Source organism: Lynx canadensis, chromosome B2, assembly GCF_007474595.2.
Source record: "Lynx canadensis isolate LIC74 chromosome B2, mLynCan4.pri.v2, whole genome shotgun sequence".
Lineage (NCBI taxonomy): Eukaryota > Metazoa > Chordata > Mammalia > Carnivora > Felidae > Lynx > Lynx canadensis.
This window is the reverse complement of record NC_044307.1, coordinates 39,589,275-39,873,170: the sequence shown is the minus strand read 5'-3', so window position 1 is coordinate 39,873,170 and position 283,896 is coordinate 39,589,275. Positions and strand designations below refer to the sequence as shown.

Below are 283,896 nucleotides of genomic sequence, written 5' to 3'. Positions count from 1 at the left end.
CCACTCCCAGTAAAAGTCTCATTGAGCCTTCTTAGAGACACCAGCAGCAGATCTGAGAGATCTGTGTCCTAGACCCCGTGGAGCCCTCTTTTGAGCCAGAAAAGAAGATAAGCATCATCTCATTGTTTAAAAATGTCACACATATATTCCAGCTAGGTTAGAACAGATATGCACTTAACCAATCCATATGAAGAAAGAAACTGCTACCTTACCCCATCATGACGATTGGGACATATTGACTTTGGTCACTTGGTGAAGAAAAAAAAAAAACAGAATAACATTTGTACAGGCTTTCGTGATAGTGTTGAAAATAATGTTTGACAAGGAAATAGAAAAAAACTCACGGTACCTTAAAAATAAACCTTCCTGGTGCTCTGGCTGCCAAAGGATGAAGTGTGAAAGCAAACTTTTGACTCAGCTTCAGTGAAATGAAAAGAAACCCCAGGTCCCAAGTCCCAAGATGATTAAATGAGAAGCCTTAAGAGATAGCAGCCTGATGGGAAAGCTAGTTTGAGAATTAAAAATTCTCCATGTTGGGGCACCTGGGTGGCTCAGTTGATTGAACATCCAACTTCGGCTCAGGTCATGATCTCACAGTCCATGAGTTCGAGCCCAGTGTCAGGTTCTGCGCTGACAGCTCGGAGTCTGGAACCTGCTTCAGACTCTGTGTCTCCCTCTCTCTCTATCCTTCCCCTGCTCATGCTCTGTCTCTTTCTGTCTCTCAAAAATGAATAAATGTTAAAAAATTTTTTTTAATTGTTTAAAAAATACTTTGGGTCATCCAACCATTCAGAAAACTTAGGGATAGAGGAGTAGAGAATATTTACATTATGTTTACCTCAAATGCACAAAACGAACAGACAGGACAGGCAGAGAAAGATTTTATTCTCATTAAGTGCTCTCGGGTGCTACCTTCAGTTAGGATGGTGTAAAGGAGCAAACTGCTTCTTGTGATAGGGCTAGTTAGAAATCCTCCTCGGGCTGTTTACAGAGAGGTTCCCCCACGGAAAACAGAAGAATGAGAACCAACAGGAAAGAAATAGAAAGCAAGTCCTAAAGAGCTAACATATCAATAATTACCTTAAATTTATTTTTTATTTTTTTTGAGTTTTATTTATTTATTTTGAGAGAGACAGAGACAGCACCAGTGAGGGAGGGGCAGAGAGAGGGAGAGAGAATTCCAAGCAGGCTCCACATTTTCAGAGCAGAGCCTGATGTGGGGCTCCAACTCATGAGCCGAGAGATCATGACCTGAGCTGAAACCAAGAGTCAGACGCTCAACAGACTGAGCCACCCAGGTACCCCAATTACCTTAAATTTAAACTGTCGAAATATGCCCCTCAAAAGACAGAGATCGACAGAGTGGAGAGATCACAATTACCGGATACTGCTTATAAAAAACTCCCTTCAAAGTCAATAATCAAGTAAGTTGAAAGAAAAAGAATGGAAAAACTATACCATGCCAATGTGAAGTGAAAAAAAAATTTTTTTAACGTTTATTCATTTTTGAGAGACCCAGTGCGAGCAGGGGAGGTGCAGACAGAGAGGGTGACACAGAATCCGAAGCAGGCTCCAGGCTCTGAGCACAGAGCCCAACGTGGGGCTCGAACCCACGAACTGTGAGATCATGACCTCAGCCAAAGTCGGATGCCCAACCTACTGAGCCACCCAGGTGCCTCAACATGAAGTTTTAAGAAAGCAGGGGGGGCTATATTTATATCTGATTAAAGTAGACTTCAGAGAAAAGAGAATATCTACAGATAGATGCTGTATAATGATAAAAGCATCAATCCACCCAGAAGATTTAATGATCTGAAATGTACGCACAGCAAATAACAAAGCCTCAAAGTACATGAAGCAAAAACTAATACCACTGAAAAAAAATTCTCTCTTAATCTCGTAGGAAATTGACTCACAAAACAAAGTATGTAAAGACACAAAAAATTAGAAAGTGTTGTGTTGTTTATTTAAGTGTGGAATTTGTTGTAAGAAAAGGGATTCGTTAAATGAACTGTACTAATCTGACTCATCCCTGTAAAAAATCACATAGGCTCCTCTCTGAGTCAGAAAATTTCAAAACCTCCATCTACTTTTCCTCCTTGTGGTCAGAAGGAGTAAAACAAACAGTGGGTCTGGCAGATTTCAATCCAAGCACAGTCTGAAGACTGGATCCTGATATTATTTATAGAACAAGAAATAGAAGGAGCTTTAGTAAAACCTTAAGTACAATAATCTTTGCAGGGTGTCATAATATGATTTCAGTGTCTCTACTACTATGCATATTTTAGAAATTACTACATTAAGCAGTTTGTTGGGGCACCTGGGTGGCTCAGTCGGTTAAGCCTCTGACTTTGGCTCAGATCATGGTCTCACAGTTTGTGAGTTTGAGCCCCATGTCGGATTCCATGCTGACAGCTCAGAGCCTGGAGCCTGCTTCGGATTCTGTGTCTCCCTCTCTCTCTGCCCTGCCCCTGCTTGCACTCTCTCTTTCTTTCTCTGTCTCTCTCAAAAATAAACATTAAAAAAAAAGTCAAAGTTAACCTTGGATTTTTTTCTTAATTTGCAGACATAACCGTACCTCTTAGTTGTTTTTATACTCGAATAGCAATCAGTGTGGGCATAAAATTCTAGTCCTAATGTTCTTTACACATCATCCCACTGCCTCTTAGCATTTGTTGCTTAGAAAAGAAGCCTGAGTCCTGCTCATTTCAGTTCTTTTGAAGGAATCAAGGTGTTTTTTCCCCTCTTTGTTTAGCCGCGGGAATCTTTTTATTTATTTATTTTTCAAGTTTTTATTTAAATTCCAGTTAGTTCACATACAGTGTATTAGTAGTTTCAGGTGTACAAGATAGGGATTCCACCCTTCGACACCATACCTGATGCTCATCACAAGTGTATGCCTTACTCCCTATCACCTATGTAACCCACCCCCCTGCCCACCTCCCATCCAGCAGCACTCTGTTTTCTATAGTTGACAGTCTGTTTTCTGCCTCTCTCTTTCTTACCCCCCTACGTTCATCCGTTTTGTTTCTTACATTCCATATATGAGTGAAATCATATGGCATTTGTCTTTCTCTGACTGACTTATTTTGCTTAGCATTATACTCTCTAGGTCCATCCACGGAGTTGCAAATGACAAGATTTCGTTCTTTTTGATTGTCGAGTAGTATTCCATCGCGTATGTATACACAATGCACATCTTTATCCATTCATTAGTTGATGGACATCTGGGCTCTTTCTATAGTTTGGCTATTGTTGATAGTGCTGCTAAATATTGGTGTGCATGTGCCCCCTCGAATTTGTATTTTTGTATCCTTTGGGTACAATACCCAAAGGTATTATTTCGGTAAGTACCTAGTAGATATGCAATTGCGGAGTCTTAGGGTAGTTCTATTTTTAACTTTCTGAGGAAGTTCCCTACTGTATTTCAGAGTTCCCAAAGTTCCATGTTGCAAAAAACTTTTTTATTGAAATTAAAAGTTTTCACCTGAAAGCTTTCTTGGTCTCCCTTCATGAATTTTTTCCTTGCCTTTGTTGGACTTTCAATCTCCAATTCCAGATTTCTTTTCAGATCTAGCAAGTGTTTTATTTTAATTGAGGTATCATTGACATATAACATTATATTAGTTTCAAGCATACAATATAATAATTCAATATTTGTATTATTGCAAAATGATCAGCATGGTAAGTCTAGTTAACATATGTCACCATACACAGTTACAGAATCTTTTGTGTGTGATGAGAATTTTCAGATCTCTTTTCTTAGCAACTTCTGAATATGCAATATGGCATTCTTGAGTGTAGTTGCTATACTGTGCTGAAAGTATTTATATACATCCTCATTTATGACTCACTGTTCCATATTATAATTCAGGAGCATCTCTTATTTGTAGACAATTTATTGGATTTCTAGGACTCTCCCTGTAACGTATTTCTGAGCTCTTCAAAATGTCTATGTTCATTTCACATTTGGGTATATTTCTGAAGTGACTCTTTTCTGTTATTGATTGGATTTTCCACAACATGAAATTTGCCTTTTATTGTTTCTAGTATGACAACTGTTGAATTTTTCCTTCTTCCATCACTGTCCTGTCCTATATCCTGTTTCCGTTAAAAAAAAAAAAAAAAAAAAAAAAAAACAACTAAGTCTATTCTTGTTTAATAGCGGCCATGTCCTCTCCAATCATTTCTGGGGTTTCCTACACTTACATGAGCTCCAAGGCCACGTCTGTGACAGGGGGCTGAGGGCAAGTGCAGGGTGTGGGACAACCAGGAGGAGAGGGGGTGAGCCTCCAGTCAGAAAAAGCCAAGGGAATCGGGGGAGGGGTGAGTAAGGACAGGATGTAGAAAAACATGTGCATTAGGTACAGTATTGGGCACTTTTCATAGGGACCCCATTTCATCCTCATAATAGCCCTAAAAGTGAGGCATTATTATCCCAAACCCATCCCTCCATGTACGTGGTGCACTTATCTACATTGAACTGGATGGGATGGAGACCCGGCCTCGAGAGAGCAAGGTGGCCCTCTAGTTCCCTGATAATAGTGACACCTTACTTTTGCTTACATCAAGTATTATTCTCACTAAAATTTTGTAAGATTGGCTGAAAAGGCAATTGTCAATATCCCCTGAGAACAGGAAGCTGGGATTCAGAGAAGCCTGAGACTTGAGCCCTGTCTCTGGATTCCTGTGTTGTCCTTGACGTTTGGAACCAAGGCAACCAGTGACGGAAACAGAGCATCAACCTCAGTACCTCCCAGTAATGGCTTCATATCCTGTTGTGCAACTTTCTGGAGCCTCTAGGTCAGAATGTCCCAGGCACCACCGTGGCTGTTGGGGTTGGTACACATGAAGGATGAAGAAGGCTGGGCTCTGGGGGCTGCTGTGGATGGTCTTCATCTCAGGTAAGGTGAAGAACCCGGTAAGGCTTCTGCCCAGAACCTTGGGGATCCCACCACAGAAAAAGCTTCCCTTTTCTTTGGAAGCTCCAGGGGAAGTGGCCACCCAGGATAGAGTCAACCGGTAGACATGCCAGACTGGGTTTCTCTGCCCAAACTTAACAGAATCGGGAGAATATAGAGGGCCTGAGAACAGAAATAAAAGGGGTGAATTAGGGAAATGGACTATCTGTGTGTTTTGATGTTGTCAGAGATATGCAAAACCCTGGATGGGAAAATGATAGAGCAAGCCTAAATTTGACATGATCCGAAATAATGTTTGAGTTTGAAGCTTTTGTTTTTTATAGTCCCTCATGATGCTTTTGATGTTGACCATCTATTTTTTTTAAGTTTTATTTATTTTGAAAGAGAGAGAGAGAGAGAGACCATGAGCAGGGGAGGGGCAGAGACAGAGGGAGAGAGAGAGTCCCAAGCAGGCTCTGCACTGGCAGAGCTCATGGGGCTCAAGCCCATGAATCGTGAGATCATGACCCAAACTGAAACCAAGAGTCGGTCGCTTAACTGACTGAGCCACCCAGACGCCCCTGATGTTGACCATCTATTAACCCTAAAAGACATAATTAATTAAACAAATATTTCCCAGGGCCCACCTATGGGCTGGGAAATCTGCTATTGCTGAGGCATAGCAGAACAGAAGTGAAGAGAACGGGCCTGGTGCCCATTTTCATGGGAGCTGTAACCACAGGTGGCTGCTGTCTACTGGTGTTGGAGGGTATTGTTGCCATAGCTTGGTGGGTTTGCCCCATTACCACACCCTCACTTCTCTTGTGGTACAGCTCATGCTTTCACTAAAGATGAAAGCATTTGGGGCTTTAGTTGCCCTCCACCCCAATCCTTATGAATAAATTGGGATAAAACCAGAGAGAGGGAAAATGTCAACAGCAAGGAAAAGAAGGCTTTGCCTTGGAAAGATTATAAGGAAAGGGTGTTTTTCAGGAACCAACTACTTTGAGCAAGATCACAGACACTCACCATGCAGAGCCTGCACACACACGGCATGCTGCATCTGCTTGGAGCTGGGGTGATAACCTAGATGGGCAGACAAGAGCTTGGTTCTCATTCCCTTGTGTCATATTCATGTTTCTCCAAAGGAGAACTGGGAGGAGATGGAGGGTTGACGCTTGTGTATTTGTGTGGGAGAAAACCAGCCCTGTATATGTCATTGTGTCCTATGGGGGTGGGTTGGGGGTAACCTAAAAACTCCATCTAGCTCCAATATTGCTAGGTACCTATTCAGGCGTTGGATGAGACTGCTCTCCTCCAAACCAGACAGCTCCCTTGGCCAACCTAGCTCCGAGGTTTGGACCTAAGTCTAGGGTCAGACTATTCAGGCTTGAATCCTGACTCTACCACTTTCTACTGTGGAACTTTGGGTGAATCACTTAATAACCTCTGGGTTATGAAATCACCTTTCTGTGCCTCAATTTTCTTATCTATGAAATAGGAATAATGACAGGTATCAACCTTATCCGTTTTGAAGCTTCAGTGATGAAGCCAGGGAGATGAAACAAGATAGTACTTTTAAACACTTAGCAATAAAAGGTATTTGTTCTTTGTTATTTGTTCTTTGTTATTAACATCAGGTATTCCTTTCTCACAGTGGTATACATGGTGCACACATAGCACTCCAGCACTGATTCCTTACTGTCTCCTCTCACAAAGGACAGGCAAATTTGTGCATAATCTCAGACTCCTGTAACTCCCACTCTCTTCGTCTGTTTGAGCTACTCTAACAAAATACCACAGACTGGGTGGCTTATAAGCAACAGGTACTTATTTCTCACAGTCTGAAGGCTGGAAGTTCAAGATCATGCTGCCTGTCTGGTTGGGTTTTGGTGACGGCCTTCTTCCGGGTGGTAGACTTTGGACTTCTCACTATGTCCTCACAGGGTGGAGGGGACGAGGGAGCTCTCTGGAGCCTCTTTGATAAGGGCACTAATCCTGTTCATGGCATTAATCATGACCTAATCATCTCCTAACACCGTCACCTTGGGGGCTTGGATTTCAACCTATGAATTTGGGGAGGTGGGGGACACACACATTCAGAGCATAGCATCCACCTTGTCCAGGCAGTTGGCAAATAATTTATCTATAACCTCTTACATTAATGTTACAGAGGGTGGACAGAGGAGGTGTGTATCTTCCTCAGAGCTCAGCACAGTGCCTGGCACACAGCAGGCTCTCAGCCACGCATTGATGAGTGAGTTAACCAGCCCCCTTGCCTGTCTCTTGGAGGGACATTTCTGACCAGAGTTCATGGGACTTTCCAGGGAGCTTGCTTTTGAGGTTTCCTTAGGAACTGCAGTCTGGTCCCAGAAGAATTGGCCTGGTTTCATTTTCAAAATCCCCAGGAGTCTCTGAGTTGAGTCTTCTTAAGGTAAGGCGGAGGGCCCGCTGGAACTCTTGGCCCACGCTGGGATGAACATACAGGTGGGCTGTGATGATAGCCCAGGCGCTCCATCAAAGGGGCAGCTGTTGGCATTTTTCAATGGGCATTCTCAGAGCTATTGCCTGAGGATTTGAGTGTGTGTGCATGCGGTAGTATTAATAAAAGCAGTAGTAGTTGTAGGTAGTGGTAGCCTGACCCACAGCGTGACCCAACATTACTGTCCAGCCCATTACTTGGTGTTCTAAAGAAGAAAGGAACCCAGGCTTGAGTGGATAAACCGTAGACCCCCAGTAAAGTTACAGAACCCTGTTGTGTCCAGCCAAAAACATAGATCTGGATCTTCCTATTTCCACTCAACTTGGCCCTCCTGTTGGCAAAGCTTCCTTAGACCAGACCAGAATTGATCTCTGTCCCCTACTTAGATGCAGTTCCCCTAGCTGTTTGGAGGAATCACTCTCGGCTAGTATCATGCCTTCACGTCCACTCATCACCTTGTATGTCCTTCTCTATGATCTTCCCTTCTGTCATACCCCTGTCGTGCATGGTCTCGGCACATGTCTCATGTTCCGTCTCCAATCAGGCATTTTTTTCCTCTCAAAACCAATCATTTATGAAAGTTTGCACAACACCATGCAGTCTAGCTCTTGGAGTAAAAGAAAAATTACTCACAGTAAAAAGATCTGGAGTCTAATGTGGCTCGCAGGGAAGGTTGCATGTTCTCTGTAGGCCTTGAGGATCTTATCTGAAAAATGAGTAGTTGAACCCGAAAAAGAGGATTCCTCACAGGGTCTAACTCTGCTTCCCTGCTTACAGAACTCCAAGCTGAAAATGAATCAAAAGAAGAAAAATTTATAAAAGAGGGGGAGACCCTGAATGTAAATTGTCCCTTCTCCACCGAGAAGTACTCCTACAGCCAGAAAGCTTGGCAGAAGCTGATAGATGGAAGGAAGCCTGTGACGCTGGCCTTAACAACGAGTACTTCAGGCAATCCTAGTCAAGTCCGGGAGGGCAGGTACTTCCTAGAAGACATCCCCAGTGAGGCCATCCTGCACGTCCAAATGACCAATCTTCAAGTGGAGGATTCAGGATTGTATCGGTGTGTGATCTACTACTTTTCCAAAGAGCCGGATGTCCTGTCCCCCCTTTTCCACGTGGTGGTGATCAAGGGTAAGTGACCTGGAGGGGGGTAAGAGGATGGGGAAAGCCAGGGCAGATGGGGGTATGGGTGGTCGTGGTAGCACCAACAGGGGCGTGGCTTAGGATTTCTAGCATCTTGGCTTCTCCCAGAAGTTCCTTGTCTCTCATCTGAGGTCTCTGAAAGGCATTTGGTCCAATAGTAAGAAGGGCCTTCTATGTATGAGATTCCTCTTGGGGTAGCAGAGCTTAATTTGGGGTGCTATTGTAGGAAGTGGGGTACAGTGAAAGATGAGTGGTAGACTTGGATAACTTAGTCTCATTCCGTAGGTCCCCACGTGGAAGTCATTTCTTTGGAAAGCCTCTGTGATCTGCTATTTCCTTCCCAAGGGTGCATCTGATGGCCTTCCTGTGTGCTTCCAAAGCAGTGCTTCTCAAACTTTACTGTGTGCACAAACCACCTGGGGATCTTATTTCAAAAGAGCAGTCTCTGACACCATAGGTCTAGGGCAGGACCTAGATTGAGCATTTCTGATCTGCTCACTGGTGATGCTGCCACTAAGGCTGGCCTATGGCTCCCATTTTGGGTAGCAAAGCTCCAGAGCTCACCTTGGGTCCCCTCTCATAGGTGATGCGGTCTCACTGGATAGTAGTGGCCAGTTTACTTATCTGCCTCCCATGCTCATCTCTGAGCACCCTGAGAAAATGGCCTGTGCCTTTCTCAGCTCTGTATCCCTAGCAACTAATGTAGCGTCTGGCACACAGTAGGGCCTCGGTAGATGTTAACTGGAGAAATTAAGGAAGGAGAGGAAAGGGAGGAAGGTTCTAGTTCCTAACACCTGGGGAATCCTAAGCCTAAGGAATGCAAAGTTCATATGCAATCTATTAATAAAAGATAATTTGAAAAGCAATACGCTACAGGTTCTGGTGATTGCAAGGCAGAGAATGGTATAAGGTCAAGTAATTGGGGAATTATTCTTGAAGAAGGTGGAGGCAGATGGACTGGTGAAGGCAGGCAAGTGCAATTGCAACGACAGGAGTAGCTTGACAGTTCCCTTCGTTCCCTCTCTCTCCCTCCATACCCTCCTCCCTCCCTCCTCTCCTCTCCCTCTTTCTATTTTTCTCTTTCTTCCTTCCTTCTTTCCTTTTTCCTGTCTCTGACCCACGCTGACCTCACACTAATTCTTTAATCTTAGCAAAAGCAAAACTTGCTTCATGAATGGCCATGTTCATTTCCCTCCTCAGTTTCATTTACCCTGCCATCTCTCCCTCCTTCCTTACGTCCTTCCTTCCTTCCTCCCATCCTTCCTTCGTTCCTTCTTTCCTTCCTTCCACCCACCCACTTCCTGACAATTCATTCATCAATTTATCCATCTGTTTATCCAATGTGCTTTCTTGCAGATCCTTTAAACACCACTGCCTCGGATGAGAATCATACCCGGAAACTGCAGATTTCCACCTTTCCTCCTACCACCACCAGACCCCAGGGCACACTCGTTGACAGACCCAGGACTGTGACCAAACTCCCGCCCAAATCAACTGCTGACCTCTCCTCTCCTGGCTTTGGAGTCAACATCACAAATGTGACAGATGTCACCAGCTATGTTTTCAGGTCTCTGGGCCCCTGGTTTGATTCCGAGTCCATGTGCTTGAGAAGATGTGGAGAGTGATGGATGGGGGACAGGGGAGGGCAGGCACAGACCTGAGTCCCCTAAGTCTGGTGAAACTTCCTCGGGGAGGAAGCAAGTGGTGCTAGAGTGGGCAGGAGGCTGTTGGAGCGGCTGCCACTCTCCCCAGTTCACCTGTTTCCTTGCACACTAGAGGAGTAAGAAGAGGAAAAGGGTATCTTTGCTCAATTCCCATGGGTCTCAGCCAACTCCATGGGCCTAATGGTGTAGTGGAGAAAGCACTCAGAGCGAGGGCCCCTGGATTCCAGTGCCAGCCAGATTGATTGGCTGTGTGACTTTGGGTGAGTCACAAACCCTCTCTGGCTTGTTTCCTTGTCTAATCAGAAGTAGGGAGGCTAGAAAATGTGGAGCTGGAAGCCAGAACCTAGCCCAACTGCTCTCAGTGGCTGCTGTGTGTTAGGATTACCTGGAGTGTTTACTTTTGTTTTGATTTGTGTTTAATACCGATGCATGTGCCCTCCTGTAGGCCAATAGATCAGTATTTCTGGAGATGGGGCTGGTCTCAGTATTTTTATGAGAACTTCAGGAGATTTCTTAATATGCAGGCAAAGCTAAGAACCATTAGCTTTGTATGCATGCCCCTCTTTACAGTTCATTATTCAATGTAGATTTATCTTTGAATGTGTTTATCATTAAGTATTGAATTAACAGAGAAATATTCCCGCTGATCTAACACGTCCTAACTCCACATTCTCTTTCTAGTCTCTCTTCATGTTCATACATATTTAACATGGCAGTAATTCTAATTACAAACTTGCCATTATTTTTCCATGCTAAAACTGTTCTTTGATGTTGCTAGACTTTGTGATTGTCATCTCAACAAATGCATCTTTTTCTATCAGTGGAAAAGCCAGAGCTTATGTCTTCACTTGTCTGTCTATAGACACTGAGATTGTTTTTATTTTTTTTAACATTTATTTATTTATTTATTTATTTTTGAGAGATAGAAAGAGACAGAGCGTGAGCGAGGGAGGAGCAGAGAGGGAGAGAGACACAGAATCTGAAGCAGGCTCCAGGCTCTGAGCTGTCAGCACAGAACCAGGCGTGGGACTTGAACTCACAAACTGCGAGATCATGACCTGAGCTGAAGTCGCATGCTCAACCGACTAAACCACCCAGGCACCCCATCTTTTTTTTTTTTAATGTTTATTTTTAAGAGAGAGAGACACAGTGTGAACAGGTGAGGGGCAGAGAGAAAGAGACAGAGACAGAGTCCGAAGCAGGCTCCAGGCTCTGAGCTGTCAGCACAGAGCCCAACGCGAGGCTCAAACTCACAGACTGTGAGATCATGACCTGAGCCAAAGCCAGACGCTTAACCGACTGAGCCACCCAGGTACCTCATCATTTTTGATAGTATTGATAACTCTGAGATGAACATTTTTGCAGACATCCTTTTTCTTCTTTTAAATGATTTATTCAAAAGAAATTCCCTTCAGAGAATGTGAACGTTTATATCACTCTGTATCCATATTGCCAAATGGTCCTCCAAAGATTGGAAGCACTTTGTGTTGCGATCCACACTGTATAAGTGAAGCAGTTATCACTGTGGGGATCCTTTGCCTATAAGGATTTAGTATGTGGAAAATATGCCTGCTAAATCGGATGTGAACTGACACCTGCTTTCAGCTCTCTCCTACCATGCACGAGGAGCTCCAGGAGGGTACAGGCACTGCCTTCCTCCCCACACCCCTAATGGTTGTTTTGCTGGTACCAGCCTAAGTGCTTGGTACACAGTAGGTGCTTATTAAACCTTTGGGGACTAAATACACGATCTAGTGAGAATGAATATTTTTCTTTTCTTTTCTTTTTAAGTTTATTTATTTTTGAGAGAGAGAGACAGAGAGAGAAAGCACTAGCAGGGGCAGGGTAGAGAGAGAGGGAGAAAGAGAATCCCAAGCAGGCTCCATGCTGTCAGCACAGAGCCCGCTGAGGGGCTGGAACTCACAAACCTTGAGATCGTGACCTGAGCCCAGATCAAGAGTTGGATGCTTGACTGAGCCACCCAACAGTTTTCTTTTTAAATTAGTTTGATTTTCCAGCATGGAAATTGAGAGTGCATACTTTTTGCCCACTTTGTTACCAGAAGCTGCGTCTCTTCTATTAACTTTCTTAACTAATGTGAACCATTCTATCAGTCAGAATCCAGCCAGGGAAGCAGGAGCCCTTGAACTGTTTGAAAGAAGAGATGATTTAGTACAGGAGGCTGTTTGCCCAGGTGATGGGAGAAGTGAGCTTCCAATCTGGGGCCGGATGGGGGAGCATCTCAGGGGAAGACACTGTCCCCCTGCCTTAGGGTGCGTTCCCCAGAAGCAGACAAAGAGAAAGGTCTTGTACAAATATAGGAAGCACAAAAAAGGCAAAAAGAAGGAAGCCTAGCAAGGGTGTCATTACCACGCCCTGTCCCACAGTGGGGAACTCTGGGACTCAGTCCCGCACGGGGTTTCTGGTGGAACCCATGGGCCTTGCGTACATCAGGGGCTGCGGGAGCTGAAGTATTTATACTCCTGAATTCCCAGTCTTCCCTCAGGCACGGCCCAGGGGCACACGAATTCCCAGGCACTGGGGTGGGGACAGTGGTCGGGCAGTCTGTGTGCAGCCTCAGAAAGGGGTGCGGTGGGCGCTGGCCTTCAAGAGTGGATGCCCTCCAGGCGCTCCGGGCATGAGAGTGTGATAGGGCTAGGAGGGTAGAGGAGACTTGAACACCCAGTTAGCCCAGCTGAGCAGCGGGCTGCATCCCACCAAGGAGGGCGCTATTGTAACCGCCAGCCACAGAGCCCCAGAGGAGCCACCAGGGACTGAACCTGACCATCCGCTGGGAGGTGTAGCTCCAGGTGAAGGAGGAAGGCTCCCAGTCCCCTGGCAGCGTAAAGGGGCCTCTGCCTCTTTCCACGGCCATTCTCTCATTTCTCCCTTTGCCAGCGAGTTCGCGCATTCGATTTTAAGTTTTGCGTGGGCAGATGTGTTGATGTTTAAACGATTGCTTTGTTTTATTCCTTGATGTGCTCAATGCTATTTCCTCGATGCTTTTTTTTCCCCATTTTATTTAAATCTTTAGTCCCTCTTGCGGGGGTGGGGGAGGGATGTATTTTGCTGTATGTTATAAATTGTATAAAAGATGACTTTTTCTTCATATTGCGATCCAGATGTCCCAAGATTAGTTCCTAAACAATCCTTGACTTCCTCCTGGGCTGCTAATTTCCTTAGATGTTAAATTTGTTCGTCACATTAGGTCCACAGCTGGGCTTCTGTTTGTTTCACTGCCGCCTACTTCTTTTGACCCTGTGCGTTATCATGCAGATTAGCTGTGCTGTAATCCGTTTCCATATCACTGTCTGTCTAGACAGGTCAAGTTTCCTCACTCATGGGCATCTCCTTCTTATGGTATCCACTAATGCTTTTCCAGGACTTTTATTTATGTATTTATTTTAATGTTTATTTTTATTTTTTGAGAGAGAGAGAGAGCAAGCGCGAGTGGGAGAGGGGCAGAGAGAGAGAGACAGAGAGGGAGACACAGGATTCGAATCAGGCTCCAGGCTCTGAGATGTCAGCACAGAGCCTGATGCGGGGCTCGAACTCACAAACCATGAGATCATGACCTGAGCTGAAGTCGCTTAATAGACTGAGGCACTCAGGCGCCCCTCCCAGGCCTTTTAGAATCATTATGCTAAAATCTGTAAAAAATCATGGTGGGATTTTGGTGAGGACTGGCTTCTGTTTACAGATGGGGAAACAGAGGCCAGAGCAGTGAGGCCCTCCAAGGAACTAGGCTCTGCTGCTGAGACTAGAAACCAGGTTTCCTTTCTGGAACTTGGCTCTCTGGTGCATCTCAGTGAGGAAGAGGAGCCCAAGCTGGCAGCCCTCCCCTCCCCTCCCCCCATCCCACCCCAAGCCTCTTCTGCACGTGGGCCTATGCTCTTTACTAGATATATTTTTAGTCAGCAGTTTTAGGCAATGGGACACACTAAAGGCACAGGGCTGGTCAGTATGGGGACAGGTGCTGGGAGGACCTAAGCAGCTAAGAGAAGGGGCGTGAAGGACTTTTGTAAACACTCAAGTGTGAGGCGTGCATCAGTGGTAGCAGCTTCATTGTCTCTTCTTTCCCCCAGGGTCTCTGTGACCAGCATCATCATTATCGTGTTGTGTGGAGTTCTGAGCAAGAGCCTGGTCTTCACGGTCCTGTTGGCTGTGACACAGAGGTCATTTGGACCCTAGGGCTGCGAACCCATGAGAGTAACCTCTGACCTCAATTTTGCCTGAGGAAGGGTGTGAGGAGGAAGGGAAGGAGGGACAGTGACAGGAGTTGAATCTGTGACACAGGTTTTCTCTAAGGCTCAGGTCCCACCTTCCCAGCTCGGTTAATTCACTAATAACCTTGGGTGTGTGAGTTCGTCTCCTCAGAAGAGAAGATTCGATTGCAAACATGCCCATTCTACCAGCGGCTCCAGATTTGCCTTAAATAAAGACAGAGTCCAATGCTCTTCAGTGTCGCTGTCTTGTGGGGGTTGTGCGGTGTATACAGAGGGCACTGCTGCTAATTCTGCCCTTGTTCTTGCCCTGGGCCATAACATTTAGGCCTGACCTGGAAGGAGCTCCCACTACAGAAGCATCGTGTTCTTCCTGCCCCTGGGCCTTCCTCTCCTCTAGAATCAGGTGCATGAATTTCTCTTTTCATCTGTGGCCCTTTCCCATACTTCCAGAGAGGGGGGTTGAAAACCATGGAATGAGGAGAAGACAAGACACCATGGTAAGAATTCCTTATTTGGGATAGAGAAACCAAGTCAACCAAAAGGTTGTATCCTGGGAAGGTATGGGATGAGATAAGATCCAAAGCATAGGACTTATAGAGAATCTCATTTGTCGATTGGGTGCATTGTCAGGGGAACATTTGATCTCTGGATCCTTAGAACATACCCATGAAGGCCAAAACGTAGGTGAGTAGAAACATACCTCAACGTAATAAGGCCTTACATAAACACCCCAGAGCTAACAATATACTCAACGGGGGAAAACTGAGAGCTTTCTCCTTAAGGTCAGGAACAAGAGAAGGATGTCTACTCTCACTGTTTTTATTTGACATAGTACTGGAAGTCCTAGCCATCAGACAACAAAAAGAAATAAAAGGAATCCAAGATGGTAAGAAAGAAGTAAAACTTTCACTATATGTAGATGACGTGATACGCTCTATAAAAAGACCCTAAAGAGTCCAACAACAAAAAACTGTTAGAACTGATAAATGAATCTAGTAAGGTCCCAGGATACAAAATCAATGCACAGAAATCCATTGTCTTCCTATACACTAATAATGAAGCAGTAGAAGGAGAAATTAAGAAAATAATCCCGTTTACAATTGCACAAAAATAATGATACCTAGGAATAAATGTAACCAGGGGTGAAAAACCTATACTCTAAAAACTATAAAACATTGATGAAAGAATTTGAAGATGGCATAAAGAAATGGAAAGATATTCCATACTTGTGGTTTGGGAGAACAAATATTGTTAAAGTGTCCATATTACTCAAAGCAAGCTACAGATTTAATGTAACCCCTATCTAAATACCAACAGCCTTTTTCATAGAACTAGAACAAACAATCCTAAAATTTGTACAGAGACACAAAAGACCCTGAACAGCCAAAGCAATCTTGAAAAAACAAAACAAAACAAAACTGGACACATCACAATTCCTGACTTCTATATTACAAAGCTGTAGTAATCAAAACAGTATGGTACTGGCACAAAAGTAGATACATAGGTCAATGGAACAAAATAGAAAGCCCAGAAATAAACCCATAATTATATGGTAAATTAATCTTTGACAAGATTATGCAAGAGGCAAGTGGCAAGAATATGCAATGGGAAAAAGACAGTCTCTTCGACAAATGGTACTGGGAAAACTGGACAGCTCCATGCAAAAGAATGAAACTGGACCACTCTCTTATACCATACACAAAAATAAATTCAAAATTGATTAAAGACATAAATGTGAGACCTGAAACCATAAAAACCCTAGAAGAAAACACGGGCAATAATTTCTCTGACATCAGCTGAGGGAGGGGAAATAAAAGCAAAAAATAAACTATTGAGACTATATCACAATAAAAAGCTTCTTCACAACAAAGGAAACAACCAACAAAACTAAAAGGCCATCTACTGAATGTCATTATTTGCAAATGACATATCTGATAAAAGGTTAGTATCCAAAATATACAAAGAACTTACATGACTCAACACCAAAAAACCCATAAATAATCCAGTGAAAAAATGGGCAGGGGTGCCTGGGTGGCTCAGTTGGTTAAGCGTCTGACTTTGGCTCAGGTCATGATCTCACAGTTCATGGTTTCAAGACCCGCGTCGGGCTCTGTGCTGATAGCTCAGAGCCTGGAGCCTGGTTTGGATTCTGTGTTTCCCTCTCTCTCTTTCTGTCCTTCCCCTGCTCACTCTCTGTCTCTCAAAAATAGATAAAAACATTAAAAATTTAAGAAAAAAAAACGGGCAGAAGATGCGAACAAACATTTCTCCAAAGAAGACATACAGATGGTCAACAGACACATGAAAAGATTCTCAACATCACTCATCATCAGGGAAATGCAAATCAAAACCAGAATGAGATATTACCTCACACCTGTCAGAATGGCTAAAATCAACAACACAAGAAACAACAGGTGTTGGTGAGGACGAGAAAAAAGGGGGACTCTCTTGCACTGTCAGTGGGAATGCAAACTGGTGCAGCCACTGTGGAAAACAATATGGAGGTTCCTCAAAAAATTAAAAATAGAATTACCCTATGATCCAGGAATCACACTATTAGATATTTGTTCAAAGAATACAGAACACTAATTTGAATGGATACATGCACCCCTAAGTTCATTGCAGCATTATTTACAATAGCTAATCTATGGAAGCAGCCCAAGTGTCCATCCATAGATGAATGGATAAAGAAGATGTGGTGTAGATACACAATAGATATTACTCAGCCATAAAAAAGAATGAAATCTTGCCATTTGCATCAACAAGGATGGACCTAGAGAGTATAATGCTAAGCGAAATAAGCCAGTCAGAGAATTCAAATACCATATGATTTCACTCATATGTGGAGTTTAAGAAACAAATGAGCCAAAAAAAAAAGAAAAGAAAGAAAGAAAGAAAAGAAAAAAAAAAGAGAAAAAGAAAAAGAGAGCGCCAAACCAAGGAATAGACTCTTAACTATAGAGACCAAACTGATGGTTACCAGAAGGGAGGTGGGTGAGGGGATGGAGGAAATAGGTGATGGGGATTAAGAGTCCACTTATCTTGATGAACACTGAGTAATGTATGGAACTGTTGAATCATTATACACCTGGAACTAATATAACACTGTATGTTATCTACATTGGAATTAAAATAGAATAAGCTAAGATAAAATAAAATAAAATCTTAAGTGAAAAAAATAGAAGTATGTGACTAGAATGAGGCCACATGAGCAGTAAGTCACTACTTACTAGCAAGAACAAAGGCTAGAGTTCCTTTGCTGAAGACCAAGGGCCTGGAAGCCATAAAGAATGGTCCATGGTGGAATTCTGCCTATGTCTAAATGCCTCTTGTTCTTGTGTCACACGAGGGGCAGGGATGGTGGCCCACAAATAGGCCCCTCTCCCTTTCAGAACAGAAGAAGTAGAAAATCAGAAAATACTGATTTAAATCTGTTAGAGTTTGCAAGACATGGCTGGGCCTGAACATCTATTTCATGGGTGAGCATGGGAGCTACAGGGGAGTTATAGAGCAGACAGAGGAGGAAGGCAGAGTGAGAATAAAAGTGCACACAGGGACAGACTGCAGAAGTCTACCTGGGGAAACCAAGAGGCAACGGACTGCAGAGGCCACAGTTAAGGTCATAGCATGAGACAGTCAAAGGGTTGGATCACCGATTAGAATTCTGCACCCAATTCCAATGTGTGTGTGTGAATGTTCCGGGAGGGGGTGGTTTCCCCACATCAACAGGCAATTCTGGGACACCAGCTGGGTGTCCTGAAATTCAACTCAATTCTGATACTATCGACCCAGAGATAGCATCAGATTCCACAGATTGAGGGCTCAGTCCCACAAGACTCTCCCTCCCCATCTTTAGATGCCATTGACAAGCGCGGGCTATCACTTGTGCTTCTGATCTACCTGCTCTGGGAGGTTCCAGTGATCCCCTCCTTGGATTCCATCTATTTGTTAGAGCAACTCACAGAACTGAGAAACATTTTACCTACTAGATTACTGGTGTTTTATAAAAGACTATTAAAGGGTATGAATCAACAGCCAGAAAAATAAATAAGGCAAGGTCCTGAACAAAGGGGTTTCTGTCCCCATGGAATTTGGAGCCCAGCACAGTGGCACATGGAAACATTCTGGTTTCCCAGCCTGGAAGCACTCCAAACCCCCTCCTTTTTTTTTTTTTTTTTTCATGGAGGCTCCATTACACAGGAATGATTGATGAACTCATTGGTCATTTGTGGCTGATTCAAGCCCTTCTGCCTTCCCCAGAAATCAGGGGGTGGAACTGAAAGTTTCAACCCTTGTCACAAGGTTAGTTCCCCAGGAAACAGCCCCATTCCTTCCAGGATTTCCAAAAGTCACCACATTGACAAACTCAGAGGTAGCAGCAAGGGGCTTGTTACGAACAACAGGACATCCATGACACCTTTATGGCTCTGAAGTGTTTCCAGGAAGTGAGGACAAGAGACCAAATATGACAAAAGATGCTCCCACTGCTCTAATGGCTCATGAAATTTCAAGGACTTTGGGAGCTATGATCCAGACGATGTGGATGAAGTCCAAATATATATGAGAAATATATTTCGATTATCTGAATGACCAAACACGTATTTCTTATAATTCACAATGTCACACAATCTAGTGATGTTGCCATTGGTGCCCCTGCCCTTGCACTCTTGAAGTCACCCCGTCTTTGGCACCATGTTTTTCCTGGACCCTCAGTGCTTAAACTTCTTCTGTGACAGCCATCTCCAACTGGCTCTGCATCTTGTATCACACCTTCAGGATCCAGAATCCTGGACAGGATATTGCGTCTGGCCAAACTCAGGTCAAGTCACATGCGTGGCACATAGATGTTGGGGAGAGGGGCAGGAGAAATCTCTGCCTCCACCCTCAATAGTAGAGGAAGTAGATCTCTGTGCTCTAGTGAGAATTGTGCACTGAAGCATGTCCCCCAGGTGGAGAAGGTATTGGGTGCTGGAGAACCAAAAGATGACAAATATCTGATTTGTCGTGGTTACTGCTAGCACTGTCATGTTTGCGGGCTTCATGCCTCTGCCTGGGCTGGGAGCTTAGGGATGCGCACAACTTGCACACAGGACGGGTACCTGACGAACGCCTCAGAGCCCATCTGACCTCAAACGGAGCTTTTGCAGGCATTGTCTATTTGGAACACTTGCCTCAGAAATCCTTGGGCTGCTAGTTAAAATGCAGATTCCAGAGCTTTCCCAGACCGAGCAAATTGGAATCTCTGGGGGTTGGTGCTCAGGCATGTGTATGTTTGCCAGCCTCCTGAGTGATTTAGCCACGTGCCCATACTTGAGAACCGTGGTGTGGAGTAAGATTAAAGAAGGCAGATCATCAGAAAGGTTTGAGCTCTGTCTTGGAGGACAAGCCAAATTTGGATGCATGCTGTCATTCCAGACAGGGGGGACTGGTAGGGAGGTGCAGGAGGTAGTGGTCAGTGGCCAGGGATGGAATGTCCTGGCGACCTGAGGAAGTGAGTGGAATGGAGGGGTGGGTCCAGACTTGGCATGGTGGAGAACAGGGAGCTATTGAGTGTTGACTAATGGGCAGTGACGTAATAGCAGCAGGAAGGAAGATGTCACAAGGGCAGTGTTTGCTCTTTTCTCTTCTTCTGCATTTTCCCGAGCTGCTCTCTCTTCACACTTCCCTTCTCACCTGCAAAGTAATAGTCAAGCCTCTCCGGGAACATGGAAGACATCCCTGAGGGGCAACATCCTCCAACAATGGGAAGAGCCCTGGGACAGCCAGTACCCAGTGGATCCTGGGATAGGATGGAGGGGACAGGGCTCTGGGGTGGCCATGGCTACTGCTGCTGCTGCTGCTCTGAGCCTCGGGTAAGGAGATGCAGGGGGAGGGATGGAGACGGCCAAAGGGGTACTGCTAAGAGGGGTTTCTCTCACTTCTTTAGGAGAGACTGAATGGGATCGGGGTGTGGGCTAGACACAGGAAAGGGAAGAGAAGGTAATGGACGCAGACTGTTGGTTAACCCTGTCCCAGCAGGAACTGGGTGATGAAACAGAATCTGGAGCTTTCTACAGTACACCGTGAAGTTAAGAAAACTACACGAAGTGAACTGAACAATCTCTTATCGCTGTGTTGATTTCCTGGGAGGTGGAAAGTGTAAGATACAGTCTCTCCTTAAAGGAATCAGGCACTGAGGTAGAGGAGGCATTAGTAGAAGGCAAAGGTAAATAACAAAAGGGCAAAGCCACAGCATGAACACAAAAATATGGTGGAAGTCCCTCTAGCAAGGCACAGGGAGGCAGTGTGGAAAAGAGGGTTCTGGAATCAGACAGAGCTGGGTTCAAATCCTATCTCTGCCACTTTCTACATTTGTCCTCTCAGGAAGTCCTCCAACCCCTCCGAACCTCAGGGTCCTCAATATTTATTTGTAAATGGTACCTAAGTGTTGTCCTAAGGGGCTTGTTCCTAAGAGTTAAACAGCAGACTGATGTACAATTCTAATGATCAGTATTTAGAGCATAGTCAGTGCTTAACAAAAGTTATGGTGGGTGATGATGGTGGTGGGGGTGGTAGTGGAAGCAGGGGCAGGGTGATCAAAGGTATTGAGGGTTGAAAAGGGAAGGAGATGAGCGCAGGTGGAACTGCCCAGGTAGACTCCCTCTAGGACCAGAAGGGGTGGATGTGGGTGGAGAGGAGTGGGGGAGAGCACTCAGCCTGGGGACTGCAGGGGCTGGGATGAAGTACTGGGTGCTGGAAAGCCAGGGCCGTGTCTGGGGAAGCACAGGTAGAATAGAACATGGGTTGTAAAACGGGTCAAGTTCTCTTTCACTTTTTTTTTTTTTTACCATTTTATTATTAAAATTTTTCAGTCTACAAAATACGGAAAGAATAGCCACCGTAAACTTGTTACCTAGATCAAAACATTCAACCATAATTGATACTTTGCATTATTTGCTCCATATGTGTGTACGTTGCTGAGATACATATTTATAAATATGTTAATTATAAATATAAATGTATTTATTAATTCATTACATATATTAACACATATTATGTATATTTATAAATGTGTATGTTTATATTATATCATGATATATAACTATACAATTGCATATCATATATATGTATATATAAAATTGCTGAACCATTTCAAAGTAATTTACAGAAATCCTAAATTATTTATTTAAATAATTTTATTTATTTAATATTCAATATATTATTAAATATTAATATTTAATAATATTTATAATTATAATAATAAATATTTATACTATTAAATATTAATATTTAAATATTTAAGTGCTTGATGGAGCTGCTAATACTTTTGATCTGCGACCTTGTATCTGGGGTGGGGTCTGTGGATGTAGGGATGGTGGACGGAACATTTGCTCAGTGCAACACTTTGACTTCTCATTCTAGGATTCCAAGCTGTAGGCGAAGAGGAGAAACAAAAGTGACTGCTAGATGGAGAGACCTTGACCACAGCCTGCTCTTAAAGTGTCATGCTCTACTCCAGCCTGAAGGCCTGGCAGCGGGTGAGGAGCCAGCGCCCCCCAGAGACAGTGGTGTGCTCTTACACTTAGAAACAAAGACCCAGGGGCGCCCGGGTGGCTCAGTCGGTTAAGCTTTGGTCTTGGCCCAGGTCATGATCTCGCGGTTTGTGAGTTGGAGCCTTACATTGGGCTCTGTGCTAACAGCTCAGAGCCTGGAGCCTGCTTTGTCTATCTGTCTGTCTGTCTGTCTCTCTCTCTCCAAAAAAAAAAAAAAAATACTAAAAAAAAAAAGGAAAGAGAAGAAAAGAAAGAAACAAAGACCTAAACTGGCCCAGACCAGGGATACCTGTTGAAGGTTGTCCCACGGAACCCATATTCAAGGTCACAATGGCAGGGCTCCAGTGGCAAGACTTAGGGCTGCACTGGTGTGTGGTTGACCTCAGAACCCCCATGTCCTGTCCAAATGGATTTGGCTGATACAGTGCAAAGGTGAGAAGCAGCGAGACCCTGGACAGGAAAGGAATGACTTTATCGGAGGCTGAGAGGGCTGCTTTGGATGCCAGGTGGCACAGAGAGAGCAACTGGAAAAGCTCCAGACCTGAAAGCAGTGCACCGGGTTCTTCCACGCCCACTCTATCAGTTTGCGAAAGTCCTACCTAGCTCCTCTCTCGGCCTCAGCTTTCCCACCTATCAAGAAAAGAAAGTTGGGCTAGGTGATCTCAAAAATTCTCTTACTGTACGTCAGAGAACCTGCTAGAGGAACTAGACACCTGAGCATCGACTTTGTGCCAAGTACTGGGTTCATCCATCTCCCTTCTATGAAATAGGTGCTGCTGCCCCCATGGTACAAGGGTGGGAGGCTCCAAGAAGTCAGGTTACTTGCTGTATCTTTCAGCGGGTACTTGGTGCAGCTGGGATCCTACAGAAACCCGCCTTGACTAGATGGTTCTTGGTGAATCCTGGAAATGGGCCCAGTTTGCCAATAGAAAGCTGCCCCCTTTCTCAAGGGATTTAAAAAGTAGTGGATGAGGGATAGATTCTAGAGAGCAAAATGAAGGGCCTTTCACTGACCTTGAGTTGCTTCTTATTGGTGGGGGCACTGCCAGTTTATTGGAAAGCCCATCTCCCCACGTGGGGAGACAGAGCTGGGAAGGTGAGGCCGACAATTTTGCCTCAAGCTTCTTGAGAAACATTCCCCTTTGGAGCCGGTGGACTGGAGGGGCCTCCACCCCACAGGACACTGCTGGCCCACGCCCTGCTAACCCCAATATGTGACTATCACGAGAGGGCTGGGCTTAAATCGGACTGCAAAGTATCTGGAAATAAAGAGTTGACTATGCAAACTGATGGGGCTGTAGGCAGGACGGAGGGAAGATATTGAGCCCACGTCATAGAATATAGTCATTCCCCAGGACTTTAGAAACATCCAGTGACACCCAGTAATTAACCGGCTGGTTGCAAAGGATTTATGCGGTCAGTTAAGGGGTTTCATTGCCCTCTACTCAGGGACATTTTATTTTATTATTTTTTTTTAAGTTTATTTTTCTTTATTTGTTTAGAGAGCTAGAGAGAGAGCAAGCAGGGGAGGGGCAGAGCGAGAGGGAGACAGAATCCCCAGCAGACTTTGCACCGTCAGTGCAGAGCCTGACACAGGGCTTGCACTCATGAACCATGAGATCATGACCTGAGCCGAAATCAAGCGTCGGACGCTTAACCGACTGAGCCACCCAGGCGCCCCAGGGACATTTTATTAATTTGGTCTTGGTGTCTGGACGCTGTGGGAGCACTAACACCTTGCTCTTCACCCAGGGAGGTGGGGGCTGTAACAGGACTAGGAGAGGTGTGCTGGCCCAATTCCCATTCTCCCTGTGCCCTGAACATCCTCAGTGACCTTGAGTAAGTCTCTCACCCCTTTCTGGCTTCCTCCACGGTGATACTCAATGGCTCCATTTCTCTGGGTTCTTCTGTATTTATTGAGTTCAGAGAAACAAAGGCCTTATATTTTACACTTGGCAGAATTCGCCCACCCCAGACACCAGCAGACGGCATGGGCCCACCAGGTCCGAATCCATCCTTCCGCCTGGTTCCTTTACTCAAATCTTAATAAAGACAACAAGAAAAATAATCAGGAGTGACTGAGCCCAGACTCTTGCATGAGAAGTGTATCAAGTTTAGTACAAGATAAATGTAAACATAATTACTTTCATCAAGCCACAAAAGATGCTGTGGAGGACTAATAAATAGTAGCTTCATCCAGTAATTGCAGAGAACTTCAGGCTAATGTGGCTAAGGAAACCGAGTCTAATACAGATTGCTCCTGCCTGAAGGAATTATTAGTCTCACAAGGGAAACAAAATATAATCTTCTATAAAGGTTTCTTTCTGGGGAGGGGTTGGTGTGCCCGGAGATAGACTTTCCCTCAGTGGATTGTGGGGAGTCCTTCTTTATTCTTCTTGACTTTTTCTTCAGTTTGCCAGGTGAGGGAGGGCATGGCAGTTGCCAACCACAGAAAGAAACTTAATATATTGGGGGGGGGGAATATTTGGAGGTGATAACATTGTCCACCCAACCCCACTGTAGGAAGGGAGGCCTGAAATGGGAATTTGAGAGGACAGAAGGTGGGCCCTGGAGGGCAGGAGGGAGGTTCTTGGTCTCATGGGCAAGTTCCATGTTGGGGCAGAAGCAAGGGCGGAAGGACTATTGTGGCAGATGAGCAATCACGTGACTGTGATGGTCTGGGAGGGCGTGGGTGCTGAGAGCTGAAAGACCCTGAAGGCTGAGACCAGCTGTATGTCACAGGATATATAGGAATGGAGTCAGGAAATGAGGGTCCCAGTGCTGGTTTTGTCTGTTGAGTGACCTTGGGCACTCCCTGTTACCTTGTTCCTTGGGGGGTTGGAATGGATGCAATTGAACGCCCCTAACTTTGACCTGCTAGGACCGTGTGAATGTTTCCCTCCCAAACAGAGTCTAGTCCCATGGCAACGAACTTGGGAGAGGGCCACTCAGCATGTAGGAGAAGAAGGGCCCTCTCTGGCTCGGACTGAGTCGGCTGGATTGTGCAGATAGGCTGGCAAACTCAGGATATGTTGACCCATCCTCCTCAAGCATTATCTGGGCACCCAGTAGGAACCCAGTGTCAGTCAAGGCTCAGAAAGGCTTTTTATCTCTTCTTGAAAATGGCACTAGCCAAGAGAACCAACAAAAGCAATCTGGATCCAGGGTAAGTTGTGTCTGAATGAGGGTTGTTACATGGAGGCCAGAGTAAAGCAGTGTAAGGGCTTAGTTGGGGCCCTCAGCTCAGGCCCCACGTGTGGACACTGGAGAGCCAGGCTGGACCACACGGAGGACTTTCTCCTGCTCCAGGTGGGCCAAGGGAGTCCTGAACCCTAGCAGGAAGAATGACCTTTGCTTCTATTTCTATCCTGAAGCCCCAGTGCAAGCCTTGAATGTCATCACCTCAAGGCAGCAAAAATCCCATCCACCAGCCCCAGAGGAGAGGAGCTGGGGGTTGGGGAGCTAAGGACATACAGGTGTATTATATCCCTGCTTACAAGGCACCACCTGGAAAAAGTGGCCCAGGTGCAGTGGAATCTGAGTAATCAAGAGCCTCTTCCTTCCTTGGAGTCAAAGGAATGGGATCAACAGAAGTCCGTCCCTACCCAGACTTGCTGGGGAGTGGGGGCCAGAGGTGGGGGTCAGAAAACACTACCTGGAGGAGGAGAAACACTGAAGCACAAAAGGAGTGGTGTTCCATGCCAGGGGCAAGTTGTGGGAATGCATGCACAGAGTGTGCTGCCTACAGAGGTAGACAGTTGGGCTGAGTGGCGAGAAGAGGGTAAGGTTAACGCAGGACCATAAATTCAAATGGTGGAGAGCTTTGAAGGCCATGTAGTCACATGCAGTTTGTCCTATAAGCAATGGGGCACACAAAGGGCTTTTCCTAGGTCCTCTGAGGGGAGGAGTGAGGGTCTGGGTGCAGAGTGACCCAGCAGCTATGCAGGAAGTCTGGAGGTGTTAGGCGCAGGAGACCAGGTAGATTCCTTTGGGGTGAGAGTCAGGGTTAAGATCCTGGGAAAAGTAGAGGCCTCATCTTCAAAGGGTGCGAACCCCTGTGTGGCTGCTCTCATGGCCAGAAGCAGGCAGATCCCCACCCTTTTGGACTCTGGGGGGTCAAACCTAGGATTCCAGTGCTCACCCTTTCCCAGGACTTGCCGGTGTTGGCGACTGTTCTGACATGTGGATTCATCTTGTTCTCAGTCCTGTTTGCCTCTGTCCAGAAAGCCCAGGGTTCGCTCAGGCGAGTGAGGGCCAGGGACAGGCTTGGGTGGAAATGAATGAGATGAATGAATGGACACAGGCAACAGCTGCAGATGTGGGTTTAGAGGTTCCCAGAGGTTCCCTAGAACCCATCCCCTGACTTTCCTCACTTCTGTGCTCAGAAGTCTTTGGAGAGGAGGCAGGGCCCCCCCCTTGGGGGTGAGATGAATGGGGTTGGGCTGGCTCCCCAGAAGGGTGGAAGGGGCGGGGTGAGGATTTTTGCTACTGGCAATCCAGCCTTTCCTTCAGAGGAGGGAGGAAGATGCAGGCCGGGGCTGACATGGACGCATCATTTTCAAATACTGTTCATTTCTGTCCCTCCTCAGGCAAGGCAGCCTCCTGGAGTGTCCCCAGGACACAGCACACCCAGGGAAGCAGACTTAACCTTCCAGGAGCTGACGGGCATGCCTTCCTCCCCTAACAAATACCACACTCCACTCTGTTCAGTGGTAAATAAGAGGCTTCCTGAACTTCTCTTGTGAGATCTCTGCCCAGCCCCTCTCTTACCCAGAGGGAGAAAAGCAGTACCAGGTGGGGGAGCGTGGAGGGCTGGGTGCAAAGAAACCCAGGGGGAGTCATCAAGACCAAGGGCATGGCAATTGATTTCTGTGTTAAGTACAACAACTGGGACTCACAAAGTGTAATTCAGATGACACTTATATTTGTCCTCTTACTGCCGTCCAGCCTTGCTTGGCTAGAGACCTCATTGGCCCCCTGCTAAAGCCTATGGCAAGACCATCACTCTTCTGGGCATTAAAAAAAATAGGCTTTATTTTTGAGAGCAGTTTTAGGTTCCCAGAAAAACCGAGTAGACGGTACAGTGTTCCGCTCTAACCCCTGCCCACCCCTCCATACACAGCTTCCCCCGCCATGGACATCCTGTCCCTGAGTGGTAGAATCAATGAATCTACATGGACACATCAGTGCCACCCAAAGCCCATAGATTACCTTAGGGCTCACGCTTGGCGTTGTCCATGCTATGGGTTTGGACAAATGTGCACTGACATGTACCCACAGCTGGAGTACCACACAGAGTAGTTTCACTCCCTTCAGACCCCTCTGTGCTCTGTCTATTCATCCACGCCCTTCTGGGCATTTCTAAACAATATAAAGTTTATTCCCAAGCTAGCTTCAATTCAGTCAACCGACTGAGTTACGCAGGCACCTGATACACATTTCATTCTATTATAGAATAGAATATAATGTGCACTTTAGTGGAAAACTGCATTGTCTCTAGCACACTCTCCCTTCGGTTCTCTGTTTCTGATTCTGTGGGAACTATTTTATAGTTATGTAAGTTGTAGGTAAGTGACAGACATGCAGATTCTGTCCTTTTCTTCCTTCCCCTGCTGTGGATGGAGGTGGGGGAGGGGTGGGAATAAACACCAGACTGGTTTGTTTCCCCTTGCAATTCAACATTGCTTTCCTCCATATAAATATATGCTTCTTGACTTCCTTTTCTAACCAGATCTAACATCTGCCTGGTTCACTCACTGAATATGAGTTTAAAAGAATCTTTAATGCATGTTTATTTTTATTTATATTTTTAAATATTTATTTATTTATTTATTTATTTTGAGAGAGAAAGTGCATGTGTGCATATGTGCATGAGCGGAGGAGGGGCAGAGAGAGAGGGAGAGAGGGCATCTGTCTGTGATGTCAGCACAGAGTCCCACGGGCTGAATCTCATGAAGTGTGAGGTCATGACCTGAGCTGATCCAGGTTGGACCCTTAACTGACTGAGCCACCCAGGTGCCCCAACGCATGTTTGTTTTTAACTGTAGTTTTGAAAACTGTAACTCTGGGGCGCCTGGGTGGCGCAGTCGGTTAAGCGTCCGACTTCAGCCAGGTCACGATCTCGCGGTCCGGGAGTTCGAGCCCCGCGTCAGGCTCTGGGCTGATGGCTCAGAGCCTGGAGCCTGTTTCCGATTCTGTGTCTCCTTCTCTCTCTGCCCCTCCCCCATTCATGCTCTGTCTCTCTCTGTCCCAAAAATAAATAAACATTGAAAAAAAAAATTAAAAAAAAAAAAAGAAAACTGTAACTCTGTTTATAAATTTCACTCAATCTTGCTTCTGACCCTGTCCTTGTATGATTCCATTGTGTTGAAACACACCCACATATGTTGTCGCCTGATTACCACACAGGTGCCTCTGTGATTCAGTGGGAAAGGTTGGTCTTCCCAATAGATGGTGATGGTTTATGGGACAGTCACCTGGGGCGGGTGGTGGTGGTGGGGGGAAGGCTTTTACCTTTCTCTCACACCATACGCAAAATTAACTAAAATGGATCATAGACATAAAAATGAAAGGTATAAACAATAAAGCATCTAAAAGAAAACAGAAAATAGGACCTTAGAGTGGGCAAATGTTTCCTAAACAGGACACAAACAAGAGTAACCACGATAGAGTACGCATTCAGGAGTTGGACACTGAATGTAGGATAGTCACACATTTATTCCACATGGAAGTTCCAGAACTTTCTCACATTTTCATCAATACTGAATCCTACTCAACTTCCTAGTTCCTGCCAGTCTGCTGAGTACAAAGTGAAAGCTCAGTGTTTTCACTTGAGTGTTTCTCTGATAACTGATAACTAATGAGGTCAAACATCTATCCGCGGGCTTCTTAGGCATTTGGATTTTTACTGTTTTACAACACTTTCTTCTGATCATTTTGCTGTTGAACTTCCTTTCTCCTGCTTGCTGACTCTTTAAAAAAATTTTTTTTAATGTTTATTTATTTTTGAGACAGCACGAGCAGGGAAGGGGCAGAGAGGGAGACACAGAATCCAAAGCAGGCTCCAGGCTCCGGGCTGTCAGCACAGAACCCGATGCCGAGCTCGAACTCAACAGACCGTGAGATCATGACCTGAGTTGAAGCTCAACCGACCCAGCCACCCAGATGCCCCATGTTCTGCTTGCTGAGTCTTAATAACCTCTTGGCTCATTTAGATATTCATTCATGGTCAGTTGTAGACACTGCAAATAGCTTCCTTCGGGCTCCCATCTGTTACCTGGCAACACACAAGCCAAGCCCAGGCCCAAGCCTCAGTGATTTGGTGCAGAAGATACAATGAGCCGTGGGGCGCCTGGGTAGCTCAGTTGGTCAGGCATCTGACTTCGGCTCAGATCATGATCTTGCAGTCTGTGAGTTTGAGTCCTGCGTCGGGTTCTGTGCTGACAGCCCCGGAGTCTGGAGCCTGCTTCAGATTCTGGGTCTCCTCCTTTCTCTGCCCCTCCCATGCTCATGCTCTGTCTCTCCATAATAAAGAAATGTTAAAAAAAAAAAAAAAGATAGATACAATGAGCCATGGGGTCCTTGTCCCATACACCAAAACAAAAGGGGTCAGAGAACTGCCTCGAGCCGGGTGATACCCCGCTGCTGAGGAACCCATTGGCGACTGCCACTCAGGGGTGTTATGGCCTGCAGCTCTGTTCTGAGGGGTCAGCAGAATGCCTCTTCCCTTATCACATTACGGGAGGTGATGAGAAACTGTCTCCCAGGGCCATCAGGCGGTGGTGAGTGGCCTGTGTTCACCGACATTCTCTCTCATTCTAGGAAGAGACAAGTGCGTCCGTCCCGACTCTGAGTAGCTGTAGACCTTTACCCACATGGCTTCTGTGGCTGCAGGCAGGAGGCCAGGGTCCACATGGAGCTGTTTGCCGACACTGCTTTTGTCCACGATAGCCTTCGCTTGGAAAATGAATGTTTAGGCTGTGAGCGTAAACTACTTGTAACTACATGCCTCCTTCGCCACATCTCACCGTCTATATTAACACGCCTTTGCTATTCCACTGTTCTGGTTAGTATTACTTTACTTTTCCAGGCATTTTCTTGCCCAGGCAAATGGTTTCATTGTTCATTATAGAAACTTCCTGGAAGATCCAGTGACTCTTCAATGTGGCGAGCATCAAGAGGTCGTTTGCACCCTAAGAATCTTTGAATCGCTGCCTCCACTGCCTCACCTTGCTGTTCCTAGCCAATCCTGGAGTGTTGTATTGCCATCTGTCCCCAGTCCTGGTGCAGCCCCTGCTATGCAAAGCCTGCCTTGAACTGAACTTCTCAATAAATTCTGACCTTGCCTTCCTCTAAGATGCTGCCCGCAGCTCTGCCGAGGCCATGTTCTCCCTGACCGCCACCAGCAATAAACTCAGCTTTCTCTTCTCTGAAGGTCATGTTGCTGATATTTGGGAAGCCAGCGGGCGACCATGTAATTAAATCCACCTGTTTTCCCTTTATGACTTGGGTTTGATGATCTTATTTAAGACGTACTTCCCAATCTGCAGCACGATGATATTTTGAATATAGTCTCTTAGAAAATGTGCAAAGAGGGGCGCCAGGGTGGCTCAGTTGGTTGAGTGTCAGATCTTGGTGTCAGCTCAGGTCATGATCTCCAGTTTGTGAGTTTAAGCCCCACAATGGGCTTTGCGCTGACAGCTCGAATCCTGCTTGGGATTCTTTCTCTGTCTCTCTGTCTTTCTCCCTCTCTCTGTCTCTCTCTCTCTCGGAAATAAACAACAACAAAATTTAAAAAAAAGAAAATGTGCAAAGATATTCTCATACGTGATCTTCTATTAGCTTTATAGTTTCGACTTGCACAAACAGCACACGACAAAGAAGTCTGCCCCTTATTAGCAGGGCAGAGTGTTGTTAAAATTGACCTCAGTTATCAAAAGCTGTGCTAACACTCTAGCCACCAACCACACTTTTAAGTTAATTTAATTAAGTTAAGTTAATTAAATTAAATGAAAAATAAAAATTCAGTTCCTCAGTGGCACCTGCTACATGTCAGACGCTCAATGACCATATGTGGCTATTGGCTATGGGGCTGTGCCGGAAGATTCGGGACATTTCCACCGCAGCAGGAAATTCTGTCAGACAACCCTACTTTTAAGCTTTTTCCTTCAACAGAACCAGTGGGTTAACAAAGCTTTCAGTTCCTTGTTATAAACTTAGCTTCTTATTAACATGGATTAAAACTTTTTATAGCACGTGGTACTTTTACACCTGGGTAGTTTGGTTTATAGTTTCCATTCAATTAAAAAGTAAGCAGTAAAAAGAGACTCACACTTTTAATTTTTCATTCTCAAAGAAAGGGCGCATAGGCTCATATTATTTTGGCGCCTCGATCCTTTCCCCTCTTTCCCCACCGAGTGTTCCCCAATGCTGCCTTGTCCTTGGGTCTGCAAGGGCAAATAGAGCCCATTTGGAGGAGGGATGACAGGGACACGCTGCCAGCAGCCAGGGTGGATGAGGGCTGCTTATCAGTCAGCAAAGCACTGGGTGTGTGTTGGGGGCTAGGGTTCAAATGCACCCTAGCTCAGCTGGGACATCTCCGTGAGACCTTGGACAAGTCACTGACCTGCTTTGCAGCTCAGTCTCCACAAGAGGCTGGAGATGTGCTCCATGATCCCTTCCCCATCAGATCAAGGGGCATGTCCGGACAATGCCACAGCATCGAGCAAATCAAGGCTCATGCAGTAAATGAAAAAAGCTGCCTGGCCTTCAGGGGACTCACAGTCTGTCTGGAGAGGAACGAAGAGTGTCCACAGTAGGGCAGTGACAGAACACAGCACAGGGTCAGGTACCGTTGTAAGCAGCCAGACACTGCATACAGGGAGTGGGGTGGTGGCTGCAGGCCAGAGTCCTCTGCACCAGCTTCTTGCAAGAGGACCCCCTTGGGGCCCGATGCCTGTGAGGGTAGCTGGGGAGCAGCTTTGGGAGGCATTCAGCACGGTTTGAGGCAGGACCAGCATGGCGGTCAGGACTAGGGCTATGGGGGGACCAGACACACTGGGGGCTAGAGACACGGGTGGGCACAGACTGTGGGGTCTTAATGCAAGCTGAGGCCTCTAACAGAGTCTAGAAGTCCAATTAATGAAGGGTAGCTGAGTGCTCATATTAGCTCCGTGGTGAGAGCATGTGGTCACAGACAGGAAGTGGCTGTAGACATCTCCTCCATCTTGTCCCCTCTGATCTGGGCCAGTGAGAGCTTGGGCTCCAGGCCTCCTGCTCATTTTCTTCAGAGATTCCAACTTCCCACCTCCTGCCTCTGCTGTTACTCTTCTCATGGGGGCTCTCTGGGGCCTAGTTCCACAGCAGGACCAGAGCAGAGAGATCCAGGAACATGTGTGGCCTTGAGCAGACCAGGGTGTCCACTCGTTTCAGGGAGGTGAGACAATCCTGTTTTACCAGAACAGGACTCTTTGAAGACTGAACATACCTAGGAAGAGCTAGGTTATAACCAACTGGGAAAGCCAGCCATATGAGTTCAGCACACACTCGGCCCCACACATGGTCGGTGTGCTGACCTTAGATAAACTCATCCCTTAAATGGCCGCGTTTGCTGTCCTTTGTGCCTCAATCAAACCAAGTTCTTAAAAAATACCTGTTGTTCATTTGAGACTTGTTTGATATTTTCTCTCATGGGGCTAGGGGTTTGGGAGGATACCACAGAGGGAAATGCCATTCTCATCAGATCATGGTGGCAGTACCTACGACCCACATGATTATCACGGTTGGTCTTAATCTCGATCACGGGGCTGAGATGGTGCTTGCCAGGTTTGTCCACTGCGAAGTTATTCTTTCCCTCTTTCCACGCTGTTCTTTTTGGAAGGAAGGCACCACAGACAGCCCACACTCAAGGGGTGGGGGTTACGCCCTCGCCCCCCCTGCCCCCCCCCCCCGCCAGCCTTGAGGACAGAGTATCTATATAAATTATTTGGAAGTCTTCTTTGGAATTCACTTATCTGTAAATTTATTCAGTCATTCATTTATACCAATATGGACTCACGGATAGTTATTTTACACTTTACCACTTTATTTATCTCGTTGCTCAGTTCATTCCAACGTTGGCTGTCTTTTCTTCTGCATGTTTTACACACACATTTTTCATCTTTCACCCACTCAAGTTTTGTTCCAAACAATGTTGGTGGAGTGCCTATAGGGAATGAGAAGGGATGGAGCTGGTGCTGAGCTCCCCTCCTTGGACCCGTCCCTTCTGCCTTCCCCTCTGATACCCATGCTCAGTGCTTCTCCTCCCCTGGCCCCCACCTTTCCCAGGGACCATCCTAATGATGAAACCCCAGGATGAAAACACATCATTGACTCCATGCCTGGGTATGGAGTCCCTGTCTTGCTCTGGGTACCAGGGGAATGCCATGACCCCCTGACCACCTACAAGCAGTGCATGGAGAGAAAGAATAGAAGAATGGCCTCTTCATTCACTATGGTTCTCTTCTTGGGCATTCTCAGAGTGTTTTGCAGCAACAGTGGAGGAATGTGATGGGGTGGAAGGTGTGGCATGACAGACATGGGGAGAAGCTGGGCAAAAGACAGCCACTGAGGCAGGACTGAGGTCTCTAGGCCCAGAGACAGACCCTGCAGGTGGTGGCCCCCTACTCAGGCCTGGCTGCTCCTCCCTCCCCTTTCCCCGCAAAGCCTACCTGTCAGGGTACTCACTTCTCCAATCAAGGTGTTGGTCTTTCTCGGTTCTTCCTGCTCAGAGATGCTGGGAAGCTGGCGCAGAATCAGGCTTATGTTATGCTTCCTTCTCCCCAGAGGCGCCCTTCTCTCATCTTCAGAAACAGACTGGGGTAGCATGGCTTGGGGAGCCCTACACCTGTTCCTGCCCACCTGTCCTGCTGTACTCCTGGCCTCAGGTGAGATGCAGGGCATGAAGGTCAGGGTTGGGGCCAGGAGCAGGGTGGCTCTGTGACCAGAGGGCTGGCTGGGTGTCCTAGGAGGCAAGTCTATCCAGGAAGACCCTGTACTGTCGTGTCCTAGCCCTATCCCCTTGTTTCCCACCAGCTCAGGGGAGAAACTGCTCCCTTTTGAGCCCAGTGCCAGTCTGGACTTCAGCTGATTACAAAGATCTCAGGCATCAATTACCCTTGGCCTGAGGGACCCTAAAGAGCTAGCTGTGTCCCCTTTCCATTTCCTCTCAAGGTTTTTGAAGGCCAATAGTATTCTCTATTCTGGTTCCCTGAGCATTAATTACCTTCTTTGTGTCCTCCTTAGTTCTGATCACTTCTCCAGAGGGAACCTCTTACTCACCCTCTCTCAATGGCTCTGAGCTCAGATAGGCAAGGGTCTCACCAACACCAGAAGGGAGGGTCCTGGGAAGGGATGGCCCGATAGCTCATGCACATGTGTCAGAGTCAGGAAAAGGGGACCCAAGTATTCTTTCCAAGGTGGTTGAAGCACAGGGTGCTACAGAGGAGTCCCCAAGGCTCAGACTCAAAATTGGGGAGAGAGGAATAAGGAGGAGGATACAGGTCATTAACTCTGAAAGAACTGTAGAAAATTCAGTTAGACATGGGATTTTTGGAATGAGATCAGTGGAACCCACATAATGTGGAAGCCAGAGGCTGTACTGGCATGCAAATGGCAGGTGTAGAAAGTGACCACAGATGGGCAGATGGTAGCCAGAAACATAGCAAAAAAACAGGTGAGAAGAAATTTTTGATTTCTGCTCTTGACTCTTGCAGTCATGAGCTTTGAGACCATCATAACCTCCCCTTCATTGTAGAAGTAGGCTGAAAAAGCCTAGGTCACAGGTGCTCTAGGGGATCAAGTGGCCAGCAAAAGCAGTGGAGTATTGATGAAGATAGATGATCAACTGCCTATGGGCATTTGATCCCTAACCCCTTCATTCTCCAAACTCCAAGACAGGTGGGTTAGAAACTAAAGAGGATCTCCCAAAGTATTTAAAGGTGAAATCCTGGACAGAGGATGGGAATGGCAGCAATGTGGGTATACAAGGGGGTACCCTTGTGCTCTAGGGCTTACCTATCTCACCTTTTTAAAATGTTTATTTTTGAGAGAATGAGAGAGAGAGAGAAAAAGAGAGAGAGAGAGAGAGAGAGCGCGCACAAGCAGCAGAGGGGCAAAGAGAAAGAGGGACAGAGGATCCAAAGCAGGCTCTGTGCTGACAGCACAAAGCCCGACTTGGGGCTCCAACTCACGAACCGTGAGATCATGACCTGAGCTGAAGTCAGAGGCTCAACTGACTGAGCCACCCAGGCCCCCCCTCCCACTTTTAAAGTTTACTAGGTAGAAGGATTTAGCCTTCCATTCTTCTACTATCACCAGACTGGGCATATGATCACCCCTGAGGAATCTGAATTCAAAAGTCAAAACAACTTGGTGTTTTAGGAGAACTACTACCTTGAAGAGTGACACCATACTAAACAAGAGAGACCATCCGAAGGAGAACTATGACAATTGACAGCACAATAATTCTAGGTAAATATTAGTGGTATGCCTAAAAGGGTAAGGGAAGACATAAATTACATGAATCAAGAGCAAGAACCATTAACACTGCTAAATTAAAATAATAGTTGTGAAAAATATTATGATTGAAATAAAGACCACAATATATGTGATATATAAAGAACAGGAGCACCTGGGTGGCTGAGTCAGTTGAGCATCTGACTCTTGATTTGGGCTCAGGACATGATCCCAGGGTTGTGGGAGCGATCCTGTGTCAGGCTCTGTGCTGAGCATGGAGTCTGCTTAAGAGTCTATCTTTCTTGGGGCGCCTGGGTGGCTCAGTCGGTTAAGCATCCGACTTTAGCTCAGGTCATGATCTGACAGTCTGTGACTTCAAGCCCCGCGTCAGGCTCTGTGCTGACAGCTCAGTACCTGGAGCCTGCTTCCAATTCTGTGTGTCTCTCTCTCTGTCACTCCCCTGCTCATGCTCTGTCTCTCTCTGTCTCAAAAATAAATAAAAAATATTAAAACAAAAAGAATCTATCTTTTTCTTCCTTTGCCCCTTTCCCCTGCTTGTGCTCTCTCTCTCTCTCTAAAATAAAAAAATTTTTAAAAAATTAAAAATTTAAAAAAAAAAGCAGATGTGGCTGGAGCATGAGCTGGAAGAAAAGTCAAGGAATTCTCCCAGAAAGTTCCTGTAAAGCATTAAGAGATTAAAGAATCAAAGAGAATCAAAGAGGAGTGAAGAGACATGAAACATCCAACATATGGTTACTAATAATCCCTGCGAAAGAAAAAAGATGGGAAGGAAGAAATATTTGAAGAAAAAGTCAACATAAATCTCTCAGAATTATAGAAAAAAGAAAGATCTCAGACCAAAAGGACTCAAAATTTGCCAAGAGGGGCAAATAGGAAACACATGCACACACACACAGCCCTAAACCCATCAAAGAACATCCCATCTTGTGTAAGAACATCAAAGACAAAGAGTAAATTATAAAGAATTTCAGATCACTGACAAAAGAGTGAGAATTAGATCTACATTAGACTTCTTAAGAGGAGCACTGGATGCCAGAAGACAGTTGAGTAAAATTATTAAAAGACTGAAGAAAAGAAGTTTATACCTAGAATTTTATATCAAGCCAAACTGTCACTCAAATATGAGATCATAATACTTTGGGACTTTGACAGTATAATACTTTGGGCCTCAGAAAGTTTGCCACATGTGGGGAGCCTGGCTGGCTCAGTTGGTTGAGTGTCTGATTCTTTTTTTTTTATGTTTATTTATTTGGGGGGTGGGAAGGGCAGAGAGAGGATCCGAAGCAGGCTCCAAGCTGTCAGCACAAAGACTGACATGGGGCTCAAACCCACGAACCGTGAGATTGTGACTTGAGCTGAAGTCAGATGCTCAACCGACTGAGCCATGCAGGTGCCCCGAGTGTCTGATTCTTGATTTCAGCTCAGGTCATGATCCCAGGGTTGTGGGATTGAGCCCTGTGTTGGGCTCTGCACTGAGCGTGGAGCCTGCTTCAGATCCTCTCTCCCTCTTTCTGCCCTTCCCTCTCTTTCTCTCTTTATCAAAAACTAATTAATAAACATTTACAAAAAAAGAAAGAACTTTCAAAAAAAGAAACATTTGATTCATATTTTATACAAGATGCTTGCAAAAAATAAAAAAGCAGCATTTCAAGAAGCTAATGTCATCTTATCTTGAAACCAGTAAAAGGTAAAAGAAGAAAATTAAATTATAGGTTTATATCTCTGATGAACATAGACTAAAAACCAAAATAAATATTAGCTAACTGAAGTCAACAGTGTGGTTAAAAAAAAAAAAATGAATGCTATGATCACGTGGGGTTTATCTCAGGACCAAAAGGACTGTTTAACTTCAGGAAATCTAAATGAACTAAATCAATAAACTACAAGAAGAAAGTAAACTGATGCAGAAAGCATCGGAATAGTTCAACACGTTTGTTATTATTAAAAAAAACCTTAATAAACTAGAAATAGGAAGAAATAATTTGGTCAAGACTGTATAACAATGACTACAGTAAATATAACTAGGTAAAGAAAGTATACATTCAAATCAGGGATTTCCACAGCTACCGCCAATGCCTCATGTAGTATTAGAGGTCTTGGCCAAAGCCATAAGGAGGGCCGAAGCGAGGAAGAGGGACACCTGTCACGATTTGAGATGCTGGCATCATCTACTTAGAAAAAATAAGTAGAATCCAAAAGCTATTCAATCTCATGAGCGAGCTTAGCAAGGTTTCCGGATATAGGATCAACTGACAAAAATCAAAAGTGTTTATCTACACTAGAAATAATCAGCTAGAACATCTAATCAAAATAAGATACAATTCATAGTAGCAACAGAATCTGTGACGTATTAAGGAAGAATTAATTTAACTTTGATCTGAATAAATACAAATGATCTATGATCTTGAAAGAGACAATAATGTTATAAGATGTCAATTTCCCCCAAATTATAAGTCTCTAACTGTAATCTGAAACACACTTTCAGTTTAATATTTTATTTTATTTTATTTTATTTTTTATTTTTTCAAAGAAAGGCAGACTGACTGACACATGCACCTCATTTGGATGTGTCTGGAGTCTTGGAAGCTTGACCACCCTACATTCTCCTTCAAATAGACCTTGAGAGTTTGTTTGGAGCCTCTAGCAGGGGAGCACAGCTACTCTATGCCCTTGAGGGAAGAACGGGCCTCCGTCCTCCTCTTTTGGGGAAAGTCATCCTCTTTGACCAAGCAAGCAGCTTCAGGAGGGACGCTCAGGGAGCAGTCAGGGAGAAAGGGAACACCCGCCTAGCCAGCCAGATCAACCAAATCAAACCTGGTGATCGGTGGGGTGACATATCGCAGCCAGATCGCCCCACATCCCAGTTTAATTTTTAGAGAACTTGATAAACTTACTGTAAAATTATATGGAAAAATAAAGATGCATAAATAGCTATGTCCATCGTGAAAAAAAAAAGATAGGACTCATCCTACCAAATATTAAGACCTACTACTAAGTAATACAACTGACATTAGGTGCTGGAACAGCAAGAAATGACAAATGGACAATGGCACAGGCTAGACTTCCAGACAGCTCCATATATACACAGGAACATACCTTATAAGGAAGCGCCACGAATCGATGGGGCGAAGGGCCCATTATCTGGTAGACATCCTTGAGAAAACTGGCCGAGTCCATGCCGCCCAAAGTACTGGATCCCTGCCTAACACTAAATACAAAGATGGACTCCAGGCAGATTCAAGACATCTATGTGAAAAATAAAATCACTAAGTTAATGAATTCTGTGATTAACCACTGTGATTAAGTTAATAGAAAAAAAAACCCTGCAGATGAATATCACTGTGATTCCAGGCAACACGTCCCCGCGAGAGATAACTGGGACCCCCCACTCCTGAAACCACTTCGTGCTGAGCTGGAGGGAAGGAAGGAAGGAAGACACCATGTGCTGGAAGGGCAGATAGCCTTTGAACGCCGGGATCTGAGGACTGAGAAGAAGTATTAAAAAAGAAGGGCGAATAAGGAAAGTGTAACACGTCTATTGCGAGCTGAGAGGTCTGGAGTGACAAGTGTACTCATTCCTATACCCCAAATGCCAGGCGCCTTGCGTGGCGTGTAAGATTGTAGAGACGAACGAACGAATGAATGAACGGAGAGTAAGTGAAGAGACTTAAAGTTTGGAGTCAGCAAAAATCAAACGTCCTTGGTCTGGGATTTGGGAGTTCAAGCTCAGTTTAAGACGTGTTACTGAGTCCTGTCCAAGGAGAAGAAAGATGGCATGGGTGAGTAGGGGGAGCACACACAATCGTGTAGGTCCCCTCACCCCCAAAACAGCGGATGACACAGCTCCTGGATGTCAGAAGGCTGTCCTCCTGATTCTTAGCGCTCAGGACTGAGTGAAGGGTGGGGTCCTGGGCCAAATGCTGGGTCATTTCGGAGGCAGCCTGGCGGCTGTCTGGGCCAGATAGGGTTGAGCTAGAGGAAGTCGAGTGGGCATGCGCGTGCCTGAGGGGGGCAGGGGCCGAACCCAGGGGCTGGGGGCGTAGTTTCTGGAGAGGCGGGGGAGGGGAGCCTGCGGGAGGAAGGGGGCGTCGGGAAAGCTGGTGGGCGGTTAGACCGGATGGTAGGAGAGCTGGAGAGAGGGATTAAGGTTAGGAGACAAGCGTGTAGTCAAAAGGAGAGACAGCTTGTGTGTGTGTGTGTGTGTGTGTGTGTGTGTGTGCGCGCGCGCGCGCCCCCACGTGTGACAGCACAGAAGCCCCTCCCTGAGTCCAAACTGCACTGTACAATTTGCATCTTTTCCCCCTGTCACTCTAACCGTGACAGAAGTAAGATCGCCTGTGAGCACGTAAGGGGTTCTTCGCAAGTGTGAGCGAGAAGGACTGTTCTGACCAGCCAGGAACCTGGCAGAGAGGGGGAGGGGCAGGGCACCGCCAGAAACGCTTTATGAGAGGGCTTGCGTGAATGAGTGTGACCTTACACGAGCCTCCTTGTGAATGTGTTTTGGAGAAAACTGTGTGTGTGTGTGTGTGTGTGTGTGTGTGTGTGTGTGTGTTTAGGAACCAAGGTGCCCTGCCCTAGCCCCAAGCCCCTGCCCCTGGGTCTCTAAGCCCAGGGAATCCCAGGGAGTCTGTAGCTCAGGGTCCAGAAAACTCACCCCAGCCCCCTCGATGGATCCCCTGCTTCAGACTAGGGGGCACCCCCGTCAGCCAGTTTCCGGGAGGGGGTTGAAGACGGTGGGGAGTCTTCTGACCCCGAGAGCCTTCCCCGGGCTGGGGGGGTGGGGTGGGCCCAGACTGGGTGGAGCAGCCACACCTGCCCGAAGTTTCGGAGAATAGGGCGTAAACAGCAACCAGCGCCGCCCTCGCCCTCAGTAGACTCTGCGGGGCCCCACGGTCTGCGGATCACAGTGGGTCCTACAACTTCCTCACTTCCCTAAATGGGCAACTGCGCTTTCAGAACGCCAGGTCCTTCCCTGGCAGACCTAAGTGGCACGTCCTGCAGCGGCCTGGGGCCCTAACCCTGGAGCGGGGGGTGTCCCTGGCCCCCTATTGGCCTGTGACTGTCCCCAACTGGATGGAGCCATGGCTCCCGCATTCCTGCTGCTGCTGCTGCTGCTGCTACTGTGGCTCCAGGGCCCTGTCTCAGGTGAGAGGACCAGAGGGCAGGAGAGCTGGCTTGGGGGTGGGGGGGGGGGGGGGGGGGGCGAGGAGAGAGTGGCCTTTTCCTAGACCCTACCCGCTTTCATGCTTTGTGGGGTTGGAGGAGGAGAAGGATGGGGCTGGCCTAGAGGCTCCTGACCAGAGAACAGTGAGAAGGTTGCATCCCTGTATTTGGCCCCAGGCAAAGCTACCACAGGCCTCACAAACTAAGATAAAGCTCCAGACCCTCTCTGGTTGGGCCCCTTCATCTGCCAGGCCTGCTCAGGACCTCTGACCGTGGACACTCAGTTTCCTCACACAGAAAGCCTCCCTCCCCTGTTGGGAAAGGGCTGTTTGGTTCTTACAAGAATCATTGCACCACGTGTGTGTGCTTTAACTCCCTCAGTTGTTTGTGCCACTACCCCCTGTCCCCATCCCCCTGTCCTGAGCGGAAGCGATTTCTGAAGGCCTCGCCCACCCCACAAAATGCTCCTTGAGGGGGCCTCACCCATTCCTGCCTCCCTTATTGCCATGGCAACCAAGTTACCATTTCCTGTTCAGTTCTGGTGACTGCCTGTGGGAGGGGTGGAAGGTGGGCTCAAATGGGCTCCAGCACCCTGGAGACCCTTTCCAAGGGCACCCCACCCATGCACCTCCCCTAGGGAGCCTCCTCCTTCTGCTCCTTTTGGAGCAATCTTGGGGTCCCCCAAACCTCCCTCTCCCCAAATAATTTAGTTTGGTCATTCCTTTTACTTTGTGCAGGGCAAAGTGATGCTTAGAGAGGGTGTTACCTTACCCTGAGCCTCAGCTCTCCTGTAGCTGGGTTGGAAACAGGCAGATGTCTCAAATCCTGTGCTGGGTCCTTGGCTATCACAGCTCTGGGCTCTACTGGAGAAGTCTGGAGCGACCTGCATTTTAGAAACAGAAGCACGTGGTGCACTGGCTACGTTCCAGGCACTATCAATGGTAGAACCAGGGTTTTAACCCATATTTTTTTTATTCTTATATTTTATTATTATTATTTTATTTTAAGAGAGAGAGAGGGAGGGAAAGGGCAGAGAGAGAGGGAGAGAGAGGATCCCAAGCAGGCTCCGCGCTGTCAGCACAGAGCCCCACAAGGGGTTCGATTCCACGAACCCTGAGATCATGACCTGAGCCGAAATCTAGAGTCGGACGCTTAACCTACTGAGCCGCCCAAGCGCCCACCCATATATTTTTAGACTCTAAAATGTGTGCTCTCTACTCTGTCCTGCTGGGGAGAAACGTGTGTATGTGTGCAAAAGGCTCTGGGGGTGTGAAAGAAGTACTGAGCTTACCTTGGGCAGAGGGGTGGAGGGAGCGCAACACAGCTTTCTCTCTCTCCCTGTCCCCTGATTGCCCACCCCCCACTTCTAGTTCCACTCTCTTCCTGCCAGGCTGTGGATTGTGAAATGCACGGACCACATCTTGTTTCTAGGCCGAGACTGTAACATGCTGTAGACGAACAGTGAATTCTTTGGTTTGCACCCCACTGAGAATTGAGATGCACATTTGGGCATTTGTAATCTATGGATTTTATGCAACTAGAACGTTTTAAAATGAAATACCATGTGAAAGGAACTAAGACAACTTGCTATTTAGAAGATAACTAAAACGAACTTCTTGGTGAATCATTTTTACTCTGAATTTTTTCAAATGCAGGACTTTCTTATCTACCTGAGTTGCTTGTGTTCTGGAATTTTATAACTTAGTGACTTCTGTTTGCGTCTGTGCACCTGTCTCGCTGTGCACCTGTGTCAGTGCCTCTGTCTCAAAGACGTGGGTCTTTCCCACAAGACCCTGCACATGGGGTTGTTACCTTCCCATTGGGCTAGAAAATACCATGAAGAAAGGGGCTGTGTCAGTTGGAGCTCCCTGAGTGTAAGGGCTGAGTTTATTCCATTAGTCTGGGGCTCCCTGAGGGCTTTGCCTGTGTCTCCACCATCAGACTGGGACTTCCCTGAGGGCTAGTCCTATATCTTTTGCACCGTTCTAGGACTCCCCAGGGGCCCACGACTATTGTCTTCCTCCTCAGTTTGGGAACTCCCAGAGGGCAGGGATAATGTCTACTCCAATTGACTGGAAGCTCCGTGAGGGAGTGGCTTGTGTCTCCCCTCTCAGACTGGGAGCTAGCTGTTGGCCATACCCGTGCATCTCCCCTATCTGACTGGGGGAGCTCTTTCAGCGTAGGACTCTGTCTCTCCCCACAACTGTGAGTTCCAGGCAATATCCACCTCCTCTCCCTTCACCTCGACCTTCAAGAGGCCTCCTTCCCCGCCTCTGGCCAGACCTCGCTCACCAGTAGTGTCTCCCCAGGTGTCCCTGCCGAGAACGTGTACACTAAAGTGCAGCACCTTGAAGGGGAGACTCTGTCTGTGCAGTGCTCCTACAAGAGCCGCAAAAGCCACGTGGAGGGCAAGGTATGGTGCAAAATCAGGAGGAAGAAGTGCGAGCCTGGATTCACCAGGGTCTGGACGCAGGGGCCACGCTACCTGCTGCAGGATGACGCGAAGGCCAAGGTAGTCAAGATCACCATGGCGGCCCTCAGGCGCCAGGACTCGGGCCGGTACTGGTGCATGCGCAACAGCTCGGGGACCCTGTACCCTCTGACGGGCTTCCTTCTGGAGGTGTCTCCAGGTGAGCCGGCCCGCCAGGGCACGGGAGGGTAGAGGGTGTCCTCCCTGCCCCAGTCTCCATTCGCAGCAGATATAGTAAGAATAATAATCCATCCGTGGGCCTGGGGTGCCGCAGGGTTTTCGCAATTTTTACTGACATCTTCATGGGCGTTATTGTCCCCATTTTACCGATGAAGAAAATGAGATCTAAAAAGCCCTCTGTGGATCTCACCTTGTCCAAGGTCACAGAGCTAGCAGGTGGCAGAGACAGGATTCATACTTAGGGCGCTGTGTGCTTTGTTTTTATTCCATCTTCTGTTAAATATATATTCACTGCGTCCCTAGCTATGTGCCAGGGACTGTTCTAGGCTCTGAGGATAGAGGGGTGAGCAAAAGCAGACACAGCCCTGCCCTAGGAGAGATGACAGGCAGTCGCACATCATCAGACAAATAATTGTAGGTAACCATAAACATTCTTAAGAAAATGAAGCAGGTCCATGTTTTATTCAGTAATTCAGTGGTGGAGGGAGCCATTGAGGTGCTGGAGACCAGAGAGGACTCTCCTGAGCAGATGACATCAAGCAGAGCCCAGCGTGATGAGAGCTTTTTAGCCCTGTTGAAATATGGGTCCTTCAGAGGGTATTCTAGGTGCATGTGCAAAGGCCCTGAGGTGACAAGGAGCTGGGCCTGTATAAGGCAGGCCTGTGTGGCTGGTCCATATTGAGTGTGGGGCATAGTGGCAGGAGATGAGGCTGGAGAGTCAAACAGCAGCTCTAAAGTCTCTGATGTGGAGTTTGAGTTTTATTCCAAGTAGAATAGGAAGCTATTGGAGAATTTAGAGGGGTGTGTTGTGGCTTGTCTTTAAGAGCCTAATGGCTGTTTTGTGGAGGATGGATTGTGGAAGAGGGTAAGAGATGGGCACAGAGACCCCTGTTGGGTGTTCTGGCTGAGAATGACAGTGTCTTAGAGTAGGACGTGGGCCCTGGAGGCGGGGAGAAGTGGAGGGGCTCAAATCTATGATGTTCAGACCTCCTGCCCCCCGCCCTGTACACTCCGGAGGCAAGACAGGATCTGCTCATGTGGGAGGTGAGCGAAAGGGACGAATCAGGAGTGACCCTAAGGCTTTCTGTTCCATCAGCGAGGTGCATGACGGTACCATTTTTTGAGTAGGGCGAATCTGGAGAGGAGCTGGTTTGGAGGAGAAATACCAAGAGCTGTATTTTGTCCTGTTAAGTTTGAGGTGCCTCCTGGAGCCCCAAGTGGGCAGCAGATGTGCAGCCTGGAGCTCAGGTGAGAGGTCAGAGCTGGGGATATACTCGGAAGTATCTCCGTGAAGACAGTTTAAAGTCTAGGGGATTCGAGAAATCTATACAGACAGAAAGCAGATTGATGGTTGTTTAGGGCGGGGGGGGGGGGGACAAAAGGAGGCGGTAGAGGAGTCACAGCTAAAGGGTGAGGAGATGATGCAAATATTCTAACACTGGCTGTGGTGGTGGTTGCGGGACTCTGAATATACTAAAGACCATTGAATTTGGTGCTGTAAATGGGCGCAGTATGTGGGATGTGACTGGTGTCACAATGAAGCTGTAAAAAAAATCAAGGGAATGTAGGGCCCCCCCGGGTGGCTCAGTCGGTTGAGCGTCCAACTTCGGCTCAGGTCATGATTTTGCAGTTCGTGAGTTCGAGCCCCACGTCGGGCTCTGTGCTGACAGCGGGCTCTGTGCTGACAGCTTGGAGCCTGGAGCCTGCTTCGGATTCTGTGTCTCCCTCTCTCTCTGCCCCTTCCCCACTCATGCCCTGTCTCTCTCTGTCTCTCAAAAATGAATAAACGTTAAAAAAAAATTAAAAAAAAAATCAAGGGAATGTAAAAGCTCTCCCTTGAGTGTCGAAAAGGAGAGTTAGGGCCAAGCCCCGAGGTCCCCCCCACCAAATTTATACGATAGGAAACGGCGAGGAACCAGCAAGAAAATCTGAAAAAAAAAGCAGCCAGTGATGATGAAATTTGTTATCCGCCCTTCCGCATTCTCCTGATCCCTCTGTATCTCCCTTTTCTGTGGGACTGAGCCGGGGCAACTACTGTCTCTGAGATGTGGAGCCAAATCTCGATCCCCCCTCTCCAGTTCTGCCTTTGCAGGGATATAAACACGGAATGGTTTCGCTTTTCTCTTTGCGCACCCCCCCCCCCCTTGTCAGATCTCACATTCCACCTCTTAAAGGCCGTTTGGGGAGATTCCGACTTTGCAGACCTTTTCGGTTATCAGGAAAACAGAAAAATCCACAGCCCGTTTCAAAACTCTAATCTTCTAGCAATATATGCCCCTCCACTCCTTCCTGAAGACCAAGCCACCTGGAGTGGGGAAGGGGGTAGCCTGCTGCCTAACTCCCTCTCCTTCGTCTCGGCAGGTAGGGAAGGTGGGGTTCTTGGCAGTCTGCTCTCCCTGCCATCCCCTGCCAACCCCCTGGTGCACCGAGGCAGGGGCGGAGGCAGGGGAGTGGTAGTGTGTCTTCACTGCCCACTGTAGGAGTTCTCTGTCCGTGTCGGATGTCACTCTTTTGTACCCAGCCCTTTGGGATCCTCTGTGAGGTGGGTGTCCAGATGCTGGCCCTCCCAAGGCACCTACGCGTGAGTTCTCTGGAGGGTCTTTGGGGGTGTCTCCACTGCTGTGTAGGGTGATGGTGGAGATCTGGCTCCAGGTCAGCCTCTTCCCCTATCCCCACTCTCACCAATGTTGCTTGTTCGGGGGTCCCTTGCCCAGAAAGATGGGCACCTTCCATGGTGGCCATTTGGCCCTTTGAAATGTGTCCGTGTGATGCACAGTCATGTCATGTGGCAGCCCATGGCAGCCCTCTCTCTCCCCAATGTTTCTCTCCAGTTCCCTTGTTCTCTGCAGATATAGTTTCCACATTGCCCCAGATGGGACCTGGAGCCTCCTGCAACCCCCTTCCTCTTCCACCACCCAAACGCCAACCTTCTCGAAAATGGGATGTAAAAGGCTGAGGTGATGGGTGAGGGTAGCAGGTGTCTCTTCGTAAGCCCCTGAGAAGGGCATCTGACTCTGCTGCTTGAGGTGTTCTGTGGAATTTGGGCCTTTAGTGCTTCCCTGTGTTTTGTTTTTTAAGTTTGTTTGCTTATTTTGAGAGAGACAGAGACTGTGCCAGTGGGGGAGGGGCAGAGAGAGAGAGAGAGGGAGAGAGAATTCCAAGTAGGTTCCACTTTGCCAGCGCAGAGCCCAACAGGGGGCTTGAACTCACGAATCTTTGAGATCATGACCTGAGCCGAAATCAAGAATCTGACGCCCAACTGATGCCCAGTTGCTTCCCTGTCTTCAGTCCCTGGGCCCTACTTGCCAACTATGGAGCACCTGGAAAAGTCCCTGTTCAACATCATAGTGAAGAAGTCTCTTTGGCCCACAGGAATGAGGAGGGTTGGAAGTGACTGGAGAGATGGGGGCGGGGAGGAGAGTGTCCTCTGGGCCCAGGTGGCCCGACAGGGCAGGCTAAAGAAACAGAAAGTCTCTTCCTTCTCCCTGACCAACAGCTGGTCACTCAGAAGAGCAGAGCCCTGGGTACAAGACCCAGGAGGGGAGACGGGGATCCGCTCCCATCAGCGAGACCCCCTCCTGATCTAACGTTCCTCCCTCTCTGGCCCCTTAGCCTCCGCCATCAAGAGAAGCACTCCTCTTCCACAGCTGGCCAGTATCCTCCAGAGTGGAATTGTCGTCACCGAGGGCCCAGCCCCCACCTCAGGCCCCGATGCCCCTTTCACCACCAGTGTGACAGTGCTCACACCTGGTCTCTTCACCATGACCAGACTCGTGCCCTCCGCTGCCTCAGGGTCCATCAGACTGACCTCCATGACAGGCTACAGCTTCACCAGCGCTGGCTCCTCTACCATGGGGCCCGGGAGGACCATGGGGTCCCAGACCGTGACTGTGCCCCCCAGCGATGCCGGAGCCTCCTCTGCCGGCCCAGTGTCTGTGTCTACCAGGGCTGGGCCCCCGCGTGCCAGATCACCCACCACGGGAACGTGCCGTACCAGTGGGTCTCTCATCAACAAATTATCCCCTGACAGGTACCCTGGGGTCGTGGGGCTGAATGACGTTTGACCGGATATGGCGGCCGTTCTTGGGGCCTCCACTTAGAGCCGACCTTCCCTTTCAGGAGGCCCGTCTGGCCTGCTGCTGAATGGCGGGTGGGTAGGACGCCAGAAGCTGGGAAGGAGTGGTGCCATCCATACGGGCTGGCAGTGGGAAGTGAGGGCTGAGGAGGGGTCAGCCTAAGAGTCTGTGGATGAAGAGGAGAAGGTAGGGGCAGGACAAGGATGGGCCTCGGGAGTAGGAAGTGGGAAATGGGGGATGCTTTAAATTGGGTTCCCCCGGAAGCCACCTCTGGGACCAGGAATGCTGGAAAGAGCGCAGGGAAATGAGACAGGGAGCCCGTAGAGAACCTAATCAAGCCACCACCACTGTGGGCAGCGGAGCTCAGCCCATGGGGTGGGCTCTGGGGCCCTGCGTCAGACGCCCTCCTGAAGGGCAAGAGAGCTGTGGTATTAATACACCTACTCCCACTGGCCATTGGTAGAGGGCTGCCTGTCCTGGGTGGGAGAGAGGGCTCCAGTAACAAGAGAAAGTCCTCAGGCCAAAAAATATTTGAATGGAGGTGCCGAGGGCTGGTGCACACGGAGTGCTACAGGCAAGGGGTTACAGGCTGTGCCCCTCCCGCATCAGCTGCAGAGGACAGCAGAAGGAAGGGCCACCACGAGAGGCTCCCACTGTGAGGACAGCAAGACTCTCAGTCTCCTCTGTCACAAATGGGGGTCCCTTAAGAGTCCTCGTCCTCAGCAGTGAGTGGGTTTGAGGAAACAGCGGAGGAGATGCTCCCCTCCACCTGGGACTCTTCCCCTGACCCTCAAGCTCCTCACTTCCTCCTGCCACAGCTGGGTTCCCAAGGAAGAGAGGCCATCACCCCGGCCAACGCCTGTGAGGATTTCTCCAGGTCTGTCTCCTCTCCTGCCGCACGCAGGAAGACATGGGTCTGGGAGGAGGGAGCCGGGTGCTCACCTCCTCCCCGCTCTGTCCTGTCCCCTCAGGCACCAGGATTCATATCCCATTGTGCTCCTGGGGGTGCTGACCTTCCTCCCAGTGCCTGTGATGTTGATCGTGGTCTATGGGTTCTGGAAGAAGAGACACATGGGGAGTGAGTACAGCCCACCCTCCCAGCCTCCTGAGGGCAGAGCACTGGGGCTTGACACGCTTTCCAAAGCGCCCACCTGCACTCCATTCCCAGGCGGTGTGTCCTCACCTTTGTCGGCCAGAAGGACTGCTTGGCACCCAGGGGAGGGAGGAGGGTGGGTGAACAGGAAGGGTGCCGCATGACCCTCCTGGGGCCCACCCAGCAGAAAGTGGAGGGCAGAGCCAGAAGGAGGGATGGACTGGCCCAGGAGGGTGGGGGGAGGGGAGCACCGGAGCCCTGCCCTTCATCTCTGTCCTTGTCCTCCCAGGCTACAGGGTGTGCGACAATCCTGCTAGAGCCTGGAGGGACCCACTTGGAAGCCCGGAGCCTCCGTGGAAGCCTGCTTGGTCCGAGGCCACTTAACTATGGAGTAGGAAAGCTGTTCCTGGAGGGGCCCTAGGAGGCCAGGGGAGGATTAAGATGGGGACCTGTGTGAACTGGAGCCAGACCGATGCTGGACTCAGGCCCCCCCACACCCCCCCGCAGAACCAGAGGCTGCTCTTGGCCCGCTCAGACCCCTTGGGCTGCCAAGAACCTGAGAACGCTCAGAATGGAGGGCACCAGGCCGAAAACCGCAGGGCAAGCCACCGAGGGGATCCTGAGTCCCAGGCTCCCGCTGGGTGGCAGAGAAGCCTTGTAGAGAGCTCAGGAGCCCCTTGTATGCAGCAGAGGGGAGCAGACGGGTGGGCCGCTGCTCTCTCCCCATCCCGAACCCTGTGCCCTCAGCCGCCTTCTGCTCCCCTCAAGCTTCCCCACGTGCTTGGGGAGGAGAGAGTCTCAGAGGCAGCTGGTGTCTCAGGGGCCCCGCCCTGGAGGAGAAGAAGGAACAGTGACCAAGAGTTGGAGATCCACAGGGGTTTGGCAGCAGGGGACCCCAGAGCGGCCTAAGCCCCCCACCCTTGGGGCCCCGCGCCCTCTGATGGGCCTCTGGATGTGCCCTGCCTTGACTGCAGTGCCTGTCCCTGAAGTCCTGGGAGCCAGCCAGCAGAGGCCACCAACCCACTGCGGCCTGTCACCCATTGGCAGGCCCTCTAGGGACAGTTGTGACCAGGCCGCCCAGAGCCCCTTGGCTGCAGGACCAGCCTGTCCCCAGACGGGGGCTGTACTCAGGGCTCTTCCCCTCGGTTCCCAGCTGCAGGCCTGAGCTCTCACAGAAGGCGGAGGGCCCTCCAAAGTCCACTGCAGGGGAGGCCACGGCTCAGAAAAGGGTGGATCGCCCACCCGCCCCCAAGGACTCATTGTCCCCTGGGAAGAGAGGAGCCACGTGGGACCCAGCAAGGACAGCCTGGAGCTGAGCACAGCCTGGAGGAACGCCTGGGGCTGGAGGAGGGCAGGGAGTCTGGCCTCTGCTTCACTGGCCTCCGCTCAGACTTGGCCTCGCCTGCCGTGAAGGCTGGAGAGTATGGGCTGGATTCCTCCCCTGGACCAGGGGCCCTACTAGTCTGGAGCAACTGGAATAAGCACCTAGGGATCAATGTGGCATTTCCACTCTCCCCCTGGAGCAGGGCCGTCCCAGGAGGGACAGCAGATGTCATTGTCAGGAGAGTGACACGGCCAGGGCCTTGATGGGTGGCTGGGGGGCCACTCCAGAATGGAGGTGGGGAGACAGGAAGGGACAGAAGGTAATCCTGGAGGACTGCAGGGAAGAGGCATCTCTTTCCTGCGTCCAGAAGGGGGCACTAGAGGAGGGACTCAGATTGAGGAACCCACAAGCCCCGTGTCAGGACATACACACACGCGCGCACCCAGAGTGATCTCGGTCCTCTCTATCAGGGTGTGCCCACGACCTTGGTGTGCAACTAGGAGGGGGTTCATTTCCCTGGGGAACACAGCTCCCCCAGACGCCCACTCCATTCAAGATCCTGCAACAGCACAGTTACAGCCCCGCCTGTGGGAGAGCAGCAGAGGGCTCAGGACGGGGACTGAGGGATGCCCCCTGTCACTGTGTGACCCTGTGCAAGTAACTAACCCTATCGGACCTCATTGTCCTCTGTTGTGAAAGAGGACACTAACTCTACCTCCCAAGACTGCTTTCAAGGATCAAGTAGAGTGACAGGAACCTCTTACCACCGAGTAAATGCCTCCTGATTGCTTGTCCCCAAGCTCTTCTCCAGCTCTAGCGTATGCTTTGTCTACACTAAAGCCCTCTGGGCCCTATTTCTCTGTTGTGCCCTAAATTGAAAGGGGCTAGGGAGGGCAGAGGGACACACGGGCAGGCCTCAGGCGGTGGGTGCTGGACCTAGGCAGAGGCCTTCGGCTGTGCCCTGATGTCAGGGTAGCTGTTGGGGACCCCCCCCCCATCCCTGTTTGCCGAGGATGAGGGGCTCCCGGAATTGGGTGAGGCTGTACCAGGTGCCCACCCTTGGAGCCTGCTCCCACGTGAACTCCCCAGGAAGGATACAGGGTACTGGGAAAGGAATACAGAGCCCCCGCCCCGGGGTCTCCAGCCCCGCTGGGGCCTGGGTGGCCTCTTTGGACCTCCAGTGCTCTGAGACATTTTCCTGAAAACCCCAGCCTTTCATTTTTCTCCTTGTCCTTACCCTTTTTCCCCTGGAGCTGCAGGAGGATCCAGATCCTCAGGAGATCCTGGGCAGGGGGTGCATGGGGGGGGGGTGGGTATCACACAGGCTGCTGCTGCTGCTGTTAGTGGCTAAGGCAACAAAGCTTCCTGAGCAATCGACTGTGATGACAGGACACGCCCGTGGAGGGCTTCCTGTCGTGACCCAGGGCCGGGACACGTAAAGAAAACCCAGCTTGGGGGGATGTCTGCTCTGCGGAACATAGAAGACACATCTGTCACCGTGGGACACACGCGCTCCCACTGGAAGTCCAGCAAGCAAGCCTCAAGTTCACGGTCCTCCCAGGTGGCTGCAAAAGGTTTCTCAGTCTGCATCAAACTGAGTCGGTGTATCGTCCTCCTTCAGGCTGATGGACTTGTTACCCCAGGGCTGGGAATAGGGAGAGCGGAAGGCCTCCTCTGCCCGCCCCTCCCCCCAGGGGGCTGCCTCAGCTGCAGAGAGAGGCCTCACCAAGGGCAGTCCCCCTCCCAGGGTGGCCCGTCACCCCTGACCGGCTGTCGCAGGCTCCAAAGCCCCGGCATCTCCTTGCCACCCTGGAGAGCATCCTGTCTTCAGATCTCTGCAGGCCTGAGCTTCCTGTTGACCTGTCCTTCTCTTCCCGGCTTGGTCCCCGGGCATGTTAGGCCTCCCGTGCTAACCTCCACCTCAGAATCTGTGCCCCCACAAACCCGACCTGCCACACTGCATTTTTACAAGGTGTCCTCCTTTCTTCATTGTTTATTAACTATACACAGCCTGTGGTGATTGTTTTTCCGTGGCTCTTCTAATGACAATTATTCTTAAAAACGTGCTTGATTACTGTGGTCTTTGGACAAATGCTTGGGGAGTGATTATGGCAGGCTGGGAGCTGGGGACATGGGGTGACTGGGGTGGGGAGACTCCCCTCCAGCCTCCCCGATCCTCTTCCCCCCCCCCCGCCAGTTATGCTCCCCCGCTTCATTCTTTCCCACCCTTGCCAGAATATTCCCTGATTCCCTGCACCTCTTCCTGGAAAATGACTCTCCCTCTCTCTTCTCCTCTGCCCCTCCAGTCCCCACACAACCCTCCAGCTCCCAGGCAGGCCTGGACAATAAGGCTCAGACCACTGGGCACCTCCAAAGGTCCCCTAACTGGGTCACTCCCCGTCAGCCACTGCTTTACCGGGTGGGGAGGAGGTAGCTGAGGGCTGGGAGGAAGTGGTCAGCTAGAGGGGAGAAAGAAAGGAGAAATAGGTTCTGCTTTCACCAAAGTTTCTTCCTGGGCTTCCACAGCTTTCTACATCCCAACCCCAGTGTGACAAGGAGGAAGAGGCTGAGCACGAGAGAGCCACAGCAGTAGCCGCAGAGTCCCCTGGAGCCTCAGTCCAGTCTCGGGGTTGTCGCCTTTCGGGGCTCACGTATAGCACCTGCAGCGGGAAGGTCCCCTCCTCCCAGGCCTCCTACTGCCCCGTCGGAGCACGCTTCTTCCCCCGGACCAGCGAGGGTGGCTGTGCTGAATCCCCACCCCTGTCCCCCAGCCAGAAGCTCCCTGTCCTCGGGACTTCCCTCTCCCACCCCGGCTCAAGAAGAGGGCTCATGGCCGGGGGGGGCACACACCTGCTGCTCTCTGTCCTTCTGATGCTCCTGGCATCATCAGGTGATGAGGACCAAGGGAGGGAACAGGGCAAGAGGAGGGGGAGGTGGCCGGGTGAGGCAGGCCAGAAGGGGACAGGGGCGGGGTGGGGCTGTGGCCTGAGGCTGCCTCTGGGGCCCTTTCTGCGGAGGAAGGCACCTATCTCCTGGCCCCGCAGTGGCAGATGAACTGCTCCCTGACCCGAGTTTCTTTTCAGGCTCCTGGGGACAGAAGTCACTGTTGCTGCACAAACTGGAAGGGGAGACGGTCTCCGTGAAGTGCCTGTACCCGCCCTGGACAGGTTCAAACATGATGAGAGTCTGGTGCAGGGACATTTCAGCAGATACTTGTATTGTGTTAGCCTCCAACACCAGGCTCCCGAGAGTGTCCGGGGAACCTCGAAACTCTATTCAGGATTATTCCAGTTTAGGCTACTTCATCGTCACCATGACTGAGCTCAGGGTGAAGGACTCCGGATTTTATTCATGTGGATTCTACAAATCCTCAGAGATCTCTGTTCTCGGAAAATTCCGTCTGGTGGTATCTCGGGGTGAGTTCTTGCCCTTCTTCGTGTGGTCCTCAGCCTTCCTAAACCACAGGTGTTAGAGCTAGAGAAGACTCTAAAAGCATTTTCTTCTTGGCTCTCACAGCCGAAAACCAGTGCCCTTTGCCCAAGGTCACCGTGAATTAAAGGCAGAACCAGCAGAACTCAGACCTGCTGGCTCACTTGGTTCTTCCTTTCCCATCACATGTGTCTCTGAACAGTTTTGTTGCTACTGACAAGACTCGTCTGTTGATTTCTAATGACTGTAAGGCTCCCTCAGGCTTGACGAGACTGGCTGGTGACTGGGCCGCTCCTGGGCATCCCCACCCCTGACCCTAACCCCTAACCTTCTCTCAAAGGATTGTGCTTGAGTCCCAGGAAGCCAGTTGGGTTAACAAATGGCGGACAGGCAGGAGGCAGCCAGTCAGTGAGGCAGACGTGGGGCTTCGAGGGTGAGGTTGGGAGGTGCAGTGGCCGGGGGCTCAGAAGACATGGGTCCTCACCCTGGCCCTGCCCCTTATAGTCGAGAGACCATAAGCCTCAGGTGGGGAGCTTGGCGGTGCTCCCCATCTGAGGCCCCAGGTGTATTTCTTGAAAACCTCCGAGTGGTTGGGGCACCTGGGTGGCTCAGTCGGCTGAGTGTCCGACTTCGGCTCAGGTCATGATCTCATGGCTTGTGGGTTCGAGCCCCACGTCGGGCTCTGTGCTGTCGGCTCGGAGCCTGGAGCCTGCTTCAATTCTGTGTCTCCCTCTCTCTCTGCCCCTTCCCCGCTCATGATCTGTCTCTCTCTGTCTCTCAAAAATGAATAAACGTTAAAAAAAATTAAAAAAAAAAAACAACCTCCGAGTGGCAAAGCCTGCCCGCCCTCCCCTCCCCCCCCCCCCCCCCCACTGAGTTTCTCTGTGATGGCCGGAGCCTGAATGGCATCTTCCCAGACCCCTGCCCTCCTTCCAAGCCTGCTCAGCCATTCCGTGAGCTGGGCACCCGGAGGTCAGCCGCTTGGCCAGTCACCGCCTAAGCCGTGGCTCACCGCCCTCCCCCATGTAGGGCAGGGGCTGTGCTCTAGAAGGGGAATCAGAAACCTTGAGACCCACTCCTGTGCTGGAGGAGCCCACAGCGCCCTCCCACGCCAGGAAGGCAGATACATAGGTAAAGGGTTAGGAGGGTGGGTGGTGGGCGGCATAATGGAAGCATGTTGGGTGGCGGCCCAGTGGAAGGGAGAGACCAGGTTGGTGGAGAAAGCAGTGGTATGGATTCTCCTGGAGGACTCCCCAGAGGAGGTGATACCGCCTGGGCCTTACTGAAGGAGCAGGACCCCCAGACAAAAGTGGGGGCAGGTGGGAGGGAAGCATTATGGGTGGAGAGTACATGATATGTTCAAAGAACACAGAAAAGACTGTGGAATATAGCCAAGTGATAGTGTGGTCCTAATCTAAAGCCACTTGCACGGTGGCACTTCACTGTGAGGAAAACCCAAGAGAAATGGGTTCTGCTTTCACCAGAGTTTCTTCCTGGGCTTCCACAGCTTTCTACATCCACATCACTCAGAGTAACACCCCCACTTGGCCCAGAGCCCTGTGTGGGCCCATCCTCCCCAGGGCCACGGGCTAGAAGTGGGGAGCCCGCAATGCGGAGCAAACACATGGGAGTGCTCCTCTCGTGGTCGTGTCTTTCAGCTACAACCACGCCCACCACCACGAGCACCAGGAGCACCACAGCCTGGACCTCCGCCGCCAGCCCTGTCACCGACAGGTACTGTCACCTGCCTCCCGGTCCTCTCTGTCCTCCACTTCCTCCCCCCCCCGCATGGCCGACTGTGTGAAATGCCTCCAGCTACCACATGCCCATAGACGCCTGGCTCTCAGGGGGGCAGAATGCTTCAGGTCACTTGCTTCAGGCCTCTTGGAGCCTCAGTTTTATCATCTGCAAAATGGGGCCAGTGGACATTCTCACCTTACAGCAGGGTTGCTTACCTTGGGCAAGGCTGACATTTGTTGCGAGGGGTGTCCCGGGCGGCAGTGTCCCTGGCCTCTGCCCATGGGACAGCAACAGCACAAACCTCCCTGAGACCACCCAGGTGTGGCAACCAAACCAAAATGTCTCCGGACACTGCCAAGTTTGCCTCGGGGCAGAACCACCGTCTTACGGAGTTGCTGTGAGGATTAAGTGGGATTGTGTCTGGCCCAGCGCCAGGCATGTGCCCAGAGCTTCTTCCTTGGCCTCTCTCCTCTTCCAGCCACAGGCGTCCGGGGGAAGGGGGCACTCTGTCGTTACTACAACCCGTGGCCTGATTTCTTCTCTACCCCTGCCTGATGGGTTCTAGGCCCCGACCCCCCGGGACTGACCTGATAGCCGCTCTTATTCCAGACTCCATCCTCCCTGCCGTCTCTCCACCCACCATCACTGCGATGGGAACCCAGGGCTCTCACAACCATGGTTCCTTGCTTCAAGGCAGTATGTCCAGAAACCAGGTGGAGCTGGTCATGGAGCTGAGAGGTGTCCCTAAAGTGGCTGCCTCCGGGGCTTAGGGCTTCAACGCTTGCCACCCTGGGGAGCCTGCTGTGGTGTGACAAAGCCTGTCTTTGTGTTCTGCCTTCGACTTAAGACAGGCCCTATCCAGATGTGTTTATCATGTGGCAGAACTGTGGGTCACAGGAAACCAGTGTTCTCTGAGAGTTGAGCGCCTCTCACAGGCAGACTGAGGTGACAGAGCCGGGACCAAGAATAGTTTAGGGGAGCAGGTTGGAAGGGTGAGTGCAGACCCTGCAACAGGGGCCCGGGGGCAAGTCAGGGGACAGCAGCCAGAAAAGGGAAAAGGAGCAAAGACAGCAGGCATTGGTACCATTCCCCTTTCACAGAGGAGGAAACATAGCCCAGACGTGGCTAGACGTGCATGGCTTATGGGGCAGAGTCCTTGACCATGGGGCTGCCTCCTGGCCAGCTCAGCGGGAGGGGCTGTCATGACCACCAAATGTGTGGGGAGAGGGATGGCTTCCCCGCAGAAGGTTGGCTCCCACTTTCCTCACCCTGCTGGCTGTTCCTTATTCCCAAGCTCCGAAAGCAATTGGCGTCTCATCATTCCCACCTCGACGGTGGCCGTCCTGCTGCTGCTGGTGCTCATGGTCCTCATGATCCTGTACTTCAAGAAAGCCCGAGGAAGTGCCGGGAAAGGTAAAGCCCAGAGCTGGCTCAGAGCAGACCACTGAGGGCGTGGCTATGATGTCCTCATGCCCGCGAGCCGTGAGGACCGGGCTTATTGTGCCCATTCTATCTACCACCAAGGAAATTGAGGCCCGCAAGACAAGGTGGCCAGGATCCCTCTGTTCAGAGGCTCAAGGTCAGCTTCCTCTAAGCCTAATTTGCCTAAAGTTGGGCATTCTGCTATCATTTTGGGATCGTATAATTTGCCATATTTTTATAGGTAAGGATTTACTTTTTTTATTTTTTAAAAAAGCTCTATTTCTGTTGAGAGAGGGAAAGTGCAACCAGGGGAAGGGGCAGAGAGACAGAGGGAGACAGAATCTGCACTGACAGTGTGAAGCCTGACACAGGGCTCAGTCCCACAAACCGTGAGATTAAGACTTGAGCGGACTCACGGACTGTGAGATCATGACCTGAGCTGAAGTTGGACGCTTAACCGACTGAGCTACCCAGGTGCCCCGGATTGTAAAATTTTCTATCCGTACTTTTCAAACTGTGCAAAGCCAATTTAGTGGGTCACAATACTATTTCCATAAAACAAAATAAAAAGGTAAAATGTCACAGTGGTTTGTACACTCTGGAAGGACAAATATTTTTTCATTGGACTTTTAGGGGTGTGTGGGGGGGTGCACGTATGCGTAGGAGTGTGAGTGTGTGAGTGTGTGAGTGTGTGTATTCGTATGTGCCGGAATAAGATAAAATGTTTCTCATTGTGGCTCCTGGCCCAAAAATTTGAAAGACGTTATAGATAACTTCCCCAGCAAATAGATTATACTTAAATTGATGTTTCAGTTTGGAACTTTCAGTGACTTGAGTTGATTAAGCTTACCAGTTTTATGCAAATGAGCCACAGGCCACCAGCTTGATTTGCTCCTTATCACTAACCTCTGCTCTCTGGACACTCCTCTGCACTGGCCCCGGGCCTGCGACCCTACTGTGACCTCCCTGCAACATCCTGGGCAGGGTGGGATTTCCGGGCCGGGGCCCCAGCCCCTCCCCTGCCAGGGTCCCCTCTGCCCAGAGGGGGCCTCCATCACCTCTGTCTTCTCAGGAGACTGGAGCCTAGGGAGCGGTCCCTGCCCCAAACTGGACTCTTTTCTTCACAGGTGAGGACAAACTCCACGTCTATGACAACATTTCAGTCCAGAGGGAAAAGACCACTGAACACCGGAAAGACTCCTCGTCAGGGCAGAGGCGATCTCAGGTTTCCTGGGTATCTTTGTTGTCAGTGTTACTGTCTTTTTTAGCTCCCCAGCTTGTGTTTACGTGTAGTTTCTGTTCAGTCTGGGCCTGGAATCACGTGTGACTCCTCATGTTGCCTCATCTGCACGTACCCATTGCCCCATATTTCCCAATTCAAACCTCTTCAAGAGAGAGAAGTTGACTGCTTCAGCTTTTGACCTTCACCCCCACAGGAGACAGCTATTAATGGGGGTCCATCCCATGGGTCCAGAGCCAGCCTATGGCGTGGTTTCCATCAGTCCAGTCGGCTAGGGGGAAGAGGGCCTCACGGCACAAGCATGGCTCCCTAAGTGCTCTCTCTTCGGGAGCTGAGGGCCGAGCTGTTGCCCTTGGGTAGGCATGTCTTGTCTAAAGATCTGAGACTCTTAAAACCACAGAATCGCAGGATTGGGAGGATCTAAAGCCATCTGGTTCAACCCTCTGTAATGCTGGAATCAACTCTACAAATGGCACCCCTACCAAGTGCTGTTCTAGCTCAGCACTACTCAAACTTGAGTATGCATAAAAGTCACCTGGAAAACGTGTTCAAACAGAATTTCTTGGGCCCCTCCCCCAGAGACCGATTTAATAGATCTTGGGTGGAACCTGAGATTTTAACAAGCTGCCAGGCAATGCCGGTCCATGGATCATACCCAACATAGCCTTCCTTAGCCTATTCTTAAACATCGTCAGTGATGGCAACTCTGCTGGCTTCAGCTATTCCCAGAGGCTCTGCAAGGTCCATACTCTGTCCCATACCTTATCCCTGTCTCTGTTCTCCACCCAGCTCTGGGCAGCCTGGGGGCCACTGACCATTCCCAGCTATGATCTGTACAATGAACATCTATCTTCTTTGATTCCCAGGGCTCCCATCAACAGATGGGCTCTGACGAGGACTCTGGGGCCATTTGCTATGCTTCACTTACCCACCTGAACAACTTTGACCTTGAGGACTCCATCTATGTCAACACCCACCCCAACCTGAGGCCCACGCCTGACCCCCTTCTGACTGTGGAATATGCCAGCATCTCTGGAAGCAGACCCCAGCCCTCCAACTTGACTGCCCTGGAGGGGGAAACTCAGGAGCTGAAGGCAGACTTCACTGGGCAGTGAGCACTTAACAAGTACCTGTGAGGCGTGGGGTTGCCCTACCAGTGATACGGGGACTTTGGTGGGACAAAGATGGTCCCAAACCAGCAAAAGGTCATCCCTTCCTACAAAGGAGGTGAGGAAGGGGGAGGAGAAGAAAGTCCTTATCACTCCAGAGGAGAGAAGTTTTGGGTCTAAAGGCTGTGCTGGGCAGGCTCTGGGGCCCATAGAAGGGGTTTCTAGACACCTGCCTGCTCCCCTCCCCAGGGTCTAGGAGGAGGGCTATTAGAGCAAAGTCCAATTACATAGGGTCTGGATCCCAGTGCCTCTGAGTGACCCAATGTTCGCCCCACTCTGTGACCCTCACTTCCTTCCTGACCAGGGGCTGTGAAACCCTGACACACTGTGCAAGTTCCTCTTTGGTGACTCTCCTCATGAAACCCCCCCCCTCCACCCCCAACTACCTCTCAGGGCTGCTAAGCCAGGCTGGAAAGTTATTTTCCTCCACCAGAGCTCCTTCCTGATCTCCTGATTTTGATTCTCACAAATGACCCTGCCAGTATGTGGGCAGTGTCCTCCACTCAAGAGTCCCTCCTAACACTTGGCCTTGCTGGGCAGGGGTGGGAGGCATGAGAGCTTCCTTCCTTATAGTGGCCCCTGCAGCCACTGTAGGGAACTGACCTGGGCTCCCTCCCCTTCCATGGAAACCATCAACTACCTTGCTAGCTTCATCTCCAACAGAGCAGGCTGAGGGCCACCTCCTGCTTTGCCCACGTACACTTCCACAGGGCTCTTATGGAGACATGGGCCCTCTTTTATTCTGCACCTCCAAGGAGTGACTCTGGATTGTGGGAATTCTAGGCCATGGGGGCAGAGGGTGCTGTCCTACCATGTCATGGGAAAGATTTCTTGAATTGCAGATTCATTACTTCTCAAGGGTGACATTTAAAGATCATCAAATCCAACTGCCAGTGGGAGGCCAGATCCCTTCTGCAAAATTCCAGTGAGTCATACAGTGTCTGTCCCAATCTCTTGGAGGACAGGGGATGCACCGCTTATTGGTCAGTGTGAATGGTTTTGTCAGACAAGAACTTGTTTGCCATCAGTCACAGTGAGACATCAGCTTTGCCTCCAGGATGGGACCTGAGAGTGTGGTTGCTTCAGGGCCAGGAAGGGAGAGGGGTTGGAGAGGAAAAGGGTGGGTGGTCTGAGGTCTGGCAGGCTCGGGTGTGATGATGAGGTCTTCTTCAGGGAGGAATTCAAAGTAATTCCTTGTCACCTGTGACATCCCAGGTTCTCAGTGTTGAGGATGTGGTTCTGTCCCGAGTCTGTGGCTGTTGGGGACATCTGGGAACAACCCCAAGTTGAAAGAGGTGGAGAACAGGATGTTCTGAGCATCACCTTGGCTCCTCAGGTCTCTTCCCTGCCCATCCAGTGCTCCAGATTTGACTACCAGAGGCTGGGCACCTGCTGTATCCTGACCTCTCACCCTACCCGGCCTTGCTCTGAGAGGGCCATCAGCACTGACCTACGGCCTCATTAGACCTCTGGTCCTCTGTTGTGCTAGGCTCCTGACAGTTCCTCTTGGTCTATATTTTAGTCTACATAACCACTGGGGGAGCCCATCTTCACCATGGTCTTCTCGACTCGGGTTTCCTGGCTATAACACCACGAGCCATCCCAGGGGTCAGGTTCCTCCCGCCACTGTCCAAAGCCAAAGGATTTACTCAGACTAGAACCCCTGGAGTTATAGGCATTACATGGTATTTATAGGGGCCTGCTGACCTCCAGCCACTGCTCAGGGGCAGTGATTAAGTCTAGTAAGCCAACAATTATGGAGTGTTTCTTATAGCCACATTCCTCTACATACCTTAATGGCTTAAACAACCTCATAAGGTAAGTGCTTTCCCTTCATTTTAAAGATGGGGAAATTGAGACGCAGACAGTTCAGTAATTTCCCAAAGTCTTATAGCTAATAAATGGTGGATCCTAGACCTGAAATTTTAGCCACAGTGCTTTTGGGTCCCTGTTCCCATTGCATGTACGCATGCACGCATGCATGCACATGCACAGTGGGTAGACGTATGACAAAATAGTAACACCAAGCAATCATGGCAAGAGCTGAAGAATGCTAACGGTGCTAGGAGAGGATGGGAAGCATGACCTTTTCTGATAGAACTCCAGGAGCCAAGAGGGGATGGTAGGGCTGTGGCTGATGTAGCTGGGGAGTTTGAGGAGAGGGATTCTTGATTAACCAGTGTCCCCAGATAAAAAGGCCTGGGTCCCTCCTGCCCACAGTGCCTCAGGGAGGGGACCACCCCTTCTGCCACCCAAGGCTCAGGCCCCACAGGAGAGAGATGCTCTTTGACCTTTGGGACACTAGCAGGCTTTAGGCACCATCCTCGGAGGGCCTGCCACCCACTGCCAGTTGGACCCTCCCTTCTCTTCCCCCCACTATGCTCTTTATGCATGCCCACAGTATGTCAATGTTTTGTTCATCGACTTGTCTGTTTTCTGTTTTGGTCAGTGTTTCAAGCCACTAAGGTTTGGGATAGTTTGTTACCAATAAACAATAAATAATCAAACTGAAGAACCAAGACAAAGTTGAAGAACAAATGGAAAAGGAGATGGTCTTACCTGACCGGAAACCAAGACTTAGTGTGATGTTCTCACAACCACAGTGTGATCCTAGACTAGAAAATCGACCAGGGCAACAGAATTGGGGGGTGAGAAGTGGGAACCTGATTTTCTGCCAAAGCAGGCATATGAAACAGGGGCAGAGGAGAGGAATATGCCATGGTCTGGGAGCAACCATCTATCCATATGGAGAAAATAGAAAATTAGATTCCCGCCTATGTTTTACACAAGAATGAATTCCAGGTGGGTTACAAATCTCCATGTCAATAGCTGAGCAATAAAATGTTTAGACAAAAATGTAAGCGCTTTCATGACTTCAGGGTACAGGAATATTTCTTGAGCAAGACATCAAAAGCTCAAACCATAAAGGGGAAATGTGGTGTTTGACTATATTAAAATGAAAAACTCGAGTACAAAAAGAAGACACCAAAAAGAAAGTGGGAGGAGAAGCCGCCGACAGGGAAATGGAATTTGCAATGCATATAACTGATAAAAGATTAGCAGCCAGGATTTATAAATTAGTAAAAGGACACACCATTTTTAGTGGACAAATTATAGGTGAGAAGAAAATCACACCCAAGAAAATGAAAAACATAAATAATGGTTAACTTCATGAGCAATCAAATAAATTCAAATCTCAACTAAAAACATTTCTACCCAGTATATTGGTTGGGGACTTCAAATATGTCTGTAATGCTTCATATGTAGATACAGAAATATAGGAACAGATATAGGTATAGATTTAGATATAGATATAGATACAGATATAGACATAGATATATAGATACATACCTCATATTTTTTAATTCTGAGAGTTCATGATAATAGTCACAGTCAAAAATCTAGTTCTGTGAATGAATTTAGGCACCCCAAATGGCATTTTCTCTGTAACAATAAAACCACCAGGCAGGTGCTGTTATCAGGTTCCTATAACATCAGGAGGTTATGCAACATAGAACAATAGAAAAAAATGTAAGCATGGCAGGATATGTAAATTTTGGTGCTAAGTAAGTCTACTGTAAATTTTTTTTGATGTTTATTTTTGAGAGAGAGAGACAGAGTGTGAGCGGGGGGAGGGGCAGACAGAATCAGAAGCAGGCTCCAGGCTCTGAGCTGTCAGCACAGAGCCCCACATGGGGCTCGAACTCATGAACCGCGAGATCATGACCTGAGCTGAAGTGGGATGCTTACCTGAGCCACCCAGGTGCCTCAGTGAAATAAGTTCTTAATGTAAATTCTAAATCCCAGCACAGCTTCCCAAAGGTCAGAAACTTGGCTGGCCTTCTTTTTCTTAACCACTACTATCTCTTCTGCCTGACCTTCTTTCTCCCTGGAATCTTTACAGATTTCTCAAAACAAGCCCCTTCTCCCACCCACTGCGGCGGTCATGCATGTAACAAATCCACAAGCTAGATTTGGTGAGGGTCCTTTCAAGGAGCTTCATTCAAGGAACCCCAGGCTAACACCAACAAAAAGTCATCACAACAATCTGAAGCTTTACTCTGTCCTTCAAGGAAATTCACGAGTCCTTACTTACCTTGCTGTCAATGGCTGGCATCTACAGGCTGGCTCACCTCCAAACCCTCAGCCAATCTCTCCTCAACCTAGTTTTCCTGGCCCTCCCCCTGCTGGTCATTAGTGTCTTCACTGAAGGAGTATGTCTCCTCAGCCAAAGACTCAGAAGTCAAGAAGCCGAGCCTGAGCCGGAGGAAAGAATGGATCCTCCAAATCTCTCTGGTCCCTGCTGTTTTAGGTCTTGTCTTCCAGGCTGAGATATTTGAGTTCGTGGGGAGGGTCTGGCCATGTGGGGTGGAAGGGTGACTAATGGCGGGTTCTGCTACATGACCTGGAACGCAGAAGGAGTGGATCGCAACCCGAAGCTTCCTGCAGCTGTAGAAGTGTTGAGATTCACCTCCCAATGCACCACAAAACATTAGTGTTTTAAGAGACATTAATAAGTGTCATGTGAAAATAACCCATGCTAGGAACATATTTTCTTCAAACATTTTAACGTAAGGAAAACGAAGTTGCGCTTATCACAATTTGTAAGAGTTGGCTCTTAGAAACTCTTTTAATATCCATTAACGGGAGGTTGATTAAGAAGTTATGCTACATTCATACCAAGGAATATTATGTAGACATCTGTTGATATGGAGAGATATTCCAGATAGGTTAAGTGAAAATGCCACAAAATAATATGTCTAGCATGAACTCCTTTGTGTTTGTGTCTTTGTGTGACCATAGCAAAAAGGCTAGATGAACAAACACTAAAATATCAGTAGAAATTATCTCCAGGGAGTGGTATTAGAGTGGAGGAAAATTCCACTCAGTAAGATTAGGCGGACTGGCTCTGGAGCCAGACTGCTCGGATCTAAACCTAACTTCCACCTGTATGAGCTGTGTGGCCTCAGGAAAGTTATTTAACTTCTCTGGATCTTGGTTACCTGGAACAATAATATTACCTACCTCACAGGTAATGGCGAAACACATTTAAGGTGTTTAGAACAATGCCCCGCACATAGTAAGCACTCAATACATTCTTGTCGGTTTTTTCTTCTTTTTTTCTATTCTTTAGTTTTTGTTTTGAGAGAGAGAGAGAGAGAGAGAGAGAGAGAGACTGAAAGTGGGGGAGAGGAGCAGAGGAAGAGGGAGAGAATCCCACGCAGGCTCCATGCTGTCAGCACAGAGCCCCATGCCAGGCTTGAACTCACGAACCGTGAGATCATGACCTGAGCTGAAATCAAGATCAGACTCTTAACCAACTGAGCCACCCAGGTGCCCCAACTCATGTATTTTAAGTGTGGAATTATGGACAACTTTTACCTTTTTAAAGTTAATTTTTATATTTTTTCATATAAAAATTAATTGACTACAGTTTTCAAAAGATTTTTAAAACGCTAAGCACATTTTATATAGTTTTATGATAGAAATAAGCTCCCTCTGAATCTGCGTGCTACATGTCTGTGGCAGGTGATCCTGGGGCAAATTGCCTGTGGCTTGTGGGTACGATGTTTCAACTGCACAAGGAGTATTTACCAAGGAATCATGGACATCACCGATGTATTTAACAACCCTATTAAGCGTTTTATCTTGCTGTGATTTCAGTACTAGGTCTTTAAAAATTACCTGATTTTTCTAAATTGTGATTTTAGGGGCGCCTGGGTGGTGCAGTCGGTTAGGCGTCCGACTTCAGCCAGGTCACGATCTCGCGGTCCGTGAGTTCGAGCCCCGCGTCGGGCTCTGGGCTGATGGCTCAGAGCCTGGAGCCTGTTTCCGATTCTGTGTCTCCCTCTCTCTCTGCCCCTCCCCCGTTCATGCTCTGTCTCTCTCTGTCCCAAAAATAAATAAACGTTGAAAAAAAAATTTTTTAATTGTGATTTTAAAAATTCTGCTTAGAAGTTGTTTTGAAAATTATCAAATTTTGCAGCAACGAATTTATCTTTAGGACTGTCATTGCTTTCTACTCTAATCCAGGCATAAATGTAACTCTGGCGCTCCTGCGGATTGTCTGAAAATTTAGAATACTTTTAGAAGGGTTTTGTGGTCAGATACTGTTAGGAAGGGCTGGTCTAGATGCACATTGGTCTCAGGATTTACTTCCTTGTTGATCCCAGACTGCCCAACGTGCTCCGGGTGTAGAGGGAAGGACTTGTGGACTGACTCAGTCCGGGGCATTACAAGGACACAGCACCACTAGGTGGGGTCCACTCAGTGCTGGGGGTGGGAATCCGCCCCACTCGGGAGGAACTGTTTTCTTTCTTTTAAGAAAGGCTGCAATTCTTGGGGCGCCTGGGTGGCTCAGTCGGTTAAGCGTCTGACTTGGGTTCGGGTCATGGTCTCACGGTTCGTGAGTTCGAGCCCCACGTCAGGCTGTGTGCTGACAGCTCAGAGCCTGGAGCCTGTTTCGGATCCTGTGTCTCCCCCTCTGTCTCTGCCCCTCCCTGGCTCTCACTGTGTGTCTCTCTCTCTCAAAAATTAATAAACATTAAAAAAAATCTAAAGAAAGGCTGCAATTCTCTAATAATTCTCTTTTATTTCTAAGGCATTTTGTTTCTGGCCATGGCAAGACCCATCTTCAGTTGGCAGATCCCTGTGGTCCAAGCCTGGACCCTCACTTCCACCTTAACAGGTGTCCTGACTTCTCAACTCACACTCAGAACAGAGGCCCAGATGTGCCTTTCTGCCTGAGATGACCAGAAATGTCCCCAAGCTCTCTCTGATGACTCATTTAAAGGTCTCCCTTCACTCCCTGAACCCAGGGTATTGTCTTAAAATCCTACCAATACAGATTTGCAATATCAACATCACTTCCGCATCTAGCAACAAAGGGGCAGTGACTCCTGTGCTCAATGCACCTTCCTAGCACCTAGCATGGAGCCTGGCATATGGTAGGAGCTTGGAAAATAGGTGGAATAAATGAATGTGCCCCTGGGAAGAGGGCTCCAGGCTCTCCCACTTCCTGGGTAAGAGGGAAAGGAATGCCCGGGAGGGGGTAGCTGTAGGGCAAGTTCCCTTCCAGGAGCAGGCAGCAAGCACAAGAGAGTTCAATTGCCGATCATTTTAACAGGGTTCGTACAGAGGAGTGGACAAGGATGAGCGGGCCACCAAGGGATGGCGATGCATCCAAAGACAGGGAGCGTTAACACCCCAACTTGAAAGAGCAAGGAGAGAGAACTGTGTTCTTGGAGCCAAGTGAGAGCGGAAGCCGTGGAGGAGGGACCACCAATCAGAGTTATGGCTCCAGAGGAAGGCAGCCACTGTGTGAGCCATGGCAGACATGGAGGGAGTAGGGGAAAGTAAGTACTCCAACTTATTTCTCCTCCTAACTGCCAACCCCTGCCTGTAGCTCCCTTCCACTAGACCCAGCAGTAGTAACCAAGGGGACCAGGCGCTGGGGTGATGGAGTCCAGAGGGGCAGCCTCCCAGGGGCAGAGCAGGACTGAGCAGGGATAGCATGGGGCAGGGGTGGGGACAGGAGTGGAGCACGGTCAGCGGGGGTCAAAGGCAGCAGAAAAGTCAGTCCAGGAGGGCTGGGAGGAGGCTATTCATGTCTTCTGGTGATCAGACTCAAATGGGCAGTTGAAGAGCATGAATAACAAAGCTGTCCCTAAGAAATAAAAAGGCTTCTGCACAGTGAAGGAAACGATCAGCAAAACTAAAAGGCAACTGACAGAATGGGACATATTTGCAAAAGACATATCAGATAATGTATAAATCCAAAATCTATAAAGAACTTATCAAACTCAACACCCAAAACACAAATAATCCAGTGAAGAAATGGGCAAAAGACATAAATACACACTTCTCCAAAGAAAACATCCAGATAGCCAACTGACACATGAAAAAATGCTCAACATCACTTATCATCAGGGAAATATAAATCAAATCCACAATGAGATACCACCTCACACCTATCAGAATGGCTGACATTAACAACTCAGCAACAACAGATGTTGGTGAGGATGCGGAGAAAGAGGATCTCTTTTGCACTGCTGTTGGGAATGCAAACCGGTGCAGCCACCCTGGAAAACAGCATGGAGTTTCCTCAAAAAATTAAAAATAGAACTACTCTACGGCCCCACAATTGCACTGCTAGGGATACAGGTATGCTGTTGCAAAGCAGCACATGCACACCAATGTTTATAGCAGCACTATCAACAATAGCCAAAGGATGGAAAGAGCCCAAGTGTCCATCGACGGATGAATGGATAAAGAAGATGTGAAGACAGGTGAGTCTGTGGCAAGGTAAGCACGGAGGAAAAGGTGTGTGTGTGGTGGTGGTGGTGGGGGCGGTGGGGAGTAGGACCTGAAGACGCGGGAGGAGAGGGGACGGGTGAGCAAGTAGCTCCTGGGGATCATCCAGGGGAGATACATAGACAGACAGCCAGACAGCTAGACGAGATATAGGGAAAGCTGCCATTTTGAAAATGGAAGATGAAATTCTGGGATGGAGATAGACAGGAAGAAGGAAGATTTTGGAGAGAAATATAGGGAAGAGGAAGGAAAATAATTCTAGCCCTTTTCTTTCTCTTTCTTTCTTTCTTTCCTTCCTTCCTTCCTTCCTTCCTCTTTCTTTCTTTCTTTCTTTTTTCTTTCTTTCTTGAGCACTTAACATGCCCTACCTTTACATACCCAGATAGTGAAGCTGGCCCAGAGAGTTAGGAACTTGCCCAAGTCCACACAGCCAGTAAATAACAGAGCTGGGATTAAGCATGGGTCTGTAAGAAGCCCAAACCTGTGTGCTCAATCCCCACTTTGCATCTGTCCCATCCAGCCTTCTAATCCCCACACTTGGCCCCCAAAGGCAGGCTAGGTACCCTCCCCAATCCTGGCAGGATCTGGACCAGTCCTGATCCAGCCGCATGGTAGATGAGGTTCCCTGCACTTCTGTCTCAGTCCTGTGATGTCCGTGATGACCTGAGGCAGGTCCAGTGCCTGGATCCCTGCCTCCTAGCTCCTGTGCTGTCGTCCAGATCTTCCCTTTGGGCTTGCCATCCCCTAGCCTACTGGCTGCTGCTTGCCCATGACCTAAAGCAATCCTGGCACATGCACTTGAGCGACTACACACACCCTCACTCCCCGGGAGGTGTCTGCCCTGAAGAGAGGAGGTACTGGTTCGAGACAGGGGCCAAGATCCCCATCTGAGAAAATATGAGATGCTAAGGATGGGAGAACTGCCTCAGCTAGAAGTGTCAGAGAACAATGGTCCAAATACAAAAAAAGAAGGTCAAGTCTGAGAGGAGTCAGAGGTGAGACAGAGGTGGGGGCTCGAGAGCAAAGGTTTGAATCCCAGAAGCCTCAGTCAGTTGAGCGTCTGATTCTTGATTTTGGCTCAGGTCATGATCTCACAGTTGGGACACCGAGCCCCACATTGGGCTTCATGCTGAGCATAGAGCCTGCTTAAGATTCTCTTTCTCCCTCTCCCTCTGCCCCTCTCCCCACACACGTGCACTGCCTCTCCCTCCCTCTCTCTCTCTCTCAAAAAAAGCAGGCAATGATAAGATGTTCAACATCATTAGTTATTATGAAAATAGAATTAAAACCATAATGAGATATAGCCACAAAATTATTAGAATGGCTTTTCCAAACCCTGACAATATCAAGTCTTGACAAGGATACAAAAATAGTATAGCCATTTTGCAACACAGTGTGGCAGCATTTATAAAGTTAGACACACACTTACCACATGACCCCTCTTAGGGTTTTAGCCAAGGGAAATGACACATATAACCACACAAAATATAGGTGCATGAATGTCTATGGTGGCTTTTTTCATAATCGCCCCCAACTTGAAACCACTCAAATGTTCATCAGCTGGTGAATGGACAGACAAGGTATGCATCAGCCATACAATGAAATACTGTTCAGCAATAAAAAGCAAGTGAATTACTGAGAAGCACAACTTCATGTGTGTTGAATACATTATCATAAGTGAAAGAAGCCAAACTCAGAGCTATACACCAAACAATTCCAGCTATAGGACATTCTAGAAAGGGCAGGAAGCCGTAGGAACAGAAGTCAGATCAGTGGTTGCCAGGACCTGAGCTGGAAAGGAAGAGATTGGCTAACAGGAGCATGAGGGAGCTTTTTGGGGGGGCTGATAGAGGTGTTCTATATTTTGATTGTGGCGGTTGTTACACAGATGTATGAATTTGTCAAAATTCATAGAGGTAGACACTTAACGGTGTGAATTCTTGTGTATGTAAATGATATGCCAATAATCCTGACTTTATAAAAAGACCGTAGAAGGGGACCTATCCAGTGATTTTCAGGTGGCCTCAGACCCTTCATTCCCTAAGCCATTAAGTCAAGACTGGGGAGCTGGTTTTCCAAGTGAAGGACTAAATTATGTTCATCATTAACCCCCATCTCTAGGCACATTCCCTGTAAATACCGTAGATGCACAGTAAAGAAATAAATAAAAACAAATCAGTGAGTGCTTGCAGGAAACCAGAGTAGACTCTGGCGATCTGTGGGTGCCTGTGGACCCTTCCTGGCCTCTCTGCTACTTCCCCCTGCAGGACTCACCTTCCCGCCCCTGGGAATTACCACTCCTCCCTCACCCCATCCCAGGACTGACCGCCGAGAGCCATTTCACACTTTGGTGGCTTTGTACCTGCAAATCCCTGTGCCTGGATCACCCTTCAAGTACCCCCACCCCACCCCTGCACCTATGGAGAAAGCACACCTCCAGCCCTGGAAACTCCAGCAAATGTCACATCCTGTGTTGTCCCATAGGTGTGTGCGTGCACAAAATAATGCCCTCGTGCGCTGGTGCACACAGGAGGCGCCCAACTGTGCAAAGGATACGCTTGGGCAGGAGACGGCAGGTGGAAGAGAAATTCTCCCCCTCGTGCAAAGCCCATCTCCCCCCTTCCCCCCCCACCCTACCTGGGATAATAGTACTAATTAGTATTTGCTGAGTGCTTATTGTGTGTCAGGCCCTATTCTAAAGCACTCTGCCGGTAGAAATCCATGTTATCCTCCCAATAACCCTACACACTATTCTTATTCCCACTATACAGATGTAAGGACTGAGATACAGAGAGGTTGTGGTGGGGGGTGTGGTTGCACACACAGGCAGTGAGGAAGGAGGACTTGAAGTCTACCTACACTACAGGGATGCTGGCCTGGAGGGAAGGACTAGGAGGCCCCAGATGGGGGTCCAGCTGGCCCCTGGTCCTTGCAAGGCTGCAGCCAGAGTGTGATAGGCAGTGACGCTGGAGCAGGGTCTGGACACAGCAGTGAGGACTGTGATCCCTGGGCTGGGCTCCACAGCCTTGGACACTGTCCAGTCCCTGCCATGTGGGGTCCCCCTGGCTGGGACGGGCAGTGGGGCAGGCTGGCCTCTCAGAGGTCTGGGATCCTCAGCCTCCCACTGCCTCCTGGGCAGCAGTGACTGGCCCCTCCTCTCCCTTCCTCCCCCACCCCACATCCCCTCCCTGAATCATAAAACCAGACCCCAGTCCTGACTATTTCTCAATCCCTAAAAGCCCAGTTCCTGTGGGCAGCACTCGACGCGCCTGCCCCTCTCCTTTCCGCACTTCAAGGGAAAGACGAGATCTTGCACAAGGTCCCCTGTGTCTGCCTTCCACCAGGGAAGCCTGACATGGAGCCTCTCCGCCTGCTCATCCTGGTGGCCGTCACAGGTAGGGGCCTGTCTTGCCGCTGGCCAGGCCTTCTCTCCTTCCCCTTCTTGAGTATCAAGTGGGTGGGTGGGCGGGCAGCCCTGGGCCCAACTATAAAGGCGGCTGACGTCCTCGGCATGGTCTGCACCCCGCTTTTCCCCACCCACCCCGCATTCTTCATACTCTCCCTCCCTCCCCGGGAGGAGAACCCACTGTCTGACTCTTCATGCACTTGGGAGTATGAGGGGCTGCTGGATTCTGGCCACAAAGAAAAGGAAGGAATTCTGATGGTGGTACCTCAGGCACTAGGTAGCAGTTGGGGGAAGTTTGGGGGGGCACTGGTAAGAGCCCCGAAGATGAGGCACCACTGGCCCCGGAGGAATGGCAGGGTGGGAGGGAAGAAAGAGAGGAGGAAAGCAACCCGTAGCTGAGGATGTACATCTTGTGCTGACGTGAAGGTCCTCTTGTCCTCAGGCCTGGAAGGGAGATGGGGGGTTGACACCCCAGGTTCTTGCACACAACTACCTCTTTTCATTGGGGTAAGGTGCCTCTTGCTCCCCTAGGGCAACAGGCAAACATGGTGAGCAGAGGGGCTGTCCCAGCTGAGCCCTGCTCCTGAGGCTTCTTAGCGGGGAGTGGTGTGGGGGACGACGGGGGGCTGCCTGGAGGCAGAGGGATGCCCCCTCCCTCTTCCCTCAGGTCTCTCTGCTTCAAAAGGCAGGCCACCTGCCCCCTAATCTTGTCTTCCAAGTCTCTTTTGCCATATGGTTGCGGATGGGGTAAGGGAGGACCAAGAGAGGGGAAGTCGAGGCAGAGGGCTCCGGACGATACCCCCTGCAGCCCCTGCCCTGGCAATAGACCACGCTTTAAGCCTATCTCCCCCACCCCAAGACGGGTCTCCAAAATAGCAGCCTCATGTCTCCCCCCAAAATAGCTCTGAGATGAGTCTCTCCTGAAAGGGGAACAAAGCCACAGAAATAGGGAAGCTGGGAACTGAAGGTCAGAAGGAGGAGATGGCAGAGCCAGGGCCCGCGTGGGCCGCTGCAGAGTGAGCACGAATGGCCAGGGCAGGGAGGCGGGTATCCAGCCCAGACCCGAGGGGGCCACTGGCCCCGCTCCCTTGAGACGGAGAGCCTGGAGGAGAAGTCTTGGTCCCATGTGATAGGGATAAAATGGGCGGAAGAGAACCGGAGGTAACTTCAAGGCCAACGTCTCTGGAAATAGGTCCAGAGAGGGACAGTTCTTTAAAAATGCCCAGCAAGTCCAACGGTGTTAAAGCCGGACTGGGGACCTGGGTTTCATGGTGGACTGTGCGCCTTCTCCCAACTTATACAGGAAGCTGAGCTCCTTAAGGGCAAGACTTCTGTCTCCTTGTTCACTGCGCACAGTAGGTGTTCAATAAACGTTTGGTGAATGAGCGAAGAGTGAGTGAATGTCTCCTCCCCAGAGCTGTCCCGAGCCCACAACACCACCGTATTCCAGGGCATGGCGGGCCGGTCCCTGCAGGTCTCCTGCCCCTACAACTCCTTGAAGCACTGGGGCAGACGCAAAGCCTGGTGCCGCCAGCTGGATGAAGAGGGCACGTGCCAGAGGGTCGTCAGCACCCACCGCTCGTGGCTGCTGTCTTTCCTGAAGAGGTGGAATGGGAGCACGGCCATCGTGGATGATGCCCTGGGGGGCACACTCACCATTACGCTGCGGAATCTTCAAGCCCACGATGCCGGCCTCTACCAGTGCCAGAGTCTCTATGGTGATGAGGCCGACACCCTCAGGAAGGTCCTGGTGGAGGTGCTGGCCGGTGAGTGGGTGGCTGACTGCACCTCTAGGCCACCCCTGGGCTGGGACTGTGTCTCCAAGGTGTGGGCACAGGACCGCCCTCTCGACCACCCTGGGGAAACCCACGGTGCAGATCTTGCCCTCCCACTTGAGGGCCCCTGTGGATGGTCGTGCAGGTTACTCACTGCGCAAGGGGACCGCACTCCAGCCCTGGCGCCCCGCTCCAGGCTGCACTCCCTGCATCGCTTACAGGAAGGATTCTGGGCTCTAATTTGCACAAGGCACCCAGTGAGCTACTTGCACTCCTGCCTCTCCCCATAGCTTTATCCATTCGGCATCCAGTTGGGATGTGAGCACTGTACAGTGGTCCTTAAGGAGTGAGTGGTGGGAGGTTCGTTTACTCCCTCACCTAATTATCCAAAGGACCTGCAAACATAAATCAAGCACTGACCTGGTACAGAAAACAAGCGCTACGAAGGGACACTGCCTGTGACCCTGGGCAATGTGCTTCATCTCTCCGGGCCTCCATTTCCTTATCTTTAAACGGAGATGATGATGTTTGTCCCGCTGCCCCCACAGGGCTCCCAGGGCGTATCAGTGAGGCGACAGAGTTAAAAATGCTTGGGGGTAAATGACAGCCCACACCCCAGCCTCCTGCTGCTGAGCTGACCTGGGATCCTCATGCCAGGTGACACAGGGTGGCAGTGGGGGTCCCCCCCGCCCCAGGCTTTGCACAGGGATGCCCTCCAGGAAAGCTTTCTGCCTGTGTCTCCAGAACACTATGTATCCCGAAGGAGAACAAATCTGGGGGTTCGGGTCCCCTTTCTGACTCTCCCTCTTCTCAAATCCTCCCCCACCACATGGCCCCTTATGATGGAAATGAGCCATTCATCCAAGGTCTAAGGTGGGGAGGGGAGGGGAGACGGTTTGCCCTAGACCCAAACCCCATGGCCACCACTTTTTTACATGCAGAGGTGGCAGTAGGGGCCAAGGAGACACAGATTTTCAGCCCTATTAGGGCCTAAGCCTAAGCCAACTCCCAAGAGGGTGGCAGGAAAATAACATTATAATAATAATACTCCATGGCTGGTGTAGACAGCTTGACAGTTCACACAGAACTTTCAAATACATCCATTCATCCATTTGACCTTCCCAAAGACCCTGTGTGTTGGGGGTTGGGAGTTGTAGTTTCAGCACTTAGCCATACAGGATGATCTCACTGAATTCTGCGACACTATCACCCCACTTAACAGGTGAGGAGACCGAGGCTCAGAGAGGTTAATGACCTGATCTGCTCCAGGCCAGAGCCTAGGGGGCCTCGTGGCATCCAGATGGGTGCTCCCCACTGTGACTGGCTGCCTCAAGGAGGAGGGGCTAGAAGCTCATAGGCTCTGTCTCCCACAGACCCCCTTGATCACCTGGACCCTGGAGGTCTCTGGATCCCTGAAGAGTCCAAGAGCTTCGAGGATGCCCAGGTGGAACGCAGTATGTCCAGGTACAGAGGTGGGGCAGACTTCCACCCTGCAGAGCCCAGGCATGGGATGGGGGCTGGGGTCCTAGAGCTACAAATCCCAAGACAATTAGAGCATGAAAATGGGCCTGGAGATGATCTGTCTGAACACCCCTCCAACCAGCCATTGCGTGTTGGTGTGGCCCTGCCGGTTGTTAACATGCTGAAATTCTTTTTTTTATACATAGCTCCTGCTCCAAAACTCCTGAATGGTCAGCCTCCCATCCCTTCCCTGGCCACCCTTGGACATCCCCACAATTCAGCAATAATAAGGGTTTTAGGACAAAACTGGGACCCCATCCCCATACCTGCTCCTTTGGTAGGATCAGCTCTGATTGGTTCATTCCTGTGTACTGGTGTTAAAATACTGTTAGTATAACCATGGAGTGCACATGTGCGCGCACACACACACACACACACACACACCCCAGACTATACTATCATGCGCAGCAGGAAACTGCCCAGCAAGGGAAGGTGATGTGTTTAAATGCACTCAGCAGGTAGATCCGTATCTAGAACTCAGGTCTCCTGACTACAGGCTCCCTCAAGCCTCATCCCAGGGATGGTGCTGGGTGGTGAGCTATTCTAGGTCCCTGAAAGCACCTGGTATCTCCCCAGTCCTTCTCGGTGGGCAGACTCCAGTGTGTAGGCCACCCCAAGGTCTCCCTCATGTCCTCCTTGTGTCTTCAAGGGGTCTCTCAGAAGAGGATATCCCCTTTCCACCCACTCCCGTCCTTTTCCTCCTGGCCTGCATGTTTCTGGGCAAGCTTTTAGCAGCCAGTGCTCTCTGGGCTGCGGCCTGGCATGGGCAGAAACTGGGGACGCCCCGGGCCGGTGGGCTGGACTGCAGCCGTGACCCAGGTTACCAGCTCCAGACCCTAACAGGTGAGCTTCCAGAGTGCAGTGGTGGATGGGGGTGGACTGGGCAGGGGTGGCGAGGTGGGGCTCAGAGGGGCTGTGTGAGCACGCGGTCGGTTGCAGGGCAGAGAGACACGTGAGAGAAGACCCGGCATGGGAAGAGAGGCCCCGGGAGAGGTCTGCTGGGACCACCCCGGCCTGCACACCTGCCCCTCAGCCACCAAGACTCATGGTTCTGCTTTGGCGAAAGGTCACCCTGCCCACACCCTGCTTCCCCTGGCCCCTGGAAACAGAGGTGTGTGTGTGTGTGTGTATGTGTGTGTGTGTGTGTGCGGGCACACCTGGGAAGTGGGAAGGACATTCACCAACTTGTAGGCATTGGTTATTAAACACTCTCACAAATAAATCCAAGACTTCTCTTTGGCTACCAGGCTAGGAGAATGAATCTGGACGAGGAAAAGACAAGAGGTCTGCCTCCTTGGGGCCTCGGGTCTTAGGCTACCGCGTCTCTCTGTTCTCCCCGCCTCCAAACTGCCCATCTTTTGCTTTTCCTCGCTCCCTTCCCTAGATCTAATTGCTGGATCCTGCCTCCTCATCTGGGATTTCTCTAGCATCCAGGCTGCTGCCCCTCTCCTCCATTTGCCTCCCACCTGTCAGTTCCCGAGGATTATTGTGGCCCACCTCCCCCACCCGTCAGTCCATCTAACGCCCAGCTGACTCATCGACTCGCTTCCCCAGACCTCTGCTTTCTGCGTGTTACTTCCCCTCCAGGGGAACACCCACGGCTGGCCTCATGGAGTGCAGCATACCAGAGCTGGGAACTACTGGTCTGAGCCCCTCACTGCACAGAAGGGAAACTGAGGTTCGCGAGAGAAAGATGTCACCCCAAGTCCCCAGTAGAGCCTGGAAGTGCAAATTTCACTTCGTGTTCACGTTGCCCTTCCCTCTAGCTCCATCCTACTCATTTATTTCATGAGAAAATGGATATGTTCTGCGCCAGGTACCATTCTGAGCGCTGGAGACAAGCGAGGACCAAACAGGCAAAGATTCCTGCTCACACAAGGTCCCCGGACCCGGAGGAGGGGAGGGAGACAGACACAAGTCAGTCAGCCAGATGGTATGCTGAAGGGCAAAAGTGCCCAGGAGGAAACGGCCAGTGAAGCCAGGCTAGGCGCACTGGGGGTGCACAAGGGACAGGGATGATGTAATTTATTTATTTTTTTTTTTTAAATTTTTTTTTTCAACGTTTATTTATTTTTGGGACACAGAGAGACAGAGCATGAACGGGGGAGGGGCAGAGAGAGAGGGAGACACAGAATCGGAAACAGGCTCCAGGCTCTGAGCCATCAGCCCAGAGCCCGACGCGGGGCTCGAACTCCCGGACCGCGAGATCGTGACCTGGCTGAAGTCGGACGCTTAACCGACTGCGCCACCCAGGCGCCCCAGGGATGATGTAATTTAGACGGCGACAGAAGGAACCTGCGCAGGAGAACCACATCAGGGGGAGAGGACCAGGCCAGAGGGACTCATCTCTCCCGGGGCACACACACACCACTGTGGTCCGAGTGAGGGGAGTGGGGACGCAGACTTGCCCAGGGAGGGCTGCGGGGGGAGGAGCCCATCCTCAGGCTTTCTGTCCTGGGCCTCTGTGAGGTGGAAGCCTGGGACCCTCTGTGGCCGTGGCCACAAGTGGCAGCTTTGCTCCCCACCGTGGGCTTTCGGATCGTTGGGAAGGACCCCTGATGCAGCCCTCGTGCCCAGCCTCATGTGCACACATCACTCCCCAGTCTTGCCCAGCCCTGCTTGGCTCACTCCCCGCAGATGCTGGGCCAGGCTGTGTGTCCCAGGCCCTTAGACTCAGCCGCATGTGAAGCTTTCTCATCGTGTCCCAGGCACCGGTCTCCTCCCTGCAGACCTGAGGCACTGTCTAGCGGCCAAGATGCACGGCTCCCCAAGCCTGGCACGAGAACGTGTCTGCAGTTCCCCTGTTCTTGGGAGCTTGGCCTTTTCTCTTTCTTCCTCCCTCACATTGGAGACATCCCCCTGGGGACTTGGATCACCACTGGGATCCCCTGCCTTGGACTCTCTGGGGTGCACACTGGACTGAAGGGGGGATCAGGTAATTTAGTTTCAAATTTAAGCTTTGCCTCCTACTAAGAAACCCCTCTGAGCCTCAGGGTCCTCACCTAATAAAAACACAGAACAGGGGCACCCAGGTGGCTCGGTCAGTGAAGTGCCTGGCTCTTGATTTCGGCTCAGGTCATGATCTCACGGTCATGACATTGAGGCCCACATTGGGCTCTGCGCTGGGCATGGAGCCTGCTTAAGATTCTCCATCTCCCTCTCTCTTTACCCCTTCCCCCTCCTCGGAAATCAATCAATCAAACAAACAAAAAACAAACAAACGAGCAACCCTGCTTTGCTGAAGTTTTGTGAGGTTGAAAGAAATACCATTAGTGAAAGTCCCAGGGCCGATGTCTGGTGCAGAATAGGTCCCGAATAAACACTGGCTTCCTTCCTCTTCCCTAATGCCCACCTCCCTGAGGCCAGGATCCTGCCTGGTCACCTCTGTCCTTTGTACCCAGCGGTGGACCCTTTTAGGCACTCAGTCAAATACTGAGGACAGGTCTCGCTTCACAATACTTCTGTGGACTGTTAGTGTAATGACTTACCCGCAAGGAAATCAAAGAAGCCTGATACGTACTGGCAGGACAGATATAAGCATTTCCACATCACCCACGAGGCTGACCCACCTGTCTGGTTTGCCCAAGACTTTGCCAGTGTATCACCAAAGACCCATATCTCCCAGGAAAACTCCTAAGTCTGGGCAGACGGGACAACTGGTCACCCTCTCACCACTTCCAGCTTAACGCACTGTCTGGCTTTCTCAGGCTCCTGTTCCCAGTTCCCATTGGCAACTTCCTTGTTCCTGAAGGAAGGAGAGAGCAGAGAGAGGGAAGGAGCAGAGAAGGGAGGGGAGAGGAAAGGGGGAGGGTAGTTTCTTTAGCCCCTTTCTAGGTGTGATGTCTAGGTCAGGCGCTGGCTGCCCCTTCCAGACATCCTCACCTTACCTGCCTTTGTCTCTCTGAGCACCAGTGCTCCCCCTGGAGTCCCAGATCAGGAGGTGTATCGTCCACGTTCTGTGCAGGGTCCCCACACCCCAGTTCTGCACAGGGGGACATGAACGGGGGCCAGATGTTTCCTGTGCGGGCAGTGGGTTCCTGTCATGGCAAAGGAACCCCAAATTATGAGGCTTGGAGTTTACACACGGCATCTGGCACATTGGCCCATCTTCCTCTCTGGAGAGACAGATAGTAGATAGATAGATAGAGAGACAGATAGATAGACTGGTAGATACATAGATAGATAGATAGATAGATAGATAGATAGATAGAAAGACTGATAGATACATAGATAGATAGATAGATAGATAGATAGATAGATAGATACCTTTACTCTGGAAGGTAAACAGATCTTCTCTAGGGACGGGGGTGGGGGTATAAGCAAATCCCTCAGGAGCTGGTACCCTCTCTCTAGCTTCCAAAGCACGCTTGCTATTTGATAACCGTCGAACAAAGCTTGATCAGTGCCCAGACCACACAGAAACGTGAAAATATCCATGGAGAATGATCTCCCCACAGAGAGGATAGTGCATTCGTGAAACAAAAATAATATGCTGTAAAAAAAGTTTGGAGAATAAGAAATCTTGTAAAGTGAAAATGCCAAGGCATAAAAATGTAAAAGGGATGAGAGAAAAAGATGAGGGTACCTTCTGGAAATCAGAACGCAATGGACAAAATGATGGGAAAAGAGAGAAAAGTTGTGCAAAGGGGATGAGTACATGAGGTTCAATATCCAACTCATTAAGGGGTTCCAGAAAACAGGGGGAAAGAAGAAAATGGAGCATAATTATCAAAGGGTTGATGCAGTTGCCAGAGCCAGAGAGCGTGGGTCCACACCAGCAGGGGCTGGAGGGCACCCAGCACAGTAAATGAAGACCGGCCCCATCCAGGGTGCCACCAGGGTGGGGTCTCTGGGTGTGAGGTCTTGTGGCAGGACTGGACAGTCCCCTGAGGGCTTGGCCGGTGCACTCCTTACAGAATTTAGAACCCAAATGGCCCTTCACCTTCCTCCTTCACAGCTCTGCATCCTCAGATTCTATTTCTGGAAGACCCCGAGGATCATCTGCCTCCCCTGCTTCCCAGTTTCCACCATCCTCCTGTCACCTCATCCCTTAGCTGGGCCCCAGGATCCCAGGTCCCACCTGTCCTTGGGGCTTCTTCTCACCCTGCCTCACCCACCCCTGCCTCCTCTCAGGCTCGGTTCCCAAGCCCAGAAGCAGCCAGGCTTTGGAAAGGCGCCTTATCCCCACCCGTGGAGGGGCCCCCAGTGTCCGCCTCCCACCCCACGGCGGCTGAGAGCCCCACGTGACTGTCCAAGGCAGATGTTTCCTGCTCCCTGGGGAATGCTGTGTCAGTGGCCGGGCCAGCCGCAGAGCTGACATCTCCCTGACCCGCCATGGGCCCCAACCTGCTCATGCTGTTGCTGGTGGGACTGGCAGGTAAGGTGAAGTGGGTGGGCTCTGGGCCCCATGGGCCCCGCTTGGTGCCCAGGAATAATTGACATCATGGTGGCACCAGCAGCATATATGTAGGGCCCTGAAGGGGGACCTCTAGGCCCCTGTGCCCCTGTGGCAAGTGGGTGGGCTGGAAAGTTCCCGGGGCTCCTGCCCCTCATAACCACATCCCTTCCTTCCCCAGGCCAGGCCTCCACCAGCTTCCCGGAGGTGCTGCAGGCCCCCGTAGGGGGCTCCATTCTGGTGCAGTGCCACTACCGGCTCCAGGACGTCAAGGCTCGGAAGGTGTGGTGCCGGTTCCTGCCCGATGGGTGCCAGCCCCTAGTGTCCTCGGCTGTGGATCGCGGAGCCCCGGCGGGCAGGCGCATGTTTCTCACGGACCTGGGGGGCGGCCTGCTCCAGGTGGAGATGATTACCCTGCGGGAGGAGGACACCGGCGAGTACGGCTGCGTGGTGGAGGGGGCGGCGGGGACCCAGACGTTGCACAGGGTGGCCCTGGTTGTGCTCCCTCCAGGTGAGTCATTCTAGGCTGGCCATTGCCCCTCCCCGCCCCCACCTGCTGCTCTCCGTCCTTGGGGAATGGGGACCCTTGGGGGCGGGGGAGGGGGGGAGGGGGCGGGGCGGGGAATTGGAAGGAGAGAGTTTTGACAGCACCCCGGGAGCGGAAGCAGAACTGGGTGAGCAGTCAGAGATAAAAGAGCCAGACGGTGGGTCCCTTCCCCCTCCTGCTCTAGCGGGGGGGTTTCCCGGCTGAAAGGCATGTCCTCACCCATGGCCTTGGCCCGCCTCATCCCGCGTTTTCAACATACTTGATGCTTTTTTTTTTTTTCCTTAGAAAGGTTTTAAACAAAGTTTTTTTAAAAAATTTTTAAAATGTTTATTTATTTTTGAGAGAGAGAGAGAGAGAGTGACAGAGCGTGAGCAGGGTCGAGAGGCAGAGAGAGAGGGAGACACGGAATCGGAAGCAGGCTCCGGGATCCGAGCTATCAGCGTAGAGCCGGACGCGAGGCTCAAACCCACAAACTGTGAGATCATGCTATGAGCTTAAGGCGGGCGCTTAACTGACTGAGCCACCCAGGCACCCCTTAAGCAAAGTTTTAATTTGGGCATTTATCAACTGGAATTTGTTTTTTAAATCTCCCAGTTTATTACTCCCGCTCTAATGGGCTTGATGGCTTAAAATGACTGAATTCGGATTTTATTGAATTTTATGTCTTCACTGAGCATCTAGGATGCGCCTCACCTACACGCAGGCGCATTCGGTACCTGGATTACTTCAACTCCTTTAGTTTACCATGAGAAAAGTGTCACTCCTGGTCCCTCCAGGGTTGTCAACCCCTATCCTCGAGAGAGAAAGTACTTTTATATAGGCTGTGGTTTTCTCTCCCAGCCGACAACTTTCTAATGTCTAAGCATTTATTAAAAGAAAATTTTAAAGTAGGAGAAAGAATTTTCCAGAGAAATTGGATGTCGTAAAACAAAAACAATCTTTTGGAGGGAAAACGGCCAGCTTCCTGCCGAAATGGAGCCTGGTCTACCTTTCTCTTAGGAATGATGATGTCTTTTTAGCCTTCACGGCTTCCTTTCTCAAGTAATTTGCGCCCAAGCCCCAAATAAGGAAATGAAGAAAGGCACTTTCCCTGCTCACGGTTTTTTTCCCCACTTGTTACTTATGAGGACGGACTAAGGTGTCCTTAGAATCCCTCTCATCTCCGGTCCATGATTATTACTTTACATTGTAAAGTGTACATTGTAAAAGACTGTTGGTCCTCGTCTTCTCCTGTCCTCCTCCTTCCTTGGCACCGTAAGGTCTGGTAACTCGAGCCTGTAGGACAAGATGCACTGGGGAGAGGAGCAGGTGCTGGGGACCCGACAGCTGTAGCGTGTGGATGCTCAGGGCTGGCTGGTGGAGCATGGCTTTCAGGGAGGGTGTGGGTGGCTTAAACGGCACTAGGTGGGCAGGACGCATGCAGGAAGATGGGAGACACAGCATCTCCAGATCCTGGTTTGGCTTGGTGGGGGGGTGGGGATGGTGAGCCTCTGAGAAGAAGGAAGACCACACCTGCTGAGAGTCTAGAAGGACTGGCCAGGTTCCCAAGACAGATCATCCGGCCCAGAGAAACCAGGCCTGAGTCTGACAGCCAGAGAGGTTGAGCACAGTGGTGTAGGGACAGTAGAAGCCTTGTCACAAAACTGAGTCTGGGGGTCCAAGCGAGGCTCTCAGCAAGGGTCCCTTGGCATTGTGTCACATTAGGGGTGACCCTAGAGTTCCTTAGATCCTGAGGGCAGAGCTTGGGTTGCCCCCCTCCCCTGCCCCCGGCTTGCAGGGGGTCACACGATTGCAGGTAGGTAGAGAAGTCTAGCGGGCTATGCCCCTTTAGAGACCTGTGGATGAGCGACAGGAGCAGGGTTGTCACTGTGGGACAAGAGTGGAGAGCCTATGCTGCGGTGGGGTGGGGAGGGGAGGTGGGCGCAGATTACCCAGTGTGTGGTTCCGCATAGGCTGAGCAGCCTGAGAGGCCAGGGAGAGGCCAGCAGGTGAAGAAGGAAAGCAGGGGCAACAGTTGGTGGTGGAGGGGAAAGAGGGCCCCATCACAACCGGGTAAAGACAGAAAGAATCCACCTCTGATCTCCAGAACGAGGGCCCCTAAGGAATATGCCAAGCCGCCATTTGTGTTTCTTGCTTGGAACCTCTCCTTCCTTAACCCCACTCCCCCAGTCCCTCGGACCTCAACAGGCCCGCGACCCTATCCACACTGGGTATGTGCTCATGACTGTTTCCTTCTGACTCAGCTCCTACCCCGAAAGAGGAGGAAGAGAACTATAAGGTTGGAAGTCTGGCTGACGGCCCCTTCTCAGACATCATGGGCAGTGCCAGCCCTTTGGAACCCAGCCAGGATGAGAAGAGGTACTGAGAAGAGCTGTATTCGGGGTCCGGGAAAAGGCTGGTGGTGGGAAAGGGTGGGAAAGGCTTATTCAGAGCCCCAGGCTAACTCAAAGGGAAACCTCACGGTTCCTTCCACCTCTGGAGAACTTCCGATCAGGCAGGAGGTCAGGCAGATCCTCCTGTCCCACCTCCCCCCCACCCCCAGTTCAGTAATGGCCCCTTTATGCCCGCGGGTCTCCAGCCAGGATAACCTGAAAATGTGTTTCTCTTCTGCCCTGCCTATGTCTGCCCTCCTAATTCCACCCCCCAAATCCTCTTCTCCCAACCATGGCTCACCGAGAATTGCACCTTTCTGCTACTGCTCCGGGGCTCCTGGTGAGCAGCTTCCTGCCAAGTTCAGGCTTAAGCTCCCCTATCCCTTTGTATCCTTCAGCATCCCCTTGATCTGGGGCGCTGCGCTCCTGCTGGGCTTGCTGGTGGCAGCAGCCGTGCTATTCGCTGTGATGGCCAAAAGGAAAGGTAGGTAGCAGTCTACCTGCACACCCCAGCACAGCCCCTGCTGGTCCTGAACCAGCCAGTGTTGTAGACAGTGTTGGGAGTCTAGTTCTGCTTCCCCTATAGACGGGCTTGTCTGGGCTTTAGGGAGGCCCCCAGGCCCTAGAAGTCCCCAGTTGAGGGGTGGATGGGAGGAAGGAGACTCAGTGAGAGCCAGCCTGGGGACAGACAGGAATTGGACAGGGTGGACCAGTGGAATAGAGACAGGTGACTGGAGATGGTGGGGGAAGGGTCTCAGGAGACAGGCTGAATGTTGAGGTGGGTTGGAGGAAGCTGGAAGCAGTAAGTGGGTGGGTGGGGTCTCCTGGCAGGCCGGGGTGTAGCTGGTGTCTGGTGGGAGTAGACTGGAGAGTCTGGACTAGGAAAGAGGCTTCTGAAGGGAGTGAGGAATGGGCACTGAGCCAATACAGGAAGCAGACTGTGCTGCCGTCCTCTGTCCTCCCAGGGACCAGGCTTGGTGTCTGTGGCCAATCTCAGAGCAGCAGAGTTTCAGGCAAGGTAAGAGGCATCTGTGGGCCCCCAGCCAAATTCCGCAGACCTTCCGTCTGCACGGCTCGCTGAGAGGTCCCAGGATGAGGGGGTGGTGAAAGATTGGGACCCAGTCAGAGTCCAAACCCTCTTCCTTAATGCTGTGAACTTGGCGCCAGTGGTCTTCTGCCTTCCTATCTTGGTATTTCACCCTCTCAGATTTGGGGAGAAACTTGGGGCTTGAAAACCTTCAAAGTGAAGCCTTCTTGCCCACTGACATCCTCAGGATTTGAGAGACAGATCCAGTGTGGTCCTGGACTTCCCCGCAGAGGGAACTGGGGCAGAAGAAGGCATACTCTCTGCCTCATTTGTCTGCTTTTGTTACAGGCCTCCTCCTCAGTGGTCCACCACATCAGTGACTCTGGCCTCGGAGTTGATTTTCCATCGGACATACCGTATGCTAGGCTCGACTCGCCACCTTCCTTTGACAATACCACCTATAGCAGCCTACCTTTTGATCCCCCATCAGAGGACTCTCCATCCCCAGCCCAATCCTCATCGCCCCCTCTGCCTCCTAAAGTCCTGATGTACTCTAAGCCTGTGACATATGCCACAGTTATCTTTCCTGGAAGGGACAAGGGTGGAGGGGCCACCTGTGAGCCAACCCAAGATCCACTGACTAGCCAAACGCCACCCAGCTAAGCTGTTCATCATACTATTTACCACAGAGACCATCCCCAGAGTTCTATGCATCCATCCAGCCAGCCCATACCCTAGATCCTTAGTATATCAGAACAGCTAGGGACTTTAGGATCTAATCTAACATCTTGACTTTTCTGATGTGGAAAGTAATACTTACATGTGATTGACGTATCCTAGGAACGAACCCCCCATGCTGGTTCCTCTGCCCTTAAACCACTGAGCTAAATAAACACTGAATGATAATATATGAGCTCTTGATAGTTGACGGGGAAAGAAAGGGCCTGAGTTTGACTATTCACATGGCCTGGGAACTCTAAAGATTCTAGTCCAGAGTTTGTGCTATGATTTCCTGCCTGTCCTGCCAGTGAGGGCATGGTTTCATTCTTGGTCAGAATTCCGGGATGCAGTCTGATTCAAGGGGCACCAAGAAGGCGTCTTCGAATGTATTTCCTGCCTTTCTCAAGATACCTGAAAGTACAGATCCATTAGCTTGAGTCTAGAAATCTCTTCTGCCTTCTGCTCTGCACCTTGTAAACAAGTGGTACCTTATGACGTGATGACATAAGATGGGAGGAAGGGGATAATGATAAATTAAGACTCAGGACAGATGGGGTGGGAAAGATGGAGCTGAGGAGTAAGATCAGAAACTGAAATAAATTCCAAGTCTGTTCCTTGGCAGCACAAAGGATTTCCAAGCACCAGGAGATAAGAGACCTTTGCAGACATGTTTTATCAGAGCTGGCTCTCTCTCAGCTGGGTGGACATCTGGTAGCACTGTTCCCTTTGGCCTGAAATTTGGGGCCTGGGAAGATCCTGGTGGAGAAAAAGCATGGCATGGGAAGAAGGGGAATGAGTGGTAAAGGTGTGGCTGTTGTTAAGTGTATATGAAAACTAGTCCAGGGGCGCCTGGGTGGCGCAGTCGGTTAAGCGTCCGACTTCGGCCAGGTCACGATCTCGCGGTCCGGGAGTTCGAGCCCCGCGTCAGGCTCTGGGCTGATGGCTCAGAGCCTGGAGCCTGTTTCCGATTCTGTGTCTCCCTCTCTCTCTGCCCCTCCCCTGTTCATGCTCTGTCTCTCTCTGTCCCAAAAATAAATAAACGTTGAAAAAAAAATTAAAAAAAAAAAGAAAACTAGTCCAGGCTGGGGGTGGAAGGGCCTTTAAGGTCTGTGCCAGGATTTCTTCTGAAACTGTTCAATTTGGAAATATTTGCCCATATTGAGATGAGAGACAGGTGGGGAGGATGAGGTGCTTGGAAACCAAATCTTCTTATAATCATGGAGAGCTAGGCATAAAGAGGTTGTCACCATCGGAGGGGCCCGGAATTCGGTATAGGTACCTGAGGAGAGGGGACAGGCAGGGCCTGGCTCCAGCTGAGGAAGTCTAGTGATGCTATTTTCAGGGAGCTCTGGCAGGATATTTGGAGCTTCCCCTGATAGTCTCAGCCTGTGACAGAACCTAAATTTACTTCCATCCCTTGTGGAGGCAGCAGCTGCCCACCAATCAACTAAGCCCTCACTTTCCCTGGATAAGATGCTGGTGGGGGGTGGGGGTTGCCTGCTGTGGAGGAGGGGTGGTCAGGGTGGGGAGAGAATATAGGGAAAGGTCAGGATAAAGTCTAAAAAGAAGGCCTGTGGGAAAAATCCTGATCTGAACATAGTGTGAACTTTTTGGAGCCTGACAGAAGTAAATGTATATTTAACAACACAAGGGAAAATACTAAGATCCATTGGCTGGTAGAGAAAACAGAGGAGAAGGGAAATATATGAATTCCATCATTGCTTATGGTAGAAGTCTATGAATACCAACCCAAATCTCCTTTATAAAAGTAACTTCTGAGATGAAAATACGGATCTTCTATATTTTATCATAAGAAACACATGAAAACAAAGAAAATGCAGGTGACATGACCAGCCCATTGCTTCATATCAGAAACCTTTGGAATGCAGCTAAAGGAGTTCTCAGAGGAAAAGTCATAGCCTCAACAATAAGAACTAAGCATCTTACTCAAATTGCTAGTTCATTTTAAAGGAGAAAAGTTATATAACTAATACACAAATAAAAGAGCTTATTCTTTGCAATGAAATATAAGAGACACTGTTAGCTAACTTAAAAAAGAAGGATGAAATATGAAATGACAAGGGGGAAATAATCACAGATATAAAGACAAAGAAAAAAAACAATGAGAATATTTTGTGCTGCTGGTGGTGGTTAGGGTTGGAGGAATGAATATAGAGAAAGCCTGAAATAATTTTTTGGGGTGACTGAAATGTTCTCTGTTACGACTGTGGTAGTGGTCACATGGGTGTATATATTTGTCAAAAGCTACCATTAAAATAGGTGCACTTTCTTTTATATAAATTATGTTTTGATGAAGTTAATTAAAAAAAATACTTGAAAGACCACTGGGGAATATTTAAAATAATCTTAGAGAAGAAAACGCTCTTTATTACACAAAACTCAGAAGCCATAAAAAAATTCATAGATACTTTAAAACTGACACATTAAAATAAATTAAAACTGATATCTTTTTCTTCATGACAAAAGCACAATACACAAAGACAAAACACAAAATGAAGAAAAATTCTGCAACTCATACAAAGGCAGAAATCTCATTTCTTGAACACTTATAAATCAATTAAAATAATAGGTTATGGTCACAGGATATATACATATAGCTCACTAAAAAAAGGAAATATAAACAATAAAGATGTTTAACTTCATTGAAGGGAAATGCAATTTAAAAGTACATTGAGAATGATTTAAAAGAAAATGGTTTAAGAACTCAGAAAATTCTCTCTTCCATAAAAGCAACAAGAAAACCGGCAAAAATAGTCAGAATCAACCTTGTTAGAGCTCTGGAAACCAATGCCTGCACCAACCCAAGGAGTCTATCCTTATGAAAATTGGCTTTTTCCACATCATATCTGATTCAAAACACAACTTCATAATGCAATACTTACACATCTGTGTTGATAGGTACACCATTTATTAAGATGTAACTTTTATAACACTTATAATTTGTAAGAGTGGGGAGGGAATGGGGCTATATAGGAGCAAAGTCTTGTATATTATTGAAATTAAGTTGGTATACATGTAAACTAGATTGTTTTAAATTAAAATGCTAATTGTAATCCCTAGAGCAAGGAAAAAACCTCAAAAACATAGTAAAAGAATGACAAGGGAATTAAAATGAAATTAAAATTATGTATTTAATATAACAGAAGACAGCAGAGGAAGAGAGGGGCAACAAGATATAAGACAGGTAGAAAACAAATAATAAGATGGAAGACATAAATCCTATCTTATCAGTAGTTACATGGAATGTAAATAGATTAAACACTCCAATTAAAAGCCAGAGATTGACAGAATGTATTAAAAAACACATGATCCAACTATATGCTTCCTAAGAGACAAACTTTGGATTCAAAAACATGAGTAGGTTCAAAGTAAAAGGATGGAAAAACATGTACCATGCAAACTAGCTAAAGAGAGGTGGAGTGACTATATTAATGAAGATAAAAGAACATTTTATAATGATAAAAAAGTCAACCCATCAAGAAGATATAACAATTATAAATACATATGTACCTAATAATAGCATTTCAAAAGACATAAAGCAAAACTGACAGAACTAAAAGTAATAATAGATTACTATTTAATAGATTAAATAGTAATAGTTGTAGATTTCAGTATCACACTTTCAACCACTGATAGAACAAGGTAGGTAGGTGGAAGATTGGCAAGGAAATAGACATGAACAATACTATAAAAAACTAGACTTAACAGACATCTGTAGAACACTCCACCCAACTACTGGAAAATACAATATACATTCTTCCAAGTATACATACAACATTCTCCAGTATAGACCATGTATCTGACCATAAACAAGTTCTTGATACATTTAAAAGGATTGAAATCATACAAAGTATGCTTTCAGACTACAATGGAATGAAATTAGAAATTACAGAAGTAAATTTTGGAAACTCACAAATATGTGGAAATTAACACACTTCTAAATGACAAATGGGTCAAAGAAGAAATCACAAGAAAAATGATAAATAAATCTTTAAGATGAATGAACACAAAACATGATATAACAAAACTTAGAAGAGTCAGCAAAACCAGTTCTTGGAGGGAAATTTATGGCTGGAGGTTAACCCCTATTTTAAAAAAGAAGAAAGATCTCAAATCAGCAACCTAACTTTCTACCTGAAGAAACTAGAAACAGAAGAGAAAATTAAGCCCAAGGTGAGCAGAAGGAAGGAAATGATAAAGATCAGAGTAGAAATGAATGAAATGGAGAACAGAAAAAGAAAAAAAATCAACAAAATCAGGTGTTGTTTCTCTAAAAAGATCAAAATTGACAAATCTTAGCTAAAGTTACTTTCTTAGCCAAAAAAACAAAAAACAAAACCAAAAACAAAGAGAAGCCTCAAATTACTAAATAAGGAATGAAATTGGAGGGAGAACTACTGACTTTATGAGCTTAGAAGGATTATAAAAGGAAAATTGTGGACAATTGTATATCATCAAAACAGATAACCTAGACGAAATGGACAAATTCCTAGAAAGACACAAACCACTGAAAATGACTCAAGATCAAATCTCAATATATCTATAACAAATAAAGAGGTTTATATCATAGTAAAAAAGCTTCCCACGAAGAGAAGCCCAGGCCCAGATGGTTTTACTGGTGAACTCTACCAAACATTGAATGAGTTTTAAAACCAATCCTTCACAAACCTTTCCAAAAAATAGAAGGAACACTTCTTAACTCATTTTATGAGTAAAATCACCAATTTTACCTTGATGCAAAAGCCAAACAAAGAGATCATAAGAGAACTACTGGCCAACATCTCCTATGAATGTAGATGCAAAAATCCTCAACAAAATACTAGTAAATAGGCCCCAGCAACAAAGAAAGGATTGTACACTGTGACAAGATGGGATTTATATCAGGAATGCAAGATTGGTTCCATACATGAAAATCAATGATATACCATATTAATAGAAAAAAAGGACCAAAATCACAGGATTCTTTCAACAGATGACAGAAAAAGCATTTGACAAAATCCAACACCCTATCATGATACAAATGTTCAACAAACTAGGAAGAGCAGAGAATTTCTTCAATCTGGTAAAGGGCATCTACAAACAAACAAACAAACAAACAAACAAAACCCAAAAAACTCACAGCTAACATCATACTTAAAGGTGAAAAACTGAAAGCTTTGCCCCTAAGATTGAGAAGACAAAGATGTCCACTCTTGCCCCTTTCACTCAATACTATACTTTGGTTCTAAGGAGTATAATTAGGCAAGAGAAAGAAATAAAAAGGAAAGGGAGAAATATTGGAAAGGAAGAAGTAAAATGATTTCTATTTGCAGATGATATGATCTTATATATACAAAATCCTAAGGAATCCACACAAAAAAACAATAGATCTAATAGATGAGTTCAGCAGTTTCAGGATACAAAATCAATAAACCAAACTCAGTTTTATTTCTATGCACTAGTGATGAAAAATTCAAAAATGAAATTAAGAAATCAATTCCATTAGAATAGAACCAAGAGTAAAATATTTAGGCATAAATTTAACAAAAGAGTTTAAGACCTATACATTGTAAACTATAAGACATTATTGAAAGAAATTTAAGAAGACCTAAATATGTGGAAAAGATATGACATCTTCATGGATCAGAAAATTTAATATTGTTAAAATAGCAATTCTCCTCCAATTTATTTACAGATTCAACTTGACCCCTATCAAAATTACAGCTGTCCTTTTTGTAGAAATTGACAAGCTGATCCTAAGTCATATGGAAATGGAAGGGACCCTGAACAGCTAAAACAGTCTTAAAAAATAATAAAGTTGGAGGACTCACATTTCCTGATTTTAAAACTTACTGCAAAGCTACAACAATCAAGGTTGTGTGTACTGGCATTAAGGATAGACACAGAGAGCAATGGGACAGAACCGAGAGTTCAGAAGTAGACCCATACATTTAACAAAATCATACATCACCAAGAGTATCATTTAAATGGGGAAAAGAGTAGTCTTGTTAACAAAAAGTGTTGAGATGAGTAGATATCCACATGCAAAGGATGATTTGAAAAATTTCTTCACACTATATGCAAAAAAAAAAAAAAAAAAGAAATCAAAATGAATCAAAAACCTAAAAGAGATAAAACTATATAAAACTCTTAGGAAAAAACAGAGGAGTAAACCTTTGTGATTTCTAAGAGAGAACACTTAAAGCATGAGCAACCAAAACCAAAAAAATAACCCACATAAATTGGACTTCATCAAAACTTAACACTTTTGCACTGCAGAATGATAGTGTCATGAAAGTGAAGAGACAATTCACAGAATGAGAGAAAATAAAATATGTGTAAATCAAATCTGATAAGGGTCTAGTATGAGAATATATATTTAAAACTCTGAGCTCAACAATAAAAAGGCATTATAACCCAATAAAAAATGGGCAGAAGATTCTAAAAGACATTTCTCCAAGAAGATCAACAAGTGGCCAGTAAGCTTGTAAAAATGATCCACAACAAGGAAGGCCTGGATGGCTCAGTCGGCTGAACGTCTGACACTCGATTTTGGTTCAGGTCATGATCTCACGGGTTTGTGAGTTCAAGCCCCGTGGAGGGGTCCACACTGACAGTGCGGGGTCTGCGTGGAATTCTGTTTCTCCCTTTCTCTCTTCTGCTCCCCCTCTCATTCTCTCTCTCTCAAAATAAATAAACTTTTAAAAAGGACATGAGTGGTCCTAAAGGAAATGCAAATCAACACCACAAGATACCGCTTCATACCCACTAGAATATGCCTTTATTAAGAGAAGCAAGAACAAGTGTTGGTGAAGCAAGAATGTGGAAAACTGGAACCTTCACACATTGCTGGTGGGAATGTAAAATGGTACAGCGTTTTGGAAAACAGTTTGACAGTTCCTTAAAAAGTTAAACACAGAGTTTCTGCATAGCCCAACAATTCCATTCCTAGGCATATACCCAAAGAGAAATGAAAATGTATGTTCATACAAAAACTTGCACATAAATGCTTATAGTGGTGTGATTCACAATGGCCAAAAAGTGGAAACAACCCAGGTATCCATTAACTGGTGAATGGGTAAACAAAGTGTGGCATATCCAAACAATGGAATGCTATCCAACCATGAAAACGAATGCTAAACATGGATGAGCCTTGGAAAGACAATGCTAAGTGGAAGAAGTCTGACACAAAAGGCCATATACTATGATTCCATTTATACAAAATGTCCAGAAAAGGCAAATCCACTGAGACAGAAAGATGGTTACTAGGGGTTGGGGGAAGAGGGACTGGGTAGTGAATGCTAATGGCACAGAGTTCCTTTTTGGGGTGATGAAAATGTTCTGGAATTACATAGTGGTGATGGTAGCAGAGCTTTGTGATATTCTAAGAGCCACTGGATGGTATATCTTTCAAAATGGTGAATTCTATCTCCATTTTAAGAATTGCCAAAAGGGAAACAAATGGCAAGAGAAAAAAAGAGAAGGCAAAAAGGAAGGAGCATCACAGTATGCCTAGTTAGTACCATTTGTGGGAAAGAAGGGTGCAGTAAAAAATATATGCTATTGCTTGCATGTGCACAGAATAATTTTTTAAGGATACACAAGGAAGTGGTAACACAGATCCTGGAGGACAAGAATGGGAAAGACTTTCACTGTTAGACACTTTTGTTCCTTTTGAATTCTGGGCCACATAAATGTATAATCTATATTTACATATAAAAATTAAATTGATAATAATTGCTGACACTGAGTGCTTACTTTGTGCCAGGTACCATTCTAAGCACTTTGTATTTATTTTGTCTTCATAATGATGTTCTTTTGTTCTATTTTTATCCTCATTTACAGAAAGGGAAAAGGAAGCGTAAAGAAGATACATTTTATGCCCAAAGTAACACAGCTAATAAGTATCTGAGCTAGAATCTGAACATAGGCTGTGTGGCTCTAGGGCCCTCTTTACTGCCGCTCTATGCTGCCTCTCAGAAATTTAAAGGAGTGGAAGAGAGGAGGACAGAGGGAAAGTGGGTGACAAGGAGAAAGGAAGGAGGGGTCAGAGAGAGGAAAGGAAGGAGGAGTAGGGTGGGAGTAGAGGGAGAGGAGGAAGAGCAACAAGATAAGGAGAAAAGGGGGGAGTAGTGGAGAGGGGCCAGGTAATGTACAGACAAGACAGCAGGATTTAAGTGGCAAGTTCAGGGCTCCTTTCCCCAGACACTGACCTGTCCTTACAGTTCTGATCATGGTCATTTGAACAGAATATTGAAGATTGGGTACAGGATAGCCTACCATAGGCTAGGTCCCATGGAAGCCTCTATAGCCTAGTGTGAAACTCTGGAATTACATTGGAGTTAGAATCCCAGCTCCACCATTTTGTGGCCGTTTCCTGTAGTATGGCCTTCCTAAGCTTCGGTTTCATCGGTAATATGGGGATAATAAAAATACTCGCTTCACAGAGGTGCTAAAAAGATTTAAAGAATGTATTTCAAGCATTTAGTATAATGCTTGTCACAGAGTAAGTGAACTATAAATGGTAGCTATCATAACGTTAATTAACAGGCTGTCTGAACACTAGATGATTGAGTTATAAAGTGTAAAAATCAGTGAGAAGGCAATGCTGTGTGTAAGAAAGGCCATCAAACAGATAAAGGTCAAAAGTCAAAGGCAGCAGCTCTAGAAAGGGAGAATAAAACAGAGGAGGGCTAGAGTCATATACATTTTGGCAATTTCAGTTTCACACGAGAATCCCCAAGTCACACAGTGCAAAAGAGAAATGGGTTTCTCTGTTGGTACACAGCCATATGGACCTCTGCAAAGATTCCTTGACTTTTTAGGAACTCATTACCACGTCTGTGCCAAGGGGCTAACATCAAAGCACTAGTATTGCCGGACTTAAGTATCCACAACCTCTGTATCAGGGCTGAGTTTTCCATCTGCTAATGGATCTCGCCTTACATGAGAAGCAATCAGTTCATCCCAGAGCCTCCCAGATGTCCAGTCGACTGCTGGTTCTAATTTCTGCCTCAGTTGTGCCAGTAACTGTTAAGAGTTAAGAAAGATCTACATTTCATGCTTCAGAAACATAGGCTTTTATTTTGACAAAGATATAGACAGTGGTGAGTGTAAACGGCTAGTGTATTTAATACATATACTGTCCAGTATCTTAAAAAGGAGAACTTGGATCATTTCTTTGTGTTATATACAAGAGAACAATGGTCCCTTCAAATGATTTTTTTTAACATATACATTCTTGAATTTCTTCTTCATCTTTATTCTCCTTGACATCAGCCACTCTGTCAAATCCTGAAAGCAGGAACATAAAGAATATCACAAACCCAAAGAAAGTCCTCAGTGCTTACAAATCTAACTCATTGCCCTAGAAAAGGAGGAGATTTGCTGGGCCCTGAGGCAAGGAACTATATTCCTTCCTCTCTTTTCCTTGCCCACATCTTACCATTTACCTTCATAGATATTACACTGTGAATTCTAAGACTTCCTTCTCCCTTAGTGACCATCCAGCTCCTCCACAGAAACAACCCAGTGGTTTAAGCTGGGATCAAGGAGGAACTTCCAATGCTTGAGGGTACAGATGTGGAAACAAAGGGCTGAGAGAGGCTCTCATATTATTTAACAATATACGGGACCCCCTCTGTCTGGGCTGGGTCCAGCACTAATGAGAGGATAATTACCTGTGGAGCAAGGACTAACTCCTTACAGTTACGTTTCCCTTCTTACTTTGGAGCAGACTTTGACTGCCTGTAAGAATCTGAGACTGTAACGTCTCTCAGACAAGGGTTCCAGGAAGGAATGCTTACTCTGTATTCCTAAATTTCCCCCAAAGGAGTTGTTTTCCTCCAGGAATTCTCCCTCTATCCAAATCCTGGTCAAGCAGGTGTCAAAAGGTCTGATGATGTCAGTCAAGGACATGGATTCTCCTTTTCCAGATCTCATTACAGAGGCTTTAAGCTCAGAGACCCACTGGTGATAGACGGGGCAGGTCACACATCTAGAGAAGAACTCCTTGAAGTACTGAAAGGAGAGGGAAGTCCGTGAGTTCAAGGATGAGCACTGTCTTCCTCCAGTCTGCTCCACCAGGAATTCTGACAGTGCTCACTTGGCACACTAGCTGAGGGCTCGGGGGACAGGGAGGAGTTACTTAGGGCACAGCATGCCCAGAAAGTTGGTTCTGAGATACAGGGGAACTGGAATGGCTTAGACACAGAAGGCAGGGCGGAAGAGAGACGTGTCAAACTGAGCCAGAGTGGGTCCACGGAGAAGGGCTAAATGTTAACATCTTAACGGTACTGGGTAGTCGCTGTGCAAAGGCAGAAAGTCAGGGAGTCCAGTCCTGACCTATATGCAAGAATATCTGGGAGGGTACATGAGGCATGTGGAAAGACTTCCTAGGTGGAGGAAGAAAAGGGTTTGAGGAGGAAAAAGAGACAGAAGCAGTAAGGAGAAGAGGAAGTGGGAGATGTAGGCATCAGAAAGAGCATCACAGGATCAAACTAGAACTTAGGTGTCAGGGGAAGGACAGTAGAGAAACAGGTACCTTGAGGGCCTGGCTGCGAGTCTCTGGGAGAGTATGCATGAAGACATCTTCTGGCATTTTTTGTAACATCAGCACATGGCACTCTAGGAATCGGACAAAGCCATGCGAACCAAACAGTGAGGCATTGGTTCTTTTCACCAACTGGTGAGCTTTGGAGAAGTGCTGCTCAAACAGATCCCACTGAGAGTCCTGGGCAAACCTGGAGGGAAAGAGGCACAGCTCGCAGCTCAATCCCCTGCTTACCGACCTTGGATCTTTCATAGAACCATCACTTCTTTCAGGCCGTAAGACCCCCTGCGTGCTCAGCGCTGTGACGCTGGCAAGTGGCCAAGGCTGCTGACTCACATGAAGGAGACTTGAAAGGAGACTGTGGGTTACCCAGCACTTAAATGTAACCTTCAACTTAGCTCTCAACCTATAGGCCTGAACCTGCTAAGGGACGAGAAGAACCCCTCTACTAAGATGGGAGGGATGAGAGGGAAAGGTCTTTAGGAGTAGTTTAGAGATGCAGAATAGCCCTGCCTGGAGGGGTAAAAGGCAGTAGCTTAAATGACCCCCATGGTGTCCTTAATTTTCTAGCCTGTCCCACCGAGTAAGACTCTGGTACCCACATTACCACATGGCCAGAGACGAGTGGACCCCCAGCATGACATTACTCTGAGAGTTCAGAATGCAGCTGTGCTCATAGCGTTGAATGAAATGCAGACACTCGCTGAAGGGCCGACATAGCAATCCTGTGGACAGAGAAGGTAACCAGGCGAGGATCAGTTATCCACCGTAGGAACTGGTATAGAAGGTGTGTGTACAGGGGAGCAGATAACACCTGAAATGCAGACATCCTGAATCACAATGTGATTCCTAGACTTTAAGGAACCAGGGGTTGGAGCAGGGGCCATGCCCAAGGGACAGGCTCATGACTACCTGTGTTCCAAACACAGAGCCCTATCCAAGGTCTGAATCCTTCAGGAATATAGCAGAGCCCTACACAAGATTTACCTTTTCCATAGAGCAGCAGATCTAAGCAAGCAGAATAGAAGCAGGCCAGGCCAAGGACATCATGACCCTGGGAAATGAGCACCCACTGGCTCTCCAGCACATGGACACACAGGTCAAATCTGCCAAGAGACAGAGCTACTGGGGCCAGCTAGAGAGTAGGGAGGATGGTACAGGAGAGAAGGGGATCTTACATCTTCAAAGAAGCCTAACATCCCTATATTTCCCCACCTGGGCTCTATTTATATAGAAAGTATCTGTGCCTGAGATTAGACCTGCCTCTAAGCAAAGGAAGTGGGGGGAAATGCCTGAGACAGTTTCCAGGTTCTTTCCTGAACTACTGCAATTACCTATCTCTCTGTAGAGAAATGAAGGAGGAGGAGGAGGAGGAGGAGGAGGAGGAGGAGGGAGGAGGAGGAGGGGGAGGAGGAGGAGGAGGAGGGAGGAGGAGGAGGGGGGAGGGGGAGAAAGGGGAGGATGAGGGGGAGGAGGAGGAGAAGAGAAAGTGGGAAAAAGGAGGGGAAGGGGGAAAAGGAAGGAGAAGAAGGGTGAGGAAGGAGGGGGGGAGGGGAGAGGGGAGGAGAGGGGAGGAGAGGGGAGGAGAGGGGAGGGGAGAGGAGAGGAGGGGACGGGAGGAGAGGAGAGGACGGGAGGAGAGGAGAGGAGAGGAGAGGAGAGGGGAGGGGAGGGGAGGGAGGGGAGAGGAGGGAAGGGGAGGGGAGAGGAGGGGAGGGGAGAGGAAGGGAGGGGAGGGGAGGGGAGGGGAGAGGAGGAGAGGAGAGGAGAGAGGAGAGGAGAGGAGAGGAGAGGAGAGGAGAGGACAGGAGAGGACAGGAGAGGAGAAGAGAAGAATATGTTGCAGCTCAGACTCTGCCTTTCCATTCCCGAACCCCACACTTAAGACAATGCTTCCTGGAATGACTAGAGAAGAGACAGCCTGGCTGTAAGAATGGAACAGCATCTCCCTCTCCATTTCAGATACCCTCCCCTCTTAGGCAACAAATACAAATGGCAGAAAATGATCTTAATACTTTTTCTTCAGAAATGCAGATCTGAAGAGAACTGACAGAACCAGAGTCTCCAGAGCTGGTTTCTTGAGGTGTCTGCATATCTCACGAGCCTGAAAACCTAAGGAGGTTAAAGAGCATCGTGTGAGGTCTAGCTGTGAACCTGGCCTCTCTAAAAGCCCTAGGACCGCCAGCCCCAAGCCCCATTACCCAGCTTGATGGAGAAGTCGAGATGGCCGAGGCAGAGCTTGGTATAGGCCAAGGCCTGCATGAGCTGGGCCGTGGCCAACAGTCCCTCCCTGGAGAACCAACATAGGCTGCTCTTCTGAATGGCCACCTGCTCACAGTGCAGCCACCTGTCCCTGTCACCCATATTCTGGGAGAATTGGGACAGGGCCACATAGGTAGAGACAACCTGCAGGTAAACAAACATGGGCCAAAATATTCTGACTGTGCATTCATGCCACACCTCCACCTTGTCCCTTTCCTGCGGAAGAGCCCTCTGTGGTGCCTTGCTGCTCACTTGCTTGGGACCTGCCGATCATTCCCACCACCTGATCCTCAAACAAACCACTTTCTCTACTGCCCCTCTTTTTGTTTTCTGAGCCCAGACTTCCCCTTCAAAACACTGGCCAAACTGTACTTCTGTGTTTTCTCTAATGAAGGCTTCTGATGCTTGCTCCTTAGCACTCTTCAGAACTGCTGCCTAGATGTCTAGTATAAGTATGTGCACATTTGACGTCATTAATGACTCTCTTCTTAAAACACTGTTTTCGCTAGGTTTTTGAGGACATGAGATTCTCTTTGAAACTGCTCAGTTTCTTTTGCCAATTTCTGCTTATGAACCTGAACTCCTAACATTGGAACACCCGTTATGTGCCAGGCACTAATCTTGATTCCAGGAAAACAGACAATAGATCAGTGAAATATACAGAATGTTAGGTGATAATAAATGCAATGGAGAAAAATTACCTAGTTTCATGGCTTTTAGTACCATTTACACACTGATGAGCCATGAATTTCTATTTCCCAGCCCAGACCTCTCAAATATACCCCACATTCATATATTTAATTGCCTACTTAACATCCCCATCTATATGTCTAATAGGTATCTCAAATTAAACATGTCTAAAACCTGGTTCCAGTCTCCACCCCCCCCATCTGCTCCTTCTGCACAGTGCCCCATCCCAATTAAGAGCACTTCTATCCCGCTAGAAGTCCAACCAATCTTGGGATTATCCTGGACTCTTTTCTCTCTCCCATCCCAGAACTGATCCAAGAGTGAATCCTGTTGGTTCTCTCTGGACAGAAGACCACCCCTCCCCACTTCCTCTGCCACCACAATCCAAGCCAACTATCTCTTGCCTGTATCATTTACCATAGCCTCCTATCTTGCCTCCCTGATTTCCCTCTTGCCTCCTTCAGTTGATTCTCAACACAGCAGACAGAATGATCTTATTAAAATATAAGTGGACTCTGTCACTCCTCTTCTCAGAACCTGCCCCCGGCTTCCTGTCTTCTTTAAAGTCCAAACCCCAACTGTTGCCCCAGAGGCCAGCACCATCTGCCATCAACCCCCTCCCTGGCTCTCTGACTCATCTCCTGGTTCAGTCTCCTCCCCTCTAGTCGCACCGGCCTCCTCACTGTTCCTCAAATGCAGAGAGCATGCCTTGTGCATTCACTGTGCCTTCTTCCTGTCCACTCTTCTCCCTCATAGCCAAGTGGCTTACTTTCTCATCTCTTCAGAGATTTGCCCAAATGTCACCTGCCCAGTGAGGCTTTCCCTAGCACCTTGTTTAAAACTGCACCCCACCCCCAGCTCCCAGAACCCCATGGCCCCCTGTCTCCCCTTAATTTTTCTCCATCAAGTTTATTACCACCTAGCATTCTATGTATTTCACTGATCTGTTGTCTGTTTTCCTAGAATCAAGATTAGTGCCTGGCACATAATGGGTGTTCATCAAATATTTATGGAACATATGGATAAAAAAGAGAGACAGACAGATGGACACTAAAATTAGGAAGATGTTTCCCTTCCTTCTTTTTTCCTAAGTCAGCAATTCTAATCCTTTTTTAGCTCATGGACTTCTTTGAGAATCTGATGAAAGCTGTGACTCCTTCCCTACCTCCCACCACTTCTGAACATATGCACAAAAGCTGACATTCAGTTCAGGGAACTCACAGATAGCCAAACCTGGAAACCCACCTAAAAACTGCAATATGAGAGATGCTGCTCAAGCATGTGATCGGTATGTCCCATTAATTCTGGGTTATTGTGGAACCATGTTAAACCCAGGAATCTCTCTCCCTAGCATTTTAGGTTTCTGAGTGAGGTCCAGTGGTAAAGCAAGGACTTGCTCACCGGGGCTCCGCTTGCCAACTCCTCAGCAGAGTTCTTCTGCATAAGAGTGGCAAGGCCGGCGAACCTGCGGCTGCTGGTCGTGGTCTCCAGGTTGTAGAGCTGCCAGAGCAGGGAGAGACAGCGCACCCGCTGCTGCAGGACTGCCAGCTTCTTCTTACTGTGAGGAAGCGCAGAGTGATTAGTGTGCCTTCAGTCTGCACCGGTGCCCAACTGTCCCTCCCCACAAAAATCCAAATCTACTCATCAGGGGACTTTCTACAGACTTTCAAACTCAGAAATGCTCCCAGGATCCCATTACTTCTAACCCCATAAGCCTTTTGAAATCATCTTTTTTTTTTAAGTAGGCTCCACACCCAGCATAGGGTGTGATTAACAGTCATGTGCTCTACTGACTGAGCCAGCTTAGGTGGTCCAAGCTGACTGGAAACATTCAGAGAAGTATTTTTAAAAAGTTCATTCTTTGAATTGCTATTTTGAATAGATTTCCTATTATTACAGCTCACTAACTGGGTAGCAATCTAATATTTTTATATAGAACAGAAATAATACTAAATTGCTACATATATGTAGATATGCCTATGTGTATGTTTGTATACACACATACATATGTGTATCTTGATTTGAAAGAGACAGGGTAACATGTATCTTTGTTTGAAAAATACAGCGTAGGGGCGCCTGGGTGGTTCAGTCGGTTGGGCGGCCGACTTCGGCTCAGGTCATGATCTCGCGGTCCGTGGGTTCGAGCCCCGCGTCGGGCTCTGTGCTGATGGCTCAGAGCCTGGAGCCTGTTTCAGATTCTGTGTCTCCCTCTTTCTCTGACCCTCCCCTGTTCATGCTCTCTCTCTGTCTCAAAAATAAATAAATGTTAAAAAAAAAAAATTAAAAAAAAAAAAAAAAGAAAAATACAGCGTAACACCATGCTTCAAAAAGAAAAGAAGTCCTGGGACACCTGGATGGCTCAGCTGGTTAAGCGTCTGACTCTTGATTTTGGCTCAGGTCACGATCTCAGTTCTGTGAGTTTGAACCTTACACTGGGCTCTGCGCTGACAGTGCAGAGCCTGCTTGGGATTCTCTCTCCCTCTTTCTCTGTCCCTCCCCAACCATACTCTCTCTTTCTCAAAAAAAAAAAAAAAAAAAAAAAAAAGTCCTCATTCTGCTACATTTCATTGGCTCAGAGAGTAAGGTAGAGAAACTAGGACTGTTATATGCTTGAAAAGCAGAGTCTTAGGTCAATATGGGCAACACTTCAAGTTGGGTCGTAGTTTAGTTCTCTGTGATCATAAAGGGACCGCGATGACTTGGCCAGGCTCCTCACTTCTCACTAGGGTTGCCTGGAGATCGGCTGAGTGAACAGGAACGCCAGTATTTTTCCAGGAATGTTTGTAAAAGAACACCAAACCAGGTCCAAGGGAAACTCCTTTTCAGCAGTTGAAGGCCTTGCCTGGCCAATTTTTTGGCTAGGGTGATCTGTCCCATGTTAAAACATACCTGGAGACAGGGAAAATGAGAAATGGTAATGTAAACATGGGAAGAGTACTACGGATGAGGCTCTGGACTTAACACACTGGCTCCTTCATTTGGGGCCATTTGGGTACTTGGGCTGCTGAGGTGCTGGAGTGAGTGAACCACAGCAGGGTCTGGCTGCACTAAGGAGCACCAGGACTGTGCACGCGGAAAGGAGAAAACAGGATTGTGGAGAAAACACACTCCTTTCTCATGTCCCACATGTTTGTCAGTGAATAGAGGAAGGCTGTGATTTAGAAAGTGATACTGCCAGACTGAGATGGGACTGTCATTTGAGTAGAGACTCAGATGCTTCAGATGCTATTGAATGGATCTGAAATATCACCAAATTCTTTCTCTGTCTTACTAAATAGTGCACCCACCACTGTGTATTGGGGGCGGGTGCAGGAACTGAAGAACCTTGAGGTTATCATAGCCTTCACATTTTAAGACTAAACGCTCCAAGAAGGTAAGAGAGCCTATGGTGATTCCAGAACAATCTTGGGAAGACTGCACAATAACTTCTTCTTGTAAAGGGAAAGAAATAATTATTTAACATTGCTTCAAAGACATCTGGATTGAAACACAAATAATGTGGAAATCTCTAATAATTCTTTTTGGCATTCACAGGCATTACACATGTCAGGTAAGGTTTATACTGAAATTAGTTTTTATTTAGTTTTCTTTTTTAATTTTAAAGCTCAGCTCTCTAAGAAAACACCCCCCATGGTTTTATGAAGCTATTATGTATAAACTGATAATTATGCCAACACCTTTTGCTCTGTTATTTAATAGTAGTGAGGCTGAGAAAAGTTGCTGAGCTGTCCTGAGTTATTCTTACACAACAAATAAATTTACTCCTATATGTCCTTTGTAAATAAAGTGTCTTATGGCATGCTTTCCCCAGAGTTTCTATTTGTTATACAAATCTCATTCCCTGGGGAAATCCGATATGATACAGAATGATCTATGAAGTATATATATTTCTTCAAGTAAGATGTAGAATGGGACATAGAGAGCTCCCATTTGTATGTAACAAAGGAAAGAGACCATTTACATTTATGTGTGCCAAGGTAGAGTACATGAAGATACATAATCTGGGGAGGGGACACAGTAGCTGAGTAATGGGGTTGAGGGGGTACTTTCAAATATATGTTCTTTTTTCCCCCCTAGATTTATTGAGATGTAGTTGACCATAATATTGTGTAAGTTTAAGGTGTACAACATGATGATTTTTTATTGAGATAGAACATATAATGTATTAGTTTTAGGTATTCAACATAAATTTTTTTTCTCGATGAGGACTTTTAATATCTATTAGCAATTTTCAAAAACATAATAAAGTATTGTTAACTATAGTCACTATGCTGTATGTTACATCCCTAGGACTTATTTGTCTTATAACTTGAAGTTTGTACCTTTTGACCACTTTCACCCAAATTTTGTCCACCCCCCCAAACTGTCCTAAAATTAGTTTACATATACTCCATTGAGCAAGGGCATGAATAAGCAATTCACAGAAAAATAAGTGACCGATAAACCGATAAAAATAATGTACCTTATTAAGAAACACATATTAAAGTACAATCTAACTTTCATCTACGGATTAGCAAGTTAAAAAATTTTTTTTAACGTTTATTCATTATTGAGAGATAGAAACTGAGCATGAGCAGGGGAGGGGCAGAGAGAGGGGGAGACACAGAATCTGAAGCGGGCTCCAGGCTCTGAGTCGTCAGCACAGAGCCCAACGCGGGGCTCGAACTCACAAACCATGAGATCATGACCTGAGTCAAAGTCGGACGCTCAACCGACTGAGCCACCCAGGTGCCCCTGATTAGCAAGTTTAAAACAGACTGATAACATCTGGTGTTAGTAAGGATGTGAAGAAATGGGGAAAATTGGATTTGATAATCAGACAGTTCCCATCTTACAATGGTTTGACTTGATTTTTTGACTTTACAATGGTGTGAAAGTGACATGAATTCAAAGAAACTATACTTTGAATTTTGATCTTTTTATGGGTAGCAACATATGATGGTATGACACTCTTGTATGCTGGGTGGCAGCAGTGGAAGCACTCCCAGTCAGCCCCAGAATCATAAGGGTGAACAATCAATGCATTTACACTTCTGGTTTTCACTTTCAGTACACTACCCAATAAGTTACATGAGATATTCAACACTTTATTATAAAACAGGCTTTGTGTTAGATGATTTTGCCCAACTGTAGGCTAATGTAAGTATTCTCACCCAGTAATGTTTAAGGTAAGTCAGGCTAAACTACAATGTTTGGTAGGTTAGGTGTATTAACTAAATGCATTTTTAATTTGTGATGGATTGGGTTTGGCTAAATGATATTTTCAACTTATCATGGGTTTATTGAGATGTAACCCCATCATAAGTTGAGGAAAATGTGTCATTTTGATGGACAATTTGGCAATATATTTATTAAATGTAAAATCATTCATCTTCCACTTTAGCATTTCTACCTCTGGAAATTTCTCTTCTAGGAACATTCTTACAAGGGAAAAAAAAGAACTATTTACAAGAATATTCACTGTAGCAATGTTTATAGTAACCTCAAATTAGAGACAACCTAAATGCATATGAAGAAGGGACTGATTAAATAAAGTTCGATACATGCATACAATGGATTACTTGGCAACTGTAACTGGATGTGTACCAACATGCAAAAATGTTCATTCAGTCTGTACTGTTGGGAATATAAATCAACTGCAGATGAAAGAGAATGTAGGATATGATTCTATTTAAAAAATAAGAGGGGCGCCTGGGTGGCTCAGTCAGTTAAGCGTCCAACATCGGCTCAGGTCACGATCTTCCAGTTTGTGAGTTCGAGCCCCGTGTCAGGCTCTGTGCTGACAGCTCAGAGCCTGGAACCTATTTTGGATGCTGTGTCTCCCTCTCCCTGTCTCTCCCCCACTCATGCTGTCTCTCTCTCTCAAAAATAAATAAAACATTAAAAAAATAATAAAAAATAACAGAAAATAATAATGATATGACCATGTGTATATATTTGGTGGAATTTGCACCACATTATTAACCATGCTGGGGATAACATGGAGGTCTTTTCACTTTCTACAAATTGTGTATTGCTAGGTTTCAAATTTGTTAAACCTATTATCACATTATCACACTTGTTATTGCATACAAAAAACCCCAGAGAGATCTTTAAAAAGAAATAATAGCGGAACCCTCAAGGAGAAATAACTCAAACTTCAGGGTCACCCCCTGCCCTCACCTCTGACCGAAGACAGCAGAAAGTGGCCTCCTCAAACTGACAGATCTTCACCTTGTGCTTTTTCAAAAACGAGAAGGCTGAAGGCTGGCCCAAAAGACTGCTTGCCTTCCTCAAATAAAAGAAGGCCTCCAAACAAGACAAGGGATGGAGAAACAGAATTAGGATTTGGGTGACACTAGTGGTGAAATTAGGATGAAGGCTGGAGTAAGGTTGTGCTGAGGTCAAGATGTGAATTGGAATCAGGGTTGGGTTCAGAGTTATGGGGAGTGGACGGCACGTGCAAGTCAGGGGCAGGGCCGGCAGCAGTTGGCACTCTTGGACTGGCACCTTCCCACTACCTGTTTTCTCCTAACTCCCTTCCAGCTCCTTTCTCTCTCCACTTTCCTCCGTTTTTCACCCAAGTTCACTCTGACAGTAAGAAAACCCACCCAAACTCCCCAGGTGCAAGGGATCGGCTGAGGGGCAGGGAGCAGAGCTTGCTCACCATGTAATTATCTGACAGGTCCAAGGAGGCAGCGGCGGCCTCCAGCAGGTAATAAAACGCACATGTGGCTTCTCCGATGACCAGGCAATGCCGGGTGAGGGGTGAGAGCACTAACTTCAGGATTGCCTCACAGTGACAGGGCTTTGTGGTCAACATGTCTTTCTCGGGGCTGGTCTGAGCCAGCTTCCTGTTCACCTGATCCAGGAACTCTTCCTCTGTTCTTTGTGGAGAGAAGATAAACTGAGAGTGGCCGCAAAGCAGCCACTCTTCTCGGGGCATCCCCAGGTCTCCGAACGACTTTTTCCAGAAAGCTTTCCTTTATAACTCATTAATTCTATGTTTTAGCCTTCCCCTCCATCACTCCATGAGTTTTTGAAAATCAGGGATTTGATCTATTATGTCAAAGCCCTATTAGGGATTTTTTAAAAAAAACCTAAAGTCAATCTAAGTACCTCACAAACTAAGTGGGGAAACAATCACGTTGAAGAGTAAACTAACAACGTATGAAATAAACACATGAAAATGACACAAGGCAACAAGCAATAATACATTTGTCTATTAGCATATCTGAACTTTGTCATAGCACATTTGAACATTATTTTACACAACACCATCTTATCCTACAATGACCCTTTCAGACAGGCAAAAACTACCTTCCTTTTACCGATGAGGAAACTGAGGCTTGGAGAGCCTGAGTGCCTTCCGAATGACCTCACAGCTACTGAATGGAACCAAGACTAGAGCTCACTTCTCTGACTCCTAGTGCAGTGAACTTTTCACAGGCATGAGTTCAAAAGAGTTTAGATCTCTCTGAGATGGACATATGGGAACTGAGGAGGGCTCTGAAGAATGGTGAACACTCTGATAAGTAGGAGAATGTGGAAGCCACTTAGTATTTCAGAAAGGGGGGATTGTGTGAGTAAAGAAGGTTGAGTGTGGGAAGGATTCATGTAGAATACAGATTTTTGAGTGTGGGAAGGATTCATGTAGAATACAGATTTTTGTTTGAAAACCATAAGAAATCAGGTTGGATAAAAGGACAGAAAACTCCAGCATGGCTGGTGAATTCAAGGTAGGGATATTTAAAATTGATGGGCTAGGCATTAGAATGCCAGAAGGCACGTGATTAGGAAATGTAAATTCATTTTAATATCATCCAGAGCCAAACATAATTGAGAAGGCAAATTTTTAGTGGAGAAAACAATCTGCTATGTGTACAATGCATTTGAAAGCTATTAAATGAAGCTTTTTCTAAACACTAAGAAATAATTTCCCCACAAAGAATCAAAAATTGCCTTTCCAATTCTGTTAACTTGAACTCTGGGCTGAGTACAAGGCTCACTACTCCTAGGTGGTCAGAAGCCTTCCTGGTCTGCAGTTGAGGTGAGTGCCCCAGGTTAATAGTCACCTGTGTCTCACTTCCCGGCCCCCCACACCCACTGTCAGCATCTCCCTTTACCTGCAGTGTTCACGTGTGAAAGCCTCCTGACTTCTGCATTCTTTTGTCTGGAACTGAAAACTATCTGCAGGGAAAAAAAAAGATTATCATCTTTAATTATCCATCTTTGTATTAACTGAGACATTTTGAATTCCTGACTACCTCTCCTCTGCAGCTTAGTTCATGAGCTAATTGCATCCCCCATTGTTCAAATGGTAAGGTTTAGTATCAGCCTACACACAAAATAGGATGGTAGATTACAAATTCCTTAATCCTTCAAGTAGTAACTCCTCTCAAACCTCCCAAACCAGTCCCTAATTCTATTTGCTAGAGAGATGAATAAAGAGTATGTCCATCTGGTTTGATGGCTACTGCTATTTTTTTAAATATTTATTTATTTTTGAGAGAGAGCAAGTGAGCAGGGGACGGGCAGAGAGAGGGGGGTAGAGAGGATCTGAAGCAGGGTCCATGCTGACAGGAGAGCTCGACGCCGGGCTTGAATTCACAAACTGTGAGATCTGAGCCAAAGTCAGACGTTTAACTTACTGAACCACTCAGGCTCCCCGATGGCTACTTCTAACAGAAGAAATCCTTGAATACATGTGTATAGAGTTTATGACCAGATGGCAGTGGGCCACAGAGCAAGGCCTAGTGAGGAAAATCATGAGGGCACAAGATGCCATAGTCCACTGGAGTCTCAGTGGCCAGTAGGGGTTTTCGGCTTTACCTATCTGGCCTTAAACAGCCTTTATCCCTCAGATTTTGACTCTTCCTCTGCAGCTGCTTTCTCACAGATCAAAAAGCAAAACCTGGGATTGATGTGGAGATATTACCATTAGGGCTCAGAAGCACTGCTGGCAGGTTTGAAAGGGCACCTCAGAGAATTGTTATAGGGAGGACTTGTGTAAAGTAAAAGGACCAGTTGTCTGATTATTGAATGATGTCAAAAAGGTAGGGTAAAGTAAGGCTAAGGAAACCAAGGAACCTGGGGTTTGGCAGCATTACCACAATACACAGTTTCCAGGGGCACCATCACATCCTAGCATGATTAGCACCCTCTAGATTTGTGCAGTACCTGGTCTTCACAGCCATGCACAGAGGCCCTGAGTGTAGGAAGCATCCTCAGGGTTTGGTTGTGCTGGGAAGGTCCTGAGCCTCTCTCATACAGACGGACCAGGCTGTGTAACCTAAAGCTGACACTGACCTCTCAAAAGGAAAGAGTCATACAGGAAATATGAATAATAGAGTAATTTCTTCACACTCCTAGACCAGGACATTTCCAAGTCACCAGTCTACCTTCACAGAGTCATCAGAATGTATAGCTAGAATAGACATTAGGATAACAGATTAACTCCTGATTTTAGTCCTTTACTACCAACAATTCACCATCTCTTCCCTACCCCTCTCCCTTGTCAACACCAGCTTCTATCAAAGTAGAAAAAGATAAGATCTGGTTGGGGCTTGACGGCTGTCTTCAATTATGGAAGAAGGCATGACTCGATTTGCATTTCCTTGATGATCAGCAATGTTGAGCATCCTTTCATGTGTCTGTTGGCCAGCTGTATTTCTTTGGAGGAATGTCTACTTACGCCTTCTGCCCATTTTTTAATTGGATTTTTTGCTTTTTGGGTGTTGAGTTTTCTAAGTTCCTTATATATTTTGGATATTAACCCTTTATCAGATAATGCCATTTGCAAATAACTTTTCCCATTCCATAAGTTGCCTTTTAGTTTTCTTGATTGTTTCCTTCACTGTGTGGGAGTTTTTTATTTTGATGTAGTCCCAATAGTTTATTTTTGCTTTTGTTTCCCTTGCCTCAGGAGACATATCTAGAAAGAAGATGCTATGGCTGATGTCAAAGAGGTTACTGCCTGTGTTCTCTTCTAGGATTTTTATGGTATCAGGTCTTCATATTTAGGTCTTTAACCCATTTTGTTTATTTTTTATTTTTTTATATAATTTGTTGTCAAATTGGTTTCCATACAACACCCAGTTCTCATCCCAACAGCTGCCCTCCTCAATGCCCATCACCCACTTTCCCCTCTCCCCCACGCCCCCATCAACCCTCTGTTTGTTCTCCGTATTTAAGAGTCTTTTATGGTTTGCCTCCTTCCCTCTCTGTAACTTTTTTCCCCCTTCCCCTCCTTCATGGTCTTCTGTTAAGTTTCTCAGCATCTGCATATGAGTGAAAACATATGGTATCTGTCTCTCTGCCTGACTTATGTCACTTAGCATAATACTCTCCAGTTCCATCCACATTGCTACAAGTGGCCAGATTTCATTCTTTCTCATTGCCAAGTATTATTCCATTGTATGTAAAAACCACAACTTCTTTATCCATTCATCAGTTGATGGACATTTAGGCTCTTTCCATAATTCGGCTATTGTTGAAAGTGCTGCTGTAAACATTGGGGTACAAGTGCCCCTACGCATCAGCACTCCTGTATCCTGTATCTTGGGTAAATTCCTAGCAGTGCTATTGTTGGATCATAGGGTAGATCTATTTTTAATTTTTTGAGGAACATTCACACTGTTTTCCAGAGCAGCTGCACCAGTTTGCATTCCTACCAACAGTGCAAGAGGGTTCCCGTTTCTCCACATCCTCTCCAGCATCTTAGTCTACTGATTTGTTCATTTTAGCCACTCTGATCAGCATGAGATGGTATCTCAGTGTGGTTTTGATTTGTATTTCCCTGATGAGGGGTGACATTGAGCATCTTTTCATGTGCCTGTTGGCCATCTGGATGTCTTCTTTAGAAAAGTGTCTATTCATGGCTTCTGCCCATTTCTTCACTGGATTATTTGTTTTTCAGGTGTGGAATTTGGTGAGTTCTTTATAGATTTTGGATACAAGCCCTTTATCTGATATGTCATTTGCAAATATCTTTTCCCACTCCATCGGTTGCCTTTTAGTTTTGTTGATTGTTTCCTTTGCAGTGCAGAAGCTTTTTATCTTGATGAGGCCCCAATAGTTCATTTTTGCCTTTAATTCCCTTGCCTTTGGAGATGTGTTGAGTAAGAAATTGCTGCAGCTGAGGTCAGAGTCTTTAGCCCATTTTGAATTTATTTTTGTGTATGGTGTAAGAAAGTAGTCCAGTTTCATTCTTTTGCATGTTTGCTGTCCAGTTTTTCCAAAACCTTTGTTGAAGAGATGGTCTTTTTCCCAGTGGATATTCTTTGCTGCTTTGCCGAAGATTAATTGACCATGTAAGTGTGGGTTCATTTCTGAGTTTTCTATTCTGTTCTATTGATATATGTGTCTATTTTTGTGCCAGTAACAGTTTTGAGGACTACAGCTTTGTAATATAACTTGAGATCCAGAATTGCAATGCCTCCAGCTTTGTTTTTCTTTTTCAAAGTTGCTTTGGCTATTCGGTATCTTTTGTGGTTCCATACAAATTTTAGGATGGTTTGTTCTAGCTCTGTGAAAAATGCTGCTGGTATTTTAATAGGGATTGCATTAAATGTGTAGATTGCTTTTGGCAGTATAGACATTTTAACAATATTTGTTCTTCCAAGCCATGAGCATGGAAGGTCTTTCCATTTCTTTGCATTATCTTCACTTACAATCAGGGAAATGCAAAGCAAAACTACAATGAGATATCACCTCACACCTGTCAGAACGGCTAAAATCAACAACACGAGAAACAACAGGTGTTGGTGAGGATGTGGAGAAGGGGGAACCCTCTTGCACTGTTGGTGGGATTATAAACTGGTGCAGCCACTGTGGAGAACAGTATGGAGGTTCCTCAAAAAGTTAAAAATAAAACTACCCCATGATCCAGCAATCACACTACTAGGTATTTACCCAAAGAGTACAAAAATAATAATTCAAAGGGATACATACATCCTGATGTTTATAGCAGCATTGTCTATAACAGCCAAATTATGGAAACAGCCCATGTATATGTGGTATATGTATACAATGGAATATTAATCAGCCATAAAAAATATGAAACCTTGTCATTTGCCATGACATGGATGGAGTTAGAGAGTATTATGCTAAGCGGGATAAGTCAGTCAGAAAAAGATACATAGTTTATGATTTCTCTCATATGTGGAATTTAATAAACGAAACAAATGAGCAAAGGGGAAAAGAGAGAGAGAGAGAGAGAGAGAGAGGTAAACCAAGAAACAGACTCTTAACATAGAAAACAAACTGATGGTTACTAGAGGCAAGGTGGGTGGAGGAATGGGGGAAATAGGTGATGGGCACTTGTGATGAGCACCAGGTGTCATATGGAAGTGTTCAATCACTATATTGTACATTTGAAGCTAATATCACACTGTACATTAACTGGAATTTACATAAAAACTTTAAGAAAAAGGAAGGTACAACTCTGAAAAATTGGTGAAGTTTCAAGAAGGTAGATTTCACCTTGATGTAAGAAGCTTTCTAACAGCTGTTGGCAATGAAATAGGCTGTCCAATAACTGAAAATGTTAAAACAAAAAAGGATGAACACTCATTTAGGATGTGGGAGAAGGGCTTTGGGAAACACCCATTCACTAATCCAAACCTCTTCAAGTAACTAACTCCTATTTATCCCTGAATTCTCACTTCTGGCATTATTTCCCTCATGGGAGAGTTCTCTCCTACTCACTTCTCAGACTGGGAGAAGGGCCCCTTCTCTACGTACCTCAATGCCTAGGTATGCTATTTTCATTGCCTTTACCATCCCATATTGGAATTCTCTATTTATATATCAACCCCAAAACTGGTAATTTCAGGGACCCAGTCTTATTCATTTTGTATTCTTAATTTTAGATGAAGCATCTGATACATACAAGGGCCCCATATATGTGTACATCGTTGAATAATTATAATAATAAAAAAAATAATAACTAAAATGTATTGAGCACTAACCATGTGCCTGGCACTATTCAAAGCACATTATATCTATTTTAACTTATTTCATTCTCACAGCAACTCTATGAAATTGGTAATTTCCCCCAATTAATTGAGGTTAAGTAACTTGCCCAAGACTGCCACCCAAAACAAGCGTGATCTCTTTTTAACTCTGGGCTTACATTTTTCTTATTTCTGGTGCTTCAGGGATAAATGGATCTTTCTGCCTATTTTTCTCCCTAATCTGATTCCACCTCTTGGATAAAGAGCTCCAAGTACATGAATAAAGAGAAGCGCTGCCCACACGTCCTCTTTCTGTCCCCTGGGTTTACCTTGGGGAGAAGGCAGCTGCAGTCTGTCTGTGATCACCTGTGTTAGTACTGAGCCAGTATCTTTGTAACTACAGAACCGGGAGGTCCCACTGCAGCTCTTAGTAGAACAGATGGCAAAACGGTGGAAGGGGACAAAGTCCCCGCCATGACAGTTCCCACAGCGGCAGGCCAAGTCTCGGAGAAAGCAGGCACATTCGAGGTGCAGGGCTATCTGCTGTGCCCGGGGCCACAGCTCCCACGCGGCTTCCCGTAAGAGCGGCACTCCAAATTCTAGCACCTCTGTCTGAGGTAGGGATAGTTCCTCTTGTGGACTGAGAGGAGAGTCAGCATCTGAAATACAGGAAAATCCAAGTCTCCCTTAAAGGCCTTTTATGCTATCAGTAGAAAACTCCCAAGCACATGCTGCTAGTTTATAAGAAAATTTTATATGTAATTCCTCTGTACAAAGTATATTACACCAATCTGAGAGTGGCATATCTAGTACCCAGTACCACAGAGAAGAAAGGATCAGTGGTATGGAAGTACACAGAATAGATTTCTTAGTTGTTCTTCCTAAACTGAGTTTTACTACAAATTACTATAAGCATCAAGTCATCAGAAATGCTCTATTCAAATATAAGGCCCAAACTATTTCAAACGCAAAGGGAAATTGTGTGTGGAGTATATGTGCTTTGGATAGTCTATGCCACAATTTTATTCTTTCATGTGGAGAATTCAAGATTGCAAGCCATTTAATGTATATCTGGCTTTGTTCATGACTGTTTTGGTACCAGATGTGTTTATTTCTAAAATTCAGAACAGTTTATCTTTTTCTTGTAAATTTCTAAAATTAGGAATAGTTGATCCTTTTTCTTATTATTTATATCTAGAAGGCAATAAAGGGTTATAATAAGATTTTCTGAACTAAAACACAAATACTTAAGAAATGGGCTTAACAAGGAGCTAGAATTCTTGGAATTAAGACAATTTGGAAAAATACAGGTTATTCACTCACTATAATCATGGCTCCTTTGTGACTAAAATGACCACCTTCCCCCATTTCTTAGCCATAGTTTTAAGAGACTGAGGCCCGTGATATAGGATACTGATGTTGTTGCTGAACACAGATATTCCCTCTCAAGACTCTGTGCTCAGGTGAGAAAAAGGGAGCAGCTCTTCCTCACCAGACTTTTTCTTCTTCTCCTCTTTGGTTTGTTCAATAATCTTGATAGAGGTAGGCACTAATATTGACTCGGCAGGAAGCTCTTGACTCTTGTTGAACCAGAGGAACACATGAATATCCACAAGAACCTTCAGCACCTGAAGCAGCTTATTTTTATCCCAGCCAGGCAGGAGGTGCTGCAATAGATCTATTTGAAAGGAGTGACCAATGACTGCAGCACACTTAACCAGCAACTGCTCCTCTGGGCTTAATTGATCCAGCTGGTTTACTGCTATTTCTGGGGGGAAAAAGAGCAATGAATGAGCTTTCTACAAACACAGGATACGTTGTGTTGATAATCTGTTCACTTAAAAAAAAAAGGGCTTGCTTTTTGTCCTCCCCCTTCCACACTCAGTCTAACCTCTTAAAAGAGTCTTCTCTCCAAGTCCTTATTTGCCCTCATTACCCATTCATTGTTCAGCCAACAACAATAATCAGGTTTTCACCACACCACTGAAACTGTGCTCTCCGTGGTCACCAAAACCTTTTGTTGGTAGACCCAAAGCTGTGCTCTGGATCATTCAGCTATGTTAACAATTCTTCCCATTTTCATGACTAGTAAGTACCCACCCAGACCCTTTTTTTTTATTACTGCCCACTAAAAGTGGGGGCCAGGCTTTCTGATCCCAGAACTCACCTAAGAGTAAAGATCTTAACTAACTCCAAGCATAATAGCAAATCTCTCCATATTCTGACCCATACATAAGAGTAGTAGGTATTGAACCAGTAAGTCACCAAGCCCCAAATCTTGGAATAATTCGAAACCTTTTCTTTTCCCTAACAACCAATTAGTCACCCACTTATCTTCCTTCTAAATGTTCTTGTATGTTTCCTCCTAAGCAACTGTAGTGTAAGTAGTCATTTCCACCTGGATCACTAGGATACCCTGTTTGGAACATCTCCAATTTCCTCTCACTCTTATCCCAATAATATACTAACTAGCAGTAGAATCATGTATATAAAGTACAGATACAATTATGTCAGTTCCCCTTTTTAATACTTTTATAACTTATGTGGCCTTTTACAATCTAGCCTTGGCACTAAAGAAATCCTATATGATGCTGTTTTCTGACCTGTATGCTTCTAAGTTAGTAAAGTCAATGCCAAGTGAGGCCTGTTGTAGTTGTAGGAGTGTAAACTATCGAGATGGACCTATAGACACCAGAGTGCTAGCTTATAATAGCTAACATTCACTGAATAGCTATTATGTATGATGACTAATCCCCTTAAGGTAGGGGCTATCATTATCCTCACTGGAGTGATGAGAAGACTGAGGCTTAGACAAGTTTATCTGAGCATTCATAGCCAGTAAGTGGAGCAGCCAGTAGTACCCAGGTTTTTCTGATACCAGAACCTTGGCTCCTAACTAACTGGCAAGGTGTTCTGTATTGCTGTTTCGTATGCATGTCTTTTTTATTTTTTTAATTTTTTTTTTTTTCAACGTTTATTTATTTTTGCGACAAAGAGAGACAGAGCATGAACGGGGGAGGGGCAGAGAGAGAGGGAGACACAGAACCGGAAACAGGCTCCAGGCTCCGAGCCATCAGCCCAGAGCCTGACGCGGGGCTCGAACTCCCGGACTGCGAGATCGTGACCTGGCTGAAGTCGGACGCTTAACCGACTGCGCCACCCAGGCGCCCCCGTATGCATGTCTTATATTCTCAATAAGATCATACTGGACTTGAAGGCAGCCTTATTCACCATAATATTCCCAAAGAGTGCTTAATATGGTACCCTGGCCACAGACACTTGAACAGAGCATGAAATAAACCCAACTTCCTCATTTCTAAGAAGAACATCCCTTGTCTGACTATGCCTACTCAGATCTGATGGTTTCTTCATTCTTTATCTCAGCAGTCATTATAAGCTTACTTTCCACTTTTGATTAAACTCTTCAGTAGCACCATAGATTTTCTTAAATCTTGGCCACATTATCTCCCTTGCTTACTGCCTCCTCCAGCACAGGAGGGAAGGGAAACACAGGACATAATTTTTATTAAATAACGAGGAGACTGTTCTCGGTCATTAGCCCCAGGGAACAACAGGCTCACTCAAGTAAAATACGGCTCAAGTAGCATTACAAGTCTCTCAGGGGCTCTTTGGGCAGTGCCGGAACTTATTTCTAGAAGGCAGGTTTCTTTTTTCTGAAGAAAAGGAAGCTCACATGACAATGAGAGACCTATATTCAATCAACCACCAAATTACTAAGTGCAATGACATCTGTCATTGGCTCACTTGAGGTTTTCAAGTGACCTGCCTTTTAATAATGGTGGGAGAAGCACGGTATCCAAGTTCACATCATTCTTGACTGTGCAGATATAAAGTTCCTGTTCTTCAGAGCCAGCAGGAGGAATGCTGTACATTGTGGATTTCACGGCACTGGCTGCATGAAAAGAAGACTATAACTGAGGACAACACCATGCTCAGTGACTGTAGTTTTAAAGGCACAAAAATACAAGAACTTAGTCAAGAAACTAACAGGATGAAGATAAAAGAGCATTATGTTTAAAGTGGCTTACCCCTCCCATCCTGTTTTCTGATTTTCTCTTACAAACTGACAACACTTTCCGTACAGTATGGTATCCAGCATTCTCACTCTTCCTGTTTACTTTCTAGTAGCTCTCTCTTCTATTACATCACAGCCCTAGGATGCCTTTCCAGATTTACACATGCTTCACCCCTTCCTCCTCTCTCACCCTCCTCCTTTCTCCCATCCCCCATCCATCCTTCTCATCAGTAATGTGCAATTCTCTATTGAACTCTCCTGCTTATAAATCCTCTTCTCCTATTCCACCTCCTGGGCTGCTCAAAGAGGAACTATAATATAGTAGATTGATTGACTCCATTAAGCTCTCTGAGGCAGGCCAAGAAGGCTTAATCTTGCTTATAATGTTATCAGGGAATAGAATAGGCACATGTCTCATAAAGGTCTGGTAATGCCATGTCAAAGAATAAACTCCAGCAGTTGGACCAGGGTAGAACCCTGGAAACTAAGCTCACCTGAGAGGGTCTCCCACTTGCTGTTCTCCTCCTCCTTTTGGAGATCATGAAAGACCAATATGTCTTTAGAGAGAAGGTCCTGGCATAAGACCTCACAGTAGAGGGGGTTTCCAAAGCACCTGTGAAGAAGGTAGCTGTGGAGAGGTAAGTAGGGGATTGCTGACTAAAGATGCCCACTTGAAGAGAGCCAAGCACAAGGGTATTTCATACTGAGGAATATTTCTTCTTTTTTAAAGTCAGCTCTTGATGATATACACTAACAGAGGTAAGCAGCAGCACAGAAATGTAAAAAGAAAAATTGATTGTTTTGACATGTATTTTAGCAGTAACTTTTCTATTTTGTTTCTATTGCTGTTAAAAAGAACTAACATCCCCTTACCAAAGAGCCCCAGAAAGTGGCCTGACCACATATAAATGACACGTTAAGCAAGCCATCCAAGTCCTAGCTGTCTTGTGAAAACCTGGATGGATAGCTCAGGGAGGTAGCACTTTACTGGTTTACTAGGAGACGGTCTATCTTTAAATCTGGCCTCATTACGGTTATTAATGCCATTCTGTCCCCCAATTCTGGTAAGTGAGACGTGAGCCTTCTCACTTACATTATGGCACTGACTCTGCCCTTAATGAAGCACCCAGCTAGTCCTAGCCACTCACATCTGCAGCTCTTGGGGGATGCTCACCACCCCCAGTTCCCAACATGCCATTCTCAACAGTGAGGTCGCTGCCAACTTCAAAATGGGCACAAGGACAGCTTGAGAGTTCTGCAGGAAGTGCTGGGCACAGTCACACAGGGTGATGGTAGGGGTCAATGTCATCACCATGATGATGGGCACAGAGGAGAGCAATGTTTCCAAAAACTCCCACGAAGCTGCATCCATATATTGGGCTTCGTCAATGAGGAAAATCAGCGGTGTTTCCCTCACTGCCTGAAAATAATAGCAAAGAAACAATGATAACCTCTGAGTAGAATGAAGTCACCTGATTTTCAAATTTCACCATGAATTTCCCAACAGAAGTTTAAATAAAATGTTAATACAGGCTGGGGTTTTCAGAATAAAATGTCTTAAGTCCAGGTAATATTTTACTTTACAAACATAAAATATAACCATTGTATCTAATTTCTAAAGCAATGTACTGAGTTTCTTTGGACAAGAAAATACTCTTACTGAAAAACAAAATAAACATCAAAATATTCTCCAAATCAAACTTGAAGCTTTCAAATATTTAATTTTGGCAAAGGCTTCAAACTGTGTGGGAATGAATTCATAAGACTTTATATCCACAATTTCCAAACCAGGCTGCACATCAGAATTACCTGACTGCTTGTTAAAACTACCAACCACCAGGCCCCACTTTAAAAAAACATACTCATTTTTATCCACATTCCCCACTCCCCTGCTGCAGCAGGTATGGTGTTTACTGTAATACTTTTGTTTGTATTGTGTTCTTATAAAATGTGTGTCATTGTTTTGTCAAGCAAACTGTTTTTATGTAAATGCTACTGTATTACAGATCTCATTATTTCTCTCCTTTTATTCAGGATTATTTTTAAGACCACTCTGTTGCAACATTTTCATCTATTCCCTTACTTCTAAACTTCTGTATTACACTCTCCAGTGTTCATCCACGAGTTCATGCCAATACCTCCCTCGCCTCCACAATCACTGCAGTGAGCAGACTCCCTGGGACACAGATCCAGGAGGGGAAGCACTAGGTCTAGAGGATGCATGTTATTAAAATTTGACTAGTTACTTCTAGGCTGATTTCCAGAATGATGGTATCAGTTTCTGCTCATAGATATTTTTGACTCTGTAACCTGGGTTAAGGCTTGAGTGTATCTGTAATTAATAGGAGGTAAAACAGCTATCCACTTGCGTTTAGAAACTACTGTTTTAAAATTAACTAAAATTTCATTAAGAAACAAGGATCAGGGAAGAGCAAAGCATTTTTCTTGTATGCTATACAGGACTGATTCAAGGTTAAAGATAGATACAAACAATGAAGATATCAACAAATAGGGAGGCCTAAGTCAAGATGTGCTATGGAGAGATTAAAGTAAGTACAAACCATCTCCACATAGTAAGAGTTAAGGGTAAGTAGCAAAAGTACCCACCTCCTGGAGCACTTGAAAAAAACATGCCTTAACCTTCTTTTGTCTGGTCAGGTCATCCATGTGCGAAACTTTGAAGGATAAGGGAAACTAACCAAGAAAATTATTCATATATTAGCTTTTGCAGTGACAATCTAATAAAAATATACAGGTTCTCCAAAGGGAACAGAAAATGATTCTATCTTGAGTGAGAATGCGTTTCTTCTATTGGACTGGGCATAGGGACACAAATCCCAATCCAACATCAATATTTAGTTCAAAGAGTAAGATGGAAAATCCACTGGCAGTTTTGGAGCGATAGCTCCTCTCCATACTCAGACTCTGGCAAGCCCTTAAAGGGTCATGACTAAGAAGTAAAGGGACAGGTTGGACTTAGTGATGTCACTTTGGACAGCTCCAGTACCCCAGTTATTCCAAGCATACCAGAATGAATGAGCACATGAGACTTGTCAGAAAGAACTGCAACGAGTATCTCCTAACATTGTGCTAGGCCTAGGCACATGAGTTACCATGGACCTGAGAGTCAAAGTTAGGTTATTCCTCCACCACTTTGGCAAGGGTGAGTGAGGGCCTCGGGCAAGGCCTAAGACAGGGCTATGCTACGGAATGGGAGAAATTTTCATTTTCTCTATTTTCCTTTAGATAGAATGCCCTGTAGGTTTGGCAGATGAGGAGAAGTGATGGAGGATGAATAAGAATTATAGACCAGGGAATTCTTAGCCTGCTTACTGTTGGGTACCACATAAATCCTAGACCACTGGAAGCTTCTGAGATTCAGATGCTGGTTCAAGTGACATACTCCATGGTCAGGGTTAAAGAACAAAACGTTGCAACCGGCTTGAGAACACATGGATACAATTGCTGGGGATGCTCAACTGGCCAGTATCACCCAGACAGATTTAGCATTCTCATATTTATACTGTGATCTCTTATACTACTTCCTTTAAAATGTATGTGCAAATCATATAACGTACTATAATTATCATTTCACGGGCGAAAAAATTTAGGCTCAGACTAAGAGATCTGTGCCATGACATATGATTAGTATTGGAGTCAGTCCTAGAATCTATTCTTTTCAAAAAAGAGAAAGTCTGGGTTTTGGTGTCGAAGGGATTTCAAATCTCAATCCTGCCACTGCTAACTAAATGTTCTTAAGCTATACAGATATGGCCTAAGGGCATTAGATTAGAAAACAATTCTGAGTCCAACTATTCATCAAAAGTAACATCAGTAATCCAATTCGGAAAGCCACGGACGGCTTTCATTACCTTCACAAAGAAGAGGTCATTAAAAAGACAGTGAAGAGGTTCCTCCACCATCCCACAGAGCTGTTTGTGTAGGCACTCCTGGCGGTAATAGGCTGGACATGTGTCAATCTCAAAGAAGATGGCCATGAGGGTCTGGATGGCATAGAAGCACTGCTTGAAATCTGTTTCCTTCAGCTTCAATGGCAACACCCTGGTGAATGTCACTATGGTCACTGGGAGTCCCTTGACCCACAGAGAGGTTACTCACTCCACCAGCCCAAGGATACTGAGTCTAATGACAAAAGAGTCTCACCAACAAGAGAAAGGAGCCTCAAGAGAAGCAGACATTCAACCAGAAAGCAGGAGTCTTACCTGTGTCCTTCTTTCTGGGCCAGGAAGTTTATTTCAGCCAACAGCTGACTTTTGCCATAGCCTTTTCCACCTTCATACACAACTGCGTGCCCCTTCTTCTGGTGCAAACACCCCTGCTGTGCCATTCGAAAGGCTTCCAGTTCTTTTTCCCGATCTGTAGAGAGACAGGGAGTACCTAATACTCCTGTGCTTTTTGGTAGACACTCTATTATTTATTTTGCAAAGGTAATTCTCAGAATGGCTTCTCCCCTAGAACCCTGGGCAGAATCCCATTCTTTGATGAGGTTTCACATCTCTTTCCATAAAATCAACTCTGGACTATACAGAAGTGTGCTGGGCTTGGGGGTTCGCTCCAGAATTTAAGTAACAACATTAAGAATAATTAGACATCACATAGACATGGGAGCTACTGTATCTTCTTAGCTTTTTGTAAAAATTTCCATTGTAACAATTTAGTCCTCAAAGTTGGTCACTGCTATGTAAAGATAATAACCTAAGAGATACAAATTAAGACAAATATAAAGACAGGGAATACACAGTGTGGGACTTAACAGTCTTGTTGTTCTCTTTCCTGTCTCATGATGAGGAATTTCCCTCTAAAGATGATTCACAACAAGCTGAGCAGACCTCAACAGCCGAACTCTGACTTACAAAGATTCTTACTAAATGTTGGTACTTCTCAGGCACAGTGAGAAGACTCCATCTGAAGTGTAAACATTCAGCAAGGAAAAGAAATGGCAAGACTGCTTCAAAATGAACATAAATTCACTAAGAAGGCTGCTCTCTATTTTTTTAAATACAGGCTTAGAAGCATTTTGGTCTTGCATTTTTTTTTAAATCACATTTAACCGTCAATAGCTGAAAAAATACGAATTAAGGTAGGAAAGAAAACTCACCTAACAAAGGGTGATTTTTATTTCTCTCTCTGGCCAAATGTCTCTTCCCAAACATTCTGGGAAAAAGGACAAAGGGAAATGTGTCTATTAAAAATAGATTGGGATAGACAGAATATATATCTCTAAGTAGATAGAGAACAATTTGTGCTCATCAGCAAGTACCTTCAGACAACTAAAAAGGCCCAGAATTCTATATAAAAGAGTTTTAAAAAATTAAGCATCTTTGGGAGGAGGTAGGGGGGAGTTATTGTTCCAGGCTCAGAGAAGTAAATAAATTGTGAAGTACCCAAAGGAAAAGAAGAACATCCAGATTAGTGACCTACTGAATTCTCTTCCTGTTGGACAGCACTATAAAAGTTCACTCAGGAACTAGCTAAGAGCTAAACAAAAAAGCTAAAGATCTCACACACCAAACCCTCCTCTTATGTCTCTTATTCCAGCAAGCCAGGACTAGAAGCATCTTTCTTTCTAGTTTCATACAAACACTGGTTATTCCTATACCGATTGTGTAAAAGAGAGGAGAATAAACTATCACATAATGACACTCACATACATCTTCTATGGCCAAGGTATTCATACATCTTCCCTGGGTTGGAGATGTTTTTCATCATTTTCTCTGGGAGCTTCTTGAAGTTGTAAGCAGGTAGCATGGATCTTAGATATGTTACCTCATCACAGGACACCAAACCTGGATAAGCAGTTATCATTCTGGCCACAAGGCTCACCTTTGGGCCAATAACTGTGTCAGGGAGACAGTAAAGGATACAGAATTTTTGGACCATCTCCTCTACAATCATCCCCTAAGTCACAGAGGTAACAGGCCAATGTCCTATTCTACCTGTATATTCGTGTCTTGCTACTGCCCCAATCACACCGCAGAATACTGGTCCATTCGTGATACTGATGGAAACAAGCCTGGGGATCGGAAAAGCAACAGTGGGTAAGTACAGTTAGAAGCCTCCAAGTCAGGCACTCGATCTGTCACTCCTCAGATCAAGATGTCTAGTTTTAGAGCTCAGAATAGAAAAGGTCAGAGACTGCTGTCCGTCTATATCATATGATGCATACAAAGTACAAAGAAACAAAATAGTCCCCATACTCAAGGAGTTTTAGTCGGGGAGCTATTATCAGTAGAAAAACTAAATAAAAGTACCTTAGATCTGTTAGATCGTTTATATATGTTTTATATGTTTTTTGAAGTACTTTCAAATTGATTACCTCATCTGATCCTTTGAGGGGTAATTAACAACAAATACGTGAGGTATGCAGGGCAAATACTTTAACCCATTTGACAAACAAAAACAAAAGCAAAACCCACAACTGAAGGAGCTAATTAACTTTCTTAGAGTTACATAGCAGGAGTCAATAGTAGAGTCAGAATGAGAACTCAGGCCTCCTGACTCCTAGACCAATGTTATATCCTCTATACAATGCTGCCTCAAATAAAACTCCAAAATTAAAAGTAGATCAAAAGGTATCAGTACAGGGTTAATGGATCAAATAATGCTAGAATGTCAGAGTAAAGGAATAATCAGAAGGTCAGGCTGTTGATGGAAGCCTTCCGGAAGCAAATTAGTCTTTGGAATGTATTTTAAAAATGAGTAATATTTTCTCATTCATTCATTCATGCATGCATGCATAGGTTCGTTCATTTAACAAGCACTGACAAGTATGTATAGTACCAAGAACTGGCCTAGGTGTTTAAAATACCTTGCTCTGGAAAAGTTTAGTGTTGGGCAGAGGGAGGGTGGTAGAAATTGAGGGAGGTAAACAGACAAATTTATAAGTTAGCAAGACAAATACTACATATTAGAGATCAGTACAGCAAATTAAAGCAAACAGAATGGATGCATTAACTCACACTAGAGAGTTAGAAAAAGCACTCAGAAAGGAGAGGACATGACTGGACGTTTAAACTGAAGTACTGCCAAAGTGGGGCAACAGCATTGCATACAATGGGGAAAGGCAGAGACTCTGAAAAGCCTGCTGTGTTTGTGCAAAACAAAGCAGTTCAAGATGGCTACAGCACAGACAGTGTGTTGGGAGTAGGGAAAAGTGAAGGGAAAGTGGTCCTCCCTATGCCAGGGATGGGGAAGCACTAGACATATGAATTATTTAAAAGGGGGACATATACTGTTTCAGGTGAAGCAAAGGCTCAAAGGTGGCAAATTCATACAGTAGCAAGGGAATAATCAGATTTTCTTGATGTGAAAATTTCACGTGACAGATAAGATAGGCAGATGGACAAAGGAGGGTACAATGAGGCATAAATTAGTTTCAAGTTCAATCCACATATAAGCCATTTTCGCAGAGGCGTGAAAAGTGGCAACAATGCTAACATTATTGTCTCCTATTCCGTCAAAACTCTCCTGCCTTGCTCTAAGGCAGGATTGAAGACTCTTACCTGGGCCCATTGCTCAGGGTGGATAAGAGACACCCAAGACAAGAACCAGGCAGCTGACTCTGCTGCCACAGCAAGAATAAAAGACTAAACATCTGATGTTTCACCATGCTTCCTTGGTCTGCAATGCCCTTTCTTGCTTTCTCCAACTGCTGAACTCCTTCCCTTCTCAAAAGTTGCCTGTATAGTCAAGATTTCTCCAAGACCTCTAGGGAAAACTAACTCTTTCTTCCCAGAGCACTTTGCTGCAGCTCCTATAGCATTTTATTCCTGCACTTACATTTCAGGTTATTAAAGTTAGTTGTTTGCTTAGTGAAGGGGGTAATGTCTTATTTTTCTCTACCTCCATCACAACTAGCACAGTGCCTGGCTCAAGAGTAGTGTTCAATGAATGCTTGTTGAATGAATGAGTTTATGAATGAGATAAACTCAGCTAATTAACAAGGCTGTGGGAACAAAGCAAGTAATCCTTTTCTCACTTGGTCATTTCTTGTATCTTTCTACTGCACTTTAGAATCCCCCTTGTTCTTCCTGGCAGTCCATATTCCTTCTTCCTTTTTAAAAAGAGATTCTTCACTGATGAAAAATACACTCTTTATTCAACATATATAGAGATGAATAAAGAGGTGCTGAAAAACTATAATGACGAGATTCTGAGACTCACTCCCTGAATCTCAAAAATACCCTGGAGAAATAGTCACAAGCCAGAAAACAGAAAAGCCTGATCAATCATAGGACTCAGAGAATCCTCTTTCTTCGGTAAATGAACTGAAAACTGAAGGTGTTTCCTCGGTTAGAAAGGGGAATTTAGAAGATGACCCGAGGTGAACAGGGTCATTGAAAAAGGAGACATGGAATGTGGTTCTGGGTCTGGGTGAGGCTGATGTGATGCAGAGAGGCATGAGCAATAGTATTCGCTACTGATGACATCACACAGGCAACCCTGAGGCTACATCTCTACACTTGAATTTCAGGAGAAGGCGGCAAGCTTTAGCATCGTTAGTGCAGCATTTCCCAAAATATGCTCCTCAGAACATTCATTCTTCTGGATGTTTATAGGTCTTTCTGGAGAAAAGTGGCCATCAGGTAAATTTGGGAAATGTTGATTAAAACAAAATATAACAAATTTCTTTAAGTCTACCCAGAACCTTTGACGTTAATTTATATTGTGAACCTTTAAGAACGAAATATACTTTGCGTATCTTCCCAAACATATTTGGCCATGAAAATCTTCTTTTCATGATTTATTAAGGAACTAATGTTACTAAATTAGTAATTATCTTCAAGGAAAAAAACACTGACCTAGGAACCAGCTTTCAGGCTCTGGTATTGTCAAGCTATGTGGCTTACCAACATAACCTCTGGATCTTAGTTTCTGGATTCTTAGTTAAGAAGAGATCATCATCAGATGAAATGAACTCTCAGATTCTATCTAGCTCTTAAAATCTACTATATTCTAAAATCAATAAGACTGAAAGCATAAACTAGGCCTAAGAAATGACTATCTCATTCAGGAGTAAGGGCCAAGGGCAGGACTCTTAAAGGCCACAAGTCAATGTAAAATTCAACAGCACACAAGGACCAGCACTAGAAGCGATGGCCCAGCACACCCATACTACAGAGATAAGTGGGAAGTGGGCCGTAGGAGTATCTGCAGATCCCATCAAGTTGAAAAGAAGTGCCAACACATATCTACCTTGGGCTAAGAGTTTGACTATCTGTGAAGCAACCTATGTATCTTTCTTATTTGTAAAATAAAAAGTTGGGTCAGATAATTTCTAAGTTACTGCTCAGTACTAATATTCTATAAGAATATTACAGATATTATAATGCCTCTACAATGGTATCACATTAGTAATATATACTATGCCTTTTGGAGAGTATTTGCCTTTCATAAGAGGCAGCTGTGAGGTAATGAAAATGACACAAGATTTGAGGACAGAAGGTCTGGGTTTCATTACATGCTCTGCTATATGCTAGAAACTCCTCTTCTGTGGCCTTAGTTTCCTCATGTGTAAAAGAGGGATAAAAAACATTCACACTGGTAGCATATACTAAAGTATCCTACAAATGTTGGAGCACTATACAATTTTTATGCATCTTTGACTCGATGTTAATATTAAAAATAACTTTTCAAATCTATGTATATACCTTCCTCAGAGCTTTCTATTGAAAAAAAAAGTCACCTGAAAAATTCTAATCCACATTGTTATAGTGTGACTAGTGGAAAAATGGAATTTTCTTTACCTTCACTGGGACAAGGCTTTTGTAGAAGGTGGGAGGGGGGTGGATATGGAGGTGGGAGATCAGCTCAGTGAGAATTCCAGAAAATTCAGTGGGACTAATAAGATTGAAAGCCAAGAAGGAGAGCATTAACCAGTTGTGGTCCCTTCCTATCTTGGTAATTGCCCCACAACTTCTCTTCCCACATCCCTCCTCCCTGTAGATAGGCAGCCTTTGTTCTACATTCCCGCCACATACAGATATATTATTTGTATTACACTAATTTGCACATTTGCTTCTTCCTTTGCAGTGTTCTTGAACCTTGCTAGGTATATTCAGTTCCTCCCCCTTTTCCACCCACCCCATTAGGTGGCAACTTATCTTCATTTTCCCTGAGTATCTAGTACATAATTCTGTACCTAATGATTTCTTAAGAGATCTTATTTTCTGACTTCCCTTAGCACGCTCCCTCCCTTTTAGGCAGATTCTGGACACTCTCAACTCCTGCTACTTGGTACTCCCTCCTACCCTGGCTGAAGAGCCCCCTGGGGCCCTGCACCACCTTCCTCCTCACTTGGTCTCAGCAAGCTTCTCCCAGCAGAAGCTGAAGATGCTGAAGGAGCTCTCCAGGGCATGTGCGCACTCATCTGGCTTCTTATCCCCAGGAAGGCCAAAAACACAGAGGAACATGCAGCCCTGGGACAGAAGACGAAGAAGGAAACGAAAAGTTTACCTGGGGAAAGACTACGGCTTGCCACAACTGCACCGACTCCCCAGAATGAAGCCAGAGCCTTTCCCCACTGGTATCTGCTAGGAATGGTGAATTCTACAGGATTCATGAAATGGACACTCAGGGCCACATCAACATGGAGATTAAAAAAAGAAGAAATAAAATCTTGATTTAACTAACATTCAAAGGACTGAAACTTAAAACACAAGAAAAACTGATGTCCAGAACTTTTCAAAAATTCCATTTCTACTGTATGCCTTGAGCTAAGTCTACCTGCCCACGTTTTATTCACCTATAATGTCCTACATTATGATACTGCTCTTTTCAAGCTCCTTGATTATCAGAAATATCTGATTACATTTACTTTACTAATAGAGGCAGAAAAATATTCTTTTACTCTGACAAAGATTTTTCAACTAGAGTTGAATGAAAAAGGATATGGAAAGTAATTCTCAGGTACCCTGAAAATGAAATTAACTAGAACTTCCCATTCCTAAACTATTATTAGTTGAACTTTCAATGTCATATAGCTTGTCACAAAAGAAAAAGCAGGGAATCTGACTTACATGTGTGTTATGTGAGATACAAGACTATTATTCCCTCACTTCTAATGCTGATGGGTCAAGTTTCCTTGTACTTACTTTCTCAAACATAAAGATCCGGCTCAGCTGGCCACCCCCTTTCTCTATGACTGTGGAGATGTACAGGGCAGCCTCCTGGATAAGATGACACAAATGCAACACCCATGCTGACTTGTGGAACTCTAGGCTGACCAAAACCATAGTCACGGTACGGAATTCGGATACATACTCCGTAGGCTGCCCTTCATCAATCTGCAAAGACAAAGTGAGTTATCGGGCCTGTATCTTCAACTCTCAGTACCATGTTTAGGCATTTAAAGCCTATATTCCACGGTGAGTATGAGAAAAAAAACTTACAGACAAAAAACTTAAAATTCAGGTTTGAGAGGTATAGAAGATGTACCAACCAGTGCGCTTGGAATTAAAACTGACTTTAAACCTAATTTACTGATGAAATCTGCCAGGATTTTATGTTTTCTTTACATGAGTTAGTTTGATATGTCCATTCTATTAGTCATTGTATCACTTACTACGGGATTCACATAAATTCTATATACACAGTCAATCAATGCATATTTACCAAGCATATACTCTCTACCCTGTTAATAATGTACTAGCTTCTAGAGGGACAAACTGAAAAACAAATATGGCTTCCACTTTCCAGAACTGAGAAATCTGAACTGGTAGGACATGTCTTCATAGTAACTGGTACAGACAGGGAAATCTGCTGGCGTTACCATGGAGAGCAGGAGATGAACTGGATCAACATGAGAAGGTCATCACATATAAATATACACTTGTTGACATAAACACACACACACAGTCTACACGATGACTCAAGAACTAGAAAATACCTTTTTCAAAAGGTTTTTCATTATGTGCTTCCGCAGGGTTTGTTCAAGTGCAGAGTCTGGATCCAAATCCAGGGCAGTCCTTAAAGTATCTGAGAAAAGGAAAACAAAATGTCTCCAACCACACAGAAGATTTAACTTTAAACATTTTGGGCTTGGGTAAAAAGGACCAAGTAACTTACCAGCACTTGTCTGGTAATGTGGCAGGTAATCGAGGCACTTGTCAAAATGCTCATCAAAATCAAATGGGTCAATGATCCGCATATCTCTTAACTACAGAAAGGAAACTGCTCAATTGTGTGCCCAACCACCAAATGGATCACCGATGCCATTTCCCTTTTTTATCATTTATCTTTCCAACCTTATTGTTCTGCTCTATCTTCCTGGGAGCATATCCCCCACCTCCCTCCAAAACAGAGTTCCAATGGTCATTGGTTTGGTCAAGCCATATTTGACCACCACCAGAGCACTGCCCTGTGCAGTAGGAGGGCCTTTTCAGGATGTGCAATGGATGGGACCAGCCTCCTACCTTCACAGCTTCATCCTCCCTCATGATTTCCACTTCAAACATGTACTGCTCACAGAGCTTCCAGCAGTTCCAGGACAAGACAATCTCATTTGCCTGAGCCAAACGCTGAGCTAACTGGACATCATCTACATCCTGCCCAACCACCAAGAGGTACTGTCGTTGCTCATCTCCAACAATAACCTGGGAGATCTGACCTGCAGACAGACCTATCCAGAAAAAAAGAGACAAGTGGTGAACAGCCAAACTTAATTGGAAAACCATGAAAAGGATGGGTCTGGAATCCTCACATTGCTCTATGCATCAAGCCAATCTTGTTATTGCAGAAATATTGGGTGAGCTTACCTTCAAAAATATTACCTTGCCCCAGATTTCCTTCTGTCTTAAGCACACCTAGAGATATTCAAACAAGCCTGGGTTGGATGGGGGAAGAAGCAAGAGATCCTAGGTCTCTAAGAGTCTTCTCTTTAAATTGCTTTTGTAATAATCAGTTAGGTCCTGATGGCAGAGACCATATGGTTATGCTCAGAAACTGCTGCCATGGTGACCATACCATCCCTCCTCAATGTGTAATCAGGACTAAGTGAGAAGACAATCAGTATTTTACCAGACTTGGGCTTTGCCATACACTTTTATTCTACCTTCTGTTTTTCTTACCCTAAGGCATTTCTTACTGCTAATATAGCTGAAAAACTGGTTTGCTTGCCAGGGGAAAAAAAGGACTATATCCAAGTTAAGTCTGCTCTTAGCTAAGTTATCCAATCTTTTTACTTTCCTTCTTTTCAAAATTTTATTTAAATTCTATAGTTAACATACAGTGAAATATTACCCAGTCTAGGCTAAAATCAAAGGGAAAATAGTTTTAAAATAATAGCAGAGACATATACTTTTGGCCAACATGGCTTAACAGGTCATGAATTTAGCATAATGTCTGGAACAACTAAGAAACTAGAAAAAACACACAAAGCAACACTTTTCAAGATACTGGACATCAGGAAATGAAGGACAATGATGCCTGAGAGACGGGGAATAAACAAGGTGAGCTTGTTTACCTTACCGCAGCTTACTGCATGGAAGAGTTTCCAGGACATCTCAGGGTGGGGAAACCCAGGTATAACCCAGAAGACTCAAGTTAGGGAAACAGAGCTAAGAGTCTGAGGGCCAAGGTGGCTAGAGTTCACAGGGCATTGTGAGTACTGGAGAGAAGTGTACAGAGAGAGAATTCCAGAGATCTTTACCAGGTCCCCCACAAGTCTTGAGCTGAGTACTAATGAGTGCATCAATGTGAGTAAACTACCTGAAACCAGGGAAAGAACCACCTGAAAAGATTAGAAGGAACAATCCCCAGTATCGCACAGGGCTGGCCTAGTCTCACTGGCCATATTGTCAAACTTAGTAATTCACAGCAGATTAGGTGTAGTACTCAGAGGGGTTTGCCTCAGCAATGGGGCAAAACCAGCCCTAGACTAAACACTGCTCTGGTCCCATTCAACAAAGTTTAAAAACAAAAGAAAAAAAAATCAAGCTAACCACATCCCAGAATAATGCTCAAGAATATTTATAGAAGTATAAAAAAAAAAAACCCAGCACCCAACAAGGTTAAATTCACAATGTCTGGCACACACCCAAAATAACCAGGCATGCAAAGAAAAGGAAAATATGATCCACAATGAGGAGAAAAATCAATCAATCAAGCCCAACCCAGAATAACACAGATGAAAGAATTAGTAAATAAGAAAAGTAAAAGTTATAACTATATTCCATATATTCAAGAATCTAGAAAAAAGACTAAACAAGTCTACTAGAGACACTGCAAAAAAAAAAAAAAAGTCTATACACTTGAAAATACAGCAATAGAAACTATCCAAAATGAAACACAGGGAGAAAAACGAGAGAAACAATGAATACAAAATCAGTGAGTTGTAGGACAATTTCAAGCAATCTAATATGTGTGTAACTGGACAGAGGAGGAAGAAGAGAGAACAAATTATTTGGAGAAATAATTGTAGAATATTTTCTAAATTTGATAAAAACCAAAACTGTATACATCCAAAAAGTTCAATGAGCCACAAGCACAAGAAAAATGAAGAAAACTATACCAAGGGACATCATAACCATATTACTTAAAACCAACTGTAAAGAAAAAAAAATCATAAGAGAAACCAGAGGGGAGAAAAAGACATTATATACAAAGAAACAAAGATAAAGATGAAAGCATATTTCTTATTGGAAATGCTGCAAGCTAGAAGACAGTAGAACAACAATTTTAACATAATAGAAAAAAATACCCAGCAACCTAGAATTCCATACCTACTTTCAAAAACCGAGGTGAAATAAAGATTTTTTTTTTTTTTAGACATACAAGAGCTGACCCATCTCTTGCAAACCCATACTATGAGAAATGTTAAAAGTGTTCTTCAAACAGACAATAAGTGTTAACAAACACATGGACAAATTGGGACTCTCATACATTCCTGGTGAGAAAGTAAAACGGTGCAATCACTTTGGAAAAAAGATTAGCAATTTCTTAAAAAGTTAGACCTATATCTACCATATGACCTAGCCCTTTCACTTCTACATAGTATATTTACCCAAGAGAAATAAATGCATATGTCTACTCAAAGACTTGTACACAAATGTTCATAGTAGCTTTATTTGTAATAGCCAAAAACTGACAACCCAATTGTCCATCAAAAAGTGAATGGAGGGGCGCCTGGGTGGCGCAGTCGGTTAGGCGTCCGACTTCAGCCAGGTCACGATCTCGTGGTCCGTGAGTTTGAGCCCCGCGTCGGGCTCTGGGCTGATGGCTCAGAGCCTGGAGCCTGTTTCCGATTCTGTGTCTCCCTCTCTCTCTGCCCCTCCCCCGTTCATGCTCTGTCTCTCTCTGTCCCCCAAAAAATAAATAAACGTTGAAAAAAAAAAAAAAAGTGAATGGATAAACAATAGAATTCAATAGAATACTACACAGCAATAAAAAGGAATGGACTACTGATACATTCTACAACAGTCTTTAAAAATGTAAAATAATCTCTAATGACAAAAAAAGGATATCAGAGACTTCTTGAGGATAGGGAGGGGAGCGTAGGAGGAAGGGTTATGAAAGGGGATGAGGAGAAGCATCTGGTGGCTCAGTCGGCTGAGCATCCAACTCTTGATTTTGGTTTAGGTCATGAGCCCAGGGTGGTGGGATTAAGACTCGCATTGGGCTCTGTACTGAGCATGGAGCCTGCTTAAGATTCTCTCTCTCTCTCTCTCTCTCTCTCTCTCTCTCTCTCTCTCCCTCTCCCTCTCTCTCCCCCCTGTCCCTTTTCCCCACTTGCACTCACTCTCTCTCTTAAAGTCCATCAACTGATGAATGGATAAAGAAACTGTGGTTTATATACACAATGGAGTACTACATGGCAATGAGAAAGAATGAAATATGGCCCTTTGTAGCAACGTGGATGGAACTGGATAGTGTGATGCTAAGTGAAATAAGCCATACAGACAAAGACAGATACCATATGTTTTCACTCTTATGTGGATCCTGAGAAACTTAACAGAGACCCATGGGGGAGGGGAAGGAAAAAAAAGTGAGGTTAGAGTGGGAGAGAGCCAAAGCATAAGAGACTCTTAAAAACTGAGAACAAACTGAGGGTTGATGGGGGGGCGGGGAGGGGTGGGAGGGAGAGAAGGGTAGGTGATGGGCATTGAAGACGGCATATTTTGGGATGAGCACTGGGTGTTGTATGGAAACCAATTTGACAATAAATTTCATATATTAAAAAAAAGGGGCACAAAGAAATTTTAGTGAGTGATGGATATGTACATTACCTTGATTGCAGTGCTGGCTTCAAAAGTGTACAAATGTTATTTATGTACAGTTTCAATTATGAGTTATCCATCAACAAAACAAAAAAACAACAAAAAAATGCTACAACAGGAAAGATGCCATATAATTCAGAATAGAATTCTTTAGACTCCTCCTCAAATTGTAAATGAATAGGTCAAGGCAACTTTTGCCCTTCATTCAGAAACCCCTTAATGTTTCTGGACTTCTGTGAAGGAGCATTGTGTATAGAGCTCCCCCTCCAGTCCTGGCTCTGTCATCGATGAAATTTTTGTCTCTGTGTGCAACTTTTTAATCTTTATCGTATTATATTTCTGATTATGTAATACAATAACATAGTTCAAAAATCAGACCATGGAAACAATATACCTTAAAAATTCTTGATTCTGACTTCTGGGGAAGATGGTGGAGTAGGAGGACCCTAAACTCAACTTATCCCAAACATACAACTAGATAATACTCGCATCAGGGCAAACAACCCAGGAAAGGACCCAAAGAGTGGCCAAAACAAACCCCACAACTAAATGTAGAGAAGATGCCACATTGAAAAGGGTAGTAAGGGTGGAGACCTGATGGGAACCTAAACCCATGGGTGTGACCATTGGAGGGAGGGAGCTGTGGGCAAGAGGGGCAAGAAGCACACTGGGGAGGAGCCTACAGGGGGAAGAAAAATCCCTATAGCATTCGGCTTTGAAAATCAGAGGGGCTGAATTTCATGAGTGCTTATAACCAGTGGGACTTTAAAAATAAGTGGGCGTGGCTCTGAGAGAGCTCAGCTAGTGATAGGAAACTGAGCCCCTGCCCTGAAAGAGACAGCACAGCAAATAACATGTGGAGATACAGCTTGGAAGCAGCAGTTTGAAAGGCACCTGGGGCTTATGGGAGGGAGAGTTAGTTATTAATCTCAGAGTTTGCTGAGGGACTTCTCCAGAAACAAAGGAGCTGGCAGGAGCCATTTCCCTTCTGAACCCTTCATCATAAATACACAGCCAGCTGTGAGAACCAGTACAGTGACAGCACTTACTACCTAACATGCTTACACTGCACCCCACCCCCTCTAGCCAGACAGACCTGCCTCAGTCCTGGTGCTGTGGATCCCCTTGCCCAGAAAACCCAGGCAATCCTCGCCAACAATGCATCTCCTGATCTCCCATGGAGGATGCACACACCCTGTTAAAACTGCATACCCTACCTTTGTGTGCTGTCCAGAGTACCCAGACCAGCTGGCCTCCGCAGCAGCTGTGTGCGCCCTGTAGAGGAGAACCAGTGCCACCTAGTTAAAAGTGCACATCCTGCCCGCTACTTTCAAGAGCAAGAGATGTAGCTGACTTTCCTAACACACAGAAACAGACACAGATAGGCAAAATGAGGGGACAGAGGAATATGTCACAAATGAAAGAACAGGACAAAATCACAGCAAGAGACCTATGTGAAATGGATATAAGTAACATGGCTGACAGAGAATTTAACATAATGGTCATAAAGATACTCACTGGACTCAAGAAAAGAGTGGAGAACATCAGTGAGACCCTAAGGAAGAAGTAACAAACAAAAAAGAACCAATCAGAGATGAAAAACACAATAGACGAAATTAAAAATAAACTTGATAGAATAGCAGGCTGGAAGAAGCAGGGGAGCAAATCAGTGAACTAGAAGACAGAGGAATAGAAAGTAATCAAGCTGAAAAAATGAGAGAAAAAAGAATTATGCAAACTGAGAATAGACATAAGGGAACTCAGTGATGCCATCAGGTGTAATAACATCAAGTGTAATAGGGATTCCAGGAAAAGAGACAGAAAAGGGAGCAGAAAATTTATTTGAAGAAACAGTAGCTGAAAACTTCCCTAATCTGGGTAAGGAACCAGATACCTAGATCCAGGAGGTACAGATCCCCCAACAAAATCAGCCAAAGTTATTCAGACAGTTAGATAGGAATCACAATGCCAGGAGTCACAGAGATCCCCCAACAAAATCAACCAAAGTTAGACAGTAATCAAAATGCCAAAAAGTAATGATAAAAAAAATTAAGCAGCAAGAGGAAAGACGACACTTACATACAAGGGAAATTTCCCCCATAAGACTATCAGTGGTTTTTTTCAGCAGAAACTTTGCAAGTCAAAAGGGAATGGCATGATATATTCAAAGTGCTGAAAGGGAAAAATCTAAAGCTAAGAATACTCTACCCAGCAAGGGTAGCATTGAGAATAGGAGAGATAAACCATTTATCAGACAAACAAGAACTAAAGGAGTTCTGACCACTAAATCAGCCCTACAAGAAATATTAAAGGGGACTCTTTGAGTGGAAAGACCATAAGTGAGAGTATGAAAAAGAGGAAACACAAAAGTGGTAAACATAAGTATTTCTTTCTTTTTTTTTTTTTTTTTTAACGTTTATTTATTTTTGAGACAGAGAGAGACAGAGCATGAACAGGGGAGGGTCAGAGAGAGAGGGAGACACAGAATCCAAAGCAGGCTCCAGGCTCCAAGCTGTCAGCACAGAGCCTGACGCGGGGCTCGAACTCACGGACCACGAGATCATGACCTGAGCCAAAGTCGGCCGCTTAACCGACTGAGCCACCCAGGCGCCCCAAACAGAAGTATTTCTGTAAAAACAAAACAAAACATTCACAAAATAAAAGGATGTAAAACATGATACCATATACCTAAAACATGGAGGGGAGAGGAGTAAAGAATAGGTTCGAACTTAAGTGACCATCAACTTAATATAGACTGCTATATGAAGAGGTTATATACAAACCTGATGGTAGCCATAAATAAAAAACCACAAATAGATATGCAAAGAATAAAGAGACAGGAATCCAAGTATATCACTAAAGAAAACCAGCAAAGTATGAAAGAGAGACAGACAGGAAAGGACCAGAGAAAAACTACAAAAATGACAAGTAACAAAATGGCAGTAACTACATATCTAACTATAATTACTTTAAATGTAATCATTTACAATCAGAAGACATAGGATGACAGAGTGGATAAAAAAACAAGACACTCATTTCAGACCAAAAGATACCTGCAGATTGAAAGTGAGGGGATGGAGAAATATATATCATGTGAATGCATGACAAAAGAAAGCTGGAGTAGCAATACTTGTATCACACAAAATAGACATAAAACAAAGACTGTAACATGAGACAAAGAAGGACACTATATAATAATAAAGGGACAATCCAATCAGAAGATACAACAATTGTAAATATTTATGCACATAACATGAAAGCACCCAAATACATAAAATAATTAGTAACAAAAAAAAAGAACTAATCAATAATAATACAATAGTAGGAGACTTTAACACTGCATTTATATCAATGGACAGATCGTTTAAACAGATCATCAACAAGGAAACAATGGCTTTGAATGACACACTAGACTAAGTAGACTTAACAGATATATTCAAAACATTCCATCCTAAAACAGCAAAATACACATTCTTTTCAAGTGCACATGAATGTTCTCCAGAATGGATCACATATTAGGCCACAAAACAGGCCTCAACAACTTCAAGAACACTGAAGTCATACCAAGCACCTTTTCTGACCACAATGCTGTGAAACTACAAGTCAACCACAAGAAAAAAATCTGTAAAGACCACAAATACACGTAGGTTAAATCACATGCTACTGAGCACTGAATGGGTCAACCAAAAAATCAAAGAAGAAATCAAAAAGTACATGGAAACAAATGAAAATGAAAACACAACAGTCCCAAACCTTTGGGATGCAATAAAAGCAGTTCTAAGAGGAAAGTTTATGGCAATACAGGCCTGGCTCAAGAAGCAAGGAAAATCTCAAATAAACAACATAACTTTACATGTTAAGGACAAAAACCAAAACCAGCAGAAGGAAGGAAATAATGAAGATTAGAGACGAAATAAATGATATACAAACAAAAACAATAGATCAATGAAACTAGATGGTTCTTTGAAAAGATCAACAAAATTAATAAATCTCTAGCCAAACTCATAAAAAAAAAAGAGCACTCAAATAAACTCACAAATGGAAGAGAAAAAATAACTAACACTACAGAATTACAATTATAAGAGAATATTATGAAAACTATATGCAAAAAATTTGGAAAACCTAGAAGAAATGAATAAATTCCTAGAAATATATAACCTACCAAAATTGAAGCAGGAAGGAATAGAAAATTTGAACAGACCCATAACCAGCAAAGAAATTGAATCAATAAGCAAAAAACTCCCAACAAACAAAAGTCCAGGGCCAGATGTCTTCACAGAGGAATTCTACCAAACATTTAAAGAAGAGTTAATACCTATTCTTCTTAAACTATTCCAAAAAATAGGACATGGAAAACTTCCAAATTCATTCTATGAGGCCAGTATCACTGTGATACCAAAACCAGATAAAGACAGCACACAAAAAAGAGAACTACAGGCCAATGTCTCTGATGAACATAGATGCAAAAATCCTCAACAAAATACAGTACCGGCAAACCAAAGTCAACAATACATCTGAAAAATCACTCACCACAATCAAGTGGGATTTATTCTCAGGATGCAAGCGTGGTTTAATATTTGAAGATCGATCAATGTGATACATCACATTGGTAAGAGAAAGGATAAAAACAACCATATGATCATTTCAACAGATAAAGAAAAAGCATTTGACAAAGTACAACATCCATTCATAACAAAAGCCCTCAACAATGTAGGTTTAAAGGGAACATACCTTAACATAATAAAGGCCATATAAAAAAACCTCACAGCTAACACCATCCTTCATGGGGAAAAGCTGAGAGCTTTTCCCCTAAGGTCAGGAACAAGTCAAAGATGTCCACTCTCCCCACTTTTATTCAACATAGGACTGGAAGTCCTATCAGACAACAAAAGGAATAAAAGGCATCCAAATTAGAATGGAAGAAGTAAAATTCTCACTATTTGCAATGACATAATACTATAAACACTCCACCAAAAAACTATGAGAACTGATAAATGAATTCAGTAAAATTGCAGGACACAAAATCTACGTGCAGAAATCTGTTGCATTTCTATACACTAATAATGAGGCAGTTGAAGGAGAAATTAAGAAAACAATCCCATTTACAACTGTACCAAAAGTAGTAAGATACCTAGGAATAAACCTAACCAAAAAGGTGAAAGACCTATACTCTGAAAACTATAAAACACTGATGAAAGAAATTGAAGGTTACACAAAGAAATGGAAAGACCTTCCATGCTCATGGAATGGAAGAACAAACATTGTTAAAATGTTTACACTACCCAAAGCAATCTACAGATTTAATGCAATCCCTATCAAAATACCAACATCATTTTTCACAGAGCTAGAACAAACAATTCTAAAATTTGTATAGAACCACAAAAGACCCCCAAATAACCAAAGCAATTTTGAAAAAGCAAAGCAAAGCCAGAGGGATCATGATTCCAGGTTTCAAGTTATATCACAAAGCTGTAGTAATTAACAGTACGGTACTGACACACAAACAGACAGATCAATGGAATAGAACAGAAAACCCAGAAATAAACCCACACTTATACAGTCAATTAATCTGTGGCAAAGCATGGAAAAATATCCAGTGGGAAAGACAGTCTCTTCAACAATGGTGCTGGAAAACTGGTCAGTTACATAAAAGAATGAAATTGGACCACTTTCTTACACCATACACAAAAATAAACTAAAAATGGATTGAAGACCTAACTGTGAGACCTGAAACCATAAAAATCCTAGAAGAAAGCACAGCCAGTAATGTCTCAGACATTGGCCATAGTAACATTTTTCTAGATATGTCTCTTGAGGCAAGGAAAACAAAAGCAAAAATAAACTATTGGGACTACATCAAAATAAAAATCTGCACAGTGAAGGAAACAATCCACAAAACTAAAGGCAATCTACTAAATGGGAGAAGATATTTGCAAATGACATATCTGCTAAAAGGGTTAGTACCTAAAATATATAAATAACTTACACAAGTCAACAACAAGAAGACCCAAATAATCCAACTAAAAAATGTGCAAAAGACATGAACAGACATTTCTCCAAAGTGGACATATACAGATGGCCAACAGACACATGAAAAGATGCTGAATACCACTCACCATCAGGGAAATACCAATCAAAATTACAATAAGATATCACTTCGTCCCTGTCAGAACAGCTGAAATTAAAAACACAAGAAACAAGTGTTGGAAAGGACAGGGATAAAAAGGAACCAACTCTCTTGCACTGTTGGTGGGAATGAATGCAAACTGGTGCAGCCACTGTGGAAAACAGTACAGAGGTTCCTCAAAAAGTTAAAAATAAAACTACCCTACTATCCAGTAATCATACTACTGGGTACGTATCCAAATAATACAAAAATACTAATTCAAAGGGATACTTGCATGCCTACGTTTATAGCAGCATTATCTACAATAGCCAGATTATGGAAGCAGCCCAAGTATCCATCAATAGATGAATGGATAAAGAAGATATGGTGTATATATACACAATGGAATATTATGCAGCCATTAAAAGAATGAAATCTTGCCATTTGCGATGACATGGATAGAGCTAAGAGTATAATGCTAAGCAAAGTAAGTCAGAGAAAGACAAATATCATATAATTTCACTCCTATGTGGAATTTAAAACAAAACAAATAAGCAAAAGAAAAAAGAAAGACAAACCAAGGAAGAGACTATAGAGAACAATCTGATGGTTATCAGAGGGAGGTTGGGGTAGGGGGATGGGTTAAATAGGTGATGAGGATTAAGGAGTGCACTTGTGATGAGCACTGGGTGATGTATGGAATTATTGAATCACTATATTGTACACCTGAAACAAATATAACACTGTATGTTAATTATACTGGAATTAAAATTAAATTCTTGATTTCATCTATGTGTCTATCTACACTATTTTCCTCCAATAGTTAACTTTTATTCATTTCTTATATATCTTGCCAGTGTTTCCTTATACAAATATGAACAAACAAGAAAAATTCCTACTTTCCGTCTTTATAAAAAAGGTAGCATACCAAACACAGTGCTTTGCATCTTGCTTTTCTCAACTATATTTTTAAGATATTGTTATATCACAATATCTTTTTTTTAAGGCTTCAGAAAAGCTGAGTAGACAAATTGTTGTTTATTTATCCAGTTTCCTGTAGATCATTTTTAATCTTTTATTACAAAACATATTGCAATGAATAATCTCGTACATATAACATTTCATACATACTCAGGTATATCTATAGGATAAATATTCACAAGTGGGACTGCTGGGTTGAAGAATAATGCATTTGTAATCTTGACAGAGATTACTGAATTATTCTTTAGAAGTTGTGCTGCTGTTGACTCTCACCAGCAATGTATGAAATGTTTATTCTTATTGCCTTATCAACACTGTGATCAGCATCTGAATTTTTATGTATCTATAGGTGAGAAATAGTCTCAATGTACTTTCAATTGGCATTTTTATTATGAAATTGAACATCTTTTCACATTTTAAAAGATGTATTTGGGGGCGCCTGGGTGGCACAGTCGGTTAAGCGTCCGACTTCAGCCAGGTCACGATCTCGCGGTCCGTGAGTTCGAGCCCCGCGTCGGGCTCTGGGCTGATGGCTCAGAGCCTGGAGCCTGTTTCCGATTCTGTGTCTCCCTCTCTCTCTGCCCCTCCCCCGTTCATGCTCTGTCTCTCTCTGTCCCAAAAATAAATAAACGTTGAAAAAAAAAATTAAAAAAAAAAAAAAAAAGATGTATTTGTCTATGTACTATCAATTCATGTCATTTGCTATTTTTCCCTTAAAATGTTAGTCTTCTGTTGATTTTGAGGTATTCTATTTCTAATATTCACCCTTTGTGTACATGATACAAGGTGCAAATATTTTTTTGCCAGGTTGTTATTTATAATTAGAATTTTTTATAGTTTTTTGTTTGTTTTAATGAGCACTCTTTTAGTAGCTACTACCTATCTTTAGCTGCAGGTCCTGGCCTTCTTTGGTATGGTAGATCCCAAATTTCTCCTGTATCTCCAGACTGCATTTTGCCACCAGGGTAATGATGTCACTCAGTTGATTCTGTTTCACCGTCCAGAGTGCTAGGAGCACATTCCCTACAGAGACAGAAGACAGGCTAACGGGGATTGAATGTCTGGGTTCACCTGATCCGGGTAGAACCCCCAGTTATGCAGAACGTATCATACAAGGTGTTAGGCGAGGTTTCTTGGACCTGTACATTATGCTTGGTTAAAATACTGCCTTAGAACCTCAAAACGACTCATCATACAAAACCATGACGAGGCAGAAGCTGAAATGTTCCTAATGTTTAAGAATATTTTTCTTAAATATTAGAAATATTAGAGGGAAGAATCTTCTCCTAAGGAATACTTTACTTAAATATTAGAAATATTAGAGGGAAGAATCTTCCCTCCACCAGTATACTAATAGAAAGGGAAGGGTACTAGCCAAGAGGTTCATAAAATATAGGTTCATGTTCAAATCTAATTTCAAGGGTGGTTTAATTAAGTTTAACTTAAAAAAAGAGGCCAACTCTTTGGCATATAGCTGTTAATGTTAATGATCTTAAGAGTTCTCCAGATAGGAGATTTTGACTCCTCCCTATCTTACATATAGCCTCTGCTCTTGAGGACAAAGTTTCTCATTAATTTTCTCATGAATGCTTTATAGGCACTTATTTTTCTGTCGCTCAATCTAAGCAAATTGTTAGGCACATATGAACTTAATACAGGCAAGGCTTTTCCACTAGATTGAGAAAACTTTTGAGGTACAGTGTCTTCTTCATCTTTGTTTCCCCAGGGCCTAGTACATATTAAATAATCAAACAATGCTGATTAATAAACAAATATGCCAAATTCCACCTAAATGCAGTCTTCCTCACTTACAGTCCTTTAACTATTCAGAAAAACTGAAAAATACCTGTGATATTTAGGATATCTCCTCCAAAACACAGCACATCTGAAATCAAGGAGAGAGAGGGAAATGCATCAAAATCAGATATACTAGGGGCACCTGGTCTTGGTTTTGGCTCAGGTCATGATCTCCTGGTTTGTGAGTTTGAGGCCCAAGTCAGGCTCCGCAGCTGGCAGTGCAGAGCCTGTTTGGGATTCTCTCTCTCCCTATGTTCCTCCCCCACTCACACTGTCTCTGTCTCAGTCAAAATAAATAAATAAACTTAAAAAAAATCAGATATACTAGAGCATGGGAGAATCATACATGATCGAAAAATTGACCTATTCTGAGTTTTTCCTCATATCTTCTCTGGTCTATTTATTCACTCCAAGGTTCAGACTCTTTCCCTTCGTTTCTCCCCAAATCTGTTTCTATCTCCATATTCTTTTTTTTTTTTTTTAACATTTTTTTATTATTGAGAGACACAGAGTGTGAGCAAGGGAGGGGCAGAGAGAGGGGGAGACACAGAATCCGAAGCAGGCTCCAGGCTCTGAGCTGTCAGCACAGAGCCCGACACGAGGCTCCAACTCACAAACCATGAGGTCATGACCTGAGCCGAAGTCGGACGCCCAACCGAGCCACCCAGGAGCCCCTCTATATCTATCTTCTTGAAAATGAAAGAACTACTACTGTTCTCTTTAAAGCCCCCCCCCCCCCCAATTTGTGTTCTGGATCCTAGCCCCTCCCATCCTTTCAAGAACTTCACTCCTTATCTCCTCTACTGGATCATTCCCATTAGTATCTTTAAAAACAAAACCAAAAAACAATAAAATTAACCCACCTATCCTTGACTTTACTTTCTTATTAGCTCCATTTTCCTGCTATACTCCCAACAACAAAAATTCTCAGAGTTGGCCATATTACAATTTGTTCGTCACATCCTTTTCACTCTGAAATGTTTTCTCTACCATTCTCAGCATTCTCTAATCTGACTTCCAACTCCATCACATCACTAAAATTCTCAAGATCATCAACAGCATTCATCTTGCAAAATTCAGTATTTTTCTCACATCACACTATACTTTATACCTTTCATTTCCAGCCCAGCCAGCCATAGCCCTCTTCTCCTAGAGACACTACTTCTTTGGCTTCAGGGACACCACAGTATCCTAACTGGGTGCTTTACAGTTTCTTTGGTAGGTTCTTTCTCTCCAATCATAATCTATCCTGGTCAAGTCCCTCAAGCCTCAGTCTTAGGCTCTTTCTCTTTACTTACACTCTCCTCATGTGGACTCAAACAGTTCTTAACTTTAAGTGACATCTTTATGCCATCGACTCACTTTTTGTCTCTAACAGAGATCTATTCTCTGAGCTCCAGTCTCAATCATAGCTACTGACTTCATTGTTCCATTTGAATGACTTATTGACATCTCAGATTCAATATATTCAAAACATAACCCTTGATTTTCTTTCTCAAAGCCCAGTCTTGCCCATCTTGGTTAAGTGACACCACCATCAATTCGTTATGAAAGCCAAAACTGTAGTCATTTTCCTCTCTACTTCCTGCTGATATCAATATATCAGCAAATCCTGTCTGTAGAACCTGCAAAACACATTTCAAATCAATTCATCTCTTTACAGCTCTGCTGACTTATCTCTAGACCGATGGTTTCAACCTTGGCTTCAACACTGGAATAGCCTGTAAAACTGAAAAAAAAAAAAAAAAATCCTTATTCCTGGGCCTACCTACCCCCCAGGTATTCTGATTTAACTGGATTAGGGTGAAGCCTAGACATCAGGACTTTTAAAAGCTCCCCAAGTGGTTATCTAATATGCTGCCAAGGTTGAGAACCACCATCCTAGACCAAATTGCCATCATCTCTCCACAGCTGCTACAACTGCCTCTTCCTGCTTCTGTTCTTACCACCTACCCCCATCAGCTCCCTATAATCCAGTCTCCATGAGGTAGTTAAAATAAGCTTTAAAAAAACGTGTATCGGATCACAACACAACCCTGCCAGAACCAGCAGTTTCCCTTTGTACAAAAATAATATAATCCAAACTCCTTGTAGCCTACAGAGCTCAGTGATCTCCAATCTTACCTCAAATCACTCTCCTCCCTGTGAGCCATGCTCTAGCCACACTGGCCTTTCGTTCCTAGAACATGCCAAGCTTCCTCCCATCTCAGAAGCTTTGCACTTGGCCTTCTTCTGCCTGAAGTGGTTTACCCCTTGTTCTTCACAAGGTGTTCCTCTCATCCTTTAGGTCTCAGCTTAAACACCTTCTCAGAGGAGCCACCCTACCTAACAGAAAATCTCTCACTGTACAATTCTGTTTTTACCATTACACCCTTATTTCCTTTGCAAAATACATAACCTATAACTATCTTGTTTACTTATTATTTGTCTCTCCCGCTGACATGGACAATCCAAGAGGGCAGGTACCATATCTTATTTTCCCCTGTATTTCTAGTACCCAGCAATTCCTGGTGTTATAATACATACATAATATATAATTTCTATCTCTCTCTTTCATCTAAACTTGATGAGAAAAATTTAAAGATCTTTCATAAAGGTTCCTCAGGGGTAAGGGGTGAGTGAAATTGACAAGTTCCTAAAGAAGATGCTACAAAGTAAGTATTCTGGTGCATCTCAGAATTATGGACATGACTGTATTGGTACTGACAGTAAAGGAAGGGAACATTATGTAAGTACTAAAGGACTAGAGTAATTTCTGTTGGGCAGAAGTTTGGCCAAGATCTCTGGCCCAGGGCATGATCTGTTGGGCAGATTTCAGATTAAGACTGAAATCTCCTCAAGGGCAGGTTTTTGCAAACCCTGCACGTTTCACAGTGCATATTACAGAATATGTACTCAATGTTTACTGCACACGTAAGGAGCTGTTGTTGTTTTTTTTTTCCCTCCCAGATTAGGCAATTTTCCACAAACTAAATGGCAGAAAATGAAGAAGACACTGATTCCTACTTCACAGGATCAGAATGCAATAGAATGGGAAGGTGTTTTGTAAATTACATCTGATATAAACATACGGGGCACATTGCATTATTGTTAGAAGAGACAACCAAAGGAATACTTTATTTAGAAACAAAATATAAGCAGCAAAGTAAAAACTCAAATTAGTATTTTCCCCCCTTTCTGAACATCAAGTCAACAGGATGTGAGACTAGGTAGAATGGCAGATACAGGCAAAAATCTAGCTTGTTAGTGGCAAGAAGAAGAAATAAAAAAGATGGTTAACACTGAAGGAATGACCCTGTAGTATTTTTTAAAGTAGCCCAGCCCCCCTTTTGTTACAAACCCTCAGGAGCCCAGGACCACAACTCCTCGCTTCCCTCCAATAGTCACTCACGCTCCACGATGTCACTAATGTAATAACTGAAGATGTGGGCCAGTTTGTCCATGTCATGTTCCGACTTGCAGGTCAGGCTGAACCTGTCCATTAATGCTGTAAACCCTAGCCGACAAAACAAAAATTACGTTAGCTGAACTTTTGGGCTCTATTCCCTCTACGCCGCAGGCCCAAAGGAAGCAGATCTCCTGCAGGTGAGTAATTTCATTTTCCTTGGAACAAGTGTTACTCAACGCAGTCAGGGCCACGCTGGCTGCTATTGCCTCTGAGAATCTGGAGAGCCACCCCCTCTGCGTTTCCAGGAGATGCAGATGAAGATTCGCCCACAAGCACCCCTTTCATCTCTAGCCAGCTACCACTTCTGCCATACCCTCTTACGCTCCCTGGCCAAGGGAAAAATGGGAATGACATGGGGGGATGGATAAAAGCTTTATGGAGAGCCCAGATGCTGAGCTCCTTGAGGTCAGGCACCTTAATCACTCATTTTCAGATCCAAGACACAGACTCCATAAATATTTAAAAGAGCAACTCTCAAAGTAGCTGCTGGATCTCTAATTCCTAGAGCGGTGGCGGGCACACACTTAAGGACGGACTCAAAGGAGGAATTTACTGAGCGAATAAATTAACTGGCTGAAGCAGTATGCGTACTGGGAGAAGTGGATTCAAAGCCTCCCATATTGCCCTGTAAAAGTCCTTCCCCTTTTCTGGGTCTTTCATTAACTTAAGGGTTCCACCAGACCATCCCGAAAGACGTCTCCCCGCTCTTAAAAAGACAGTCCAGGTTTCCCGAGGAAGCTGCAGCGACAGCCGTCAGGGCGCGCCTTTGCTCTCCAGAGGCCAAGCCTGTAACCGCCCCTCTGGCAAGGCGGGAGAGCGACGCTCCACCCCTCACCCGTCACGTGGACGCCAAGGAGGACGCCCTGGGCCGTGGCGAGCTCGGGTTCCGGTCCTCGGGGCTTCCTGAACACCAGCAGGTCGGGAAGCAGCGCCGCCAACCGGGCCTCTACTGGCCACAGAGAGGGAACCGCCGCCCGCTCGCCAGTCGCCATGGCGGCGGCGCGGTTGCCCGCCAACTTACCGGAACCGGGAGAGGGGGCCTCCACGTAGCAGCCAATCCGCAACGACAGCCCTGGCGAGTTCCTCCCACCAACCAATAACTGCAGGCTTCCTCGGGGCCCCGCCCCACCTGCTTCTCGCGCCTGCGCTCTAGCTCCTGCCTCCCAGGCAACAGGCCTGAGGAGTGTAAGCGCTTTAAAAGGAGTCGGGGTGACACTTATAAGTCTCGAAATATGGAGCCTCTGACTTTGGCCCAGGGCATGATCTCCCGGTTCGTGGGCTTGAGCCCCGCGTTGGGCTCTATGTGGACAGCTAGCTCAGAGCCTGGAGCCTGTCTACAGATTCTGTGCCTCCCGCTCTGTCCCCCAGCCCCACTCACACGCTCTCTCAAAAATAAAAAGCAAGCAAACAAAATCTTGAAACGCGAAGATGCTTCTACAATAAAACATCATCGCAGATAGTGTCAATGGGCGGGGGGTCTTTTCTTATCACCTATGAATACGTAAGGACAATGTTCGATTGGCTGTGTGTGTGTGTGTGTGTGTGTGTGTGTGTGTGTGTGTGTGTTTTAATACCCTTAGGCTAAGCTTATTTAAGTCAGTCCTTTCCCCCTGGTTAGGTAGTGCCTCCTATTTCTTTTATCTGCCAGGACAGGTCTATTGGGTGTCTCTAGCTCCTTGCTCCCTGCATGTTAATAGCGTATCCGAGGTTGCCCTTCAGTTGCTCAGATTCTTGGGAGAACTCACATTACTAATAGGGTGAGTGTGTTGTGAATTTTTAACAGGAAAGCATCCTTGTTTTTCTGCAGAAATAAAAGCAAAATCTAAAAATGCATCTTATCTTTAGTTCTACAATACCTAATCAACACCTATCACTGTTTCAGTGATAACTTAAAAGGGTTCATTTTGTGCCTGTAATTACTTCATCAAATTCTGGTTAACACTTTCAGTAGTAAAGCCAAATATAGATCTGCACACAGGTGACGGGAAAATACCTCCTTAGCAGGGTGGAGGGCCAAAAGGGAAGAAAAAGAGATTAAGGGGAGACACACAACTAAGAGGCCTGCACACCAGAAGTTTAACACTGTTCACAGAGCTCCTGTGTGTCTACAAAAAGCACAATTTCAACATTACAAACACAGCCTAGAACCCAAGGAATGTCAAAATTCAAATCACTTTTTAGTATTTTTACAAATTTATTTTAAAAAATAACAATTGCAATGACATCAATGATTGATCATCTGTACTCCCCCCTACTGCTGGGAGAAAAAACCTTTATAGTTGAGTCCCAAAGGAAAATCAAGACATTATTATCAGGCACCCAACAGCCAGAAAAAGTTCTGTTGGTCCAGTGGTATAGACACTGACATGTTCAATGTACCAGTGCAATTAAAATATATACATTTACAATTATCTTGCCAAAAAAAAAAAAAAAGCACTCAAGAAGTGAAATAACTATGCATTAAACCAATTATTCACTCATCCATTCACTCTTTCTGCATCTATGAAGTCATCACTACAGTTACAAGGACAAGTAAATGAACTTTTAGTAACAAAGAAAAAAATCCAAACCTCAACCCACCACTTTGCGGGTTATTATGGTGTGCTAAAATGGCCACAATAAAAGGGCCATGAGCTATCTGAGCAGTGACAAAATGACAACTGAAGCATTTTGTTTCAAAGAAAGCAAAACTCAAACTCATGGAAAAAAAAAACTGCAACAATATGAGGTTGATATTACTATGTACAAACTTACAGACACAAATAAATAGCATTTTAGAACTGCTGTTGGCTTAGGTCTGATGACTTTCTTTCTGAACTCTGCATCTTAAAGACTCCTGAACAAAACAAGGGATTGAAATTCCTCATTGCTTTTAGTAAACTAGCATCTGAAAAACTTGGGGCTTACTGAATGAAGTCAATGTCTGAAACCTAAGTCAAGAGCCAGAAGTTTCTAGTGAGCCTACCAAAGGGTGGGCTTCTCCTTATCTCTGGAAGCCAGGGCAGATGACTTAGATTCCAGGGACTAGAGAGATTCTTTCTTTCTTTGCATAGCTCTGTACCTCTATTTCTACCATTACAATTATTTCCCTTTGTGATATTTTCTTCAGAGGTTTAACTTCTTTTCCTTCTTAATACAATTAGGGTGAAATCAAAGAAAGTGCCAATCTTTGTTCTTGGTTATTTAAACCAAACCCAAATGTTCTTCAAAAGAATTCGGTCTTCCTTGTTATAGAGAAAGCAGCAACTTTTTTTCTGAAATCCTATCAGAGTTCCCCAAGGTTCAGCATCTAGAAAAGAAAATCGATTTCTGAGGCACAGTCCATTCTGGGAACTGTGGCCCTATTCCTGACCCTGCGGGCCATCACTACCACTAGTCTGTAGCTTATCCCCAGAAGGTGGATGCAATGTAAAAACCTTTCTGCTGGACAAGCCTATGTAGAAAAGGGGAAACATGGAAACTGGCACCAAAGAATCAGCTGCCAGGGGAATAAAGAGAATGTTTGCTCTCTGGGGCCAGCACAAAACAAAGTGCTGCAGGAGTGAAGCCAACATTCACCTTAAACTCGAGCAGGTAACCTGGAGTATGACAAGGAGAATGTGACTGAACAGTGCTTTCCAGACAGAAATTGTCAAAGACCAGTTCTTGGACTTCTCCCTTTCCATGCGTTATAGTTGAACTGTAAGTTATTCTTTTCATAATCCATCCCATGCATCCATCCACTGGAGAATCATGCTATGTGACAACACATGGGTATATATACTACCCTCTCTTCTTCGCTAGACTGAAACACATATGAACCCTTCTATTCCCCAAATGCTGTCACAAAGCCTATGATTGAAAATCTCCAGTTTGGCTCTCTGTTTAGGAGTTACTACAAATGTCCTCAGCACTTCAGCACAGAAGTTGTTTTATGGTTTTGTTCTCTACTTAGGAAAGGCAGTTTCAAGGTCCAATACCCTCTACGTTGTCTTAAAAGCAGCGGAAGCAAGAAATACAGTCCAGATGATCTGTCAACAGACCACAACTTTAAAGTCAAGGCTTTAAAAAAAAAGAGAGATTCAGCAATTTATAGATTTAGTGCTTGAGTCTTGTCATTCTATCCCCAGAGTTAGCTTTTTCTTGGCTGGAGTCCAAAAATACCAACCTACCATCTGGGTAGAAAGAGATTCCTATTATTACCACAGATTAGATGAATGTATCTCAGAGAATTTATTGTTTCCATATCACGAGATGGAACTTCCTTGCCTGGAGGCCACCTCTGAATACAGAGTGTCTGTTCAGTTAGTCAGCCTGCGATCCCCCGTCAGAGGGATGGATGCTGCTTAGATTCCATGGAAGGAGCGGGCTTTGGCTTCCCTGACTGCAGTCCTGGTGAAGGTTGTTCTCTGCTAAGATGGCTGGCTGGCTTCACTAGCCAACATAAGTGCTGTGTGTGTGCACTTATGTGCATGGGTCCCTTGCATCATCCTAATCCATGAAATGTCAATGTCATCAACAGTCTGAAATAGGCCCTGACTGAAAGGGCGAGACAAAGGCCTGCGACTTCAATTTGCCAGACATCACTGCAATTATAATACTGAGCCACTTATTAAAAATTAAGTGGTTTCTGTCCTGTAGAAAAGGGCAGAACATAATCGTCAGTGTCCCATCGGAAGAGGTGATCAATTTCCTGGAACAGTGGGAAACAGTGGCGAGGAACATAACCTTAATCTGCTCCCTCACGTGGCCTGGGGTTAGGACACTCGGATGATCTGTGTCATTGCTTCTTCATCTGCTTGGTTTGGATCCTAGAGACAAAGCATAATAGTGATTAAAGTCCTTTGTGAAAGCAGCAGGGAACTCATGGCTCTCACTCCTGACCATCATGGGTATACATACAACTTTGCTAAGTAAACCAAAGGCCTCTAATGCATCTAAGTCTACATATATGGATTAAAATGCAGCACCGTTAGAAAAGAAGAGATAATAAACATTTGTGTGAAAGGACTGTTAAGTGTGGCCTGGCAATCCATTTCCAAGCACTCCAGAGTTGACAGTGTATCTCTTTCCTAAGAGAATGTATGTTGTACTTACCCTTCAGGTTTAAGGGTCCTTATGTGGTCAAGAGGAAACCATGTCATGCTGTATTTTTATGCCTTGATTTTCTGATCACTGTATTTAGAGACTAAGCACTTAGCAGGGCTGGAAAGGACACTGGAATTTATTTATTTTAGCACACTCATTTTGTAGCTAAACCTGAAGCTGGATGGATAGTGATTTGCCTGGACTAGAGTGAGAAAGTCAGCTGCCCAGCTAGAACTGATACCCCAATCTATTGGCTCCCATTTAACCCTTTTTCCACTAAATTCTGCCTGCCGTCTCCCACTTAAAACCTCCAGTGTTAAGACAAGGATCAGTCCTTGGAAGCTTTCTGCAACACTCCACAATAACCACTTTCAGTTCTTGCACACCAAGGCTCTGAAGCTTCAACTGCCACAATCAAAGAAAAACCTGAAAGATTTCTGGAGGTAGTAGGACTGCAGCGAAGTCTTGAACAATGAGTAAGAACAATAACCAGCATTTACGGAGCCCTCACCATGCACTACATAACGTGCTAAGTAGGCACCCAATATAGCTTACTGCCTGGACTCTCCACCACAGCCCTGTTAAGTATCAACAGCATCCTACTTTACAGGTGAAGGAACTCAGGCCAAAAGTGGCTAAGTAAGGAACTTGACCAAGGTCCCATCGCTAGTACACAGAATTGGGAGAGTTCCTGGCATAATGCCCATAGATGGCACTCTACATCTGTACACCGCATGAACAAAAGAGGAAGAAGGAAGAGCTCTCAGACTACAGGTAGGAATTAACAGCACTGAAGGAAGAGTCTGTGCTCATGTGTGGATATACTGAGGACTCCTAGTCTGACACTGAAAGGGGTTGCTTGGAAGATATACAGAAACAGTTTGGGATCTGATGCAGTAAAAAATGAAAGCCAGCATGCATCCTTGAGCAGGGGACGAACATGATTAATTAACAAAGCACTAATTTAGGAAGACTGATTTGGCAATACTGCAGGTAGGCTGTAATGGTCACACAGAATAAAGTATCTGGAAATGGGGTGGGGCGAGGAAATCCATTTATTCAACAAACATTTACCAAGTGTTTGTTCTGGACTGGGCATTATACTAAGTCCAAACAATACAATGGAGGACAAGCCTCACCCTGAGTCTCTACGCGGCTTACAGTCTAGTGAAGGAGACAATTACACAAATAAAACAAGTCGGTTATTATGATGCTCAAAAGAAAAGGAAGACGTGAAAAAATAATGGGGTAGAAGAAACCTACTCTGGCTCCAGTCTCAGATTTAAATCAAGACCTAAAAGGTAAGAAAGAGATGGTCACACAAGAAGACGGCAGTGAAGGGGTGCCTGGGTGGCTCACTTGGTTAGGTGGCTGACTCTTGGGTTTTGGCCCAGGTCACGATCTCACAGTTTGTGAGGCTGAGTCCTGCATTGGGCTCTGTGTTGATGGCATGGACCCTGCTTGGGATTCTGTCTCATTTTCTCTCTGCCCCACCCCTGCTTGCTCTCTACTTCCCTCTCTGAAAAATAAATAAACATTAAAAAACAACAACAAAAAAGATGGGAATGAAAAGCTTTACAGATTAGCTATTTCCAAGACAAAGGTCCAACAGCAGAAGACAGACCAATGAACAGTATAGCGAGAGCATAAAGATAAAGAGTAGGAAGAATGAAGCTGGAGGTAGGGAGGAGCTGGATCACACAAGCGCCTTTTTGGCCATGGTAATAAGCACTTTGGATTTTAGTCTAAGTGCAAACGGGAAATGGCAGAGGGTGGAAGGGGTTTAAGCAGGGCAGTGATGGGAGATGACACCCATTTTAAGAAGACCACACAAAGACGTAAAGAATGGACCAGAGGGGCACAAGGATGGAAGAAGGGAGGAGACCAGCAGGCTGCTGTTACATTAACTGAAGCAAAAGAAGAAAGGATTTCTCAAAACTGACAGCAGTTGGAAGGGGGAAAAAAAGGTAACTGATTCAGGTAATATTTTAGAGGTAAAACCAAGAGGACTTTTTGAAGAATTGGACAATTCAAGCTTTAGCAACTGGGTGCATGGACATGTCACGGGGATTGAGTACCTACTTTAGGGATGAAAAACAAAATAAAAATCAAGAGTTCTATTTCATATATACTGATTCAGGAATGCCGGTAAGATACAATCAGTGGAATCAGATGCAATACAACAGTTACAAATTAAGTTCTGGAGTTATACTCCTTTGAATTTCAGGTGCATCATTTTATTAAGCATTTTACCTTGGGCAAACAACTTAACCTCTCTAAGCCTCAGATTCAACTGTAAAATGGAAATAAGAATTCTCACCTCATGGGGCTTGAGGTTGCTCCAAAGATTCAATGAAATAAAAAATGCTTATAAAAGTGCTTAATGTAATGGCAGGCACATAGCAGTTAAGTGTTGGCTACTGGTGGCTGTGCTACTACACTAAGAGACAATAAAACTTATTCTTTTAAAATCAACAAAGATGAGAATTTCAAGAAGGAATTAATAGTAATAATCTGCAAAGATGGTGAGGAAAAAAGGCCACTGGATTAAATACCTTTAGTGCTTTAGGGCAAAAGAGAATCTAAGAGATACAATGTTGCATTCAACATAGAACAGGTAATTAGTCCCTGGTGTGAAAGTTACAAGAGGACACTGAATGGTCCTCCTGAGAAAATACAAGGTAAAAAGAGAAGAATGAAATGTATAATCTACTTACCTGCATATGGGGACTATCCTTTTCCTTTGGAGAGAAAAACCGTCCACCTTCACCCCGCTTCCGAGCCATGGCGTGACGGTGCCGAGACTCATGCAGGTATTTCTAAAACGAAAGAAATAAAGGTACTAGTTGGAAAGAGCATAGTTACCTAATGCCCAAATTCTATGCTCTGAAGTTCAGGAGAGCTGCCATCAGAGCCACCAGGGGTAATTATGACCTTGAATTATGGAGGAAGCTTTGGAGGAAACACTAGGCAGCGGCTAACTATATATTAACTATCATAAAAATGTGAATGCTAATGAATGACAAATAAAAACGATTCCCCAAAGGTAAAGCAATGATCACTACCTACACCTCCCCATATACGCTTCAGTAATAGACCAAATGGCCGTTCAGTAGAAAGACTGCATTTCCTGACCTTATTCACAGTTAAGTGTGGCCACGTAATTAAGTTTTGGTTAATGAGATGTAAGGAACTTCTTCAAAATTTCCTTTAAAAAGAGTGCCTTTCCACAGGACTCCGGGGTGGCTCAGTCAGTTGAGCGTCTGACTCTTGGTTTCAGCCCAAGTCATGATCTCATGGTCATGGGATCGAGTCCTGCATCAGGTTCCATGCTAGGTGTGGAGCCTGCTTAAGATCCCCCCTCTCCTTCTTTTTCTCAACATAAATAAACTTAAAAAAAAAAGAGAGTACCTTTCTTGTTCCCCTTGTTCCTAGGCGGGAGCCCAAGCAGTCATCTTAGACTAGGACTAGCACACTAAGTTTATCAGAACAGTGAGACAGGAAGAGAGAGCATCATGAGGATGGACTCTGGAAATTTGCTACAGGCTCAGGATAATTTCTCTCTGGACTGAATTTATGTAAGAAAGTAATTAACTCTTATTTAACCCACTGTTACTGTTTTGTTTTCTAGTTGCAGCCACAGAGAGCAATATCAAATGCTAACTTTTTACAAAAGATCACAGCTCTTTACTTTCAATTGTTTGGAAAGTACTCAAGGAAACAAACCATATGAAAGAGAATTTCAAAAGTAGAACCCTGCCCTTTCTCTTCCTTCTCCTTCCCAATGGTATACACACCCTTCTTTCCTTTGGAATTTTCCCTTCAGCCTCTAGTTTAGCTCGGGCTTGCCTCCTCTTCAGTATACGGTGGTACTGTTTGGCATTCACATAGAGAGGCTCTTCTTCCAGCATCTCTGCCCCAGGGAGAGGGATTCTTTGGATAGCAGGCACAGAGCCAGCACCAGGCACCATCTGTGTGAAGAGAAAACCACAGCTTATTAAATAGTGACACAGGAAACATTTTCTTGGTCTCTGTTAAACTTTTTTTTCTAAATGCTATAAAAAGTAGCTTTCATACAGCACTTAAATGCAGATTCCTGGAAAACATTTACACTAAAAGGTCTTCATTTTAAACAAACATTCCAGATGATTCCATCTTGGGGGGCCCAGAAGCCACACTGACAAGGACACTAGCACGTCCAAATTCTTGTCCACCTATGACTCCATTTTCTAGAAATGTCTGCTGCCATCTAATGGTCAGGAACAGTAATCACAGAGAATGAAACAGTACGAAGGTAGGTAGGCAGGCAGAGGTTGACCAAGTGCTACCAAATGCCTACAGTTACAGAAACAATTTAATTAACAACTTAGCTTAGTATATAATTAAATTCTAATTTTTCTAAGCAAATTAAAACTAAAAACACTGTATAAATGTCTGAGGAAACCAGGAACAGATTCCCATGCCCCAATCCCTTCTCAACCTTTAACAACTTTGGATGGATGTGTTGATTCTTCTGGTAGCTTCCTCCACCTCTCTGCAAGATTCTACTACTTGTTCTTAATTTACCCATTTTAGGGACCGTGTACTACTCATCTTTCCCCTTCCCTATCTTCCTCATGTATTTGTAGCACACATTTCTTGGTTTCTTTAAGAATTACAATCTAATTTTGAGTTTACTTCTTGTTTCCCTCACTGGGGGCAATGTATTTTCCACTTTCCAAAGGTCAGTAGTCTATGCCTTCATTATTTGAATTCTGAAGATTACACAAAAGCAGGTATTTCTGTTTATCCTCTGCTGTATCTCCAGCACCTAGAAGGTGCTCAGGATGAATTATAGTTCATTGTAATGTTTCTTGTAAAAGTAGATCTCTTTAAGTGCCTTAAGGATCAATTCAATCCTAAGTGGTCAGCAGCATCAACAAGCTTTATGAGAGACATCAAAGTGCAAGGTCAAAAAAACCTTCAATGACAAGAGACATATGGAAAGATAAATGACAAAAGAACAGTGAGGTGAAGAATCAGTTTCCTTACCATGACCATCCCTCCTGAATTGACCACATTGCCTGCCACTGGTAGTGTAACAGTGACAGTCCCCTGTCCACTGCTGGTGGTGTTGGTGTTGGCTCCTGTCTGAACAATCTGTGCTCCTGCCAAACTGGCTGCTGGGATGGTGATCATGCCTGAAACAGGGACTGTGACTTTAAGAAAATAAAACACAAAACAAACAAAAAACAGGTACACAGAAAGAAGGGAACACAGTTAGTCCCTCTTCTACCTGGCACACACTTCCTTACCCTGGAGAAATATACTACACAGCACAAGGGGAGAAGCAGCACTCTCCTACTCTGCCTGGTTTGCTGCATGTAACCCAAGTAATCATGATCCTTGATATTCTATTAAGTGTCTGGATTCCAGTTCTGATAAAACTTATCCTTGAAATGGATACCTCCCTGGGTATCCCAGTAATAGTTTTCAACAGCTGGTGAGAAAGTCTGGAGGCCTCCCCTTCTGCGAGTCGGTCTGCCTTGTGCTACACTCACTATTTTTGTATATATGAACGATCTGCCTCAGGACAGAGATTCTTTAAAGTTGTAATTTGTTTATCCTCAACTGACAATAGCTCAACCTGTCGCAGAACTAAAACTTAAAATTAAACCAAGCACTCCAGGCTCCCCAACTATCACCAGCACAACTTAAGGATTTGGCTCACCATTTTCTATTCGAGCTCCTGCCTGGGCTCAGTCCAGTTCTTCAATCTCAGGCCTTCTCCTGAGTCACAGGAGAGCACACTTCCTGCCCTCACTGGATCTTGTATACTGCTACATTTTAATTACAAGTCAAACGTTTAGTCCTGGACTCTGGGATGTCCCTTCCAGATTTAATGATCTGACAGATGCTTCCCAAAGCTCTCAAGTTCAGTTTGAGCCATCTCCTCTTGTCTGAAGTCCATTCTCCTCCCAAGCCACACAGATTTCATGGCTCTGTATTTATGCATTATCTAGTCCTAGAACCTACCTCTATAAAAGCTCCGCGCTGCGTTTATTTGGTCACATGTATGTCTCCCATGATAGATTTAGGAGCTCTTCGGGAAGAAAATTTGTTTCTTAGTAAAGTAAGCATAGTGGGCATGTAAGTCTTTTGGACAGAAACTAATAATCAAGTTGGCCGGAGAGAAAAGAAAAAGACCATAAGCAGCAAAAACACTAAATGCCAACTTGACTTCTGATCTACTTCTTCCACTACCAACTATGAAACTCCCTATTTCCAATCTTCCATTTAGAAACATTTTTTCCCAGAAAGGATCAAAAGCTTATATCATCCCCAGGACCAGTCTTTAAACAACCACGGTAGGAACTCCTACAAATGTTACCATCACCGGTCACATATTAATGACAAGAAAACAACAACCAATGGAGACTTAGAAAAAATTTTTGTTGTTGTTCACAAATATGTTGGGCGGAGGTCACCACAAAATTTCTGAAGTAGTCATTTGCCCCAAGGATGAAAAAGACATGCTCTCCCAAGTCCTCTGGAAACGCAGATGCACACTTACCTTGCTGCAGAATGGTGCCATCTGCATTAACTGGCTGATAGACGATGGTCTGCCCTTCAGCAGTCTGAGCCACTTGCTGGCCCTGGACCGCAATCTGCTGCTGGGTCTGAAGGAAATAAATCAGGACAATTTAACAAAGGACCCCTTCTTAAAAAAAAAAAAAAAAAAGAAAATACAACATTTGTGATGGTTTTCTTCCCCATTTTTACTTACTACTTATGAAATATTTGCCTCAGCTGTCTGACCCTTTCAAATCAGCTGCGCTCTTGTGTTGACAGAGAGAATGGAATTACCTGGGTCTGTCCAGCAGTGACTGCCGTCTGGGGCTGCTGGATGATGATCTGCTGGGTCTGGCCCTGCTGGCCCTGCACCTGCACAGCCTGCCCGCCCTGGATCTGGATCTGTCCAGGTGGGACCAACTGTATCTGTGCAAGAGAACACAAAGAAAGGTTAGTACCCTGCTGGCGTTGGTCTCTTTTTGTCCCGGAGTATTAGTTATCCAAATTCCTCCAGAAAGCAAGAACGGCTCGGAAGAAGGTAAAAGAATCTTGTTCTGCTCTCTGTTATAAATTAGACAGAAGTTGTTTGCCATTGATGAAACAATGGAGGAATTTTGGCTGCTGTCTAGATACAGGATTATTTTTAAGGAATCAGAGTCAGTTGTAAAAAAGATGATATAGAACCATGCCGGCATGGTTATATGTACTGTTAAAGCATGTTCATTTAAAAATACATTCTGAAGTATTTTTTAAAGATGAAATAATATATATATCCAAAAGAATCCTTGAGAGAGTAAGGGGATACAGATGCAACCAGAAGACTGATTATGTGTTGACGACTGTTGAAGCTGCAAAATAGGGATTTAGCACACAGTTCTCTTTAGTTTTGTCTGTTTAATGCCTTCTATAATAAAATGTTAAAAAACAATCAAGTTATTCCCAATTTTTCCAAGTGGGGGTCTATGAATATGTATATACAAAAGCTTTAAACACACAGAGAAATCAAGATTATCATCTTAGAAACCCATGCAGACATCACTCAGATTTAACAAGTTGCTTCATTTAACATTCCCTTCCCATCTAAAAGTTATTCACCGCATTAAAATGTGGTCATCCTTACAGAACATTTCACACACGTATATCCATAAAAACATATGGTACTCTTCTGCGTTTGTTAAGTTTCACATAAATAGTAACATACTGTATCTCTCTACAATTTGCTTTGATCAGTCATCATTTTCAAAATTTAGCCAGTTAACAACTAGTTCACTCATTGTTTAAAGTATGTATGTATTTTTAAGTAATCTCTACACCCACCATGGGGCTCGAACTCACGACTGAGATCAAGGGTCACATGCTCTTCTGACTGCGCCAGTCAGGCGCCCCAGAACTAGTTCACTCATTTTAATTGTCAAGTATCACAATAAATGTTTATGCTGTAACCTATTCATACGTGCCCCTTAATTTGGGATTTTCTCCAACAATCTTAGATTTATAAATTTTATTTTACAAAAAAAAAAAAAAAAAAACCAAAGAATGCATATCCTTGTGCAAATATTGAGTTTCTGAAGTATTAAAAGTAGGATTCCTGTGTTGAAGGAGACAGGTGTGTGGTAGGCAGCCTCTAAAATGGTTTCCAGATGCCTTCTGGTAATCACTTCTTTATGTGATCTTTCCCATGAGTGTGCTGCACCTACTGACTCACTTCTAACAAACAGAACATGGCAAAAGTAGTGGGACATCACTTTCGAGATTAGGTTACAAAGACGGTGACTTCCATCTTGCTGTTTCTCGCTCTCCCTCACTCACTCTGAGGGATGATAGCTGTTGTGTCACATGCTACCCTACAGAGAGGCTCACATGGCAGGAACCGGTGTCAGTGGCCAAAGTTGGGAAGGACCTGATACCCACAAAGAGCCACGGAAGTGGAGTTTTAAAGTGGATTCATCCCCGGTTGAATCTCCCCCGGACTGCAGCCCACAGTGCATCAAGAGACACACTGAGTCAGAGGACCCAGACAAGCTGTGCCAGAATTCGTGACCCACAGAAACTGTGAGATGATAATTTGTTTTAAATCACTAACATTTAGGATAATTTATCTGCAGCCAAAGATAATTAATACACGTGTCCGATTATATTCCTCGTACATCTATTTTCCAACACCCTAACACCCAGTACTGTCTAGTGTTTGCTAGTTTTGATTTAATTCGCATTTCTAATTTGATTCCTGGATTTGGACAGCTAAACCTCAGCTAACGATTTTGGACAGAGAGGGAACCTGTGCTTTTCAAATCTGTTTTCTTTCATTTCTCTTTTTAATGGCTATGGCTAATTTATTAGAAGTGTCATCATAAATGTGACAAGAAATCTGAAAAATATTTAAGTTTTTTATAATTAAAAAAACTAGTAACATTTTGACTGTTGGGTGCACAGAATCCTGTTTTCATGTAACAGCAAATGTACACATTTCTTTAAGAACAAAAGAGAATGCATTTAGGAAGGCCCCACAACTCAAAATTCCCAGCATTTTATATACAAATTCACACCTAAGCAACAGCCAAGGGTATAGAGCAAAAGTTTCTCCTAACAACTCCTTCATCTCCCTTCTCATTAATTCATTCATTCCATCGCCAGACATTTTTGATCTGGGTGTTATTTCAACAGAGTAGGGATTTTTCCCCTTCATTCTGTTACTGTAGTATATATCACACTGATCAATTTTCTATGTTGAAGCACTCTTATCTCTAGGAATAAATCCCACTTGGTCATGGTGTGTAACTTTTAATATGCTCTGGATTTGGTCTGTTAGTATTTTGAGAAGATTTTTGATCAATGTTCATAATGAATATTTTTTGGTAATGTCTTTGTTTGGTTTTAGAATCAGAATAATGCTGGCCTCATAGAATGAATTACAAGTGCTCTTTTCTAACTTTAGGAAAAAGTTTGAGAAACTGTATTCGTTCTTCAAATTTTTGGTAAAATACACCAGGGAAGCCATTAGTGCTTTTATTTATTGAGAGATTTTTGAGTACTGATTCAAGCTCCTTAGAAATTATAGCTCTATATTCTGGTTTCTCTTCAGATCGCAAAAATCTTTCACCTTTTACTAATTGTGGGTCCATTTAGATCTTTTCAGGTTTCCTATTTCTTTGTAATTGAGTCTTGGTAGAGTAGATTTTGATTCTAGGAATTTGTCTATTCTTTTAGTTATTCAATTTGTTGCATTTGGTTGCTCATAATACTTCTTTTTTTCAAGATTTTATTTCAATTCTAGTTAGTTAACATAATGGTAAAATTAGTTTCAGGTGTAGAATTTAGTGATTTGTTATTTACATATAACACTCACTCAGTGCTCATCCCAAGTGCCCTCCTTAATCCCCATCACCCATTTAGCCCATCCCCTTACCCATCTCCTTCTATTGACTCTCAGTTCTCTGTAATTAAGGGTCTCTTACTGTTTGCTTCCTTTCTTTCTTTTCCCTACGTTCATGTTTCCTTAAGTTCCACATGAATGAAATCACATAGTATTTGCACTCTAGCTCCATCTACATTGTTGCAAATGCAAGATTTCATTCTTTTTTTAAAGTTTATTTATTTTGAGAGAGCACAAGTGGGGGAGGGGCAGAGAAAGAGAGAGAGAGAGAGAGAGAGAGAGAGAGAGAGAGAAAAAGAGAGAGAGAGAGAGAGAGAGAGAGAGAATGAATCCCAAGCAGGCTCTGAGCTAACAGCAGGGCTCAATCCCATTAACTTTGGGATCATGACATGAGCCAAAACCAAGAGAGTCAGGCTCAACCAACTGAGCCACCCAGGCACCCCAAGATTTCATTCTTTTTGATGGCTGAGTAACAACATTCCATTGTGTATATATACCACATCTTTATCCATTCATCAGTTGATGGACATTTGGGCTCTTTCCAAAGTTTGGCTATAGTTGATAATGCTGCTGCTATAAACATTGGGGTGCATGTGTCCCTTCAAATCTGTATTTTTGTATCCTTTGGGTATATACCTAATAGTGTAATTGCTGGGATGTAGGGCAGTTCAATTTTTAACTTTCTGAGGAAACTCGATACTGTTTTCCAGAGTGGTGGCACCAGTTTGCATTCATTCCCATCAACGGTGCAAGAGGGTTCTTTTTTCTCCACATACTTGCCAACACCTGTTGTTTTTGATTTTAGCCATTCTGACAGGTTATCTCATTGTAGTTTTGCTTTGCATTTCCCTGATGATGAGTGATGTTGAGCATCTTTTTATGTGTCTTTGCCATCTGGATGTCTTCTTTGGAAAGATATATATTCATGTCTTCTGCCCATTTCTTAACTTGATTACCTATTTTTGGGGTGTTAAGTTTAAGCTCTTTATAGATTTTGGATACTAACCCTTTATCTGATACATCATTTGCAAATATCTTCTCCCATTCTGTCAGCTGCCGTTCAATTTTGTTGGTTTCCTTAGCTGTGCAGAAGCTTTTTATCTTCATGTTCTGATCATTTTTGCTTTTGTTTCCCTTTCCTTCGGAGATGTCTTAAAAAGCTCTTATGGCTGGGGCAACTGGGTGGCTCAGTTGGTTAAACGACTGACTTCCGCTCAGGTCATGCATGATCTTATGGTTTGTGAATTTGAGCCCCGCGTAGGGCTCTATGCTGACAGCTCAGAGCCTGGAGCCTACTTCAGATTCTGTGTCTCCCCCTCTCTCTACCCCTCCCCCTGCTCACACTCTGTGTCTCTCTGTCTCTCAATAATAAATAAACGTTAAAAAAAAATTTTTAAAAAAAGTTCTTATGGCTGAGGTCAAAGAGATTGCTGCCTGTGTTCTCCTGTAGGATTTTGATGGTTTTCTTACAATTAGATCTTTCTTTCATTTTTAATTTGTTTTTGTGTATCATGTGAGAAAGTGGTCCAGTTTCACTCTTCTGCATGTTGCTGTCCAGTTTTTCCAATACCATTTGTTGAAAAGACTGTCCCTTTTCAACTGGATAGTCTTCCCTCCTTTGTCAAAGATGGCAGGTGACCATATTGTTGTGGGTCCATTTCTGGGTTTTCTGTTCCATTGATCTGTGTCTGTTTTTGTGCCGGTTCCACATTGTCTTGATGGCTACAGCCTTGTGATATAGCTTAAAAGTCCGAAATTGTGATGCCTTCTGCTTTGCTTTTCTTTTTCAAAATTGCTTTGGCTACCTGGTTTTGTGTGTGTGTGTGTGTGTGTGTGTGTGTGGTTCCACACAAATTTTAGGATTGTTTGTTCTAGCTCTGTGAAAAATGGTGGTGGTATTTTGATAGGGATTGTATTACATGTGCAGATTGCTTTGGGTAGTATACAAATTTCTACAAGATCTGTTCTTCCAATCCATGAGCATGAAATGTTTTTCCATTTCTTTGTGTCCTCTTCAATTTCTTTCATAAGTGCTCTATAGTTTTCAGAGTACAGGTCTTTTACCACTTTGGTTAGGTTTATTCCTCGATGTCTTATGGTTTTCGGTACAATTGTAAATGGAGTCAATTTCTTGATTTCTCTACATTGATGTTGTATCTTGCTGAGTTTGTAATTGCTGAGTTCTAGCAATTTTTTGATGGAGTCTTTTGGGTTTTCTACATAGAGTACCGTGTCATCTGTGAATAGTGGAAGATGGACTTCTTCCTTGATGATCTGGATGCCTTTTATTTCTTTTTGTTGTCTGATGGCTGAGGCTAGGACTTCCACTACTATTAAATAACAATGGTGAGAGTGGACATCCCTGTCTTGTTCTTGACCATAGAAGAAAAGTTCCTAGCTTTTCCAGATTGAGGATATTAGCTGTGGGTCTTTTGTATGTGGCCTTTATGATGTTGAGCTACCTTCCCTCTATTCCTACTTTGTTGAGGGTTTTTAATCAAGAAAGGATGATGCATACCGTCAAATGCTTTTTTTGCATCTATTGAAAGAATCATATGTTCTTATCCCTTCTTTTATTAATATGGTGTATCATGTTGATTGATTTGCGAATATTGAACCACCCTGCAGCCCATGAATAAATCTCACTTGATTGTGGTCGATAATTATTTTAATGTACCGTTGGATTCAATTTGCTAGTATCTTTGAGAATTTTAGTGTCCATGTTCATCAACGATATTGACCTGCAATTCTCCTTTTTAATGGGGTCTTTCTCTGGTTTTGGAATCAAGGTAATACTGGCCTTGTAAAAGTTTGGAAGTTTTCCTTCCATTTCTATTTTTGGAACAGTTTCAGAAGAATAGGTATTGACTCTTCTTTAAATGTCTGGTAGAATTCCTCTAGGAAGCCACCTGGCCCTGGACTTTGGTTTGTTAGGAGATTTTTGATTATTGATTCAATTTCTTCAATGGTTATGGGTGTGTCCAAGTTTTCTATTTCTTCTTGTTTCAGTTTTGGTAGTTTTATGTTTCCAGGACTTTATCCATTTTTTCCAGTTCATCCAGTTTGTTGGCATAATTTTTCATAATATTCTTATAACTTTATATTTCTGTTGTGTTGGCTATGATCTCTCCTCTTTCCTTCATGATTTAATTTATTTGGGTACTTTGTCTTTTCTTTTTGAGAAGTCTGGCAGGGGTTTATCAATTTCATTAATTGTTCTCAAAGAACCAGCTCTTAGTTTCATTGATCTGTTCTACTGGGCTGGTTCGTTTCTATAGCATTCACTTCTGCTCTAATTTTTATTTCCCTTCTTCTGCTGGCTTTAGGCTTTATTTGCTGTTCCTTAGGTGTAAGGTTAGGCTGATATATATGAGACTTTTCTTGCTTCTTGAGGTAGGCCTGTATTGCTATATACTTCCCTGTTATGACTGCCTTTGCTGCATCCCAAAGGTTCTGGACTGTTGTGTTTTCATTTCCATTTGCTTCCATGTCTTTTTTTTTTTTTTTTTTTTTTTTTTTTTTTCTTTAACTTCCTGGTTAACTCATTTATTTAGTAAGATGTTCTTTAACCCGTAAGTATTTATGGTCTTTCCAAAATTTTTTGTGGTTGACTTTCAAGTTCCGTAGCATTGTGGTCTGAAAATATGCATGGTATGATCTTAATCTTTTTGTACTTCTTGAGGTCTGATTTGTGACCCAGTATGTGATCTATTCTAGAGAACGTTCTGAGTGCACTGGGAAAAACGTGTATTCTGCTGCTTTAGGATGAAATGTTCTGTAGGTGTCTGTTAAGTCCATCTGGTCCAGTATGTCATTCAAAGCCATTGTTTCCTTGTTGATTTTCTGCTTAAATGATCTGTCCATTACTGTAAAGGGCGGTGTTAAAGTCCTCTACTGTTATCAAATTATTAATCAGTGAGTTTATGTTTGTTAATTGATTATACACACACACACACACACACACACACACATATATTTGGGTGTTCTCAATTTTTACCTCAGGTGTGTAGCTGGATTTCAAAACTCCAAATTTTAGGGGCACAGTGCAGACCCATGCTGATCCTCTGGGGGAGGGTCTCACTGTGTGGTGGCTGGTGCTGGTTTGTTCTACACACAGGATTACATGATGCTAGGAGTTTATGGTAGAGCGCAGCTAAAAGCTGGCTTCCAGGTTAGCTGCTTTCAGCAGGTGCCTCTGCTATGCTAATTAATGCAGCCGCTCAGTGGCACCCACCTTCTCTTCTGTCCCAAGAAGCAGTGCCACCTCTCCTAAATGCAGTCCAAAAAGGGGAACTGTTGCCCCCTGTGCAACCCAGCAGATCTTCAGAGCATGCTGTCTGCTCACAGGCCTCTGCCCTCTTTCCCCACGGGAGAACCACTAAGCCAGCCAGGCAGGATTCTAACAATGGTGTGGACTTTCAAAACTTTAGACTCTTAGCTCCACTGCTTGCAAAAACTTGCAATAACCAGCCCTTCTTCCTTTCCCAGTCAATGGTTTTGGGGAAGAGCTTTTCTTGTGCAATCCCCTGCACACTGCTCTCTTGCTCTCTCTCTCCATGATCAGTGCTCCCTCTCCTCTGCAGCACCCACAGTTCTTTTTTCCCCCAAATCAACTCTCTGCAGCTTCTACCTTCCACTATGTGGCCATTTTTCTCCCTTTGCATGTGCAGTTCTCTCAGGCCTCAAGATTTCTTAAGTGTTCAGAATGGTTTGATATTTATCTGGCTGTGTTTGAGGGAGGATGCAAGCACAGGGTGCCCCTACTACTCTGCCATCTTAACTCCTCCCTCACTCATAATAATCCTATGATCTTTTCATTTCTGTAGAATTGGTAGTAACATCCTCACTTTCATTTCTTTTTTTTTTTATTAATTTTTTTTAAGTTTATTTATTTATTTTGAAAGAAAGAGAAAACACAAGCTGGGGAGGGGCATAGAGAAGGAGACAGAATCCCAAGCAGGCTCTGTGCTGTCAGCACAGAGCCCATCATGGGGCTCGAACTCACATACTGTGAGATCATGACTTGAGCTGAGATCAAGAGCCAGACACTTAACCAATGGAGCCACCCAGGCACCCCTGCCCCCACCACTTTCATTTCTGATTTTAGTTATTGAGACTTTTTCTTTAGTCTATCTAGCTAAAGATTTGCCAAGTTTGTTGATTATTTTCAAAGAACCAACTTTTGGTCTCATTTGTTTTCTCTATTGTTTTTCTATTTCATTTATCTCTGTTCTTTCTTTCTTTTGGCCAGCTTTGGGTTTAATTCATTCTTTTTCTCATTCCTTAAGTTATAAGGTTAGGTTGTGGATTGTCAATCTTTCTTATTTTTTAATGTAGGCATTTATAGCCATAAATTTCCCCCTGAACACTGTTCTTGCCATGTCCTGTGAATTTGTATGTTGTGCCGTTGTTTTCATTCACCTGTACTTTCTAATTTCTCATGTAATTTCTCCTTTGATCCATTGTTTATTTAAGAGTGTACTGTTTGATTTCCACAATTTGTGACTTTTCCACTTTTATTTCTGTTGTTAATTTCTAACTTCATCTCACTGTGGTCAGAGAAGATACTTTATATGCAATCTATCTAAGACTTAATTTGTGACCTGACATATGGTCTTTCCTGGAAAGTGTCCCAGATGCACTTGAGGAAGATGTTTATGCTATTGTTGATTATTCTGTATATGCTTGTCTTATCTAGTCGGCCTATTGTTTTATGTAGTTTATTCCTTTACTTATCTTCTGTCTGGTTATTGTAGAGTTGTCTATTTCTCCCCTCAAATCTGTCAGTTTCTGCTCCATGTATCTTGCTGGTCTTTGCACCTCTGTGATCAGAAACAGCAATCAGTGATCTCTGATTTTAGAGGACAAGGTCCACTTTGCTCACCTTGGCTCCTATAAACTGCTCATAAGCTCCTCTAAGACACGTGTGCAGCTGCCTGCTAGGGTACTGGGTAGCTGGTACTGGGCTAAAAGCAGAAACTTACTGAAATTTAACTTCAATAGAAGTCTATGCCTTCCCCTGGAAGTAAAAAAGTTTTCAATAAACTCCAGAGTTCCAAAATAGTTTATATCAAATTCTGCCAATGCAATTGTTGTGTAGGTGGGGACACAGATTCCTGGTATGTCCTGCTCTGCCATCTTCCCAGAATCCGCTACCTAGGTCTTCTTAACTACTTTTCCCAAATACTCAGCTCATAGTTGGCACTTAGGAAGTAGCAGCAAATAAATAAGTAAACAATTTAGTTATCTGAATCTATTTCCTGAGTTTCAAATAGCAAGGAATACTTATTTTAGTCATTAGGTTTCTTTTTCAATCTATTCATATTCTATGCCCATTTTCCTACTGGACTGTTATTTTCGTATCAATACATAAATGTTCTTTATGTATTTTGGATACAAACCCAGCTTTACGTGTTAATATCTTCTGCACACCTGCACCCTTTTATTTACATTTTGATGTATATACATTTTTAAAGTATGCAAATCAATTTGGTTTTTATGTCTTTAAAAAAATCCTTCTCTACCCCCACAATATAAAGAAAATTCTCCAGGAAATAAAGTCTAATAGTTTCCAAGCATGCTTTTTTACATTTAGACCTGTGAATCTACCAAGTGTATAGTATGAAGTAGACATCGATTCTCTTTTTCTATGTCATTCTTAAACTACTTCTTCACTGATATTTTATACTATTTTTGTTATATATCAACTTCTAATATTCTTGCCTTTTTTTTTTTTTCCTCTTTCTACTTTGGTTCTACTGTCTTTATCAAGCCAAGGATCTTAACCTAAAATTACACTCAAAGTTAGCATGTATCTGGACATCTGCACCTTTTCTAAGGGGATATAGGTTTCACTGGAATTCTAAAATAGAGCATATAATCAAAAAAAAAAAAAAAGGTTAAAAAAAACACACAACAAAACAAACAAAGGCTAAAAAATACTCTTCTATAGAATTGTACCTAGAGCTTTATACAAGTTAACAGAAAAGAATTTCTCCAGGATGGTGTGACTATAGTCCTACTTGGGAGGGAAGGCAATGAAATAAATAACCTCTCAAAGTCTCTTAAAGGCCCAAAAACCCCCTCATAAAATCACAGAATTTAGAGCTGGAATGAACCCTAAGAATCACCTGATATAAACTCCATTTTTGGATGAGAGTAAGGACAATCAAATGACTTGGCCAAGATCAGAAATCCTGTTTAATGGCAGACTTGGGAATGAAAGTCAGGTCACTGCACTCACAGTACACTATTCCTGGTGTTTTATCACACTGTTTCTATTTGACAGTGGAGAGGAAGGTGTGACAAAGAGGGCTAAGAGGAGGCCATGAGAGGAAGGACAGAAATGAAACAGCAGTATGAAGCTGCGGCAAGCACACTCACAAAATACATTTAAAGCCTCATACATTCATGCATGTAGCAATGTGGAAACTATTTTTAATCCTAACTACAACTCTATCTTGGCAAAAATATGCCAATAGCCTTAAAAATGATCTTACCCTTTGCTCAAGCAATCCACCCACTCCAAAGAAATTACCTTAAGAATTCAACTGAAAAATGAAGCAATCGCACTCAAACACATTTCCAGTAACCTTACTCATAAAAGCAAAAAACCAAAAATAAAGCAAAAAAAAGTTCTCTGAATACACTTTGCAAATTATAAATTCTGATTCATCAAATTGACCAATCATCATAAAGGGATTAAAGGCGGTAAGAAAAACTAAATTATTAATGCGATCATTTTAACTGTTAAAATGAAACATAGATATACAAACCTATACACTCACGGGTGTTTGGCTATTCATTACAGAAATCACTTAGTATGTATTTCTCTGCAAATTATTTTTTACTAAAAATACTTCAATATTGACTACCTCTCCAGCCAACAATTCATCCTTTTCAATAAGGACAAAATATTCCATATATGGAGTATGATGTATTCAGCCATTTCTTTATCCTTATTGATGAAATGGACATTCAGGTCACAATTTTTTTTTTTTTTTTTTGCTAGTACGGTGTTGCAATAAATGTCTTTGTACATTTCCCCATACACGGATGCTCTTCTTCTTACACAAAAGATTCTCAGAAGTGGGGCAGAAAGAGCAACAGTTTATGCTTATGTACTTAACAGCGAGATGCCTTCAGAATTTTAACGTTTTATTTTTTTATTTTTTTATTTTTGGGACAGAGAGAGACAGAGCATGAACGGGGGAGGGGCAGAGAGAGAGGGAGACACAGAATCGGAAACAGGCTCCAGGCTCCGAGCCATCAGCCCAGAGCCTGACGCGGGGCTCGAACTCACGGACCGCGAGATCGTGACCTGGCTGAAGTCGGGCACTTAACCGACTGCGCCACCCAGGCGCCCCCAGAATTTTAAATTATCTATAATGATGAGTGTTTCCTTTTCCCTGCATACATTCTAGCACTGGATATAAACTCTTTTTAATTTTTACCTACTTGATAAAAATTCCTCTAGTTTTTAAAAACTTGATGCCACAGAGGTGCATGCCTTGTTTTTTACCTGTTTTCGGTTTTGGAATCAGTCTCTCCTGTGGCTTTACCTAACTACTTTACTGATCTGTTTAAAGAATCTGCTTCTATTTACCCTTCCTACATTTTTGGTAGTTTTCTTCTTTAATTTTAATCTACTTTTTTGCTCATTTTATTCTTTTCCTAACTTTATGAAAGAAATCCCAGCTTTCAGTTCTTTTAAAAGTATTTAAGGGTTATATGGGGCGCCTGGGTGGCGCAGTCGGTTAAGCGTCCGATTTCGGCCAGGTCACGATCTCGCGGTCCGTGAGTTCGAGCCCCGCGTCGGGCTCTGGGCTGATGGCTCAGAGCCTGGAGCATGTTTCCGATTCTGTGTCTCCCACTCTCTCTGCCCCTCCCCCGTTCATGCTCTGTCTCTCTCTGTCCCAAAAATAAATAAACGTTGAAAAAAAATTTTAAAAAAAATAAAAGTATTTAAGGGTTATAAATTTTGCTCTAACTATAGCTTTACGGGTGTGCAATGGGATTGGACTGAAATACTTTCTTTTTCATCACCTACTAGGTAATTCAAACTATAAATTACTTGGAATGAAACGAAAGGATGACATCCCTGACCAAAAACTACAATTTCCAAAGCACACTGTGAATTCCCTCCCTCAGTTCCCAGAAGCTCTGACAAAGATCAAACCAATGAATTACTTCTATTAAACTAGACTCTCATCTTTTTGTATTCTTAACGGGCTCAAAATCATGTCTCATATGTTAGTCCTTCCCAGAAATGCCCAATTTCTATATAGCTCTGCTTTATATCACGGATACCACAAAAGTAGAAAAGTGACTGTGAATGTAGGCTGGCAAACACTTAAACGTAAAATCAATTGTCTAACAGTTTCTAACAACCTCTTCTTTAAGACCTCTATTCTGATACTCTGTTCAAACATTTTTTGCATCACTCACCTGCTGCAAACCCTGTGTCCCAGACACAGGTACTTGCATGATGGTTTGACCTTGTCCACCAGGGACAGCTTGGACCATGATGGGTTGGCCAGTTGATGTGATTAACTGGCCTCCACTGACCTGTACCATTAATGGCTGCCCCTGGACCTAGAATGAAATAAAATAAGAAACAATGAAGTAACATGAGACACAAAATGGTTTTCACCAAAAGATAATCACTGGAATTATTCTGCAGCCTTGGTGGAGGGGGAAAAGTTAGGAGAGACACCAAGGAAGTAAGTCTCAAGTCCTTGTCCTTAAGTTATCTTCTTCAAAAATACTCTGTCTTTGACTAAACGCCAAGTTGAAGACTTTAAGGTCAGATATAATGAAGTATATTCAGGGTCGTTAGGAAGTCTCCACAGATATAAGGCATTTATCATCAAGTACAGGCTAAATCCACACAAAGTACTTATCAAAATATTCAGACTATGTATCTTTTGAGACCAATATTCAGGAATAGTTTCTAGGGAAGGCTGGAGAGGAAGCAATGACGGGGGGTGGGGGGGTGGGGTAGTTGATGGTGGTGATGGTGGCTGAGTGTAAATTCTAAATGACCTAGAAGGAATAAATCAAACTACGCAGCAGAGACTGCAGGAGGCTGGGTAGCAAGCAGCTCTGAAAGCTTATGGAGAAGACCCTTTTTCTCCATAGTCTCTCAGGCATAAATGAAATACACAACTTCTACCCTCTTCATCTCACTCTGGGACTTCTAGTCCTATGGTTGTTTCAAGAGCCCACTAGGAAAAGGCCCAGAAATAGCTTCTGGTCAGTTTTCAATCTCTGTGGGAGAATTCCTCACACTGGACTCTGTGATATCTGCATAGCTGTTTCAGTTTTAACAGAAGCAGTGATAAATATGGGAATTACACACTCAAGTGTACCAAAAATCTCCCAACTTTCAAGCTCTTCGAGTAAATGGACTACTCTAGAAGTCAAGGCATTATACATGCTCTGTAACGTCCTGAGTCCCAATATAAAAATACCTAAATGAATGCATTCTGGAAACCAAAAAACAAGCCATGTTAGAAGTAAAATGGAATGTTCAAAAGAACAGCTAGAAGTCCAAAACTTTCATTTACAGATGCTATCTTTGTTTTGAGGAATTATTCGTAGCAGAACACAAGACTTTTCACATGACTAAAAGATTCATTCTTAATGCCACTGCAAGTATGTTTAAATAACAGTAATTGGTGAAAAGATCAATCTGCCCTAGATGAACCAATTAGATATTAAGGCCCCCTCCTCACCACCACCACTGCCAACACCAAATGCGTCAGAAGCTTCAGGAACACTGAAATCCTAAGTTTTATAAACTGTTCAGAGAAATTCCACTTTACTTTTTAAAGGACTTTACAATCTGATTCTCTCATGTTTTCTCCTTTCCTTATCAAATTAAATTCCCTTTGCCACAGTCATGCTTGCATATACTCCATCAGAAAGGACTGTTCTGAATATTTATTACATGAATAACTGAGAGAAGTATTTAAAGTTCTTCAAAATAATGAGACCCCTAGAGAAAAGGTCTTCATCATTTCCATAAGGTGTCGCCATTTCTAAGAAAATCTACGTAAGTAAGAAACCCAAGTTTTAAGGCACAACTGTTCATAATTTTCTGACTACCCATCATCTTAAACTTCTCCCCTCATTGACATGCTAAATGTGTAACTGATAAACTGTTGGAAGATTCCAAGGAGCCCACTGTGTTTACGACATATGAGTGATTACAACGACACATGCATCAGACAAGAAGCCATACAGTTAAGAGCATGTTACATTCCCATTCCACAAATGGTTAATGACAATACTGTTTTATATATCAAAAAGATGAAGCAAGCATGAGAAGCATGAACAACAAGCTGTTGAAGTCAGAGGTTCGAACATAGTTTGGGAGCACCTACAAGCTTAGCCTTTTGTGGCCTAATTTATGTTCCGAATGGACTGCGGGACATCATGAGACACGGTGGCAGGTGTGGGGCTGGGGCTGAAAGGTTAACGTAAAAGGATCGCAGCAAGGGGCATGTAACTGCAGGACGTTGAGCAGCACTAATGAGATGCCAGTTCTGCATTCTAGGTCCTACTTTGAATTCATTTCCATTCACTGGAGGAAAAAAGGCAGGGCACTCAAATTTTGCCAATTTCTCAAAAATACAGTCATTTTAATCAAAGTAACGGGCAGACACAGAGAAGACTTATGCTTCTACTCTCGTTTTTACATAGGAACTGGCCAAAACATACCTCCGATTTCGACATTTAACTTGGCCATATATAACGTTAGGGGAACTGCACTGGTTAAGTAAGAGTTCTTATAGTGGCTATAAGACTTGAGACTTCTAGAAAGCATATGCCACCTCTGTCCAACCAAGAGGTATAGGATAGTCTTTGCAAATCTAATATTAAAATAGGTCATGGTTTCCCCAGGAAAGGTAGTGAAACGGCAACAGTTAAGAGATTAACAAGATTCACCGATTAGATAAACCTTGCCAAGTACAATGATTATTTTGAGCTGAGTTGCCCTTTTAATGAAAATAAAACGCCCTCTAACTCTAGGTATTTTCTGTTCCACTATAACACAAATTCACAAAAGTTTACTACGCAATCTGATTACAGAGCTTGAGCTCCAAACAGATTCTAATGCCACTTATAAGAATTTCTTCGTGTCACTTACACCATTTCCTTGCCAGGTATCCCCAAAGACACACAGCAGCCAAATTCAATTTTCAGGAAATGGACACTGAGGTCACTACATGACTAGGCATGAAACATGAGGAAACTGGAATCTTACAAGCCTCAAAGACAAGTTAACAGCATCAAAGACATGCAATTGACTTTGCCATTCCTGCTTGAGACCCTACCACAAATAGCACCAGACGTGAGGACAGGAGAAGTTCATGCAGTGCTTACAGAGAATCAGAGAGGGCACCACTACCTGGAGGGTCTGGACTTGCTGGCCTGAGGCGGATGCCACCTGGGCCTCAGTCTGCAACTGGACAGCAGTGACACCACCCTGCTGCTGAGAACAGGAACAGGAAGAGCTTGAAATGTATCAGGAAGGAAATGTATAGGTCAAGACATGAGAACACACCTTACCTCTTATGGGAGAGGGAGGGAGTCTTCTTTGAACAGTCCCACCCAGCGGAGGACTTTCAAACTGTACAGACTCCCTATACTGAAGCTCTTTTGTTGTGGGTAGCAAGCAGGATTAAAGATATTAGCCCTTGTCCCCCGAGTGAAACTCAAAACACACTTCCATGACTCAATCATCAAAATAGTTGTCATCATTAACACAAAAATTTTTAATGCAACCCTTCCCCCTGGAAATAAGCATTTGATCCTTCTGCTTATCGTGATATTAATGCTCCTTTTATTTCCTCAAATGAGTTCACAACCACAAAGTTATCAGGTTTCTATAGTTTTGAAGCTACAATGAAGAATTTCTGGGACTTAAATACAATCACCAGATAGAAAGAATGAAGCAATCACTGTGAACCAAAATCATCTTCATGCTGGTCAATGCTCTCATGTCCCCAAACTAAGATTACTTCTACTCAACTGGATTACCTGGGAAACAATGTTTTCAGTGATTTAACCTAATATTTATAACCTCTAATGGTTAAGTTCTAACAGAATAAGAATTTGTCCAGCAGGGCACTGGTGTGAATAGAGGGCCCTTTGTGGAATCCCCTTTCCTAAGAAGGCAGTTGAAGGAAGCCGCCAGAGCCACAGCAGCTGTGTGAAAGGAAAGCCAGTGAAGGAATTTAAATAATCACTCTTTTAATCAAGAGTCAGCTCTTTCCTTTGATCATTAGATGGTAGATGTCCTACCGTCTACTTTTCTCTATTCTCCAAGTTCCCTTTTGGAAACAAAACATTCCCAATCTTGGCCTCAGGTCCAGTCAATGAGTGACAAATTTCTTTTCTTCGAGAGAGAAAAACAAGTAAACTTTTTACTAAAAGGAAGCCAAGAATAGAGCGTCAGAAAATGTCATCTCTGTATAAATTCAAGAAAGGAATCTATCTTAATTAGGAATAAACCGGCAGGGAATTCCTTTCTAATATGAGCTTACCCATTAAGAGTGGTTGTCTATTAACCTCATGTTGATCTAGAGCTTTTCAAAATAAGCATCATGGCAGATCGAATCGAAAACCAGTGGATTTCTTGGAAGTGGGCTATCTTGGTTTATCTACTGTGGCCAAAGCCTTAAAAGATCACAGGCTAGCTTCAAGAAAAGAAACAACAAAACTGAATCCAGAAAAAACGCAAAGTTCCAAATTTCCATCTGAGAACAGACTATTTTGACTTTTAGTAAAATAAAATGGGCAATTTCATATTAAACCAGGTTCCCGTAAAGAGCAAGTTCTATGTGGTTACAGACTGACTACAGACTACAGAGCTCTGAACACATGATGAGAGAAAGCGCAACAAATCCAATCTTCAAAAAGCACTTCGGCACAAGTCACCAGACCTATTATTCCTAAGATCTGGTACCTCTAAATCCCCACTTAAGCAGTGCCAGTATCGGCCCCATCGCTGTGCTGTTTAAAGCAGTTTTACGTCCATACCTGCTGCTGAATCTGTCCAGCCTGCACAACAATCTGCTCTGTCGAACTATTGCTGTTTGCTGTATACTGCTCCATGATCCCTCCAAGTTAGAATCCTGGCCACAGTGAGTTTCACTCTGGAGGTCCTAGAAGACTGCAAAACGCACTCCTATTAGAAAGGTTGGGAAAGAAACTAAGTGAGATTGTTAACAAAAGCCTCGCCAGACGATTAACATCGATAACTTACTGCTGTGCTTCATTTGTAAGAAAACTGGGGAAGAGAATAGGAAATGTTCATTTTGATATCATTTGTATCTACGATTACAGGGCACACTCACGCCAACAACATCATAATGCCATTTCACATGTCTTAAGAGTGCTTTTAGTCATTTCTTACTGGCAGCCTTACCTTTCAATACTACCAGTAGTGCAACACTTCCATCTTAGAAAAATACTCCTTAAACTACAGTGTCACTTTGTTGCAAGACCCATTTAACACTAGTTCCCAGGTCTGCACATGACTTTAGAGGAGAAACAGTTTCTTCAATTTACAACATACATTTGCTGCCTGCCAATACTATACCAAAGGGGTTACTCCAGTTCTCTACGTATGGTCTGCAATTTAAAACTTCAGGGTTTATTGCTTAGTACGTCAATTACCCAGACCTGAAATCAACTATTTTGCTTATCAAAATCTTCATTAAGTAGATAGCATGAACAAAGGCTTAGGGTTTTGCATTTTAATTCAGAGGAAGGAATAAGAAGTTATAGTAATGGCAAAAATGATGTTTACAGATTAAATAGAAGGAGAGTGTTATACAACATATTGAGGCTAGGAGTTCCTCTAAAAAGAACTTAAGTTTCCCTCACTCTTGCATTTGAATGCCTAGTAATAGCCTACCCTTTATTATATAATTTTAATTCTCTTTATGGCAGTTTCCAAACCTATACAAGAGTAGTGAGATCATTAATGAACCCCACACAGCCATCTCCAACTCTTACCCATGCTCAATCCTGTCTCACACAACTCGTCCACTTTCCACTCATCCCTAAGTTACTTTGAAATAAATCCCAGACACTGTATTATTCCAAAATTCTGTGAACACTTCAGCATCTATCTCTAAAGAGTAAAGGCTCTTCTTTTGTCTTTACCAGTTTATTACAATATTGTCTCCACAGTATCATTTCAAACATTACAAAATTACTAAGTCTTTAATATTATCGAATATCCAGGCCTTGCTCAAATTTATCCTTCTCACAACCCTTATCAGTTAGACTCTTCTGAAATAAGGACATGATTAGATAAATGGAAATATTTGAGAACCTTGGATAGACTTGATTCGAAATTTAAAATTATACCAACTAACTGCCAAAGACTAATTCACCTTGGAAGTATGGGGAAGGTACAGGTATATATATAAGCAAAATGTAGATAAATCTTTGCCCCAATTTTTCTCTAGGCCTTCATATGTTCCAAAATTTGAATGATAAACTTATGTCAGCCAAAATGAACTGCAGGTTACATAAGCAAAGTGATGCACTACTATCCATAAATCCACACACGCTAGATGAGATTAGTTACTTGCAAGCTGTCTCAATATGGTGTGAAAGAGATAAAATATATTCTAGTGCATGTGCAAGTATTTAGGAAGAAGTATACTGAGGTCTAACGTTCACTTTGAAATGCATCAAAAAATAAGATGGATTGATAGATGAATGGATAGAAATACCCGGTAAGTCAAGCATGGTACGACGTGAACAGCTGACTCTAGGGAATGGGTATGCTGGTGTTCATTGTAAAATTCTTTCAACTTCACTATATGTTTGGAAAACGTTTGTACTAAAATGTGTGCATAGCCTATTACTCATAACCAAAAGGGTAGGCAGAGTAAGAGAGCCATAAATAAGGACAGGATGACTATGCTGCCACAGCATGATGTTCTGTAGCCATATGGGAGCCAACTCACTCCCCTTGCTCTGATAGAATGCTCACCAAGCAACTATCTAATTTGGATTTACATACAGATATGGCAACAGAGAGCAAATGTGATCAGCAACACAAGTAAACTTGATGGTTATTTCTCACTGCATACGAACAAACTGACTTTCTGATTTTTACACCGGTTCACTCCTGAGCTAGTTGACGAAGTCAGCTCCTGAGAGATTCTGGGAACAGTACAGAAAATCGGGTTTTCAACAAGACTAAGTGGCCCTGCCAGGGAAGTTAATGGTCTTCCCTGAACTATCTTGTCTTTAACTGCAGTACAATAGATTTATGTTTGTAAACTAATGACCCTTAGGTCATGATACAAAAGAGCAAAGGATTCCACTTATATGAAACCCTAAAAAGACCACAATAGCCTAGAGACAGAAAACAGGTCAGTGGTTTCCTGGGATTGGAAAGGGGGGAAGGGGTGAGGGTGGGAAGTTGATTGGGATATAGCATCTGAACTTTTTGGGGTGATGAAAATGTTTTATATATTTTTATTGTTGTGGTGGTTGCATAGGTGTATAAACTTGTCAAAGTTCATCAAAATGTACACTTAAAAAGATCACGCTTTGTGTCTAAACTATACCTTAATAGTTGATTTAAAAATTTAGGATCATGAAGGAATGTCCTATTTCAATACCTCCCCCACCCAAATCCCATTCCCGTAGATTTTTTTCCTTGATCACTAATTTCCAGAAATTTATCAAGTACATGAGCAATAAATAGAACGTCGTACAGATTTTCTTCTTACCTAGTTTATCCTGGCAATACAAACACTCTAATTTAAAGACTTTTCAATCCATTATACCTTGACGGGTAAAAAAGGAAGCAGTTCTCAGTCTAATTCTGTCTCACATTAATGAGAGATTCAGATTGCTGCATGATACTGAGACTGCTAATGGGGAGAACGTACCCAACTGGCTTCACTGAAGCCACGTGCTCCTATTACCACAAGCTTCAGTTAGCAAAACTGCAATATAATGTGACACTGTCTTTCCTCGAGTGCTTTTCTGCCCAAGCTTTGAACAAAATTGTCAGCCAGATTTACTCGGTCCAGCTCTTGATCCTAAGTTTCTCCCTCAAAAGAGCAAGTGTGTCTCTATTTTGGCGAGCACGAAAATCCCCTTCTTTCCCAATTCAAGGTGCAGAACTCTAAATGTAGCTAACTACTAGGAATCCATTCTATGTGGCTCTATACACGTTTTAAAATGAAAATTTCCCAAAACTCAACCATAAGCATGTGAAAAGCCCCTCAAAATTACCATACTTAATAATCACTACCAGGTAAAGGCTGTAACAGTGCTTCCAAACTTTTTTGACCACAAGTCACAGGAAGAAACACATTTTCTATCACGAATCACCACATACATAACAGAGGAAAAAAAAGTAACTGAAACAAGTTCTGTGAATACTTAGATTTGTGTAACCTAAGGTGCACATTAATATTTCCTATTGCATTATAAAAAATTAGCAGCACTACTCAGCAAATTGACTTCATAACTCAGCAAATGAGTCCTGATCTGTTTGTGAAAAGGCCGGAGAAAAAAATAACTGTCCCTTCCCTACTGTCCAAGAGATTTCTGGATTGGAATTCCTAACTCACTTCTTGTCTCTACTAATGATGCACCACCTGCGAGACACCACCCTCAAGGTTTCAGAAATAAAAAGAAAACCCCGACGAAGATCCTAACTTCAAAGAGTCTTTAAGTTTGGTAAAGTAAAAATCTTTACTGGAACCCTAAGAGAGAAACAGGTAATATGGAGAACAGACATTTCTTCCACTTGGGGACAGTTAAGTCAAGGAAGTCTCTAGGAAAATATGGCATCTGATCTGGTCCAAAGTGTGAGAAGGATTTATAAATGTGATGATGTGGGAAGGGTGGAGTACTCTAAATGAAGAGACAGCATAAAAGCAAGGACAGAGTAACTGCAGGATATGAACAGCGGACTAAAAGCTCCATGTCAAGAGAAGAAGGCTAGATGCTAGAATATAGTCTCTTAAAATTCCAGGCAAAGAAGTTCTTCTGCAGACGGTGGAGGCTCTAGAGATGTGTAACACAACAGAGACCAGACTCTAATTTATACACTGCCTTTTGGAAAGAAGTCTAGTGAAAGTGCTTGGTGGTTTTAAAGTGACTAGACATATCTGTTTTTACATGCCAAGGTTAAAACAATATTCAAAAAGCAAACATAAATGTTTTAAAAAATGCCTTAGACATGGTGCCCACCTATTAATGTGGACAATGTCCAAGGATTAAATGAATTTAAGTTGACTTAAACATCTTTCATGGTAGAGGTAAATAGTAAATAACCTTATTTACTACTTATCATCATCTTTAAAGATGATTTAAAAAAATGAAAACAAAAAAACCTGTCTCTGAAGTTTTCATAGTGGAGAGAGCACTGGATCAGGAGTTTTCTGAAACCTACCAGTTGTATGGCCTTAAATATGATTATAAAAATGGGCACCATAGGGGCGCCTGGGTGGCGCAGTCGGTTAAGGGTCCGACTTCAGCTCAGGTCACCATCTCGCAGTCCGTGAGTTCGAGCCCCGCATCGGGCTCTGGGCTGATGGCTCAGAGCCTGGAGCCTGCTTCCGATTCTGTGTCTCCTTCTCTCTCTGCCCCTCCCCCCTTCATGCTCTGTCTCTCTCTGTCTCAAAAATAAATAAACGTTAAAAAAAAAAAAAAAAAGGGCACCATATACTTAAGACCTCCTCTATGTGCCAGGGACTGTAGTAGGTGCTTGAGTAAAAATTTCTAAAGTCCTAGGAGAAAAATCTCCCTTTCTGCCCCAAAACTCAGCTGCTGTTATGGAGCAGAAGCTCACAGGTCAGAAACTTGTTTTTCCAACCCTGGGGAAAAAAAAAACACATACTTTCAGATTTCTTCCATCTGAACCTCCAAAAAATTAACTGCTTCTGAAAATTCTTATCAAGATATACAGGCACTTTTACCAACTGGGCTTTCCAGCCTAAATTCTCATCAGAACTGCCCAGTGTCCTAGCCCATCCCGCCGGGTCCCCCACTTCCAATAGCGCAGTTTGGTGCCTCCGCACATGTTCTTTTCTGTGAGTAGTGCTCTTCCATTCCTTCCTGTCTGCAGAAATCCCATTGTCCTTCAAGGCCGGTGAAAAGTGTGGCAACACTGAGTCTTCCACTGACGCTGTGGGTAGCTCACACATCAGTACTTTACAGAATTGAACTTGGCCTCATTGTACCGTTAGGATTAATTAGTCGTTCGCTTGTCAATCTCCAGCAGGGAAGTAAGGTTATTTACTATTTACCTCTACCTAATTCCTCCCCAGCACACAGATCGCCCCTTGGTACAAATTAACTGCTAGAGACATGGCTGTCAGCATTCTTCTTCTCACTCTAACGAAAATCCCACAACACTGTGAAGTTTCTACAAATACCGCTTACAAAACGTTAACGTGGAGTTGGAAAGTATACAAAAATAAACAAATCAAAAGATGCCCATGGACTAAGCTAATGGGTCAAGCCTGACACATTCAAAGGGACACAAAAAGGTGAAAGGAAAACAACAACAACAACAAAAGAATTCTACATTCCCAAAGAAAAGAGAGTTCACAGGATGAGCAATGGAGAAGACTACTGATGTGAGAAACAAGAGTTGCTCCGGGAAAAGGAATGAGCAGGGCTGGCAATCTTCTAAGAGTGACGCTCCAGGCACCGAAGAGGCTGGCCAGCTGTACAGCCAGGACAAGAAAGGGAGACCGCTTGGTCGGACTCCAAGACGGAGGTGTGCGGTTCTGCCCCGGCGAGCGGGGCGGGGAGGAGAGGAAATGACGAGCCAAAAGGGGGTGGTAACGGCGGCGGGCCGGAGACCCAGGCCGAGCGTGCACAGAGGAGGGGCGCGTCGGGGCAGGAGGGTGGGCGCACTAACGGACCCCCTCCCCGGACCCGGGAGACGGCGGGGGCGGGCCTGCAGGGCGCCGAGGCGGGGGCGGGCCGGCTCCCTCTCCCCGCCGCTCTCCGGGCCCCGTGGCCGCGGCGCGTACCTTCCCCAGGCCTCACTCGCGACCCAGGTGGGCTGCACACAGGCAGACCCAGCTCTCGGAAGGCTGGGGATCGCGGGCCCTCGTGGGAGATTTCCCGTCCCGAAGGCCGCAGCGTGGAGGGTGCAAAGGAGGGCTTCAGTATGAAGCCCGAACGATCTGAAGGAGATCGCCAAGGCCCCGAGCGTGTGTGCACCTGCGTGTATGGGCGTTCGTGGCAGGCAGGCCCACCAACCCCGAGCCTGTGGCCTGACAAATTGGGCCTAAGGGCCGGGAGAATGCGGACGCATCCCCAACTGGCACAGCCACCCAGCAAGGATCTGGACCCAGAGGTGCTCGCTCCCGAGAGCGCCATCCCCGCGCGGGGCGGCCCCCTGCAGGCCTCGGCCGGGAGTGGCCCGGGGCGCTCACAGGCCCTCGGCCGGGGCCGCCGGCCGCCCCGCTCGGCTAGGCTCAGCTAGACTCCCGGGGCTCGACGGGCGCCTGGGCCTCTCCTGAGTGGTCAGCGAGACCCGCCAATCGGGGCGCTGGGGCCGGCTCTGGGCCGCTGGATATTGGCTCCTCACACTCACCGTGCCTCGCTCCCCCGGTTCGCTGCCCGCGCTGATTGGCTCCAGTACCGGACCCCGAAACCCAATCAGAGGCTCCAGCCGCCGCTGCCGCCGCCACTGCCGCTGCCTCGCAAAATGGCGAACCCGAACAAAGGGGAATCGGGCCTCCCTCCAACTGCCTCGGCGCAGGCGCCCCTGAGACCACGCCCCCTAACCCCAGCATCTGGTTCACCCCACCCCCAGTTGAGGGAGCATCGCGCAGGCGTTCCCTGGAGCCACGCCCACTTTCCTGATTCGACACCATCTCCAGCAGAAGGAATACGCAGGCGCCTTCTGGACGCGCCAGATCCTTGAACTCAAACACCGCCCTAAACATAGTACTACGCAGGCGCTAACTATCTTCTTTGCCAACTGCCCACCCCTTCTCTGCGGTGGCTGGAGACACACCCCTGGGGCTAAGGCGCAAGCGCCGTTCTTCCTCACTCGCGGCGGGCTGTCTCGTTACGCATGCCCGGGCGGCGGCGGGACTTTCCACGGATTTTACCGCCGGAAGTTCGGCGGCCATTACCAAAGAGCGCGAGTTCGGCTGGCTTGCTAGAGAGGCTTGTTTCCGCCCCGCTCCCGGGTGGTGGGCGGCCATTTTAGGTGCGTGCAATTAAGGGCTGTGGCTGGATTGGTTCTGTGTCTGGGTTCGTCTGCTGCTTCCCACCTACCAGGGCTGGATCCGGAGCCCTTCCCCGCGGGGCGGGCCTTCGCAACGGCCGACTCCTTTCCAGGTGGAAGGGTAACCCCGGTATGTTGGGGCTTTGAGGGAGCCTTCTCTCTCCTTCCCACGGGACTCTAGGACAGGCCCTATTCCCTCGCTGACCTGCCCTAGGGTGGGAGACAGAACGGGAGGCCTCCCTAGACTCCTTCCCCGTCCCCCCCCACGAGCAGATGGGGGCGAGCCTTCCTTGAGAGGCCTCCTTCCCTCTCCCCGCCTGCGGTTCGGCGGTACAACTCCCCTGGTCCAGACACTCCTCGGTTGCTCAGCGGGACTGTGGCCAAGTCCCTCCTTTTGTCTCGTGTGCCAGACCCACTGGGGAAGTACTTTTGGTTTTGCAGAGAAGAGACAGTCCTGAATCCGCCTTGCCCGGGCGCGGAAAAAGGAGGAGATGAGTCGTAGGGACCGCCTTTCCTTCCCCTGGCCGAGCGGGGCGCCCCCAAGGAAAGCGCGAAATGCGAGCGGGGCCCGGCCGCCTCCAGACCTAGCCATCCTTCCTCATTCTTGCCCCAGAAGAATTTTGTATTACTTTATAGAGCCTGAACGAACTCCCATTCATCGATAAATGGTGGGGGAAGAAGACTACCAAGTGGGTGGTCAGGGAATTTGAATATAATATGTTCAGGCTGCCTAAGCATTTTTCCTTTTCCCTTCTCGTAGCTGAAGAAACACCTAAGTTCTGGAAATAGCGACTCAGTATCATGGCCGGCAGCCCTAATGAAGATCCAGAAGGAAGCAGAGTGCGTAGCAACTATTAACTTATTGGTGAACTGAAATTCAGAATAATTAAGGTCAAAAGCATAAACACTTTAATTAAAGCCATAATTGAATTGTCTTCCTCCCTCCCCAGCTGATTTGCTTCAGAAAGGCTGATACAGTACGAGGCAGAGATCATGATCACTTTTCTCTTACACATGCTTTAATTTGTTGTAGTTAACTCCTTAAATTCTGCAGCTTTGGTTTTATTTATTTTTTAACGTTTATTTATTTGTTTTGAGAGAGAGCGCGCGCGCACGGGTGCGCATCCCAAGCAGGCTCCACGCTGTTTTTGCAGCCTGGGGCTCAGTGTCAAATCATGAGGTCATGACCTGAGCCGAAATCAGGAGTCTCTCAACTGACTGAGCCACCCAGGTGCCGCAGCAGATTTGGTTTTAAATCAAGGAGGGGCAGTGGTGGGAGACACAATAAAGGAAAATGAAAGAAATATCTTAGTGTTTTTCTGTATCAAATAAAACCTTTCTTTTCCCTTCTTCACATTTTAGATCACTTATGTGAAAGGAGACCTTTTTGCATGCCCCAAAACAGACTCTTTAGCCCACTGTATCAGTGAGGATTGTCGAATGGGTGCTGGGATAGCTGTCCTTTTCAAGAAGAAATTTGGAGGGGTGCAGGAGCTGTTAAATCAACGTGAGTTTTGAAAAACAGCTTTACTCGTCCGCCTTGGCTAGACTGTCTTAATCACCTGTTACATTTTAATTATTAGACAGGATATACATGCAGTGGTTCCCAACCACTGAGAACTTGAACTCTTCAGATTAAGGTTTTCCTCTACAAACATGGCCTACAGTTTGGGTCTTCATCACACCAAACTTGAATTCTCATAAACGTTTCTAATCTCTTCCTCTGTCATTAAACTTTGTTGATATTACTTCAGTTTTCTGAAACTTTTAATAACAGAAGTGCTTAACGAAGTCCATAGGTGTTAACTAGGCATTCAAGATCCTGTCTACCCATATTTTACTTACTCCTCAAAGAGGAGTTTAAAACCTCTTCCTTACGGATCGTTCCCATCACTTTACCAGTGATTTTAAACCAGAGACAGGAGTTAGAATCACATGTAGAGCTTTGGCAATAGTTACTCAGATCACGGTCCAGGTTTATCGGGTTGGAGACTCCACTGGTGATTTCATTAAAAGTTTATACTGCTTTTTATTGTAGTTCTTTGTAAACGGGACACCTTCCCTTCATTGAAAGCTCTTCACCAATTAGGAACTTTTACACATCTCTGTGCTCCATAATGCGTTTAACACAGTAACTCTTTATATGTAAAAGAAAAAGTTATTAAAAGTTTTTTAAGTGAATAAGTAAGGGTGTATTTGAAAATATGGGCAGGACGGGATAAGAGGAAAACAAGACTGAGAAAACGGATAAGAAAGCTGGAAGTTAAGGAAGGCTGATAAGAAACAGTGTTAACAGAGACCCTAGGTTTCTTCAGAGTTGAAATTATTGTTTAGTACTGAAGTCAACTCAAACCTGTAAAGATTTTATTTTAAATTGAAGAATGCAAATCGGTGTTGTTTTTTTAAATACCTTTCTACTATTAAATAACTTTTTTGTAGAAAAGAAATCTGGAGAAGTGGCTGTTCTGAAGAGAGATGGGCGATATATATATTACTTGGTAAGACGAGGGTCAGTTCTTACGGTGTTCTAAGGACTGGATGTGGGCTGCTGCATTTGTGTTGCTCGTGATGTTCCGTTCTAGACAGACAAAGATGGCCACAACTTCTGATCCATGCCAGCCCAGATCCAGTGGTGGTGGCTATTGGGAGCACTGCGTTGGAAAGGAGCACGAGGCTGCCTCCCAGCTCCACTGTGACAACTACCAAAAGCCTGTGTTCTAAGACTTGGAAAAATTAGGGATGTCCCCCGTGCCTTAATTCTTTCCTAATTATGGTGAGATAGAAACATATCTCAAAAGATGGATATCCCAAAGGAGTTTGTCTTTTGTTCTTCCCTCTCAAATGCAGTGCCTGGTATTACTTAGCTCTTTTCCTGCCTTCTGCCTCAATGTGGGATTCTTCCACTGTCCATATGTCCTTTAGGCCCTGGAAGGAGTGTGGCTGCTTGGTGATGGTGCTGAGCGACTTAGAGCAGCCAACCCACTACAAGTCTGATGTGGATAGCACACTGAATGGGGACATGCCTTAAGCCCTTGGGATGCTGTCCTTAAGGTCGATGCGACTTCCAGTCTTGTTTGGAACACTACCAGTTTCTCTTTGTTCTTTATAGAGAAATGAAAAGCAAACAACTGTGGTTTCTAAATAAATAGACTTAACAGGAAGTTTTTAGGTGGTATGGGTTCTTTCTTGTTACAGATACATTGCTTATCTCTTGGAAGTGGCACAGAGACTTTGACCTACCTTGTTTAAAAACAATAGACAATAGGCACAGCCTGCTAATCTCCTGGGCTTCTTGGGAAAAGGAAAAGTTACTACATGGTGCTCTCTGGGTTTCTCAGGCCCTGTTTAGTGGATTTTCCTGAGGGCCTCCCATAACTGGAAGGGACAATATGAGATTTGTCCTGCTCTAAGGAATTCTGAAAGTATATAGTTTTTTAATGATCAGGATGTTGTGAGAATGTGATGGCTTTTCTTTGGCTATCATTTTGGACTAATGGAAGTTTTAAATTCATTCTTTGTACTCAGATTACAAAGAAAAGGGCTTCACATAAGCCAACTTATGAAAACTTACAGAAGAGTTTAGAGGCCATGAAGTCCCACTGTCTGAAGAATGGAGTCACCGACCTCTCTATGCCCAGGCAAGGAAATCCAGGGCCCCGAATGAATACTTGTAATCGAGTGGTGACATTTGCTGTCTCACCGGGAGACAAATGACTTGAAAGCCTAACTCAAAATACAGGCTTAAAAGTGGACAAATTTAAAAGCTTTTTAACATCACCAGTGAACCAGTTGTCAGACCTCAGGCTACGTTTTACCCATTTCTTAGCCTGTGTTGAATGAATCAGAATAATTAAAACACACAGCCTGCTTAGTCGGGAGGACATGTTGTTGAGTCCTCTCTGTTGAATCTGGACATCTTCTATCTAAGGCTGAGACTCTGTTCTTGAAGGAGTAAAAGCTTAAGAACCAAATCTGAGCAATTGTGATTTTCTTCTGGGCCACTTCAGGTATCCCAAGCCCGTTAATCTGGTACAGAAAAAGTTGTAAATTATCACTGCCTTCTAATCTGCATGCTTGTTTTGTAGTCCATGTGGGTAGTAGCCAGAGGATACGTCACTTATGTAATGTCTTAGACCCTAGCTATTGGGAACTTAAGGGAATGACATTGGGGGTTCAACATGCTCTTTACTTTCATTTTAGGAAATAGGCTTGGGGTCATTTCTCTTCCTGTCTGTCTAGTTTTTAGTCAGTGCTGACCATGCATGCAGGTTTGCTCCAAGCTCCACGTTAATTATAAATGTGGCTACAAGGTCCCTCATCTTACCTTGGGCTTTAATGTATTCGTGACTTATGTATCAAATTTTTGGGTGTTTTTATCACAGTTTTTTCAGGGATTTAATTATGTGAAATTAGCAATATTAAGTCTTCTTTTTTTTTCCTGTAGGGATATTGAGGATCAATAAGGTAACATCTTAGAAGAAAGGTGCCAGGTAGTAGTAGAGTTTTATGGGCTGATTGATGTTTCACCAGGGTGTTGCAAAGACTGAAATGCAATCAGCTCAGGACTTCCCGACGTTTTATTTTGATTTCCTTTTTGCAGAGATCCTGTCCTTTGTCCTTCTTTTTACCTTCCTTCACCTTCCATTCCTTTATCATAAGCGTATTTTAAAAATACCAGCTAGTTTTTATCAATAGATCTAGAAGGATAGTGAGGTTCCCATATCACCACAGTTATACATTTTCTAAATGTAGCCTCAAACAATTGAGAAGTGGTACCTTATTAGGCAAAAGAGAAGTGACAGCTATTGGATGTTGGGGCTGTCTAGGAACAGCCTTAGGTGACTCACAACAGGAATTAACTTGCGGACTCCCGCCATAGCTGCCTAGGTGTGAGGCCAGATCATTTGTCTTTTTGCTTTCAGTGGGTACAGCCTAAGGGAAGTGGAAAGAAGTGCCTTCTCAGATAGCTTCATCACAACCAGCGGAGATGTTTTGTCTTTTTCAGGATTGGATGTGGTCTTGATCGTCTGCAATGGGAAAACGTATCTGCAATGATTGAGGAGGTATTTGAAGCAACAGACATCAGAATTACTGTGTACACACTCTGAACAGACGGGCGCTTTGGATGTGTCCACATTCTCCTGTTTTAACCCCTACTGGACCATAGCACTGGGTGAACTGGCCTATTTAATAAGTCCTCGGTCAGGGGAAGTTTCATGTGAAGTAGTCTGTGTCACGGGCCAGACTTGGGTTACTGTATTCTCATGATTGGACTGGAACTGTGGAGGAGGGATTGCTTGGGAAATGTTGCTGTGATGTTTTTTGCAAGGTAAGGAGTAGATGGCCTGATACGAGGCAAGGAAACCGGATGTTGGGCCTCTGACCCCTGTTTTCTCCGGGATGCTTCCTGACTTGTTTGGCTTGCCACTGGGTGGCAGCATTGATTATACTTCTCTGCTGTTTAAGAGAAATTTCAGGAAGGATGAACATTTCAGTTAATTTTCCATCTTTTGTCATTTGTGAGTTTGCTTAGTATTAATCTAATGTCACGTTCATCCTAGGAGAGAGTGATGGGTTTTGTTTTGTTTAAATTACAAAGATGAGTGTTATGTTGTTAACAAGATATTTGTGGTGACAGAAACGGAAGAATAAATATCTTTTCTTTTGGGGTCTAGTGAGGTTCTGTACACACATCTGTTGTTCTGGACCTGGGTAATGGAAGATTCGCCTGAAAATTAATTGGGAGAAATCAGACAAAGGGTCCAGGGGGAAGAGCAGCAAGGTGAGAAGAAATCAGAATGGACAAGAACTGTGGGTCAGTATTTCTGGAAAGGAGGGTTTAGAATCCCTTCCTGGTGAACTCTTTCTTCTTCCACCACAAAGCTTCTGTGACTGAACGTGTATGAATTCAGCCATGAAACAAATGAGGTAACGTATAGTAAATGCCTGCTGAATTGCTCAGGGCAGAGTAATGACTCAACAAATCAGCGGCTCTCAACAAAATCCTTATGAATCTTTTTAAGAAAAAGGCCCACTTCCTTCAGAAATTCTAGTTTGGTAGTTTGGGGTGGGGTGGAGGGCTGGCTATATTTCTTTGTGCTTTTAAGTAGCAGAAGGTTGTGGTGTGCAGCCAGCTGGAATGGAGAATAGTAAATATTAGTCCCCTTTTCTTTCTAAGCTAAGAGAGCACCACTTTATCCACTCCTGTGCTCATGGTGAAAGAGTATGTCCCCGGATTCAGTATCAAAGGTGTTGGGAAAACTAGTGGAATTTTCTGTTTTACCATTAGTATGGTATTAAAACAAGGGCACCTGGCTGTTCAGTCAGTAGAGCATGCAGCTCTTAATGGCAGGGCCTTGCTTTCAAGCCCCACATTGGGCGTACAGCCTACTTGAAATAAAAAAAATTAAAGTTAGGGGTCCCAGGGTGACTCAGTAGAATGTCCCGACTCTTGGTTTTGGCTCAGGTCATGATCTCATGGTTCTTGGGTCTGAGCCCCACATCACCACGGAGTCCGCTTGGGATTCTCTCGTTCCCTCTCTCTCTGCCCCTCCCCCGCTTGCATGCTGGCTCTCTCGCTCTCTCAAAATAAATCAGCTTTTTTAAAAAAGTTAAAATAGCGAGACCCAACTATTGATTTTCTCCCTAGAGTGAATTCTGGGTCTGTCCTGGGACTTGCTGCTTACTCAAGTATAAAAGAACTGGTTTTCAGAAGGGGGTTGCTGAAACACTATGGAAACACCAGTTAAATATAATCTTTGTACTTTAGACTCGTGTTCTTATCACACTGCAGCCTGATAGGAGGCAGCAGTTTCAAAAAGTACTTCACTTTTGTATCTCTGGAACAGACAAGTTCATGTTGTTGGGTAGGGGTAGTGCAGGGCCAAGTTCATTGTTAGGTTTTCTTGAAGCTTCACTTCTGTCCACATATGGTAAAACCGAAGGGGGAAAAAGAAATGTCTAAATACAAAACACAGAGAATGAGAGTGGGATGGTAAGAGCAACCTTAGAATGAAAGTATTTTGTTTATGCAAATAAATCTTTGCTTTTGGCTCAAAACATTGATTTTGTAGGCTTCTACATTTAAAGGAATTAGGGTTAATTTTTTTCATGGAGTATGAGCCTTGATGATTCTTTGAACAAAGACTAGTCTTGTGGAGGACTGGCTGTAAGTGGAATTCTGGGACTCAGCAGGGATACGATAAAGTGCTTTGTCATTTGCATATAGTCTTGGGGTCAAATTCTGACGATTTATCACACTTGAAGCTTGGGAAGAAGAGGCATGGTCTGATAGAATGAGCACATTATTCCTGGAAACCTAGTTAGAGTTTGGCAAACACCCAGAAATTCACATGTGAAATTTTGCTTCTCCATAAGACTCAAGCCTTTTAAGAAACGAGACTTGACACCATCCTGCCATCACCATTGAGTACCACATACCAACTACTCCTACAGTATGTGTGTCTGAACATTGAAATCCTACTTATCCTCTCCTTAAGATGCTAATTGCTTATTAATTGGCAGTCGGAACATGGATATCTTGTAAACAGATTTCCCCTGCCTTTGTTTCACCCTCCGCCATATTCCTTGTCTTCAGAGAAGGGAAAAGGCACTCAATTACAAGTAATCACAGAAGAAAATACTGGATAAAGGTCAAGACTGGGGTGGGAAGTCCGCCTAGGAGAGTTAGTATCCTGTGTTGCCTGGACAAGCCCTGGATTAAGCCTCCCTTCCACTTTCTAATATTCTGGCTTGGCTCATAGCCTGGGAACGTCCCTATTCCTAGGACTTGTTCACTGTACATAGTAACTTCTAAATGTCCAAGTTCCCTAAAAAACCTGGTCACAGAAAAACCACACCACTTCTTTTATTAATGTTGCTATCTTTCTTTAAAAAAAAAAAAAAAAAAAAAAAAAAACCTTAAATACACATCCGGACATATTTCAGAGATCTGCACAAACCTTGGGTCTGAGGCTCTTTGCCTCAAAGCAACCCATTTGGGGGAATAATTAGGCCCCTCAGCCCCACAGATGCCTGCGGCCCATATACAGTTGTCATTTTCCTTGCAACTCACTTTTCCCAAGAGCAGCCTTAGAGCAGCCTTAGAGAGAGCCATGGCTTAAATGATTTACAGCATGAGCAGTATATTTAGAGTCCTTGGAGGGCCTGTGCAGGAGGATTGGTTGGTGTCCAATGTTGTCCAGCTCAAGTGGTATTAGGAAGTCAGACATGTCCCAGATGGCCATACATGTCACTGCTGTCTCCTGGTGGCAGCAGGCAGACCTTAGTGAGAAAACAAGAAAGCATGTTACTGAGAGCTCTGCTGGCCCCAATGAAGAGTTTTTTTTGAGCTGAGGTCTCCGCCCTCCCCAGCAATCTGAATTTCTCCCCCAGTTGCCTGTGATTTCCACTGTTCCCAGTGTTAGGTTTGCTCTATTCATGTTTTGGTGTGGTTCACACAGGGAAAACCCCAGAAGATCCCTACTTTAATTCTATTCTCTTGAGTTAGATACATGGTTAAGTCCTATTCTGTCATTTTTTTAAAAAAGATGGAATAAGAAACGTAGGGCAAATTTTCTTTAACAAATGCCCATTTCTTAGTATTCTAATTAAGCGGAGTTGTTCTTTAGGGCTTTTAGATTACAACTGGATTTCATGCCTTTTTTTTTTTTTTTTTTTTTTTTTTTTTTTTTTTAACTGGGTACATTTTAACCTTTCCCTTCAGGAACATGAATAACTCAAATACAGTACAGAGAAGCATGTTAATGGGTCCAGATAATACGGTCATGTACACTAATGGAAAGAGGCTTATAATGTGGAACATGTCCAATAATATTTTATTTTAAAATAATTTGACTTGGAAATGGACTTTCCCCTCAAACTGATTTATCTATTTTACTTCCGTTTAGATTAGCGTAAGATACAACCCTCAATTATCCAAAATTAAAAGCTCCTTTTAATCCTCCTTGAAATGCTTACTTTTTATAGCAGATTTAGCTATCTAATTATTTAACTTAATGGAAAAAACAACGTGCGTGCACAGGTGCGCGCACATGCACACACACGCATCTCTGAAGACTTGCTGGTTAGGCAGCTGGAAGAAGTGGCCTGTGACTCGGAAAGGCATTTACGAAGAAAGTATACTATAGTTAAAATTAAGCTACCATTCATCATTCTGGAGTCTGAGCAGGGTTTATAATTACAGTGATAGCACCTACACTAATATAATTCTCAAGGTATTTAAAAGTTTGGTATTTTCAGAAGTCACCCTTAGAAATCTATTTTTATCACTCGCCACCACTAGAGCGGTGTCATATTTTATGTGAACAGAATACCATGTTGCATTACGTGACCATATTCTCACTGAATTCGATGGGCCCTGCTTTTTGTAAAAAAATGGCCAAAAATCATGTCCTCTCGGATTGGCAAATGCTCAGCTGGAGAATTATCAGGCACCCTGTGTGCATGTCTAATAGCAGATGTCTGGCAACATCGAGCTCCAGAACATTGATACTTCCAAAAACGTGTCTATGAAGCCACATGTTCTCTTAAGAATATTAAGGGTGAGAGACACCAAGAGTAAATTGGATAGCTTCATAGAAGCTTCATCCCTTCATAGAAGCTTCATAGAAGCATGCTGCATTCACATTTTGTTAATATGTGAATTGTTCCAGAATTTAAGTTGGAGAAGAGGGTGGGTAAAGACCCTTTCTTCGTTTCTGGAGGATCTTGATCAGTAACTCAGGCCTTGTGAAGGGACTTGGTTATAGCATTTCTGCGGGAGCAAACTAGATCAGACCGAACTCAAAAAAAGTTAGCAAAGGATCTTTTACCCTCTTTCCTGAGGGTAATCGGCCTGTTTCTGTGAGAGTCTAATTTACCCTCAGCAAGAGGCCAAGTTGGCCTTAATTGTGTCCTAATTATTTGCCTAAATAGCTAATCTTTACTTCCAGTTCTATCACATCTTGATGTCTGTAGGAGGCTACTTCTGAGCTGCTGTCTCATTTACAAACATCTTTTTAACCCTTTCTATATTCCTGCATAGAGGAACTTGTTGCTGTGGTATCCCCATTCCTGAATACAGCATTTTTCTATGAGTTCCGCTGAGGTCTTCTCAAAGTAAGAAAAATGTTCTTGTATATTCACACCGAAATTATTGGTCTCCTTCAAGGCCGAACCATTTATTTGAAAACATGAAAGCCTCTCTGGCAAAATAATAAGTTGAATACAAATCCGTTTGGGGACTTTCAAAAGTACCCCAAATGAAAAAATTACATTTGAAGGAATGAAAAGCCTACATTACAGGACAATGGAGTGGTAAGATTGCAATTGGGGGTGGGAACAGGGCCTCCAGAAGATGTCCGGAGTCAGTAAGTCTGGACTCAACGCCAGTGGGGGCATGCTTCTTGAGGGCCAGTCTGACCACGGCAGGTCACTCGGTCTCACCAAAGCTTGAAGATTCCTATCAACCTTTGAGTATTCCAAAGTTCTGGGGAAAGTTCATTTGATGCAACAGGGTAGGAACGAAAAGGGTTTAGGGAGACGAATTTGCAGTTAAGAGAAAAGGAAAACTTGGGATCTTCTAAAATGTGTTTACGGGGCGCCTGGGTGGCTCGGTCGGTTGAGTGTCCGACTTCAGCTCAGGCCATGATCTCACGATTTGTGGGTTCGAGCCCCGCGTCGTCTCTGTGCTGACAGCTCAGAGCCTGGAGCCAGCTTCGGATTCTGGGTCTCCTCTCTCTGCCCCTCCACCACTCGTGCACTAACTCTGTCTCTCAAAAATCAATAGATGTAAAATGTGTTTACAACCCCCCAGAGCAGAGAAGGGAAATTCGTTCCTGGCCAGGTCAAACCTCCCGCACTCTGCCACCTGCCCGCCAGCCTTCGACCCAAGTTCAAGGCTAACAAGACCACAGGGGCGCCGTGACTCACGTGAGGCTGGGCCCGGCGGGCCTACTTCAGGATGTCCGCCAGCTTCTCTTCGTAGTACAGGAAGTTCTCCTGAATGTCCTCCCAGGGCTCAAAGGCCTTGGACTCGCCCTCTTCCTGCTCCACAAAATTCTGCCAGACGTACTCGAAGTCCTGGGGCTTCATGATGCGCAGCCGGCAGCCGGCCTCCTTCAGCCTCCGCAGCGCGGCCTGGACGTCGGGCTCCTCCCACATGAAGAGGCGCCCCACCAGGATGAGCAGGCGCAGGTTCTTGGTCTTGCCGAGGGTCCGCACGATGCGGTCGGCGCAGGCGGCACAGGGGCTGGACGACACGTACCAGGTGACGTTGTAGCGCACGGCCGGGTCGCAGGCCGGCAGGATGGTGTTGAAGAAGGCCTCCTCGGCGTGGGCAGCGGCGTGCTCGTCCTCCAGGTACCCGCGGGAGGCCTGCACCTGACCCCCCTTGCCCTGCGCTTCCACCACGTAGCAGAGGAAGGTCTTGTTCCGCCCGGAGCTGTACTCCACGTTCCGGAACTGAAACTTAAAGAAATTGACGGGCAGCCGCTCCCTGTGGGGCGAGAGGGCAGAGGGGACAGGGGAGAAGAAAGAAGGATGAGCGCTTATGTCTAAGAGCAGGTGGCTCTCCAGCCTCGGTGCCTCAGAGACACGTCGGCTCTCCCGGGCAAAGCCGGCCTTGCCCAGGCTAGCATCAGCGACCACACGGTGTGAAAGAATTCAGAAAGGTGTTATCTGGAGCAGGGGAGAGAATTTGGAGGTGTGCATTCAGGTCACCCCAATAGTGAGGGTCTTCAAACGCCCCACCATCCCTCCAACACACAGCACGCGCCTGCGTTTCTAAAGCAGTCACTCTCTCGCGGGGGGCTACATAGCCCAATCACCCAGAGGACTCTACACATGTCAGTGCCTGGGCCCCATGCCAAGGCAATGAAATCAGAAGGTCTGGAGGGAACCCACGCACCAGCATTAAACAAACAAACAAACAAACAAACACACCCTCCAGATGATTCTAATAGGTGGCAACGTTGGAAAAGCAGTGTTCAAATAGCAATCTTACAAAGTAGCAAGCATGTAAAATTTCTCATGATAGAGCAAGAGGAAGATTTTGCGGAACATTTCCTGCTTCCATTTCTCCTCCTTGTCACTCATGGCTGTTGCATCTTGGTACTGGGCTGGCCCACAACGCACAGTGCCCCCCTCTCCAGGTGACTTTCTCAAGTCTGTCTTTTCCCTCAGGTGAAGGAGGGTTGTCACACAAGTGTCCAAGAAGCTTTAATCTTTGAGGTCAAGCTATCCAAGAGTACCTTGATAGAGTTTAGGTCACATGTAGTATTGAGTCATGTCAAAGTCAAAAAAGACTTGGGGGGTGCCTGGGTGGCTCAGTCGGTGAGGCGTCCGACTTCAGCTCAGGTCATGATACCATGGTTCGTGAGTTCAGGCCCTGTGTCTGGCTCTGTGCTGACATCTCAGAGCCTGGAGCCTGCTTCGGATTCTGTGTCTCCCTCTCTCTCTGTCCTTCCCCCACTCACACTGTTTCTCAAAAAAGAAATAAATGTCAAAAAAAAAAATAATTAAAAAAAAAAAAAAAAGACTTGGCCTCTACCCTCCAGATGCTTATAAGCTAGCAGCTCCACTCTGGCTAAGACAGCTGAGAGCATTTTAATTTTAAATGCACAGGGAGCCATGGAGGACAAGGCACCAAGGTTCTTGAATGTTTAACCCTGATTTAGGCGGCAGCAGAAAATTGTTACAGCCTCTTGAGTAAAGAAGGACGTAATAAAAGTGACGTCCGGGGTGGCTTTAGGTAGATAGTGAGGCTGGGGAAAAGCTTGAAATTAAGCAAGCCCACTTGGTGTCTTAGGATGCCAGACTTGGTGATGACTATGTCTAGGATGAGCAGGAAATGAAACCAGCAGAAAAAGACCGGGTTTGGGGGAAAGTTTTGTAGTTAAGGAGAGAGAAAAGGAAAGGGGCTAGAGAGGGCATCAGAGCTGATTGTTTTTATCTTTGTGTGTCTGCGTGTCTTTCTAGAATGGGGAAGCCTATTGTAGGTTGGAGGGCCAAGGAGATGACGAGCGTTTAACAGGAGAGATTGAAATGTCAGGAGAGGAGGGGATTGAGTACTGGCTTGGAGAGGCTGAATGTTTTCTTTTTTTTTTTTTTTTTTAAAGTAATCTCTGCAGTTGCCCCAAAAGATACCCTGTGGCAACCATGAACTCTGCTGTTACTGCCCTACATGCCTTCCCTTTCTAACTTCCAGGGCTACAGGGAAATCCCAGATGTCCCAGGGCCTTGTCTTCTTAGGGCTAAGCAGCCAGGTGCCAAAGAGCTGAAAAAACATGAGCTGTTTCCCTGCTGTATTCCCCACCCCCATCGCAAAATTTGCTCCACCCAAGTTTCCATATCTCTTGCTGTCAAGTTCAGTTTCCACTGTGGAGATGGATGTGTTTGAGGACCTGGCCCCAGGATTCTTTTGGGTACTATACTTAGCTCTCTAAACCCCTCTGTCCCCAGTCAAATGTGTTTATTATTTACTTAACATTTGGGGAGAATGGATGGCCTAATGGTTCTCCTCTCCTATTTCAATCCCTGTTGGGAATTCATTTATAATGAGCTCTCCCCAATGAAAGTCACCCTTCAAGACCATGCCTAGATTTTACTGGCTGCTAAATGGTACCTTCACTTTCCAGAGTGGATTTTTTTTTTTTTTCTCCTGAGAAGCACAAAGCCTATCTTCCTTGTCCAAACACTTGATGCTCTTCAAGGCCGTTTGCCAGACACTCCCCTGCCCCCAAATCTATCCAGAGCCAACCGTATGGTGGATTCTCAAAACCCTTGGAAGTATTCACAACTGTGTGTCTGGTTGGGGGCTTCACCAATAGCTGCCTGTGTGGCCCCTTGGGTTTCCTTCTGGAGCCCCCAAAAGTGTTGCTCCAACTTGGCCAAATGCAGCGCAGTGAGAGTATGAACTTGGCCCAGCATATAGTTACGAGTTGGCTGGCTAGTGTGAGGCTGCTATTTCTCCCAGCCTCTCTTAAGCTCTGATGCTTTCCCCTCCTCCTCTTCCCTTCACAGGAGGAGAAGACCCAGAGAAACCTGAAACCCAAGGGAGAGGAAGAAAGTTCACCTCTCTATAAATATCAGTTTCCCACCCCTCTGGCCAGCAGCCCAATAGCCTACTCTGTGCTTCAGCAGGGCCTTCTGGACTAGGTGCCTAAGGAAGGGAAATGCTTTCAAGGGGCAAAGGAAAGTCAATATTGAAATAAAAGTGGGAGTGTGCGGGGGGGAGCTCCTGGGTGGCTCATAGGTTAAGCGTCCAGCTTCAGCTCAGGTCATGATCTCATAGTTCATGGGTTGAAGCGTCGTGTTGGGCTCTGTGCTGACAGCTCAGAGCCTAGTACCTGCTTTGGATTCTGTGTCTCCCTCTCTCTCTCTCTCTCTCTGCTCCTCCCCTGCTTGCACTCTCTCTCTCTCTCAAAAATAAATAAACATTAAAAAAAAAAAAAAAAAGGAAAGTCAGGGAAGGTCTTGGTTCCCAGTCTTTCCTTTCAGCTTGTTCAAAAACTGGGCTTGCTTGGCTTCTCAATGGGCTTCTTGGTTTTCCAGAAGGAGCATAAGGGGCAAATGAGGTCCTTTGGGCCTCCCACAGGCTGGAACAGCAGGCCCTGAAGGGGAACAGAGGTGGGAGAGGGCTGAAATCTCTCCAGGGAGCTAGACAATATGGTCATCTCGGGTGATTTTATAGAATCACAAAATAAATCAACACTGTTATGCCTGCTAGTGGAAGGAAGGAAATAGTGACACTAATTTCTTAGATAATCACAAACATCTTTTTTTTTCCTAGTAGCATGATGCCTGAGTACCATATTTACTTATAGCCCTTGCTGTCGCCCCCCAGCGGGTGTTTTCCTGCTGAAGTGGTGTGTGTGTGTGTGTGTGTGTGTGTGTGTGTGTGTGTGTGTGTGTGTGTGCACGCGCGCGGGTTAATCGGCATGGTGGTCAGGAGAAACATGTGGGTAGCAGATTTCTTCACCTGGGCTCAGTCACTGCTTCAGGCACAGAAACCAACAGTGTTATTCCTTCCCCCCCATTCCCCCTTCTTTAAGCACCACGTCCTCATACTTCCTGCACACAAGTCAATCACACTTCGTTTGCAGAGACCCAGGCTACTGGGCATTGCAGTTCTCTAGGCAGGAAACCAAGAATCCTAATATCTGGGAGAGAACATTTGGAGCATGGTCGACTTGATGGAGGGAGCAAGGATGTGAACACATGCAATATATTTATACCGTATTTTTCTCACGTTCACGTTTAAAAATATTTGCGTTCCCTAAGCAGAAATCTATACGGTGAAAGAAAGCAACCCGGAAGGCAGCAGAGACTGGTCTGAGATTAAACATTTGCTCCAAAATAATCCATGGAGTGGAAAATCTACTCACAGGTCATTGAGTGTTGACTTGTCTCAGCTTTCCTTGCCAGACCTTTTGTGCCCTGCTCAAAAGAGGCAAGAGTTGCTGGTTTCAGTTTCCTTCTCCCTTTTCCAGACCACTTTCAAAGTGGATGCTGAGGAGTGGGCACGGTCAGAAGGAGACTAGAAGCAGAGAGTTCTAACAGCCTGACTTCCTAGAGCCCAGATGGGGTTTGCTGGGCTGCTGGCTCCTGATTTGCAATTCTGGATGGGATTCTGCCCTTGGTGAGCCCTGAGCAGCTCACTGCCTTTTTCCTGGGAGGCACTGTCTTCACGCTGGAGCTTTGACCTTCCCCCAGCCTCGGTGGAAGCCAGGGAGGCCAGAATCAGTGGCTGTCTTTTATTCTTTCTAGGACAAGCCTTCCCAACGTGCTCTGGAAACCAGGGCGAGGCGTGAGGGGCTTGTGGCATTCACAGCGGAGTCGAAGGCCCTCACTCCTTGCCCTCCCTTCTCCTCTGAACCCTGCATGTACTCTCTGTGTTCCCCATGTGGCCGGAGCCAACCTCTGGTAGCTAAAGAAGTGGTTGAAAGGAGTCACTGTCTGTGCCATTTATGTCTGTTCCATGCAAATCCCTTTGATAGCAGGTTCAGCTTTATGCAAAATCATATACAACACAACTAGAGACCAACAAAGACAAACACACAGCCAGGGGGCCTGCTAGGCAGAGCCACAGTCGCTCATCACTGGGATGGAGAGATGAGGGGACAACTAGTTTTGATGCCCCAGAGCTTCCCTCAAGCATGCCGAGTTCAGAGAGAGGCACGAACCCGTGGAATTCTCCTCTACATAGAGCGCTGCTGGGTCTTCATGTATCCTGAACTTCTCTCCTCTCAGAAGCCCTCCCTATAATTAGTGCCTTATCCCGATACCTGGCAGGGAGCCGAACATACAATAGGTGCTTGTTCATCAGTTCAGTTATTTACTTACTCAACAAATACCTATTGAGTGTCTATGAGGAGGTAGGCACTATTTTTTGTGCTGGGGATAAAGCAGTTAAAAGGCAAAGTCCCTGGCCTCATGGAAGTTAAATACTAGTGGGGGAAATGGGCAGTAAATAAATGATTCCTATTCAGCAAATACTTGTTGAATATAAAAAGCCTCCCATTTATGGCTTTTTAAGATGCAGTGTGGTGATTTGGAGTCAGACAGCCCTGGGGTTACACCCTACTCCATCCATTAACTTTGGGCAAATTACTCATCCCTTTGAGGCTTGGTTTTCCCATCTGAAAGATAGGTCGAGTGATCCACCCTCTTAGAGTTTGGACAATGGTCAACACGCAAGAAATTAAACCTGGTACTGATGGATGGTGCCTTCTCTGGGCCTCAAATCTTACCCCTCAGAGCTCAATCTTAAGCATAACCAAACCTGAGCCCTTTCTACTCTTCCTTTTGTGTTTAGAGGGTTCTCTCTTTCCTTGGTGTGCTGGTTCAACACCCAGTTCTATGAAAGAAAGAAAGAAAGAAAGAAAGAAAGAAAGAAAGAAAGAAAGAAAGAGGGGAAGAGGGAAAGAAAAAAGAAAAGAAAAGAAAAAGAAAAGGAAAGGAAAGGAAAGACAAAATAAAAGAAAGAAAGAAAGAAAGAAAGAAGAAAGAAAGAAAGAAAAGGAAGAGAAAAAAAAGAAGGAAGAGAGAAAGAAAGGAAGGAAGTCAGTCGTGATTTCTAACATTTGTTGATTTCTGTAAATACTCCCACTATAGAGATTTCAAGAAACCAACATGAAGTCACTGAATGCAAAATTGGAAAGAGATGCATACAGGCCGTTCTCATCGTGAGTTGGCTTTGGCACACCACGACAGTTTTTGACCTTTTTCTAGCACTTCCTACCATGTTATTTTGTTAATGTTCTTAGGTCTGCTTTCTATCTTGAGTGCCGTATTCAAGCCAGAATCGTGACAAATGGGGCATATCTCCTTATTCCTACCTGGTACTCCTTCCTCACCTCACCTCACCTCTGTCTGCTCCCTCTTCTGCTAGTTTGTGGCCCAAATCTAAGGAGCCGTGTAGACAGACCCATCCTCTCTGGGAGTCTAGGCTAGGAGAGGAGCTGCTTTGCTGACCTCCTTGATGCCAGGGTATCTGGAGAGGAAAAGAGGGGAAAGTTGTTCCCTCATCCTGTCCGAGCACAGACACAGCCGCACCTCTGGGCTATTTTAAGCCGTCTGTTTACCCAGAGGGGCCCAGGAGACAGATCTCCACAGCTGTTACTTATGGCCAGGAAACTCTCAGGGCTCCACCTCCGTCCTGAACTGCTTTCAGAGCACCCAGAAAACTACCTTGCTACACCTCTTTTTCTGTGCCTTGGGTCAGAGAAAGCTCTGAGTAGACCTCACAGATGGAGGCAGGTGGAGCCCTGTTTGGGAAATCTGGGACCCAGAATGAATAAGAGGCCTTGGAAAGAACACTTGGCTGGGGTCAGAAGAAGACTGCTACGTACTGGTTCTGTGGTCTTGAACAAATTACTGAGTCTCCCTGACTCAGTTTCCCTATCTGTAGAGTGGCAATAACATAACCCCCTCTCCCAGCCCTGTGCTGAGGGTTGAATGGGCTCATGCCAGTGCGAGTATATGTAAACTGGACGAATGTAAACTGCACCAGAGGATTTAACCCTTAGGACCAACCACCCTGGGGCCGCAAAGCGTGTTCAACTGAACACACATGGTCTAATTCTGTTCTGGACCTATCCTGCCCCTGCGCTGGGGAGATCACAACACTGCATAGAGTGGGTGTGCACGTGCCTGTGTGTGACCAAGGGCAGCATAGACCAGCAGCCTTAGAGGTTAGAAAATGGATCTCTTCCATAGGGAGCCACTGGATTGTGGCCTCCTGGCCTGGTAGCCCTAGGCCCTCCCTAGGTCTATATTAGTCTGTGCTCCTCTGTTCCTTTAATCCTAGGGGGAGGGTGACATTGGTCGGTTGGGCACGGGTGAATGCAAGTTCCAGGCTCTCGCCAGAATTCTTCCTTTAGGAACTAGGATGCATCTTCCCCTCAGGTTCTCGTAGAGATCAGAAAATATCTGAGCTGGAAGGGACCTTAGGGATCAACTTAGTGTAACTTCCTCATGTTACAAATGAAAAAACTAAGGCCAGGACTGGAAAATCACTTGCCAAGCTTCAAACAGCAAGTCCAAATGGCCACCCAGGCTCCTCTGCCCCCTGAGGACATCATGCCTCCATTTTTCCTGAAATTTCTCCTAGTGTGGACCCTCCTCTGTTTGTGGGCATTGTTGGGACTCCCATGAAGGAAGCCCGGGAGCTGAGGGAGGGAATATGGGTCTATGTATCCCCTTTTTCTTTGCCTATGATCTTTGCAGGGTCTTCTGCAAAAGGAACAGAGAGGAAAGAGGAGGAAGGACCACTTGGTGCTATTCCTGGAGATGTCATAATCTGGACAAGACAGAGGGACCCTGTATGTAGGCCTCTCTTTGGGGCCTGGAGACCGTTTGCTCAGGGTCCTTGTTCCTCTGGGCTGTGGCTGAGGGTGGAATGCCTCTTCTGCCCAGAAGCTTCTGGCCCTGGACTGTTACCTGTGCTGTAACTATTGTTTCCCTGGGGGTGGATGTGAAGAACCTGTGGGTAGATTCAATTCTATAAGGGGAATAAAAAATGCTTCTCACTCAGCCTTGGGAAAGGGTGGGTCTGTTTTCCCTGTCTCAGGATCTTTCACTCCAGAGAGAAGCTCTAAAGAAAGAGTGAGAGCTATACAGATAGAGGAGAGGCCCTCTCAGCAACAGAGAGAAGTCGAGGGAGGAGATACTTTGGGGCCATCTTTAAATATGCCTGTGTCATCCCCTGTCCTTACCACACTCCCTAGGACTCGACAGCCTGTATCTGGAGAGGCAGGTGGCATCCTGGTACCAGGAGGCCCAAGCGGTGGTTTCATTCTCTGGGCCCTTGCCTCTAAGGAGCTGCCCTCCCTCCCCCTGGTTAGAGGGTCCAAAGTGTCACCCCGAGAGGCCAAGCGAAATTTGCAGCTGTGTCCCCCGCAGCCCCTACCATGCATGGTAGGCTTGTGGCTGCAGGTCTGTGACCCTGACCCCTACTATTCCCATCCTAAATTCCCCCAGCCTGCCCCAGCCCACACTCTTCTAGGGAGAGGGACCCGGCCCACACCCAGGTCTCACCCTGTGACGATCTCAAAGGGAGGCAGTTCAATCAGCTCCTTCAGCTTCTCAGGGTCGTCCAGATCTTCCAGATCCTCACCGTTCTGGGAGGCGGGCGCAGCAGGCGCAGCGGGCGCAGCAGCCGCAGCGGCCGCAGCGGCCTCTTCTTTCTGGGCCATGGAGGGGCTGTGGCTCCGCAGTCACTGAGAAAGGGGAGAGGTGGTGAGTTTCCCCGGCCAGGGCCTGGCGGCAGAGGCCCAAGCAGCTGTCAGCAGCTAAATCTGCCTGGGGACGACGGGAAGAGCACTGGGCAGGCCAGGCTTAGTGTTCTCACCTCCTGGCCACAGGCTTTATAACCAGAGCCCTCTGCCCCTCCCCCAGGCCCTCGCCCTCTATCTTTTTTTAATTGAGTGACAGCGGGTGCCGGGATGGGGGGAATGGAAACTCTGGCCATTAGTATCCCCTATTTATCAGGAGGCAAAGACAGGAAGCTGGCAGGTGGGGATGGTGAGGCCTGCTCTCCCTTCCCCCACCAGCTCACACATGTATTCATCCTCTCCCCCTCCACCTTACATCCTTCCCTCTGTTTCCCATGCAACCTTTCCAGCTTCACTGGGGGGGGGGGCATGGAAAAAGGGGCCTACAGGTAAGCATCCTGAGATTTGGGGGAGATGCTCTCAGAAGTGTAAGCAGGATGAGGCTTGTGTTGAACGGGGTGCTTGTAGAGACCCACCCCCTCCCCCACTGGCGGGTTCAGGAAAGGAGCATCCTGAGACGGGGTGGGCTAAGAGCTGCCAATTTGGAAAGAAACTGTGAGCTGTTACTTAAAGGGAACAGACGCCGATTTGCCTGTTATGAACCCATAATGCAGTGTCGATTTGGGAGCCTCCAGTAGTTAGCGATATTGCTGTTTACGAGCTCCGAGGGTTTTGAAAGAAGACAGGCAGTGAGTTTCGTGGTTTATGTGTGAAATCAGACTGTCAACAGCCATGGGAGGCAATCTGTATCATCCCGTGTTTCACATAGGGAAACTTGGACTCCCAGAAGGGCTGGTTAAGGGCCTTGCCTAAGGCCATGCAGCCCCGAAAGTGGCAAGTCAGAATTCCAACCCAGGCCTTTGTACCCCAGAGGCCAAACATTTGACCTCCATGGTATGTTCCCTCTCGGTCAGTCCTTTATTCCTTTAACAAATATTTGTTGAATACCTACTATATGCCAGGTGCCAGTTCTGGTATTGGGACTATGGCACAGAACAAAACAGATGAAAACCCTTGCCCCCACAGAGCTTGAGGGGGCTGGACAATCAGTAAAATAAGTGATATACATATAGGCTATTTGCTGGTGCGAAGTGCCAGGGAGAAAAGGCAGGTAAGGTGAGGGGGACAGAAGTGACAAGAGGTGAGGTTATATTTTTATAGAGTGGCCAGGGAAGCACTTTGAAAAGGAAACAACTAAGAGCTGAAGGTTGTGAGGGGAATAATCATATGGATATCTAAGGGGAAAGTGTTCCAAGGGGAGGAAGAGCCGGTGCAAAGGCCTTGGGGAGGCAGCGTTCCTTGTGTGTTTGCGGAACAAGCAAGGACACCTGGGCGACTGGAGAGTCCTGGGAGATGAGGCCAGAGAGATAAGTGTGGGCGAGATAGGTGCGACCTTATGGGCTACTCTAAGGGCCTTGACTTTTTCTCTGAGTGATATGGGAAGCCCCTGTCTTTGAACACATGAGAACATGGTCTGACTTATATTTTTACAGGATCAGCCAGGCTGCTTGGTTGAAGATAGACCAAAGAGCAGAAGCAGAGGGACCAGTTCTAAGCCTATTGAAAGTAATGAGAGACCTGGGGCCCCTAAAAAAATCCCTGAGCTGAAATAGCGTTGGAAGATGGACAGATACCTTTTTACAGATTCATATCATGGATGCCACAGGCATATCAGGGGCCACAGGCATTCATGTTTGGGGCACTGCAAATACTCTAGGACATTCTCAGGGCAGTGGAAGGCTGGGGTCACAGTCACCTAGAGGTTGAAAGTGAGAAAACTGAGAACGCTGGGCACTGTCAGAACGATGCTCCAAGTGGGGCTGGGTGGTGGTGGTGGAAAGGGAGCGTACCTTTCCACAGTCTGACTAGACAACAGGAGTCAGGTCAGTTTGGAGTATTGGGGGTTCTCTTCCCAGAGAATCCTGAGCAGCACAGTGCCCTGTAAGATGCCCAAGCATTGTGGTTTGCCTGGATGGCCATAATTTCTACCTGCTGTCCAGGTATAGTTACTACTCATGCCCCATCCACTCCCCGTAGCACTCTGGTATTGACAATCAACCCTATGGTCACCCGACCTGATCGGCTGATTACTGAAAGCACTTGTGCAGAGATTATTTTTCTCAGGCGTTTTTCCAGGGGTGTAAAACAGGGTGGTAATGGTAGTGCCTGAGTCCACAAAGAAAAGGCAGTGATCACGGGTACAAGGTGAACACACGTTATTACGATTCTGGTCATCACACACACACACACACACACACCATTTAAATGTGAAGGGTTCACTTCCTTCGCTTATTTGACCAACACTTATCAAGGGCTCCTGCGTGTCATGCACTGTAGGAAATACCAAGAACACAGAGACGCAGGAGGTACAGCCTCACCGGGAGCTCGCAGGACTTGTTGCATGGGGGGCACTCAAGCATGCATCGTTTCATTCCGTTCTCACGCCAGTCTCACACGGGCGGGTATTATTGGCTTCGTTTTGCAAGTAGGGACCTGCCGCTCGGGGAGGTGAAGTGGTTTGCACAAGATCACACAGGGATTTAAGTCTGGGTCCTCTGAGCATACTTCTTATCCCCAGGACTGCACCCAGCCAGCTCTGATGAATATATGTCTTTTTTTTTTTTTTTTAACATTTTATTCATTTTCTGAGAGACAGAGCATGAGTGGGAAAGGGGCAGAGAGAGGGAGACACAGAATCCGAAGCAGGCCTCAGGCCCTGAGCACAGAGCCCAATGCGGGGCTCGAACTCACGGACTGCGAGATCATGACCTGAGCCGAAGTCAGACGCACCGACTGAGCCACCCAGGCGCCCCTCTGATGAATACATGTCTTAATCAACATCTGCGTGTGTCCCTCTCCACTTCCAGGTCACGGCTACAGCGAGGGGCTTGGAGTAACCAAGGAGAGGTCAAAGGTCTGGGGGGAGGGAAGCGAGGAGGAGGGATTTTTTTTTCCAGCGCCTTATTCCCCCTGTGGGGAAGACTTCCCCCTTGAGGACAGAGTCTCCTACTTTGGCTGTCGTGTATCAGGATTGGGAGAGGGGACAAAGTTCATATCCATGCCCCCATCTCAGCTTTGATTCACTGTGTGATCTTGGCCAAGCCACTAAGCATCTCTGGGCCTCAGTGATGCCAGCTAAGTTACTGTTCTCTATTCCAGGATGGTCAAACAGATGCAAATGAGAAGAGACAGGGCTGGCTCCCAAAGACCTGCGGGGTGAAAATAACAGTGTGGTGCAAATTCCCTGAGTGATGGTAGAGCTGATGCAGAAGTGGACCCAGGCTGGTCCCTTTCTGAAGAGGGGACCCCTTGCTCCCACCACACCCACATACAGTTTTTCCTTTGACACTTGGGAGAGCACCCTGGGCCTTCCCCTGGACTGATAACTGACAGCTTCCTTTTCCACTGCTCCATTCTGGCCCCTGCCCCTACCCGCCATCCTTAGAAGCCCTCTGAGCTAGTCTGGCTATATATGGCACCTCCTGGGGGCCTGGTTCCTGGCTGGTCCCTGGCTCTCCTTTCCAAGTCGGACCAGTTTCCCCTGCAGGCCCCAGAAGACAGCCACTAATCTGGAGATCAGGTGCCAGGAGCTTGGCTCCACGTCCTGCAGCTGCCAGGATATTCTTTAAGGCAGGCAGTCCCCAACCCCCCTGTTAACACTCTTCAATTCAGTAGGTTTCTATCCATTTGCCCCTCCTGCAGGGGAGGAGACTGGGAAATAGGTTATTTAGTTCAAGATCACCATAGAGGTCTGTGTGTGGGGTGCTGGAATTTGAACCCAGCCTCCAAGTTCTAGGCTTTTCCCAGTGTGTTTTGCTGCCTGGGATTCAGTAACAGTGAGAGCTCACCCTAGCATGGCCCTTTCCTGGGGACCTGACACTGGTCTAAGTAGGTCATGTCATTACCCCATTTATTCCTCACCAGGATGTTAGGGTAGGTGCTACTGTTATCTTCATTTTACGGGTGAGGAAATTGAGACCAGAGAGCTTAAGTGACTTGGCCAAGGTCACGCAGCTAGTGATAGCCGAGCTACGTGCTGTGCTGCCAGAGTCACATTGTTGCTCCTTCAACATTCAGTCCCTACTGATACCAGGACCCCTGAGGTCAGGCTCTGAGGAAGGCGGGGCAAGAAGGGGACTAGGGGGGAAGAAAGTGTTCTTCAGGGAGATTGGGCTCTGGAAGCAGTTGGTATAGGAGGGGTACACGTGCACGTGTGTGTCTATGTGGGGGGTGTGTCTGCGTGTGTGTGCGTGTGTGTGCGTGTGTGTGTGTGTGTGTGTAGGGGGTATAGGTGCAGAGACAAAGCAGCTGGTGAATGGGGATGGAAACCAAAAAAGGAATTCTTGCGATCTGTCCCTGCAGGCCTCAGCCCCCTTCACTCCAGGTGGCAGTGACTGGAAGGAGCCGGATTTGGCCCAAGGTGAGCCGCAGGCTGCCTCTCCCTGTCCCTTTTCCCAGGGTCATTTCAGAAAAAATTCAGGGGCTCTGGAGGTGGCTGAGGAGTAGGAGACAGGACCAGGCACAGCTCTTCCTTGGGTCTCAGTCTGCTGTCTCGCTGCCCTCGCTGGGAAGGGAGTAGAGGCCAGGAGGGGGCTAGTGGAAAATAGAAGCCTCACCAGGGGAAGGTTTAAATTCTCACTTTGTGAAAGAAGACACCTTGGGAGCGCGTTGATGGAGTGGGTGCTTTATGTGCAGGGACAGCTGGGACCCCAACAGCGCGTTGCCCCAGAGACCCAGCCTGGGCGTGCCCGTCTCTCGGTCACTACCGAGACGAGGTACACAAACAACGGGCTGCCGGCACCAGACACCCCCCTGGCGGGCAGAAGCCTGCACCCTCCAGCAACCGCTCTGTTGACATAAACACGGGGTGTCTGGAGCTCCGGCCAGGTGGGGGGAGGGGGCCCAAGGGTCTCCCAGAGGTCTAAGGCTGAGATCAGAGAAGACACTAGAATCACCGGGCAGGGCAGGGGTTTCAGTATCCTCCTGTTGCAGGACACAACGCTTGGCTCGCCTTGCAGAACACGCTGCTCCTGGGGACTTTAGTTCTGGTCACCGTGGTCCTCCGTTCCAGCAGCCACTCCCGGCACCGCCCGGCTCCTGTGGCCGCTTTGAGCCTTTGAGGAAAGTGATCTGATAACAACCACGCATATTAAGGTGACTAATAGTGTTCCTCTTTGAAGGGGTGTTTGCAGGGCCAAAGAACCTACAAGGGGGAAGCAATAAACTTAATCAGTGTTTGAGAGGAGAATTTCAGCGCTTCCAATGCTCAACGGGTGAAGCAGGTGCAGCTTAAGGGGACAGGGGAGTTTTTGGTTGTCCTGTGGGCAGATAATTTCTGGGTGCGCTGGGGGATCTTGGAAAGAAAGACAGTGGAGGGATGAATGAGGCGCCTGGTGTGACAAAGAGGGCTTCTCCCAGCCCTGTACTTATTGATCAACAATAAGTACTTAAAACAATCAGGGTCTTGTGCCTGTTTTCCAGAACTACAAGAAAGAGGCCTCTGAAGCTCGGCTTGGGGTGCAGGGGATAGGATGGATGTGGCCACCACAAAGGAAGACTTCGGAGCCCTGGCCCAGGCCTGACAACACTCAGGGGGCCTTACGCTGCCACCAGGGCATCGCCTCTGCCTGCCCATAGGTAAGAGGGGCCAGAGACGCACAGAGCAAACACTTCCTGCACTCCGCCCCTTCCAAACCAGGCTGACCAAACTTTTGTCCACTGGACAGACATACATCTATTGGTCTCCCTGCCTCACCTCGCCTCTGGGTGTCTCCATTCTGCAGACTTGGCAAAGGGAGGAAGAAGGTGGCATTCTGGGGAGCGAAGGAGGGGTGGAGATAGAGTAGAAAGAGTCGTACCTCCTCCTGGGGTTGCTCTTTTACCTGGTGCAGCTCCCCACCTCTCCAGATACTAGGGGGAAGGGTGGGATCTGCACAGCCCTGGAGGAGCTCATCTCCCCCTCCCCCTTGCCCCCCACCCCGCCACTCATACTCACATACCATGTGCCCACTCAGAGGCAAATGGAAAAACACCACTCAGGGACAGAGATGCACACACACATGTTTGGGATGGTGGGATCCCAGGACACGTCTAGCAGAGACATGAGGAAACTCTGACCCTGTTCAGGCACAACTCTAGGTAACTCTGGTGGTCTAGGAGGGGCCAAGGGCAGTGTGTGCTCAGAACCGGGAGGTGGGGTAGGGTGAGGTCGAGGGGTCCAGACAGAGTAGGAGAGTGAGGGATTAAAGGCACCCACCCAGGAGCCAAGGAGCAGTGCAGAAGGGAATTTTAAGGGTGACTTCGAGGACAGAGGATGAGAGTTTGATGTTGGAGTCCTGCCCTTTCTGACTGTTTCTGCTCAAAGCCAGGAAGCCTCTGAGACTGGCTCATCCTATCGGGCAGTCTTGTTACTCCAGGGCTTGGGACGCCACCCAAATCCAGCTTTCTTCTAGAGCGGAGTGTCCCAAACTGGAGGTATCTGGACGCCTGGGTTTGTGGGTTGACTTGCACTGGGGAGGGGGAGGTCATGCAGTCGGCTTGGATGGACTCTCCTCTTCTTGGAGGATCAGTTAAACTTCTAGAAGTAGCTGGCAACACAAATAAAATTCGTAGCTGATATTTGTACTGTCTATATGAGATGATGACAATGAGAAATAATTCTGGGGCGTTCACTCGTCTAAGGTCACACGGCGATAACAGAGCGGGGATGAGAACCCAGGCGGTGTTTATAGGTATTTATAGGTTATGTTTCTATGTCTCCAACAGTTCCACGTATAAATGAGGTTATACGTTCTGCTAAAAGCAGCTTTAGGAAATTTGACGGAGGTGAAGATAAAATCCACCTGAATGTGTGACCTAAAAAGGCAGTCATTTTGTGCGTGTGACACTGGTCAGGCTAGCCCACAGGCCCGAGGAGGAGGTCACTCGCTCTCCTGGCTCTGGGGAAGTTTGGGAAATATTGCCAGGGTTTTGGAGTGGGAATCAGAACCATGTGTGCTTGGTAAACATGCGACCCCTGGGGTCCCCACCTAAAAAGCTAACATTTCTGAAGCACTTCCTCTGTGTCAGACGACTTTGTACTCATTACCGCCTCTCTTCTTCCCGAGGGTTCTATGAGGGCCCCTTTGCACAGCTGAGAAAAACGAAGCACAGACAGTGAGGTAAGTTGCGCAGGTTACCGGTTCATAAATGACGGTCAGTATCCACACCCAGGCTGGCCTGTCTCCGCGGCCAGAACTGCAAACCACGTCACCCTCTGCCTTCGTTCCCCAAGATGATCTGATTCCGGTGGGTCTGGAGCAGGCCTTCGACAACCGCCCCCGGAGGTCACTGGGCCACACTTTGAGAACCACACTCTGGCTTCCGTTTCAGTCAGGCAGAATGTTAGAGCCACCTGAGAAGCTTCAGAAACTATGAATACCGTTCCCTTCCCCAAACACAGGCTTTTTCAATGGGTCCAGAGTCGCCTCGCAGGTGTGGGTGACGTTCTGGTCAGCATTTTCTTTTAAGGGGACAGACAGAGTGTATATTTATCCAATCAATAACACATATGAAGACCTGCTCCGTGCCCTGTGCTGCATGGGGGCTGGGGACACAAAGGAGGGTGGGACACTGTGTGTGCCTTCCAGGAGCACAGGTGCCTGACACTTCTGGTGGGGCACAGCGTGCCCTTTCTGGGGGGAGGAGGAAGGATGCGGCTTCCTTCTTGCTTGTTCTCCTCTGGTGAGCTCCAGAAAGAGCCAGTCTCCTCGAATGTGAAGTCCTTCTGGCTTCTCCCCGATGTGGTCCTTCGCCCTCGCCTGACAGGTCACAGCTGGTTCTCCACCCAGAACTCAGCTCCCAGAAACACAGCCCTAAGAGACCACCTATATGTGGAGCTCTCACATTTTAGAGGGAGCAGACACAAGTGCTGGGCTCTTGTTAGATCTAAAGATGCCTGGAGCCCACCCCAAATCAGCCCACCTGATTCTTAGGTCATGGGTGGGGTCTAAGGAATATGCGTTTTTCATAAACTCCCAAATGGCTCTGCTATGCACTCAGCAGGAGAGCGGCAGGCGACCCTGGAGAGTTTGAAAAACACTGATGCCCAGGTCCATCGCTAGAGAGTCTGGTCAATACTTTCAGAAGTTCCTATGCAAGGTGTCTGGGCCTTCCAGCTGACCTTGTTTGGAATTTGGAGAGACAACCCCAGGGACACTCACTCCTTGCTGCCACCAGGGCCTTGAAATAAGAGGAGAAAGGGCACCTGGGTGGTTCAGTTGGTTAAGAGCCTGACTCTTGATTTCAGCACAGGTCATGATCTCACGGTTTGTGAGTTCGAGCCCTGCATTGGGCTCTGTGCTGACAGTGCAGAGCCTGCTTTGGGATTCTCTGTCTCCCTCTCCCTGCCCCTCCCCTGCTCACTCTCTATCGCTCTCTCTCTCCCAAAATAAATAAATAAACATTAAAAAAATAAAGTTCAAAGGTCTTCATCAATTAAAAAAAAAGAAACAAGAGGAGAAGAAAACAATAGGAGGGAAGAGACGAAAAATAAAAAAGGAATAGATGAAAATAAAGAAGCCAATGAGAAGATGTGGGACAAGAGAAGTCTGGACAAGAAGTCCCCGCTGAAATCACTCATTAACTCTGAGGCATTCATCTCTTTTTCTTAATGTTTTTTTCTTATTACAATAGTCATTAATTGGTTTTGAAAATTAATAGTAAAAAAGTATATGCAAACAAAAGTGAAAAATGATCTATAATCCACCTGAACAGAGATGATCACATAAGGTCTTAATATGACATATATAATGTATAATATAATATATTGTATAATATTATAATAACCATAATGTAATGTGGTATATGTTATACATACTATAATATTATTATTAATATATATTAACTAAAATACAATGAAATAGGGGCGCCTGGGTGGCTCAGTCGGTTAAGCCACTGACTTCGACTCAGGTCATGATCTGACGGTTCGTGAGTTCGAGCCCTGCGTCGGGCTCTGTGCTGACAGCTCAGAGCCTGGAGCCTGCTTTAGATTCTTTGTTTCTCTTTCTGTCCCTACCCTGCTTGCACTCTCTCTCTCTCTCAAAAATAAAGAAAGATTAAAAAAATAAAATAAAATTAAATAAAATTAAACTATTCTATAATAAGATGTATTATATAAACCTGGCACTTATAATGGGTATCCTTTTTTCGACTTTATTTACTTTTCTGTTTTGCTTTTATAGAACTTATCATAAAGATTTTGTGTTCCCAGCAGCTGAAAATCTAAGTCCTAAAAGACTCAGCTTGATGCAGGAGGGTGTGTGAGTGGAACCGTGACTGGGTACCCACTTTTCCCTCCCCGTGCACACACTCCTGCGTTCATTCCCGCAGAGGTGCGGACGATGCGACCCCTGCCCTACGACCCTAGACATCGTGTACCCAGATATGCACTTCACATCATACCCTCAAAGTTAGTAAAGGATCTTATTAATTGATATCACTAAATTAATTTATTAGTGCAGGATTAATTAATTCATATTAAGTGTAAAATAAGTTTCTTCCCTTTCTTCCCATTTCTGAAATCGAATGAAAATTGGCACCAGGGGACCCGGGACGGTGACCACGCTGGGCTGAGTCGTCTCTAGGGATTCATCGCTCCCTGGCCCCCCACCTTCCCTCTCTCCAGAATAGCTCCACAGCCCTCCTTGCCATTCTCTTCTACCCCTACCCTGGCCATCCTCCCTCCTCTCCTGTCCCTGGTGCCTCAGTCGCTCTTCTCCCCACTGGGCTGAGGCTGCTGGCTTGGACAGAGGCTGTCCCTCCACAGGCGGTAGGCGATGGAAGCGGTCACGGTGAGCCAGGCCAGGTAAGGCAGCAGGAGCACGGCAGCCAGCTTGTTGACGGGATGCCAGATCAACGCTGTGCTCACCACCAGCCCGTAGAGCAGCAGCAGGTGCAGCAGGGCCTGGAGGGGGGGTGGGAGTGAGCAGTGGGGTCAGGGCAGTCAGGCAGGCTGCCCTGAGAACTGAGCCCTCAACCTTTCTGCACCCCAGACCCAGTGAGCCAAGTTCCTGCGGTCTGGGCACTCGGCCAGAGCTCAGAGAAGTGTGCCCACCCATTACCTGCCTGTCCTGCATTTGTCTCTTGGGCTATCTGCTCTGGGGGCCCCAGTCGTCTCACCTGCTCCTACGCTACTTCCACTGACGAACACGGCGTGCCTTACCAGACCATGGGTGCGGGCTACGAAAAAGAGAATCAGGACAGTCCAGCTGATGGCAAGCTGCACAGCATAGAGGCCGAGAGGCAGGACCAGGGGCCTCCCAAAGCCCCCTCCCAGGTCCTTCCACACCAGGTAGGAGGCATAGCTGCAGAGAGATGGTGGCAGGACACTCAGAGGGAGGGTGTTCCATGGCAAAGGAAGGGAGCCCTCGGGCATAAGGTCTCTTGGTTTCCCAAAGGAAACCCTGTGGGCTGCTATGGGTACAAGAGTGTCTATGCGTCACTTGAGGGCCAGCGAGGAGGTGGTGGGGGGAGCCGGGCATGGTGAGGTGGGGGAGGCATTGGGGAAACTTGGAGAGGGGGAAGAAGAAGGCTGGCTGGAATCCTAGGCAGGTGCAGAGAACACCCCCTCCCCCCACCCCACGTAAGCGTTAAGATGGTGCATGCTATCCCTTTGGAGACCAGGATACGGCAGTAGCTCGGGTACAGGGCCCATGGTATGCGAAATGGGTGCTCACCCTATGACGAAGTAGATGGTTATCCACCCTGCCATCAAGACCTTGTGGGGTGGGCACCAGGGTGGCTTCTTTGGGCTGTCGTACCAACCAGACGTTCGACGGGTGAGCAACCAGACCAGGATGGGCCCCAGGTGGGGAAGAGCCACAAAGATGGTTCCTTGAGGCTGCATTCTCCTCACGGAGACCAAATCTAGGACGGCAGACGACACACTGGTGATGGGCCTCCCCCTCAGTCCTTTCCCTGTGTCTGCTTGCCTGTCTCCACCTCCTACCCGATGCTATTTCCTGGCCAGAGCCCCCTCACAGGACGTCTAGTCACAGAGGCCATTCTCCCCACCTTGGGCCAGCTCCCGTCGGCTCCTGTGAGCCCACACCGGGCCCTTTCTCTGGCTTCAGTGGACTTGTTTTTTCCACACCACTCATCTGGCACACAGAGGATACCGTCCCGTATTGATAACCGCTTCTGAGTGAAAGGCTCCCTTCCCCCAGCGCGTATCTGACTCCTAGAGTTCAGGTCCACGTATGACCGTCCCTTCTGCCTCCCATAGTGGGTGGCACTCGGTCAGGTACATAGCAGGCCCTTCACAGGAATGGTGCCTTAATACTGAACTCAGTCAAGCTGATATAACCAACTATGTTCAGAAAGGCAGGAGCCAGGGATCCCTGGGGGTCTTTACTAGTCAAGAACCGGCCAGCCCATCCGCCCCCAGGCTTATCTCGATATACCAGACTGGCAGACTTGGGGAGGCCCACCCAGCCTGAGCTGCTGCCCGAATTCACACTCAGCCGAGTGACACCGGGCTCCTTTCTCTGAAGGTTTCCGTCTCGCCTGCCCTTCAGGGGCTGGGAAGGTCCCTCCTCCACCTCTCCCCTTCCAGAGGGACGGGAGCCACAAACATAAGCGCCCAGCTTTCCTGTGGCCTGACATCTCAAGGAAGCAACAGCCTGGTCTTTGAAAAGCTGCCATACTCATTTGAATGTGGAGTTGTGCACAGACCCTCCTCCAGCCAAGACCCCCATCCATATCATTCTCAGGGTCCTGGAGTGACTGCCTGCTCCATCTTTTCCTGTCAAGGGCCCCTGTCCATGTCCTGGAGGTTCCAGACACAGGGCTGACTAGCCCGCCTACCTGTGCATCTCTATTTATATTCCTCTGGTCCTCACTGTCCATTTGTTCATCTTCTGCCTTCCTGTCTCTCGCTGTCTCCCTCTTTCTGTTTTTCTGTTCAGTGCTGGAGGTGCCTCCCGTACCCTCCCCCATCAGGAGAAATCCTGTTCTCCACCCTCCCGATGCCTCCTCATTCCCAGGCCTGTGTTCCCCTTACCTCAGGCAGCACACTTCTCAGGCCAAGTGCTCGATGCTATATGTTGTGTGCAAGGCAGAGGAGGGTGGGGGACGGGAGAAGGGCGGAGTGAGGCTCCCATCTGGTCTGCCTTTCTCCAATGACAGGGTGGTGGCATTGGCTGGGGTGTATGGAAGGCTGGCTGCCTGCATGGTCCTGAAGGGTTTCATTTAGCAGAGCCCCCACCTCGGTCTACTAGACTTGGCCTCTGGAGTGGTCCCCTTGATGGAAGGGTTGAGGCTTTGGCTCTGTGACACCCGGACTTCTGGGCGGGCTCAGCCTCAGGCTATAAGACTTCTGAAACCTGTGGTGTGCACATTCCATGAGCTGGCTTTGTGTCCACGGGTGGTGCAGACCCTCAGATTTCCCCAGGACTTTCCTGTAACTGGGATTATCCCCAAGGGAGGCAAGCATCAGCTTTGGAAAGGAGTTCATGATATATGGACACAGGTTATAGCCTAGTTGGCATGGGCCTTCCCCTCTCAGAACTTGAGCTTGACGAATTTTCACAAATCCCTACAACTTCATGACTCAGAGGAGAAAGCAGCCTCCTGTGTGACTCAGACAGAGCTTTGTCCAGCAAAGACTAACACCTACCCTATAAAATTCCAAGCACCTCTCCTTTGCTAGTCCTTTACTCATGAGGTCCCCTTCCCAGATTGGCTGCTCGCCATTGCTCCTTTGCCCCATCTCTCCACTCTGGGGACCTGGGCACCCCTGGGAGGAGTTAACACCATCCTCTCTCTTCTACCTTGGGGAAGGTGGTGGAAGGGAGGGGGTTGCAGTAGGGGACAGGAGGCTGGAGAATCATTAACTGAGATGAAATCAGTGGCAGTTACTTATTTTCTATGAGATAATTGGGGCGGGGGTGTGCTGGGGAGCTCACCATGGTCCCCAACTGCAGGAGGCCAGCCCTCGGTGACAAGAGTTGCCGCTCATGGAGCACCCATTTTGGGGCGAGCATTTTACAGTTATTAGCTCAATAATGACCATGTTTATTCCTCACGAGGTAGATATTATTGCCTGCATTTGACAAACAAGGGAAAGGAGGCTCAGAGGGGTTGGGTAACTTGCCTAAGATTATACAGTGGACAAGTGAGTCACCTGTGTTCAGTGTCAGTAGACTGGCCCCAAAACACATTCTCTTTGAGCTGGTCTACACACTCATTCCACAAGTCTGCCTTTTCTTTTCTTTTCTTTTCTTTCTTTCTTTCTTTCTTTCTTTCTTTCTTTCTTTCTTTCTTTCTTTCTTAAGTTCATTTATTTGTTTTGAGAGAGATTGAGAGAGAGACAGAGCACACGAGCAGGGGAGGGGCAGAGAGAGAATCCCAAGCAGGGGCCGCACTTACCAGCGCAGAGCCCGATACAGGGCTTGAACTCATGAACCATGAGATCATGAGCTGAGCTGAAGTCAAGAGCCAGAGGCTTAACTGAGCCACCCAGGAGCCCCGCAACAAGTCTTTCTTAAATACCTGCTATGGACCAGGCTGTACCAGGAGCTAAGAGTACAAGAGCAAACAGCTGAAAACAACAACAACAACAACAACAACAACAAAAATCTATCCATCTTCACAGGGATCCTTCATTCCAGTGGCACTATCTTTCCCAGGCAGAATTTCTATGAAAGGACTCAGGTTGGCAAATAGCCCAAAGACAGCTCTCCCCCAAGTGCAGTGTCCCTGCCAACTCTGAGTGTGGGCAGGGAGCAGATAGGGGAACACCCAGTGCTGCCAGCACCTTGTGAGTCGTTAACCCTCTCGGTGCCTCCTCTGTCATCTCTGTGCAGGAAAGGGTGGAACTAGACAAGGTCTAAGCTCCTGGACCAGCGGCATTGGCATCACCCGGGAGCTTTTTAGAGATGCAGAATCTCGGGCTCTGGCTCAGACCTATGGGATCGGGACCCACGTTTTAACCCAATGCCTCATGTGGTTTGTGTGCACACTATAGTTTGAGAAGCTCCTGTTAGGGGTCCCTCCTCTTACCTTCTGCCGGCTGTCAGTTCAATAGCCTCTGGCTGGGGCAGCCACTCACCAGCAGAGGGCATTGTAGGGAGGGGTTCACCTGTCCCCAGGTTTTCTCTTTCTCTGTCTCCTCCCTCCCAGACCCAGACTATTAAGACCTCTGACTTCTGGGATCCTCAGCGACTCCACTCCCCTGCCTTGGCTGGACTTTGCCAATAGACAGGGACAGATTCCCCCACCCCTCTTTAGGTCACTGGGAGGGAGGACTTTGCCGGGAAGCTCCGGGCCACTCCTGCCCAGATTCCCCGCCCACCTCCACTTGTCTGCTGGCCCGGTGACAGAGTCTGACTGACTGCTCTGTTTCCAGACAAGGAACTGCTATTCCTGGATGAGCAGGGGGGCCTCTGGGAGCACCCACACAGTAAGGTGAGCACCCCCTGGGGCAGATAGACATGGGGTAGGCATTGCAATGGAGCCATCTGGGGTACAGGGGAGGAGCCAGGCCAGCTGAGCCAGCCCTGCCAGTGTGGAGAGCCTCCACTGGAGGAGGAGAGGGGAGAGGGCAAATGTCCAGTGGGCGTGAGGACCCGAGAGGTAGTTGTATGCACTATGGAAATGTATACTACGCTGAAAGAATGTTGCCCGTGACAGGTTTGGACTCATCCATCCTGGTACTTTTTACATGCTTCAATAACGAGATCTATCAGGGCTTGAGTGGGCATGGTAAAAGCCAGTGATGTGGGAGAAGGGTTGAGAATTTCCTCGAAGGACGTGAGAAAAGCTTTGCAGCAGGAGCCCAGATCTTCGTGCTGGAGGAGGCAACTCCTTAGAGACAGGTGAGGGCAGCATTCTAAAGGACCCTTATCTTGGGGACCTGCTACCTGGGATGAGCTGGGGGCAGGAGCAAGACAAACTGGAGACACGGGTACTAAGGAGTCAGGGGGTCGGGAAGGTCCAGGCTACATCTAGCTGGTTACCCTGCTGCAGATTCAGGCCTACCTCCTCTTGGGGTTAGGGGGCCGATGGAGTGAGGGCCTAGCAGCTTGGAGAGCTATGAGCCTGGGGGAAAGGTGGCTGAGCTGGGGGAGAGTTAATGAGTGGGCTTCCCATGAGAGGCCCCTCTAGGCTTTAGGGAGGAATATGCCAACTCTTCCAGGTTGGCAGGCTGGACAAGGAGATTCTGCTGCGTCACTCAATGGGGTGGAGGGGGTTTGGACTCTGGTCCTTGGAGGCTCCAGGAAGGTTGTTGCTACAGAAACAAAGCAGAGTCCCTCTTTTCTTTCATGCTAGCTAGCCCATCACCTGCCACGGGTGCCTTTGTGGGCAGGGGGCGGTAGGGATATCACTCCCTATGGAGCCGAGGTTATACCGTTCGGTGTTTTTATTTATTTTTACTTTATTTGTGTTTCTTGCTCTTGCAACTTCCTGTCATCTCGAAGTGCAAAGGAAGAGAGACCCTGGGGAAAAAGAAGGGGCCTGGAGAGAGAGGTAGTGTTTCTGGAACACCGCTGTCATCCCTGTTCATCCTTCCCTCTGCCTTCGCTTGTAGCTTAATAACCCCTCATACATCCTCACCGTGGGGAGAAAACTTGGCTTCCTTATCTATGACATGGAGATAAAAATAACACCTAGCTCACAGACCACTGTGAGGATCAAATGAGTTAGGCCCCACAGAGCGCTCTAACACGGTGGCGTAGAGCAAAGCTCCATAAAAGTTAGCTGTTACTAGCGCAGTTATAATTCCAATTATCTTTAATGTCAAAGAACCAAAAGGAACGGATGCACCATAAAGGGAGGCTGACTGCTCCAACCCCCCTTTCCCACCAGATGGGGGGGTCCTGCCAGCTCGTCCACTTGACTTGTGTGCCCTGCAAGAGGCTTGGCTGGGGCACTTTTTCTGCAGGGTTGAGTTTTAAGGCAAAAGGAACAACGTCACACCTTCCTCCCTGGCTACGTTTTCAATGAGGACACGGGTGTGGGGTGGCGGGGAATAGATCCCACCCCAGTCCTAAGCCTGAGGATACAGATGAATTTCTTCCCCTGTCTGGGAGAACCTAAGGAAAGGGGCTTGGGTTTCGTGGGCCCTGAGGAAGGAAGGAAGAAGGAGGGCAAGGGAGGAGCTGGTGGTGTCTTGGGGCAAGGCCTGAGCGCCGGGTCCGGGTGTGAGTGAAGGGGCTGGAGATGAATGGATGCCAGAAGCCTTTCTAGCGCAGACCCTAGTGAATCAACCCCGGGGATCCCGAGGACTTTGAAAGAGGCCATATATCTCACAGAACTCAGCGGCAGAGTGAATGAGTCACATTCCCTCAGAAGCTCCGCGTAAGACGTCATCTTTGTCACGACTGAACTTCCCGCAGTGTGTGCTCCACGTGTTCTGAGCACCAGCCCGGAGGGGGTGGGAAAACCACGCGTGACAGCATGTAGTCAAGGGTTGCTCGATAAGGTGGGATGACAGCAGGGAGAAAATTCCGAGGGGTGAGACTATCAAGGGTGGGTGAGCCGGGGGGGAGGTGCTGTGGAGCAAGAGGGGGGTCCAGGTGGGTGGAAGAGGCAGGTGGGGAGAAGAGCGGGAGGGAGCAAGGGCCAAGAGGTTGGAACTAGACAGGTGGGAGACGCACAGCCTGGCAGGAGTGCAGGGTGCTGGAAATCAAGGGAGGAAGCGGGAAAGTATGAGCGAGAGGTGGTAGACCCTGGAGGACCCCCCGAAGGAAGGTGTGGCATCCTTATGGGGGAGGCTGCTGGAAGGGCCAGGTTCCAGTCTGAGGCCCCCCGCTGGTAACCAGGTGAGCAGGCAGTGTGTGCTTTGGCCTGGCCTCAGTCCAGTCTCACTGGAGGCTCCCACTTGTGTTTTTCTTTCTCTTTTTGCTTCCACTTTTGACTTTGTTACCCCTATCATATTTCACATATCCCTGTGACCGCCTTCAGACCTTTCTGGTAGCAGGTGTGGGGGGGGGGGTGGAGGGTGGAGGCATGAAGAAAGAAAACTATTTGGGCCAGTGCTTTGTCATCTACAAATGCTTTTCACGTGATCTCGTGCTATCCTCACAATCGCTCTGCTCTCAGAGGTAATTATTTTTTTGCTTTGGATAGCTCTTAAAAAGAATGACAAAGTTAATATAAAAGGCTTGGGGTGGAAAATTCAAATACAGAAGAAAAGAGTTCGAGAAAACGGACGGTCCTACTTTCCACCTTCCACCCTCTCAATTTCCTGTCTCTTTCGGTAGTGATGGGTGTGAATAGTTTGGGGGTGTATCCTCTCAGCCCTGCGTTGACCAAGACAGGAGTCACCAGCATGTGTGGCTGCTGAGCACATGAACTAGAGTACGTCCCAACTGCGATGTGCTGGAAGTGTAAAATACACAGGGATTTCAGAGACCTAGTATGAAAACAGAATGAAAACTAATGCAATAATTTTGTATTGATTTCCTCTCAAAATGATGATGTTTTGAATATATTGGGTTACATAAAATCTATTATTAAAATTAATTCCTCCTGGTTTTTTCTTTTTGGCCTTTTTAATGTCCCTAGAAAGTTTAAAATTACATTTGTGGCTTACATCGTTTTTACTGCATAGCACTGCCCCAGACCTTTCTCCGTAATTGACATGTATACACCCATAAATATGTATCTATACTTGTATATAGTTCTGTTACCTACACTAACGAGATCGGAGGATGTCTACTTCTCCGTAACTTGCTTTCCCCCTTAAAGATTTTTCTGTAAAGATCAAGATGGATATTCTGACATATGCAGAAACTATGGCACATTAAGCAATACGGCAAATTCTCTCAGCCAGTGACCAACGCGGCATTTGAATTTACATCATGTAACTCCAAACCCAAGCTCTTTCTGCCTCAGAGGAGTCTAATTTGACATAATAGGCCATGGGGAGCGACGGTAGGTTCTTGAGTAAGACGCAGATAGGTGAGGTCCCGTTAAAGGAATTGATGGAGGAGTCACTACAATGAAGACAATTTGCTCCCTCATCGCAGCCACTTGGGGGCCAAGTCTTGGCCTCCATGATGTTACAAAGGTTTACCTGGCACTGACCTCTTTTGTCCTCCAGGTTCTTGGCCTTGGCTGGCACAGGGGTGCACGGGGGCTGGCAGCATCAAATGACCAGGTGGATGTGCTCCCATGAGTGCTCCTTCCAACCTGCCCAGTTCCTACTGCTGGTGGGGGTCCCGGTGGCGAGTGCCCTCCTTCTGGTCCAGTGCCTCCGATGGCACTGTCCTCGCTGGCTGCTGGGGGCCTTTTGGAAGCTGGATAACCAAGAGGAGCCAGTGTCCCATCCCACTCCTCTACCAGAAAATGAGTCCCCAAGGCAGTGCCCGCCAGCCACGCTGCCGGAGATGGCTGCCTTCTACCAGGAACTGCATACACCCACTCAAGGCCAGACTGTCGTCCGTCAGCTGATGCACAAGCTGTTGGTGTTTTCGGCTCGAGAGGTGGATCACCGCGGTGGCTGCCTGATGCTCCGGGATATGGGCATCTCTCTGCTCATCCCGCCAGGTAACAGCACCCTCTCCCTTCTCAGCATATAGTTGTTTGTTGCGCGTTGTACAAGGGCATCGCGCCTAAGGGAGCATCATTCGTAGACATCGCCATAATTTTGAAAATTGTTTATATTTTTAGTATGGCTTTATTGACTCCAAAGATGGATAGATTACATATTTTTATGACAGCTTCCTGACAGGTGGAAGTAGAGTGCCTGGTAGTAACGAACGGTGTGTTATGACAATTCTCCATCAAGGAGAGTGTCTGGAGCAAGAGCACCTTTTGCAAATTTGCAAACTCCCACAAGCCCCCACTGGGCTGGCGGCATCCCTGGAAGGAAGGAGGGTGGCTTGCTGATGCTTACACTGCAAGCCGGCTCACAGTCTTTCTCTCCTTCCACACTGCCTCGCCCAGTGCCCTGTGAGGCACCCTCTCCCTTTGGCTCCTGTCCCACCTCCCCTCCCGCTGTGGCCTGGCCCATTCTGGGGTGGCGGGGTGCCTGCCTGCCAGGCCCGTCTCAACGCTTGTTCTCCCCAGGTGCTGTGGCTGTGGGCCGCCAGGAGCGGGTATCGCTGATCCTGGTGTGGGACTTGTTGGATGCCCCGTCGTTGTCCCGAGCCCAGGGGCTGGTGAGCCCTGTGGTAGCATGTGGCCCCCACGGGGCCTCCTTCCTGCAGCCCTGCACCCTCACGTTCAAGCACTGTGCCCAGCAGCCCCGCCATGCACGCACTTACAGCAGCAACACGACCCTGCTCGATGCCAAGGTCTGGAGGCCCCTAGGGCAGCCAGGGGCCCACACGTCCAGGGACGAGTGTCGCATCCGCCTCTCTCACTTCAGGTAGGCCTGTCGGCCCAGTCTTCCTGCCTGTGTTCTCTGTCTGCCTCACCCCCATCTCTCTGTATGGAATTGCCCCTTGATCTGTTCCAGATGCCCCGCAAATCCCTTATCGCCCGTTGTCCCTTCCTGGTCCCTCTGTCCTAGTGGGTAGGGCAGCTTGTCTCACTCAAACCCTGTCCAGGATTAGCAACATGCTGTAGTTTCTCTGCCTGCCTGCAACCACAACCCCAGCCCTCCGTCTGGAAGGAGGGGACCCATCCCCACCTTTGTCTCTCTAAAACTGTTTCTACCCTGTGCCCCTGTTCAAGACTGTCCCTGAACTGTCCAGGGCCGCCTGTCCTCTTCAGTTTTCGAAGACCGCCTCCCATCGCATGTCTGTCCTCAGCTCTGTCTTTCTAGAACCACCGGCCCTTCTGCCGCTCCTTCCTACCCCTGCGCAGAGCAGGGCCAGCTGTGTGTGGGTCCCCTGGGAAGCATAGTGGCCCTGGAGCCCACCTCTCCTCTCTCTCATGCTGGAGGACGCTTGATGGCTCTTCTCCCCATTCGGTGATGCTCCCCATTAAAAGTGACCTGACTCACTTTTAATCCCCCCACCTGCCTGACTCCCTGCCACTTCCTCCCTGTCCACGCCCCACGCCGCTCTCCTTGGATCCTCGCGCAGGAGGAGCCTGGCGGCAGGTGCACCGGGGTCCCAGCCTCTCCTGTCACCGTCTTTCTCTGCAGCCTCTACACCTGTGTGCTGGAGGCGCCTGCGGGCCGGGAAGCCCGCAAATGGCTGCAGCTGGCTGTGTTCTGCTCGCCGCTGGTGCCGGGACAGTCCCACCTGCAGCTGCGCATCTACTTTCTCAACAACACGCCCTGCGCCCTGCAGTGGGCCATGGCCAACGAGCAGCCCCACGGTGGGCGCCTGCGCGGGCCCTGCCAGCTCTTCGACTTCACGGGGGCCCGAGGGGACCAGTGCCTGAAGCTCAAGTACATCTCTGAGGGTGAGGGAGGGGGCTTCTGGGGGGGCACTAGAGGGAGGGGTCTGGACCTCCCCCTGGGTAGAAATCTGGGACCCTCAAGGTTCTTTCGGAGACTCCTGGGCAGGCAACAGCTTCCAGGGGACCCCTGGTTTCTGTGGCTGCCTCCAGGAGCCCCAGGCTTTGCCCACTCCCACCCTCTGTGGCCCATTCAGCCCTGGCCCCTCCATGGGAGGATAGGATGATGCAGGGGTGGGGGAAGGGGAGGGGAGGCTTTTATTGTCCCACCTGGCTGGGGGCCCGGTATCTAAGGAGGAGTCCTAGTCTTCTCTGCCCTCCTTCCTCTGTGGCACCTGCTGGTGCACTTGCTCATGGGGCCTGGGATGTCTGTGTGGTTTGTGGACAGATGCGTGGCTGCTCGGTGGGAGGCGGGAGGCCTGTGCGCTGTGTGCGTGTGGGAGGTGTGTGGTGCTAGGGAAGGCTGCTCGCAGGGTCCTGGCCAGGCTCTGAGGACTCCCATCCACTTGAGACCCCCTCCTGCTTTCGCTCCCTCCTCGTCCCTCCCCACAGCACCCTGCACAGAATAGGATTCCTCCAAACACTTGTGGAAGACCCCACTTTCTGAGGCCCTCCGCTCTGCCTCCTCCCCAGGTTGGGAGAACGTGGATGAGAGCAGTTGCCAGCTGGTTCCCCATCTCCACATCTGGCACGGAAAGTGCCCCTTCCGTTCCTTCTGCTTCCGGAGGAAAGCAGGTAGTTCAGGGGCCCTGTCCCCTCCCCGCCCCTTCCCCTCACCCCTCTGTGGCTCCCCATTTGGTCAGGCCTCTGTGCAGACCTTCTCTAAAAGGCGAGGAGCCACAACTGATCTTTGAGGAGAGAAAGATGGAAGGTCCTGCCCAATGTCTTCAGATTTCCAAAGCCTTACTGTGGAGTCCCTTTCACTTCCCCTGCTGTCTTGCACCGGGCCTTTCCCTCTCATGCCTGCCATGTCCTCTCCTCTTTGTAGCCAATGAGAATGAGGACTGCTCAGCGCTTACCAATGAGATCATTGTCACCATGCATACCTTCCAGGACGTGAGTTGGAGCTGAGGGGCAGAGGGGAAGGGCAGAGCCTGGAGGAGTCCTGGGCAAAGTGGGCGAGGGGTCTGGTGCCCAGTAAGTATGGCCCCAATCACATAATTCAGCAGGTGGTTGGCATTCTTCCAGGGGCTAAGACCACCTGGCCTCCAAGCTACCCTCTATTCCCTGACTCTCTCTTGTCTATCCATGGATGAATCCAGTAGGAGGGTAAAAGAACCAAACCCTGGATGAACCTCTTCTCTTGGCCCAGAGGGACTTGGGCATCCAGGAGAAGTGGTTTCTTTCTAGGCTGAGTATATGCATCTGAGAGATGATGTTGTGTATCTTCAGTGAGAAGAGCGACCAGGGAGAGGATCTCGAGTAGGTGGGATGGGAGTTAAATATCTGACTCTCCGAAGGGGGAAGGTTTGAAGAAATCAGGGTTGAGAATCTTTGGGGAACCATGGTGGTATCTTGGTGGAGAGTAAGCAGATAGCTCTCAGGTTGTCCCCTGCAAGGAGGAACCAAGGGCTGGGGGGAAGGAGACACATGTGCCTGAGTTTAGGGTCCCTATTTTTGGAATAGGGGACATGCCCTATGACCTCACCCAGACTTCTCCTGGTATGTTAGGATGCACCATGTTTGGTCTTCATGTCTCAGCTCCCAAAGAACTCAGTAGGGAAACTTAAAGGTGAAAGTTCTGGGGCCAGGGAAGCAGAGGGTAGGGGGTCCTGATGTCTCCTGGTAAAGTAGCTCTGGACATGGGGAATGGAGGCAGGTTCCCTAGTTTCATTCAGGGGATGTCTCATGATGCCTAAACGGGTTCCCTGACCCTCTGTTGGCTCAGGGCATGGAGACCAAGTACATGGAAATCCTCAGATTCCAGGCATCAGAGGAAGAATCCTGGGCGGCGCCACCCCCTGTCTCTCAGCCACCCCCATGCAACAGGTGAGGTGGGATGGCCTGGGCTGCTGGCTGGGGGACTTTTGAGATTCCTGCCCCAGTGCCCACAGAGGGTGCATACACAATTCAGGGTGTGTGTGTGGAACGGACTGGGTTTCTCTGATCCCCCTCTCTGAGGACCCCCTCTGCCCCAGGCTGCCTCCAGAGCTCTTTGAGCAGCTGCAAATGTTGTTGGAGCCAAACAGCATCACGGGCAATGACTGGCGTCGACTGGCCTCCCACTTGGGGCTCTGCGGCATGAAAATCCGGTAAGAAGAGTGGGGTCTGCGCATGGGAGAGGAGGGTGAACTGGGGTTGGGGGCTGTCAGGACACCTTGAGGACTGCAGCACAGATAAGGAAGCAACTTAAAAGTCCGAGAATGGCTACTCCCCACCCCGTTCCCCATGATAGAGCAGCTCTATTTATTACTGTATTCTCAGTACCTAGAATGATGCCTTGGCCCATAAGTAGGTGCCCAATAAATATTTAAAAATGAATCAATTAACGCATAAGTCATTGGGTACATACTGAGTGCTTGACATGCTGTGCCCTGAGGGGTAGAATGCACACCGTAAGGTAATGTGTATAAAGCATGTAGCTGAGTGCCTGGCACATGTTAATTCAATACATGTTAGTAGTAATGGGGGCAGGGGGCAATGCAACCATGGTCTCTGTCAACAGCAATCAGTAGGAGAACAATTCTGAGCTAAGCTCCAGAACCCAGACTGTGAGTGTGGTGGTCAGGAAAGACTTCACCCAGGAGATGGGACTAGGACTGGACCCAGCTGAAAGCAAAGTGGATTTAAAAATCACCTACCTATTAAATGTTTATCAAGTACCCATCTGTGTGGAGGGAAGAGCACAACTGTTTGTGAGTGTGCTGTGTGCAAGGTGGGAAGGGGATGGGCCCACAGAAGGATGGGGGCTGGGAGAAAAGGTCAGAAGAAAAGGGCAACGCCAAGCTATGGATGAGCCCGGGGTCTGGAGTATGGGTTTGGTTGGTACTGGAAAGAGACCCCGAAAGGTTTTTGAGCAGGGGAGGGTCATGGGGAAGCCTGGTTTCGAGCAGCTGTTTCCCGAGTGGTGGGCAGGATGTGGTGGCCTGGGAGAGAGGGAGGGGGAGGTGAAATGGAGAAGGCAATTACAGAACATGTGAGCTGGAGGCAATTCTCTCGTCCGAGCCCTCGGTGAAGGAGGAGACTGGGGCCTAGAGAGAAGTAGCCTTTGAGCCAGGACAAGCTCGGATCTCAAGGTCCGGGGCCCTCCCACCACCCAGGTGCCCTGGAAGGCAGGCAAGAGCAGGATGAGGGCCAGAGCTGGAGGGCGGGGTGGGGGGGGAGGGGTGAATCTGGCTCCAGTGCATCGCCCATCCCCCATCCCGCCAGGTTCCTGTCCTGCCAGCGCAGCCCAGCCGCAGCCATCCTGGAGCTGTTTGAGGAGCAGAACGGCAGCCTGCAGGAACTGCACTACCTCATGACCGTCATGGAGCGGCTGGACTGCGCCTCGGCCATCCAGAACTACCTGAGCGGGACGCACGGCGGCGGGGGCGCCCAGGAGAACCAGGGCTTGGAACTGGACGAGAAGCTCTGAGCGCCCCCAGGGGGCAGGGTGGGGACCTCCTCGCAGCACTCTGGGCACCTGGGGGCCCCGACACCGAGGGAGAGCGCGGCAGCTGCTTCTGGCCGCGCCCACCGACCTCATCAGAACCCTCAGACGGTGGCTGTGGCCACCGTGAGACCAGGGGGCGGTGGGAGGGGGGGCACTGTCAGCTTCCCTGGCGCGATCCTAGAGACCAGCTTCGTGCTGCGAACGGGTCCCATCCTGGTCGGCAGGGGGCGCAGGAGCCCAGGAGATGGCCCTGGCATGGCCAGCCTCTAGGAAGCTGTTGCATAGACCCAGTGGACTGTTAGGCTGCCCTGTCGGCACTCCTTGGGGACTGGCCAGTTCACAAGGATTCGCTGCGCACTTAGTGATACTCCGCATCGGACTGGGTATCACGGGGAATCCTGGCATGGAGGAAATGGGGCTTGGAGCTTGACAAACCCGCAGTTCTCTTGTGGGAGGCAAGATGCCCTCATGGATGAGAGGCTATTTCCAAAACAGCAGTGCCCTGGGGTTAGGGGATGTGGGCGTGCTTTAGGAGCTGAGACGGGAGGCAGCGGGGCGTGGGCTGGAGCAGGAGAAGGCTTCATGGAGGATGCTGGAGAAAGGGTTGGGACGAGCATAGAGTGGTTCAGCCGTCTTTGGGTGGGGATAGAGGGTGATGGTGGCTGGACTTACAGTAGGAGCCAAGAGTGAGCATGGGTGTGCGGGGAGGGTTCAAGGTCAGTCATGCCGGCTGTCCACCTGTCTCCTTTGTCTTCCTTTGTCTCTCTCTCTTCCCATCCTTGCCTTGTCTTCCTTTCTTTCTGCCATTATCTCTGTCATAAAACATCAATGCTGACAAGAAACTACAAGATTAACATTCGTGCCCAACCTTTTTACCTCTTTATCTGGAACTGTGTGAGTTTTCAGTGTCTCTGGTTCCATTTTGCTGTCACCATTTTCTGCAGTCTCTGCATCCCTGAATCTGTGTGTTAGTCTCTGTCTTAGCATCTCTTTGCCTCTACCGAGTCACTGGGCCTGCCTTTGAGGGTTTCCTTCACCCTCGGAAACCCTCAGTCATTCCCCTCAGGGCCAATGTCTCTGTATCAATTGTCTCTGGGCCAATGTCATGTATCAAAGGCAATGAAAGGACACTGGGCTACCCTAGGAATGGGGGTGGGGTGTGGATTTTACCCTGTGAATCAAGACCCAATTTAGGGTCAGGAAATAAACAATAGGGATTAAAGAACATGCCAGTCAGTCAACAAATATTTATTCCGTGCCTACGATGTGTTAGACACTGTACAGAAAAGAGATCAGTGGGCTGGGTCCTGAAAAGAGAACAAAGGATTTGACTCCATTCTAGCAATGTTTTTGTTTGCAAACAGGTATTGTTAAATTTTTTTTTTAAGGGCAGGCAAGCAATCTCTCTACTAGCAATTTGCTTTTGTATTTAATGAAAAGATATTAAAGCTTTTTCTATGATAAACAATATTGCATAATAATAAAATACGAAAATTTCGTTTCTTTGTTGCTAACTGTATTTTGCTCAGATTGATAAATTTGGATGTGGGTATGAATGGTTTTATTTGGTCAGATTATAGCAGTCGGGGCTGCTTAGAGGCAAGCATTTGGTAGATTGTGCTTCTGGTAGGCATATCGTCTGGGTTCAGCATGGTCAATCAGGGAGGGTCTCTTCCCTTTCTGTTAGAAGTGAACCTACAGGGTGGGGCCCCTTCACCTCTTCCCTCTTGCTTGGTGTTCCACCCTTTTGGTTGGTGCCTCGGCCTTCCCCACTTCTTGGCTCAGAAGCAACTCTCTGTCCTGGAATCCGGGTAGGGTTTCCTCCTTTTCTCCCATGTCTCTTCCTTACTCTCCACATCAGCCCAAGGCATCTTTATCTTGTGTTCCTCCCTACCCTGGAACAAATAATTTTAAGAGTTTCAAGTCTTCTGGTGCATCGAAGTCACGGGGGTTTCTGTTCTGGGACAGGATGCCTCTGGCCCCCGCTCTAATTCCTCAGAATGGGCTGGTACTTGCAGTGCCTGGAAAAAGGAGCTTGGAAATCTACAGGTGGGTGGCAGGCGGCCCCATCCCTGGAGGGTGGATTCTTCCTTTCTTAAATCGGACCTGCTTGGTGTGTTTTTGCCAGCACCCAAAGCTGAGAGCTGGCGTGTTCCGGGGGCGTTAGGAGACTTAGCGCTCAGTCCATGCTTGAGTGCCATTTAGCACAGCTCTCTCCACTCTGGCTTCAGACTCTTCACCTGTGGATGAAGCGACCATGTTTGAGGCTCAGGGCCTCCTTTTGATTCCAAGGGCCTATGCAGGGATGGCTCACTGGTGACCCAGGGATATCCACTTGGGGAATTTTTCTTTGTGTATGGCCTATAAATAGCGCAACTGGTCACTGCTTGTGGCCTTACCTCTGGGCCTTTTCCTAGTAGGCTACCTGCCTGGTTCTTAAAACACCAAACTTGTGACTTCTGCTCTCACGCATGTTGTAGGGCTCGTGCCTAAACTTCCTTCTTTTGGGTTTACAGCTGGCAGGGGAATGAGCTGCAAGGATTGGCCAGGTCTGCAGGGTTAGAGGCCCCAGTGCTCAGAGGTAAACTGTGTCCTCGACACCCCATCTGCCTGCTGAGTGACACTGACACCAATGTACAGATTTGTGCTGTCTGACAGAAAACTAATAGAAAGCCACATATTTAATTCTGTGTTTTCTAATAGTCACACATGAAAAAATGTAAAAGGAAACAGGTGAAACCAGTGTTAATAATATATTTTGTTTAAACTAACATGTCCAGAATATTATAATTTCCACATGTAATCAATATGAAAATATTAATGGCATATTTTGCATCCTTTTTTTCATAAAGTATTTGGAATCTGGTAGGTAGTTTACAATCACAGCGCATCTCGATGTGTATTGAACACGTGCTAAATTTTTGCTGGAAACATTTGATCTATATTTAGCCTTCATAAAATCTAGTGCTGAAAAAGTACTTTTACATAACACGTTCAACAAGCTAAAAGTTTTCCAAAAATGGAATTGGATATAAATTTTAAAATTTAAGTCAACTGAAATAAAATAAAATAAAACTTCAGTTCCTGAGTTGTACTAGCCACATTTCAAGTGCTCAGTAGCTATGTGCAGCTAGTGGATACTGTCATGAATAGCACAGGTCCGGATTGTGGAACCACCTGGGCATAACTTTATAGTGTGCTTAACCGGTCGTTAAATCATTCCTCAAACATTTACTGAATACCTGCCCGCACAAAGTGTTGTTTATCAAAATTCGATGAAAAAGAGCATGCTTGGGCGGTAGGAGCCCCTGGGATGGGGGGAGTCAGAGAGAAAGGACACTTTTCCCCCCACCCTCTCTGCACGTGACTCAAGAAGAAGATGGGGGACGAGGCCTAGGTAGACACTGTCTGCTGCAGGAAAGGTAGAGAGGCCATGGATTCAGAGTTGGGTGTTCGTGGCTCACCCAGCACAACAGGTCGCTCCACAGTTGCTTACAGCAGCATCCACTCTGACAGGGGATTATAGACGTGGGATTTTATTCTGAAGGATAAAGTCATTGGAGGGCCGAGAAATAGGACTGAGGTAAGGTTTCTAGGAATGATACCCTAAACCGTGCTGTAGGACCATCCCACGGGGGGAGACTGGCATTGCTGTGGGTGCTACGACTGAGCACTAGGTAGCAGCCACTTCTACCAGCACCACTGCCACTTCTGAGCCGGGAGTCAGACCTTATCACCACCCCTGAAGGCTGAGCTTCTGCTGCTGTTCATGTCAGTACATGTGGAAGCTCCACGTGCTCCTCGCTTCTTTGTGCTACCCTTTTCCACATCAGATCTCAAGTGGGGACATCAAGACTGGCAGAGCTCAAATCATTTGCTGAATCCTAGCTGCAAAGGAGTCTGGAAATTTGAATTCTGACTTTCCTATTGGAGAGATGGGATTCATTACAAGCAAATATTCTCAAATGTGGAAGAAAGCTACCCGAAAGGCGATGGGCAGCCATGAATACAACAGATATCCACTATGGTGTGGTTAATGCTATGGTTCCAGGCAGCAAACTCTCTTTATGAGAAGAGTCACAGTGCCAGTGTGAGTCTGTTGACCTTAAGGGCCTTCTCAATAAAGCATGACTGCACACATCCCTCAGGATGGCTTTCATGCCCAAATTTGATTCTGTGGTCTAGCATCAGACCTTGACGCGTTTCATGAGTATGCCACCAAAGCTCACCAACAGTGGCAAATTGATTTATTCCATACCTTCTATAGCTCCACATGCCGTCCTGTAACTGCAGAGGCTGAAAATTGAACATATGTTTCCCAGACACCTTGGCAGATGGAGATCCAGGGATGTGGTACATTAAGGTTTTGCCAATTAGCTGAACTCATGCAGGGCTTTGATTTGCCATTGGATAATGTTGGGAGTTGAATAGAACATGGGGACGGTGGTTATACTGAGGCACCGAGGGGCTCCAGGACCCACCTGTTGTGGCAGCTGCTGGTAGATTTGGTAGATTCCTCAGTGGCCTGGTTCTCTGGTGTGCTGTGGGGCATCAATACTGGAAGTCATTCAGCTCTTCCAATGATTCTGTGGACTATCTAGACTCTGTAATACATCGTTTTGTGCTTAAACTAGCTAGAGGGAGACTCTATAATGTACAATTAAGACCCCTATCTAACGTGCCGATGATCCTGTCTCTGGAAAGACTGTCCTTCATTCGGTGATTACACCCTTCCTTCTTTGCTGATGTCAAAGAGTCTATTATCTCATGAGAGAGTAGTAATAGAGATGATAGTTTTATGAAAATGTCCTTACTTGGAAAAATAAAAAGGTAGCAATCCTTTGTTGATTTTTCCTTTCCCTATTTAAAAAACAAAACAAAAAAATTTATTGGTCTTTGAAATACAAAAGCTTTGTAATACTCTTTTATGAGAACTGTCATCCTTATTCATCCTTTTTAGAGCCTTACACAGGTATGTTTATTCATCTACTTAATACGTATTTGACTAGGTATTATGTGCTTTGAATCATGGTGGTCCCTCATTTATTTTCCTATTTGTAGTTAATCTTCCTTATACTGGCCTTATTCTAGCCTATGCTAAGTTCTTGTTGGTAGAAATGTATGGCTCTTGGCCCAAAAAAAGCTAACATCAATACTAGCCAGTTAGTGTCATAGTGTCATAAAGACATTAGCCTGAGGACAGGATTATGCTTTAAATTAGCGATTGGCCAGGTGGGAATAGATTTGTTTTCCTAACAAACCAGGAAAGATGCAATCATAAAATTGAGAAAAATATTTAGGAAATGCTAAGTGGGTAAATATAGGATTGTAGAAAAGTTCCTTAGTGGGATAGAAAGTAAGGATGGAGATAGAGAAGGGCCTAACACCTGATCCAGGGAAGGGCCAGCCATTCTGTCCCTGGAATCCCACAAAACATGAGGAGAGTGTGTGACGGAGAAGGGGACCGACCCAGTGGTGGCATTGGTTATTTTGGAAATCTGTCAGGAAAACATCTACATTTTGCTTGTGCCCATCATGTACCTACCCATGGGGCTTCCCCAAAGTTGGGATTTTTGAGCTCTGGCTGAAGGAGCCATCTGTGGGTAGGTGGAAGAAGTGGACCACTTTCAGCCACACGACCTGAGCTCTTAGAAGCTTCAATTTCTGGAAGATCTTTTTTTTGTGTCTGTACTGTCCTTTCTGCCTATGATTACCCCCTTCTTTCTGGGCTAAGCTTCTCAGATATGAGTCAGGTATATTCCCCCTTGAGAAGACAAACTGGTGCAGTCACTCTGGAAAACAGTGTGGAGTTTCCTCAAAAAATTGAAAATAGAACTACCCTGTGACCCAGCAATAGCACTACCAGGAATTTATCCAAAGGATACAGGGTGCCGATTCATAGGAGCACATGTACCCCAGACTTTATAGCAGTGCTTTCAACAATAGTCCAATTGTGGAAAGAGCCTAAAGGTCCATCAACTGATGAATGGATAAAGAAGATGTGGTTTATATATACAATGGAATACTGCTTGGCAATGAGAAAGAATGAAATCCTGCCATTTGCAGCAACATGGATGAAACTGGAGGGTATTATGCTAAGTGAAATAAGTCAGTCAGAGAAACAGCATATGTTTTCACTCATATGTGGAACTTGAGAAACTTACCCAAAGACCATGGGAGAAGGGAAGGGGGAAAAAAGTAGTTACAAACAGAAAGGGAGGGAGGCAAACCATAAGAGACTCTTAAATACAGAGAACAAACTGAGGGTTGATGGGGGGCGGTGGGGGAGAGGGAAAAATGGGCGATGGGCATTGAGTAGGCTACTTGTTGGGATGAGTACTGGGTGTTGTATGTAAGTGATAAATCACGGGAATCTGCCCCCAAAACCAAGAGCACACTGTATACACTGTATGTTCGCCAACTTGACAATAAATTATATTAAAAAAATAAAAAAAATTCAATCACGGCAAAAAAAAAAAAAAAGGATAGTCCCCTTTGAGAACAGATCAGGTGACCCCCCCCCCCTGAAATTCAGCCTTTGTTTCTTTCCTTTAATGAACTCTTTTCAACTTATTTGATGTCATCAAAGCAGAACATGGTTCCATTCTCTGGGACATGATCCATGCCACTATCACTCCAGACATTGAAGCCCAAGAGAGTAGACTGAGGATGTGCTATGAACTGAGTGTTTGTGTCCCCCTGAAATTCATATGTTGAAATCTGAACTCCCAATGTGATGGTATTAGGAGGTGGGATTTGGGGGGTAACTAGGTTATGATGGTGGAGCTCTCATGAATGGATTTAGTGTCTTTAAAAGACACAAGACATCTTGCTTCCCCTCTCTCTGCTATCCACCATGTGAGGATACCACAAGAAGATGGCCATCTGAAACCAGGAAGAGAACTCTCAGCAGACACCGAATTGTCAGCACCTTTATCTTGGGCTTTCAGCCTCTGGAACTGTGAGAGTCAAATACTTGTTGTTTAATCCCCCTAATCTGTGGTATTCTGTTATATTCTGGTATTCTGTCAGCAGCCTGAACTAAGACAGGATGTGTGGGATGGTTAATGGCTTTTCAGAGCCATGGAACTGTGGCTACCTGGCTCTTCCTTTTTCTGAACCCAGGTTACCAATAGACCCTCCCAGAAAATTCCCTCCTGGCTAACATTTTCCAGAATTGGTTTTTCTTTCTTGGAATCAAGAACTTGGATTACTATCCCTTAACTTTATACTTAAGCCATGAAATAGCATAGACTATTTATCAGTTATCCATTGCTGTGTAAGAAATTACCCCCAAACTTAGTGGCTTAACACAATAATTATTTATTATCTCTCACAGTTTCTATCAGTCAGGGATTCAGGAGCAGCTTTTGGTTCAGGGTCTCTCTTGAGGCTGCGTCATCTGAAGGTTTGACCGCAGGTGGAGGATCCACTTCCACAGTGATCCCATTCATGTGGCTGACCAGTCAGGGCTGGTTATTAGCCAGGGTCTCACTTCCTTTCCACAAGGGGCTCTTTACACGTCTTGTTGAGAGTTGTCATAACATGATGGCTGTGTCATTGATTCCTAGATGTTCTGATGAGGTGGTCAGGGGTAAAAACAACTCTGAGCTCTCAGGGCTTGGAACTGTTCTCTGCCAGGCGAGTCAACAACATCCTTCCTCCAAAATTGTTTATGAGTACAGGAGGCTTATTTTAATCTTGCTACTCCTGACTGTTTTGTTCTCTAAAGTAAAATAATCTTAGCAAAACTTGGAGCAATGCTGGTTAATCCTTTTTCATAAGGCTCTGTAAATTTACAGAACTCTTTGGCAATCCTTTTCAGTGGATCCTTACAACAACACCGTAAGGCAAACAGAGCTGGATGTAGTGGTCCTATTTGACAAATGAGAAGACTGAGGCCTATAGCTAACAAGTGGAAGTCAGCCACAGTGGTTAGGGTACAGTATCGGGAATCAGACAGGCCTGGGTTGCAAACCTGAACCTGCCATTTACTAGCTGTGTGACCTTGAGTGGGTTGCTTAACATCTGTCTGCCTCTGTTTCTGCATCCGTAAAACGGGCTAGCAATAGTGCCACAATAATAGTGCCAGTCTTCAGCGTTGTTAGGATTAAACAAAATAGTGTAGAGAAAACACTTAGCATAGTGCCTGGCACTTAAGAAGCACTCAGACGAGGCCAGATTTCGTATCTTAGTAGTTTGCACAATGGGCCGGTTCATTCTCATTGGCAAACACACTCACTGGTGCTTGGAAACAGGAAGAACTGACCAACCTTCCCTCTCCTCCCGCCTGCCTCCCCACGGCCCTTCCATCTCTAGTGTTTGCTCTTCCCTCCCCTTCTTCCTCAGCTATCTTATACTATCCCAATATTTGAAGAATGCGGGGTTGTAAAAATTTATAGGGTTCCCATATACCTATATAGCATCCAATTTACTGCAGGCCTTCAGGAAATTGTGTCCAATAAGTACTTGTTAACTCAATCAAAAATCAAGCCATCCATGTGAATAAATGACTAGCCGCCCAACTGGCTGAAGCAGCCACACACGCACACACAGGGGAGAGATACTGCCAAGCTCTTTCAGGTTCACCTTTGGAGACCTGTTCATCCCAAGCCCAGACTTTGAGAAGGGACACCTCTGGCCTTCCCAAAAAGCAGCTTTGGTGGTAAGATGTGCGGGTCCCCTCAGACTAAAATAATCCTAGGCATGACAGCCCCTCTCAGCTCAGTTGGCCAAGATAATTCATTATCTTCTTGGATCCTCTTCTGCAGAGAAGTGAAGGCTGGGAGGTTCAGTGATCTTCTTCCTAAGTGAAGGCCCTGGGCAGACTCACATCCAAGTCTCTTTGTTCTAAAACATGCACTGTGCTGCCACTTGAAAAGGTCTGTCCCAATCCCCACCCTTGTAAGAGCTATATCTCTGGGTTAAGTCTTGCCTCTCCATTAGATCCTTGTTAATAAAACATGCGAAACACACATTTTATCTGAAAGGGATTCGGCTCTACCTTAATGGCTAAAATTAGTTTTTCAGATCAGATAGCTATCACCTAAGGGTGAGCATTTATCCATCTGAGCATCTTTGGGCGTAAGTGTGAGAGAGAGTAGAGCAGGCTGACAGCTGTCCACCAGAACATATTTCCTTCTTTTTACTCTAAAAGAGTTGTGTTGGGCACCCATTTGTTTCCCAGGATCCCTGGAGTTAGCTGAGGCCGGGTGATGAAGTTCCCACCAGCAGAATGTGGGTGGAGCGACGTAGGGGGATGCCAGGCCCAGGGCTTGAGGGCAATAAGCATGCCACCTCCATGTTCCCATTCTCCTTTTTCCTGGCTGCAAACAGACACAGCAGCGGCTGCCCCATAAGGATCAGGACCACTTCTTGGGGAATGGAGGGAGCCCGGGTCACTGACTCTCTGCCTGAAGCAGAGCTGCCTCCCGACCAAAGTGCCTCTCTCCGATGTTATATGAGAAAGAAAGAGACTTGGAACTTCTTTAAGCCACTGGGTTACTGTCGGGTCTCTTTGTTACAGCAGCCAACCTAGCTGTTAGAATTAAATGAGTCTGCCCACAGGAACTGCTCGGCACAGGTCCTGGCACACAGTAAATGCTCAGTAAATGGTAGTTCCTACTAGGACTGTATTTGTGTCTCAGAACCCTGTATTCTTCTCTGACTCTCTCAGTGGAGAGAAGGGCTCTGCTGGGCATGGGCTGCCCTGTTCTGGTGACCAAGTGTGGCTGGGAGAGGCATCTGCCCTCCTACTTCATGAAATGCTGAGAGCTTTCAGGCCAGGGCAGTCTGGAGGAGTTGGTTGGGTTTGCCGATATCAGGAGGTGGCTTCTTGGGTCCACAACCTGGAGACTTCACACCTGGTGGAGGGGCCCCTGTGAGGCAGATGGGAGGCAGTGAGCAGGACACAGTGGACAACACAAGCAGGCTTGTGCGGGAAGCCTCCAGAGGTCCCCAGCAATCACTCAGTAGGACTTGGGGTTGGGTAGAAGTTCTGTAATAGCCAGTGAGGGCAAACACTGGTGAAATAGGGATGACACTTGTAGTTGGAAGTCCCTCTATAGACAGGTGAGGCTGAAAAACTTGGGTTTCCTTAAAATAAAATTACCCCAAAGTTAAAGGGTCAGCTATGGTATTTCACCCTTCTTAGGTTTGGGAGGAAGGCTACTACTGTGCTATTAATGTTCTTGTGCTGTTCTTTACTGGCTTGGAACTATCTAGAGTCTCCTCACACCCACCCTGGCCCCATATTTTCAACAGGGTATTTCTTTTTTTAAAAGTTTATTTATTTGTTTTGAGAGGGAGTGAGAGAGCAAGAGTGGGCATGAGTGGGGGAGGGGCAGAGAGAGAGAATCCCAAGCAGGCTCCGCACTGTCAGCACAGAGCCCCATGTGGGCTCAAACTAACGAACTGTGAGATCATGACCCGAGCTGAAATCTAGAGTCGGTCACTTAACCTAGGTGCCCCTCAAGAGGATATTTCTATACATATGTATGTACGTACATATGTATGTATGTATGTATGAATGCATGCATGCATTTTCAGTTTTTCATTTTGAACAAACTATGATTCATTGATATTTTATCATATGTATAGATTCCTATCCCACCACCACCTCATCTAAATATCTTTTGCTTCATAGTAGGCATGAGAATGTTTAAAACCTACCATGCAGTGAGGAAGAGTGTGAGCCCTGTCATGGGACAGACCTGGTTTGCAAATCCTGGCTTCTTCACTGGGTAGTTACATGACCCCAGGCAGGAATGATATCTTTATCTCTCTGAGCCAGTTTCCCCATCTGTAGAATGGGGCTGATAAAAATACTACCTGCTCCCTGGGTTGTCTCGAAGATTAGAGGAGCTCGTTCCCAGCAGAGTATGTGCACTATGTTCTGCTATGATCAGTGCCCTGGTGTTGGTGCCTTCTGACTTTATAACTCAGCATTGTTGATTCAGCTTCTGGGATAATTAATAAGAAAGAAAAAAAAAGTAGGGGAGCCTGCATGTGAGATACTCAGCACAGGGAGGCTACCCTTCTCAGCTCCCCTCCCTAGGACATTTGCCTGTGATAGCTCCATATCGATGTCCCTGCCTTCAGCCTCGCTGACTCTGTTTCACTGTGCCCCTCCTCAGAGATGCCATGGAAGGGGAGCTCCCCAGAGGCACCTTCTAACTCTTCCTCAGCTTCCCTAATCTTTCCAAGGATCTTTGCAAAAACTCTCCCCTGCTTTGTGTATCAGCCTTACCACCTTTCCCCACTACTTACCCCCACATCCTTATTTTTTAATTATACTCAGTGGATGCAACTCATGTTGCGTGTATAATGAGACCATAATATACAGAAGTACATATGTGCAAACCAGGATTTTATTTAAGAGGAACTTGGTTGGAGAGAGGTAACTGTACCCATATGGATATCTATTTCTCTGTCTCTATTGGTCTGTCTTATCAGACTGTGAGTTCTTTGAAGGCAAAGATTCTTTATTTGAGTTGTTGAGGCACATTTTGGGCACCCACCCATGCTCAGCTCCCAAGTAATAATCCCACACAAATAATGGCACCTTCCATTGACTGAGTATCTCCTGTGTCCTTGTGACAGTGCCTGAAGCCCTAATTCATTTAACATCCTGCCCAGTAAGTGTTAGGATGATCCCCACTTCGTGGATGCAGAAAGTGGGGCTCCACATGATTAAATGACTGGCCAGAACCAGTTCTGTGTTCTACCCAGAACCATGCACTGTCAACTTTGACATGTTGCCTCTCCACTCATGTCTGCTTGATTAAAAACATGAAGCCCCTTATCCTGCCCCCTGGGATAGTGTGAAATAGTGTTATGCACCTTGGTCTTGTTTATGTCACAGGATCCTAACTGAGGATCCAATGATCCACTGATGGGGACTGCCCACTGCCAACCATCTCACTGTAAACAGCACACGTGAGCGAAGGGACCTGCCACCCTTCACTCCTTGTGAGACAGACACTTTTGACTTTTACTTCTCTCTTATCCCATGTGCTGTCAGTCCCTAAGCCCACCCTGCAGTGCTGTCCTAGGCAAATAGGAGGAAATACACTCATATTTATCTTGTCGAAAGCTGTCTTGGTTGCAGCTACTTCTACATGGGGCATTTAATTTTATTTATATTTATTTATTTATTTATTTATTTATTTATTTATTTTGGGGGGGGCATTTAATTTTAAACACAGTCTCAGTGAATGCTCACATTATTATTATTATTATTATTCTCACACTTATTTCCCGTATGGAAAAACCAAGGCTCAAAGAGAGTAAAATTACGTGCCTAACATCACACAACTGGTAGGTTTGGGTTTTGAATCCAGGTCTGGCTCCAGGTCCAGAGCTGTTAAACAAAAGTCTGTATATTTTCAACATTTTAAGGTTCAAAATATATAGAAAGGAAGTCAGTGACTGTCTTGTCTTTTGGCTCCTTGGTTCTCTTTCTCAGAGGCAATATTGTCATTTCTTCAGTGTTCTTCCACAGTTATTCTAAGCATATCAACTAGATATGGGAGTATATGACTTTTTCTCACTTTCCCCACAGTCTTCTGCACTCTGCTTCCTTCACTTAACAGTGGATCTTGAGATGTTTCCATAATTAGTTTATAGAAACATCGTCATCTTTTTCTATAGTTGCCTAATATTCCATAATTTCTTGAACAGATGAATGGATATTTAGATATTTCTGTTGTATGGTGAATAGCCTTGAGCTATGTCATTTCGTACATATGTGAGCATATCTGTAAAAATAAAAACCACTGAAGCCAAGTTTTTGGGTCAAAGGGGATGTGCATTTAAAATTGAGAGTTATTAGAGCACGTGGCTCTCCGTAATGGTTGCGCTGATTTACATTTCCCCAGTGCTCCTTCCTCTGCATGACACCATCTCAGAACAGGTGCGAAACTTGGAAAGCAGGGTGTGCTGCTGGGACACATTTGTTCTGCCTTGCGTGCCGCAGGCATAGCTAGGCTTTGGGTCTTCTTGTGCTCCACCCTTTCCTCTCCCAGAGGGTCACTCGATGTGACCCCTGCGAGAAGGGGAGATATTTCCTTCGAACCGAAGACACAAGTGTATCTGTTTACAAGTGACTCATGCCTAGAGCATCAACGAACCCTAAGATGCTTGGCAGACTCCATGGGAAGCTCATAGATGGTGTTGGTGGTGGAGGCAGGTGGCAGGCTTCAGTTAAATATTAATAATATTAAACATTTACTGTGCGTTTTTTTTCAGTGCTGGGAACTGTGCTAAGCACCTTACTTGGATTACCTTGTTGAAGCTTCCAGACAACAGCACCCAACATGCATACTATCATTCTACCCGTTATAAGGATACAGAAATAGAGCTAATGGGATTGAGTAAGTTTTGTAAGACCATATAATTAGCAAATGGCACCGTTGGGATTTGAGCCCTCACTGTTTGATTTCACACTGAATCACTACACTAAACCACAGCTCTTAGGAGAGCAGAGAACAATCTTCCTGACTCCTTCCCTCTCCCATGCTTGGCTTCTACCCTTTCAAGAGATCCTCCACCTTTCCCTGGCCCCGTCTCCGGGTTGTGTTTTCTCTGGAAAGATTCAGCTTGTCCCAGCCCCTTCTCCCTCCACCAGCACATTTGATCCCTCCATTGCCCCAGTCTCCCAGCTTTTAGAAGCCAGCTTCCCACCAGTGCAGTGTTTATATTAATAAACAGTAACAACTACACAGGTCTCCACCGGACCTTAACTTGGCAGAATTTCAGGTGCTGAGGTGAGTCAGTGGGGGAGATCTTTTAGAGATGGGATGAATATATGTGTGTGTGTGTGTGTGTGTGCGTGCGTGTGTATGTGCATATGGGCATGTGTGTATGTGTGTTTGTGTGTGCATATGGGCATGTGTGTGTGCATATGTGTGCATATGGCCTTGTGTGTGTATGTGTGTGTATGCATGTGGGTATGTATGTGTGTATATGCATATGGGCATGCATGTATGTGTGTGTGCATATGGACACATGTCCATGTCCACACACAAGTGTGCCTTCTGTACTTGAACATCACATTGTGCGAGCAGCCTCTGGGAGAAGGTTGGCTGAGAGGCTGCTGACAGGGTCAGGAGTTAGCTCAGGAAGCTTCTGCCTCTGTGGCAGCGCGGGCTAAGGAAGAGAGTGCTCTGGTTGCTGGCCACAGCCCTCCACCTGCTGGCCTGAGCATCCCAGCAACTGGCAAAGGTGATCCGGGAAGGGCGGAGGGGAGGCCCAGGTCAGCCTCGTGGCAGAGGAGCGGGAGACATGGAAGGAGAAGGTGGTGCTGGGATGCCTCTAACAGCCCCATGCCTGTCCTCCCTTCAATGATAAAGCTTCGCGTGGTGGCTGAGAAAGGCCAGCCATGGCACTTACCGTATGGCATCCGGCAGACGGAGTGCTCGTTGTGAAGTGGGGTCTGCAGTGCCGTCCTCGCAAGATGACAGAGGGTGGACTGAGCTGCGCTGAGCCAAGAGATGATGTCAGCACATGGCTCAGTGCCTGGCCCAGGACAAGGGCTCAGTAAGTGTCATGATCGCTGTGGCTGTTGTATTTGTTGTTATTTTGTTATGGTTCAATGAGTTCAATTCCTTCCCCTGTTAGAGCCACATCCTTCTCCTGCTCCGGAACATTTATGTCTTCTTTCCTTTCCTTTGGTTAATGGGGGATCCAGAAATGCCCAGCTGACCCTCCCGTCCAGTGAGGCCATCAGAAGCGTCGCTGGACACTGACACTGTGAGAGAGAAGGACTCGGGATGGTAGGCTTGCTGTCGCTGGAGTCTCTGGAGCCCTGAACCAGGGCCTGAGGAACCAGGAAATCCCCAGCCCTCATCCTGGCCATGAACAGATGGGTGTTTTGACTGATTTCAAGCCAGTGGATTTTGTCTGAGAAAAAGTTGTATGCTGGGGAGATCCAGAGACGAAAGGAACACAGACATGCCAGTTGGGGCTTCTCACTGGCGCTGGGGTTCTTCGCTGAGGTAAACGACCCCAGCACGGGGAGCCACCTCCGCTCACTCTCTCCCTTCCTCCCTTTCCTCCTTCCTGTTGCATCTTCTACAGTCTGGACTTGTCCGGCACCCTCTCCCTGGACTTCTTCTGCACTAGCTGAGACTTCAACTATCTCTGCTGGGACTGAGGGTTTCCTGGGAGGTGGGACTTTTGGTGCTGATACTGGGCAAGTCCTGGGAAGGCCAGGGCAGCTTGGCCACCCTAGCTTTGCCCACCACCACCCAAGTGCTGGTGTGTCTCAGATTTTTCTGCCTCTCCTTCCTCTGCCTCCTCCCCCCATACCTCCTCGCCCCCAGGAAGGCAAAGTTCTCACACTTTCAATAGCTGAGGTCCGTGTAAAAAGCCCTGGGCTCTGATGCCACCCTGGGGAGGCACACACAACTCTCCTTGCACAAAGAGAGGCTCTGATCCCTGCAGAGAAATGTCTGACGGGCTGGGGGAGGCAGTGCCGTGCAGTGGAAAGTGGCTGAGGTCGGAAACACCCTGGTCTCCAATCCTGGGACCATCACATCCTGGCAGTGGGACCCTGGACAGGTCGCTCTGGGTTCTGCACACCTCCAGGAGGTGTCTGGTCCTCAACAGAATCTGAGTGCCATTTGCACAGAGTGCAGTGCAAATGGTGGGGCCTTTCAGCTTGTGCAACGTGACTGATCTGAACCGCTTTATCTCAGAGTCTGTTTCCTCAGCTTCATCAAAAGAAGATAAGACCTACTTCATGGAGCTGCAGAGAGAATTCAACAAGATAACGTGTTAGCAGGTGCTTGATAAGCACAAGCTCTTCCTTTAAAACTCCTTATGTAGGCACAGCACAGTGGTGAAGACTGGGCTTTGGTCGATTGCTAGAGTTCGAGCTGTGTGATGCTGTGAAAGGTAATCAACCTTTCTGGGCCTCATAGTCGGTGGCATAAAATGAGGATGACGGTAGTACATACTTCACGAGGCTGGGCTGTTGGATGGATTTCATGAGACACCCTGGGAACAGCTTTGTTGCGGCATCTGCATCTAAAAAGGGCCCAGAGTAAGCGAGTGTGACTGCTCTTTGGAAGACCTTATTCCTTCCTTCCCACTCTCCCTCCCCTCTTTCCTCCTTTGACCCTCTGGGTTTTTCTGGACAAGGCAAAATCCTTTTATGTGCCTTCTCACTGCCCCCCAACAAGGGTGACAGTTGGGGATGCAGTGGGAGTGGGCCTTCCTAGCACGTGTTTACTGAAGGTGTGCCTGGCAAGGCCCTTGCTGGAGGCCACAGAAGCACAGGGAGAGGAAGACATAGCCTCTGGCTTCGGGGTTCTCAAATGCAGCCTTGATGGGCCACATGAGGGGGCCTCAGAGGACAGAGGTGCTGGGAGGGCGCTCCCTGAAAGGAGAGACCTTCACCTATAGGAAGCCAGAAAGACTTGAAAGTGGCCAGGGTTCCTGTGCTAGGTAGAAACTTCTACAAGGGCGTTCACTCTCTCGTCCTCTGCCTGAGCTTCTGAGGCCTTTGAGGAACTTATTTCCAGAGGCTAAGGGCAGATGATAGGGGTGAAAGATGCCATCATGAATAATGCGGGTCAGTAGTTCTCAATCCTGGCGGCACAATAAATGTTTCCGGAGAACTACAGATTTTGATTTAAATGGTTTTAAGTGGGGCCTAAACATTTCCTACTTCAGCTTTTAACGTAGAAAAAATTCGCATCTACAGGTAAGTTAAAGAAGAGTACAAAGAACATCTAGTGCCTTTCACTTATATTTGCCACACGTACCAATCTCTCTCTTTCTTTATATGTGTGTATATACATAGGTATATATGTGTGTATGTGTGTGTGTATATATATACACACATATATGTATTATATATATACATGTATAATATATATACATATATGTTATATATATACATATATATGCATATATACATAAGTGTACTTTAAAAATATCTGGATCATTGGAGTATAAGTTGTCGACATCATAATACTTCCCCTTAAATACTTCCACACTTGCGCAATACTTCCGCAAAGATATTTTCTTACATAACTGTAATACCATATTATACTTGAGAAATGTAGTAGTGAGATAATAATGTGTAATATACATACCGACCATATTCAATTTACCCTGTTGTCTCCAGAAAGTCCTTTGTAGCTCCCCCCACCCCTCATTCAAGGATCATTCATTTCTAGTCTCTTTGTTGTCCCTGAATCTGGAATAGTTCTCTCCAATTTTCTTTGTCTTTGTTGACATTGACATTTTTGAAGAGTCTATGGCATTTCTGTTGTGGCACATTCTATATTCCACAATCTGATCATTTCCTCGGAATGAATTCAGGTTATACACCGTGGTAAGAACACTGCATGGGTGGGGTGTACTTCCCATTGGGAACCATTTCATGTCAGTTGGTCCTGCTGTGAGTCATGCTAAGTTCATCATTTGTTTAACTGGTGTCTGCCATATTTCTCCATTGTAAGTAATTTGTAATTGTAATTAATTGTAATTATAATTGTAATTGTAATTAATAAGTAATCTGAGGGGATTATATTTTGGTTGTATGAATATCTTATCAACCTTTTACCCAATGTTAACGTAGTACACCGATGATCCTTGGTCAAGCAGATGATAACACTGTAATATGGTGAATGATTATTTTCGAATTCTATTTTTCCATATACTTCATGGGCAGACTTTGTTTTGTAAAGTGTCTCCACCGTTTGAGTGTCATCATGAATTCAAAGATTTTTTTGATTGAATATCTCATAATTCATGACAAATATTGAAGCTCAAATCGTTCCAAATTTGGCCAGTGGGAGCCCCTTCAAGTTGGCTCCTGGGTTCCTCTGACGTGTCTTCATTAGAGTTTAAGCACTTTCTGAATTTTCAGTATATCTTGAGGTTGTAAGCTCACCTTGTACTTTCTCTGCTGTAGCACTGAATCAGACATTTCTTCCAGGAGCCCTACCTGGTTCCTTTTAAAAGAGAATGGTTTTTAAAAACCAAGATCTGGGGACTCAGTGTACTCATTATTGTTGGGATATTGTTATTTCTAGGCCTTTTCAGTGGACTGAGTGTGGAAATGTTTTTCTTTATTTTTATTTTTTTAAAGTTTTTTTTTAAAAAAAATGTTTATTTAGTTTTGACAGACAGAGCACAAGTAGGGAGGGGCAGAGAGAGAGAGGGAGACACAGAATCTGAAGCAGGCTCTAGGCTCTGAGCTGTCAGCACAGAGCCTGACGTGAGGTTGGAACTCATGAGCCTCGAGATCATGACCTGAGTTGAAGTCAGACACTCTTGTGCCACCCAGGTGCCCCTTTATTTTTATTTTTTAAAACAGTATTTATTTATTTTGTGGGGGGAGGGGCAGAGAGAGAGAGAGAGAGAGAGAGAGAGAATCCCAAGCAGGCTCCACACTGTCAGTGCATAGTTCAACGTGGGGCTCAATCCCATGAATGCTGAAATTATGACCTGCGCCAAAATCAAGAGTTGGATGGTTAACTGAGACACCCAGGCGCCCCTAAATGTACTTAAAAAAAATCTTTTTTTATTTTTTTTTTATTTATTTTTTTTTCCACGTTTATTTATTTTTGGGACAGAGAGAGACAGAGCATGAACAGGGGAGGGGCAGAGAGAGAGGGAGACACAGAATCGGAAACAGGCTCCAGGCTCTGAGCCATCAGCCCAGAGCCCGACGCGGGGCTCGAACTCACGGACCGTGAGATCGTGACCTGGCTGAAGTCGGACGCTTAACCGACTGCGCCACCCAGGCGCTCCAAAAAAATCTTTTTTTAAATATTTATTTCTGAGAGGTGGGGAGGGGGAGAGAGAGAGAGAGAGAGAGAGAGAGAGAGAGAGACTGTCAAGCAGGCTCCACGCTGTTCAGCTCAGAACCCGACGCAGGGCTTCAACTCATGAACTGTGAGATCATGACCTGAGCTGAAATAAAGAGTCAGATGCTTAACTGAGCCACCCAGGCCCCCCTAAAAAAAACAAATCTTGAATTCACTCTGGTACTTCCAATTCAAATCGAACACCACAGGGTCTTCCTTCCTCTCCTTCCCACATTTCATCTTGACATTTCCTTTCTCACACAGCAAGAACGTGCTTCTCAATAATGTCACTGTACTTACTAATTGTCTCTATCCTGCAATGTACACAAAGTAGTTTTAGAATTACTACTCCAGAGGGGTGGTTATTGCCTGGGTGGTTCAGTCGGTTAATCGTCTGACTTTGGCTCAGGTCATGATCTCAAGGCTCAGGTCATGATCTCATGGTTTGTGAGTTTGAACCCCTCATCGGGCTTGCTGTTGTCAGCACAGAGCCCACTTGGATCGTCTGTCCCCCTCTCTTTCTGCCCCTCCCCTGCTCACTCCCTCTCTCTCTCTCTCAAAAATAAACATTAAAAAAAATAAATTACTGCATCAGAAATAACACTAACGACAAGTCTACTAAGTCAGATATGAGCCTTCTGTGTAGTTCTTTTTTCTCTCTAGAATATATCCATTAAGGGTATAGAGTCAGGGTACTATGGCCCAAGTTACTTGAATGTTTTTTTTCCTACATGATTTTATATAGAGTTAGCTGTTGATTTAATTTGATTTTCAAAACATGTAAAATATTTAAATGATTGAAAAACAAAAAGTATATTAAAAGGCATATACGTGGAGAAGTCTCATCCTTAACACCTTCCACTGCATTCCCACCACCTCCTGCAGATAACTGCTTTCATTAGGCTCTATTTCCGCTTCCTGACATTGTTGTTGCTGTTTTAAAATAGCATTGATCCAGCTGCAGAGGAAAAGGGGATTTTAGCTAAAGAAACCAGGTGAATCTCCCTTATGGTCTGGATTAAAAGAGGATAGTACAAAATGGCAGATAAAATACTAGTTGGAAATGGGAGTGGGGGGACTGGGGGGGCATACAAGACAGAAGCCATGGAAGCAGGGAGTCCTTCAGGCTAGAGAGTCTCAGATAGACAACCCTAAAGACAATTGCCTGGGGGCTAATCTTGTAGGAAGTGAGTACTTTCTGAATCAGGGATACCTCCCCTCAAAGTGATGGAAGCAGGTGATTTCATGAGCCCTGCCCTCAGGAATAAAAGCAAAGAGGATTGGAAGTATGAACCAAGGATTATGACTTCACTCGGGCTCTTAGGGAGAGAGGTGACAGGGGACAAAAGCGGGACAGCTGTCAACAAGAGAAACAGCAGGCTGGGTCCCAAAAGAGCTGACCTGGGATTCAGAAGCGGCTATGGAGGTTAGGTTTGTGTAAAATGACACCCCCCCCCCCACCTCTCCGGGTCTCCTATATGACGTGGGGCAAGGGCTGAATCCAGCAGTGTGTCCCTGTTTGTAAGAACAAAGGTGGAGGGGTCCAGTGTGTTGAATGAGCCATGGGTTTTGAACACTAAGAGGAATCCTATTTATCTCTGTTGAGCATATGCAAAGATTAAGGCAAACATTGCTTACAGAAAAATGATCTGCTGTTCAGGGCTGAAGTCACCCTGAGGGCAGTGCTTGCCTAATGACTATTTTACCTCCTTCTTCTCCAGTGAGGAAAATGGTCTTCCACTTGGAAAGGGTAGGGTAAACATTGCAAGGAGGAGATTGAAGTCAAGGACAGGTGAGGAAGCAGGAAAGTCAGCCCAAGCAGCTGTAATGAACTTGGAGCCCTAAACCTGATGAATTACATCCTGCAGTCCTGGAGGGATTTGACATGTGATTTCAGAGCTGCTGTCATTAATCTTTGATAAATTATAGAGGAGGGGATTTGTGCTCAGAGACAAGAGATGGGCACATGTGCTCTTGACATTCAAAAAAGGGAAAAGAGTATGTTCTGGAAGTTACAGTGAAGTGTCCTGGGCCTGTTCTCACCAGTACGGTTATGGGAAGGTGTGTGCATCTTCAGGAAAGTTGGTTTTGAGTCCCAGCTCCAATCCTGGACTAGGATGGGACCAAGGCAGAAATTTGGAGGTTAGCTTCTCATTTTCAGGACCCGGGTTGCCCACAAAGGGTCAAATCAGGGAGAAGAAGGACAGTTTGGGGATGTTCTCATGGCCCCTTGGATAGTGATACCTGATTTACCACAGTGCACCTCCAGCAGCCATGTCTGTCTGTCTCAGATTGGTTTTCCCAGAAGCAGACCCTGAGATGAGGGAGTGGGTAGAGGTATTAGAAAGGGGTGTGGGGAGGGGCGCCTGGGTGGCGCAGTCGGTTAGGCGTCCGACTTCAGCCAGGTCACGATCTCGCGGTCCGGGAGTTCGAGCCCCGCGTCAGGCTCTGGGCTGATGGCTCAGAGCCTGGAGCCTGTTTCCGATTCTGTGTCTCCCTCTCTCTCTGCCCCTCCCCCGTTCATGCTCTGTCTCTCTCTGTCCCAAAAATAAATAAACGTTGAAAAAAAAATTTAAAAAAAAAAAAAAAAAAAAAAAAAGAAAGGGGTGTGGGGAAGTGGGACAAGGGGAGAAGGCCTACTTAAGTAACTTGAATTTAAATTAAAAAAAAAAACAGTGAAGGCCTGGGGTAACTTTGGGTCAGCCCCACAGGGGAATTCAATAAATAATGCAGGTATCACTTCCTTGTCTTGATCCTAAAGGGGACTGAAGTTTCTTTACTCCTATATTGTCACCGATTGTTTACGGGATGCCCTAGGGGGATGTGAATCTCCAGGGACGTGGTAGCCTACAATAGCTCTCTGACAAAGAGACTCCGGTGCTGGCTGACTCAGGAGGGTGCCTACTAGGAGCTGGTCGGGGCTCAGAGGGTATGCGGATGGGTGTTGACTGCCTTCACACACTGCCCAGACCCACAGCCCTGGCCCAGCTAACCAAGCCTGGGGACAGCACCCTGTCTAAGGTTAGCCAGTCAGATTCCCTCTCCGGAGAGCCTGGAGCAGGGCCCAAGATCTGCAGGTGGAGTCTGGGCTTTGTGCGGCAGCCGTGCTCCTCCATTTGGGCTCCAGGGACATTTGTCATGGAGTCTGACTTCTCCGCATCCTTTGAATACCGTTCTAAAACTCGCTGGAGGTCTTGATGTATGGGAGCTGCTGGCCTGAGGCAGGACCAGAGAGCTAAAAATTTGAGCATCCTTTGTAGCTGGGACCGGGCTTGGGACTCAGGCGGCACCAGTTGGGAGAACCTATATGGTACTTCTGTTTGGGAGCAAACACAAAACTCTGCATGGTGTCTGTATTTTACTGGTGCTGCTGACAGCCCAGGCTTCTCATTTTGGAGATATTATGTCAAATTCCTGACATAGAGGTGGGAGCAGCACAGTTTCAGAAGGGTGGAGTTCCTGGTATCCAATGCCAAGCTATTTCTTTTTTAGGGGGGATGCATTAAATGTGACAGACTGATGAATGTTGTGGGCATTGGCTCCTAGGAGTCCAGAGAGGCATTTGACCAAGTGTCCTGGCCATCCCAGTGGACAGATGGTGGAAAAATGAGGAACGAATCACTAGTTCAATCACAGCAAAGGGAAAAGGTGGCTAATATGTCAATACTGGCTGGAAAGAGGTCTCTAATGACATACCACAGGGGTCTCTGTTAGTCCCGTCCATTCGACACTGTTATCAATACCTTGGATAATGACACTACAGGTAACAGAAAGCTAAGAGAACTGGAAGAAGCATCAGGTCCCAGAATAAGTTTTCAAGATGATCTTGATATCCTAGAAAACTAGGAATGAAAATAAAACTTAATCGAATATGCATTAGTTCTATACTGAGTTAAGACCAAAAAAAAAAAAAAAAAGCAATTGCATAATGATACTTGAAAATGGTGGGTGGAGAAAAAAACTTCAGAGGGAGAAGGAGGAAGTATTCTTCTTTACATATTTACACCCCACTTATTCCACAAAGGATCTTAGGGAACTTGCAAAACTACATGAAGTAGAAAAGAGCTAAAACATAGTTGAGAGAATTGCAGTAGGAGTTAAAAGTAGCAAAATAGTAAAAGCACAGTTCAGACCGATCCCCAGATGTGCACATCAGCCCATCCTGTAGATGTGACGAGTCATGCGCCGAGCTCCCTTGTGGCTGAGGCAAAGAGGGAAAACTTGATTTGTTTGAGATTTTCTAGCACACATAAAAGACAAACAAACCATTTATTCAATAGAAGCACTGCTTTTTCTCTATAGTCAGACCTGAGAGAAAGATCTCTTCTGGGTCCTTATAAAAAGAGCACCTTGTGAAGCAGGGGATGGAGTCCTCAAAAGGCAGGATATCAAAGCGAATTCAGTGAAAGCAATTCTCCATGGAGCCAGGAAAATGTCTCAGCAACAGACCTAGAACGGTGTCTACCTCTCTAACTCAGTGTTTCTGAACTCGTCCTCATTATTGCTTCCCAGGGAGGTTGCGGGGGGGGGGTGGGGTGGGGAGGGGGGGAAGGCGCAATCTCACTTCATCTCATTTCATTTCTCCCTCCCCTGCATAAATTAAATGCTAAGTAGTAACATTTACTGGGTAGAGTTGAACTTAGGATCATAAAGCTTTGAAATATCTAAGGTTTTTTGCTACCCTCCCGATTTCCATCCTCTTGGGCCCCTTCTGACCCTGAGAATTCACGTTCTACTAGGGTGGAGGACTACTTGTCCTTCACAATCCTTCTCAACACTCAACTTGCTCAAGGTGCACGCTCTCTAGAAAGTTTCTGGATTTGGTGCACTGCCCCTCCTGGTGTAGGTTTTGTTGTTGTTGTTTAACAAATTTGACTCACTGTTGCACAACTGGGAAGTGGCTTTATTTTTCTCCATCTCTCATTTTCAAGCTCTCTGTTGGAGTTCTCTTCCTCACCCTTTGACACTGTCTCAGGCAGAGCCTCTGTAGCTTTGGGCCACCATCAGGTATAATAACTAGCCTTATTTTGGCTGCTTCAGCTCTCCTTCAGGCTTCAAAAGGTCGAGCTCAGGCTAAATCAAAACTTCAATCTCACACCAAACCCCAGACTTCTCCCCGCCCAGTGCCTCCCCTCCTGCCTGAGCTAGGGACCTGCCTATGGGAGGGGACATTGTCTGCTTTTTACCACTTTCTCTCCCATCTCGCCTGTCCTTCTGGGCCTCCCTTTTGTGTGGAGCACTCCCCTGGAGGAGGGGCACATTCTGCAGAGGACTTGCTGCTGGGTTGTCACACCCAATGATGAGAGGGAAGCCACCCCCATGTCCTCTCTGTTCCTCTGCCACTGCTGGCCTCTCCAAACAGCTGCCTACACTCCTTTATAGTTCCCTGGTAAAGAAGCAGGCCTTAGCCTCTCTGTTCCAGAGACTGGGAGCAAGGACAAGGATGCTCCTCAAGCTTCTGTCCAGTGGGAACAGCGTGTTGGCCTACTGGTTTCTCTGGTTCAACCAGTGTCCAGCTGGGCATTGAGCTCACTCTCCCCTTTTGAAGGCCTGCCACCCTCCAGGTGCCTTCCCTAGACCCCTGTGCTTTGCTTGAGGGCTGGAAGAAGCGTCTCCCTCCCTTCCTTCATGGCAAAGGGAGGGCTGGGGAAATATCCCAGCCTTTTTCACTAGACTAACAACTCTCTACTCCTAGCAATGCCCCTACTTCGGGGTACCTGGGTGGCTCAGTTGGTTGAGCATCCAACTCTCGATTTTGGCTCAGGTTGTGATCTCATGGTTCTTGAGTTCGAGCCCCACATCGGGCTCTGTGCTGTGAGTGCGGAGCCTACTTGGGATTCTCTCTCTCTCCCTCTCTCTCTGTTCCTCCCCCACTTGTGCTCATGCTCTCTCTCTCTCAAAAATAAATAAATAAGCTTAAAAAAAAGAAATGACCCTACTTCAATGGATGCTCTCTGAACTTCTCATGTTCTCTTGTGGTGCTGGAGGTGGGATGGCAGGCCTGAATCATTCACCTTTGAATAAATCCTGCAGGTATGTTCTGATGCCTTCCTCTTTAGAGTGTGGGGGACACTTTTGCTACTGTCCTCCCCTTTGGAGGCAGTGGCAGAAATTCTGAGACTGGAAAAGTCCCATTGAATACCCCACTGAGTGTTCAAACTTCCTCGTTGGCCAGGACCCCTTCCTAGGACCTGCTTGCCAAGCTTGTTTAACCTCTAGCTCGGGGCAACCCCTTCCAGTGGTCACAGGCTGTGGCCACAGCCCCTCCTGGCTCAGCGATTGCTCCAGACCCTGCCTTTCCACAATTTCCCAGAAAGTATCTCTCCTCACTTCCTCTCTGCTGCTGGTAAGGTTAATTTCATAGCACCTCCCCCATCTTGCTGTGCACTCCAAGCGTGTTTCTTTTGTTAGGAACAAAACAGGGGAGAATTCAGAGGCTTACTTCTCCTGCACCCCCCTGAGGTTGGCCCAGCAGCTCAGTTGACCTCTTCTGGTTGGGATGATGAGTGAGAAGGAGAAAGGGAAGGAGCTGAATCTGGGGATCATGAAGGAGAAGTGGGGAGAAAGGAGGTGGGGAAGCAGGTGGGGGGGGTAAGAGATGTGGGCTGGAGCTTGGAGGAAGGAGAGACATGGTCTGTGCTTGTTTTTAGGTTCTGTGGTTTTATTTATTTATTTATCTATTTATTTATTATTTTTGAGAGAGAGAGAGAGAGAGAGAGAGAGAAGGGTGAAGGGCAGAGAGAGGTGGACAGAATCCCAATCAGGCTCCACACCACCAGCATAGAGCTTGACGTGGGGCTCGATCCCATGAACCGTGAGATCATGACCTGAGCCAAAATGAAGAGTCAGATGCTCAGCAGACTGAGCCACCCAGTGCCCTGAGACTCTGTGGCTTCTGAACCACACCGGGCAGCAGAGCCTCTTGAGCTTCCAGCCCCCATTTCCCAGAAAAGGGAATCCACAGGGCGACATGTCTGAATTCTGAGTGGGCCACCTAGAGAGAGTAATGACTTTTCTCTAGTGGTGAGCCTGTGGCCAGGTAGTGAGAAAGGTTGGGTAAGGGCAACTCCGGCCACGTTTTAGTTTCATGAGAGGTCCATTAATTCGTCCGATAGGCTTTGCTTCGTGGCGCCCACAGCGTTTTGTTTCTCACCCTTGTTGTGTGTCCGCTGAGGTCCAGTTGTAGCTCTGCTCCATGTTTTCTTCTCTGGGGGAACGCAGCTATGGGATAAGGCACTAAAACGTTCCCGGTCTTCATGACAGCAGGGGGAAGGAAAGCCAGAAAACCACTACTAGCTCTTAAAACTTATGCCTGAAAGCAACGTGGGTGACTTCCGCTCACATTTCATGGGCCAAATCGAGTCATATGGCAATGGCCACATGGACGCCAGGATGGCAGTGTGTAACGCTGGATCCTGGGGACAGTGCTACAGTCTTTCATGGGAGGCTAAGATACAGCTGTTGCATGCTGTCTGAAGTCTGACAAACAAGATCGTCAGAGGAGTTGTGAAGGAAGCTGCCACATGGGGAATTGCATTGTTCCCCGAAAGATGACTTCATCTTGTTCGATCCTCTATCTTATGAAATTCTTTGGCTGTCCAGCAAGTATCGATGAGGGAAGCTGTCCAAGCACATGGCTATGAGCCACATCACCACATAAGTCCCTGACACACACCTACCGGCTGGCTGAGGTTTTTTTCCCCCAATTTCCGTCTCCCTGATGCATCATCCTCCCCCTGTCCCCCCCACAACGTTTATTTTTCACCCACTTCATTCCTTCTTTGAGCTCCAAAATCTGGATGACAGTGATTCCTCTGTGGTCACCGAAGATTTTCAAACTCCTCTCTCAAGAGGCTGGTCATTTCCACGCAGGACCCTTTCTTACAATTTGTCCAGCGGAGCCATGGGGTCTTAGGAGGTCTTTCTGTCTGAGGAGCCGATTTTCTACCATAAATGTGATTCGCTGAGAGAGGTTGGCATGCTTTTTTCTTTTTGTCATTCGGAAGAATTTTAATATTTTATTAAATCATCTGGCTAGAAAAGAAATGACTAAAAACCATAGCTATGAAAGCACCTTAATAAAATAAATACCCGGGACCTATTTTTTTTTCCCTATCACCCCTTCTGTTTATGAGCTCAGCTGATGTTCACCCTTGATTCACGACCAGGTTGGATCCTAAAGTGTCTGTCCTGCTCCTGTGGGGGCAGGTGCTCTCTCTGTCTCTGAGGCCCCTCACACAGCGATGAGACACCTTTCCTGGAAGGAGGTTTCATTCTGCCTCCAGGGATATTTCTGGGCCACAGCCATAGGCAGCCCATTCCCCCTCCGGGTGGGGAGAGCTCATGAAAGAGGCAGCCTCGTTTCATGTTTTTCTGCCTCCTTATCAACTGGGACAGTTTGTTTTCTCCCTCTGACTCAGGGATTCAGAATTTCAGGACTGGAAAGGGACTTCCCTGCTGTTTCCTTCAAGTGACAAAAATGCAAAGCTAGAGTGTGGCTGCCTATAGTGAGCCTTGTTACATTTCAGTGCTGAGGAATATTTAGAATTGTCTTTTCCAATCAGACATTTTCCTAGCCAGTTTATTTACTTGATTTGGATTTTGAGGAGGCTCATTTCCTACCATGCCTTGTTTTGTTTCTTTACTGGCCTTAGCCGGGTCTTTTGTGAGTTGGTAATTTGCTCTCTGGTCTCTTAGCAACCAGGAACTTTTCCAGCTCACCCAGGAATCAGACCTTGGAGTTGCAAAGTTTATGACAGAACCTGCTGAAGGACAGCACCTCTCCCAGAGCCAATAATTTTAAACCAATGTTTGAACAAGGAAATCAACCAGGGTTTCAGAACATGTACATTCATAAAGGCAACAGCTAACAAAACACACATCTGACTCTCCAGAATGGTTCGATTGTCTCCTGGTCCAGTCCCAGCTGGCTGAGTTCTCCCTCTTTCTTTGTGGCCCTCTACAGCACAAGGCACTTCCCCTTCTTCGCTCTTGGGCTGATGTGAAGCAGGTGGAGCCTGCCTGGAGAGAAAACCCCAGTACCCTGCCTAGAGGAGGAGGATGAGGAGGTCCTGAGTCTGCTCTTGTTATCCAGGGTGAGGCAAGCAGCTGGCCACATGGTCTCTGCCAGTCTCATTCCGGAAACATGCATTATTCCACACACATTTTTGTGCCCACTATGTGCTGAAAACCGCCCTAGGGAAATGCATGGAACATAGCCCTGTAAAGCTCACAGTCTAGCGAAGACAGACATAAATCAATCAGTTGCTATCCAGTGTGATAAGCCTGACATCTATGATACACACAAAAGAGGGGGAGAGGAGAGAGAACTCAGCCTGGGGAGTGCAGTGGGAGCCCATGCGAATGACTGCACTGGAGGCAGAATGGGGGCTCAGGGTGGTAATTGAGGGAGGAAGCAGGGAATACCTCTCTCCACCTTCAGTATTCTGAATCACATACTTCCGGCAGGGAGCCCCAAGTTCAGGTATTAGCTAGTGTGAGAGTTTACTAATTCTTGGGGTTATCTATGGCTAAAAATCACCCCAAAACTTAGGGATATAAACCAGCCACTCTTTTATTGTGCTTTTGTATTCTGTGGGTCAGGAGTGAGAAAAGGACATAGGGGATGGCTCTTCTTTGCTCCTTGGTGTCTGGAGATTGGGACACCAGGGGAGGACTTGAATGGCGGGGGGGGCACCTTCGACTGCGGCATGTTGGGGGCCATTTCCAGTATAGTTTCTACACTTGGGTCTGGCAGCTGGGCTGGGCTGGCTGATGTAGGGACTTGGCCAAGACCAGCATCTAGATTGTCTCCATGTGCCCTCTCCAACATGGAGGTTTCAGGATCATGGGACTTCTTACATGGAGGCTCAAGGCTCTGAGAGCAAGTATTCCCGGAAGGCAGAGCGGGAGCTGCATGGCCTTTTGGCCCTTGTCTTGGCAGTCATATAGCATTACTTCCAGTGGAAGCCAAGGCCAACCAGATGCAGGCAGGGGACATAGACCCACCTCTCACTGGAAGGAGGGTCAAAATATTTTCAAGTGTGCTTAAGGCACACCACACAAGGAGCTGGAGCTAGTCTGGAGGTTTAGTCTGACTCTGACCCTTCCTTTGCTGTGTGACTTTGGGTTAGCTACTTCATCTCTCTGGGATCCAGTCTCTTTGTCTATACAATGAGGGGTTCACCTGGTTAATCTAAAATTACAAGGAGCAGTTATTACGCATTGATTGCCAAATTTTGACAATAGGAATGGATCACCAGTTGAATCATGTGGCTCACTGAGTAGGTATGATTTTTAGAATTAACTGCTGGAATGGATTTGAGGAACCACGGTCTAGCTCCCTTGTTCTACAGAGGAGAAAACTAAGGTCTAGAGAATGTAAAGGTTCAGGAGTAAGTTAATGATGGACATTAACTAAAGAATAGAACCTGGGTCCCTGAACCAATCACCCTGTGTGTTTTCTACGCACCTTATTGCACTTGGAATTACGTATGGGATTTCATTCGAACATCCGCCTTCAGGAAGACATCTCTTAATAAACTTAAGGATATCTATAAGTGGCCATATGGAAATTTTCCACTGGGTCCAACCTGAGAAGCTGTTAATTGGGCAGATCTGTGCTCACTGGCTGACCCCTCTGGGGGCCTTGCCAGGTCAGAGCAGAATGATAATGGACCTGGGAGGGGGGCTGAGAAGGGGTGAGTTTACTTCCCGTTTGGGTCTTAATTTTTTTTCATACTAGCCATATTCGGAAATGGCTCCTGTGCATATATAATAGGGTGATTGAGTTAAATGATAAATGACAAAAGAGGCCACAGGAGGTGGGAAAGCAAAGCACTAGAGAAGGATTTCAGCTTAAATTGCAAAGGACCTTGAGCTGCTGAGGGAAAGACAGGAGGGCAGGAGGGCCCCGTGGTAACAGGAACAGAACAAGAACTGGTGAAAAGAGCCATGTGATGTGGCTTGTTACAGCCCCAGGAAGGGGGGTGGGGTGGGGGGAGAGAAAGGGAGAGAGAGAGAGAGAGAGAGAGAGAGAGAGACTCAGTGTGGAAATATAAACAGGGGCTCCTGCGTGGCTCAGTCAGTTGAGTGTCCAACTCGACTTCTGCTCAGGTCATGATCCCAGGAGTGTGGGATTAAACCCTGTGTGAGCATGGAACCTGCTTGAAATTGTCCCTCTCTCTCTCTCTCTCCCTTTGTCCTTCCCCCTCTCTCTAATTAAAAAAAAAAAAAGAAATATAAACAAGATATGAGGTATTTAAAAAGTGGGGGATCCTGAAGTCACATTTAGTGTTGGGAGTGAGTAAAGCAAAAAAAGTAGAAAGTAGGTTATGGAACATTGTATCTTCATGATAAATGGGCTTTTCCAGAGGAGGCTCCATCAGAAACATGGCCTTCAATAAAGTTAGCCCGGCAGGGCTGTTTTTGTCGCGTTGTTTGGGCACTGACTGGGAACAAGTCTCATCTGTGCTCAGCCACCAGTCAGGATGCTGGGGGTTTGGAGAAACAAAACAATGAGGAGGAAAACCACTGCGCTTTCTGGCAGGAACCTGGCTCCCCACCCCATCCATACCCTCCCCAATCCCTCACCTCCTGCTATTGTGCAGCTAGGTCCGTCACCCTCGCCCTTCTGACCCATCCCATCCTCATCCCAATTCAACACAACTTGTCATGACTGTCGTCCACCTGCCCATTCTCATCTCTGCCTGCATTTTTACCCCCTTGCATTTCATTTACAGATCCCTTTCTTTGGTGCTACGACAGCCTAAGCCTCTGTAGGATTAAATGCCCAAGACACTAGACCTTAGGGGTATGGGAATTTGACACTCCTAAAGCAGGGCATTTTGATCTCTTTCTTTTCGTGATTATGCAGACAATGATATTTGTACAGCGCACTGGGATCGAGGACTCCAGCCCAGCCCAACCCAGGGGCTGAGGTGCGTAGGCAAAAGCTGAGATCCGTTCTCACTACATGGTTTTGGAGGCTCCACAAAGGACTGTAGGATTCTGCACACTCCCATCACAATGCACTGTCCCTGTAGACTTGTATGTTGCCTGTTTGCCCTTTGGCTGACTCACCAGACGATATCAGTTCCAGGGACATGAAGGCCTCATCCCCCTTCTGGTATCTAAGGCAGCAGCAAAATGGAAGAGCTGGTTGGTGATGCAGTCACAGCTGGATTGGCTGGTTTGCCTCAGTCAGGAAAAAAGGAGCAATGGTGTTCAAATGTATTCCGAGGGAAACTATCACGTATGTAATGTATACATGTATATACATATGGGCCCTACACCCAACCTATTGAATCAAAATTCCAAGCAGCGGGACCTGTCGATTGGGATTAAAAATCACCTTCAAGTGATTCTAATGTGCAGTCGGGGTCACACATGCTGGCTCGAATCAAAACGGAATCTCCCTAGAGGTGGACATATCACTGCCTAACACCTCAATAAAGTCAGTGTTCTCTGAGCAGGAAACAGGGGGAAAGGCCAGCCCACGGTGGTCGCCACCAGGAGTATCACAGTACTCAGAGCAGTAAAGGAAGGAGCCCGAGGGGAGTGGGGCTGGGGGATGACAGGAGGAGCACCTGTATAGGCCTTTGCAGGTGGAAGTGGCCATCTTTGGAGACTGATGGGATGTGGAAAGAGAGGGCGAGTGAGGAGATGATGTCGGATGGGGTTTCCAGAGAGCCCTGGGGAGAATAGGGAACCCGGAGGGGTGGCCTCTGTGAGGATGTGACAGTTCCAGTCGGACGTGTGGAGCCGGAGATGCCCATGGGACAGATCTTGTGGGACCGACGTACAGGCAGGTGAGTGGGATGGAGGCTGGAGACACATGGCTGAGAAGTGATGGCTGAAGATGGCCACACGCAGCAGGGGTCTCTCTCCCGGGAGTATCCCACCCACCCCCAGAGTCAGCCCTGACCTGGGCCCATTCAGTAGAACCCCGTCCGGACCTTCTGCCTCCAGTCTCTCACGTCCAATAATCCATTTCCCACACAACCTTCTGAATGATCTTCCTAACACAGAACTGTGATCTTTGGACTCATAAAGCTCTTTTCCAGACTCCTGCTACCTGAGCAAAGAGGTTCTCAGCCTTGGCCACACATTAGATAACTTGTAGGAGTGCTTAACGAACTCTGGGCTCTGGGCCACCCTGACACCACCTCCTCTGACTTTCTGATTTAACTGCTCTGGGATTGCTCCTGGGCATTGTTATTTTTACTACATTTTTAAAAAAATAAATGTTTATCTATTTTTGCAAGCGAGAGAGAGAGAGAGAGAGGTGGACAGAGGATCTGAAATGGAGTCTGCGCTGACAGCACAGAGCCCGATGTGGAGCTTGAACTTTATGATCTGTGAGATCATGGCCTGAGGCGAAGTTGGATGTTTAACCGACTGAGCCACCCAGGCGCCCCAGTACTTTTAAAAAAATATTTACTCATTTTGATAGAGAGAAAGCATGAGTGGGGATGGGGCAGAGAGGGGGGGGGAGACAGAGGATGCAAAGTGGGCTCCGACCTGACAGCAGGAAGCCCCATGTGGGGCTTGAACTCACAAACTGTGAGATCATGACCTGAGCTGGTCGGATGCTCAACCGACTGAGCCACCCAGGTGCCTGGGCATTGTTATTTTTAAAATGCTCTTCTGAAGATTCCAATGTGTGGCCAGCATTGAGACTACTGACCCTCAGGATAAAGTCCAAACTCCTGGGCATGGTGTCCAGGACTCTCCCAACAACCTTCTGCTTATCTCACCTGATTGATCTCCCTTTGCTTATTCCTTGAGCTCAAGCCCTCCTGTCCCCTCCCATTCCCTGAACACACCATGCACTTTCATGCTTCTATGACTTCACACCTGCTCTTCCTCTGCTCAGAAAGCCCTTTCTGCTTATTGGCTACACGCACATCTTTATTCCAGGCTCACTCAGCCTAAGCATCATCTCCATCTGGAGGGCTTCCTCGGCCTTCCAAGGTAGTGACTGCTTTTTCTCCAGTGCCCCCACCTGGTCCTGTTCATCCATTTCAGTGCCCAACACTAAACGGCACAGATGTTTTTCATCTTTTCGCTGAACTTCGCTCACCCACTTACTGTGGGACTTCGGGCACTTTGCTTTAGACTTGCTGGTCACCACCTTAGCTATAAAAGAGATAATGAGGCCTACTGCGTGAGTTTCTTATGAGGATTAAATGAAACGATTTGTGTCCAGTGTAGGGCGTGTGTACAGGGCCCGGTATAGAGCAAGCCCTCTACCTCTGGACCAGTGCTGCCCAACAGAAATGTAACAAGCACAAAAGTGAGCCACATATACACATTAGCAAGGTAAAAAGAATTGAAATCAATCTCAGTAGTACATTTTATCTCAACTCAATATACCCAAATATTACCTCTGAACATTTCATCAATATAAAAATTATTAATGAGCCAGATTTTCATATGAGTCTTTGAAACCGTTTATTTTTATATTATAAGTCTTCAAAAGCTGTTATTTTACAGTACTAACACATCTCATTTCAGACTAGCCATGTTTCACGTGCTCAATAGTCGTACGTGGCCTGCAGCTACTATCCTGGACAGTGCGGTGCCAGATTCAGGAAATTTCTGTGAATTTCGCGAGGATACGCAAAGTATCTGATTTTCCTCTGCGTCACTCAATGCTTCTCACAGGGTCGTGTTTAATACATGTCTATGAGATATTATTGAGCTAAGTCAGGTAGTTACAGTCATATCATTGGGCATCTTGCCAAGGACAATAATTGATAAAAAAAATCACAAGCTATAATGACAGGCTGGGGAAACCAGCCAGTGACTGAAAGTGAGGCAGAGCCGGAGTGGAGGAGCGTGGGCCATCTCTGCCGCAGGTCTGAGGTTAAAAACCCAGAAGGGGAAAGGTCTAGGTGTTGGTCTTGATGCTATGGCCACTGATGCTTGGGTTCCTTTCAAATTAGTCTCATGCTAAATGACAGACAACCAGCCTTACCCAATGACAGAATGGGTGGCCTTTTTTTTGGTGTGGGATCTTGGGACCACGACAGGAAAATCACTTGACTCCAGAAACCTCCCTGACTAGGCTGAGTTCCAGGGAATGGTTATTAACACAGACTTGTGTTTGAGGTCTGAGTTTCACCATCAATGAGTTGTGTGATCATGGACTACTTACTTCACCTGAGTTTTAGTTTCTGCCATCTGTGAAATGCAGAGGGTAATAGTAACATCTGTACCATAGAGTTGCCTTGCCAAGACCATGTGCTTCTGACACAGCTTCTGATTATCCTCACCTCCTGGTATTCACTCCCTGGGTATCCCCTCCCTTTGGGTGTATGTGGGTCTTGGTGGCTTGTTTCTAACCAGCAGAGTATGGCAAAGTGTTGGAATGGCACCTCCATGAGTAGATTCCAAAGGCTCTGACTTCCATCTTGCTAGCACCCTACATGCGGGTACTCTCTGCTCTCTGAGGAAGCAAGCTGCCATGTTACGAGATGCTCCATGGGGAGGTGCAAATGGAAAGGGATAGTGGAGGTCTTGAGCCATAAGCTGGAAAGAGCTCCATGAGGAATGGACTCCAACAGCTCAAGGGGAAGTAAGTTTCCACAACCACGTGAGTGAGCTTGGAAATGGAACCTTCCTGTTGAGCATTGAGATAAGACTAAAGTCTGGGAGCCAGAGGACCCAGCTAAATTGTGCCTGGAGCCACAGAAACTGCCAGGCAATACATGTGGATTGTTTTAAGTTGCTAAGTCTTGGGGTAATTTGTTACACAGTAATAGATAACTAATGCATGCATGAAGCAGTCTGACATAGCATCTAGAACATAGAAGGTACTCATATCACTTTAAATATCACTCTTAATAGTGGTAGTAGAGAAGTTGCCTCTCAGTAAGGGGGTTTTGTCCCCTACCACAGAAATTCTAAGTTAGGCAGCCTATCCACAGCTTTAATGAACAGCCAGGATGAAATTAGACTTGCTTATGTGGAGTCATAATTGTATTTTTAAAATTACATTCATTCCTTCGCCCTGGGGTCGGCATTCGCCCGCCTGCCCCAGGCTTGGTTCCCACCCCATCCCATCACATGCCACTTCCCCCCACATCGTCATATCACACCGTGAGGACAAAAAACACACCCTTTCCTGGGATGGAGGGCCACAGCCAACCTGGAGGTTGAACCCGGCTACGGGCCCGAGAATAAGGTACCATCAGCCCACAGGTCTAAGGAGTGTTTCACTTTTTTCCCTTTTTTTCATAACTTGGTTGTCCTAGGAAAGAAAAACTAGTAAGAAGAGTCCATGCATAATGGAGTTAAGCACCTGCGATTGTGATACCCAATCAATCGTGAAATGTAATCGATCACAACATGCCTTGTCCGGGAAACAAATGTTTAACTAAAGGGGGGGGGGGTTGGTCTGTGCATCGTCCACAGGAAAAGGACTTCAAGGAGCAGTGATTTGTCAGTGTTTTGCCTGCGCTGTCCAGAGCAAGGGGGCGCATGCGGCTGACAGAAACATCCGCTCTGCTTGACAGGCAGGCCCGAGAGAAGCTGGAGCATCAGGCAATCATAACTCACCGACACGGGTCATCAAGATCATCCCGCCATTCTCTGGCAGAGTCCTTGCTTACTACGCAGTCTGGGGATGGGAATCATTCATTTCCCATGCACGTTGGCTGCCCACCAATGGACGTGAGGTTCTGGTTTTCTCGGAAGTTATAGCTCTCTCTGGAACTAATGAGATGATATTCTGGCCTGTTCATCAGTCTCTTGAGAGTTTACACAGCCTGGGTGAGTCCCTGACCTCTCAGGCACCGACTAAAGAGAGCTGCTTCCTCTCAAAGTGGAGAACAAGACCCTGGGACCTGGCGACCTCCTGTCCTTCTCTCTTCCTGCTTCTCTCCCCCACCTTCTCCTCCCTTCTATCCTTTCTCTTTCTCTTTTCTCCTTCTGCCTCATCCAGCTCCACTCTGTCTCTGTCTCTGTCTCTGTCTCTCTCCAGGTTTCTGGTGTGAATCACAGCATCGCATGTTTGGTTGAGCTAAGGGATTCTGAATCCTACAGGGCTTGCGTCCTGGTTCTGTCATTGAGTAGCTGTGGGCTCTTGGGCAAGTTACTTGAAATTCTTGGCGACTCATTTGTAAAATGGGAATAGCAGCACTTGCCTCTTAAGGCCGATATCAGCATGAAATAAATCAAAGTAGCACCTGGCACTGGTTAGTACTTAGTGTAAGCTAAGTGACTAATTCTGAGCACTGGTCATGTGCCAGGTCTGTGCTGGGGGCTGGTCATAGATGATTGAGAGACACAGACCTGCCTCCAGGTCACTACAGGAAGAATGGGAGTCAGGGACATGAACAGGTCATTTCAAAGCATGCCCCTACCAGCTGGTGGCTCACTATGAGGGCTGGTGTCCTCAGGTGACATTTGAGCCTCATTGCTTTCTATTTTTTCACTGCCACAGGGGTCACTGCCCAGAGCCAGGAGGGTGCAACATGTGGGTCCAGGAGCCTTACCTGGGAGTGGTCTGGGGGAGGAGCAAAGCCTACAAGGAGAGGCCCAGAGGGCATGGGGATCGAAGTTTGCGTCTGTTGCAGCCTTCCAGACATGCCTCTTCTGGGGTGTTTGGAGCTGGCCCTCACATTCTGTACGGGTCATTTGATGAGAGGCTCAGTGACAAGGTCTTCCTCTTGGCTTATGACCACTGCAGCCCTGGTGGGCCTGCAAGCAGACAGGTAGGTGTGTAGGTGAGGATGTGAGAGCAACACGATCCTGATGAATCTGTGTGATGCCGGCACTGACTGACAGTGGTCTGATGCCCAAGGTTGGCAATGCCCAGGGAGACCTGACGTCATTACTAAGAAGGAATGAAGAGATCGGATTGTCTCCTTAGAGGTACAGGAAGAGAGCCACAAATGCCACCACTATTCCTCCCTAGAGGCTTTCATCCCATTCCCCAGAACGTCCCACTCAGGGCTTTGCTACTGGAATCTACTCTCTGAAGACCACGGTCACATTCTACTTTTCTGTTTTGTCAAACGCATGGGCTCTGTGTCTTTGCTAATAGGGGTTGCACTTGTAAGCAATTTAAAAAATTAAAGTAGTTTCTTTCTGGAACAAGTGATCTGTTGGCAAGTATAAAAGTCAAAAGATACTGAAGGATAAGCAAACAGTATCTCCCCCCCTTCCTCTCCCCAACCACCTGGTTCCTCTTCCCCAAGGCAATTAGTGCTAGCAGTTTCTCGTGAGGCTGTCAGATCTCTAGACAAAAGAGACCAGGATTTACATGATTTCTATCAATTCAACACTTTTTTGTTGAGCACCAACGAGGTGCCAGGTGCCTGAGAAAACCAACAGAGAATGGTCTCAGCTATATGATGCAGCAGGGCACCAGCCAGATTGGCCAACAGTTATGAGCTGATTCTATTAAAGGAGAACCAGAGATATGTGCGAGGTGCAGAGGTAGCATTAAGGGGCAGGGAGAGGAAAATAAGCCAATAGTGGAGACTGTGCCTCAGTTTTCTCACCTGCAAACTAGCATTATAAGGGTACCCATTTCATAAGTTACTGAGGATTAACTGGATCAACACATGGAAAGTGCCTAGAACAGCGCCTGACACATGTGAATGTCTGTAACCCACCTTTCCTTTTCGAAAGGAAAGCCTTTTGGGCTTTCCACAAGCCATCAGGATTGGGGTGTTCTAGAATTCACTTCTTCCTTGACGAATGAGTTTTTGATTCTTTTTCTTAACTTTTTCTTAACATAGAGCCGAAGTCTATTTTGGACCATCTGCCAACTTAAAAAAAACAGCTTTATTGAGATATAGTTCATAAAACACAAAATTTACCTTTTAGAGTGTACAATCCAATATCTTTTAGTGGATTCATAGAGTCATGCATGAACACTGCCATCAATTTAGAACAATTTCATTACCCTAAAAGGAAAACCTCATAACTCTTTGTTGTTACCCATAGTCTCCTCAACCCCTCAGCCCCTGGCAGCCACTAATGTCCTCTTTATCTCTATATATTTTCTTATTTTGGACATTTAAATAGATTTACACGGAATCATGTGGCCTTTCGTGTCTGGCTTCTTTCATTTAGTGTAATGTTCTCAAGGTTCATCCGTGCTGTATCACGCATCAGAACGTCATTTCTGTCTATGGCTGAATAATAATCCATTGTGTGGATAGACCACATTTTGTTTATCCGTTCATCCGTCAACGGCATTTGGGTGGTTTCTATGTTTTGGCTATTGTGAATAATGCTGCTATAATCATTTGTGTACAAGTTTTCGTTTGAAAACTTTTTTCTAATTCCTTTGGGTATGTACCTGGGTGTGGGATTGCTTAGTCATGTAGTGATTATATATTTAACTTATTAAGGAATCACCAAATTGTTTTCCATGGCAGCCACACCATTTTATGTTTCTACCAGCAGCGCATGAAGGTTCTAATTTCTCACCTTCCTGCTTTTAGAATTTTTTCTCCTAGATTCTCCTTCTGGAATCACCCACTCTGCTGCCTGTGGATTTTTAAAGCTCCTGAAGTCACCCCAGGCCTCAGCCCCAAAGTATCTGGTAGCTGACACGGACAGAGTTTCTACATTGTGTCTATCTTTAAACTTTAAATGTGAAACCTACAGGCCGGTCACACCCATACTCACAACTGGAGAGTGGAGATCTTGGGAGCCAGAGAAAGGGAGGTGGGGTCTACACAGTAGCTGTATAAGCTCCCTTTTGACCCCAAGGCAGTGATTGATTGCTTCTTTCTCTGGTTTCTCCACTGAAGGTAGCACAGAGCCTGCTCTAGGTGAGTCCAGTGGGCAGGAGAGGGAAACTAGGGAGCCAAGGAAGGGACAGGCAAGCAGAAGGTCAAGGACCTTGTAATTGTCCAAGGTTAAGCCAAGAAGATTTGGAGGCCTGATGGTATCTGGAGGGGCTATAATCATTTGTGATTATTTCCCTGTGGTTAGCAGCAAGCCAGGAGCCCTGGAGCGAAAAAAGAGGAAGATCAAACCATGGTCCATGCTGGGAGAAGGCATGCAGGCCAGTGTTCACAGTGCACCTCCAGCAGAGGGCATCATAGAGGCTCTGGAGCCCCGCTTGATCTAACACCAAGGTGTGGGCTGCATTGAGGATGCAGAGGTGATTGCAGATGTTGGGAAGGAAGACTCTTACTGCTCCTGGAAGAGGCAGAGATGGGGAGCTGGGGTGCTGGGGACTAGGAAGTGTGACTCTTGGGGAAGATGGTGGCCCCCAAGAGAGCCCACACTGCATTGCTGCAACCCTTAGCCAATCACTCTTCAGGTGTGCTGTGTGGCTATCCAACAAGGCACTTACTGGCAAAGAAGAGGCAAACTTAGTCATTCCCACTGGCCTGGGAAGCCACGAGATAGAGGTTGGTGCTGATTGTAGACCCATGCTGGCTCACCTCTGCACATGATGATAACTGACATTCACATGTGTCAGGCGCTATTCTAGGCACTTTCCATGTGTTGATCCATTTAATCCTTAGTAACCTATGAAATGGGTTCCCTTTTAATGCTAGTTTGCAGGTGAGAAAACTGAGGCACAGAGTGATTAAGCAACTGCTGCAAAACAACAAAAAAAAAACCAAAAAAAAACCCCCACCTGGTTGAATGCCAGAGCAAGGGTTACAATGTAGACAGTCTGGTTTCAGAGCGTGTACTTTTAACCACTAGGACTATATTGTTTGTGTCCATCTTTCTCTCTTTTTTTAAGTTTGTTTGTTTATTTATTAATTTGTTTGTTTGTTTATTTATTTAACTTAGAGAGAGAGATGCAGAGAGAGAGGGAGACATAGAATCCAAAGTGGGATCCTTGCTGACAGCAGAGAGCCTGATGTGGGGCTGGAACTCACAAACTGTGAGATCATGACCTGGGCCGAAGGCAGATGCTTGACTGAGCCACCCATCTGCCCCTTGTTTGTGTCTCTTAATCACCGTTGTCCCTTTCTCTTCTCCCCTCCAAGGTCCCAAGGACCCAGAGCCCGTTGTTGCCTAGGTTTGGCCGATGTTACTCCTCCTCCAGTGTTTTGGCCAACATCTCCCTCTGCCGCCATTCTACAGACCTTAGGTTTGTCTACTGACATAGCTCTTCTGATTCCCTCCATTTCTCCACGTCTAAGGTCACCAGATTTAGCAAAAAACAAAACAACACACACACACAAAACCAAAAAAGCAAGCAAAGAAGAACCACGAGACTCCAAGCTCCGTATGCCTAGTTACAATTGTGTTTTAGAAAACCAGCGAATAATTTTGTAGTATAAGTATGTCCCAGGGACATACTTATGTTTGGGATATACTTGTGCTACACAGTTTTTTGTTGTCTTTTTCAAATTGAAATATAACTGGTGGTTCTGTATTTTACCTTCAACCCTCTCCCTGTTTTTTGAGCTTTGTGTTCGGGTCACATGCAGATGAAGAGTTGCTGTTGTGAACACCCTCCCTTCCAGATAGTTCACAAACTGTTCACTTCTTTTTTTTTTTTTTTATTTTTTTTTTATTTTTATTTATTTATTTTTTTCAATGTTTTTATTTATTTTTGGGACAGAGAGAGACAGAGCATGAACGGGGGAGGTGCAGAGAGAGAGGGAGACACAGAATCGGAAACAGGCTCCAGGCTCTGAGCCATCAGCCCAGAGCCCGACATGGGGCCCGAACTCACGGACCGTGAGATCGTGACCTGGCTGAAGTCGGACGCTTAACCGACTGCGCCACCCAGGCGCCCCAAACTGTTCACTTCTTATCTGTCTTATAACGATTCCTGGGGGGGAGTCTGCCATTAGAAGTCTCCATTAAAACATGTACTTATTTAGTCCTATTTCTCTGTTTCTGGATCTGAGGCCGCACCCTCACCAATCCCAGAGCAGATGAATGTTTATGAACCTTTGCTTTCAAGCCACACCACGGAGTTTTTGAAATTCTAAATATGTGCTGTCTACCGGTCTCCTCCCTCTCCTTCCCATCATGCCTCTCCACTTGCTCCCCTTTGAAAGAGAATTTGGAAATCAGCTTTTTCTGAGTCTCCTTTAGGAAGAGCCATGCCAGATTTCCACCAAGTTTATGATCTTCAGGTGTCCTGTGATCTCTCTTACAGATTCTCTCAACATGTTTGGAATAAAAGGCACCTCCATTGCTCTTTGGTTCTTAAGCTCCTCTGCAGTTCCCCACCCCGCCCCCCAACACCTTTTATAATAAGTCATACATATTGGCCAACGTTTCTGCAATTTCATCCCTCAGAGCTCTTGGGTAGATGCCATCTGGTCAGCAGGATTTATTTACATCTAATTTTTCAATAGGTCTAGAGCATCTCATTTGTTTACCACTATTTCATCTAATACCCGTGTCTTGCCTGCTTCAGTAGACACTTTGAGGGGTAGAAAATTCTCTCCTGAGCTTTCCCATCTGCTAGCAGATGGTTATCAAGGTTGGTTACAGGGTAGCCCTATATTAGATGCTAGAAGAAGCAAAGATGTAAAAGATACAGTCCCTGCCATCAAATTGCTCACAGTCTGGGAAAGGAAGATGATTAAGTCAGAAATTCTTTTAGCTACAAGTAACAGAAAAATTAGCTAAAAGTGGGTTAAATAAATAAGTGTGTTTTATTTATTATTTTTTATAACAAGCAGTCTGGAGGCAGATGGATGTTTGTCCTTAGGGACTAGGCCCCATAGGTCCATTTGTAGTAACTAGTTTCTCATCTTTGTACTAATTGCCTCATGGTCACAAAATAGTTGCTGCAGCCCCAAGCATCATGCCCATGATGTTCTTTGCAGGAACAAAGAGGAAATGTAGGACACCAACTGTTTCTGTCTCTTTCATTGGGAAAAATTCTTTTTGGAAACACCACCCAACCCACCCTAGCCACTCCTCCCAACCAACCACACAAGACTCGAGTTCATTTATCATTGGTTACAACTGTGTCACGTGGCCACCCAAGCAGTAAAACAGGCTGGTAACAGGAGTGTTTAGGCTTTCCAGACTCTGGTGGAGGTAGACAAGTTTGGGAATGGGTGTTGGTTTAGCTAGCCAACAGCATCTGCCTTAGAGGGGAAGCCCTAAACATGCAAATGTCACTGACAGCCTAGGACAGTTTCAATGCCAAAGCAGTAACACAGATTCAGACCCAGAAAATCAGTTTATTCTGTGGCTTCTTTTTTCACAGGGCATTCAGAAAGAAGACAATTGCTTACGAACTGGAGTAGCCATAGAACTTGAGCTGTGCCAGGAAGGCTGGATGAGAATTAGATATCATTAGGTCAAGGACAATGTAGGCCAGGGAAATGATTGAAAGGACTAGAGAAGGGGACAGGTGGCTGTCTGGAAGGGTAGCGAGCACGGAATGTGGGCTCATGCAGAGGAGAAATGCACCCAAGGACTGATTTTGGTTAATTTTCCATAAGCTGCACTCTTGCCTCTGTCGGAAGCTGTAGCTTGCCTTACATGCTTGGAGAAGAGTAAATTCTCTGTGGGCAGCAGGTTCCCAGCAAAGCTGGCTTCAGATACGCCGTGTTTACCGACATCAGCCTCATGGGCTCTGAGTAAGCATGCTTCTGACCTGCTCATGCTAAAAAGCTTCTTTGACCCTCACTCCAGCAGTAGCTGGAAGTCCAGCAGGTTCTTATTGCTGAGGCCCACCCTTCTACTTCTTATCTTTGTACTCCTTTGCATCTCTGGATGATTCCATTGCCTTGATCCACCTTGGGATGTTGTCCTTTGTGCTCACGTGTTGGCAATTATATTCCCTCACCACACTTGACCTTTTTTTGACAATTAATAATCCTGCTCACACTCATTCAGCTCTTGACAGCTGGTAACCCTAGGCTTCATGCTTTAAATCTAATCTTGGCCACTATCTTTGATCCAAGCCTACAGTTGGACTTGATCAAGCCATTCATCCAGATCTTAGCTAGGGCTCAACAGCTCTGAATGCCAGGCAAGTATTTGTTCCTTATCCCATAGGCACAAGGCAGTCATTGAAAGCCCTTAGTGGGAGAATCCAAGTCAGGAAAAGATGTCTTAGGAAGCTTTCTAGACAGTGGCATTTAGAAGAGACTTGGGAGAGGAGATCCAGCGATGAGCAGACCCATCAGGAGGCTGCTTCAGTAGCCTATAAAGATCTGGACTGGGAAGGGGCAGGGGACATCCCTGATATAAGAAAAATACCAAAGGATGTGTATGTGTCAATAGGATTGGGACATGATGATTTTGGTTTGGGAAGAGAGGAAGAAGCACATGAGGAAGCCAGTGTTTCTAATGGGAACTATTATTAGAAACAGCAGATGAGGATCCATTCAGCCAGTTCTGGTTTATTTGGTTGGTTTTTAAGAAGATGCATTTGAGGGGTGCCTGGGTGGCTCAGTCACTTGAGCGTCTGACTCTTGATTTCCACTCAGGTCATGATCTCTCAGTCAGTTCGTGGGATCAAGCCCCACGTCCAGCTCCTCTTGCTTGGCATTCTCTCTCCCCTCTCTCTTTCTGCGCCTCCCCTGCTCATACTCTCTCTCTCAAAATAAATAAATAAACATCAAAAAAAAAAAAAGAAGATGCATTTGCCTTTAGGCAAGCTTAGTGTGGAGGCAGCAGGGCTTCTAAGGGCTGTGTCCAGAAGGCAGTTGGAAAGATGGTGTGGAGTTGAGAAAGAACCCTGGTGGGGTTCTACAAATGAAAATTTGTAGTGGTTAGCTGGGAACAAGAGAAAGTGGGATTAGGAAGAGCAGGGAAACACAAAGGGCCCTGGGATGTCTGGAAGGAGGAGGGAAGTTGGAGAAGTAGTTGCAGGCAAGCAGGACACGTGAGGCTCTGAGAAACTAGAACAGGATAGAGTTTCAATGGGAGGGAAGGGAATGGCAGCAGTAGCGGGCCACAAGCATCTCCCCTTGCAAGGTAAAGAATTCGAGTGCTTTGCTGGGTCCTTGTCATTTCTAATTCTAGTCCTGGCCTCATGATAATTAAGAACCTTTTCCCACTCACCAGTCTTCTCCCTTGGGGTGCTTATTTTTACTTTTGGAGCCAAGTCAGATCTTGCAAGACACTTTTCCAATACATTTTAACCTTAGTTAATTCTGATTTTCATCTGCCTGTCACAATGAGTGAATTTCCTCTTCCCTCTGATTTGAGTGAATATTTCTCAGTTTGCAGATTTTCTTAAACAAAGGCAGAACATCTTATTGGCCAAGCAGCAGGGCTGTTAACATTTGGTTGCCTTGTAAGGTTTCTTGTTGTTTGTTTTGCTTCTTAAACATTTCCCTGGATTTCCTGAGAGATGTTAGCGAACACTCTTCAGGATTCCTGTGACCTTTTTCCTTCTTTCTATTCTCAGCTCAATCATGTATTTTCCTAGTTCCTGGTCAAAGTCTGAGGTATGTTATTATGATTTCTTTCCTTTTCCTCTCCGATTGTTGGAGTTAATTTTGTGTTATAATGTTAACAGTGGCTAATATATGTAAAGTGCTTTACAATTTACAAAGCATGTCACATACATTTTCTTATTGTCACATATATTTTCTTTTTTTAAAATTTTTTTTTTCAACCCTTTTTATTTATTTTTGGGACAGAGAGAGACAGAGCATGAACGGGGAGGGGCATGAGAGGAGGGAGACACAGAATCGGAAACAGGCTCCAGGGTCCGAGCCATCAGCCCAGAGCCTGACGCGGGGCTCGAACTCACGGACCGCGAGATCGTGACCTGGCTGAAGTCGGACGCTTACCGACTGCGCCACCCAGGCGCCCCTTATTGTCACATATATTTTCAATTCTGTGAGACAGTTTTGGGTACAATTGTCCTTATTTTCTTTTTTTGTTTTTTAACATTATTTATTTTTGAGACAAAGAGAGACAGAGCATGAACAGGGGAGGGGCAGAGAGAGCGGGAGACACAGAATCCGAAGCAGGCTCCAGGCTCTGAGCTGTCAGCACAGAGCCTGACGCCGGGCTCGAACTCACGGACTGTGAGATAATGACCTGAGCCGAAGTCGGCCGCTTAACCGACTGAGCCACCCTTATTTTCTTAATAAGGCCGCTGAAGACTCGGTAGTAGAAGGGGCCTGAGTGACTAAGATCCTTGGCTTCCCTTCCTTCCTTCCTTCCTCTCTCCCTCCCTCTTCCCTCCCTCTCTTTCTTTTCCTTCCTTCCTCCCTCCCTGCGTCCTTCTCCCTCCCCCCTCTCTTTCTTTCTTTTCCTTCCTTCCTAAATAATATCACTCCTGTCTTTCCTTTAAAAAAAGAAAAAAAGGCAATACACGATCACTTGAAGAATTTGAAAAATCAAGAAAAAATAAAGGTGGAAATACACATTATTGGCCACTCCACTTTCCAGGAACTGCTACTGTCAGCGCTTTGTGGTATTCTTTCCGGTCCTATTTCTATGGATTGGTGAAGACCTCATATATTTAAGAACTACTACATCTTGATGTTTGAGCCTGACTTTTGAGTGTAACATTATATTGTGTGCATTTCCCCATGCCGTTCGACTATTTCAAAATCGATTCTAACATGAGGATATTATAGTAATCTATATAACTCTCCTCTTGCAGGACCTGGAGTTGTTTCCATTTTTTGGCTTGCACAAAAATATTTTTGTGTGAACATCTTTTCTACCATACGTGCATATCTGAACTTCTGTGTTCGAAGCATAAGGGTGGCTGTGTGAAAGGGCCTATCATTCAATCACACTCCACAGATGTACCAGCTTTTTTTTTCCAACAAAAGCGTGTATTTGTGCCTGTCTTACCACACCATTGCCAGCATTGAATATTATAGTTTAAACTAACTGATAATTTTATGGATGAAAAACCAAGTTCTGTTGCTTTGTTTCACATTTCTTTGATAGCTTACGAGACAGCGCTTTCCCCCTTTGTTTCTTGTCCATTTGTATTCTTCCAATCCTTTTATTCTTGTGCTCTTTGTTAGGGAGTCTATGGCACTTCCAATTTCATTATTGATATTTAAGACTTTATGTCAGTTAAATGCCCCCCTAATTCCTGATGCTCCCAGACACCCCATGCGTTCATGCAGTCTTCCCCCACCATGCAAACCATGCTGAGAAGGGGATTCCAGCCACTAGTGGAGGAAGAACTATGAACTGGATCAATTCATACTGGAATGCATGCGATGTCTTGGCTCTCCTTTTCCCATCAGCCCTCCTATGGCCTCCTGCCTGACATATATCATATACAGATACAAATAGTACAGATATGCTTTAGATACTTGTGGGAGTGAGTCCATTCATGTGGTTCCCAGGGATGAAATCATATTAGGATTAGGATGGAAGGGAGAAACTCTGGTGAGGTGGTTTTCAAGTCAAGATAGTCTTTCTAATTGACTCAGTTGCTCAAAGATGGGATGAGCTACAACGAGCAGTGGTGAGATGTCCAGGTAGGGACATCCTGGTCTTAGAGGGACTTTGTCATCTCAGGAACTGTCGTAGGTTATTACATTGCCTTAGAGGTTTCCTGTCTGCCCATGAATGTGGCTTCAGACATTACCCAAAATTTTCTCTTGGTATCATTGTGCTAAGTCAGAAAAAGGCACACACATTTCTTTCCATGTGCCAGTCCCTATGGGCTGGTAGTGGCTGCCCAGAGGGCTAGTTGAGTAGTATTATACTGCTGTCTCTGGGTTCAGCAGGGCAGGATACTGTGATGAGCAGTATCATGTCTTCCACAGGTGCTGGAACAGAGCAGGTCAGTGTCTGCATCATCCTTGTCTTGGGGAATCGATCCACCCCTGTCTCCTGCTCCCATTCATCTTGATGTTCCTGTAGATTTCCCATCATGAATCAATTCGTATTCTTCCCTCACCTGTTATATTTGGTAGTTGAAAATCACTCTTGTTTTCTCGGTTCCTGACCAGCTCTAGTTCCTGGGAGCCCCATCTAGGAAGAACTTGCACAGGATTGGGTTTTGGACATGGATTCCTTTTTTTTTTTTCCTTCTTTTAAAAAATTTATTATCTAAATTCAAGTTAATTAACATACAGTGTAGTATTGGTTTCAGGAGTAGGACCCAGTGATTCATCACTTCCATATAACACCCAGTGCTCATCCCAGCAAGTGTCCTCCTTAATGCCCATCACCCATTTGGGCCATCCCCCTACCCACCTTCCCTCCAGCAACACTCAGTTTGTTCTCAGTATTTAAGAGTCTCTTGGGGTGCCTGGGTGGCTCATTTGGTTAAGTGTCCGACTTCGGCTCTGGTTAAGTGTCTGACTTCGGCTCAGGTCATAATCTGGCAGTTCATGAGCTTGAGCCCCACACTGGACTCTGTGCTGACAGCTCAGAGCCTGGAGCCTGCTTCAAGATTCTGTGTGTCTCTCTCTTCCCTTCCCCTGCTTGTGCTCTGCTCTCTGTCTCCCTCAAAAATTTTAAAAATTTTAAAAGAAAGAATCTCTTATGGTTTTCCTCCCTCTCTCTTTTTTTAATGTTTATTTATTTATTTTGAGAGAGAGAGAGAGAGCACAAGCAGGGGAGGGTCAGAGAGAGAGAGAAAGAGAGAGAGAGAGAGAGAGAGAGAGAGAGAAAGAGAGAATCCCAAGCAGGCTCCATGCTGAGTATGGAGCCCAATGTGGAGCTCAAACTCAAGACCGTGAGTTCATGACCTGAGCATGTCAAGAGTTGGGCGCTTAACTGAATGAGCCACCCAGGTACCCCAGCTCCCTCTCTATTTTATCTTATTTTTCCTTCTCTTTCCCTATGTCCATCTGTTTTATTTCTTAAATTTGTGGATTTCTTTTTAAAACAAAACAGCTTTATTGAGATATAACTGTCATATAAAACTCATTATTTAAAACCATACAATTCAAAGGTGTCAAAATATATTCACCATAATCAATTTTATAACATTTCTGTCACTCCAAAAAGAAGCCATTTACCCATCAGCAGTCACCCCTCCCTTCTCAAACCATCCCCCTCCCTAGCCCCAGGAACACAAATCTGTTTTCTGTTTCTATAGATTTGTCTATTTGCGGTGTTTCATATAAATGGGATTATACAATATGTACTTGTGACTAGCTTCTTTCACCTGGCATAATGCTCAAGGTTTATCCCATGCCGTGTTGTAGCATATATCCATATTATGACTGAATAATATTCCACAGTATGGATATACCACATTTTATTTATCTGTTCATCAGTGGGTGGTGGACATTGGGGTTGTTATACTTTTTGGCTTTTAAGGATATGCTGTTATGAACATTCCTTACAAGTTTTTGTACAGGAATATGTTTTCATTTCTCCTGGGCAGATAATCCTGTGTTTAACCTTGGGGAGAGCTACCAGCCTGTTATCCTAAGTTGCTGTATCATTTAACATTTCCATCAGCATTTTGTGAGCATTCCATTTCTACATATCCTCTCCAACACTTCTTATTGTCTTTTTGATTATAGCTATCCTAGTAGGTATAAAGTAGTATCTCATTGTGGTTTTGATTTGCTATTTCCATGATGACTAGTGACATTGAGCATCCTTCATGATCTTATTGTCATTTGTATATCTATTTTTTAAGTTTGTTTATGTATTTGAGAGAAAGAGAGAGAGAGAGAGCATGTACAAATGAGAGAGGGCAAAGAGAGAGTGAGAATCCTAAGCAGTCTCTGCACTGTCAGCACAGAACCTGACTTGGGGCTTGATCTCACGAATCATGAGATAATAACCTGAGTCAAGATTAAGAGTTGGATGCTTAACTGACTGAGCCACCCAGCTACCCCTATGTCTTTTTTTGAAGAAATGTCTACTAAGATTCTTTGCCCCATTTTAATTGAGTCATTGCTTTTTTATTGTTGCATTATAAGTGTTCTTCATATATATCTTGGATATAAATCTCATCAGATGTGTGATTTGCAAAAATTTACTCCCATTCTGTGAGCTATCTTTTAATTTTAATTCTTTGAAATACAAAAGGTTATTTTTGATGATGTCCAATTTGACATATTTTTTTCTTGTTTCTTTTGGTGCCATCCCTAAGAAACCATTGCCTCGTTCAATGTCATGAAGATTCATGATTGTGTTTTTGTCTAAGAGTTTAGTATTTTAGCTCTTACATTTGAGCTAATTTTTGCATATGGGTGACGCAGGATTCCAGATTCATACTTTGCATGAGTATAAACAGTTATCCCAGCATCGTTGGTAAAAGACTATTATTTTCCCCATTGAATTGTCTCAGAACCCTTGTTGAAAATCAATTGACTGTATATATGAGGGTTTATTTCTGAACCCACAATTTGATTCCATTGGTCTAGATGTCAGACATGGGTGACATTTAAATTTCCTCCCACACTCTAGGATTTTTGAATTTCTGCACAGACTCCTACCAGATAATGTTAGAAAATTTGCTCTTCAGTCTGTCTACAACATTTAATCCACCTCATTTTGATGGAGTTCACAGTGGGGAGACTGATGCTTACCTGATAAAGCTTTGAAATGCCTTTGTCTACAAGTATCAGAACTTCTGACTCAAGGTGACTTAAGAAATAATGAATGATTCTTGTTTCTTATAATAAGAAATCCAGAGGCTGGTGGCTCTAGAGTTGGTTCACCTAGTAGCTCAGTGTTGATAGCTTGTGGTCAGTATTTCTGCAGTTCTCCTATTCTTTTTGTCATACAAGTGGGTGGCTGCATGTCTAAGCATCAGGGCCTCATATAATTGTACCCAAGGAAGGAAGGAATGGTATTCTTTTGAAGAATTCCTCTGTTTCTATTAGGAGGAAAATCTTCCAAGAGGTCAGCCTTCCACCCTATGTGATCAAGATCGGTTCACACAGTTAGCCCTAACCACAGAAATGTTGGGCAAGTGAATATAAGCATGCCCTAACTCTTAGAAATTAATCAAAGATGGCAAGGGGAAAATGGCAGGAGTTGAAGTCTTGGCAGGAAGTTGAAGGGGTTGGTGTGTGTGTGTGTGTGTGTTGTGTGTGTGTGTTTGGAGGGCAGGATAGGAGAGATTCCCTGGGGTTGAGAACTGGAACCAGCAGATCTCGCTTGAGTCAATGATACACATTTGGGACGGAAAGGCCTGGAATATATGGGGAAGAGGTTGTACAAAGTGAGAAGGCATGCAAGAACACTCAGAAAGAACACCAAATCTGGGAAGTCCATGGGCAGGGATTGAAGTGGTAGAATAGAGTCAGGACTAAAATTTGAGCAAAAGCTGGTGAGACTCAGCTTGAGAAGTTCCTTAGAATCCACCTGGTGGGGGGCGCCTGTGTGGCTCAGTCAGTTGAGTGTCTGACTTCGGCTCAGGTCACGATCTCATGGCTCATGAGTTTGAGCTCTGAGTCAGGCTCTGTGCTGACAGCTCAGAGCCTGGAGCCTGCTTCAGATTCTGTGTCTCCCTCTCTCTGTACTCCTCCCCTGCTCATGCTCTGTCTCTCTCTGTCTCAAAAATAAACATTCAAAAAAAATTTTTTTAAATAAATAAAGGGGCGCCTGGGTGGCTCAGTCGGTTAAGCGGCCAACTTCGGCGCAGGTAATGATCTCGAGGTCTGTGGAGTTCGAGCCCCGCGTTGGGCTCTGTGCTGACAGCTCAGAGCCCGGAGCCTGTTTCAGATTCTGTGTCTCCCTCTCTCTGATCCTCCCCTGTTCATGCTCTGTCTCTCTCTGTCTCAAAAATAAATAAACGTTAAAAAATTAAAAATAAATAAATAATAAAAAGAATCCCACCTGGACAACTGCAGGATTTCATGAACTGGCAGACACAGGGTGTAAGTGGTTGAGCCTGGCTGGAAGACCCAGGAACAAGGCCACCATGTGTGCTCAGCACTGTGTCAGGCAACACAAAGATGTCTAAGGCTGTCTCCTGCCTTCAGGAACTTTTAATCTTATCATCTGTCTAGGAAACACGGCTGCCAGCTGGGTGGAAAAAAAGAGGCCATTCCTGTCTTACACAGGCTGGTTCTCAGGGCAGTATGAGCTCATGTCCTGCGTCAGAGTTGTAGGCCATGGAAGCTCAGCTCCTCTAGTAGCAGCTCTTAGCCCCAGGGACACTGTTTTTTTGAGATAATGCCCATCACTAACATTTATTGAGCACTTACTGTTGTATAATTTAATTAGTTTTTTCTTTTTTCTTTTTAAAAATTTTTTTTTTCAACTTTAATTTATTTTTGCGACGAGAGAGACAGAGCATGAACGGGGGAGGGGCAGAGGAGAGGGAGATACAGAATGGAAACAGGCTCCAGGCTCCGAGCCATCAGCCCAGAGCCCTGAACGCGGGGCTCGAACTCCCGGACCGCGAGATCGTGACCTGGCTGAAGGTCGGACAGCTTAAACGCTGCGCACCCAGGCGCCCTCTTTTTCTTAATATTCATTTATTTAGTTATTTAGATGAAGTGAGAGAGAGACAGATTGGAGAGGCAGAGAGAGGGAGAAAAATCTCAAGAAGGCTCCGTGCTGTCAGCACAGTCCCAACGAGGGGCTTGATTCATGAAACCATGAGATCATGATGTGAGCCAAAATCAAGAGTCGGAACGCCCAATTGACTGAGCCACCCAGGTGCCTCTAGTTTTTTTTCTGTGTTATTAAAGCTTCTGATAACTCAAAGGAGCAGATACTTTTATGATTATTCCCATTTTATACCTGGGAAAGCTGATCACTAAGAGGTTCAATCAACTTTCTCAAGGTCTTACACAGGGCCAGATATTCAATCTCAGCAGTCTGATGCCAAATGCTAAGGGCAGGGCAGCACTGCTTCTCAAGGACTCACACACGTTCTGTGGAAGAGATTCTTGTGTATCTAAGCAGGATGCACTGATGCTGGTCCCTATGCTGCGTGGCCTCTGCCTCTCTGCATCTCAGTTTCCACATTTGTGAAATGAGATGGTCACCTGGTATCACTAGCTCCCTTCAGGCCTGAAGTCCCATGAACATTCCTATAGAAGGCACAGCAGCCGTGGCTGATGCTTGGAAGAAGTTAAACTACTTTGGGCTCTTAAATCTTAGCTGCACTGAATCCTCACAGTCACAGTGATAAAGAGCATCCAATAAAACCCCTGAACATCTCAAATGCTGTTGACAGGAGGAAGGAGGATTCCCCGTGGGAGGACCATGTGCAGGGGAAGGATGTGATGGAGCTGAAACCAATATGTGTCTCATGATTCCTTTTCCTTAGGAAGAGGCAGGGATTGTGAACAGGGTGGTTCATTATAACTGTATTCACCGCATTGATTTCCAATGCTTTGATGAGGAAAATTTCCGACAGGAGATGCAAGTACCTTTGGCATTCTTGGACAGAGCAGCCAGCATGTGGGTTTCTTCTCATATAAAGAGGTGTCTTTGATTTTTGGAGTGGCAAAGAAGGGCTCCATATAGTGGGAAGTTGCGGCCCTGGGGTCTTGGTCCTTGCGAATCTCTGCTGGTGAGGATCTCAGCTTCCCAATCTATGGTCACAAAAGGCTCCTGCTAGCACATGCTGCTGTGAGTCATACAGCTGGCTCCACCACTAACTTTGAACAAGACACTTAACCACTGTAGACTAGGTTTTCTTCGTCTGTGAAACAGAGATAATAGTGGTACTTATAGAATTGCTGTGAAGAGCAAATGAGTTACTCTATGTAAAGCAAATGGTTTGTGTAAAGGACTATAGAATATTGGCTCCAAACATGGTTTCCTTGCCAGCCTGGACGCTTCCTGAGGGCAGGGGTTCTTGACTACCTGGTGTTACACCATGCCTATGGCGCTGGCCACAGTGTCTGGTTTGTAATAGAGCCTCACATATATTTGTTGACTAAATGTTGAATGCATGAGAGTGTTTTTCTTTAAATGTTTTATTTTTGAGAGAGAGAGAGAGAGCTAACAGGGGAGGGGCAGAGAAAGAAAGGGGACAGAGGATCCGAAGCAGGGGTTCTGGGCTGATAGCAGAGAGTCTGATGTGGGGCTCAAACCCCCAAAGACTGCAAGATCATGACATCAGGTGCCCCAAGAGTATTTTGCAAACTAGTAAGTGCGACTCAAGAGGGTGGCAGAATTATTATCTATTACTAGTTGTCAACCCTGGTTTCTCTCGGGATTATCAGGTAGCTCAGAAACTGAGAGAAAGAGGACATTTTGAGTCCGGTTCATTGTCTGATGTCTCCTGTTAACCCCTTCCAGGTCTTGGGAACCAGGCAGTGCCATTGGACAGGATCTTGAAGACATAGGGCAGTTGAGAAGGAGGAGGCAGTGACTCTCAGTAGTTAGATTCATGCCATACCTTTGGCCAGAAAACTCCTCTGTTAGCCCAAGCAGGCATCTCCCCATTTGTCAAGTGGGTGTCACGTGGTATAAAGGACTTTTGCATGCCGTGCCTCATACTTGCTCATGGAGGTAGAAAGGCAAGGGTGAGGGAACCAAAGCTTGGGGAAACCAAGAGGCTGGCTGAAGGCCCAAAGCTGAGACTCAAACCCAGGGCTCCGGACACCAATCCCTCCCGATCAGCACACTGGTGTTGCTTGCGGATTGAGGGGCCAGCTACAGCTCTGCCCCCCTACAGGATGCGTGCATGTTTCTCAGACAAGTGACTTTTCTCTTTCTAAAATGGGAACAGCAATAAAACCTACCTCTCAGGATTGTCGACAAGAAATATATGAGGTCATGTGAGAAAAGAGCTGAAGTCAGAACCTGCCATGAAGAAAAGTGCTCAAGCTTTTCATCATCTTGTAGCCTATTGAGCAGCATGTTATGTGTTAATGGTATGCAGAGACAGATGTCGCACACGGGGAGGGGTAGGGGACCATGCCTTCCCTTAGCAACTATTTGCTAAGGGCCTACTATGTACTAGGCATGATGCCAGGCATGGGATATCCACAGAGACAAAAGAATGCCTGCCCTTCCTTGATACATACGTAAAAGGATCCCTCTTTTATACATATAAAAGATAGTATTTAGAATGCATATACGTGGGCGCCTGGGTGGCTCAGTCAGCTAAGCGTCCAAACTCTTGATTTCAGCTCAGGTCATGATCTCATGGTTCATGGGTTTGAGCCCCCACATTGGGCTCTGTGCTGACAGCTCAGAGCCTGCTTGGGATTCTCTCTCTCTTTCTCTGCCCCTTCCTGCTCACACAGTCTCTCTCAAAATAAGCAAATAAACATTAAAAAAAAGAATGGATACACAATTCTGAGGAAGTGATGTCTTTAGCTAACATCTGAAGCATGCAGCAGAGCACAGAGGGTTCAGAGCCTCATTTGGGCATTATTAGGCCTGAGATGTCTTGAAAGGTGTGCGTGGTGAACCAAACAGGTGGCTGGCTCTGTGATTACACAACTCAGCAGAGAGGCACTAGTGAGGATGGAAACGTGGGGCCTGTCATCACACAGGCAGGATTTGACCCACGTGAGATGAGTTCACCCAGGAGTAAGTTCTCATATTTGGAAAAACAGCTGAAGGCAGGCTGTAAGGAACATAAGCCAGAAAGTGAAGAGGCCGTTGGAATCCAGTGAGTTAAGGAAGGATGTGGAAAGGCATATTCTGCCAGCTGGGGTTCATCATGAGGAGACACTGGGTGAGGCTAGCAGTGCAGAATGCACCCAAGATTTCTGTGTTGCCCCAGCAAAAGCATCTGAGGCTTTCCAGCACCAGAAAGGATTGTCGGTGGCCAAGGAGTCAACACCAGAGCAGATGACAGTGTGAAAGCCTAGTGCTCTCGTGTGTATATGTGTGTGTGCGTGTGTGTGTGTACACGTGTGATTGCACAGCTCATCTATTTAAAACAAACAAGTTTTAAAAAGCTCACTTTGAACCTTCTGATGTCTAAGTGGTGTGTGCTATGTGTGAATGCTTGAAAGCGCGAAGTGCCCTTAATTTGAAAATGTTAATAACTCCTGCAGGTGCTGTTTCGGTTAAATACATTTTTCCTCCTCCGGTGCAAAGTGTTTAAATTTTTGGAAGTCTCTTGTGCCTGTTTCAAATGTTTGTTTTTAGGTCACTGCCAGAGTTATTTGGCTTAACGACAAAATGTATTTGCAAAGCAGTTCCTGAGGGGCGATGGTTTTTATTGGCATTAGGCAAGATTTCTAGGTGGCCTTTCTCTGACTCTGTGATCTCTCATGATCTAAGCACCTATATGTGGGGAAGGAAAAGTTCTAGAAGAGCTAGAAGGAAAAGGCTCAGGTGGACGGTCTGGGATACAGAGATAAAGGGGCTTCAGCATAGGAGAGAAAGAACAGAGAAGGACACAGATCAATCACATATGCCTAGAAGAGAGTGCGGTGATGGTATGTGCCACCAGTGGGTAGGTAAGAAACAGGATGCTTTCAGCTACAAATAACTAAGAGTGGAATAAACCAGAAGCTTAATTTAACAAGAAGGCTGGGAGGAGGCAATCATAGCACATTATTCCTATCCAGTTCATCCAGGCTTGTGGTTTATTCCATTTTCCTGCTCTGCCAATCTGCTTGTGTTTGTGATGCCTCATGGCCTTAATATGGCTACTATATCACATGCCTGTAAGGTAGCATCTTGAGCATGTAGGAAGGGAGAAGGATTTTTTCCTCAGAGAGCTTTCCTTCCCCCTTTCTCCTACTCTCAAAAGATTGCCCAGTCTTGAGGTCCAGATCAAATGCCTCCCACTCAGTTATCCCATGAATATAGCCCACCTTTCTCTCAATTTTGGCAGTGTTTGGTTTGCTCTGCCTTGCCTCAGCATGGATATAGTGTTTTACATTATAATTACGTGTGCTTGCAAGAAGATCTTGTTAGTCCCCTTTGAAGACTCCTGACAAACGGTTGGGAACATAACGGCATTTTCCTCTGGTGAATAAGAATCTCAGTGTGACACTGAGCCATCGTTCTGGAAGCCCATTCCTATGGTCTGGGCCCAGGGATGTGGAGGATCACAGATGAGAAAACATTACTGCTGGAATCTTGAGACCGCTTGGATAAGAGCAACCTCTCCTTTCATCCACAAGGAGATTGATAATGAGGTTCAGAAGGCTTAGGAGGCTTTCCCAAAGATACCCAGCTGAACTGCAGTCTAGGCCACAGCATATCTTGTATATTTTGATTTTAAAAAGTGCCAAAGATTTTCTTACGATTCGCCTGGTTTTCCCAAATAAAACCTGGTGGGAAAGTTACCAATGAAGTATTCTGATTAGTTGGAGAGTGACTGGTAATGTGTTATCATTCCTAGGTGTTTATGTGATTATGAGCTTTGTTTCATGGCGTAATTTCCTCAAGACCTTCACTACCACTTTCTCCTCTTGCCGTCTTGCTGAGTACGTAGTATGTGCTCAATAAAGAACTATTGGATTTAAATTATACCCACACCCATGTGCACTTCTCCTCCTCCATATTCCTTGCTGATGGACTGTGGTGACACGATTCAATTAAGAGATTGGGATTAAAAATGGAGCCCTGATGAGCAACCATGGTAATATAATGGAGGGGATAATTTACTACCTTCCAGCCCCCAAAGTTTAATGGGTAATACCATAAATACCATTCCTGTAATACCATTTAGTGTCACTGGATACCCACCATGGGGGAAGGCCAGCTCCCTGCAGGAAATATAAAAAAGATAACAACATTCAACCTTCCAGGATTCTCATTGGCTGAGGCCCAAAGAGGGCTATTTCTCCTTAAAGAGAAAGGAGGCCTAATGGCTTCCTCACTAAGTACTTTTGGTCCAGAATTTACTTTTTCTGCAAAGTCTGGCTTTAAATGCACAATTGGCACCAAATTATTCTTCCCATTGTACTTGTTCTATTTTTCTTCTTTCTTTATCCATTGGTGTGTAATCTTTATTTTATTTGAGAGAGAAAGAAGAGAGAGAGAGAGACAGACAGACATACAGAGAGTTGGGGAGGGGGATAGAGGGAGAGGGGAGAGAGAGAGAATCTTAAGTAGCCTCCAGACTCAGTGTGGAGCTCAACAGGGAGCTTGATCCCATGACCCTGAGATCATGACCTGAGCCAAAATCAAGAATGGATGATGCTTAACTGACCGAGCCACCCAGGCACCTCTTTTGGTGTATCATTATTATCCATATATTTGCCCATCCACCCATGCACCCATTGACCCATCCATCCATCATCCATCCATCCATCCATCCATCTATCCATCCATCCACCCACCCATCTATCCATCCAGCCAACTAGCTTTGAGTACTGTTTTTTGTACCAGGCATTGTTTTAAAGATAAGACTCTACACAATCTGGCTCTTCCTTGTCTCATCCTCCCTACCCTTCTCCTTTACTCTGCTGAGTATTATAGCAGCTGTCTTGTTATTCCTTAAACAAGTCAAGCTTGGCCTGCTCCTCTCTAAGTACTCTTCTACCAGATTCTTGCAAGGTTTATTATTTTGCTTCATTCAGGCTTTTGTGCAATGTCCCCAATAATACCCTTACCTCCCATTGTAGTTATTCCATTTTCCTGCTTTGTTTTTCTTTGGGCCACTCACTTACCACTGAAATTGTAGGAATTTACTTGCTTATCTCTATCTCCACCCTTAAAATGCAAGATCCCCAAGGACAACAATTTTCTCTATCTTTGGTGCTATATTCCTAGTACCTTAAAGAGGGTCCGGCACACATTATGTGCTCAAGAAATATTTGTTGAATGACTGGATAACTATGGCCTTAATTTTGCCCTTGACCAATATACAGTATATCTGGGGAGACAGAAAAGATATCTAAGGACAGTGAAATAAAAGGAATAAAGGTGGCCTATGGTAAAAACCAGATAAATCATTTCCGATGATCAGCAGACAGGATGATAGTGTTTGCTTGGAGGGAGGGCATCTTGGAAGGCTGGGGGCATTTAGACAAGGGTGGTGTAGCCCACACTATGGCTGCCCCACCCATATCTTCTTGACTTCTTCCTGATTCACCTTCATCTATGATAGTAACCATGCATACTCATGAGCTCAGGTCCGTAGTTCTCTGGTTTTTTTTTCTGGTAACACAGGAGCTTGCTCAGCTTGGGTGCAGGCTGACGCAGAGGTGCTAGACATGAAATCCCCTGGGAGTAAGTGAATAAATACTGCTTCTCTGTTCAGCATTGGGACAACGTGGAGCCATGTGTTCTACAGTCCCCTCTCCTGTGAGAGTAAGCAGTAACCCCCTCATTAGCACCCCCCCCCCATTTGCTTTCCCCCTTTCCTGTCTCACTTCCCATCCACCTAACTTGGTTGTCCTGGAATAAACCACCGGCACCAAAATCTTTCCTCAGAGTCTGCTTTCAGGAAACTCAAACCAAGATGGGGGTTGGGTAGAGGCATTTCAGATATAGTAGAAAAAGTCAGTACCCAGATTTTTCTGTGGCTCTGACTTCCCAGCAATTGAGGGACCTCCATCAAACCTCCTGCAGGCACCACTGCCCACCTGCTCAAGAGGAGAAGGGAGCTCTGATTCCTGGTGGCAAGGAAGTAGCAGAATGTAGGGAAAAGACAAGGGTCGAGGCAGCAAGAGTTTGCCACTAACGTGCTGTGTGCCCTTGAGCAAGTCCCTTTCCCTCTCTGGACTTCAGTCTTGCCCTTGACCCATGATGTGGATAGACTGCCTAACCTCTAAGGCTTTCTTCTTGATCTGGGGCTCCATGACAACCTCCTGTTTTGCTTTTCTTTCTTTCTCTTTCTTTCTTTCTTTCTTTCTTTCTTTCTTTCTTTCTTTCTTTCTTTCTTTCTCTCTTTCTTTCTTTCTTTCTTTCTTTCTTTCTTTCTTTCTTTCTTTCTTTCCCTCTCACGCTGGTTCCAATCATCTGCATTTTCCTATCTCTCTCTCAAGGTCCCGTTTTGGCGGGGGGGGGGTGGCTGGCTGGTAAAATACCCAGCTTTAGTGTCCCTGGTAAAGATAGGTGAGGCTTAATCCATGCAGCATTCTTTGGGATCCTGGAGAAGACCGTTTTCTCTCTGCTTGAGGTGGTCATTATTGTTAATAATGATGACATCAATCTACCTCAATCGGACCCGCAGTGCTTAACTAAGAAAATGCTTTTTGTCGCTGTTAGTAAATAGAAAGCGTGCCTACTCAATCAGAATGCCACCCCCAGACGGGTGAGTCTGCTCCCTTCCCTGTGCCCTGACTGCTCGTTTGCAATCCTGCCCTTCTTCAAACGACAGCGTTTATTTTTATTGATGGTTTCAGCTTTTGACAAAATACATTTTTCCATGAAAGAGAAACATAATTAACTGAAGTCATTTATATTAATCACAAGGGGGAAAATCATGCAAAACAGGGGTAATTTTGTATTGAACAAGGCACGTATCTAATGAATATAGATGATGCTGATTATGTGTTTATCCAAAAAGCATCAGTAGGGAAAAAATGCCAGCCCCAAGCCCCACCATATCCGTTCCCCCCCCCAAAAGCTGAAAAACAAATCCCTCAAGTTCTATTAAATGATGCTTCCTGGTTTGGTGGCATCCTGCCCACAGATTGAAAAAATAAATGACTTTTCAATGTTTACAGAGCTTGAACAGCAAGAGAAATTCTCTCCCAGCGTGGGTGTCCTCTGCTGAATCCCAGGGAAGCTGTAATTATTTATTCCAACCAACATTGGGTGATTGTGCTGGGTCTATGCAGGCGGGATGGTGTGGACCACTTCCTACTGAAGCTTTGGGACAGGTCCGAGGGCTACCATTGCAGGCTGGGGTCCATGGGGACCTGGCCACCAGAGCTCAGATTCCCCAGCTGCATGGATTAACCCAGGTGGATCCATTCATTGGGCAAGTTGCAGTTGTAATAATTTGTTCTTGTGAAAAAGAGTGGTTAACGCCTCCTGTTTCCAGCCTCGCCCTCCCCACACGTGTGAATACAGCAGCTGGCTGGGGCTCAAAGTACAAGGAAGAAAGGGGAGTGGAGGAGATAAGGACGCACCACAGGAGTGTCACCACATCACACAGGGTTCAAGCCAGAAGCCCAGGACTATAACAGCATGGAACCCACTTCCTTTTCCCCATCGAGTAAACTGAAACCCAGAGAATAACAACAGTTGGCATCTACCAAGCTCTGCCCATGTGTCAGGCATTGTTTTAAGTGGTTTGTGTGTGTGTGTGTTGTGTGTGTGTGTGTTTTAATCCTCACAATAATTTTGTGGCATGGGTGCTGTCATTGTCACCATTTTACAGATGAGGAAACTAAGGCTCAGAGAAAGGAAGCTGCTTCTGCAGGAGCCCACAGTGAGTGATTGACTGAACAAGACCCCAGATTTTTCTGACCCTACTCCCCATCCCAGAGGCAGGGAGCAGCTTATCCTGTAAGGTGTGTGGTGTGTGTGTGTGTGTGTGTGTGTGTGTGTGTGTGTGAATTCCCCACAGGAGCTTTTGAGCAAGACTTTGGAACTTTTAGAGCTTGGTTCTGTCTCTTCTTGTTTTATGCAGGCTGTTCCCTTTGCTGTCACTATCCATAAAAATCCCTACACCATCTCTGAGGACTGCAAGCTTGCCTCAGGGACACAGAGGTGACAGATTAATGAGCTATGAGATGGTACTGGGGGGTGAGGATCTGGGCTGGGATCACTGGGTGGAGGCAGCGAATGCGCGAAGGCAGAGGCGCAAATGCTGAGGGCTCCTGGAAGAGCAGAGATGGGCCAGCCCTGGAGCTCACTGGGACCCCACCGGGCTGTGGACTGGCTGTGGCTGCTCCTTCGCAGGTAGAGAAATAGACAGGGAGACCTGTTTCTGCTCAGGAAGCTGCATCCTTGGTTTCATCTTCCTGTTTGTTGTCTGTCCTGGACCTACAGTGGTATCCCCACTACTCAACACCCTCAAATAGTAGTCCCAAGGGCGGTGGAAACAGACCATCTGGATTCAATCCTTTCTCTACCGCTTGCTGTGTGACCTCAGAAAAGTCCCCTAACCTCTCTGGCCTCAGTTTCCCTATACTTCCACCAGGGGATGGCTAAGGAGAAGTGCTCAGATTTAGGACAGCGCAGCATACATAAGTGTCAGCTATTATTATAATTATGAAAGAACTCAATCCCAAAGCACCACCTCCTTGTCTGTGACCACACAGGAAGTCCTAAGTGGACACCAGGTTTGGGCATGCTTGGCCCAGTGGGAAGGAGCAAGGAGTGCAGGAAGGGCTTTAGGGGCGGGTGCACGGAGGTGGGACCCACTGGAGCATGGTCTCCTGGTTTCCTCTGCACTCCGTGTGCTCTGAGTCACGATGCCCGCTGACCAGGCTGCAATTTGTCTCTTGCCTGGTCTGTGGCTCCTTGCGCGGGGCCGGGCCAAGCAGGAGCCAGGGACCCATCCATCCTCGGCTGCTTGGACAGCGGCGCTGGAGAGCGCATCTGTCACTGTCTCCGTGGCATGGATGACTGGCGTGTCA

At 46.0% G+C, this 283,896-nt stretch overlaps 9 protein-coding genes and 1 long non-coding RNA gene across 29 annotated transcripts; 6 read left to right on the top strand and 4 right to left on the bottom strand.

Annotated features, from left to right (window-relative positions):
- The first annotated feature begins 4,795 nt into the window (after positions 1-4,795).
- On the top strand, positions 4,796-50,623 carry LOC115513920 (trem-like transcript 2 protein). Of its 5 annotated transcripts, XM_030315461.1 has the most exons (9): positions 4,796-4,904; positions 8,161-8,514; positions 9,883-10,093; positions 21,818-21,933; positions 42,936-43,256; positions 44,405-44,524; positions 46,889-47,306; positions 48,324-48,430; positions 48,735-49,444. In XM_030315461.1, the coding sequence occupies exons 1-9, from the start codon at positions 4,856-4,858 to the stop codon at positions 48,827-48,829; spliced, it is 1,791 nt and encodes a 596-aa protein (XP_030171321.1). In that variant the 5' UTR covers positions 4,796-4,855; the 3' UTR covers positions 48,830-49,444. The 5 variants fall into 5 exon arrangements, with proteins under 5 accessions (XP_030171321.1, XP_030171322.1, XP_030171324.1 ...); XM_030315462.1 differs by lacking the exon at positions 44,405-44,524; XM_030315464.1 differs by lacking the exons at positions 46,889-47,306; positions 48,324-48,430; positions 48,735-49,444 and adding an exon at positions 49,560-50,623.
- On the bottom strand, positions 33,011-40,078 carry LOC115513924. Its single transcript, XR_003968836.1, has 2 exons — positions 38,560-40,078; positions 33,011-33,729 (listed from the first exon to the last, which is right to left on the bottom strand). It is a non-coding gene; the product is annotated as an uncharacterized LOC115513924 (long non-coding RNA).
- A 308-nt stretch (positions 50,624-50,931) lies between the features above and the next one.
- LOC115513921 (CMRF35-like molecule 7) lies at positions 50,932-61,625 on the top strand. 3 transcript variants are annotated; one of them, XM_030315468.1, is made up of 7 exons: positions 50,932-51,330; positions 52,296-52,659; positions 52,853-53,185; positions 54,857-54,932; positions 56,233-56,351; positions 57,488-57,585; positions 58,467-61,625. In XM_030315468.1, exons 1-7 carry the CDS (start codon positions 51,229-51,231, stop codon positions 58,713-58,715), a joined length of 1,341 nt encoding a protein of 446 aa, XP_030171328.1. In that variant the 5' UTR covers positions 50,932-51,228; the 3' UTR covers positions 58,716-61,625. The 3 variants fall into 3 exon arrangements, with proteins under 3 accessions (XP_030171328.1, XP_030171327.1, XP_030171329.1); XM_030315467.1 differs by having other exon boundaries at positions 57,488-57,594; XM_030315469.1 differs by lacking the exon at positions 50,932-51,330 and having other exon boundaries at positions 52,257-52,659; positions 57,488-57,594.
- A 5,398-nt stretch (positions 61,626-67,023) lies between these two features.
- Positions 67,024-75,062, top strand: TREM2 (triggering receptor expressed on myeloid cells 2). The gene is made up of 6 exons (XM_030315471.1): positions 67,024-67,057; positions 70,322-70,477; positions 71,904-72,254; positions 73,637-73,727; positions 74,434-74,627; positions 74,724-75,062. Exons 1-6 carry the CDS (start codon positions 67,033-67,035, stop codon positions 74,738-74,740), a joined length of 834 nt encoding a protein of 277 aa, XP_030171331.1. The 5' UTR covers positions 67,024-67,032; the 3' UTR covers positions 74,741-75,062.
- Positions 75,063-79,050: 3,988 nt separating this feature from the next.
- On the top strand, positions 79,051-84,033 carry TREML1 (triggering receptor expressed on myeloid cells like 1). The gene is made up of 6 exons (XM_030315470.1): positions 79,051-79,161; positions 79,361-79,690; positions 81,970-82,084; positions 82,497-82,582; positions 83,064-83,116; positions 83,474-84,033. The coding sequence occupies exons 1-6, from the start codon at positions 79,119-79,121 to the stop codon at positions 83,786-83,788; spliced, it is 942 nt and encodes a 313-aa protein (XP_030171330.1). The 5' UTR covers positions 79,051-79,118; the 3' UTR covers positions 83,789-84,033.
- An 8,873-nt stretch (positions 84,034-92,906) lies between these two features.
- LOC115513919 (adenylate cyclase type 10-like) lies at positions 92,907-144,191 on the bottom strand. The gene is made up of 32 exons (XM_030315460.2): positions 143,723-144,191; positions 142,831-142,935; positions 139,489-139,527; positions 138,522-138,665; positions 126,755-126,960; positions 126,408-126,498; positions 126,229-126,317; positions 125,435-125,626; positions 124,638-124,759; positions 120,278-120,354; positions 119,989-120,178; positions 119,440-119,495; positions 118,544-118,697; positions 118,193-118,382; positions 116,928-117,014; positions 115,469-115,740; positions 114,815-114,948; positions 114,072-114,197; positions 111,777-112,052; positions 110,614-110,943; positions 105,455-105,518; positions 103,996-104,215; positions 103,512-103,637; positions 100,066-100,238; positions 98,751-98,907; positions 96,599-96,803; positions 96,413-96,509; positions 95,385-95,503; positions 95,005-95,122; positions 94,389-94,587; positions 93,652-93,865; positions 92,907-93,139 (listed from the first exon to the last, which is right to left on the bottom strand). Exons 1-32 carry the CDS (start codon positions 143,877-143,879, stop codon positions 93,072-93,074), a joined length of 4,797 nt encoding a protein of 1,598 aa, XP_030171320.1. The 5' UTR covers positions 143,880-144,191; the 3' UTR covers positions 92,907-93,071.
- Positions 144,192-145,061: 870 nt separating this feature from the next.
- Positions 145,062-178,643, bottom strand: NFYA (nuclear transcription factor Y subunit alpha). 7 transcript variants are annotated; one of them, XM_030315451.2, is made up of 10 exons: positions 178,488-178,643; positions 171,929-172,061; positions 170,292-170,375; positions 167,327-167,473; positions 154,801-154,932; positions 154,508-154,613; positions 152,986-153,152; positions 151,752-151,925; positions 150,672-150,773; positions 145,062-147,677 (listed from the first exon to the last, which is right to left on the bottom strand). In XM_030315451.2, exons 2-10 carry the CDS (start codon positions 172,001-172,003, stop codon positions 147,624-147,626), a joined length of 1,041 nt encoding a protein of 346 aa, XP_030171311.1. In that variant the 5' UTR covers positions 172,004-172,061; positions 178,488-178,643; the 3' UTR covers positions 145,062-147,623. The 7 variants fall into 7 exon arrangements, with proteins under 7 accessions (XP_030171311.1, XP_030171313.1, XP_030171310.1 ...); XM_030315453.1 differs by having other exon boundaries at positions 152,986-153,134; positions 170,292-170,378; positions 178,488-178,608; XM_030315450.1 differs by having other exon boundaries at positions 170,292-170,378; positions 171,929-172,076; positions 178,488-178,607.
- Positions 178,644-178,951: 308 nt separating this feature from the next.
- Positions 178,952-184,807, top strand: OARD1 (O-acyl-ADP-ribose deacylase 1). Of its 3 annotated transcripts, none has more exons than XM_030315458.1 (6): positions 178,952-179,111; positions 179,890-179,969; positions 180,492-180,636; positions 181,569-181,627; positions 182,655-182,767; positions 184,135-184,807. In XM_030315458.1, the coding sequence occupies exons 2-6, from the start codon at positions 179,931-179,933 to the stop codon at positions 184,235-184,237; spliced, it is 459 nt and encodes a 152-aa protein (XP_030171318.1). In that variant the 5' UTR covers positions 178,952-179,111; positions 179,890-179,930; the 3' UTR covers positions 184,238-184,807. The 3 variants fall into 3 exon arrangements, with proteins under 3 accessions (XP_030171318.1, XP_030171317.1, XP_030171319.1); XM_030315457.1 differs by lacking the exon at positions 178,952-179,111 and adding an exon at positions 179,118-179,259; XM_030315459.1 differs by lacking the exons at positions 178,952-179,111; positions 182,655-182,767 and adding an exon at positions 179,118-179,259 and having other exon boundaries at positions 184,135-184,223.
- Positions 184,808-187,347: 2,540 nt separating this feature from the next.
- On the bottom strand, positions 187,348-198,826 carry APOBEC2 (apolipoprotein B mRNA editing enzyme catalytic subunit 2). The gene is made up of 3 exons (XM_030315456.1): positions 198,669-198,826; positions 190,062-190,626; positions 187,348-187,412 (listed from the first exon to the last, which is right to left on the bottom strand). The coding sequence occupies exons 1-2, from the start codon at positions 198,824-198,826 to the stop codon at positions 190,083-190,085; spliced, it is 702 nt and encodes a 233-aa protein (XP_030171316.1). The 3' UTR covers positions 187,348-187,412; positions 190,062-190,082.
- A 3,017-nt stretch (positions 198,827-201,843) lies between these two features.
- UNC5CL (unc-5 family C-terminal like) lies at positions 201,844-224,328 on the top strand. Of its 6 annotated transcripts, XM_032593160.1 has the most exons (12): positions 201,844-203,324; positions 203,897-204,058; positions 204,386-204,541; positions 206,011-206,064; positions 216,990-217,435; positions 217,958-218,258; positions 218,982-219,244; positions 219,872-219,973; positions 220,227-220,294; positions 221,127-221,227; positions 221,377-221,490; positions 222,608-224,328. In XM_032593160.1, the coding sequence occupies exons 5-12, from the start codon at positions 217,039-217,041 to the stop codon at positions 222,810-222,812; spliced, it is 1,551 nt and encodes a 516-aa protein (XP_032449051.1). In that variant the 5' UTR covers positions 201,844-203,324; positions 203,897-204,058; positions 204,386-204,541; positions 206,011-206,064; positions 216,990-217,038; the 3' UTR covers positions 222,813-224,328. The 6 variants fall into 6 exon arrangements, with proteins under 6 accessions (XP_032449051.1, XP_030171307.1, XP_032449050.1 ...); XM_030315447.2 differs by lacking the exon at positions 201,844-203,324 and having other exon boundaries at positions 203,754-204,058; XM_032593159.1 differs by lacking the exons at positions 201,844-203,324; positions 203,897-204,058; positions 204,386-204,541; positions 206,011-206,064 and adding exons at positions 208,842-209,234; positions 213,291-213,349.
- Positions 224,329-283,896: the final 59,568 nt, after the last annotated feature.

Excerpts from the sequence above, each read along its gene's own strand:
- LOC115513919 (XM_030315460.2), bottom strand. The coding sequence starts at position 143,879 with ATGGCGACTGGCGAGCGGGCGGCGGTTCCCTCTCTGTGGCCAGTAGAG. Across the intron at positions 112,053-114,071 it reads TCTCCCACCATTATTAAAAG|AAATAGCAGTAAACCAGCTG; the intron begins GCAGGTCACTTG and ends TTTTCCCCCCAG. Across the intron at positions 95,504-96,412 it reads TCTGCATTTCTGAAGAAAAA|ATTTGACCTGTGTGTCCATG; the intron begins GTATTAAGATCA and ends GTCTCTTGGCAG.
- TREM2 (XM_030315471.1), top strand. The coding sequence starts at position 67,033 with ATGGATAAAGAAGATGTGAAGACAG. Across the intron at positions 67,058-70,321 it reads TAAAGAAGATGTGAAGACAG|CCCAGTTCCTGTGGGCAGCA; the intron begins GTGAGTCTGTGG and ends AATCCCTAAAAG. Across the intron at positions 72,255-73,636 it reads CCTGGTGGAGGTGCTGGCCG|ACCCCCTTGATCACCTGGAC; the intron begins GTGAGTGGGTGG and ends TGTCTCCCACAG.
- UNC5CL (XM_032593159.1), top strand. The coding sequence starts at position 209,112 with ATGGGTGCGGGCTACGAAAAAGAGAATCAGGACAGTCCAGCTGATGGC. Across the intron at positions 213,350-216,989 it reads GGGAGCACCCACACAGTAAG|GTTCTTGGCCTTGGCTGGCA; the intron begins GTGAGCACCCCC and ends TTTGTCCTCCAG. Across the intron at positions 221,491-222,607 it reads CTCTGCGGCATGAAAATCCG|GTTCCTGTCCTGCCAGCGCA; the intron begins GTAAGAAGAGTG and ends CCATCCCGCCAG.
- LOC115513920 (XM_030315461.1), top strand. The coding sequence starts at position 4,856 with ATGAAGAAGGCTGGGCTCTGGGGGCTGCTGTGGATGGTCTTCATCTCA. Across the intron at positions 21,934-42,935 it reads GCCTGAAGGCCTGGCAGCGG|GTGTCCCTGCCGAGAACGTG; the intron begins GTGAGGAGCCAG and ends GTGTCTCCCCAG. Across the intron at positions 48,431-48,734 it reads GAAGAAGAGACACATGGGGA|GCTACAGGGTGTGCGACAAT; the intron begins GTGAGTACAGCC and ends TTGTCCTCCCAG.
- OARD1 (XM_030315458.1), top strand. The coding sequence starts at position 179,931 with ATGGCCGGCAGCCCTAATGAAGATCCAGAAGGAAGCAGA. Across the intron at positions 179,970-180,491 it reads AAGATCCAGAAGGAAGCAGA|ATCACTTATGTGAAAGGAGA; the intron begins GTGCGTAGCAAC and ends TTCACATTTTAG. Across the intron at positions 181,628-182,654 it reads GGCGATATATATATTACTTG|ATTACAAAGAAAAGGGCTTC; the intron begins GTAAGACGAGGG and ends CTTTGTACTCAG.
- APOBEC2 (XM_030315456.1), bottom strand. The coding sequence starts at position 198,826 with ATGGCCCAGAAAGAAGAGGCCGCTGCGGCCGCTGCGGCTGCTGCGCCC. Across the intron at positions 190,627-198,668 it reads CCCTTTGAGATCGTCACAGG|GGAGCGGCTGCCCGTCAATT; the intron begins GTGAGACCTGGG and ends CTCGCCCCACAG.
- LOC115513921 (XM_030315467.1), top strand. The coding sequence starts at position 51,229 with ATGTCTGCTCTGCGGAACATAGAAGACACATCTGTCACCGTGGGACAC. Across the intron at positions 51,331-52,295 it reads CAAGTTCACGGTCCTCCCAG|CTTTCTACATCCCAACCCCA; the intron begins GTGGCTGCAAAA and ends GGGCTTCCACAG. Across the intron at positions 54,933-56,232 it reads GCCAGCCCTGTCACCGACAG|CTCCGAAAGCAATTGGCGTC; the intron begins GTACTGTCACCT and ends CTTATTCCCAAG.
- NFYA (XM_030315450.1), bottom strand. The coding sequence starts at position 172,003 with ATGGAGCAGTATACAGCAAACAGCAATAGTTCGACAGAGCAGATTGTT. Across the intron at positions 154,933-167,326 it reads GGACACAGGGTTTGCAGCAG|ATACAGTTGGTCCCACCTGG; the intron begins GTGAGTGATGCA and ends TCTCTTGCACAG. Across the intron at positions 147,678-150,671 it reads AGGATAGTCCCCATATGCAG|GATCCAAACCAAGCAGATGA; the intron begins GTAAGTAGATTA and ends CTTTGTCTCTAG.
- TREML1 (XM_030315470.1), top strand. The coding sequence starts at position 79,119 with ATGGGCCCCAACCTGCTCATGCTGTTGCTGGTGGGACTGGCAG. Across the intron at positions 79,691-81,969 it reads CCTGGTTGTGCTCCCTCCAG|CTCCTACCCCGAAAGAGGAG; the intron begins GTGAGTCATTCT and ends CTTCTGACTCAG. Across the intron at positions 83,117-83,473 it reads GCAGCAGAGTTTCAGGCAAG|GCCTCCTCCTCAGTGGTCCA; the intron begins GTAAGAGGCATC and ends CTTTTGTTACAG.